The sequence below is a fragment of the Prorops nasuta genome, unplaced genomic scaffold, assembly GCF_024137725.1.
Source record: "Prorops nasuta isolate Cenicafe-Biocafe unplaced genomic scaffold, Cenicafe_Pnas_1.2 PNAS00008, whole genome shotgun sequence".
Taxonomy (NCBI): Eukaryota; Metazoa; Arthropoda; class Insecta; order Hymenoptera; family Bethylidae; genus Prorops; species Prorops nasuta.
This window is the reverse complement of record NW_027116805.1, coordinates 634,390-881,804: the sequence shown is the minus strand read 5'-3', so window position 1 is coordinate 881,804 and position 247,415 is coordinate 634,390. Positions and strand designations below refer to the sequence as shown.

General features: G+C 32.7%; 22 protein-coding genes and 1 non-coding gene across 45 annotated transcripts; 10 read left to right on the top strand and 13 right to left on the bottom strand.

Annotated features, from left to right (window-relative positions):
* Positions 1 to 9,535: 9,535 nt before the first annotated feature.
* Positions 9,536 to 12,130, bottom strand: HtrA2 (HTRA2-related serine protease). Of its 4 annotated transcripts, none has more exons than XM_066730242.1 (7): positions 11,356 to 12,130; positions 11,167 to 11,290; positions 11,001 to 11,087; positions 10,745 to 10,939; positions 10,515 to 10,668; positions 10,275 to 10,434; positions 9,536 to 9,896 (listed from the first exon to the last, which is right to left on the bottom strand). In XM_066730242.1, the coding sequence occupies exons 1-7, from the start codon at positions 11,745 to 11,747 to the stop codon at positions 9,731 to 9,733; spliced, it is 1,278 nt and encodes a 425-aa protein (XP_066586339.1). In that variant the 5' UTR covers positions 11,748 to 12,130; the 3' UTR covers positions 9,536 to 9,730. The 4 variants fall into 4 exon arrangements, with proteins under 4 accessions (XP_066586339.1, XP_066586342.1, XP_066586341.1 ...); XM_066730245.1 differs by having other exon boundaries at positions 11,167 to 11,273; positions 11,356 to 11,495; XM_066730244.1 differs by having other exon boundaries at positions 11,167 to 11,285; positions 11,356 to 11,493.
* Positions 12,131 to 12,392: 262 nt separating this feature from the next.
* On the bottom strand, positions 12,393 to 13,298 carry LOC136775549 (oxytocin-neurophysin 1-like). Its single transcript, XM_066730425.1, has 3 exons — positions 13,152 to 13,298; positions 12,733 to 12,937; positions 12,393 to 12,648 (listed from the first exon to the last, which is right to left on the bottom strand). The coding sequence occupies exons 1-3, from the start codon at positions 13,275 to 13,277 to the stop codon at positions 12,527 to 12,529; spliced, it is 453 nt and encodes a 150-aa protein (XP_066586522.1). The 5' UTR covers positions 13,278 to 13,298; the 3' UTR covers positions 12,393 to 12,526.
* A 608-nt stretch (positions 13,299 to 13,906) lies between these two features.
* On the bottom strand, positions 13,907 to 15,901 carry LOC136775555 (rRNA N6-adenosine-methyltransferase ZCCHC4). The gene is made up of 4 exons (XM_066730438.1): positions 15,835 to 15,901; positions 15,219 to 15,763; positions 14,457 to 15,153; positions 13,907 to 14,370 (listed from the first exon to the last, which is right to left on the bottom strand). The coding sequence occupies exons 1-4, from the start codon at positions 15,899 to 15,901 to the stop codon at positions 13,907 to 13,909; spliced, it is 1,773 nt and encodes a 590-aa protein (XP_066586535.1).
* Positions 15,548 to 23,830, bottom strand: sp3 (spermathreecae). Of its 5 annotated transcripts, none has more exons than XM_066730431.1 (15): positions 23,621 to 23,830; positions 23,001 to 23,377; positions 22,652 to 22,915; positions 22,236 to 22,563; positions 21,979 to 22,171; positions 21,579 to 21,906; positions 21,386 to 21,456; positions 20,993 to 21,217; positions 20,521 to 20,742; positions 20,081 to 20,394; positions 19,809 to 20,018; positions 16,302 to 19,728; positions 15,835 to 16,131; positions 15,731 to 15,763; positions 15,548 to 15,654 (listed from the first exon to the last, which is right to left on the bottom strand). In XM_066730431.1, exons 1-12 carry the CDS (start codon positions 23,715 to 23,717, stop codon positions 18,779 to 18,781), a joined length of 3,579 nt encoding a protein of 1,192 aa, XP_066586528.1. In that variant the 5' UTR covers positions 23,718 to 23,830; the 3' UTR covers positions 15,548 to 15,654; positions 15,731 to 15,763; positions 15,835 to 16,131; positions 16,302 to 18,778. The 5 variants fall into 5 exon arrangements, with proteins under 5 accessions (XP_066586528.1, XP_066586529.1, XP_066586530.1 ...); XM_066730432.1 differs by having other exon boundaries at positions 16,355 to 19,728; XM_066730433.1 differs by having other exon boundaries at positions 16,477 to 19,728.
* A 515-nt stretch (positions 23,831 to 24,345) lies between these two features.
* Positions 24,346 to 26,749, bottom strand: Ublcp1 (Ubiquitin-like domain-containing C-terminal domain phosphatase 1). The gene is made up of 2 exons (XM_066730631.1): positions 25,785 to 26,749; positions 24,346 to 25,581 (listed from the first exon to the last, which is right to left on the bottom strand). The coding sequence occupies exons 1-2, from the start codon at positions 26,068 to 26,070 to the stop codon at positions 24,752 to 24,754; spliced, it is 1,116 nt and encodes a 371-aa protein (XP_066586728.1). The 5' UTR covers positions 26,071 to 26,749; the 3' UTR covers positions 24,346 to 24,751.
* A 226-nt stretch (positions 26,750 to 26,975) lies between these two features.
* Mgat4a (alpha-1,3-mannosyl-glycoprotein 4-beta-N-acetylglucosaminyltransferase a) lies at positions 26,976 to 30,440 on the top strand. 2 transcript variants are annotated; one of them, XM_066730630.1, is made up of 10 exons: positions 26,976 to 27,310; positions 27,409 to 27,531; positions 27,717 to 27,779; positions 27,977 to 28,622; positions 28,698 to 28,744; positions 28,814 to 29,124; positions 29,235 to 29,365; positions 29,425 to 29,863; positions 29,933 to 30,048; positions 30,155 to 30,440. In XM_066730630.1, exons 4-10 carry the CDS (start codon positions 28,089 to 28,091, stop codon positions 30,182 to 30,184), a joined length of 1,608 nt encoding a protein of 535 aa, XP_066586727.1. In that variant the 5' UTR covers positions 26,976 to 27,310; positions 27,409 to 27,531; positions 27,717 to 27,779; positions 27,977 to 28,088; the 3' UTR covers positions 30,185 to 30,440. The 2 variants fall into 2 exon arrangements, with proteins under 2 accessions (XP_066586727.1, XP_066586726.1); XM_066730629.1 differs by lacking the exon at positions 27,717 to 27,779 and having other exon boundaries at positions 26,976 to 27,531.
* A 5,081-nt stretch (positions 30,441 to 35,521) lies between these two features.
* Positions 35,522 to 48,159, top strand: LOC136775427 (nose resistant to fluoxetine protein 6-like). The gene is made up of 12 exons (XM_066730179.1): positions 35,522 to 35,975; positions 41,381 to 41,637; positions 42,495 to 42,712; positions 43,740 to 44,016; positions 45,011 to 45,171; positions 45,653 to 45,821; positions 45,943 to 46,139; positions 46,222 to 46,363; positions 46,759 to 46,954; positions 47,167 to 47,309; positions 47,387 to 47,523; positions 47,600 to 48,159. The coding sequence occupies exons 1-12, from the start codon at positions 35,522 to 35,524 to the stop codon at positions 47,631 to 47,633; spliced, it is 2,385 nt and encodes a 794-aa protein (XP_066586276.1). The 3' UTR covers positions 47,634 to 48,159.
* Positions 48,160 to 49,278: 1,119 nt separating this feature from the next.
* Positions 49,279 to 64,384, bottom strand: LOC136775426 (zinc finger CCCH domain-containing protein 13). Its single transcript, XM_066730178.1, has 7 exons — positions 63,977 to 64,384; positions 54,620 to 56,407; positions 54,110 to 54,352; positions 53,812 to 53,878; positions 53,317 to 53,478; positions 53,020 to 53,122; positions 49,279 to 52,387 (listed from the first exon to the last, which is right to left on the bottom strand). Exons 1-7 carry the CDS (start codon positions 64,089 to 64,091, stop codon positions 52,313 to 52,315), a joined length of 2,553 nt encoding a protein of 850 aa, XP_066586275.1. The 5' UTR covers positions 64,092 to 64,384; the 3' UTR covers positions 49,279 to 52,312.
* Positions 64,385 to 68,003: 3,619 nt separating this feature from the next.
* On the top strand, positions 68,004 to 72,534 carry Trc8 (TRC8 ring finger protein). Of its 2 annotated transcripts, none has more exons than XM_066730550.1 (5): positions 68,004 to 68,175; positions 68,931 to 69,020; positions 69,128 to 69,516; positions 70,342 to 70,709; positions 70,801 to 72,534. In XM_066730550.1, the coding sequence occupies exons 3-5, from the start codon at positions 69,225 to 69,227 to the stop codon at positions 72,097 to 72,099; spliced, it is 1,959 nt and encodes a 652-aa protein (XP_066586647.1). In that variant the 5' UTR covers positions 68,004 to 68,175; positions 68,931 to 69,020; positions 69,128 to 69,224; the 3' UTR covers positions 72,100 to 72,534. The 2 variants fall into 2 exon arrangements, with proteins under 2 accessions (XP_066586647.1, XP_066586648.1); XM_066730551.1 differs by having other exon boundaries at positions 68,161 to 68,175; positions 68,928 to 69,020.
* A 1,293-nt stretch (positions 72,535 to 73,827) lies between these two features.
* On the bottom strand, positions 73,828 to 91,177 carry tws (protein phosphatase 2 regulatory subunit tws). Of its 9 annotated transcripts, none has more exons than XR_010822963.1 (11): positions 90,018 to 91,175; positions 89,348 to 89,931; positions 88,395 to 88,460; positions 87,909 to 88,006; positions 87,363 to 87,641; positions 86,822 to 86,999; positions 86,400 to 86,734; positions 85,985 to 86,200; positions 85,719 to 85,886; positions 85,392 to 85,528; positions 73,828 to 77,037 (listed from the first exon to the last, which is right to left on the bottom strand). XR_010822963.1 is itself a non-coding variant. In XM_066730559.1 (10 exons), the coding sequence occupies exons 2-9, from the start codon at positions 89,367 to 89,369 to the stop codon at positions 85,734 to 85,736; spliced, it is 1,347 nt and encodes a 448-aa protein (XP_066586656.1). In that variant the 5' UTR covers positions 89,370 to 89,931; positions 90,018 to 91,177; the 3' UTR covers positions 82,953 to 85,528; positions 85,723 to 85,733. The 9 variants fall into 9 exon arrangements, 7 of the variants coding, with proteins under 7 accessions (XP_066586656.1, XP_066586651.1, XP_066586654.1 ...); XR_010822962.1 differs by lacking the exon at positions 73,828 to 77,037 and adding an exon at positions 82,948 to 84,196; XM_066730559.1 differs by lacking the exon at positions 73,828 to 77,037 and having other exon boundaries at positions 82,953 to 85,528; positions 85,723 to 85,886; positions 90,018 to 91,177.
* A 351-nt stretch (positions 91,178 to 91,528) lies between these two features.
* On the top strand, positions 91,529 to 94,444 carry LOC136775617 (solute carrier family 25 member 44). Of its 2 annotated transcripts, none has more exons than XM_066730562.1 (5): positions 91,529 to 92,091; positions 92,499 to 92,805; positions 92,988 to 93,295; positions 93,412 to 93,598; positions 93,659 to 94,444. In XM_066730562.1, exons 2-5 carry the CDS (start codon positions 92,634 to 92,636, stop codon positions 93,976 to 93,978), a joined length of 987 nt encoding a protein of 328 aa, XP_066586659.1. In that variant the 5' UTR covers positions 91,529 to 92,091; positions 92,499 to 92,633; the 3' UTR covers positions 93,979 to 94,444. The 2 variants fall into 2 exon arrangements, with proteins under 2 accessions (XP_066586659.1, XP_066586660.1); XM_066730563.1 differs by lacking the exon at positions 91,529 to 92,091 and adding an exon at positions 92,187 to 92,331.
* Positions 94,445 to 96,036: 1,592 nt separating this feature from the next.
* Positions 96,037 to 185,585, bottom strand: Dop1R2 (dopamine receptor 2). Of its 3 annotated transcripts, none has more exons than XM_066730553.1 (6): positions 185,410 to 185,585; positions 179,988 to 180,244; positions 164,893 to 165,021; positions 162,842 to 164,805; positions 120,989 to 121,073; positions 96,037 to 102,131 (listed from the first exon to the last, which is right to left on the bottom strand). In XM_066730553.1, the coding sequence occupies exons 4-6, from the start codon at positions 164,047 to 164,049 to the stop codon at positions 102,009 to 102,011; spliced, it is 1,416 nt and encodes a 471-aa protein (XP_066586650.1). In that variant the 5' UTR covers positions 164,050 to 164,805; positions 164,893 to 165,021; positions 179,988 to 180,244; positions 185,410 to 185,585; the 3' UTR covers positions 96,037 to 102,008. The 3 variants fall into 3 exon arrangements, 2 of the variants coding, with proteins under 2 accessions (XP_066586650.1, XP_066586649.1); XR_010822961.1 differs by adding an exon at positions 117,397 to 117,742 and having other exon boundaries at positions 102,017 to 102,131; positions 162,842 to 165,021; XM_066730552.1 differs by having other exon boundaries at positions 162,842 to 165,021.
* On the top strand, positions 121,764 to 123,784 carry LOC136775887 (uncharacterized). Its single transcript, XM_066731064.1, has one exon. The coding sequence runs from the start codon at positions 121,764 to 121,766 to the stop codon at positions 123,645 to 123,647; it is 1,884 nt and encodes a 627-aa protein (XP_066587161.1). The 3' UTR covers positions 123,648 to 123,784.
* A 4,218-nt stretch (positions 185,586 to 189,803) lies between the features above and the next one.
* Positions 189,804 to 190,822, bottom strand: LOC136775554 (uncharacterized). The gene is made up of 4 exons (XM_066730436.1): positions 190,806 to 190,822; positions 190,379 to 190,432; positions 190,226 to 190,285; positions 189,804 to 189,930 (listed from the first exon to the last, which is right to left on the bottom strand). Exons 1-4 carry the CDS (start codon positions 190,820 to 190,822, stop codon positions 189,804 to 189,806), a joined length of 258 nt encoding a protein of 85 aa, XP_066586533.1.
* Positions 190,823 to 192,805: 1,983 nt separating this feature from the next.
* Positions 192,806 to 195,568, bottom strand: La (La autoantigen-like). The gene is made up of 8 exons (XM_066730250.1): positions 195,402 to 195,568; positions 195,132 to 195,318; positions 194,570 to 194,923; positions 194,358 to 194,500; positions 193,938 to 194,019; positions 193,645 to 193,881; positions 193,433 to 193,562; positions 192,806 to 193,225 (listed from the first exon to the last, which is right to left on the bottom strand). The coding sequence occupies exons 2-8, from the start codon at positions 195,306 to 195,308 to the stop codon at positions 193,140 to 193,142; spliced, it is 1,209 nt and encodes a 402-aa protein (XP_066586347.1). The 5' UTR covers positions 195,309 to 195,318; positions 195,402 to 195,568; the 3' UTR covers positions 192,806 to 193,139.
* LOC136776028 (small nucleolar RNA U6-53/MBII-28) lies at positions 193,285 to 193,377 on the bottom strand. Its single transcript, XR_010823018.1, has one exon. It is a non-coding gene; the product is annotated as a small nucleolar RNA U6-53/MBII-28 (small nucleolar RNA).
* Positions 195,569 to 196,231: 663 nt separating the features above from the next.
* Positions 196,232 to 198,452, top strand: LOC136775461 (uncharacterized). The gene is made up of 7 exons (XM_066730252.1): positions 196,232 to 196,489; positions 196,846 to 196,972; positions 197,044 to 197,214; positions 197,307 to 197,496; positions 197,602 to 197,849; positions 197,922 to 197,969; positions 198,070 to 198,452. The coding sequence occupies exons 1-7, from the start codon at positions 196,454 to 196,456 to the stop codon at positions 198,291 to 198,293; spliced, it is 1,044 nt and encodes a 347-aa protein (XP_066586349.1). The 5' UTR covers positions 196,232 to 196,453; the 3' UTR covers positions 198,294 to 198,452.
* A 106-nt stretch (positions 198,453 to 198,558) lies between these two features.
* Positions 198,559 to 199,868, bottom strand: LOC136775460 (uncharacterized). The gene is made up of 2 exons (XM_066730251.1): positions 199,363 to 199,868; positions 198,559 to 199,268 (listed from the first exon to the last, which is right to left on the bottom strand). The coding sequence occupies exons 1-2, from the start codon at positions 199,750 to 199,752 to the stop codon at positions 198,567 to 198,569; spliced, it is 1,092 nt and encodes a 363-aa protein (XP_066586348.1). The 5' UTR covers positions 199,753 to 199,868; the 3' UTR covers positions 198,559 to 198,566.
* A 1,071-nt stretch (positions 199,869 to 200,939) lies between these two features.
* Positions 200,940 to 201,818, top strand: LOC136775383 (mitochondrial import inner membrane translocase subunit Tim29). The gene is made up of 3 exons (XM_066730107.1): positions 200,940 to 201,156; positions 201,249 to 201,350; positions 201,426 to 201,818. The coding sequence occupies exons 1-3, from the start codon at positions 201,045 to 201,047 to the stop codon at positions 201,800 to 201,802; spliced, it is 591 nt and encodes a 196-aa protein (XP_066586204.1). The 5' UTR covers positions 200,940 to 201,044; the 3' UTR covers positions 201,803 to 201,818.
* A 69-nt stretch (positions 201,819 to 201,887) lies between these two features.
* AGBE (1,4-alpha-glucan-branching enzyme) lies at positions 201,888 to 206,050 on the bottom strand. Of its 2 annotated transcripts, XM_066730104.1 has the most exons (11): positions 205,914 to 206,050; positions 205,049 to 205,189; positions 204,759 to 204,928; positions 204,435 to 204,676; positions 204,158 to 204,367; positions 203,725 to 204,032; positions 203,460 to 203,660; positions 203,050 to 203,402; positions 202,787 to 202,971; positions 202,127 to 202,415; positions 201,888 to 202,053 (listed from the first exon to the last, which is right to left on the bottom strand). In XM_066730104.1, exons 2-11 carry the CDS (start codon positions 205,159 to 205,161, stop codon positions 202,046 to 202,048), a joined length of 2,079 nt encoding a protein of 692 aa, XP_066586201.1. In that variant the 5' UTR covers positions 205,162 to 205,189; positions 205,914 to 206,050; the 3' UTR covers positions 201,888 to 202,045. The 2 variants fall into 2 exon arrangements, with proteins under 2 accessions (XP_066586201.1, XP_066586199.1); XM_066730102.1 differs by lacking the exon at positions 205,914 to 206,050 and having other exon boundaries at positions 205,049 to 205,298.
* Positions 206,051 to 206,735: 685 nt separating this feature from the next.
* Positions 206,736 to 209,346, top strand: LOC136775382 (ribokinase-like). Of its 2 annotated transcripts, none has more exons than XM_066730106.1 (7): positions 206,736 to 206,876; positions 207,133 to 207,265; positions 207,357 to 207,483; positions 207,582 to 207,743; positions 208,260 to 208,339; positions 208,413 to 208,601; positions 208,854 to 209,346. In XM_066730106.1, the coding sequence occupies exons 1-7, from the start codon at positions 206,827 to 206,829 to the stop codon at positions 209,028 to 209,030; spliced, it is 918 nt and encodes a 305-aa protein (XP_066586203.1). In that variant the 5' UTR covers positions 206,736 to 206,826; the 3' UTR covers positions 209,031 to 209,346. The 2 variants fall into 2 exon arrangements, with proteins under 2 accessions (XP_066586203.1, XP_066586202.1); XM_066730105.1 differs by having other exon boundaries at positions 208,248 to 208,339; positions 208,854 to 209,344.
* A 676-nt stretch (positions 209,347 to 210,022) lies between these two features.
* On the top strand, positions 210,023 to 213,780 carry LOC136775384 (UPAR/Ly6 domain-containing protein crok-like). Its single transcript, XM_066730108.1, has 3 exons — positions 210,023 to 210,220; positions 210,356 to 210,517; positions 210,594 to 213,780. Exons 1-3 carry the CDS (start codon positions 210,154 to 210,156, stop codon positions 210,812 to 210,814), a joined length of 450 nt encoding a protein of 149 aa, XP_066586205.1. The 5' UTR covers positions 210,023 to 210,153; the 3' UTR covers positions 210,815 to 213,780.
* A 1,884-nt stretch (positions 213,781 to 215,664) lies between these two features.
* On the top strand, positions 215,665 to 217,231 carry LOC136775553 (uncharacterized). The gene has a single exon (XM_066730435.1). The coding sequence runs from the start codon at positions 216,530 to 216,532 to the stop codon at positions 217,229 to 217,231; it is 702 nt and encodes a 233-aa protein (XP_066586532.1). The 5' UTR covers positions 215,665 to 216,529.
* Positions 217,232 to 247,415: the final 30,184 nt, after the last annotated feature.

Sequence of the window (247,415 nt, the reverse complement as noted above, 5' to 3'; positions counted from 1 at the left end):
CCTCGCTAAATTCTTTAATTTTATTGTTCTATTTGTCTGTACCCTTCTTCCAAGATTAACAGTCCTTTAATACATTTAGCCTGATAACATTTTTTGATTTACTGAATTTTGATGAAACGTATTAATCGTCGAAGACACAAAGAAATGTCTCATCAGGAATGGGCTAAACGAGAGGAGAAAAAAGCAATGATATTTACTTTCCCTTCGCACTCGACGTCTTGGGATCATAAAGAAAGAGCAGTGCGAGAGAATAAAGTCGACCTTCCCACGTGGTGGGACAGGATATCCTCTGGGTGTTAGCGTTGCCTCTCGCTACTGCACCCCCTTATACTGCCTACTCCTCCATCCCCCCATTCCCACTTCAATCCTCGCCACTCCACATTGCCCCACGCTACTGATACTCGACATAAAATTCGTAGACGGCAAGTGTCTTCCAGAGAATTCGAAATCCTCCACGACGACTCCTCTGGGAACTGGCGTCCCAACTACCCTCGGGCATTCCAGGAATTTTCATAGAAACGACAGATTCGTAAGATACGCTACACCGGGAAAATGCTGACAATTCTTATAAGCTTTTCCACCACCAACCCCCTTTATTCGATTCCCTACTTCCATTCTTCATTCGTTTTCAAATCGATCGAACACCATCGATTCTCCAACCGAAAAACAATCGATCTCCATCGATACTTATAATTCAATATGTTTGTTTCACTGTACTGATTAACCTACTGTAAAGCGTTGTAATATATCAATGAATTATTATTTTAACCCGTCTAATTAATTTTAAATATTGATCTAGACGATCTATGAGATTGGTATAGTTCCTTTTTATCATTTAACGTATGCTTGGTGTATCAGAAGTAGGTACTTGGATAGCACGTGGGAAGGTCAAGTTTATTCTTGTCCGATTCCTTTTACGATCGAATAGGACGCATCGATTTGATACAGGCACACTCATAGACTCTATATTTAAGATCACACACACAGACACACACACACGCACGAATGCATGCGATATTTCCAAGCCTTATTCTTCAAATTTATGATAATGACTATAAGTTTTACGAACAATTATAATTAAGTTGTTTTGTTATATTTTAAAAAATTGTTTTTTTCTATTATTATTATATTATATATATTTAAGTACATTTTATGTATAGTATTTTTCTTAGTGTGAAAGTAAAGAATAACAGTTATGCAATTAAGGAATAATAACAAATATTTGTTCAAATTAAGAGTTCGTAAACACTTAAAAACACACTCGCGTAAAAAATCCATGAACTTGCAAAGTTTCGATAGATGAGCTCTTTTAATTTACGACCTTTTTTCAAAGGTCAATAACATCCCATGGGAGATTTTCTCAATAGGCTTATCGACCACCTCACGTATGTTTTCATTTCAAACGACATAATTATTTTTGTTAATCATTCTAAATATAATGTCTATTATTTTCCTTCATGAATGAATTGAAATAACTTAACTTATTCGAGTATTGTTGAATAATAAATATAATATAATTGAAAATGAGAATTCTTCATAATGATACAGCAACTAACTGTATAGTACTGAACTAAACGACTGTAATAAAAGATTGAGAGATGAAGATACAAGAATTTAAAGGATTGAGAGTTTAATTTACGATTCTCTGCAAAGTCGACAAACATTTCGAGACGTCTTGCATGTCTTTTGCAGTTAACCGATGAATAAAATTTTCATGGATATAATCTTTAATTTCATTGATTTTCTTGCCTCTGCTAATTTAATGGATTATCCAGTAGCATTGACGCTTACAAATTTCACTACACAACCATCGAAAGTGAAGAAAAGGGTGTAGAAAGGGATAATGATGAAAGTGTAAAGAAATTCACATAAAAGCTGAATTTGAAAGACAACAAGAGAAAAAGTCAAAGAAATGGTGAAGAAAATGGTATAAGGATACGAAAGGAAAGAAAAGGACAGAGGGCTCATTGAGAGAGGAAAAGAAGTTAAAGTACGAGGAGGAGTAAAATAAGAGACGTGCGTGCGCAATAATTTATTCGACGCGGGTTTATGGCCCTTGAGAGAAAGATCCACACGTGGGGCATAAAATTCCTCAGGAGTAACTGCACTACGCTCATTTCGTTAAGAAGATGGTGCCCTTTTGCCGAGAAACTTACTGTAAATCTCTCACAAGCAATTTTTCTCAAACAATATTTACTTTACGAAAAAAACAGTTATTTCACTTCCGATATTACATAATTAAAGAAAGACTTTTTTAATTCTTCCTCGATCAATACCATTATTATCTTAAAATAAAAATGCTCTCATTAAACAAAATCTGTGAAATATATAGTCGGTTTTACTCAAACATTATTACAAAAAGAAAACTTATCATTAATTTTATATCGACACGGTGTCTGCGATGAAAATCAAGGAAAAATAAAAATTGTTCATCTTCAGCGTTCCTTGCTTAATTTCGTGAAATTTCCAACGCCCACTGTACTTTGTTCGAAGCGCGAATTAAATTTCTTTGTTCCATCGGATTTACCGGTCGGTTGTAGCAAACTGATTTATTAAGAAGGGGAGGAGTGGTGAAGGGAGGGGATGGGGGAGAAATGTAAAAAAGAAGAGAGAGAACAGGAGAGAAAGGAGGAAAAGAACTTACCAGAGTCTGCATGGCGAAAGAATAGAATTACTGACCGACCTCCTCGCTGGCTAAGGACTGTCCGGCTTATGCACTTTGTATTCGATCTGCTTTTGACTTATATATATAGCGGGAGAGCACGTGGTTTCTCTCAGTTGTCTCTCCGAGAGAACCGGGTGCGATGCCACGAATCAGGAACCGGCGGAATCGCCGAAGGACAAACAGATCCGTTCACCGAATTCTTTACAGCGGATCCCTTAATCCGGTAACACGCAAGATACTCGTACCGCCAACATCTCCTGTTTCTCCTCTTTCTCCTGTTGCTTCTGTTGCTCCTGATGAACAACCCTACCCCCTCCCTTTCCCCCACCCTCTCTCTTTTCATCCTTGCTCTCTTGATTCTCTCTTCATGTTCCTCCACCCACCCCCCTTCCCCCTCCCAATCTTCCCTTTCTTTAAACATCGCCGACCGTACCGCGAACCTTCTCTTACTTTTCCTCCTCGAAACCACCATAACCCTGCTGACCTTGAAAGGGATTTTTTGATACGACAGAAGATCCTCGCAATTACACACTCTTCTTCCTGTCAACTCTTCTTCTTTTTCCTCTTTATCAAAAACTTTTATCTCAGTGTACACAAATCAGGGATTTTTCTATAATATTATTCAATTATTTAGTTTTTCATATCCCCTTCGTTTTTCTCACTTTTAATCAATTCGTAAACCGATTGTTTGATACTTTTAATTGTTCGTCTATATACTGCAATGTCCAAGCATTGGCCAACCTGCCCTTGAAGGGTCTTTCAAGTACCTTGAAAATATTCTTATCCTCTGCCTCATTAAATGATCGGGCGCGGATATAATAAATAAACCATTTTTAGACAATCACCGTTTCAATCAAGATTATCTTAAATGAGGATTTTTATGCAGGGGTACATCTATTGTTTATTTTCTTGCCCACTGAAAGCTGAATTTATCTTTTTGAGATAACGGAACAAAGAAAAGTTTCTTCGGAGCAAACAGATTTATAAATTAGCCGCTTCGCAGCTTTTCTCGAAAAACGCCAAGGAAAAACTTATAATTTATCGAATGAATCCTTTTTTGAATTGAGAAAAATGCGTATACATCGTTTACCATCGCGTTGCTTTTTCTGGCCAAATTTAATGTGTAATAAGAAGATTACAAAGAGCCTGGAACTAGCGGTACTATGTTGATGGTGAGTCAAAACATCTTAACTGGAATATATATGAAAATTATATTTTTAAAATATAATGCAAAATATAAATAAACACCGCCTTGATAAATACTACATTAGCATTAATATTTAGCTTGGATCAATAAAAAAATTGAAAATACTAGAAATAAAAATAACAAACTACCAAATCCACGCACACCATACTATGATAAGCAATTAGAAGTTTCTCAGTGATTAAGCCATTTTTACAATATTGCAATATTTCAAATATTAAAATATAAGATACACAACAAATGTATTTAACTGTTTAAAACTATATGCATTAAAAAAGATAGTCTCAATCTTCAGTTACAAAGCGTTATATAAAAAAGAGATGACTGTTTTTATTATATTAACCGTGTCTTACCCAAATTACCTTAAATATAATCATCACTCTCAATATAAAAAATTATGATATTCAAGGAATTTGAATATATCTAATGTAAATAATATATTGAATATCTTAAATTCATTCCATGAATGTATCTTCTCATACTTAAGAAATAAAGAGAATTGTTGAGTGTAATACAGGAGTTTATCATTAGCAGTAGAAAAAGTAGCGATGTGGCAGACGATAAAATTTAACTGGTACATGATTTGAATACATCGACGTTCCAAGAGACTCAAGGTTATTCCGTGAGAAGTTATAGCGACTCACCACGCTCGATTATACTGTACAGATTTCCTTATTCAGTTAACAATAAGCGGGCGATACACTTTGCTATCGGGACTTCAAAGTCAATGGCCGACCTTACGTCCCTAATTATGGCACGCGCTCAAAGTCAATCGTCTTTTTTCTCACAGCTTCTCACTCCAAATTGATCCTCGATATTCATGCCAAGCATCAGGCTCTCCATTGTCCAGGTGATTTTATAAGCTAGACCATCTAATAGCTCCTCATTTATTACCCTGAAACTTACATCATTTATGCTATATTTTTTTAAACTTATAATTTCATCGTCAAAACTTTACTCGTTTACTTATACAATAGCTCGCTATTTCGTGTTGGAAGAAATGGCTAAAATGATTAATTACGCTATTTGATTTTTTTGTAATAAAAATGGTAGCTCTCAGACGTTACAAAATAAGACGTTAGCTCGATTTATACTTTCGGCATGGTGGATTTCAGAGAATCGCCATAATTCATTCGTCCTTGCATCATGGAGGAAAGAACATTGAAATAAGAAGAAGAAAAAGAAGAAGAAGGTAAAATGAAATTGTTTGCCTTCCAAGATTTTTTCCGCCTTTTCCCAAACCACTACAGACGGGTACGGATTTTTCTGCGGTTACGTATATCCGTTTCCCTTCTTCTCTATATTTTTCTTGCTAACCCACTCTTACTTTTAGATTATATCGATCCTAAAGAGTGAGATGAATCCCTGCGATGTCCTTGGCATTACTTGTTGCACAAATTTCTGAAATAGTCCCCATCCCTTAGCATATGCTCGTTGTACTCGAAGAAAAAGGGAGAAAATGGCCAATTTCTCGTGGCACTTTGAGAAGACGTAGGAGGGGGAAGGGGAGGAGAGGAGTGAGAATGCTGCCAGCTAAAAAACTGCATTGCTCGTGGTCAAGATTCAGGATGTAGCTCGAGACAGAGAATTTCCGTCTGCCACGAATACCTTGGAAGGTGGAAAAGTGCCAATTGCCATCTTGAAATAGTCCCTAATGAGAGTTCATAGCGCTACCAGGGTAAGTTTCATTTTTATCTGCAGTAAAAGCCACCCGATCCCGGATGCTGCTATATCGAGCTAGTGAAAAATCTTCTCGTTCATTTTATAAGACCATTCCAAGAGCGTTTGTGGCCCTATAATATCCTAAGTTTTTAGTATCGTCCCGCCATTTGTGGCACTGATCACCCGTTTAACTTGTACGACACCAGAAATAAATGTAGGCACCAAATACGTAATACTCTAAACTCAACGAAACAACGAAAATACACCAGGCACTTCAAATAATGATCAGATTAAAATCTTGTAATTTATACGTTTAACTTCTGTCATAACCAAAAAATTGGGTAACATTCTTGTCTGAAATCAGATAAAAGTTATTACATCAAATTATTACCAATTCTTTTAGTTGTGACGAATGATTAATTTAAAAAAAATATGGTGATTTTGAAAGTAAATCTATACCGATGAAGCTATTATTTTTAAACGATATTTAAGAAAAATGGAAAATTTGAAATGTTATAAAAATATAGTAATGTTACAGCAAACGTGTAACACAAATGTGTAAATCCTTGGGCCATTTATTACAAGGCTTCCTGACTTTTCAGTGCTGGCGTACCATTTACGTGGTCGCATTATCTAAGATCCAAATCTGTACTTGAAATTTCTATGACGGCATCGGAGAATGTAGGCGCTCTAAGCATAAAAGATTGAATTTATCGGTGACCTTATTTAGACGTTCGAGAAAAACTTTCAATTTCTACCGACGACCGCAGAAAAAATAAACACTATCATTCATTAATATCAGTCGTTTCTATTTTTCTTTAATATTTTTGTTATTATTTTAGTTAACGAAAATTTGAATATTTATAATTGATGAAATATATAGACTGCATCCAAAGAGCTAGTAGTTAGAGTACGTTAATGCACAGGCAAGTTAGTTTCAGTAGAATATATTCCGTGAAAAATTGAAAGCGCAACGTTATCCCTCAGCGAGCCGACATTCCGCGCTAATGGATTCGGCGGCTGAATCCTGGCTGGCCCAGAATAGCCGTGCAAAATGCAAACTCAATATCGTGAATCTCTTCTATGGGAAAGGGGCACCAGGTGTTCACTTTCCTGACCACAGCTTTGCAAGATCGCCTTTAAAGTCTTTTCGATCGTCCTGTCCCAGAGAAATCCGATCTGAATTTCCTCTTTCAATCCAACCCCGTCCTGAAAATATTAAGTATCTTTCGTTCCAAGATTACCCTACATTTTGTACTCTATACGAAATACCATAATCTCAACTGCACTCCGTTTATAATCAGTTTTAAGCTTCATATTTTAAAAAATAATTTTAAAGACAATTCTTTTATGAATTCAACGCTAAAATTTATCGTTTTTACAATTTTTGAGGAATATGAGCTTAAAGGAGACATTTAGAGTCACGAAGGGATCAATTAAAATTGTTCAAGGACGATAGGAACGAAATAGTATAAAATACATATATTATGACATTCTTATAATTATAGAATTGCCGTAGCAAGATTTATGAATGGTAATGCGATAAGAAATCAAAGTTTCGAACATAATGCATACGATGAAAGGGGAGTAGGGGGACACACTATGAAACCTGATTGCTGTGGTTGTTTTGGGCAGTAGAGGCTGGATTTGACGTAAAGCTAGACTCGTAGGCGAGGATAGTTGAACCGGAAGCGTGAATAATCAGGGAATATAGTCCAGACGTATGCAGGCGAAGCGAAAATCACTAAAATTCAAAGTCTGTGTATATCCGCTTTAGAAAAGAGTGATTTTATTTCATTCTCATATATAGTATTTTTCTTTCGTTAATATCAAAGAATCCAAACAGGAATAAAGGAATTTAAAAAATTCGAAACTTTTCGAACAGCTTCTTTTAAATTTATGATATTTACTTTACCACATTCATTATTTACCTTCCGTTGATATATTTGATCAAGTATAAAAAATACATTATTGTTAGAGAAAATAGGACTAAAATATCTCTTAACATGTAAAAAGATTGATGAAAGGTGAAAATTTCTGGTATATAAACTAGGTGGAATAATGGAGGATTACTGTGTAAGATGAAAGGATTCTATTAAGGTAAGGAATGAAAGGACCGAGCAAAGTTTATCGTAGTGATGGTGGGAGCCTAGGCTGGCTTGTTTAGTTTATTTACGTTGTGGCTACTTCGGAAAAGGAGGAGGTTGAAGTGGACGGAGAGTCCGCGAGTAGGCGAGGATAGCGAAGGTAAGAGCATGGATAATCAGGGAATAGAGTCCTGTCGACGCCAGCCATGGAAGAGGAACGATAAAAGGAAGATAAAAGGAACAAGGTACAAGGCGATAATGTTCCCAGCTCGTGCGAAGAGGGACTTGACGTAGGTCAAGGTACTCCCCCCACTCCTTGTTTTTATTCTGCCTTTCCCTCCTCTTTTGTTCCTTCTACGATCCTTCATTTAAAATCCCCCGCATACTTCTCAAATAATCCATTGTCACATGTACTGATTATCGCCTCTAGATTACTAGTCTTTCTACTCATCCGTTGCTACATCTTCGATCATCTCATTAATGATCATATCAGCGCTCAAATCTTTTGCTATAACAACCTATAAGTTTCTTATTATCAAGGTTTCTTCGTACAAAAAATTACTCATGTACTGCAATATAATTCAAAAACCATTTTATAGGGAAATATGTGAGAAATATTTAAATATATATATCTGATTTTTCAACATCTTCGGTGTAATATATAATTATCCAATACTCTTTAGTTCACATTAAGAATACTCAACTTTCGATCAATGTACCCTGAAATTACACGTGAGCTAAGTAACCGTGAATCGAAATTATATCAGAATACTCCGTTTTAAAAAAAAATCTCACCTTATCAGTGGGACCTAATTGCAATTTATCGGTAGTGCGCGCAAAATCGTGTTCGGTGACCTGGCAAACGCTAGCAAATACCATCAAATCCTCTCTTCCTTTCGAAAATCAAGAAAGCATCAAAGATCTTAAATATTTTCTTATACAAAATTCAACAAAGTTTATTAAGTACACAGACTTATGAATAAAATTATGAAATATAATTTTAAGCAAAAGCTTAATACTTGAGCAATAGTATAAATTTTAAACCGGTGATACTAATGTATAAATATTTATTTATCCTATAGTATAATAAGCTATTCATGAAATGTGTGTTACAAGGATAATTTGTCGGCAGTTTTTTAGAATTACTTGCCATTCGGACAATATCATGTCTTTTGAATAAATAACTTTACTTGATAATAAAGGAGTTGATAATGAAAAATAAAAGACACATATTTGAGTGGATTAAACCATAGAAGATGATAAAGGCACAAGAAAGCAAAGTTGGTTTGAAAAGGTTGAAGTCTTCTTGTTAGAGGAGGATCTTTCCATAAGAGAGGGCGTAGAGACAGTGAAATTCCAACAAGATGCACGCGTCCGCAGACAGTAAAAGCATTTTGGAAAAATCTAAGAAGCCTGAGGACCACACCCACGCGAGGATCCAGCTACATATTTGCGGAGGTCGCTTATGTCGTAAACAACATAAACATAATACAGTCAAGAAGACTCAGAGACCACACCCGGTGCACTTACGTGCTAGTAGAGATCCTCTTTTCCAAGCCTGCCAGCTCGCAACATGCTCGTTTTCCAAGTAGAAACAGCTGGGATAAGTCTAAGATGATAATATGACAGCAGCTGTCCTCTCTTAAGTACTATAAGACCTCTGTGAAAGCTTTTAATATATCAGTTTTACTATCATTCCCTCTTCCGTTTAAAGCAAACCTTCATAAGTATGCTTTGAGAATTCAAAAACATTGGAAAAATAACATAACTTAATGGCTGACCTGCCTGAGGTATTGTATAATTATCCATTAAACCTGTTGACATAACTTTTTCTACTGAATACCACTTTTAGTTAACTAATTCAATCTTTTTTATTTATTTAACAAAATTAAAAGTAATCAAAGAAATCTAAGATTAACTTATAAGATCATGTAACAAAAACTTTTTATGTGAAATAGAGCTGCAAAAAACATTATATTAAAATCAATCTTTTTCTTGTTTATTTGCTTAGGTCATCTTGTTACAATTTCTTTGTAATTGAGCAACCAAGACCATTGCTTTTAACATTGCAATTTGCTCATTGAGCTCAGGCTGTATTATTGTCGAAATTCGTCAATCGATCTCTTCTGGCTTAATGTTGACTATCCTTACAACTCCATTTCTTATAAATGTAATTTGCAAAATTTCAGATGTTTCTAGAACTTTATAAATCTGTTGCACATGATGTACTTCCTCGCCATTTAAATGTGTTATTATATCGCCAGATAATATACCACTTCTGCAAAATAATAATTTAAACTTATAATTGAGATAGCTACTGCTCATTAAATAAAATAACATCTCATATATCCGTAGTTTAAAAATTCTACCGTTATTTTACTATTTGAACAATGGCAAAGTAAGTGTGAATTCATAGATTCATAGTTTTTCTTTTTTTTAACAAATCAATGTAAACTTCATTTATTATTTCTATTAATTCTCCAAAATATATCAATTTGGTTACTGTAAAGTAATTAGTATCTAAATAATCTTTTTTGTTACCTTTAATTATGGTTTTTTAAAATTAAAACTTTTAGAGTTATGATGTTATTGCATTTAATGAATGAAAGATGTAAATATATATATAACAATAATATATACAAGAGTTTTTGCTTACATATGGGCAGGAGAGCCATAAATGACTTTCCAAACCAGTACCCCATTCCTTACGTTCAATGGAATAACATTAGCCCTTTGATGTTCAAAGATTATGTTTGGTGTAAGTGTCAATAAAGTCATTCCCATGTACCGCTTTTTAGGTACTGTATCTCGTTGACCTTATGGGGCATAGCCTGTTTTTAGGATAGTTCTTTGCTTGTTAATAAAATGTAAAAATTATACAAAACATTGATATTACCCTTGTCCTTTTTTCTCCGTTTCTGAGCTTTCTCTAAAAATTCTTTCGCATAATCTATTGGTATTGCAAAAGATATGCCTGGTGTTACTTTCATAGCATTTATCCCAATAACTTCACCATTCAAATTAACTAATGGTCCACCAGAATTACCAAACTAAATATACAATTAAAACAATTAAATTAATGAAAAATAATAGTGCAAATATTCAAATCATGCTGGAAGAACTTACAGTAATGGCAGCATCTGTTTGTATGTATGCCATTTGTGTATGAAGAATTCCAAGTTCTTTACTATGTCTGCTTACACTACTAACAACTCCGCTTGTTATTGAATTACTTAATGCTAAAGGCGATCCTATGGCAACTACAAACTCTCCAGGTCTAAGAGTTGCTGATTTTCCCAATCTAATTACTGGTAAATTTTTCTGTAACAAATAATCAGTAAGAGAAATATATAATAAATTAATTTTCAAGATAAATGCTAACTTTATTAATTCTTAAAGTTGCCAGATCACTCTTCATATCCACATCTTCTACATGAGCTATATAAGTTGATCCATCTTGAAGCTGCACCTAAAATAAAAATACCTTTTATATATTTCAAAAAATGTGTACAGTGCTGACCTATTTTGAATATATAAATAATTCTTACATTTACTGTGGAATATGGTTTATTAACAACCACATGAGCATTTGTCATAATCAATCCATCTTCAGCAACAATAAATCCAGAACCATGACTAACAGTAGCTGCTTCTCCTGTAAAGAAATCTTTCCTATCTTTCAATTAATAAATAAGTATTAAAATATATTCAACTAAGCATGAGAATGCGAAATGTACCTCTTGTTATCTTTAATTTCAATATAAACTACCGATGGAGCAGACACCTCTACCACGTCTGCAATAAAATTATATTTATCCCTGTTGTGGCTTATATCGGTAGGTATAAAAGATTTTGCATGAACTGTTGGAATTAAGTATCTCCTTATTAAAGATTGATCACAGAAATTCATTTTCCACTTGTAAAGTAAGTAACCAGTTCCAGATGCTAAAAATGAGTAAGCTAAAACACGTCGAATTGACTGAGGAAATAACTGGAACTCTTCATATTTTGCATTCTTATTATTCGAACTGAGAAAACGTTGCGAACTTAAAACAGTCGCCAGTTTCTTTGTTAAAAATTGGTTTTTCATCATTAATTTACAAGGCGAATGACAAAAATAATGTGCCATGTTTCGGTCTCACGTAACTTTGTTTACAATAATTTATAGGTTAGCGTATACCACTAGTTTAAATAATTGACATTTTACAGTTGATCGAAAATTTGTAACCGAAGTTACAAACTTAAATGCACATGTCATAATTAAAAAAATTTTGTTAAAAGGAAAATGTTAATTTATATCTTTAAATCAGATCTAGCCAAAAAGATTGTTTTTATAAGAAAATAAAAATAGAATTATTCACATTTTGACACACATTATAAATTTACTGCATTGAAGTTTTTGCAAGTCGATTATTTAAAGATAAAAAAGTTAAAAACATTTGTTCGATAATCGGTATTTTAAAAGTTGGTTCGTTATTGGTGCGACTGTTCAATGGTTGGAAATGAATGGGAATGAACCGTATGAACGGAGTGGGAAGAAGTATTGCATCATAATAACGAGAGACTTGCAATGGGTTAGGAATGCGCAGCGAAGACTTCCTGCGAACTCCTGTTCGCCTAATATTGAAAAGTCCAAAAAAGTTTCAATGACGTCTCAAAGACGTTTAAGTAACGTTCCAGATAGACGTCTTTTAAACGTCTCATAAATGTCCAGATTAAGACGTTTTCAAGCCTTTTAATCTTGTCTGGTTGTATCAGGGGAACAGGAAAAAAAGAAGCCAAAGACCCGCCATATTTTACTCTTTTACGATTAATGCATTTTATTCGTATACTTTTCCCACGTGCGCTTTACGATACATATGTTAACGATTAACATGACCACAATTGCTGGACATATTTTAATTATATTTATTGAGTTGCTTCATTGGATATTTCGTTGTCGGTGGATAAACCAGAGTTTAAATCAGCGTTGATTTTCCCGTCATTCATAGCATCGGAGATTCTGCACGAGGGGTCCGTAAAGCAAGACTCTGAATAATAACATGTATTAAGATTAAAATTAAAATCATTAACAATTTTTTTTTCCATTGTATTATTTCTCAGTGCATATTTACCCTGGGAGCAACAAATTCCATTGGCAGCACATCTCGCTGTATTTCCGCGGCACATTGCATATCCAGCGATGCAGGGTCTGGAATACAAACTTTCTTTTCTACATTTATAAGTCTCCGGAGTCCCAATGAAACAACCAATTATCGGACCACAACAAATGTTAGGTCCAAAACACTGTCCCAAATGATTAGGCCCACAAGTTGGACACTGTAATTTTAGAATCAAAACATTATTTTTTAATACCTGCTTTTATAATATTATCAAATATATGATACTCTAATTTATTTTTAAGAGAATAGTGTAATTTTTTATGATAGTGTATTAATTTACATAATTAACACAAACACTTCAAGTTTGGTTTATGATTTGACTATAAGTTTTGATAGTTATATGAATTATTATATTTAATAAATATCATTACTTCTCTCGCAAAATTCTCAAGCATGATCGCAGTTCCGCCTCTTTTACCACCCCGGGGACAATTTGTGATTAAGCAACCGCAAGTGAAAAAAAAAAGAGACGCGAAAATAATAAGCTCTTTAACCATTTTTGCTATACAGATGTTGAAACGTCGGAGGATGGAGAAAAACTGCAACTATTTGAGAATGCGAGCAGTTATTTATATTGCTCCATGTAAAATATTTAATATTCATGTTGAGTTTGTAGAGAGTTTTTCACGAAAGAGCACTCAACAGATTATGTAAATGAAATCTCCGTGTGTGAGGATATTTGAAGAATAAAAAGGTCTTATTCTATTCACACCTTTATCAAAAAGTACCGCCTATATAATATCAAATATGTTTATACATTCTTTTCTTACATACAAACTTATTTACAATAATGCAACATATAAATAAACTAAGTATTCTTTCTTCATTGTACTTATCATTGTAGCATTTTTAAAAGTCAATTTTTTCATTTACTAGTAAAAATTATCTGTTTGGTATAATCTACAATCTAAAATTTGAAGCGTTACTAAACAGACATAATTTTGCCGAACCAACTAATAGGTGGAAACCAGTCTCAAATTAACTAGCATTTTTTAACTATGAAAAGATCAGGTGCTGTTAAAATTATTATCGAAAAATGATTGACGTTTACACAATATATATATATATATATGTATGAATTTTATTTTATTTACAGTAGTACAAAACATATTATATTAACTAAAAATTATTTTTTGGGCACTTTAAGTCTTATCTTTAGTTTCTTACTTTCAAGCTTTTTAATAAGTTTCTCTTTATTCTGCTTACTATATGCGTTAATAGCTCCCCTTTTCCCTTTTTTTGTATTTTCTTGAATTTTTAATTTGCTGATTTTCACTTTCCTTTCATTTATATTATTTTTTACTGAAATATCTGTTTTCATTGATCCCTTACTTTTTATTGATTTAGGTTTTTTTAATATTTTACTTGCACCATTAATTAAATCTTCACTCTTTCGTTTTTTACTGTTATCTTTTAGCTTCATAGTTTTTGCTTGTGTAATTGAAACAGCTTCTTTGGATTCCCTAACAGGTTTCTGTTTATTCTTAGACTTTTTACTTGCTTCCTCGTTTTTGGTTTCAGATATATCAACTTCTATATTTTCTTCAGCTGTGTTGTCAACTCTAACAGTACAATTTTTTTCTATGTGTCCTGAAAAAATTAACAAATTAAAATAAATATTATTAATATATATATATATATATATATATATAAGAAACTGATTCACTGTTATATACCTTTTTGATTACATTTAAAGCAAAGGCCTGTTATTTTTGGTCCTTGTCCACATTCATGTTGTTCTAATACACATCTATTACAAGTATCACAATGCTTCCATGTAGGCTTTACACATCTTTTACAAATATTGCAATGTTTGTATCTTCTTCCATCTTTTGATGTACACTCTTTACATTTCTTACAATGCCTATTCTCATTAGAAACCCATTTCAAGCATCTCTTGCAATATTTATACCCATCTGATTCTGGAAGCTTAAATAAACGCAGAAGAATATTTGTAAAAATTCTTACTGGGGAACCATACTTTCTACCACTACTTCCTGTTATAAATAATGGATGATTGTCATAATCTACTTTATAATCTGCCATTTTTAATTCTCTTAATCCTCCATTGATTAAAGGGGGATTTGACTTTTGCTGTATTATAGATTCCATAAAGTATGGAAAAATAAATATAATTTTCAATGTATCAGTATCTTCTATATGGTTCCATTTTTTATGCAAATCTTGTATTGCTTTAATAGTTTGGGACATTGCTTCAACACGACCACCAAATGGAGGGTCACAAATTAAAATTAAATCTTTTCCACCATTTTGTGTTACAAAATCTTTAAATACATTTTTAGCTTCATTAAAGAAGAAATGATGATTAAATAGATTGTACCAGCAGTATTGGAGAGGACCAAAGAAATTATGCTGTAACATATCAAATTAATTTAAAAAAAGAAAAAAACTATTTCTTATTTAGAACAGAAACTTACAAATCTTGAATCAAAATCAAGGAGAAGACTAGAAATCTTAGATTCATAATTTTGATTAATGTATTCATGGATTCTTGGTGCTCCAATGCACAATACATTTTTCATTCCTTGTTTAATAATCATGTCTACAATGTCTTTTGTAGATTTTTCTGAAAAAAAGTATTGTGCCTCTTTCTTCACATTTCCTAGTGGTTTGAGTAATTCAGTTGGATGTGTCATTTGATAATCTGTCAAGCTCTCTGTCAAAGTATGATCAGAATGCTTTATTCTCTCCGCCTTTAAAATAAGTCTCTCGCAAGTATGACAATATATTCTGTTCATTGGATTTTCTATCATAACTTCATTAAATTTTATGAATAATTTCTTATGATTATACTTTGATATGAATCGTTTCCTCTCTAAATCCCATGTAAGTTTCTCCTGCTTGGTCAAACTGCTGTCATAATTCAGATAAAATGAGCAAAGACTTCTGTCACGACAAGCAGAGCAAGTATAAAATTTTTCTAAATTACCATTGATATATCTACCAAATAACAAAGTTGGACCTAGAATATTTATAAAAGGTAAATTTTAAGTTTAATTTTCATCAAGGAAAAAAGAAGAAAATAACATTTACCATGTGGACAATGGGGATTATTTTTTAATTCACCCCAAAAACATTGTAAACCTGATGCACTATCCATGCTTCAATAAATAGATATTTATGGTTTATGAATGAAAAAAAAGTACGTATTAGTATACATATACTATTATTTAAATGTTTTAAACACGTGCGCAGTTGTGAAACACGTGGGTCGTGGACTCGTGGATCCCCAAGATGGTTAGATTGATGTCAATTGATGTGTTGTATTATTATATACATATATATACGTAATACATGTCGGTATTTCAACTCAGATCTCAGACTCTATAACTATAGAGTAAACATGACTCAGTAAACTCTTATTTTTTATACATATATATCTACTACTGTAATATTATAATAAATCAATAATAAAAAATTTAAATCTCCTTTATCTAATCATGGAACACGAGGGAAATTATTAAATCAGAAGAGAAAAAGGAAACTGAAGTGAAACTAACATTACTAAACACATTGGATTGGACAAATAGTATACATATACTATATACTGCACCATACTGCACTGAGCACTCAGCTCAGCATTCAGCAACCCGGCAGTCCCGGCACTTGGCATTGGCATTTGGCAAGCCCACTGCAGAGACGCTGATCAGTCAACATTTACGGTACCTTACTTACCGATTTCTGTCAGGCGTCAGCCGACTGCCGACCGAACCCTATTAACCCAGGGGCCCAGCGAGGCCCCAGCGCCCCCAGCAGCCCAGGCAGGCCGCAGGCCCAGGGGCCACAGCTGAGCGGCAGGCCTGGGCGTGGGCACTGGGCAGTGCTGGGCTGGGGCAGGCCAATGAGGCCAAGTCTCCTGTATCAGCCGTCTTAGGCACTTGGTTCTCTAGTTTCAAATTTGTGCAAAAATTATAAGTGCAGATACAGACTCAAAAAAGAACAACTCTCTCGGATCATATCCCATTTATTAGAAAAAATTTATAATTTAATAGGAAGGATTAAAATTTTTAATAAATATACATTAGCAATAATATTTGTTTTATTTCACATTTTAGTGTGTCCTACAAGTGCAACTGTATTCTCATTTTAAGTCTATATTGATGCATTTAATGTATACTTATTTTTGCAACAAATATTTAATTTAAGTATAAGGCATATGAAGACCCTAAAAGATACACATCTTTTCAATCTTTGTTTAACATTTCTTTTTATTCTACCATAAAAATATATTTTTCATACTGTGCGTCAATACTGAATTTGGTGTTACTCTTACATTTTACTGATACAGCTACAATCAGTGTATTTACTTATAATTTCTATATAATCAAGAGACTCAGTACAGAATTTTACACCAGATAAATGTTCGAAATATTAGGCAAATTATTGAAAACCTGGTACCATGTTATTTTTTTCTTGAATAATAAATGTCTTTGATAATAATAAAGAATATAAATTTACTATCTAATCTTAATACAAAAAAGAAAGAGCAATAATCCAACATAATTATACTGAAATATTGTAGTTAGATGTACTATGTATGCTTTATAATAAAGTTTTGTGAACAATTTGTAAACTTATTTTACAATATTCTTTGTCAATTAGATGGAGCTATAACTTCTGCAAATCTATATATCACAGACTATTATTATAATCATAATAAACAAAAAAATTCTGTGTTACACTATTACAGTTATAGCTTAATACCAAATTATAACTAACACATATTCATATTACAATATCATATTAGCAGGGGTACAGTATGAATATAATTTAATTTATTTTTGTATTAACTAGATTTATAACATTATGTAGTTTATTTTGCCAGCTATTATTACTAAAAAATATACTAATTAGATAAATACTGATTTTTATATCTCTTGTATTATTAAAATATAGAAACAAGGACATCTCACAGTTCAAAAATACCTGTTAATAAATTTTACTATAAATAGAGCATCCTAAAATTTCCATAATATTTAAATGAGAAACAAGTTTTTAGTTTCTCATTTAAATATTGGTTACATTTAAAAGTTTATAAATTAATACTGATTAACTTTTTTTAGTAAAATTTTAAGTAAAATTTTTGTTAGTTCTGTAAATCTTGAATTCAATATTTTTTACACAATATATAATTTTCTTGTGTATCTTAAGTAGACTTATTAAGTAATTAATTATATTTACATAATTGACTAAAAAGCTTCTGTTATAATGTTCAATAAAATGAATAAATATTTGTTTCATTCATAATATTCATTCCAGATCTAGGCCATACAGAAAAATTAAAAATAATATATATTCTTTTAATTTAACATGAATCTCTTTAGTAATTGCTTTGTCATGAATTATTATCTATGTAAATATTTCACTCGTACTCACATTATGCAAGCAATTGTATGGCAAACTATGAATTAACATGTTTTTGTTATTCAATTTGTCATTGCAAACACAATAACAACTATATGATTCTCATACAATTTTTATAAATTCTAAATCTGTACGCAAGTTACTGTACATATGCTAAAAGGATTTAGAACTAAAACACTATTTATTTTGAAAAAGAACACAAATGGAGTATTCTCTAATAGTAAATTTTCCATTGAAACATTAAATAAAGTATGTTGTAGATAAAAACTGATCACATTGTACTCAGCAGTTTTAATGCTTTTTTAAAAATACGCAAGATAAGTTTTTCTTAGTTATTTAGGTGCTTCCACTTGACTAATTTTTAATTTCAACAAAATATTACATATATTTTTGAAATTACACCTATTCTATTGCAAATTTTATTTCAGTTTCAATTCCTATGCTTATGATTCCACTGTTAAGTTTTGTCCTCTATACTAAAAGCTACTCTTCTCTACTGATCACACAGCTGTATACATTAAAACCTATTGAATTGTGCTACAGTTTCACGAGACTCAATCTGCTCTAGTATTAAAGTTCCATCAACAACATAACTTGCGTGTATTTTAAGTAACTACAAAGCTATTAATCTAGATTGACAGCAACTCCACCTTTGCTGCAACTTTTGTTGTTGCTCTATATGATTATCGGATAAATTCCTTGTTAAGCCTACCTGCCCAGTTTTCAGTTTTCTAGGATCCAAATTGGCCCCCAAAGTTTGTACTCCCTTAGCAAGTTTGGAGAATGGTGACAAAATATCTTTAGTAGTAGATGTCACTGGGCTTGTAACATTTGAGATATTTTGTTTTATAGACTTTAATGCTGATTCACTCTGAGATGAGGTAATACTTAATGTCAAATCTTGCTCAGAAGTAGATCTTTTCTTATCCTGTAATTTATTATCCGTTTGTAAAGAAGAACTTTTTACAGGATTTAGTACTGTTGTATTATCAACTTCTCCACTAGAATGACTAATATTCTTGTTTAAATTTAGCATTGATAGAGCTGCATTTTCATTTTTATCGTTGTCATTGTCTGCCACACTTTGAATAGTTATCTCAGGCTTTGTTATTATGAAATCTTTTTGCGAAATAGAAGATGGTATCAAATTTAATCCTTCAACTTTTAAGTTATCATTCGTCGTAAAAGCTTCGTCATTACAAGCTTCATTAGGATCGCCCTCAATTTTTGCCAATGCAGAATTGTTCACACCCATGATGATTCCAATGGAAGGAGTATAAGCTTCCATTAATTTTTTATCATGAATAAATTGCTCTGGTTTTTCTAGATGTATTGATGGAATATCATCATCTCCGCTACTACTACTGCTGATACTATCTCTTTTTTTCATTGTATTCGAAGTAATTTCTGTATCTCCAACAGTAAATGTAGGTTTTGGCGATTTTTCAATTTCTCTATTATTTAAATTTCTAACTTCACCTGTAGACTTTTTAGAACCAAAAGTGTGGCTAAATTTATTTAATTTACTAAATTGTTCAGACATATTGCTTAAAGCCTTTGTACCTGTAATTAGATTATTATCTTTGGATATTTTATTATAGCAGGGCAAAAAAAGGAAATTCTATAATTAATCTTTACTCTACCTGCAGTTTTTAAAGCAAGAAGCTGGGTTTCAGAAACATTTCTTGTTAACTCCGGGAATGAGGATATGTCTAACAAACCAGTAGATCCTTTACTATTGACTAATTTACTCTTTCTTTTATCCAAAGATACATTCATTGCAATAGGAATATTTGGAATATTAGCTATTTCAAGTGCTACTGAAATTGCTTCGCATATTGCTTTCAAAGATTCTGAAAAAGAATATAGCAGAAAGTTACTCCAAAAAATATTTCTTTAAGATTAATACTCATACCTATGCCTTCTTCTTCATTTTTAATAACAACAGCCATATTATTAAAGAACCTTAGATTTGTGCTTCGGAACATATGGAAGTAGCCACATTCATTTGCTACTTTATAATTAATTCTAATGCAATGATACTGTTTATTCTTAAAAATAGATACTGTACTTTCTGGTTGGCCAAACTCTATTAATACAATATCAGACAACAAAACTCTTTGATAATTAGTTACTTTATCTATTTGATCATCATAATCAGCTAAGTAATAGCTATCTCGTGTTAGTATCAATATTGTATCCATTTCTGTTTCTGTTGGATCACCAGTCCTATTCAAAACATTATTATCATTAATTACATATGACTTTAAATTAAAATTCTTCACGTAATAGGTAATTTTTTACCCATGACGACAGTTTTAGTGTTTATGTATATATAATTTAAATAAAACATACACAGGATCGGCGTCAATAAGTCCCCAGCTACCAAGTATAATCTCAGAATCAGGTATTAACAATTTTTTACAGTCCTCAATTAATAATTTCACATGAACAGCAGTAGCTGCATTGTCCTCTTCTTCAGTTCGCTCCTGGAATATTTCTTCACTTACAGAATTTCCCAACATCAAGTCAATTGATGCTTGTCTATAAGCATCTTTAAAACGATTCAAATAGTACCTGTAAGCATGAATTTAATCAAGATATTAAATATTACATATTTTTAAAGAATTGATGGCCTGTGAACATTTCATTTATTCAGATTCAAAATACGTAATTGTGTCAGGAAGTGATTTAACAAATTTAATTAATCATTATTTAATTAGACTTAAAAATTGTTTAAACGTTAAATAGCTTTTACATTATAGTATTTATATTAACGAGCTTTTATCAAAGCTACCTATATCTAAGCCTGCTGTAAATTGCGAACCTTGTCATGTCAAATATAGTAGAAGCGTAAAGAAAATCAATGTAAGTAGTAATTTGTAGTTCTATTTTCGGTGGTTTTGCGGGTATAAGTTCAAGACAGCAATTGTCAAGGATGTCTAAATAATGTGACCAATCGTCATTCAATTGGTTAATGTCGATAGTATTTCCTAGTAAGGTATCTATCGCTGCTTGACGTATGTCATCCATAAAGTGTTGTTGAAAATATCTATAGGAAAATGAAAGGATAGTGTGAAGGTTCTATCCAATTCAATATTACCATCTGACAGATATTTCAATAATAAAATAGACGAATTCCATTGTAATTCAATTGTCAAAATGAAGTTTTTACGTGTGCTTTTAGGTATATATATAAAATTTAAGAGTTACTTCTTACCTATTTGCAGAGTTCATGCCATCCTTCATTAAACCTGTAAACTTTCGTTCACCAGTTCTTGTATAGTCCCCCTATAATATTTTTAATTAAATTAAATGAATTAAATTATGGAAACAATAATAGAATGAAATAGCAATGATTGTTTATCCCTTTTGTTAGTATTATGTTACAGCAAAAACCAAAAATTACAGACCTTTAATGCATTTGTCCCAGCATACTGCTTACTAATAATATCACCATTATTAGCCCAAAGCAATTGAAAAGTTTGTCTTATGTTCGTAGGCAAAATACCATCAGGGGGTATTAAGCCTAGTTTTGAGAACTGCATTTCCATGACTGCTTTTCCTATTGCAGTTTGTACAACATTTGTTCTGTCCAAACAATCTATACAGTTAACTCGAAAAACTCCCTTTTGCATGCAAATAGTGCCTTGTTTATCTCGCCAGCAATATCCCATATTTGTTAGAACCGAATGCAGTGCATTCACAAGAATAGAAACATTCTCAAAATGCATACCACGACTATACATTTCAAACAATTTCATAAAACAATCTTGATTAATATTGAGAGCAGTGTTTTTTAATTGAACTTACCAGTATTCATGAAAATCAAACGTTGTATATGTGATATCCTCATGATTATAATTAATTACATGATTACAGTAGGCTTCCCAGATTATTTTTTCTTTCCCAGTTTGCTCTATCAAATTAACTATACAAATTGGACCATAGCTTAACAGCTCTTCAGTAAAATGTTTTTCAAATGCTATCTGTGTTTCTGCTTCATCTGAAATTATAATTAAAATAAACCAAGCTGCATAAGTACAGAAAAATTAATTAAGGAAGCCTACCTTTGTCAATTCTAGGTGGTGGTTTATATTTATAACCAGGTTGTGACCAGTATACAGGTACACTCCCTCGAACTTGTACAAAAGACACTTGATGGTCATGATACCAAACTAACTGTTCAGTCTCAACATAATTTGCACATTTTCCATTTTCATCAACACCACGTCGCTTATATCTTGTTCCTGCTCTAAATCTGCTCCTTCTAGATATTATTGCCAATTTAAAAATTTCATATTGAGGTCGCTCATCAAAACCAACTTCAACCTGACATTCTTCTATTTGAACATATCCCTGAATTATTGGCAATATCCAGCAATCTGCTTTTTCTGTCTGAAAAATTTGAAATAAAAAGTGATCCAATCAATGACATAAAATTTATTAATATCTCTTTCAGTTACAATATATAAAAAGCTCTTACTTTCAAATTAATTATATCTTGCAGCATAAATTTGTTCCAAAAAAATCTATCATCAACTCTCTGCCAGAGGGGTTTACTTAAATATTCATTGACTTGCTCTGATTCTAGAACACATTGTCGTTGTAAACTATTTGTAATATCTTTGGTATTACAGAAAAAAAAAGAATCAGTTTCTGTAAAAATCTTATTTAACTCTTCTAAAATTCTTTTCTCAAATCTCTCCTTATCCTTAGGAGCAGATCTTTTAGTTACTGATGACTTCACCTAAAATAATATCATTCCCTACTCAAAATTCATATTTATGTATGGACTTATATAATTAAAGTATATTATAATTATACTAGCATACCTGTAAAGTTGCTAATGCAGCAGCTTGCTGAGTAGTATTTTTTATAGTATTTGTAGCATTCTTAATAGTTCCCCATGTTTTGACAAATGCTGCTTTCTGGGGAACGTCAAATAATCCTATTGTACTTTTTTTCTTTGGCAAATTTTGATGCTTTTTGCATGGCAACAATCCAATATCAAAATTTTCAGAGCCAATGTGTAAAAATGCAATTGATTTTATCTTATAAACAATATGACCATTGTAAAGTTCACCTACAATAGCTATCTCCTTTATAAGCATTAAGCGTGGCTCCAGCACTCCTATTTGTTCTATTTTGCCAACAATGCCATAAAACATTCCAAGGCATTCCAAATCTCTTGCAGATGCCCATTCCCAGTCTATAAGTAAATTAATATTTAATACATTCAAATATTTACATATAAAAAATCTTAAATAACAAAACCTCTAAAAATTAAAAGTAAACACCTATTTTGAGGAATTCCATTTATTGGAATCGCTTGTGGACAGTAAAAATGTATTTAAGTCAATTACTTACTTTTATCTAAGGTAAAAAATCACTCAAAAATAAATTTATTTCGAAAGAAATTAGATGACTTTTGTTAATTTTGACAGATACTTGCCTGAATTGGCAGAGAATTCCCCAGTAAACTTGTCACACCATAGGCTATGTCTCTCTTTCACAAAAATAAAATGTGTATCAGTACGAAATAGTTCCATTATTGAGATTATTCGAATAATGACAGTTTTTCTTTGGCATCAACGACGTTTTATCTTCGCTCCTCGCGAAAGAGAGGTTTTCACATTTTCACCATCTACCAACGATACGTCGAGTGTCGACATCATAATACAGTTGCACCACTCGCAGTTGCATCCGTATCTAGCGCCACCGCTAGGTGGTCACCGAACGGAGCAGTCTCGACTCTCGATTATAACTTTATAAGAAGACTCCCTTGGCCGGTGGCCCTCGAGCTCGAGATCCTCGAGATACATAAAGTGCCCAGAAGCACCACGCCACCACCCCGTCGGCCGTCACCCTTGTGGCTTCAACTCCGCAATGACTTTGCACTACTACAGTAAAATAATGAAAGCGCGATAATTGAAATAGTTTTATTTACTATTTAAAAATTTCAATATTATGTAAACTAATATGAGTTTACTAATTCCTACGCTTAGTCATGACCAATTTTTCATAGAAAAGTTCGTTTAATCTCTATTAGAAAATCGGTAAAAAATATTAGTTGAAATAAACAAAACTATCATAGGCATAGTAGTTTTATTATTTTTATGTTAATAAAAATACATAATAAAAAACATAAGGTGAGATTTGACAGTTTTGTATATTTAAACGTTTTATTTCGTATAAGCTTAATTTACATTTAACATATAAGTACATATGATAAGAAGCATGTGAAAATATTTATTTTCCCAATAAATTTGGGGCTTATGCAAATGAAGTAAGAATTTTCCTATTATAGTAAGGAAAACTGTTAATTTAATAAATCTAAGTTAATCTTACTATCAAATAATACATTTTAACATTGTTTTTCATGCTTTTCATTACCCTAATTTTTTCCAGAATAACTGATTCGAAAAGATTTTGAATCACATTTTTATTTTTTTTTAAAACATTAAATAATAAATTTAGAACTTTACTACAAATCACAATTGCTCATCTTTTTATAAGGCTCGAAATTTGAAAAGAGTATTTAAGAGTATACAATATTTACTCTTTAATGCTCTTTCCAATCAAATTATTCATTGTCTTCTGTTTCACTTTTTCTGTCATGTTTACTTTTCTTAGATTTATATTCCTCCCATTTTCTATGGTTAAGCATTTGGAAATCATCTACTTTAGCTATTAATTCTAAATACTTTGCCAATTTTAATAGTTCCCTATCTTTATTTCTTGTAGTGTGAGCATGTCTAAAAGCCCTTATCCTCAGTCCTGATTGAGGATTCATAATAAAATTTCTTCTAATATCATCAAACATTATAGTATTCTTTGCAGAAAATTGCTTATACTTTCCCCATATAATTCCTAGTGGTTTAACTCCAACAACTCCATATTTTGGAGTATGAACTGAAATCATAGCAAGAGCATCTAAATGAAAAGCTATTTTGTAATCTGGGTGACTAGAAACACCTAACAGTTTCATTTTTTCATTTATCCATCTCATGCTTGTAGCAGACCAAATTACTATATCATAGTTTTTATAAGCACTACTTAGAAATTCATGAAGGTAGGGACGCATCAACTCAATACCACTTTCAGCTGTTGATCTATGATCAAAAAGTGTATAATCTATATCTAGTACAAGAAGTTTCTTCCCTTCCCTAAGGGGATTTAATTCATTTATGACATATTGGTCAATTCGTTTTTGAATTTTGCGAAGGTAAACTTCAGACTTTTCAATTTTAATTTCTTCTTCTTCAATTTCAAGGTCATTTACTACATCAGGCATATCTTCAGGTGCTTGGCTCACTTGTGCAATATCTTCTTCTCTCGATCCCATTAGCATTATCTTAAAACCTGGTTTTAAATCCAGTCTTTGTATTAAGTCATCATCCTTTGCTGCTTTGCCTAGTGAACAAATGTTTTACAAATTTTTATGAATAAATTCAAATATTGAAAGCAATATATTAACATTAATTTAAATTAAAACTATTGTACATATGATAACATCAATGTCCAAAATGTAAAACTGACTAAATAAAATTATTAACACTTAAGATATACTAAAGCTCATTTCTAGTAACTATTATATAGATATTTCAAAACATAACCTTTGCATTTTAAGTTTAATAATTTTTGACGTTCAGGGCGAACCCCAGTAAGTTTGTATATGTACTCTTTTAAAAGCACAACAGTGTCTTCTCCTTCCATATCGCGAATCACAAATTCTTTTCCGCTCCATTTCACTATAATCTCTATTTCTTTATCTGTTGTCTCTTCCATCCGATTATTAACCTCTACCTCCATTCGATATTTTCTATTATCACTTTTCTTGTTGATAATGCAAATGATGCAATTGGTATTTGTAGGTATAATGTATATCGTATATGTATACATACACTCGTAATGTGTTAAATTATTGTATCCCTGGCTACCTGTGTTGGTATTTTACTATATATAGACTACTCCACTCACACTCAGCCAGCTCTTGCCCTTTGCTCTCTACACTACACTACTCAACACACAACACGGCTTCCACCCGTCGACCGTCACTCGTATAGTATGGGATGGATGGTGATTTGGAGGTCCAGATTACTCCAGATCGTTTGATCGATGTGTATTGTATGTATGTAGTATGTGTAGACTGTATGTACTGCACTCTCCCTGCATTTCGCATATTTGTAAACATTAATTGTTGTAATTATTATAGGGAAATTTTTACTCCTATTATATTCTTTAATTGACGTTTCATTACATTTAAATGCATGTTGCAAATTTGCAATATAGTGTCAGTTCAGAGCAATTCTGAGGTTTATATGATGGGTGATATTACGGTGATACCTCAATTTAAACCTCAATTTCTCTCTAAAAACACATACTTTATAGTATTGAAGGTAACGATTGTTGTGGAAACTGCAGCATTGATAAGAAAAGGACGCTACATTATTGTTTTGAGAGCATTTATTGTTATAAAAGTATAGTTTGTAATTTGAATAGGAAGCTAATAATAAAAAACATATTTAAGGATTTAAATATTTTCTGTAAATTTTTAAATTTAAATAAATGAAAATAATTTATAATTATATATACATATTGCATAATTATATCTGTGAAACTATACATATGTATAATCGACAAACTATATATATAGTATATGAAAATTATTATAAATAATGACTTAAATACATATTTTATTTAGTTTTAAATTTTATAAAAAGTATCTAAATGTACATATATTAATTGCGGCTTTATTTTATGAGCAAATTCATGTGTTAAATCAATGAACACACCAGATCTATAATAGGCTATATGTAGGTATAGGAATAGGTGCCATCTTTGCGCAAATCTTGAAAATCATTGGATAAGTATTTGTTGCTTTTATTTTTTCCATTTATAGGAATTGAGATTACGATGTCACGCGGGTGGTGTCTCCTCCTGTTCTCTGCAGTTCTATTGCACTGGTCTTGTTGCACGTAATGCTTCGTCATGAAATTCTTTTTATTTCATACATGACGTTTAAAAAGCTATATGTCACTACACATTTAAATTTTCAAATATTTACAAAGTTTTATTGTGTGTTATGTATATTATGTTATTCTTCATAAAGTTAATTTAATAAACGTTCTATGGATTATCGGTAAAACATTTGTATATTATATAATATAAACTTAATTATTATATATAATATAATATCGTTTTCATTCGAATCACATGGGTTATAAAATGGAATGGTAGGGGTAGAAAAAAAAACAAGTGTCAACAAATAACATAGCTTTCAATAATAATGGAGCTTATTCTCAGATAAAAAAAATATTTGACTTGGTACCTCTGATTAGTTATTTCACAACAATTTATAAGGTAACTACTAAAATAATCAATATATTATGTCTTTTGTCTCCTATATTGCATGCAAGTACAAAAAATAAATTCAATCATTTTACATAACCCAAAGTTTTAAAAATTCTCTAACATTAATTAATAAAATTAATATTAAATAAAAACTATCTCAATTTTTAAAATATTAATGCTAATTCAATTACCAGGTTGCTATTAAAATGAATGACAAATGTGATACTTACTATGTATTAAATGCAATTGTTAGAGTCGTAAGTCATTAAATTAATCTCTTTGCTGGTGTTTAAGTTTATAAAATTGCATGTTTTAAAGTTGGTTTATATGTGGATTGAATGTAATATAAGTTATGAGGTTGCATGATGACTTAAATTAATGATTTTATATGATTAGGCTGTAGAAGGATACTTCTTGATATAATAAATATATTTAATTATTGATTATTTTTCAGCTCTTGTATGGTGATAACAAATAAAACAAGAAATGATATGAATAAACTATCACGATTAAAATCTTATATTAACCATCATGTAGAAACTAGTATTATAAAGAATCTGTAAAAGATGGTACCTCATTTAGTAACACTTACACCAAATAAAAGAAGATGCTTAATTATACTTTTAGTGATTGTTGTGCCATTTGCTGGCTTAAGTTTATTCTCATCAACGGATCAGCATGATGAATTAGCATTACAGAATAGCATTGCGGAATTACAAGCAAAGCTGGAGCATTTACATGCTAAATACATAAATAGTCAAGAAGAAATTAACTTATTATCTCATCAACTATTTCAATTGATAGAAAACAATCATATTCTACCTGATCTTCAGTTTTTGCTCAATAATAATACGTCAAATATAACAAATATTAAATTACCATCTATTTACAATTTTCTTCCTCATTTCTTAAATGATCCAAACAGTTTACGTCCAGCTTATATACAGAGCAAAGGGAGATCTGGTGTAAGCATGGTGTTAGGTGTACCAACTGTTAAAAGAGAAGTTCAGAGTTACTTAATGGCAACACTTAAAAATTTATTGGATCGTATGAGCCCAGAAGAAACTGCGGACACATTAATAATAGTATTAGTTGCAGAAGTAAGTAATGCCAAAAGTAACAGTTCACTATAGTTTGAAACAATAAGTTTAAAGTTATGTGTTTCTTTTTGGCAGACTGATTTTGATTATGTGTCCTATGTTGCAAAACAAATAGAAGTTCAGTAAGTATTTATATTTGAATAATAGAAAAAAGTATTAATATATACACTTAATAATAAAAATGACAACAGGTTTCCAGTTGAGTTTGAAGCTGGTATAATCGATGTGATATCTCCCTCTCCCTCTTACTATCCAGACTTAACTAAACTTCGTGATACGCTTGGGGATGATCACCAAAGAGTCATTTGGAGATCAAAACAAAATTTAGATTTTGCTTTTCTTATGTCCTATGCTCAGACAAAAGGCACTTTTTACATACAATTAGAAGATGATATTTTAGCTAAAAAGAACTTTATAACTACAATGAAATCATTTGCTCTGCAGAAAATTGGTACAAAAGAAAATTGGTTTGTTCTTGACTTTTGTCAGTTAGGGTTTATTGGTACGTATTAATTTTCTTAATGTTTATTTTTAATCAATGCTCAACAGTCCTAATACTAAAAATAAATTTACCTATAACATTTAATATTAATATCACCCTCTTCCAAACAGGAAAGTTATTTAAGTGTGTGGAATTACCATGGTTAATTCAATTTTTCTTAATGTTCCACAACGACAAGCCTGTGGATTGGTTATTAGATCACCTAATATCAACCAAAGTTTGCAGCTTAGATAAAGATAGTGTGAGTTTGAAACTAATATTATATATAAAAAGAATTTAATTTAATTATTTCAATCACAGAAACATTGCAAAATGGCAAAAGCAGAGCTATGGGTGCATTATAAACCATCGCTCTTTCAACACATAGGAACACATTCTTCATTAAAGGGAAAAGTACAAAAGCTAAAGGATAAACAATTTGGAAAAATAACTTTATATTATGCCCATGAGAATCCTGAAGCATTTATTGAATCTCAAATCAAGCCTTATAAACAATACACTTTATCTAAGGCTTACAAAGGGGAATCCTTTTTTTGGGGCCTCTTGCCGCAACCTGGGGATCACTTAAAGTTTAAATTTACCCATCCTATTTTCATAAAAAAGTACTTATTTAGAAGTGGAAATCCGGAGCATCCTTCTGATAAATTTTATAACACTACAATCGAAGTTCTACCTGAGTCATCCGGATTGGTTGATCGAAATGATAATGACATAACAGAAGATGGATATATTGTTATTGGTAAATATTGCAAATGGAGGAATAATTTATTCACGTTACTTTTTAAATTTATACAAAAATTTGTTGTAGGAAAATTCGATGCTCTTGGCATTGCTAAAGGAACTGTTGATAAAAAGTTTGGAAAAATAAACGTACTCCGCTTAACTGTTCATAGTGAGAGTGAAAACTGGGCAATACTGTCTGAGGTTTTTTACGTTTTTATTACTAATAATATATTCTTTTATTATGTGTATGTGCGTGACAGCTGTAATAAAATTACAGGTATCATTTTAATGATTTTTTATTTTTTAGATACATATTGTCGAAGACCAGCCGAGTTGACCAATTAATAGTCCATCTCCATTTACTAAAGCTATCTGTGGTGAATGTTATTGATTTATCAAAATATTTTGATATTATACACTTATTTTTTAATGTAGTTCAATGTGAAGCAAAGACTACTATAATGAAGATTCTTATAAGAAGTTTCCTGTTACCTAACTCTTTGGCTAAACGTACTGAACAAATATTCTATTATACAAAGTTGATGTAAATATGTTTCTTTATGCTTTAAAGATTAAAGAGTTTTGAAAGAATAGATGCTAATAATTTCTTTCTACAATATAAGAAAATATTTAAATATAATCAAATGAATATTTTGAATTTGCATTAATCAATATTACGTTTAATTAATTTATCTTAGGATGTTTTTAATTTCAAAATCTTCTAATTTAAATTGCTCATTTGGGATGATTTTATCTGATGTTCAATGTCTTCGAGAAGTTGATGTTTTCGCGTAAAATACTTATATAAGGAGGAGAGCATATAAAATTTTATAAATAATAAAAATGATGACAAATGGTTTGTTTCTAATTATAATTAAAAAAAAATCAAATATGTATAGAGCACAATACATATAAGTGAAATAAAATACATATGCCACTTTCATTGGATCTGCATGAAAAAACGATACAAAAAATTATGTTTTTGAACGTTGATCTTAAGAAAGATTCTTATGATGAAAAATAATGAAAACACACTCCAATTATAATAGTACATGACACATGATATACACTTACAAACTTAAAAAATAAGTCGTAATTATTTAGCGAAGCATCATCCCTGTTCTTTTTTTATTCTTTAATTGATGTAAATCCCGTGTTACTATAAATATAAAACTATTTATAAAATGTTGTAAAAAAAATGAAGAAGAGAAAAATTAAAACATTTCATTTTTTGATTAATAAGTAATGAAGAAATTACATCACTACATGAAACTAAGATTTGTAGTTAATTATTTCTTTTTTGATTGCAAGTTCCGGAAAATAATAACATCGAGATGAATAAAATTAAATTCACAAAATGAAAAGTTTTAACAAATAATTAAAATTATTTCAGGGTGAAACTGAAATTATACGCGGGATAGGTATGACTTTTTATGGTTTAGATACCATTACTGAACAGGAATATCAAGATTTTCTTTCTTCGTTGAAGAGTGATTGCCTCGATTAGAAAAATGACGTAGGAAATTGAGAAAACTTGATTGACGGTACAAAAACGAATATTAAAGATCTATTATTAATGTTGGTGATAAATGCTTTGACGTATACAATGTATTTGTTGTGTTTTGCCCGGAATAGCTTTAACAGCTACTAAGGATAGTTTTAATTAGCAAATAACATAAAGTTGGCGAGACGTTAAAAAACTGCTGTATATATTTGCAACATCTAAATAAATAAAAAGAGCTAGGATTGGATGACGAATAGAGTAGTATTTAGGAGTAAAAACCGAAGAATATTTCTAACTTATAATTTTGCTCTATTCTTATATCTAAAAATATAGCTAGCTCTAATAAGTAACAAATAAATTATCAACTTGGAGCAATTGTATAAGATATATATATATCATGCGCATTATGACAATAAGAACTGAACGTGCTGTAAAAGAAGCAAAACGTGAATGAGCTGCACGTGTTACCTTAGTTCATAATCATAATTAATATCCAATTATTGATAATTGGCAATTAGTATTTTTTTAACTAATTAATCATATTTATTTGTTTTGATTTATAACAGATTTTATTTTCAATACTATATACTATTCATAATTTTCATGTTTTATGAGGAGGGCTGCAATACAAACGATAAATCAAAATAATTTTGAAGATAAGTGAAATGATTTTATAATAATTAATGAGTCAAAAACAAAGATAATATAAATAAAGATCTGATTTTGAGGGTTTATAAGTAAATGTGAAGTAAAACAATTAACTAGTAGAAAAACCTAATTAATATATAATTTGTATTAATGAGAAATAATAATGAATTCTTAAGAAAAGAAATAAATTTTTCTGTTGTATTTAGTGAAAATTAAGCAATGTGTTGGTATTGAATTAAGAATGAAGTTTTAAATTCATTTGTTTATAAAGTATACAGTTGGTAGTCTGAATGGAAAACTAATCATGATTTACACGTGCAGCATTGTTTTGAAATCAAACGAATAAATAAAAATTTATGGATGAAATATTGATTGAAGGTTGCTAAAGGACATTCGTATCATTGAAATATCGGCACGAAAAACGTGCATAATCGCGTTTTAAGAGAATACCGTGATAGGATACAGTTGATTGACGTTAATTAAATTCATTTACGAGCTTTAAATATTTGATTGGGACCAATAAGGATCAATACATTTAGTGTAGGTATAATTAACATTTGGTTTTCATCGTATGATATAAAGCTATATTTTATAATATTGAAAGACGATTCAGTAGTAATGTACAAATGATAAAAACCGTTAAAATTTCTAATTTAACGTGAAGTCTAAATCACTGTAGTTAGGCCTAAGTTATCCTTATTAAATGGTTCTATCAAGGCGGATTAGATATCAACGGGGATTACTGAAAATTTTTCGAAATGTTTATTTTTTTGTAAGAAAAAATAAATGCTGAGTTTTTTTCTCAATAACTATTTTTTCAAAAGTGCATAATAATTGATATTTTATATAAGCTCTGCTTCTACTATCATCACATGCTACGTACAGTGCACGACTCTACTCAACATCCTTCCTCTTAAATAATATCTTCATTATTTGGTTGCCAACAGTATTTTCCTTGTCATGAATAAGTTTGAGAAAATAAAATTTTATAATATAATTTTGTCCATATAATATTGTAATTTTTTCGAAATTGATTACAGAATGCTGAGTTTATTTTTTTATGTTGATATTAATGTTAAATTTATTGTTATACTACAACTAGAGGGTGTAACAGATCACTCGTGCTGATCGAATATCTAAGACACTAAATATGTATTTAAGAATAAAATTTATTATGACCGAAATCTATACAGTTCAAAAAACCTCATGTTTAATCTTGGGTGGAATGTCAAATGGGGGGATATGAAGGTCACTCTGAGCTTATTAAATTTATTTATAAATATTTTATTGTAATTTCTTGTAAATGCTTAATTTCGAGATCTAAAACACTATAATACGAATTTATCTCTTGTAGCTTAAAAATTTATGAGATACATATTTATATAAATTTTTTCATATACGTATGTGTGTGTTTGATGAATTAATATGCGCGATCGATCTGCATACACACGTGACTTTAATTACATAGAAAAGCAATTTCAACTTCGAATATCTCATATAAATGTTTACATACTATACCCTGCTCACTATAATCATATAGTCTCAAAGCATATAGGTGACCATATAAAGGTTGAGGTCGTTTAAGTCACCAATATTTTTTGTTTCAATTTTTTGAATGGAAATTTTTCTCTGCCTCGAATTCTACTCCTTTCGCTTCTTCCCCTGCCTTGCACTTTCCGTTTGGCTATCGCTCACATTTAGCTGCAACTTTCTTTTTCCTCCTGCTGCACTATGAAACTCGAAAGAGCCGAAGTTCTACAATGGGTTTACCCGATGATCGTATCACAATAGTGATTCATGAATTCGAAGGATTCTGCATAGAACGATTGATAATAGAAGAACATAAAACAAAAATATTCATAGAATTTATATATATCTTATTATTATTCAGTTTATAATTAATTCTTTCATTAGTAATTATACAATTAGTTTCGATTTGTTATACTGATATAATTAATATCTCATCATTGCAATATGATGTCTTGCTAATTTAATTCACTTGATCTTTGAGATGATTTATAATAAATTTTCATCCATTATTCTAATAACAAAGGAAAATGAGTAAAATTTATCCAGGGAAAGTTTTAAACTGTAATTTTTTGTAAAGAACCTGAAAAATTCTTAAAGGAAGAGAATTTTAGATTGGTATATATAACGATTAGAATGTGCTCCTATTATAGGAGAGAATTTTTAGAGGACCAGGACCGATTTTTGGGTAAAAGAATAGAACGAGAAGATTAATATAATTGTGGTAGGTAGGAAACATCACGCTGCGGAGAGGAGCACACAACTGGAAAAGGAAAAGGAAGATTGTTCATATATTTCTTATTAAATTTTGGTACGTTATTTTAATAGCAAATGGAAAAGAGAAAGATTTATGGAGGAAATGATTAAAATTGTATCTTGCTGTAAAGAGTCTGGGAGATTCTTGACAGTAGAAAATTTTCCATTGGAAACGGCTGGAAGATGTTCTTTTTACAGTAAGAAATCATTAGGGAGTCAGGCGAGCTGGTTTTTGGGCAAAGGAATAAAACATAAAAGTAGAAGGGATAGGTGGAGGAGATCATGCTAAATCGAACATTCGAGATCGAGAGGAAGAAACCAACGATGCGTGCGTAGAGCGATGCATTGAAAACAGGTGATAAATTGAAAAAAAATATGCATTTAGCAGCCAATTAAATAATTCTAGAAAAAAGGTAAACAGAACATACTCGAATGTCGTAAAGAATAAAAAAAACCAGTTGCAAGAGTAAAAAAAATGGAAAAGTATTGAAATATGCAATAATGAATGAGAGATGAGTTGACCTTCAAGGAAAACATTCTAGATGAAAGAGAAGGTTGATTAGAAAAATGGTAAATAATAATTAAATTATAAGAAAATGACGATAAAGAAGAATGACGACGAAAGGGAAAAGACCATTTAATTTGAAACAAAAAATTAGGGGGTACATTTGCATGGTGATTAATTTAAAATTTAACGACAATTGACGCAGGAGCCTAAGGTGAGAAATGGTAATTAAACAATGTCAAGGAGAAAAAAGGATGAGATTGATTCGAAGAAAGTATAAGAGGAATGTTATATGAAAAAATTACTGAGAGAAGAAAAAGCGGAGGAAAATGTAGTTTACGCAGCGGATAAAATATTAAGAATAAAAAATTGTAAAAGAGTGGAATGAAAAATCATTTATTATTAACCAAGAGGATGGCCCTATGTGTAAATATATATAATAAACGAACCAAAATAATAATTATTATAACAATAAGTAATTGCTCTCTCCCTCAAGACCTAAAATAAATCATGTTAGGAGAAAGAGAGAGAATGTGCATATTATTTTAAGGAGATCGAGAGAGAAAGAAATATAAGTTGAAGATGGACAGTAGTAAAAAGGATTTTGCGTCACACGGTGGTTGTGGTGGTTTGCGAATTCCATGTGATCAACTGAAATGAAACGATCGGTTGGTGGGGTGAAGAAGTGACCGCGGCGCTATCCTCGTGCATGATAATAAATAGCTGGCGTCCACATGAGGATTCTTCAGTTTTCATTACCACGTGCCACCATGCGTTCCATAATCGCATTCCTACTTGGCCCAATTTTGTTGATCCTAGTGCTTCTCAGCCCACCGGAAGTTCACTGTGAGACCTTCGCTTTTCAGCAACCCAACATCTCTTCGCCAGAAAAACGATGGCTGCTGAAATTCCGTGAAACTTCTGGTTGCAACGTTAGCGAAAATTTACCCGACTGTGCAAATTCGGTTCAACTGACCGTACCAACCTCGACCTTGCCAATGTTGCCAATTTCCGGTTCTTCTGCTCCGAAGAACCTCATAAGCAAGACTTCCGAACCTTGGTACTCTGATTTCCCGATACTTCCGGTTCTCTTCGCGGAATCCACGTCCCTTCCGGATGGCCTCTGTAAAACCCAATCACGAAGATTCCTACGTGATTTGAAAAATGGCACTCTTTGGGCTATCCAAAGTAAGTCTGCTTTCTTACAATCATTTCATGTTGATGCTTACATTATACATCTTTTTTTTATAAAAATAGAAATTTCTTAGTTTTTATTATAAATTAGTTTGCAATCGCAATTTTACTAGTTTCAATGTCCCGCCAATCTAACGAGAAATCCGAATGCCATTTGGTATTATAATAATTTGCTTTATGACGTAAAGTGAAAGTAAAGGTCATTTGAGCGTCAATAATAATTAAATTCTAATCGAACTTGTAAATTGAATAATGTTATTTGGATCACGCTGTAAATTAACATAATGTATAATGATATACAGAGGGTATCACCGCGCGATGCTATTACATAATTTGCATCATTCACTTTTTTACTTTAAATTCTATTTTTTCTTCGATTTTGTAATACTATAATCGATGAAAGGACACCTTATTTAATTGGTGTATAATTTTTTATCCAAATAACTCGTACAATCTATCTTTAAACAATGAGAAATGTTTTCTTCTTTAGCATCTAAGAATTCTGGGACAATTAAAATTTAAATTTTAGATCTGCTTACGATATTTACTGTGACTTTAGTTTCTAGAATGTCGTATGAGAAATGTAATTAGTATACCAATTAAGTTTTTCTTAGTTTCGATGACGTTGACATGAATATTTCCATAACTGTTGTGTATTTGGATGTTGAGATGCGTCGATGCAACGATAAACCAATCGTGCTCAGAGAGTTTGTTTTTTTTTTGCTCTTACGTCGATGACACCAGTTGAACCTGACGTTATTAAATTATTCATTAAATACTTCACGTTAAACCGTAGGGAAGAAACATATTTTACGTAGACTTATCGATTAGTGTGACTAATAGAGTATTCGTGTCTTATATCTATTCGTGGTAAAAGGAGGATTACAGAGGGGATAAAGAGCATCTCTCGCTGATCCTTTACCATGTACTCTTTTCATTTGGTTCATTGTAACGGTCACTTTTGGAAAAATTAATCCTTGCTAATTCACTCGGACTATATTATCATATTTTGAGAATTTATATGTCTTTAATTTTTTTCCACGATAAATTCTATCGCGGTCATTAAACTTTATCCTCTGATAGATCCAGAGAGATCCTTACATCTTTGTAACGAATAAGATTGCTTAAACAAGTCAATTTTGATAAGACACAATACGTTTATGAAAAAAATATTTGCATTTAAATTGATAAATAATAAGAATAATAAATGATTATAGTATTTCATACAAATTATTAAAACAACCTTGACAGTTCTACTTTTTATTATTTAATAGAGGCGAAAAATATTCAATTTGACACGACAAAAAATAAAAATCGCAGAAATGACAAATATCCAGGTTACGGAAGCAGGAATAAGGCATTGGGTAAAGATATATGTGACAAAATGTAAATTTATGCAAAGTATGGATTGGAAGGATGTTGCACCATGAGCCATTTTTATGGTTGACCTTGACCACTAAAAAAAAAAAACTACCTTCAAAATAAGTAGAAGAAAAATTAGATTGATTATTTTGTTCACTCAAATTTATTATCGAAAGTTACTTGAAATAGGAGGACGTGAAAATTTCGGTAAAATTTAAAATACTGAGGTTATTTCCTGCAAACGTGGAACAATTATGCAATTTTGACGCGCTTTAAGCGTGAGTCTCGTGAGTGTCAGAGATCATTCGATTTCCATGGCTTGTACAGGCTCAACCTGACAATTCAAGGAATTAAAAAAAATGTCAAAGGCCTTCATTACCTATTCTATTAGGCTAAGGACATTAGAACATTTGTATTATACAAACCTGTTCATTATATTACTATCATTTATATGTATATTTTTTTTCTCATCAATTTTGACAGCCTTCGTTATTGTGTGATTATTATTTCATATCTTCTTCCTAACCACTTTCTCTACACATCATTTGATTGTACTTAATTACTATACAATTTTATAAATACTACATTAGCCATTAATATTTCATAATTAACAGCTCTTTCAATAACAAATAGTATCTAAGTTCAGATTGTTGCACTTTCTATTAATAATAAATAATACAATATAGTTGATAAGCATGTGTCGTATTTTGTAGATCTTTCGGTCGAGAGGTTTCTGATTATGAAACATTATCTGCGAACAAACCAGAAACTGATTACAATATCACCATCTAGGGGTTTCTCTGTTCTCGTTTACATAATTTTGATAAAAACTACTATCATTTTAAGAGAGAAAAAATGTATAGCCTTTCAAATGAATCGGAAAAACTTCAGAATTTTGTTTAAATCATCGTTTAGCCTTAGATACTTTTCTAACCTTCTTATATCGTTTTCGTTTAGTTCGTATATTCTTTTTGTAAAACTATGTACACAAGCTAAATCAAACGCCAAGACCGAGAGCATAAATTATAATGTATTATCTAATGAACCCAAGATGATGATTTATCATGTAGAATAAGTAATTTAGCTGATATTAACTATTGTTTCAGTTTTTATGTTTCTATATAGTCACGTTGAATTAAGTATTTCATGTTGCTAAACAAAATAATAATTTCATATTGTTCTTAGATTTTGCTGAAATGTTACTAACACTTTGTTGCTTTTTATCTAATTGGATCCATCATGTTTGATCATTGTTATCATTTTTTGAGAGAAATGACAGTGAATCATTTTTACAAATTACTTGAATTTGATCTGTAATCAATTTAAATGATCGATTTTTATTATAGTATTTCATTAAATTATAACATATTATAAACAGTTCGAACTCCTGCAATAATTTTTATTCGCACGAGCGCGTGTTCTCATGTATTCTAAACTAATATATATTCTAAATTTACATTATTCTCTAAGAATAGATTTTCTAAAGAACAAAACAAATAATATTCGGTCAATGAACCTGAGAATTTAATATCTGTGAAAGGAGCTAAAATAAAACATTTAGTGACTCGGTGTCATTCTAGTTTTTTGAAGGCCGCGTTTCTTTTTTGTATAAGTTTATATTACAGTTGTGTTGATATCTTAGTCTTGTTTGTTTGGGATCTATCAGTGTAAAGAGTTTTCTTTGTGCAATAAATTCATGTCCAGTATCGAATTCTGATAAAATGAGTTAAAATCTTACGTCAACTAAAGAATTAGAATAATTATTTAACATAAGGTTTACAAACTCGTTATTCCGAAAAATGTATGATTTTACACATCACAACATAAATAAATCATAATATCATATTATTTATAAATATTTATTTGACCTTATCAACGCACATTTATTTTATCCTAAATATAAATTTTGAATACATATTACAAGAAAATTTATACTTTTAATAAATATATAATTTATAGGATCATAAATATCATTACTTTTATAATATGTTCAATCTAAATTTTTTATATTAAGATAAATAAACTAAATAATTTGAAAATATTTTGAATGTATAATTTTACGATCAAATTACAGTTTAAATATTGACCTTTAATTATACGAGATTCTAATTTGATTATTGTTTATTTCTCTTATGATTGATAAAATGATTATACGGAGGGATAATTTTTGTGCTCGAGGTGCTGATCGTTTAGTTCTCAATGGAGGCAACACATGAAGAGATATTCTAACGGACATTTGCACTATTCATTACATTGATTGCTTCAGCTAAATTAACTCTAAAACTGCATACGCTTTTACGACATAAAGTGTTGGCTTGACTGCTGCGTTTGTGACTTCGCATTAATTTCATTAATTCGTTTTGAGATGCATCTATGGAAAAATTGCTGCTTAATTTAATTATTTCCCCTCTTTCACACCAATCACATAAAAAAATTCTCCCCCAAGGACACTTGATTGCTTTCTTTTTTTTCACTGCAAATTCCAGCCTCTTTCCCAATAAAATTCCCTGATAATTTATTTTAATAAATAAATATTAATAATTCACACGTCCAATCAGTGAAAATAAATCTATCTTATATGCCCTAAGAAAATAATGTAGAGAATTTTTGTCTTTATAAATGCAAGTTAAAAACACTCGAAATGTTTTTCATAATGGGTAATTTGAATAGCGAGTTTACATTAGTATCAGTAAGATTTAATTCGTTTTACTTATATTTACAAGAAGTTTCAGTAAATTGTAGACAAATCAAAGTGTCAACGTTGTAATAATGGATTAGATTTTTTTCAAAAAAATGATCGTTTTTACATCAATTTTATTATTATGGAACTTGGACAGTGAAAGCTTAATAACTTTTAAGAAATGAATTATTGATCATTTAAACATTCGCGGTATTTGATTTAAACTTACTAGTTTTAATTAATTAGCTAGTGATCTCAGTGGAATAATTGTAAAAAATGGTGATTTAAAATATTATCAATACTTGTTATAGTAGTCATTACATTTGAGTTTATTAACTGGCTATCTAATAACAATTAGTCACATATGTGCAATGTTATGCATGCATAAAAAATTTATTATCCTTATAAAATTAAAATATTCATGAAATAATTGAAGGCAGAATATATTTTATCCGTATAGTTCCAATAATATCGTAATTTACAATTTACAGCTTTCGACTATAAAACTTTCAAGATTATGGTTTTTTTATCGTTTTTCTATAGCAGTCTATTAATTATATTTACATCCATTACATCAATTTTAAGTTTTTATGTTCACCATTCGCAGTGATTTATAACAATATTTTTTTAATCTTATTATTTATTAGTCAATAATCCATCGGTATTTTATGACAATGTTTTCTGATGTTTCAAAAAAAAAAAAAAAAAAAAAAAAAATCACCTGACTTTTAAAAAATGTCAACGGAAGCATTTCTCAGGAGATCGTAGTAGAATTTCAAGTATAAATTTCAACAACGCTAATGGCTTCTTTGCATTCTGAACTACACGACGACACAATCCAGTAGGATTCCCTGAGCCAGAAATCTTGGAAATCATAATATTTCATTATATCGCGGGAATTTCTGCTCACCATGGAAACCTTTGAATATTCAATATGACATAAAACGAAGAAAAAAAAAACTAAATGTGTCACTCAACATATCATGGAAAATTCTGCCACGTCTTATATTCCATTTCATTCTATTATTTGCATTTGATGTTTCTATTTATCAAGGTTGAACCAATATGGAGAATTTATATTTGATTTTTGTTACATTTTTTTTCTATTTATTTTCATCGGTACTTGTCTAAATAACGCTTTTCACAAAAATAATGAACGTCACATACGGATATTTAAAAGTTTATTTATATTTTAGAACAGATAAATTTAGCTTTTTTTATAATATTGCTAAATTTTGTCAAATTTGTTCAAGTTATATTAATCCATAAAATATTGTTTGCATACCACAATGTGCATCTGAATGAAAAGTTTTATCGTAGGTCAACAATAATTGAGCACCGATTGTTTTGATTTTAGTGTTCGATGCGTCAGTCAAATATCCTGAAGGAATTTTGAGCGGAAACACAAGGCATTACGGTAGTTTTGATCAGTGCTACCATTTGAGCGTGAACGTTCCACCGAGTGAGGATTTCGAGGGTGAAAGTTCTGAAAATATTCGGGGTAGATATAATCTCGTGGGATATCAATTCCAGCAACTCAATGTGCCACCGATCAATCAGGGACCTAACACTTATGAATTCGACCCGAATGACTCTGCGTGGGAAGCGATAAGGGTAAGGTTTTAATATCTTTCAGCCTCGAAAAATAATGGTCATTCGACATGTGTAATGCCACTAGCATATGGAACTATTTTATTATGTTAGTTCTATATTACTAATTCTTGTGTAGAATATTTTTTAAACGAAGCCTTAAAGGATTTGGAGTAAAATCCTAATAATCTTAGTCTTAAGGGAAGTAATAAGAGTAGAGGATTTTAGCACATCAATTTCGAAATATAATACCCATTCTCTGTGTGTGTGTAATACCACTAACCCCTGGAACCACTTTATTATAACAGTTTCATTACTAATCTCAAAAATAGCTTTTATAAACGAACTCTGACAACCTTAATTTTATGGGAAGTGATGTGAGGATAATATTTTAATATATCAATTTCAAAAATTTAATTATCAAATTCATTATGTTTCCTGCCACAACTGGCTTTTATCAGCTCCATTTAACTTCCGTTAAATCTACAAGCCATTATAGCCAGTTACTCAATTCTTTTCTATGTCATCGACACTTGTGGCAACTTCTTATCAGCTGTATATATTCACCAATTTAAGTATGCCTAGGACATTTTTGTCAGATAAGAGAACTATCTACCATCAATTACGTTTGCCAAATCTGCACGATGCCATGTTGAAATTTAGTTTAACCTAAATATGATAATTAGTGTTTCATAGAATATAACAACTGCAAGTTAATTAGAATTGGCTTTACTCGCTTTAAATGATTAGTGATACTTTTTCTCCCAATGACAGCTGGACTAATCAGTTTTGTTTTACCAATATATGTGTATAAATTACATTTTTCAAGCCTTGTATAGCTTTGGTGTTAGCTACGTTAAATCAAATGCATGTATTTGCAGGAAAAAGGAGATTTTCGCAAAGTTCCGAGGTACTACATTGAATTAGCTTTGTGCGTTCCATCAAGTTGCAGTGTTGAAGAGATAAAATTAGGCCTAAAAAAACCAATCGAAGATTTCGCTGCTCGGAAGAATCTGATCGTCAAAGTCAGTTTGGATGAGAAGCACAGTCAGACCAAAGATGACGAGCCCCTTTTTACGCTTGGTGCCAAAATATATTGGTATGTTATTAGCTTTCCATCTGCATTCACATTGCAACTTCATTATTATAATACTTTTTTAATAATTTCATTCATCACTATTTCCCTTTTTACTAACCAACTTTGCTAGATCCTTTTGCAACGATAATATTTACAATCAAAGGAACCAAAAGACATAACAATGGATCAAGCAAACTGCATAGGTGAAATGAGGCGAATTATTCATATTATACGGGGTGTTTACCTTAATTCATATCAGAGTAAAAATTCATTTGTCTTTGTAATTATATAAAAGATATTAATTATTTGCATAGAATCCTTTTCGAAATTTCTTTTCAATTTTTTTACAAACCAGAATATTATGTAACAAATTGTTACCTTCTATAGTTATAGAAATAAATGAATATATACGTTGACACTCTGGGACGAGAGGTAAAATGAGCACTCTGTATATATTCGGTGCTTGTTTCCAGTGACAGAGAGTCAAGAAGCAAGAGATGATGAATTAGAAAAAACAAAGAAGTTGTAGCTATTGCTGTAAATTTATGAATACACTTGACTTCCGTTGGAAAAAAACAAGACCGACTGAAAAGTTTTTACGGTGTCCTCAATGTCTCAAGAAAATCAACTTCAAAGTTTTTTACTTCTCGAACAAAAAAAAAACACTAAATCATCCTTCCTATGCGATTATCTCGTTCCTGCCAGAACCTTTCAAAATACGCGTTATGAGAAGAAAAATAATTGATTTTTTTTTCTCTCTTCTCACTCACAAGAACCAGTTTATCCATTGCACAGATCATAAAGTAGCACAATTTTTTCTCCTAAATAATTTACCATAAATCAAATTTCATCCTCTTTGTCCTCTATAAGACATCATTTGTTCTTACGACTGTAAATATTACTCCTTTTTTATAACATATGAATCACAACATTTTAGAAATTAATTTTTTGTACTAAAAGCATTTTCTGATTTTTCGATTCTTTTTGTTTATTATATTTCCAGGGGAATTACTGCGAAGTAAAAGAAAAAGTTGAATTATTTTTACAGCGGGATTGCACTGACGCTATTCGTTCTTGTGGTGGTTAGTTCTTGTTACGATAGCGCACAAGATGGCCAAAATCAAGAGGAGTCGCTCACCAAAGATCTTTTGCTCTGCTTCTCAGCAAAGAGGAACGTCAAAAGTATTTTTGAGGTTCGCTACAACCATCCTGGATTGGACGCTATTCACATGATCAGATTCTTCGCAATGTGCCTTGTCCTGGTCGGTCATAGAACCATGCAGTATTACAACAATCCAACCTCCAATGTATACTACTTCGAAAAGGTTAGATTCACCCTCCCCCTTAATTTAAAATAGACGCATTCTAATAGTGTAAATTCTAATATACTATATATTAGATAAAAGTATTATTGTTTCATGATAATAATAACAACAATAAACTAAATATTAATCGGAAAACAGTGAATGTTTGTCATAAACATTTAAGTAACGCATTTATTAAACTTTATCCACTGTTAGATTATCGTATAAATAGTAAAAGTGGATAAAATATGACGCGAAAAAAGTCGAAAAAGAATGTACATATCGAACACGTTCAATATTCCGGCATATTGATGGTTTGAAGCACGTGGGGAGTGATTCGATAAAAGAATACCAATCAATAAGGAAATACGCATGAGATATTATACCAAGCAAATAAACAATTTGATATCTTAAATTCTTATTAGTTCAACTGGTCAAATCAGAAAGTTTTAATGCGCTTTAAAAGTTTAGCGTCGATTCTTTAACTTGTAAAGATTAAGAATAATCAATAGCTGACAACCGTATAAGTTTCAATCAACCGTTTTACTGTGGTCGATCTTCTGAGTTCTATATCACTTGCTCATTCGTTTTGACTGTTTCATCGTATTTTCCATAAGCAATTTATGCTATCAGTCGGGTATTGTTACAATATTGCTTATTTTGTTCAATTACTATAAATGTTGAAAAGGTCAACATGAAAGATTAAAGGTTTTTAAACAATTGAATAAAGATATCTTACAGATTTTTTTTCAATGAATTTGCTGGCAAAGATCCTAAACAATCGTGACATATCGTATTTTTTTATTCCGCTTCTTCCTTTTCCTCCGATAACGTCACAAGTGTATGCAAATTAATTCAACTGCGCGAGAATACTGGATTAAATACAATTCGATCGTTATGAAATTTTAACTAAAGAATAAATTGAAATTAATTGGTAATTGTTTACGTCTAAAAATGACAAGGATTATATATAGTATAAAGATTTGCTATATTTGGTAAATTTTGTTTTATTCAGTTCCTTTTATTCCCCTCGTCAATGATGCTTTTCAACGGTCCGATAATTGTCGACGCCTTCTTGGGTATTGGGGGTCTCCTGCTGGCTTATGGACTCCTGTTGGAATTGGAGAAACGAAAGAAAATGAATTTCATTCCTCTCATTCTCGTCAGATTCACCAGGTACGGCTAATGAAAGACTATTTGTATTGCTGTTTAATAAAACTCGACTTTTGAAAAAAAAAAAAAAAAATAAAAAAATAATTGATAAGGCAATCAAACTTTATCTAATCCATATCGAGCATATCATCAATGTTAAAAAAAACCTTTGCCTCTTTGAATTGTTAAACGAATGATTTTTTTAAACCCGTCACTCACCGATTATTGTGTAATTAAACACTTTATTGAGCATCAAAACTTTTTTACTTAAGGTTTTTTATTCTTTGGATTGTTATACGCAGTTCTCGTTCTTATAAAAGTTGTAGAATAAACGTGGATTCAGTTGAAGATTCTGTTGTATTAATTTCGATATTTGATCAAAATTGAACATTTTCTCCAATCAAAGCATCTTTTCATTTTAAAATGTAATATTTAAGATATTGCTTTTGGCATTTGCTATACCAAAATCTGTATATTATTGCATATGATTACTTTTCTTTTTTAGACTCACGCCACTTTATATGATAATAATATTTTTCCACTCATTGATATTGCCACATCTTGGGACTGGTCCTTTGTGGAAGTATCGAGTTGGAATTGAGCATGATAATTGTGGCAAAAACTGGTGGGCCAGTATGCTTTACGTTAACAATTACGTCCGAAACGAAGAATTGGTGAGTATCGATTAATGAATTTAATAATTTTTTATTTAATTATTTTATCAATCAATCAACTATAAATCCATAATTGTTTAAATTAACAGTTTCACCAAACAACTATATAATTTTTTTACAGTGCATGTTCCAATCTTGGTACTTATCAGTTGATTTCCAAATGTATATAGTTTCTCTTTTTGTTATTTATGCATTTTGGAAAATGCCCAGGAGGATGGGTTACCTTTTATTAAGTCTACTCACATTAGCCAGCTGTTTATTGCCTGCTGTAATTACGTATATAAAACATATCAAGCCAGTTTTTACAGGAGTCCTATCGTAAGTATAATATTTATACAGTATTTTCGCAGTGTAATGTCAAATGAAATTATTAAGAATTTCATCTATCTTTTGTTTATAGAATACTAGATGATGTAAGGAATGATGATTACTTCACACACTACTACATTAAGACCCATATGCGTTCATCTGGATATTTTATTGGATTAATATCTGGCGCAGTGCTCTACGATTGTACGAAATCGACGTGGCGTCTGCCAAAAGTAAGTAATTCAAGGAAATCATTGATGGAATGTAGAAAATATTGTAGTTCTTTTTTGAATACTTATTAAGCTACGTGCAGAACAAGGTTCTAATGCAGTCTTAAGTACACGTGATTATTAAAGCTTGAAAAGCGTTGGACTTGGTGTATATATATGATCCGACAGAGTATTATTCAACGATTTCTAACTTTGGAGTTGGCGTTGAATCGCGTTTGCTCCCTGTTAAACATGATATTAAGTTTTGGTGTGTATAATGGAGGCAAAGCTTCTCAAATGTTGTATAGTAGTAAATGCCAGCTTCAAATGCTATTGGATTATAGAAATAAAGTAGTAAAAGAATAGTGAAATTAAACGAAGGTATAACTTTTACTAACGAAAATTTTGATTATTTTCAGCTCTGGTCACGAATATTATTTATGATATTCGTAGTCATCACGAGTATTGTCTCTCAAGCATTAGCATTTCCGTATTTTCAACCCAGCTCCAATGTCAGTATATTGCAAACTGCTTTGTACGCTGGATTCCATCGGCTATTTTTCTCCTTCAGCTTCTGCGCCGTTGTCATTTTATTCACAATTGGAGATGGCTTAGGTATTTCTAAAAATGAAACATTTATTTGAGATATTCTAGAACGAAATAAAAATTACATTTTTACAAAAAAGATTTTCTTGGTGCAACATTTAAGTTAACATTACTTACTAATTTTTTGTTCATTTTTTTAAAATATTAATTATACTGATACATTATCTGTATAAAAGTCAAAATCATTAATATTTTTATAAATTTTTACTACTTTTTTTCAGAGTTTCATTACAACTTTTGCACTCCAACTTGGGTTCAACCCTTGGCTAGACTAACATATTCCACTTTTCTCGTACACAATATAAATCAAATTTATGACATTGGTGTCATGAGAGCATCCAGAACATTTTCAGTTCATACCATGGTACGGATTAAGTGATAATTAATAAAATTGGGAGAATATGATTAATAATAATTAAGCGAAATTTTTTTTGTTTTTAGTTCTGGGATTTTATACCAGATGTATTCTATTCATTTTTCTTGGCATTTTTGTGTGCTATTGGAATTGAAGGACCATTTAGGAAAATCGAGCAAAGATTGTTGAGAAAAAAGGCTGTAAAATCCGAGGAGCAAGAAAGGTAATGATAAGTTTAATATAATGATAATTTAATTTTCAGCTACTTTGTATATAAACAATTATTTCATTTTTTTCAGGAGTCCTGTAATAAAAACTAAAAAGATTGACTAGTCCAATGTAAACTGATAATTTTCAACACAATTGTTGATTTCTTTTTACGAATTAAGTTGCCAGTATAAATGTATTTAGTATTATTTATATAATAATTGAAAACATTATTTAATACCTAACATTATAGAATCAATCATGACGTAGGACCATTAAATTCATGAACGTTTATTCAGCTTCTATTTATTCATTCTCATTGTTAAAACTATGTCAATGTTAAGTCAAGCTTGTTTATCATTTTTGCCATCCAAAGCATACTTTCGTTTTGTGTGTGATAAATTGTTATTCGACTTGAGAGGCCGCGGTATCCTTTTACTTTCACAGCTATTAATTCAAAAACATTGAAATAGAAAATTGATACATAATGACATAAATCATCTTGAATTAAAATCATTGCCATGATTCCCATAAGACATTGCGATACCTCGTATGCTATTTTATGTGTATTTTGTAATATATTATGTATATAAAATTATATTTGTAAGAATTAAAGGCTTTGTAATAAAATCTTACCTTATTTTTCATTCAACCCACACACAATAAGTATTTTGCTGTGATCACTGAGAATGTATATAAACTCATTAATCGCAAATCAAATGGAATGTATCGAGGAGTTTATAAAACGCACTTCTTACAAAATAAATGATTTATTTAATAAAATAATAATACATTCTTTTATAATTTGCAATTTACTCTAGCTTTTTTGATTATTGGAAGAGCAAATAATAATGTATAATGATTACGCAATAACATTATATTTTTCATTATATTATCTGAAAATCCTGTAACGTAAGATAATTTTGTAGTAATGTGTATATATATGTATAATATTTATGTATGTACTCTATATAAGTATACTAACGAAAAATGATTTTTTTTCGTCGTGTCTACACTACGTAGACACCAATACATATATATGACTATTTTACAAATTAATTATATTTAGTCTATCCGACAATTGTACATAGATTGTCCTTTCATAGAGTACTTCAGTGTACGCATACACGCAGATTATAATTCACATTAACAAATTAAATTATTAAATATTAATTCACGCGTATTAATGTAATAAATATATTATAGATATACAAAGGATTCATAATTATAAAAATCGAATTGTACCGATAACTAACTTACGAATGAAAATAGTGTTCTCCTTGAATATAGTATATTATAATATTATTTTCGTAAAATTTTCTGCCCACATTGTAGACAAGTCTTTAAAACTGTAGTAAACCCATGTTGCCCGAACTATTAAAACTATATGTGTTTCCTCGTGATTTACAACATTATCATTTGTACTATGTGCATTACTAATTCCACTTAAAAATGTATAAGAAGAGTTATAATTAATGGATGGAAGGTTATATTTGTTTAACAATAAATTTTTAAATGTAGTTGTACTTTCATTATTAATTGTTGTGTAAAGGATAACGCAACACTCTCTTTGATTTTCACGGAATTTTGTAAAGAAAAACATTTTTAAGGTATTTCAATAATATTGATGAATTTCAATATTTATCTACTCTTCTATTATCAAACTTATATCGAAAAATAATCAATTGTTCGTATAATTTCGTTCCAATAAATAGAAAATAATAATGAAATAAAACTTATGATTCAAAAAAATATTTTCATGTGGAACTGAAATCAATTTGAGATATATATTACGAATGATGCACATAATACATATGTAAATTATTAATAACTATAACGAATAATAGGTATAACAAGATTAACAATTAAAAATTTTGCGCACATTTACCTGCAGTTTTGGTCCTTTAAGGCACCGCGCTTGCCGCATACCATACAATCGACAGTAAAATAGAATTATTCTTGTTCTTATGCTCAACCAATCTCATAAAACTCTAAATAAATCTATAACTAAAACGTAATTAGCCTGATAAATAATAATATATGTACTACAAAGGATTGCATTTGTGGAAGTGAGATATAGTTTGATTATAGATCGTTACGGTATACGTGTAATTAATAAAGTATCTTTATTTACCATGATTAATCAATGAATTATAAGCTACCTCAACTTTTTTTAAACATTTTCTACGTTATTTTTGTGCTTATTAATTTTTATTTTTCAATCATCTAAATTTAATCAATTATTGTTTAAAATAAATATTAAAAAATTAGAATAATTTGGGGTAAAAGTTTAATGATAGTGATTGAGATTGGTTTATAATTGATTGTTTATTCTAGGAAATATATGCGAATCTATGTGTTTAATAATTGTAAATATAATAGAGGATTTATAGATAAATTGGAAGATATATAGTAGGATAAGAGAGATATAGATTGTTACAGGAGGTAGAATAGTTCAGATAATATGCTTAACTTATTACTGAATTAATTGAATGTTGTTAGCGAAGAACTCAGCAAAATGTCTGCGATCCACACTAATGCATGCGTTCTCCACTTAAATACCCTATTTAATCTTAACAATACCAAGACATTACTATATCTCGTTATTTCCTAACCGAAAAAATACTTTGCCCTTTTTTCTCTCACCCTTTACTTTTATACAAGATAGCTTTAATTCAAAATATTATATTACTTCGTTACGAATAATTATAGAACCTTAATTAAAAATGGAGAAAAATTTAAATAACGCAAAATAAGTTGAAGTAATTGAAATTATTGAAAAAATCCATTAAATCAGAAATTGTTTGCTACACAATTGAATTTACCAAAAACTCAACAAGTCACTGATAAAACATATGGATAAAAAGAATTTATTATTTATAGAACAATCTACAGTTGCATTAATTACAAATAAATTTAAATTCAAAGAATAATAATCTAATGTGTAAGATCTTCTAATCATTGAAAAATTAAGTTTGGATGGTGGGGTCAAAGTATCGTTCCAGTTCTTGGCACTGCTAAGGCTAACGATACAGGACACTATGCCTATTTTAATACATTAAATTCCACGGTCGTTTGTGTATTCGATTCTTCATGTACATCGATCTCTCATTGTCCTAGCATCGTTTATGCGAATCAATTGTCAATTGAAATGTGCCAAAGATTTGCTTTCCATTGCTGCACTAATTGATTGCACTAATGAAGAAGTACAGCAATAACGAAGCCAATCTTAGTTTTGCTCGTTGATAAAACGGGAAAGCAGCAAGATAGCCTCACCCCCACCCCCTCCCCTTACACCTGCTGATCTTTCCAAAGCGCCCACTCTCATAATAAAACTTGCAACACTCAACGTATCTTATATTCTGCTATGAAAATAGAAATTATAGTACAAATAGCATACGCTTAAAAATATGACTGATTTCTTCACTCATCCGGATGACTCCACCCTACCCCTCCCTTGGACAAATTTCAATTGGCCACGAAAGAATTTTCCACTCTAATTCATATCTATTTTTCTTTTCCTCTCCTTCTTATTCAGTCGAATGAAAAATGTAACGGAAATACGATTCACGAACATCGGTTACCTTTCCAGGCCATTTTGTCAGAAAAAGTCCATCCAGGGACACACCTGGATGTGACATGAATGATTAAAGGGGATAGTACGTTTGCTCGCGAGAGAAATGAAAACTTTTCATTTATACTTGTAAAATATTACATCTATTTTTAATCGATAATAAGTTGAGCTTCCTGTTCAATAGCTGACCTAATTTGATAAAGGATAGAATCTTTTAACCGTTTTATTGGAATTGAAACAAGTAATTATTTTTATATTTCGGCTGGAAATATATCAGTAGTTTGTTTCATTATAAATAAAACTTTCCGCGTCCATTAGAAAGCTGTCCAACTAGGAGTCATTCATCTTTTCAGGTAGTTTCTCTAAGGATATCTATTTTTTTATACGCTTCCACTAAGAAGGAAATAGGCAAAGCGGGTATATCTAGGAAAGCACAATTTTCTCTATACAACGCTAACCAAATAAATACGAATTTGGAAAATAAAATCATGCCATTTTCGACTTTAAGGAGATCCAAGAGTTGTGTTTTCCCCCTGACCATTTGTCAGACACCTGAGAAAAATAGTTTTTTACTTTTGAATTACAAAAAATATGTCATGTTATTTAAACATCGATCGATCATTTGCTGCATCATCCTAACGAGAAAATCAATTAAATATACTAATTTAAAAAAAATGTAACTGAATTTTCTTTCAAGTATTTTCAATTGATTAACATCCATCAAAAACCAGCTTTACTAATGCTTCTAAAAGTGAATTTACAACGAATAAGTAATTAATTAATTTATAACAGAATAAGTAGAAAATTTTACCGAATCTCCTCTGACGTATTTGCTGCAATTAGATTCCCAAATAATTGCTAATGAACCCACGTTACTTTTCCTATGAAAGTACAAACTACAGTACATCCGGTATAGGATTAAAAAACCTGTGTTCTCAAAAAAACACGATTATCTCTTATGAATTTGAATAAGATGGCAACTCGTGTTCCCCCTTTCTATCGGAGGAATAATTTTCGTGTTCCAACTCAAATTATTCTTCCTTTCCAAAATATGAAAGTTGTGTACATATAATATACAGATAAACACTCTTTTTCCGATATGGTAGGTTGAAATTGAACTAAGCACCGATGAAAGGACTGGGTTTTGGTACTGTTTCGTTTCTTTTCATTTTCTCTCTCTCTCTTTCTCTCCCTTTCGTTCTCTGAATGAAATTAATTTGTGGTCCTCTTCTTAGCTTGTTTGTGCTGGAGTGGCAGGTGTTGGATCGTCGTGGAACAAAGGATTCTTTACTTCCATTTCCCCAGTCTTAAATGAGGAAAACCAAGGTATCAATATGCGTTTAAGAAAATCTTGTGAACTATTTAAAAATAAAGTTCCTCGAAGGATTAAAGATTTCGAAAACATATTGGATAATACAGAATTGTGGTTAATATGCTCGAATAATTATCAGGTCATAAAAGATATTTTTCGAGGTTAAAACGAAAGAAGGTTAACATATGCTTTACCAGCAATTTAAATATACCTATTTCAACCGAAAACAATCATTTTGATTGGTACTGGTATAAGTATCAATAATATAAAATATCTTTTTTTTAATAAATATGGAATAATATAACCTTCACAAAACTAATTATTTAATTTTAGCTACAAAAGTCATGATAACCTTTTCGAACAAATTTTTTACACGAAGTAAAAATTTTTAACTGAAATTATAAAACCAGTAATTTTAAATGATCTTGTAAATCTAATGCTAACTAGACCGACGCGAATAATTAGAGTTAATTACAGCGTATTTAACTCATATTAATTAGACGTTGAGGTACAAAAACGAGTTTCTTTCAGTCAAAGATTTGCTATAGTAGTACCATTAAAAACTTTTTTACTACTTAAATGATACTAGTCAGGGCTTGAATGAAAATATAAGCGTCGTTACTTACGGGAGCCAGCCCTGGGCACTCGTAAACCGTGTAATCTCCTTCGTTTTCTTCGTCGTCACTCTCTGCCTCGGAGACAGAGCCAGGATCTCTGGTTGCGGATGATCTGATTAAACAAAGACATACATTTTAATTTGATGCTTGATTATTTTGGTTTAAATCAAATGATCAATGGGAATTATTAATGTACTTTTATGCATTGTGTAATTAATCAAACAAATCATAAGAAAATAATACATTATTGAAAAAGAATAGTCAAAGGACAATGGAAACACTCAACAGAAATAAATGGTCGCTTACTTTTCCATTGCTATAATTTGTTGTTTTTGGTGTTGGAAATGATACATTTGTGCTGACTGTGCGAGTCTCTGATCACCGGAAGGTGAAATATCCTTATTGGGTCCGGTTACACCGTAAGCCGGATATTCAATGTCAGCAGCAGCTTTCGCCCCTCGCTGTAATCTACGACAAGAAGAGATACGACCATACTAACGACGTATAAAAAAAATTAATCTGACTTTATATATGCACTTTGAGACTTTATGATCATGCCACGGTCATGAAACAGATTTTCCTCGGATTATATATCCTAATTATAGCTTTATATTTTATAAGGCTGTACAAACATTGCAAATAATATTCGCTTATTCACACATTTGAAATAGTACGTCAAATAATACGGTAGTTTAGCTGAATGTATTTGTTTGGAAATTTCTTCATGATAGTTAAAAATTTATTTATTTAAAAAATTATGTGATAATAGTTTATAAGAATGATCCACATATATAACATTACCTCCAGCATGTTAAGCTGATCAATACTAGTGCAAACATAGCAGCTGCGCTACAACCAGCGACGATAGCTGAAAATAAAAATTATTCATTCAAATCATTTGTAGAACAATGTAAACTTTTTACACAAATGATGTTATTGAATTTTCTTCATAGTCAATTGCATAACTAAATAAGAATTTAAGAAAATCATTGTATAGCTTAATTTTTCTGACTATTAAAATTGTTAAATTGGTGTGGGATATTTAAAATGACAGATTATTAATAATGAATTTTCTTTTTTGATGATTTATCAACATTACCAATGAAATAAATATCGCTGTCCATGTTCTGATCAACAGGTACGACTACTGGATGATATTCAGCCCGTCTTTCAGGCTCTGGCATCACATCTTTGTTCCCACTCTGAAATTTATGGATACTGGTACTGGCTACCTGCATTGCAGTTTGATCTACTGCCTGATCCGAATTGTCTGTTTCCCCTTCTTCTTCGTTATCCTTGTTTGTCTCTTGTTTTCTTAGATGCTCCAGATCCTCAATTAAATCTAAAATGAACAAAGAAAAAAGCTTAAATATTAAACCAGCACTATATCAATAGCGTTAATTTAATTAACTAAAATCGTTTAGAAATTAATTTAGCAATAAGATCTTTTGAAAAGTTAAAGTGATTTTAATTAATTAAAACAAATATTTCAATAATATAGCATTCTAGTAACAAAACCAATAACAATAACTCGCAAAGAATAACTCTAGCAAAATAAAATTACATAACAGCAAAAATGTAGGAATTTGTCCAAGATAGATAAACTTACGATAAGCAGGAGTGGAGTCATCGTAATATCTAGGATCATTGGGTCTGACAGCAAACTCATCGTTATCTACTTTCGTGTTGTCGAAGTGGTAAGTGAATTCTGGTTTATTGTAGGATGAAGGGTACGAAAATTCGTGATGAGGCTTCGAGTAATTCTTCGTATACGTGTTAAAAATTATCTTAACAAAATCATTAAGGCGTTCCCTCATTGGATCATTCACCATTCTCGTTCTTTGCTCTTTGACATGATCCTTATGCTTCTCACCAATTTCCTCACTAGTCAAGGTTCCCTGTACTTCTTCCCCCACTTTATTCTTTAACCTTCCATTACTACCCTCATTCTGTTGACTCAATCCTTCCTTGGTCTTTTCATTCCCTAATCTCATATTCGATTCTACCTCTTCATTATCTTTAACTCCTTCTTCCATATACTCTTTCAAACCTTGCTTCTGTTCTTTGAAAAAATTTCCCTTAATTCCTTCGTTCACTCCTATATTAGCTACAGGTTTGACCAATCCTTCCTCTTCCTCGTTCATTCTAGCTTTGATTCGCTCATTTTCCATCAGATTGTTCAATTTCCTGTTATGCTTGCTCACTGTATCCTCCATAACTTCTTTGTTCTTATGTCCATTCAATTGTCCATTCACTCGTTCGGTATTCCCCAATCGTTCGTGGAGTCGCGAGTTTTCCTTTTCCAACATTTCCTTAATTCGTTCGTTCAATCTCTCCTGCGCCTGATGATTCAATCTGACCTCCAAATGTGGGTTGGGTCCTTCCTCCATTATCCTCACGTTAAGTCCCTTCATTCGTTCGTTCAAAGCTTCCATTTCTCGTTGTCTTTCTTGCTCCTTGAAGGCTTCAATCTCACGTTGCCTCTCTCGTTCTCTCAAGGCTTCCAGTTCACGCTGTCTCTCTTCTTCGTTCAAAGCCTTCACTCGCTGCTGCCTCTCAAGTTCGTTCGTCATTCGATCATTTAAAGCTTCAATTTGTCGTTGTCTCTCTCGTTCGTTCTGCTCCTGCATCTGCTGCTGTCTCTCTCGTTGCTTCAGGTTCTCCACTTGTCTCATCCTCTCCTGTTCGTCCTTGATATGATGGAGTCTTTCCTTTATTTGCTGCTTAACCTGCTCGTCGATCTCCCTCACCTTTTGCTCCAGCTGTTCCTTCATCTCCTCGTTCAGACGTTCGCTCATTCTCTCGTCCAATCTCTCCTCCATCTCCTCCTTCAGCCTCTCCTTCATCCTTTCGTCTAGCTGGTCCTTCACCTGCTTCGTTAATCTCTCTTTTAGCCTCTCATTCAACTCGACGTCCTCAGCTGGTTCCCGAAAAACTAATTTCAGGTTTGGATCCTCCTGATACGAGTTAGTCTCTGGCATGTCAACATTTTTCATAAAAATTCCATCGTCCCTCGTTTCTCCATTAGCGTACACCCTTCTCGAAGATTGGTCAAGGTCGTTGCGAATGGAGCTGAGATAGGGAGTCTCGTAGACCTTTATTTGGGGTCCAATATCACCCAGGAGCTCTCCATAATCTGGTTGAGCCACCTGATGGGAGAAACCCCATGGTTTCGGCTTCTCGCTCCACCGGAGACCCGCCATTTCCGGTTTTCCCGGAAGTACCTCGCCACCCTGAGGACCACGCAGTTCCAATAACTGATGTTTTTTCTGCATCGGCTGCGAGGCCAACATTGGAACTCGCTGATCGTAAAAGCTAGAGTAACCATGGTGATTCTGTGCCTCAAGATATCTCGCCAGCTTCAAGGCTGCATCTACTGAAGATTCAGCTACTCCATCTGTAATTTTGTATTATTATTATTGGCAAATATTTTTTTAATTTATTTACTATAAGCTGATTATTTGAATATAACCTATACTCTTTGACTAAGAAAATGGAAAAGTGGTTAGACTTGTTAGGTTTTTATGAGTTTTAAAGTGGAAATGTCTAAACTCTAATAAGTTTCTCGTTTGTAAAAGGGGCAGTAGAAAACTTGAAGAGTATAGTTCGGCCGAGTTTTGAAGAGGCAAATAAAACATTTATTGCCAATGGAGTTTATGGTTTAAAAAAAGCATGAAAAGAGTAAGGCGATAAAGCGTTTTATTTGCAGAAAGTTTCTGGATTGACAGGATTTAGTTGGGTTTGAGCTTTTGGAAATGGGGCACTCACAAATAGAGGGCGTAATTAATACGCCCTCGAGAAGTCGTTGCTCACGTAGTAATAAGAACTTCAAGGTCGTCAGGACAACGAACGGTTTAGTCCTTACAAAATACTATTCGCAAAAAGGAAGAAAGAAATCTTTCTGTTACATCCAAATTTAACCGTTTGATTTATTTCATACAAAAAATCCTAGAGAAATCATAATTCATTTACTAAGAATATGAAAAAACTAATGAATTGAGGTAAACAGAAGGATGTAAATGTTTGAAGGTCACCGGCACACTTAATTTACTGGTTTTATTCCTAAAAGTACGCTTTTATTAAAGCTTAAAAGAGAAATATGCTATCCTTTATTTTATTTTTTTGAGGAATCTTAAAAGTTTAAAAAAGAAAATAGTTTCTCTCTCGTAAAATCTTCTTTCGCCCTTTTCTTAATATTATACTTTGCGCATTTCTTTATTCAATTTAGTTGAAGCTGAATAAAACGTTTCGTAAACTCCTGAAGAGAAATTAAATTTAAAACATGTGCATTAAATTAATGGGATTTATAATGCAAAATTAGAAGGCGGTTTAAAGAGGCAGCATCTAAAATGAAATTGAATTTAATACAAGTAATTAATAATGTTAAATATTTTGAGAATGTTCTAAAAGCTTTGTAAATAAGCTTAATTGATTTAGTCTGTCTCGTAGGTAAAAACGACATCTATGTTTTATTGTATAAAACACACACACACAATATTATATTTTTTAATATAATTTACTGTTCAGGAGGATTTGAGATTCATTTCGACACAGTCCGAAACATCTTTTTCACTAGCACTGCAGCACGAAAGGATTAAAAAGGTATTCTTTGTTCCTGGATGATAAATATTCATTTCCTCTTCTAATTATTCAACTAAAAATGCTATTAGCAAATGAAACGCTAAATAATTCATACTACAATATTTGTTATTATGAAGAATATGTAGACTATATATATATATATATATAAATGGTAAAAAAAAGACAAAATATCTTGAGTAGAAAAAGACAGTATTGACACGTGTTGTGATAATGTACTCGTTTTATTTTATATTACAAGAGAGTTTAATTTTCAATTATTACAATGGACTTGTAAATTTATATTAATTTAACTGAAAATGTTTAATTAGGATTGTGCTAACATTATTTTTAAATATCTATTAATAATCTATGTGGAAATGCACACACGATTTAAAAGGGAATCTTTTATGGAAAAATGAAAATGAAAATGGAGACGGGAAAGGATTATTTTATTGAATGCCCAGGGTGCATTTGGGAAAGAATTTGAGTGCTACATTATTTGGATATGAATGGTATGCAAACATTCAAGAGGCAAAGCAAATTCGCTCGAGTTCTCAGTATCATTAATTTCGTTTCCCTCCCACGTTCCTATTATTCATTCAGCTTAAAGAGGCTTCCTATTGGGACTTGCCACGTAATGAAGTAAAATCCATGGAAGTTTGATCTACGTCTATATCGTTGTGCAAAAATATGTTTTAATTAACGTTTTCACATTTATGAAACAAATTTCTTTGCAAAGTTACCATTTGATTCTTTTCTAATTGTATATTATTTAATAAAATTTAGAAATCTGAAATTTCAAACTTAACAAAAATTAACAATTAAGACTTTTCCTCCATGGAAATGAATAGTAGCATGAGACCAATTTTAATATCATAAAGCACGTAAAACCTACAAGTTGTAACTGTTATGAACAAATTTAAATAATAATGACCATACAATTTTCAGAGTACTAATTTCAAAAATTATTTTTTTTACCACGTACATATGTAACTATTGCCAGCATATATTTTTTTAAATAAGATCACTTAGTTTTTTATTATCCTAACCTCAGTGAATAAATAATAAATGAGAACCTACATCGTTATTATTGCGTATTGTTAATGTATCTGACATTGTATTGACGAAAATTTTTATTTGAAAAATAATTTTTGCTTAAAAGTATTTCACTCAAACCTTTTATCCGTCTTCTTGATTGACAAGGGTAAAAATTATGTCACTTATAATTGAGCGTGAAAATGCACTTATGTAGAAACAAAAGGAAGGCTTGTGAACGGGTGCAACTGTGTACCATTATTTCTTTGGCGTGTTTTGCTCTTAAGCCCGCATGCTGGGGACGTGACGTAATGGCAAAAAGGGGGGAAAAACATGTTACGCACTACCTGGACAGGAAAAGCACGCTTTACTTTAATATTGGAAAAAACTCATCGCAGAAACTTTAGTTTAAATGTCACTTCGCATAGGATTCCATTCAATATTGAAATATTTATTGCAAAATCCGATACAAAAAGGTTTCTCTGCATTTACCCGTTTTCCAATAAATGCAATTTGATCAAAACTTTTCTAGTATGCTTTTCAGATAGGTCACTTGCACACAAATTATTATGTTTTAATATATAATAACATTTATCAAAAATTGTTTAGTCATTATTCTAAAAATTTTACTTTCCTGTATGGATAACATGAATAAACCTAAAAATAGTTTCTGATATTTATTAACCTTATATGGAGATTACATTTTCTGTCAACAGAAAGCTTGAAAAAGCATGTATGTAGATCTCTCTTTTAGATTATAGTTTCTGATAATCATTATCAATACTCGTTAACAGTAAGCATAAAGTTGAGCATATAAAAAATCGATATTTTTAATAAATTACCTAGTGTATATATGTCTTGAAAATTACAAAAGTTACGTAGGTCTATAAAGTGTTAATATAAAAAAAATGTCACTTTGATGAATTGTTCATCGTGATATATTTCTAGTCTAGGTGGATAACAGTGTATAGTATATAGTATATAGTATATAAGAGCAGAAAGAGAGGAGAGATGAGATGGGTTTGCAAAGTAAAAAGGGTTTATCACTTATTTTATGGAAGAGCTATTTTAAGAGGTACAAGAAGCTCGTAGATTGTCCGATGAGTCCACCGATCACTCGCCACTGGCTTTTGGCCAAACACGCAAAGAGCTAAATGGCCATAATGGAACAGCATTATGTAGCCTGGTCGAATCCATTGTTCGTGGTTAAAAATCCCCCACCTCAACCAAATCTTTTGTTATTGCTGCTCTTTGGACAAATGCTAATCTATTTTCATACGATGTTATTAACTATAACTACCAAAATTCCATGTGACTTTATTTTATCCAGTGTAAAATAAATTGCAGCAAATTTATATTTGCAAAACTTTCAATTAATCCGATCAATTAAAATGAATAATTGCCAAAGGATTATATCTAATAATTAACTATTAATGTCTCATTAAAGTATTTTAAAAAATCAGCTTGATAATTGACAGTGATATTTCACGAATTTCATCCTCAAAATTCTATATTTATATAAAATATCATTTGCTTTTTGTCTGCTCCACTTTCTGCGTCGAAAAATGATAAAAAAATTGGGCTAAGCATTGTTTTTAGTAATTCTTTAGAGAGCAATAATTATCTTCCTGTTACAATTGATTTGTTCTTCATTAGTTTTTTGATTGTTAGCAAGGTTTCAACATAAATTGAATTTAAAAAGTAGAATAGTTTATCCTTTGTGTGCAAAGATTGATTGGGCTCTGGCCAGGTTGCTCTAAACGTAGTAAGGACTTTTATCGAGCTTTTAACGCTCCGGCTAGCGTCATTCTTATCAGCTAAATTACTAAGGTTAATCAGAATTTTGATGTTACTGATTATCTGAATACTGTTTTAGTTTTCAAGTATAAATATGCTTAAATAAACGAAAAAAAAATTTTTTTCATATATATAATATTTTGTTGCCTTGCTTATGTCAACGAATATAATTTGAAGTTTTTTATCTATTATAAAACAGATAAATAATTTGACAACATTGTCATTGATACAACAGGAAAAGAATCCAAAACAACGTATGCCTAATTTTTCCATATTTCTTTTTCTTGATTACTAAAGAGGCCGCGCGACTACAACAAAAATCTTTATTATAACTATAGAAAGGTAATACTTATTAATTTTTTAATCAGATTTATTCTTACAATTATTACAGCGATTTCTGTCTTTGAGTCAGCCGATCGAGCTTATCTTTGTACGATAAGCCCAGGCTTTCCTTAAAGTACGGATAGAACTCCTCCAAACCCATTTATCAGCTGTTCTCCTTGCCTTATAGGTACGATTCCTTTAACTTGAGTGTCTACTAGCGAGTAATAAAATTTATCTCGTGCAGTTTCAATCCTGTATAAATCTTGCCAATCTATTTATCTATCCAACTATCTAAAGCTGAACAATTCAATTTAATTAAAACGATTATATCTCAAAGTAAAGTCAATAAAGAATAAAATGTACGAAAAATTGTTGTTAAGTTTTTTCGTGTTAATAAACATTAAAAAGATATTTATTAATAAAGAAAACAAGAAAGTTATCGATAGTAAAACTTACAACAACAAAAAATTGAAATGAAAGTTATAATTGAATTGCAGAAAGAAAAAACAAATGTGAAGATTTATATTGTATTTACACTCACATGCATTTTTATGAAAGATAAAACAGTCTATATATAAACTTATTTATTTGTTGTGGTACAGTAATAAAGGAAAACGTAATAAGTAATATACGTGTTTTCTGTGGAAGATTTTTGTAAAATAGAGTATCAGTTTGAATGTAGAGGAACGATGGCACAAAAATATGTTAATGTAATATATCTTGAAGTGTTGTTACCCTAGTGTTCCCATGAATTCAGGTTGGTTATCGCTTGATACATTGTAATAAGACTCGTCATAGATAAATTTAAAGCGGAAAGACGTCGTGGTATAGCATGACTTTAAAAGGTCAGCTGGTAAAGCTTTGAGCTTTTCTTGTAATTGCTTTGAATTCAACCTCTTAGCTCGTGCTTGACACTTAACTCTTTTCTTAATAATCGTTCAAAATAAAAGTATATTCGATAAAAAAGATTATTCAACGTCATTGCTATTTCAGGATTTAAACTATAATTTTAGCGTAAGTCTTTCTGACCAAAATTGATCCATTTTAGATTTAACCTTATTTAGTTTACTCAACTTGCTTTAGATCAAATTTATCTCAGAATCAGAAATAGTGTGTATTTTAAATTTGCGCGAATAATGCAGATCAGAACGAAAATTAATGAATCTTGAACAATGTTATAAGATTTAATGAGCTTTTAATCATATCAAATTAAAATGATAAGAAACAAAATTAAAGAGCTTTGTCGAGATTTAATCAAACATGGTTAATAGTATTAAATTCCTCCTTCTCAATTGATTATTTAGAAGTGTGAACAGTTATCTGTTTTCTATAATTAAGACAGAGGTCACTTTCAGATTAGCCATAGGCTAATTAGATTTGCCTTAAGACTGTAAAGTAGATATAATGGAATTATTAATACCAATTAGAGCTATATATTTTCTTCTTTTAGAGTAAAAAAACTTTATTAATCAACTTTTTATTACAATAACCGAATAATTTAAAATATGCTTTTACTATATGTTAGAACTTTAATAAATCAAATAAAAATATTAAAGTCGTAAAATTATTAGTGTAATTTTAAAACTCTATGTAGAATGGTGTCACTATGTTTGAACTTCAGTATTCAATAATTTTTTTATACAGTTTGTACTAATAATTGTAAAACTTTAAATTTATGTTACATTAATTACTCATAATGATTCTTCTGATCAATTAAAGTTCGATTTGAAATGACGGAAAAATTTGTGTTTTACAAGTAGTTAAAGTTTATTATCATTATACGCGAAAGCCGTTTAGGAAAGAGAAAAGGGAATCTGTTATTTTTCAGCATGTTTCAGGCGGATAATATATTAGTCTAAAGATTCAGTAATATCAAAGCGTAACAGAGAGTAACGAGGCAGAGTTTACATAAGAACGATTAAAGGAAGATTAAAGTGATATAACTGAAAATTATATATATATATATATATATATATATATATATATATTTATAAAGTTAGTCAGACTGGAGAAATAATGCGTGACTGTGTGGGTGTATGATTAGATCGATCGGATCAGAGAGAAGCAAACGACCACCAGCACGTAACAATTCCATCTTTAGGCCCGAAGGTCACGATTACCTCTTGTTTCAACGAGAAAGCAAATCCAGATTGTTTTTGGCATGCTGAACAGGTTCGCGGAAAGTTATTAACCCTCCCTCCTGCTCCCAGGGGTTATTTTCCACTTACAACGCCCCGCGATCTCTGATGATTTATTATTTGCCCGACCAAAAATATCTCATCTTTGTATTCTCCTAGGAAAAAAGATATTTCAACAAGAAAAAACTATCGCTATTTTGCTTTTGTTGTCCACCTTGATTAAAATATTCCTCACTTTGACGTCATTAGGACTAATTTTGTACTGGGGTATTATATAAAAACTATTAATTCCAAGTATTAATTGATAGATGACTAAGGGAGACGGGGTCGAGGGCTGATGAGATAAAATTCGTCTTTGCAAAGGTTGTCAAACTTTGGACAAAGACCTCGCAGGATGAACGTTATACGAAAAGCCAGTCAACTTATCCAAAGGATCAATATATTCCCTGCACTATACGCTTATCGCAGTTGTTCGCGACGCGGATAAATTAATTGAATAAAGGGTAAACCTCTTAAAACCTAAAAATCAGTGGAAACTCCTACAATGATGCGTGGATGGTTCTTAAAAAATAATACAAGATTCTTTATATCATAGAACTGCCAGGAAAGAATGAAAAACAGAGATCCAATCAGCTTTATAAATAAGTTATATACTCCCGTCACAAACGTCGTTTACACGCCGTCAAACCCACAATTTTCACTTTCCTTAACCAAATGCACTGCAGAGATTCGAGCAACGTTGCGCCACATTCAAGACAAGCGAATCAAACTAGATTCAATTGGCAGAAAATTTAACCGACCGAATTTGAAAGGAAAATCGAGAATGTGCTGCTTGCTCATCAAGGGAAATCAGAGGAGAAAATTATTAAAGCGACGAGAGATCTTTGGAAAACGGTTAATCAGGGTAAAAGGGGTGTCTAAATGTTACGGACTGTCACTGTAAAAGCTTGAAAAAATAATAGAAAATCAGGCAGTTTTGGATAAGGAAATGAAAGTGTAAAGAGGCAAAGAGGATTAAAATAAAGAGTAAGGCTGAGTTAAAAGAAAAAAAGAATAATAGGAGTTTTGGGGTTTGCAGTTGATGGACGTACCTGGGTAATATTCCAGCTCGCCAGTGGAGATGTTGAGGAATAGCAGAAGGCAAAAAGTGAGGAGCCACGTGGAAGCAGAAGCACTCGACATGGTTTTGATACTCGAACGAGGCATCGCCCGTCGTCCGACACACACACACACACACACACACAGGCTGCACCTCCGAGTATTTTTCTGCCAGATTTTCTCCTTCGATTCTTTATCGAGTCTTTTACTATTTTAGGACAGAGAAAAAGGCCCTGGAGGGCCACGCACAGCAACGCACTCACACACAGTCACTGACGCGGAAATTCTCCTTCACTCCTGCTGTCTTTCTCGTCGACGTCGCGGTCCTTGTCGCCGTCGTCGTCGTCGCCGTCGTCGTCGTTCCATATGTAAGCAAGTCGTTCATTCAGGAAACAGAGTTTGCGCGGTCAAGTTCCTCCGCAATCAATACCTGCGCCTGCACATTCAACCAGCCACCCACGAACCACCTTCCTCGGGACGCCGCCGATTCACTACGGTTCAAACGCGCCTCCTTATATTTTTCGTCTAGCCGCTCTTTTACCCTTATCACTCTGCCATTATCCTACCCCCTCTCCTCATATCACTATTTCATATATAAAAAAAAAAAGAACTCACCGATATTCTACACGTTCAGCAAAACTTAATAAAAACCAACAATCTCGTAAAGAGCTTTCTCTATTTACCCTTTTCTCAGTTTTACCATCAGGCGATCTTTCTCAAATTATACTTACGTCACTGAGTTTGATATATTTCAGGATTCAATAATCTTTATTTTTCTCACAATTCTGAAATTCAGGAAATTTTTAAATAGCGAATAATATTCTTCACACACAGTTTCAAATCGTCTTTTGTTTGTAGTTTCTTAAGTGATTTTTAGCTTTGTCATAGTCATTTTAAGCAACCTTTGTTGGCAGTTTAATGAGATTATTCTGTATTATTTTCCAGATTAGCCTCCAATAGGCAACAGTACGTACCATTTATCGAAAAAATGTGTTTCGAGGTAAAAAGGGATGGGGCTAGGATCTTTCCAAGCTTCACACTTTTTTCTACCAATAAAAATGACTTAACAATACACAGCCCTTGTCTTTTTTATTATTCTCTCTATAGGGGTTTTTGTCACTCAAAACCTTTCTACTCTTTAATAGCCGTTCAATAATTCAGTGAATGCCAGCCCGCATCGTGATGAAAACACTTGTTGGAAATTAACGTCAGGAATACCGTCGGTATACAACTGTATACACACACTATTACCTACCAGTCACGTAACTCTTCAGAAATATTTTATATCCTGGATAAAATTAACCCCTTTTCAATCTTTTTCCAATTTTTAACCAAAATGCTTCACATCAGTGTTTTATATCATATAGCCTTCTTTAAAGTCATTATTTAAAAAATTTAACCAAAATATTTGCGTAATTCTCTGCATTTAATGGATACATGAGACACTTATAAATGATTTTTTTTTTCAAGAAAATTTCCGTATAAGAAAGCTTAAGATTATTTTCTTACAAAACACAGCACAATTTTGGACGTTACAAGTATCACATGGAGAAATAATTTTAATTGAACACTTCACTAGCAACTTTATTTTTGTATATAATATACAAAGAATCCAGTCGAAGTGAATGTTATAAACGTAATTTACATTCAAATAAAGAAAACTTGAAAAATTAATTATTTAACAAATATCACAGAGCTAAATATAACGAACTGTGTAATAGGAGATTTCAACAGAAAATGACTTACACTGACTCACTCAATCATCCACACCACGATGGAAACACTTGTTAGAAATTATTATTTCTGTTACAGCTTATACAAACGCATGTTGGATTTGCTTTTTCGCCACCGAGTGGCTATAATATACACTTTTTGATCACTAGCAATATGGTAGTTGTCTAAAATGTTGTTCAACAGAATAACAAAATGTTAGCCATACATTGATATTGGCTTCAAAAAAGTTTCTGAATACATGCTCCTACCCTTTTGTTAATTAATCCTACTATATATATATATATATATATATATATAAAGCTTGATGGACAGAAAAAATGCAAGTTATTTAAAAAGAACGCGTAAATTCAAGAAAGACTTGTATGCGTCTACCGTTAAAACTCTCTATATATTTCCCTCCCAGGAGTTTTATCGTTTGATTAAAAGCATGTATAATCAGCTACAGTAATTAACTCTTCTGATAATAATTAATTATAAGTATAACACAGCGATAACATATACTTTAGTTGAATTACTCTCGTGTTTAATAACTTTAATAAATCAATTTGGATTGGGGTAAATTGCACACATATTATATTTTCATTTATTAAAATATTTATTACACTTATTTTAATTCTTCTAGTTTAATTGGTTATCATTATTAAATATATATTATTTAGTCATGTAGGTAAAATAAGTATTCGTAAAAATTTTACGGCGGAAGAAGTAAATTAAAATGGGAGAATTTACACTCGCCCGTATTTATATCGAGTAGTTGTCAAGGAATAATGACATGACACTTGCCTGTATAAATAATGTAAATAAACTATCAATAGCCACACTGAGACTGGAACAACGTCCTACGTCGATTCACATTTTATTATTTCTCTAAACAAGAGTTGTCTGCATATATTACTGTACTACGATGAATAACAAACAAAATATATAAGTGAATGCTATCAGCATTCGCCGACTGCAACTTGTTTAGTCCAGAGATTTTTCCTCTTTCAGAATTCTCATATTTCGTGTTTGAATAAAATCTTCATTATTCACTTTCCATTTCTTACGTCTTTTGCTTTAATTCATAATTGTTTGCTGATCTTTTTTGCTAAATTATTTAAAAAATTGAAAAGTCACTAAATATTAAAAATAATAATTAATTAGAGCTAATTCAAACTAGCGAATTTGTGATCCGTGCATTTAAAAATAATATAAAATTACGAGTCTAAATTTACACCTAAATTACTCCAGGCTTTTAGTTATAGTATAATTTTCTCTTAAGAGGCTTCCTAATTAGTAAAATTAAGCGTGTTCAGTGCCAAAATACTACAGATTTTGAAGACATATACTGTTTCCTTAATTCTTTAGAGATTTGTTTAAACTTTTATGTATTATATGCTAAAAGCATTTCAGTTTTTTATAAAACAGAAAATAACAGTTTCAAGTAATTAATCATAACACAGATTACTAAATAAAGTTTCCAAGTGACACACACATACAAACACAAGTATATAAAAGAAATTAAACAAGTTTCGACGCAAAATTATAAGCTGTTAATTGTAATATCATTTTTGCAATTATAAAATTATTAATTATCTTCTTTACTTTATATCGGTAACTTATCGACAAACATTGAAAAGGTTTCATTTTGAATAACACTAGTGTGATACGCATAGAGCGTTTAAACCCTATAAGAAATTTTTTGGATATACTTTCTAAAGCATTTATTAAAATTATATATATTTGCGATAATTATAACAACGTTGTTACTGCTTTAAATTTGAAGTCTAGCTCCACTCCTTGGCATCATCAATAACAGTAATCACTAATCATGCATCAGTCATAACATAACCATCTTGTGGCAGTTCGACGACTTGTCTTAGTTGTCGTCTCTGCAAGGCAAACAAAACCAAACCAACGATAGTCGATACCACAAGGCGTACATACATACATACACACAACACACAAAGTGCACGTTGCAAAGTTGCAAACAAAAATAGAACATATTTGAGGAGTGAAGAGAGCGCCGTCGAACGGTGAAACAAAAGGAGATCTGGGAGATTTGAGAAAGACTTCAGTGTTATGCGCGCGCATATCAATAGGGGAATGCATGGTAACATAGGACACAGGAAATAGGAATCTCTGCGAATCCTGTCTCACCTGGGAGATTTGGAAATCACCTGACCCAGTGGTTGGCTGACAGAAGTCGGTAAGTAAGGTATCGTAAATGTTAACTGATCAGCACTCTGCCTACCCTACCCTGCGAAGTACTACTTACTAGAACTGCTAGGAGCCTCTTCTCTTCTAACCAACCGGACGAGTTTTTTTTCTTTGATCTGTGGTCATTCTATCGTTGAACAGAGAATACATGTATACAATACATACATGTATTATTTTACGTCGAAAAATTTACGTACGAACCTCTTAAAATTAACTTATCTGGTGTATTTTTTTGTCTAAACACGAAAATTCTATTTACGTAAGTTAAAGTATAATTTATAAACGTATCGAATTCGCATAACAATTCTGAATTTAAGATTAAGTTTTCAATGTTTTGAAAGATGATTTACAGTCTTAGTTTAGTGATAAATTTTAATGTTTAAGGCCTAATGCCTAATTTTAATTTTTAACTAATGCTTGAGAATCAATACGGGTCATAATAGTAAGTACTTTGCTAACTGAAACTGATAGTATTTTCTTTATTTTGGCTTAATATTGCTGAAATCCGAAAAAATATAGTCATATATATTTTACTGTTACACTTTTAGAAAAGTTTGATGTAATTGCTATTAGTTTTTAACTTTGAAGTTTATAAACCTTTCTTCTGTCAAAATTGCATAGTTTTATCCATATTTTGTATTAAGTTTTCTACAATTTTTATGCCTTTTCATTTATTTAGTAGGTTTTAATGTGACAGAAAAACTGTTTAAATTTAGCTATCTTATCTTAGCTAAAATAGATATACTATACCTACCAAATATAATCATATATTGAGATTAGGGACCAGTGATTGATCTATTATAAATTCTCTTTGTACTTATTCTGTTTGGTCTAGATTGGTTATTCTAACTTTTTATAAATTTATCTGCTTACTAAAGACTATAAATTATTGCAACATCAATTAATTTAATTAAGATCTTTATTTAACATAAATTTATACTGACATTTTATGCATCAATTATATATACATCATCAGTCCTAACATATCCTGATACACATTTTTATTTTCAGCAGTATATCAACATGATGAATGTATTTTATATATTCTAAATATTTTACAAATCTTGAGTATGTCTCTTCAAGAAAGCAAACAAATAATTGCAAGTATGTCCTTCATTTAATATAAATTTCAATTATTCATAAGTCAAATTAACTAACTGCATGAAAAATACTCTTTTCCTTTATTTTATATTTTCTTTATATATTTTCAGATTTTACAATTGAATTGTATTAATTATTTATAATAATTTATTTGAAAATACATTGAATTAATTGATATTTGAAATTGAAGAGAATTAACATTGTAAAATGGAAAATTCTATGAGAGGAAGAGTACTCTGTTTCGCCAATGTTGTAATGAGGGTTCCACCCTTATTTATTATCGATGAACTACTTCGAATAGGTCTTGGGTTACCTGGAGAAAGTGTTGTTATGAATAGTACGGATAATGGCTTTAAAGTCACGAGTGTACCAGATTCTATTGTTGGCACTTTTGCAACAATTGCTACAGATTCATTTTTAATAGACCATTTTAGTTTAGATCAACATATTTATCACATGTACTTGATGATTATTTTCAAATTTATTGCCTGCTGTATAGGTAAATATTTTATGCTTTCTTTTAAAATTTTTAGATAGGATAAGTTTTATAAATTACTAAAGCTGTAAATATTAAAATAGCTAAATGAGTTAAAATTTGGTATAAAAATATGATCATGTAGCTAATTTCCAAACAATTTAAGTATCATATATATATATATATATTTAAAACCACAACTGGGAAAATATCTTTTTTTCTTAACCGTTTGACTGCTGAGGAGCTCTATCGCGCTCTTCTTGTGTTACTCCAAAAATGCGAAGAGCGCGATAGCGCTCCTATTTTTTTTTTTTATGCCAAGACTGCGGAAAGGATAATGATGCTCTCCAAAACACTAGAATTTGTGCGTGCAGTGAAGCACGTTGCGTTTGCGGAGCATACGATTTAAAAATACGTCAGCAGCCAAACGGTTAATAAAGATTTTTTTAGTTACATCTTATAATTTGGTAGACAATGATTCTAAACTATTATAGAATCTGCAATAGTCAATAATTCTTAGTATTGCTTCATTCTGTTAGTTTCATGCTGCTTTTTAACAATGGAAAGTAAAAACATTGAATAGTGCTTAGTGTTTCTTTATTTTTTGAGGAAAGAGGTTAATATAGAAGGGTCACTGATTCTATAATGAAGGAGGTATTGCAACTAGTCAAATTAACGTTTACTGTAACTTTTTGAAGCACTCTGAAATGATTTCTATTCTTTTAAAAAGCCTAATGATATTTGAATCAGTTTACTCATGAAATTATAAAGAAATAACCTTTAGTAACAGCAAAATTGTTAATTTTAAGTAAAAATAGAGAGAATATTAACTTTTTGTTTCTTTTTTAGGATGTGCGGCAGCTTTGTGCACATTTATGCTATGGACTAAACATTTAATAATCGTTTACCTTTATCTAATATCGGTAGGGGTAATATTTATATCATATTGGTCAAACGTTAGCACAATGAAAGCTATTATAGCATATGTGAGCAGTAATGAGGCTCCAACAAGCATACTTGATGACATATTATACTTAAATCTGACAAAAGTACTACATCAAGGGCCTGGCTTACTTTTAATACAAAATTATATACTTCAATGCTTACTAGCTAGTATCTTTTGTTATATTCACCTTGCTCCAAGATATTCAATTATTCAAAAATTACTTGTTCTAAGTTTTATGACACCTTCTGTAATAGGCATTCATCCTTTTCCAGTAAGTTCAACTCTATATAAGATAGTTCCTTTAGAATTTCATTTTATAAGAATGTTTCTTTTATTTACTGTTATTTCCTTATGCTTTTCAGACATCAATTCTTCATCATGCACCAGTTTTTGCTACCTTACTTCCTTTAGCTGTGTGCAAATTCGTAATTTGCTACAATGGTGTTACGATGATGAAGACTATTTATAATTTATACCAATATGCTCATAATTTCATCAGTAACTTCGGACTTTCTGCTTTGGCTGAATCAGAATGGATTCGATTAGATGTGCCGTGTGTGTTACGAACATTTTGGATAATACGTGTCGGAGAACAAGTCATACAGATTCTCGGAAATCATTATGGAGAAGAAACATTTACATATTATGTTATGTTAAGAACTTTATTGGTTAACAGTTGTGAAACTTTGACTGCGCTACTGGGAATGACCAGTATCATTTCATTTATTTGCCACTATATTGGCTGTTTCTTCCAATGGGTACTACTAACGGAAGCAGGCGATGAGAAAAGTATTGGCACTGTGTCGGCTATTCTATTTTATATACTGGCACTTCAGACGGGTATCACAAGCCTTGACAGAGAAAAACGATTAGTTAGACTTTGCCGAAATTTTTGCCTCCTTTTTGCGGCTATTCTACATTTTGTACATAACATAGTAAATCCACTTTTGATGTCGCTCAGTGCCTCTCATCATCCAGCCCTACACAGGCATATACGTGCTCTTGCTGTATGCGCCTTCTTGATTATTTTTCCAGTCTCTTTACTGGCCTTTTTATGGTCCCATTTCACTGTTAGTACATGGTTGTTAGCGGTGTCAGTCTTCAGCATTGAAGTTATCGTTAAGGTACTAGTGTCTTTAGCGATTTATTCTTTATTCTTGATAGATGCTCGTCGAAGTACTTTTTGGGAGCAATTAGATGACTGCGTATACATCATAAGATCTTTTGGTAATACGGTTGAATTTTCTTTCGGTATCATTCTATTCTTTAATGGTTGCTGGATTCTTATTTTTGAGTCTGGAGGTGCTATTCGCGCTATAATGATGTGTATCCATGCGTATTTTAACATTTGGTGTGAAGCTAAAGCCGGTTGGAGTGTTTTTATGAAGCGAAGAACAGCTGTTAATAAAATTAATTCTTTGCCTGAGGCGAAAGTCGAACAATTACGAATGTTAGACGACGTTTGCGCAATTTGCTATCAAGAAATGAGAAGCGCAAAGGTTACACGCTGCAATCATTATTTCCACGCTGTGTGTTTACGAAAATGGCTTTATTTACAAGATCGATGTCCTCTCTGCCATCTTATATTGTACAACGTTGAAAACCATCAAAGTCAACAAATTGAGGATAATGCTGCAGCCATACAAGAACAGCGTAGATGAGCCGAAGTTGATGACCGATCAGTCTTCCAAATAATTGCGGTAAAGTCTAGCAGCTCATAAATCGCCAAATGATCAATGATGAGCGAATAAAGAGTAAAACAAATTTCTGTAAGTTAAGAGAAACGATACATACCTTCATTGTGATATTATATGAGAAAATATATGTATGTACGTATGTATATATGCATATATCGCTTAAATTATAAGACACTGATCTCCATATTCTCGCTCCAATATTTTTCTTTTTATTAAATTTTCTATTTTGATACAAGTATTTTTAATATTCAGTGTTTGACAGAAAGGAAGAGCTTTCGATTAAGAAATGACCTTAATGAAACTGTTCGCCCAATGCAAAAACAGTAAAAACTTTTGTTTATAGCTGTGCAAGATGTAATAAGGTTAGTAGTAAACATTTTAATGATATATATGTAAAAGCATCTTTTGATTTGAGACTTCGCCTTCGAATATTAGAATTATAAAACGTTCGTTAAGGCGGCTTTAGCGTTTATATATATATATATATATATGAAGGTGTAGATCTCTCGATCAAATTTTACAAACATGTTCTTTGAACTTTAAGCTTTCAAAATCTTTAAAAAAACTTTAAGATCATCAACCCAATATTCGAAAAAATAAGCTTAGAAAATTAATTTTGAATGAGTAGCTCTGTTTGCGAAATTATGAAATTATATAGTATTCAAATATAAAATTATAATTCGTTATAAAAGATGGTTTTAACTTTTTTTGCTTAGATAAAGTTAGCATAAAAAAGTTAGCTACATTGTCGAATAATTAAGAAAGATATCGAAAGTAGAATAATTATAACAACAAAATATTCAGTGTCCTTAGCAATTACTTCTGCGTATGTCCGTTACAGCTATTAATTATGTATAACCAACAATTCTTTCAATTTAGGAAATAATAGCTTTCAGTGCACTTAAATTCATTTTAATAAGTTTTTTGAAATAAATTACAAGCGATCCTTATATGGTTCTCACTTGTTATAACATTAACGCTCAAGCCACTTTAATTAGAATGAGTTCACCAGAATTACTAGTGTAAATAACGTAAATTCAGCTGTCAATTGTAATCAAATCAGTAACTCGAAGGCAATGACTCAGCTTAAAATGTAGCAAAGAGTTTCTTGACTCTTAAGCGCTTTTAAATACATATAGTTAATATATTTCCTGTTATTGGCTTTATTACACTGTATTATTATACTTTAGGCTAATTTCGCAATACATCTATTTACTTTGTACTTGAATGTACAGATCAAATTTTGATTTTATGTAAAGTATGAAAAATGTTTATTTAACAAATCTGCAACTTATCAGAGATAATTCAGCTTTATAGACAAATCCAATTAATGTTAAAATTTTGTTATATGTACAGGGTGTCTCAGAATCAGGATATACTTAAGTGTATTGACGTGTTTTAGGAAAAAGTTTTGAAATGAAAACTATAAAACACTTAAAAACGTATTCTCTTACGATAGTGGCTATTCAGCATTGAAAAGTTATTTTTAAAAAGACGCTTCTATTTTTGTAATTAACCTCGAGAGAGCTTTCGAAAATATTATATTACGTTTAAATCAAGCATTTATAATCTGTGTTTTAAAATATGTACAACCACTTCACGTATTCACTTAATATTTTTTGTTAAATTGAAATATCTCATAAATACTTGGTTTAACCCGTTAATGAGCGCGCGGGTTGTCGTCGAGAATACCCCAAGAATAGAAATCTATCAGTAATTCAGCAAAAAATTTGTGCAGTCACTTACAAGTATTAGCATTTAATTAAGAGAAATAACTTAAAGAAATGCAACTGCTATTACATACTAAAAGTAGCATTGCATAGATGATATTTATTGAAAAATAAATCTGAATTCATAAGTATTTTACGTCAAGTAACGAAAAATAAATAGGATGCTCATGGCATCCCACGTGCCTACCTACGTAAAAATAAAGCACGCGCTTATTGACGGGTTAAGGGATTTGTTAAGATGAGCCCTGAGGTACCGAAAAATTAACTAAAAGCATCTTTTTCATGTCCGCAGCGGTGGCAAAATGCTGTCACAGATATATATGAAAGTTGTAAAGATCAAAGTTATTACGGAATCATTTTTTCGAAGATGAATAAAACAAAAATTATTTTACAATGTAATAAATTTTGTTTTGCTTACAGTGGATTTTTTGTTTTATTCCGTTTGAGTAATTCAACGATCACTACCATACTACCTTTGAATAACTTTCCAAAGTCAAGTGGCTACTATCGTAATATTGCATATATTATATATAGGATGTGTCAAGACTCTGACCTCTTCTAAAACTTTCGAAAAGTGAACGTTTAAAAGAAAATTATTAAATAATTTGTAATATTTTTAGAAATGTATCAAATGGTGTCGTAAGTTTAACTTTGATCGATAAGTGGAGTTTCTTAAACGCAAAGTCATTGTTTTTTTTATACATTCTTATAGTTTATCTCTAAAGTTTACCAAAACACCTTTGAATTTATCATTGCAGTCAGTCATTCACAAAATATAACAATTTAAGATTGTATACAGGTATGAGTTCGGCCGAAACAGTGCACGTAAAAGCTACGCATACACACGAATAGGAGCTTATTTATTTATAATTACAAATCGAAATATCCAGTAAACAAATGAACGAAACAACAGATTAATTTTATGTTTTGGAAAGCTCTTGAGATAAGTAAATGAATATGAAAATAAAAAGGAGGGGAGAAGGGTTATGTAAAGGCGGTATTACACGGCACGCGGAGTGACAGTGACGCGACAGACGCGACTGTCAGTAGAAACGTGTACAAAGACTACCACGTGGTATTTATCGCAAGCCAAGTGTGTCACTCCGTACGCCGTACATTTGCACGATTTGCACCTTAAGAAAATTAAGGTGACTTTGAAATAACCAGAATTGAATCGTAATAAGGAAAAACTCTAGCGGGATCATTCATATCAACAATATAAGGCAAAAAGGGTGTCAACGATACAACGTTATTTGAAGGTCGGTTTAAACTTGTTATACAATTTGATAGTGATTTCGCGAACTTTTTTTTAGTGACAGTCATATTGTTGAAAGAAACAATTATATCATAAAATCAATTATTAAACAAAAAAATTGAATATCTGACTATTTTATTAGAAAGAACAGCCTGCAATAATCGTGACATCACTAAAATGGTAATAATGAGTTTAAAATAGGTCATTAAATAACCGTATCGTTGGCACGCGTTTTAACTTTGTAATGCCTGTAGGTGAGACCCAGTTAAATCCATGAAAAATACGTTTTTCTTTAATATTTTTATCTTTCATACATTACAAAATAATTATCTATACAATTTTGAAATGAACACCCTGTATATTTGTCGAACATTTCAATTTTTTAATTGAAATATTTTTTTCCACAATCCCGCGTTGATTATGTATAGGTATATGTGTTCAGACCTTTGGAACATTGTGTGCACAGTGACAGTTGACACAGTATTTTTCCAAAGTTACAAAATATGAAAATAGACAAGCGAGCTTCTAGAATTTTTATTTATTTAGATTTAAACTAAATGTACATAAATTTTACATCTATTTTGATACGAACAAAGATTGAGCTAAGTTCGTTAAGTGAAATATTAAAGAAATAGAATAATTAATAAGACTGTTTACTGACTTCTGATTCGTATGAAACAAGTTTGTATTAATCATTTAGCTTCTAGGAAACTCTACATTGGTTTTGTTATAAGAATAGCGATTGCGGATTGTATAGAAGGCAGAAGCACAATTGTATAATGATAGTAGATTAAATTAGTATTTTCATTTTTTTTCTTAGTTTTTAGGGTTTTTGCTTATAAGAAAATGTTAGAATGTTTTGACATGATTGACAAATTGTATTGTAATTTAACTTTCAGATAAAAATGAACATAGGAGTTCAAGTAAAAAACCAAAGCTTACTGTAATCACATCAATGACTATACTATTGAGTAAATAAACAATATTTTCCGAGTTCAATTTTTACTTATTATCTTTTATCAAAATTTATTCTGTACGTATCTGCTATTGCATATGTATAATACTTTTGGATAAAAGTCAGAAACCTATAAAATATATTATATTTTCCACACAAAATCCGCATTCGCTTTTTTAATAAAAATCGCATAATTTGGGTTTTTTGAGCCATGAGTAAGAAAAAAGTTATTTCCGAAAAATTTGGAAGTAGCAACAAATCAGTCTTATTAGCTCTCATCCTTTACAAAGTTCGTTTAATGTTAATAATATAAAAACTACTGTATTTAAAAGGAATTAATGATTTAGCCCACTTTAATTTGGAGATGTTAATTTAAAATTTGTTAAGATTATCAATTGTATAATTTCTATGAACTTAGGTTTCCAAAACCTTACTGGTACGGTCATTATTCTTTCATTTTTGTTTGCTTAATTTAAATAATCCCCAACACAGTTTAATTTATAATGAGAAATGACCGAAGCGCCAGCTAGAAATGTAATTATACAATGTACGAACGAAATAATCGGACGAATCAGAGAAAAAAGTTAGAAGAGATTACCCTAGCTCGGGCATAAGTGCTGCAGAACTAACTATTACAAAATTTTAGCTTTTCTTTCAATAATCTGTAACTCGTCCGTGTTTTCCATTTTTCTCTAACAAAATTTACCCAAATAAACGTTATTTTTTTTTAACCATTCGAAGTCGAAACTTCTATACTTTTAAAAAACAAAAGCACAATACTTTTGTGGTTTTGATTTGTAAATATGTGTTTGTGTGGATAGTGGACAAAGAAGAGGGGAAGAGGGATTAGAACTACGTACTATATAAAATATAACCCATACCTTTATGACATAATCATATTTGTTGTCTTAATTTCTGCTATTCATTGGTTGACGGTGCTTTAACGGAGAATTCTGTGTGACCTGCACAACATAATATAAATTCAAACAAATTTATGTTTCATTATCATTTGTAGGTGACTAAAAAAATTAAATTTTATTAAATATTAGGGCTTGTAGTTGGTAGAATAATAACATATAATTTCTAGAATTTAAAAAATATTGAATAGTTCATTAAATGTTTGTGGGTGCTTTTAGCAAAATTACAGAATATTGCAGTAACATTGCTAAGCTATTACAAAATAGCAGACGTTTTTTTAATAATAACATTTCATACAACACTACGAGTTTTATCCAGCCAATTTATGATTTTAAAGAAAATGTAAGAAGAAACAAGCAATTGATAGTCAAATGAATAGCTTTCTACATGATTCTGCGGTGACGTATGGTTTAGAGGAAAATTATAATCGTTCAACCAATTTAACACTTTGTCCGGAAATTGTAAATAAATGAGTGTTTGTCATTATGCAATGAATATTTAACAGCAATTAATCACTTTTCTTAAACATTCTAGTTTTGTTCATCAATGGTCAACTTTATAGAGGTCTGAAGTTGAAAGTGCAGGTAACGAAAAGTGCTCTTCATGTAACAGTCCCACAACGAAAGTGTTTTCAGATAAATATTGATGAAAATTTATACTAAAAGTCATTACAATAATTTAAAGGTTTTTATTATTTTTAATCAGTTTCTATCGTTTACGAGCCTATATAATTGTGATAAAAAATCAGGAATTTAATTTATTTTAAAAGCAAAGAGGATGCCGACAATAACGAGCGGCTCCATTGATATCTTATTTATCATAAAATAATATTATTAGAACACCCATTTCAATTTGCTGAACGGCCTTCGAATCCCTAGAAAATGATCTTTCGGATAAAATACCGACATTTTTAAATGTGTTGCTTTTGAAAAATAAGATTTTAGATGTAATTGCTCTGTAATGTCGATATATACCTTTCCGTGCATAAGTGAAATTGGATTTTCCGTTATTTAAAATAGAAGGATCTATCGATAGTTTTTAAAATAACTCGTACTAGTATTAAAATAATATCATATATACAATTTCTTTTATTTTAAACAACAGAAAAGCCGTGTTTGTAAGAATGTGTGTTAAAATCCTGTTTTTTCGTCATCAATGTGTCTTGGCTCATAGCTGGTAGAAAACATACAACGCCGTTAAGACTTTTAAATTATTTTAACAAAACTATACCGGTATAATTTTGTTTCAAAATCTACCAGAAATAAATTTGACAAGATTATTACTTGAATCCATGCTAGAAATTCATCTGCGATAAAAGTAAAGCTAGTGTTTGAAAGCAATATGTTCTTATTCTCATTTGCTAGATAATACGTGCTGTTAAAATATCGAGCAAGATATCCTACCATGATTTAGTTTGTTTAATCAAAGTCATCATTCAAAGGTATAGGAACAATGGAATATTAAAATACACTTTATTTCGAATTAATATAGCAAGAAAGTTATATTTCTAGTTTAAGTTATATTTTTGCTTTTAAACGCATCAAAAATAATATATAATTAAGTTGATTAAATTTATTTTTATTATTATTCAGGCCACTTTGAACAGTTTATGCTTTATTTGTTCTTTTAGATATCAGTCGATAGTAACATTTTAAACCTTGGATTTGCAATAATTTTAAATTACAAATATAAGAGAGTTGTCGGCAGTAATTATATTAATGAATATGCTGATTAGTTTAACTATTTTATATTTATTTTTTAAACTTATTAAAATTGTTCTCGTGAAGTTAATTTAAATTATATAAAGAGGCAATAACCATAATATTCAGGTGCCGACAATAAAATGTTTACATTCCCACTTTATTATGTAAAATGTAAGATTCACTATATGTACAGAATCATAATGATTTACACTATTTAAAAGTTAATATTGTAGCATTTATATTCATTATATAAAATTCTGATAGAAAAAGATTAAAATTCTACAATGCCCCTCTATTGTATAACTAATTTGTAATCTTGTGTATAAATTACATTTATGATAATAATAATAAAAATATTTCAGTTCTAGCTTGCAGAATTATAATAAACCCTTTGTCCATCATTTTCAAAACACTTTCTTATGTCCTTATCTGGTTCTTAACAATATTTCTACCACGATTTTGTCTACATCTATTTGTACGAATTGGTTGGAAAATAATATTATTGAATTAGTTTAACAATTATTGCACGAAACATAAAAAATTAATAGTGGAGAAATAATATTTAAACTGATAGAATTATTGCAAGTTAAAGTTAGAAGCGTCGTTTGCACTTCTTGGTAAAAGGAGATGTTAAAAAATGAAAATTTTTATGTTATTAGAAGAAATGTTAGAGCAGATTATAACAGATCTTTTTTTTTGTATTCAGAAGTTAATATAAGTAATAAGTATAGAATATACATATTTTTCTATTATTTTAAAGGGAAAAATTAAAATGCAATTAAACTTAAGGTTTTTGTTTTCGGTTAGTTGCAAACACATGTCATTTTACACAAAAATTAAATTTTTTTATAAGTCACGTGAACATTTATGGGATTGTAAGAAAAACATCATTTGTTGTAATCTGTAGAAAATACTTTTTAGTAATACCATTTCCAAAATTAAACATTTTAGTGTGACTTCAACTTCTGTCTTCTTCTTTAATTTAAATGTATATAAAACAATCTATGACACTTTTGATGAATGATTAATAAATTCTTAACCGAAGTCCAAAAACTAATGAAATTTAAGTAATCAGAATGTTCCTACATATTCTTCCATTATCTCGGAGTATTCATTCCATATTGACTAATTTTGCATGAATGAAACTCTCATAAAAAATATGAACTAATATAATTATAATTTATCGTGTCAAGAAAATAACTTATAAAAGGAGTAGCAAATGTACTTTTATTTCTAATTTATTTGAAATTACCTACTTTCTAACATAAATTTTATTCATCAGTTTTTTAGGAATCGCATAAACTAAGAAAAATGGCTTCAGACAAATTTTGAGGAAGCGGGTAAACCGGTCTTAGTGACCTTTATCCATCTAATCATATCAACAAATACATTACGTGTTTAGGCCTATTTTATGGCACAAAACTGTTTAATTAAACATAATTGGTAATCAATAAGACAAAAAAGAACAATATAAGTTTAATATCTTAAACTTATCAATAAAAATTGAGAAATTATAATTATTCGGATACTGCACATTTTTCACGTTTAATATACATACGCTGGAAGGGAATAACATATAATTTTGTAAAAGCTATGAAAGCAAGAAAATGCAGTATGTTTTTAGTATTTTTTTTTCTCACGATACACTCCACAGATTCCGATTTCTGCATAGAGCGATGGAGTTAATATAGTTATTACGTCTATTACAGTATTTATGCGCTCATATATTATATATATGTTTATATATATATAAAACTCAGAATGCATCCGTAAGTCGTAACTTTTTTTTGATAATTTAATTGTAATAGGAGATAAAACTTTTATGACAATAAAAAAAATAAGAAGATTATTTTATGTCCTAACATAAAATATTTACATAAAAACAAAAAACTTATTGTTCATTTTTCAAATTTCAATTCAAACTTCACTCAAAATCAATTTTATCAATTGACTTTTTAAACGATTATTTTCGTCTACGTTTATACATTCTAAAGAAATGACAATATTTTTATGAAAATCTTAAATCGATATATGCAACTTATATAGGAAAGGTTATTAATTATACAATCTATTAGAAATTGCATAATTTCTGTTATACATGCTTAATAAAAATAGTATTTTGACCTCTATTAGCAGTACAATATTTATTATCACAATGAGGCAGGTCCTGCGTATTAATAATTTATAGTTTAACGTGAATGACTTATGTTGAACTTCAATTCTTTCATTGTTCTAATTATTATATGATTGTATCCGTACCTTATTTTCTGGTTTGTTGAATTAATTGCTTTTCCTTTAATGTCAAATAAGTATTCTGTTTAACGGAGAACTGGGTATAACGCTATGAAAACAAACATTAATTATAATACATTTTCGCAATAGAAATCTTAGTCATGATAGATTACATTGGTATTGTGTAATATTTCTATACAAACAAATTTAATTTCGTCTGAAGTGGTCTTAAGAAATATAAACATTCAACTGATTCTTTAAACAAAACATAATTAGTTTTAATTATCTTTGTTTTCAGCGCGCTACAATACTACGTGGACCGTTAATTATATTATATCAACAGATACAGTTTTTTAATGCAACCTTGTCCTTCACATACCCCCCCTCCCTCTCTAAATATATATGTATATTGCTATTATATTTTAACCCTTAAATAATATCATGAGTAAAATATCAATTTAATTAAGTATCATTTTTGAGACACTTACGAAATATAAAAAAATCAGTATCTTAAATAATTTGGCTTACTACATTAGTATTTATCTTTGTTTAAAAATAATGTAGTCGAGGTGATATTTCACCCTGTTACCATTTAAGGTTTAACAAACGGAACTCAGAGTATCTTTGCTACATCCTTTAATTGATAAGTAAATGCTTTTCCTACGTTAAAAATTATTTATTTTTTGTGTTGTTTGTATAATAGAATGAAAGCATAATATTATTACTTCAATGTTATTATTTTAAATCTGTATATTTGATCATTTTTTGCACAATTACTTGTTTCATTGACTGAATGTAATTTCTTTAATTACTATCAGTTTACTTAATATATCAATAGTTTCAGATCATTCTTACAACATTAAATCCTTTTAGCTGATATCAAAACAAAATGCTTGTTTTGTAGAGCACTACTGCCATTATTTATATTAATAATACTATTCAATTATGCAAAACACTAGCTCTTACTGACTTCTGATGTTGCTGATAACTTACTAAAATTATGTCTAATAAATTACATTGTTACAACTTACCAATTGTAAGCTTTATCTATAAATGACCAAATTGTTACAAAGATATATATAAAAATTCTATGCTGTAGCTAACTTAATAATTTTGATGGAAAATACCTTAAATATTAGAAATTTCAATATATGAATAAAAAGTGTAGTGATGAATCATATATATATATAACCAATGTCTTTTAAATGACTTAACTGATCTAAATATAATTACTGCTTTAAGGCTTTAAATAATACTTTTATTACAGCCATTAACATCAGCAAAAAAATGCAACAAATCTCTAATCGAATGACTCTGATATTATTGAATGAAATGTAACTTCGATTCAATTACATGTATAAATGTACATTTCACTCATACCTTTAAATAAATTATATGATAATTTACTCTGTGGCGATGTTACGCAACAAATAATTTCCTTCTTTTCGAATAAAATATAACACAATATAGAATTTGTACATACTGTAAGTTTACCATGATCTATCAAGATATTAGTGTAGTACACCTAGAAATATTTCTCTCATTTTTCTTTCTCATTTTAAAAGTCCCTTTCGCTGCTGGGCAGTATATACTAAAAAGAAACCTATCATTTGGCAAAAAAATGTTAAAGAAATGTTTCATACAAAAGATCTATGATTTTATGTAATAGCCTTATTAGATATCTAATGTACTAATTAGTTGTGCTTTAAATTGGAAATATATATATACAAATTCCCGCTTTATAATACGAATAAATAATATTGGAATATTCAATATTTGAAACACAATATAAGAAAAATAATTCACTTTTATGTTACATTGAAATTCCATTTCATTACCTAGAATTATTCACTCTCCTTTTTGAATTACATTTTTATAATATAATATTTTTATTTTTCGTTCATTTTTTTTTAAGAGTAATTTTAATTGTTAGCCTAAACTCTACTAATTCATTGTTCTGACTATTTAAAACAATACTAAATGTACTTAGAAATCTTTTTATTTTTTTAAGTAAGATAATTAATTAATTGAGAAATATTAATATGCCATTAACTTATGTAGATTAATTCAAAAATTAATATCATGAATTTTTAAAGTATATTTCAACGATTATAACCACTTTTAAACAAATTAAATCGAACGAAAAATAAATATTTGGCACTAGAAAAACTAAATTAAAAAAAAATTAAACAATACCAATAATGTTATAACATCTGACGCAAAAATAAGAATGAAATATCTTGTTAAATTTATATTGTTTCAATTATTGTTTGATATTGTAGCGGGAATTGTTCGATAAGAAAGCAAGACTTTTTCTTCTTCAAATTTAAAATATGTCGACTGGCACAATAGATATCTCGCGAGACTATTACCTTCAAAAAACTCGTTTATATTTTTTCTATTAGTTTTACTATGCATTGTGTCATAAATATTATGTAAACATCACATTGATTTTTTATAAATAAAATCATGCTTGTTTATATACTTATAGTTGATCTTAATAATTTCCCAAAATATAGTATTATCGTACTATTTAATAAAAAGCACTTACTAAAGATTTAGATTGCGTAGTGATAGCTCACTCACATTTATTTAGCAGTAAAAACCCTTACATGATTTAAAGCCATATATTTTAAAATGCTTCAGGTAAATGAATATTACTAAGTAATAAAAAATATGTATATTCTTTGACAAAAAAAAAAAAATCAAGGTGATTTTAGTCTGACATTTACGACACCACTTCAGGTTAATGCCAGTAATTAGGTCTTTTGGTCTTAACACTTTTCTAGAAAGCAGTTTTTGAAAAAATGCTCTATTTTTAGTTATGTATCGGTTCTGCCTTTATAAGCACCCTGAATGTTACTTTAAAATCTATTTACTAACGCGCATTTAATTATGTATGATATAATCGTTTTTTTTTTAAGAAATGCGGCGAGCATGCTAAGGCTGGTAAGGGAAATTTTAATTATTTTATTTAATTAGCCACCTTTATCAATTATGCTTATAATCAAAGAAAAAAAAACAGATTTTATAGAGAAAATTTATTAGCTAAATTTACATGGCTGACACATATTTGGAAAATCTTTCATTTCACTTTAAACAGCGTTAATCTAAAATTAATTTACGCAGTTGTCAGTCTGCGCGTTTTAAACAAGTAGCAAAAATAATAAAAATACAGAGAAATAGTAATTTACGCAGCCCTAACACACTTTCCTTTTTTTAAAAATATTCCATAGCTCATTCAAATACGCACCAATAAATTGTTTTCCTGTAAAAAATTGATTTAATTGTTACTTACAAGTTTGAGTGTTAACGAGCCTATTTACGATTACTTAATTGTTTACCAAAGTTACATTATATATTTTATATTACACGGGATGCATTTTATTGTTTGTATAAATTCGGCAAGTCCAGCTTACTAACATCAAGTGCGTTTTTCAGTAGGTATATTAAGGACCAACAAGTTTCATCGTATTTCCTGCACTTTCTCTTAAAGCTGTATACCAAGTGCTATACCAAGTATAAATTATTAATGAAACATGTAGAAAGTGCAGGTAACTCGAACAAACCAAAATTATTCCAATTTCCGTTTTAAATTTCAACTTGCAGTGTTTTTGTTGCAGAATGAAAAGTTATTTTCTTTTATGAGCCGTGTCTGTGTTACTCGTTTATTTGTATAATATTCACTCATTATTTTTTTAATTCAGAATTTTTTATATAAACCGTTTATAAAATATTTACCGTACGCCAAGTGTCACTTTCAATATCAAAATAAATACAAATTTATAACAGATATCGAAATAATGAAATATTAATTATTTCGATGATGTTAAACTGTTTTAGGATAAGTATAATAATGTTTATTTCTATGCATTGCATTATTAAAGAATACATGATTCTAGCCAATTTGTTTCTTATCGCATGGTAAATGAGTGATTCAGTAATAAAGTATTCAATATAAAGCTTCGAATGTTATTATTGGCACGTATAAATCATACGAGTTTTATTATTGTGACTTCGCTAAATTTATAATCAACATATTCTTGTATTTCGAATATTTTTGCGGTAACATTGCAATGAAAAATGAGCCGTAACGTTTGACAATAAATGATTAATGTTAGACAGCATTAGGCAGTACGCGCAAACCGTAACACAGGTAAATTGATCATTCTTAACATTTGTATTATATCCATAAAATTGAATGTAAATCACCGCCCGCGTGAAGTAGTTAACGTTGATTTGTTGGACGGTATGCGGTGATTTATCGAGACACAGCAACACGCATCAATTGATTTGAGTTAGCGGACTTAATAGCCTGGAGGTGTTTGAAACCCCTCGCTTGCATATATTTTATACACATATGCGCACGGCAAGGTAAGAGTGCAGATGTGTGTATATATAAATATATATAGAATAATATGTAATGGTGTATGAATGTGAGCTGTGTGGACGGCGCTACGTACACCTTTTTTCGGTCAGCCAACTACTGATTTACTCGTAATGGTGACGTTCGTCAGTGTAATTCAGGCACCCTCTGGCTCTACTAGAAATTCTTGGCTTTACCATGCCTTGTTCACGTCAGTATATAGCGCTGTATAATCTGTAATAATAGACAAACAAAATTAATAACTGATTAATTCAAAATAATGTTTGGATCGTATTTCGAAAAACGCTGTCAATATCCGGTAGTTTATATTTTGTGTCAAATATCAGATAGAAATTCAATACTTGTAAAGCTGATTGTGAATTTTGAAACACGACTTTCATCAATTAAAAAAAAACCATCCTACTTGCATACAGATGTGCTAGAGTTTGTCTTGAAATAGAAAGAGGTTGTTTGTGGCTGCCACAGCCACTACATTTTCAGATGGGTGCCAGGCCGTGTGTAAAATTTTTTTATTAAAATCCAGGCAGTCGACGCTAATCTCGTCCTTTTTACGCTTCCCTCCTGTGCATACCTATGTGTAAAATTACATTACATTATAGTTAAAAAAAAAAGTAACATTTAATAGAGCCAATTAAACCCTTAACGTTACATAATTTAATGCATGCTAACCTTACGGGGTTTCAACAGTGTTTTTGGCTTTGCAATATCACGTGCTGCTTCCAAAGTAAGATCACGTTTATTCGTACGATCAAATACTCTAAAAAAATTATTGTAAGAGCCAGTCATAATTGCTGAGTCATTACCACTCCAGCAACATTCGAATTTGTCAAAAATGCAATCATTTTCATAGAGGGAACATAGCTTTGACCTCAGATATTCATGTACCTGTAATTAAAGTTTTGTATAAATTTAATTTATTGATCATTAATACTCATCCTACCAACAATATTTTACACCTATTTGTTTCAACTTGATATCAGTCCTCTGACTGCTGAATAGTGTTGTTATTGTTAATATAAGCTTAATTTCTATAACACAATACTTTTAACAGTCATTTGATTTATTTGATAACTTAGAGACTTACAGGATAACATTCAATAGGCTTTGTTTCCATCTGCAAGTCCCACACTTTTACACTAAGATAGTCTCTGCTGATCATGTATCTTCCAGAATTACTGAGTTTTACATCACTTATACTAGATATTATCTCAGAGAAAAAGCTTCTATTAGTTGGATCTTCTGGCTCTTCGAATAGTTTACTATGTCGGTCACACAAGGCAGCTGACCTCATATCACATAATCTGATGGTTCCTTTACTACTGCTATATACCAAAACATTACATTCTGTAGGATGAAACTCAGCAGCAGTTATTACTTCTGTTAGTTCTTCCATATTAGTTGGCTTAATATCTACAATATCTATTTACCAAAAATAGGAAAGTTATCTTTGTATTAACTTAACGAAACTACTTCAATCATTATGTATTTTATAAAATAAAAGGATACTAAAACTTTGATCTGTTATCTCTAGATGCCAAAGATTAATTCTAAGATCATCAGCACTGAGGTATGTTTCCTGATCACTGTTAACACTTATACTGTTTATATGATAGGTGTGCGCATTAGCAAATATTCTCCTTGGTGATGCTTCTACCATTAGTTCCATTGGTTTTATGGTTGGCACCTGTAACATACATACTTTTAATTCCTCATATATAGATAAAGAGTCAAAAAAATTTTTTACACTTTAACAGCTTTCAGTTATTGTTTAATTTACACATTGGATAATGAAATAACTATAATATTTTAGAGGAAAATACGATATATGCATACACTAGAGAAGATGAAAATCATCTAAGTAATATTTTGGCAAAGTTAAAAAGTAAGCATAACTGATACAATATTAGTCCTAGTAAATAAACATTTGAAATGTCTTTCTTACATCCACAAATTTTTGGATGTCAATTTAAAACAGAAATACAAATAATTATGATTATTTTAGGATTTCTTTAGTACAATACAAAATAAATTAATTACAAAAACTTACCCTCAAGGCAGTGATACAGCCAGGATCACGAATCGCACCATTTTCTTCTTTCGTATTATATCCTTCTACCCTTTTATCTCTCTCACTAACTTTCCACAATTTAATTGTTTTATCATTTGTGGAGAGTAGAAAATGGGCAGGGTTTTTTCTTTTTAGCCATCTTATTTTATTAATTTTTTCTTCTATTTCTAAAGATTTTAAGTAATCAAACTCAGGCTCATGGCTCTGGAAGGTGCTATACACATTGTATTCTCCTCTCCGAGGTATACTATTTTTACTCTATAAAAATATTATTTTTTTTTAAAGTTTGATTTATAAAATTCTACGATAAAACTTATCATTTTATTTAAGTGTATGTTATCTACATTTATCTAAATAAAAACTTCTAAAGATAGCAGATTATGTGTGTCAAAATGCTTTGGCAGCATTCCCATAATATGAATGGGAAATTCACAATTGCTGTAGTCAAATCAAAAAATATCTACCATTGTATTTATTCAACCTTAGAGCAATATTTGCATAACAAAAAATATGAAGCCTACTTACAATAGGATCTCTCTGAAAAATCACAACCCTCCCTCCTTTGTCTCCAGTAGCTAAAAGGTCTCCATCGTGATTAAATTCAACGCATGAAATTATGTCGGCTGAAATAATATAATAAATGTAACAATTATGGCTGAAGTTAATTAGCTTAATAATTCAAATATAAGTCAAGAATCCAAATTTCAATGAAACAAATATGATTGGATCATGTTTGATGTAAAATATTATAAACAGTATATATGTATGTCATACAAAATAAACGCATTAAATAAAAAGTTCCTACACAGTAATAATAAAGTTATTTACTATTAAAACTATATTGAAAGAGTATACTGCAATTCAAAATTCTCATAAAAATATGTAAACAAAATATTTACTCTTGTTAATTGCTCTTTGTATATCAAGCTATGGCATTTAAATATAGGTTATTTTCTCTTGAAAGAAAGATGGAACTATTATAAATGTTTAACAAATGCAAATTAAACTTGCCTTCAGTGACATCATCTTCAAGAGTTCCTTTTACCTGTGAAAAACACCATTGAATGTCCCCATTACCTGTAACATAATAGCATAAACAGTTAATGCTAGTAATGTTTAACCATTAAGTCAAAAACAGCCATAATTAAAGACTAGACTCAAACTAAATTTAATAGTAACAGATTTGTGTATAGATTTTCCTCTAAAGCTCTTATCAAAGAAAATAGCTATATAAATATTCGAATGTATATATCAGCATAGCTACGAACTACATAAAGAACCATTTGTAGATAAGAGCTATTTACTGAATTTGAATCATAAAATGTACAGTAATGATGAAAAATATTTTTGGATATTATAATATCATAGGTAATATGAAAACAAAGAAAGGCTTTAATCAGTTAATACAAAAAAACATAGTAATACATATGTAAGATATTATAAATTAAATAGAACCTGTTTGGAAATTACGACAAGAAATATAGATACTTTATTATTAAATACATATAAATGACTAAGTTTTGTTACTTATACTTCTGCACTTTTATCTGTCTATTCTTATTCATAAGATAAGTCAGTAATGCAAACAGACTTTAGGATAAAGAAAGGGGGCAACAAAATAAAAGAAACAACATTAAGTAATTAAGAAAATATAAATGGTGGTCTACAAGAAGAAAAGGCAAAACATAACTGAAAGGGTTTTAATGACATCACCCAAATAGGAAATGGATGAGATAAAGATGAAAATGATGTAAAAATCGAAGGTAGATATATAAAAAAGACCGTTAGTTAAGGACAGGTGGTGAGAGAAGAAAGATTAAAAGTTAACCAAGTAATCAAGCAGAATACGATAAAGTTGTTGAGAAAAAAAGAATTGTAAAATAAAAGAAGTATGAAAGGCATAGAAAGGATTAAACATACAAAAGGGAAATTATAAAAACGGAAATAAAAGAGGTAGAGCCTACTTGAAGTTTCGGCGCAATCCATCGTGTTTCTAGGCCGCCGCCACCGCCGCCACCGCTGCCACTACCGTCGCCGGCGACGGGCGCATCTGTCCCCGCGCACGGGGACCACGGGGAGATTCCGAAGTGAGAAGGCTATATGTATGTACACCACTGGTGTGGAAAAGGAGAGAATATATTTTGAGGATACAGAATTACCAGGACGGAGACCTGATCTACCAAAAGACAAATAGGGACGAGGAATAAAATATAATGGTTAGAAAAAAGTATGAGAGTAAGCAGCTGTATGTATAAAAAGGTAAAAGGCGAGAGAGAAGCACTTGCTGCACGATTCACGAACACTGCAGCAAATTTAGCCGTGAATCTGTGCGATAACTGGGTCAAGGTTCGATTTGCTGCGCTGCTACGCTTCGTCTTACTTCGTTTCATTTAACAGTGCATACAGATACGGCAGGAAAGGGTAAGGGGGAGAGTCGTAGTTGTAGCATCTGCAGCATTGTAGCATAGTGCAGTGTAGTAATAGTAACAACAGTAGTAATAAAACACGACTAATACAAGTTCTAGCGCTGTTGATGCGACGCGTCTGTCTGAATATCGAAAGCACGGCAACCATAGAAATAAAGGAAAACTGACTTTACTATAAACACTACATCTCTTCACTCTTCTTACTTACCGGCCATCTCACACGTTCACACAATTTATACACCTCGAAACACGAGGCTTTGCCGTTACTGAATCAAACCACTGATCGCCAAAGGATGTAATAACTGTAGTAACTTAGATCAATATGATGCCGAACAAATTGTAAAACAATAACAGACGGAAAAGCGAACAGATAGGCAAACAGACAGATAAACGGATAATCTTCACAGTTCACATACTATAAAGCTCCACTCTTAACGTATATAAAGTGGCTAGAGCAGTGAACTATAAGATTTTAAGCATTGAGAGCCAAGACTACCAAAGAGTACCGTGAAGGAACACCACGCAATTAAAAACGGTCTAATAGAAAGTGACCGCACGCGCCATATTATGCCGACAACCGATTACAAATTTCTTGTATCACGATAAAAATACAAGAAACATTCGACGTTACAACAACGTGGTTATTTCAGCTTTACAGTCGCGCAAAAGTTTAATGGCGGTGAGCGGCGTTTTTTATAACCGCGTAATACGAGTCTAGGGAAACGTCCGTCACGCCGTGGATAGGGTTTGCTTCTTGCTAGTTCCACTTCCACGGACACCGCCATCTTGGTTATTTATCCAAGTTCATCCAGAGTCTCTTATGCTTCTTCCAAATTGAGCAACAATAATTTCTAAATATCCTAAATACACTCACCCATCATATTTGTATATTTTGTGCATATGTTGTGTTATAATCTTCTCTTAAACTATCAGATAACTCTTATTTCAAAACAAAGTTATTTGTAATTAAAATTTCAATAACCTACATTAAAACGCGCTCCGTTTCATAGGGAATGGCGTATAGGTGAACTAACTGAAAGTATTATGATGTGTGTAACAACATCATTTTGTGGTTTGTTCTTTTTCGCGAACTTGTGCACACGAAAAGTTTAAAATTGTATCAAATCTTATTCAAATATGAATAAACGCTTAAGGATAAGTCCTACTAAGCTTTGTGTATTTTTTATGCTTGCAAAACGCACAATTTCATCTGATTTTGGAATGCATCTAGTCAAAGTGTTTTCAGAGATGGCCGAGAGGGGCGAAGATTCAGGGGTTTGAGCTTGCACCGGCTTCAAATCAGAAAAGCATATCAATACATTCGAATTATTTGAAACTGCATATCAGCACCGTCTGCAGATATAAAATGGAACTATCTAAGCCCTATTTTTTGCACACCTTGTGAGCCGTGATTCTTTCTGTTTACTTATGAAAACTAATCATTTACTTGCTTTAAGCGACCGTTACCAATAAAATTTCACACATCTCATAAAGTGTCGTAAATCCTAGGATCGTTTTTTTAACTTACGTTTAAAAACACCACCCGGATGATATTTCCGAACGTATTGGGTTGGGTGTTTCCAGCCGACACTCAGCGGTCTCAGCTGCTAAGTAAAATACACCTATGATTGGTTGATCGGTTAAAATTCGCCTATCATAAGTATATTTTATTTAGCAACTGAAACCGTTGAGTGTCTGCTGGAACTAACCATTGCATGCAAATGTTTAATCGATCACGCAGGACTGGAGCCCCCTGGGCCCTGGGCTCTGGGCCGGACTGGGCCTAGCCTAGCTGCCCTGGCTCTAGTGCTCTACTTTAATCATTTATTTTTATACAAACAGAAGATAATTTTGGATCGGACCGGACTATGGATAACGGACTGTGGATTATCACATGATAATTACGGACACGGACAACCGGAACAGGACCACACGGGACAGATCACAGAGACAGAGACAGACACAAAAGAAAAAAGATTATCAGTCGGAGCGGCTAAAGTCACAATAAGGCTCGTAATTTGCTAATATTCCAACTGATTATATTCCATAGTATCTACCATTTGTACATATTTTATAGTATTGTGTAGAAAAAATTTATTTGTGTGGCGCTGATAAATAAAAACTCAATTTACTAGACTAACATTAGAACCAGAAATTGACACTTTCTTTCAGAAAATGTTTTAAGTGTGAAATAAATTTTTATTCACTGAATTATAAGTATTATAAGAGACACGTATCAGCGTGATCACTGAAAAAATTGTATTTATTCTTGTTACATCATCGTAAGTATAATTTATATGATACTCTTTATCTTCCTACTATTGGATGTAATTTGTATTTAAAGTGTGCTGTTTTTTCAATGGCAACATTTTTAAAGGTCCAAAGACTATTTATCTTAAAATGATACTAGATGTTCAGAGTTGCACGTGTAATTACATATTTTAAGACTTCAGATTAATTTAAAACTGATTACATATTGTTTTTCTTTATTAAATTATTCCATTATATATGTGCTAAAATGTGTAAGTTTATATATATTTATTACTAAGAACTAAATTGATGAAAGTTTAATATAATTATTTGTAAAACCCTACAACTTACCTTTCTTATTTTAACTATTTCATAAACAAAAAATTCTTAAAAGCATTCTGTTATATATTAAACAAATATTATTTTTTTTAAATTTAAGGTTACTGTGGGTAGTAATGCCCAAAGTCAACTAGTGAAATGTGCTGGATCAATGTGGATAATAGCTTTTGTCAACCATTTGCTAAGCAAAATATTTTAACATTAAAGAAAATTTCAAATTATCCTCATAAATACAATGTCAGCTGTAGACACACCAACTATTCGAACAATAGAATGGGATATGATGGACAAGACAAAGTTTTTTCCTTTAAGTATGCTGTCAACTTTTTCAGTAAGATGCTGTTTATACCCACTCACTGTAATCAAAACACGTCTTCAAATTCAAAGAAAAAATCATATGTATACAGGTAAAACATATCATAAGCATATATTATAAGCTAAATATATAATCGATAGATTACTATAGATTTTTTCTTAAAGGTACAGTTAGAGTTTTATCCTTTCCATTGTTTTTTTCTATTACATTATAGTTTCTATTTAATGATTGTAAATTTCAAAATATTGTGATTATAAATAAAGATATTTTTAGGAATGATCGATGCATATCGAAAAATTTACAAAGTCGAAGGCTTCTCTGGTCTTTATCGTGGATTTTGGATAAGCTCAATCCAAATTGTATCAGGAGTATTTTATGTCTCAACATACGAAGGAGTACGTCATTTACTAGGACAAGATCCTTTCACAAGCCAGTTAGACTCTCGTATAAAAGCATTGATAGGAGGGGGCTGTGCTAGTGTAGTAGGACAAACAATAATAGTTCCTTTTGATGTTCTCAGTCAGCATCTAATGGTGCTTGGAATCAATAATACAAAGCATGGCAAATTTTATATGGATACTGTAAGTGAGGAAAGCCATAAAGGCATATTGAATCACGGAACTGTTTTAGTAATATAAGTGTTTTTACTGCCTTTTATTGTTGTATAGCTCAAATAGTTATTTCTTGTACTGTACAGATGGGAATGAATCCTTTAGGCTTAACTTTAGAGCCTGGGATGTCAAGAGCCCACATTTCTGGTCAAATTGTTAGGAAAATTCATCAGAGAGATGGATTCAGAGGTTTTTATCGAGGATATATTGCATCATTATGTGCATATGTTCCAAATAGTGCGTTATGGTGGGGATTGTATACAGTTTATCAAGGTAAAATGCAGTTTGTGTTAACAGATTACTTAAAGTTTGATTTAAAATTTATATTTATAGATGAACTTGTAAAAATTCTTCCCACGTGGATATCTCATTTATTTATTCAAGCAGTGGCTGGTACACTGGGTGGATTTACAACTACTATTATAACTAATCCATTGGATGTTGTACGGGCAAGATTACAAGTCCAAAGATTGGATAGTATGTGCAATGCGTTTAAAGTACTTTGGTTAGAAGAAGGATTACAGATGTTCACAAAAGGACTTTCAGCACGACTTGTACAATCAGCTTGTTTCAGTTTCTCTATTATTTTAGGATATGAAACTATAAAAAGAATAAGCATTAATGAAGAATACAGAAGCTACATTAGATGGTGAATAAGTATGTACAAACGCTATTTAAAAATGACAATAGCATGTTTATACTAGCATAATTATTGGAGCGAAGTGCGTTCCATATAAAATAAAATACTTGTGGAAATACTAATTGTAAATGTATTTTCTTCAAAATTTCATTTATAATATAAAAAAACATATGTACCAAAGATCAATAATAAGATGAAGTTTTTATAAATATTGTATGAGATTCGAAGTAAAAATACTATTATATTGTAAAATTTTCGAGGAATCTTAAACTGTTATCAAGAGGCGGTATCGTCTCTACAGGAGGTAAATAGAAAAGACCATAATTCATTGACATTTACATCCTCCACACAATCCCGAAAAAATTATTAATATACATAAGATGAATTATTAATGCTTGATTGCTGATTTAAGGACATTATGTTAAGAATATCTTTATTAGAAAAACACTTTTTTTACGGAATATTTATGTACATACATAAAAATGTTCTAATGTTTAACTTAATATGTATGTTTTTGCGTTAAAATTATTTACGTGAATTCAAAAAATCACGTCAATTAATCGCTTAGTATTGCGATATTAAAATATTATCTTAAACATATGAAGAAATACTCCAAAGTATCTTTTCTTATTTTTAAAAAACTGGTCTTGTCTTCTAAATGTAACAGACAATTAACTACTATTATTCTGGAGATGTTTATTACTTCAATTACTGTAGACTGGTTAATGTTTTAAAGCAAATTGTTTAACGCATATTTATGAGTACACTATTAGCTGATTTGAAAGTCTAATAATTTAAAACCTTCAAAGTATAACAGATTGTCATCATATATTTTATAATTTCGGAAGCAGCTTCCTTAATGATGGCACAGTGTCTCAACGGCAACCTGCATTGTATACTACTAAAATATTAAATTACATTAGCTTTAGTAATTATTTTGAATCATAAACAATTTATTCCCAATTGGAATAGTAAATAGCAGCTTTATATCAAGGTTTTTGAAAATGTCTTACAGCATAGTTTTTTATTTCTTGCATACAAGGAATTAAAAGAATTTTTTGTAAGTTTCTGCTATAATTACATTTACTGGATTATTTTGCAAAAAATAACGAATATTTTGTATTTTAAAATAGAAAAAACATGTGAATTATTATTATTATTAACTTTCGTAAAACTGCTTATTGTGCGTTAAATTTATTATAAAGAAACGTTTATTTACATAGGTTTTGTAATCTTATAATATTCTTGTACAAGTATTTGGACACATACATGTTTATACCATTGAGGCACTAGTTGCTATATAATTGCTCCCAATTTGTGATCAGTTTGGCGAAAAATTATTTTTTATATTTATCGTATTGCAATTTATTATAAATATATATATGTATATATATTAAAATTAACACATAAAGGAAAACTAAAAATACAATTTGAAAGTTCCAATTGAGCGCACGTTATTTAAACCAAATCGGTAAGTGAGAAGCGTAATTTGGAGAGTTTAATCATGTAGAAATATATAATAATTATTGTGTGAAATAGTTGCATTTGAATAAGATTTTTATCATTTCGACCAATACATTGACGAAATATCTGTGATTAGAATGTAGCTCTTGTCCTGAACATGAGTTTCTACTGTGGATGAAACAAAGTGATAAAAAATTAGTCTCTTTGTGATTCACAATGATATTATTTTATTATCCATTTAATTATTTTGTAATTTCATCATTATTTTAATTTTTACATAAAGCTTCAATGTTTTATCTTCCACTGGAAAATCAAACATTTTATGTTTTCTTCTGATTGTTCAGTTTATTATTAAATGCGGCGCGAAAATCTTTCTTAACTGATCAAAAACTAGTGCCTTTGATGGCAAATAATTAAATTTTAAATACTGATAATCATTGTGCAGAATAAATAAAAATTTCAGTTTTATTTATGTGTGTGTTATATGGAATCTTGTTATAATTTATATATAAAACAATCCTTATAATTTTTGTGAACAAACACCTATACTAGCTAATAGATAGTTTCTTCGTTTGAATAATTGACAAGGCAAAGAATATGCTATAATGATTTCTTAATTCATTTATTTATAAAGGACAGCATATTGAGAGACACATTTTGTTAGATGTACCTTAAGTGTTTTTAATACGGGTCTTTTACGTGAGTTACAGTAGTTTGACGTTCAGTCACAATCTATCGCTTACAATTATAATATTTAGAAAGTGGTGCATTCATGCCTAATGTTTTATTTATTATTTAATATATACATTATAGGGGGGCTTTTATTTTTCTTTAGATATCAGAGTTTCTATAATGATTGTACGTATGATCTTTACTGTACAGAAGTAACGTATTTATGATGCTAGATTTTATTTTTGTTAACAACATGCTTATTTTATTTTTAAACATAGATCTCCCATTACATGCTGAATTATGTTATATTTTAGATCAACTTGTTTAAAATTTAAATGATAGATATTTATCAATCGTAAACATATATGATTGATAAATAAGTTTCATCGCCAATAGTTATATATACCAAACGAGTATACGCTTTCGTTATTTGGTTCGTATTATTAATCTTGGTTTATTTAATCAACTTATTCGCGACATTTATTATAAAGTGATTCTTTTTTCTGTTTGAAAAACTTAAATAATTTATCAAATTCGCATTGTCATCTTCGCCGTAGATTTTTTCTCATAGGCTAGAAATTGTATATAATTTATTGTAAAATATTTTTTACTAAATATATATGTAAAATTAAAATCATAATAATGATATAAAACAACATGTTAGTTCAATAGTTGCTTTTATTTACAATAGTAACAGGATGTAAAGTTGAAAGTTTTGCTTCGCGATTAAACATTTTTTCCACTACAACGGATCACTTCGTTTTGTTTTTATGGAGGTTAAGTAAAATGCCCCTTTTTTAGCGTATTTTATGCGACAGTCTTCTGTAATTTGTTTGTGCAATTAATCTTTCAGCGTAAGTTCTATTTGGTATTATAAACCTCATCAGCTATATGAAAGATTGTAAAAATTTTGAATCCCCACTTTGACTCTCTTTACCTTTACCTAGGAGGTGAGGATCATGATGGGGGTTCCGAATTCTTACAATCTTTCATCACTGCACTCCACTAATAAAGTATAAATGTAAATATTCAGATATTCTAAATAGTGTGAAGTAGGTGGGAACGTCGAATATTTTTATTAATTTATAATATTTACAAATTTCTGTATATACGTCGCATTTATTTTAAAGCCATACTTTTCTCTATAAGCATAAAGAAATTATGGTAAAATAATGGTCGAATTTCAAGACATTTTTAGACATTATAAAAAAAAATTCTGATCAAACGGAAAATTAAGTACTTTGTATATGAATGAATTACAAAAATGAATCTAATTACTGTTACTAGCTCTGAAGTTGAATCAAACAAAAAGGTTTGTAATGCAGCAATTACAGCATAAGATCAAACAGAAAATTAATATTTTATAATTTTGGAGGTAATATGAATAAATATCTGGAGTGATTAATACTGTCGTGCTAAAAAAGTAGTAGTATTTCCACAAATTTGTAGTCTTATACATTGTATTTTAGCTTGCGGATAGTTGTTAAAATCTGGACTTACAACATTTTAAATAGCTCGCTACTAAATCAAGAGAAGTGCAGGCAAGAATTTTGTAAATTATCGTGTAATAGTATAAAGAGGCAATACAGGATTAATAAAAAAGAAAATTACGGAAAATGGAGGTACTGCTTTCTTAATTTAAGACGACAGAATAGCTCATTTGATGTCCTAATAATAAATAGTGACGTTACTTAGGATGAACTTATTTACATGCAGGAGAAATCTTAAAAGCTGATTAATATTATCAATATTAGTGTGAAATTAATTTAAATTGAAAAAAAAAATCGACGCTATTTTTATATCTTATTATATGATTTCGTCTTTGGTTGGAAATATGGCGAAACTGAAAATTTATCAACATTTTACACATTATTACCTCCAATAAACTTTTGTCACATAAATTACGATTTTTATCAGAGTAAACTTTTTCAAATTTGAAGTATTGAAAGTTTAAAATATATAAATAAAGCATATATACATATACATATCAATGTTGGTAACAATTTAAACTGCGAATTCGAACGTTGGAAGTAGAATAATTTTGAATAAAAATTATATTTTTCAATAATATTTTCGTCTCTGTATTTTATCGTGTAAACATTATAGTAGTGATTATTTATTATATTATTTTTGTTGAGTACAATTTCTATTCAGTTTAGCCTAATGGGACTAATTATTTTTACTAATATATTGCTATAATTAATTCTATTGTACACATGTAGCACGTACGGTACTCTCCGTTATGTTTTTATTTCTTATTTGTTCCGCTCGCATGAAATATTTCAAAGGTGCAAAAGGGTAAATATTGTCAAAAAGCAGTTAAACTTTTTATTTAATACAGCTTCAACGAACATCTATCGGAGCGTCTATCGAAATGCATAACAAAAGAGAAAAAAAATGTTATTTGATAAAATTTAGAGGTTGGCAATAGCAATAAATGCGAATAAAATTTAATTTCATTTGAGCTCAACTTTTTACCTTTCATATTTACACAAATTATTCCCATAGAGCACCTAGTGGCTTAAAGACATATTTTAGGTGTCTTTTAGTCAATTGGATGACTATATAAAAGATGTCTACAAGACAATTCTTAGTCAAGTGTGCTGTATGGGTTGTTTGACTTTTGAAATTCATTGAAACTTTGCGGTATTCGCTAGATCAAAATCGTCATTCTAGATCTTCTACTTCACCGTTTAATATTTAAATATTGCTTTTTCCATAATTTATTACACACTTGTTAAACTGCGCACTTACAGACTTATTGATCAATTTGTTTATTTATTGCACCTCTTTAATTAAAGCTTTAGTAATAGAGAAGCTTAAATACAAAATTAAGCTCACTATCTGCTAAATTATAATCAATTAATAATTATTCCAGTTTAGATAAACGGTGAATAATGCAAATAATTTCATCCCTGCAATCATGTTTACTCTTATAGTATTAATTTATTATCTTCTTAACAATTGAATAATACTTTTCTTTTCGGCATGGCCATATATATTGAATCCACAAAGAATAAACGTTGTGCGCTCTCCTTTTATGTAAAAGCTTTGAACCAGCCTTTAAATCACTCGAAACACGATTTAATATTATTTATATTAAGCCGATATATTATAACGTTTTTGTCCCTCTGTTACTTATTCTTACTAAATACTATACAATCATTTGTCTAACAAAAATTCAGTCATTTCGCGTGGATTTATTTACATTAAAACTCTTAAACGACAATTTTATAGTAGTATATGATAGATATATTATTATGAACAAAAGTATTAATCGCAAGTCCGTAAACGCAATGATTAAATGTCGAGATGCACAAGGCAATGTGACCTTATCAATAATAGTCATAAAAAACTTTCCTAAATTCTCTATATCTCCATGCTATCGCTTCTAACATGTTGCATAAATAGTATCTCTTTTTATTAAAGAAGTATTAATTTCCTATTAACATATTAACACATTTATACACGCAGCTTACATTGTTTTCTTATGGTCCACATCACTTCTCATATTCACACATATCGTATAGATTAAATTTTTCTTTCTAATAACGCTGTATTTATCGTAGAAGACCCGTCTGATGGCTTTGGCAGATAGCATGGTAAACTGCGTCCAAGTAAGAAAAAAAATTCTATATTCTTAAAGCGTGTTCAACTTGATATTCGTAACGCTCACAATTGCACATAAATGCTATAATACTTATTACTTAGACTATACATAAGTGAGTGCTATGAACATTAAGTGGAACGAGCTCGCAGTATATGTATATATTATTTACAAATATATATACATTCAAAATACACATAAACAATATCCGTTCAATCCATGCAAGTATGTGCGTGCATGTTTATGTATTTGTAACAAGGGACCTTAATATATCTATAACTTAACTATGTTAAAGATCTTATTTGTTTTTCATGGTAGTAAGAAATATCAAGAAAGCTTTACTTTGCTTTTTTAATTTCCTTTTGTCCAGCTGATATTAGGCATTTCTAAAATATGATAATTTTTGTATAACTAAACTGCATTTAGACTTATTCATATAGTATTAACATAAGTCGGAGTTTGTTTAACACAAATTGCAGTCTTATCTACAAAATAAATACTAATGTTTTCAGATAAGAGAGAGATTTATTCTTATGAACTTATTCATTCTAAACATTTCTTTCTACCATCTAAAAACAGTCAAGAATAGACTATACATATAAATGGTCGAGTGAACTGGGTATTCTGTACATGCAAATGCGCTTATGTACAATAATTTTTAATTTCATAGAAAACGACAAACGCATTAGATGAAACACTGTTTCAGAAAACAAAGCGATAGTAGTAACTAAAGCAATTAGAAAGAACTAAAGAATTCTGCAATTGCTAAGCTTTTTTTTCAAAACCCAAGATTATTCTATATCTTAAATGAGTATAGATTGTGCATAATGCTTTTAAATACCCTCAACTTATTAATTATTATAATTTCTAAAGAAATGTTTTATTAAATAAAACAATTAACACTCGATGAGAGAGACTTTTTAAGGGTTATCCTCATAGTCACCATTTCTATGTATCTAAATGCTTTAATCAATTTGGAAAGTATTTTAGATCTAATACATTCTTTTTATCTCTTTCGTTTTCTATGGTATAATAATAATAATAGGGTCGAGTTTTGGATCTCTATATTTCGCAGTCAATAAACATTCAACAAGTCACGAAAGTGATCGAACAATCAGCAAAAGCATTCGGATCTATCAACAAGTAATTATATGTAATTAATTAAAGTATTTAACAAAATAGATTCTATCCATGATAGGAGAGAAGATTTAAGAAGTAATCAGGACAATTCAACGTGAAAACGTACAATCTTTACGACCACGATTTTAATACGACGTAGAGGCTGCAAATTCAACCATATTGGTGTTTTTCAATTCGTGGTAAACCTAGTGAAATAATAATAATAAAAAATAAAAGTCACCATTTTCATCGAAGAGATATAATTGAACGAAAAAAGGGAACGTAGTGAAATTCTGGTTTCTTTTTTTTCTCTTTAGCACGCCAATTGCAAATACTGCAGTAGTTTCTCGTTTAGTTTCCACAAAATTCCCTCAATTTCCCTGAGAAAACACATACAGAATTTTGTACTTATAGGTACATCAAAATATTCTGAATTTGCTGTCTATACAACGTATAAAAATTGTATAAAAATTGTAGGCAAGCAAACATACATCGAAATCCGACTGTTTAAAAAAAATGTCCTATTAGCAAAATAAATGCGTAATTCTATAAGGTTTTAAAAATATTTTTATATATATTTATTATTGTTTATTGCTATCAATTTTCAGTATCATTAAAAGAGCCACCCTAGTATTTAACTACTGGAATTCGAATCGATTCATGATTTCTTTTGTGTATAAATATAGTTTAAATTATCTCGACTAAACAATATTAAATTTTCATTCATCGGAAAATATATATTTTTTACCCGGGAGCGTTTTCTAACCATAATAATACACATATGTTTTTGCACGTTGTACAAGCTAGATTATATTATCGAATAACGTTTTCATTTTGCTGCCCCATATTTGATAAAATATTTAAACTCCTCGCTACACATATTATGACTTTTTAATAGTTGCGAATGTTATAGTGTTCGGATGCTTTCGTGACTCGATGTATTTATTATGTGTGACAAATATACACGCAGTATTTTAAAGTTTAATTTGTTGTCGTAAAGCAGCAAGTATTAACCGTTTCTAGTAGGGACCGAAGAGCAGGTAGTATTTGTTACTTTTGTCGATTTTGCTGCCGATCACAAAGAGTTTTCGCCTTTGAACTTTGTTGGATAACTACAATCACGTATCGCGAAAACGAATAGCCCTGTCTCGTCGTGGGCCTGCTCGGGTCCCCGTATGACGTCACATTCCTCCACTTGGGGGTCCAGCTCCAGTCGCGCTGCAGACACCTCCGTCGCTGCTTTGACTGACACTGCTGTAGCTCACGTTACTCGCTTGTCCACCCGTTCCCATGCTCGATACATACTGCAAAAGCAACCACATTCTGTTAAATCAATTCAAATATAATCCGCAATCCTAAAATATTCTTCGATCATTTTTAATATATATTGCAAATCAGAAACAACGTTAATTTGTCTAAAACTTTGAGCTTAATGGAGTCAGAATCCTTCAGAGAAATTAAATAAATTCTTGTCATGTTTAGTATTCACTACAGGATCTTGATAATACACTTTCACTCTTTACAGTTGTCGTTTCTCAGTGGAACTCCCATTTTTTGAGTTACGCAAAACTCAATTAAAATACAGTAAAGGAAATGGGAGCTATTACGTGGAAACGGCATTTTCTTCTGATTTATCTCTTGGCATTAAAAACGTAGCTCTCTCTAGATATCTATCTGTACAAGCCAGACACACTCACCATTTTCGATTTTTTCAAATAATCGTTAAAAGTTTTATAAATATCGTTTTTTACTATACAAATATTTTGAATTTTTAAATAACTTTCGACGATGAAAATGACATCTCGTTAATTGAAATCTAAGGAAAAATGTAATTTTCTTACAAGATTAATTATCAAGGTCAATTAGAGAAAGAGATTGACAGGTATCAAAATGGTAATTGATGTAAATAACGAACAAGAAATATCTTGTTTCATATTATTTTTCGATATTTCAATTTTAATTATTCAATTGGAGAGAAGGTTTTTTTTATTTTAAATTTAAAACTTGGCTAACTAATATATATGCAATATTAGATATCTTTAATAATATTATGTTTTTATGTAGTATTTATTTAGAAAGTCAAATCTCTTATTTTTTAACACATTAAATACAATTCTTAGCCCATAAAACTTTGAGCAATTATATTCCAAACACGTCTATTAAAACTCTTCGAACGTAGAAAACTTAAAATAAAAAAAAAGAATGTTTGGAAAAAAGTTTAGTAGCAAAGAGTTGGGAAATTAGAATTTGAGTAAGAAATAATTAGCGTCGTGTTTACTATATCCAACTCTGCCAAGATTATCATCACGCTACAAAGTCGGAAATTGAAAGGGTTGACTATAGGTAGTTTTGCCAAAAATTCAAAAATAAAAATCCCTGAAGAGAGAGAGAAAGAGAGAGAGAGAGAGATACTTAGTTTGAAAAGTAATGCTTTATCGTGATAGTTGAAAATTTATGCTTTTCTTTTCTATGTTTTTGCGTATACAGTGTTCTTTCGTTTGAAATAGTTAAAGCCTCCGTGCCAGTAGTCCGCTATTTGAAATTCAACTGTCCAAAGCATCTCCGGGGTTATTTATGTTCCGCAGTGGTTAGCGCTCTTTTACAAACGGCGTTCGATAAATTTTTCAACGCCGACCAGTTAATACAGCCCCGATGTACGTCGGAACAGCATGCGCCCTTGAAATGCCGCCACACTGGAAGCAATCGGGATTTGGCTCGACTTTTCGGAACTTTCCTCCTTCGTTCTAGGTCGAGGTTGGCTATGGAACATTGAACGAGTTTCTTTCGCCTCATATCGCCCCAAGAATTCCACCTTTTTGTCTTTCACATTATTTAGAAAACTTCATCTACATATCTGTCCCTTGCAAAATGAGCTCTATTGCCTCTCGTCGTCCTATTTATTTTAAGTTCCAGCCGGTCTTTGAAACTGCTCAGCCACCTTTCGTAAAAGCTTTCCTCCACTCGAACGCTACCAAAATATACTACATTCTTTTTTTATTTAAACGTATTACGCAAATTTTAATATTTTTATAAAAGAAAAAGATAATATGAAATAGGTAGTCTTTATTAGCAATGTGCAGGAGTTCTGTAAGTGATTTCTTGTAGGAGTTATAAAATGAAAAGTTTGATCATTGCGCTTACGGTTATACGTCTCAGCTACGTTTGGACGAGCGTATTCAGGGTTAATATATATAAGCGTTCAATTTTTAACGCTATATATACGTTTCCTGAATTTCCTTGATATAGCTTTTAAATATTTGTCTTAAAACTTTGATCGCGCTATCTTCCACTTGGTACATTGAGTGCTTTAGAAATGTCATTTATTTTCATAACTTTTTATTAAATTAAATTATTCTTTTTTTCTTTCCACATTCCTCCTTTTCAGTTAGAAATCTTAAAGACTGCAGCTGCTGCCAGCTGTGTGCTTTAAGGGTAGTATTCTATTTAAGCAGAAAAATAAAACATTAGCTATAAGTATAGTACATATCCTGTAAGACTCGGCATATGCGTGATATAAAAGCACTCGTTTTCAAGGTGAAATGTTTTTTTCAACATATGCAAAACTCATTTTAAACGAGTTCTATTTATATCGTGGAATGTTTATTCTTAAAATAGCTGATGATCATAGTAAAACATTGTCCAAAGTTGTATATAATAATTATTACGAATTAAAAAAATAGCTTGTCGCGATGTGATTATTTTTGCCACACACTTTAACTAATAAATTCCACATTTCCGGTTGATACCGGAAGATATTCTGCGATACCGCATAAATTTCTGCTTTAATAATATAGATTATATTAATGAGTAAATTTTTAATGCATTTGGGTTTCACTTAACGAAACCAGGCCACTGAGAAAAACCATCTAAGCACGACAATGGGTTCGGGTAAAATATAGTGTGCTCAATTGGAAAGATTTCAGTAACCATTAAGAGACTCAAATTTGTAACTAAACGCTATAGTGATAAATACTTAACGCCAAGAGATAAATCAGAAGAGAGTGGGAGCACGTGGCTCATAAATGAAAAGTTTCGATCGATCGTTAGTGGATGCAGGGAGGAGGAAACTGGAAACTCGATGACCGAGAGTGCGGTTGTTACGCATAAATTAATGCAGTAACTGCAACGACGCGGCGACGGCAGCTTTTCGTGCTTGTCTCATTGGTTTCACGGTATGCGCCACTTGTACATGCATACAGCTTGCAGTTATTCAGATAACGCGATAATTGGCCATTTCAAAGCTCCGTTTAAAAAAAAATCGCAAAATTCTTCTCTTTTTCTATTTTATGTATCGATAAATGTGCCAAGGTCGGGAGTATTCGCACATATTTCACATTTTTTCACTTTATAAATTACTCAAAGAGAATTTGATACCACAGTTTGTATACTCCAATATAATACGCTTCGTTTTTGTTATCTTTAGCTCTTGTGTTAACCCGTTGATGTAAATGCCGTCTAGTCGTCCAATCCTTCGGTCTCTAAACTCAAACGTTTGTAATTTTTTTTTAACTTAAAAACAAATCATAATTGTTTTCTATAAAATTGAAGAGAAAAAAGGAATGCTTTTGTCGTCCATCGTCGAATTCAAAATGAGTACCAACGTATTAAACTACTTAGCTGGCTATTTGTTCTCAATAGGTTTTTGCTGAAAGCACAATATAATATTTACTATTTTTTAATTACTTTTCAATCGATTTAAATATTCTGCTTCTAGTTATAAACAATGCAAAGACCCATCAGTATAAAAAATTCAATATTGTAATTACACCCTCTACTTGATGTAAAAAAAAATCGATAAAATTGAATAAAAATGTATTTTTTTAATCACGTGCTTTTGTATTTCGCTTTTAAATTACCGAGCCGGTTTTTGGTGAATTAATTAGTTAAATAATTAGTAGTGTGGTAAACAGAGTGTAAATCGAGAAAGTTGAGAGAGAAAAGTTACAAATATACGACGACGTCCGTATGAGAACAGTAAATAGTAGACTTAATTCTCTGGCACCTCGCATACTTTTTTCATTGTCTTTCTACATATCAATATAATTTAATTAATATATAGTTTCTAACTTTGTGTCTCTTTTTATTCCTCCTTCTTTACATCTTACTTGCAAAAAATATATAGCTTATATGTTACGCGCGCCTGTTTGTTAATTCAGCAAATAATAAGCGTATAATGCATAACCTTAAATATATATAGTATAAATTATATTCTGAACATATTGTACGGATCTTCTGAAATAATCCGGATATGTTCAATAGTTAATAATTGTGCTTAAAATGAAATTTGAAAGACGTAAAAGAGATTTTTGAACATCGCAGAAATCACGCAAATAAAGGATCCTACACAGTGTTATTATTGTGGCACGTGACAATGACGTGACGGATCACAACTTACTTTTACTACTTGGCAGCTAGCGCGCGAGACTTCAGTCTTCTGGCATCTTATCGTTCGTTCGGAAACTCTCGTATGTCGTGTTTCTTTATGGCGCTATTTTCAGTACAATCGTGAAGATTTTCTACTATTACCCTTATCAGCATCAAGTTTGCAGAAATATTTCTGTAACGTTGGTAAAATATTACAAAGTGACAGATATGTATATCACCTTCAACAATTTTGCTGATGCATCACTGCAACTACGAGACTGTTAAGTCAGAGAGTCGGACTACAGCCATAATTCAAATCCGCGATAAAAGTTGGAAAGGAGAAAATGAGAGAGGGTACGAAAACATTCGATTTTTGCGTTATTGAAAACGCGAAGTGGCAGAGTCATATCACTGCATGACATCACGTGACGATCACGTGGTCGCGTCACGGTAGGGTGCTACGTACGTTAAGTGTAGAGTGGTATAGAGTAACTAAACAGGATGGTCGGTAGTCGGTACATACAGAACAGAGGTTATACAGTTCGGCGTGGCAAGGCACGCCACGAGCACGACGGGACACGGCACGACACAAAAGAGGTGAGAGAGCGGTGTGGATTGGCTTGGCTTGGTGGTTTATTACGCTCTTAGGATCGATCGAGGTTTTCCGGGCTGTAGCCCGCACAGTAAAACTGCCAGTCTTCGTTGTTTCCCTTTAAAGGTCGTCACGGATCAACGATTAACTTTATACTTTACGTTCATGCTCCTTGATTATAATACTTTTTGCGACGAATCAGGCCCCGAAAAAGGCGAAGAAGACCGTTTCGAGAGAGGTGTGCGAGGCTGATTTCGAAACAGAGAAAACGATGTTCGTTTTCTGGGGTAAAAAGCGTGGAACCGACGACTATGCTGCCCTCGTACCCAAATAATTCAATATAACCGACGAAGCGGCCAACCGAGTAAAAACTGCCGTCGCAAATGCAATATCGGCCAGGCAATTTTAATTTGCCGATAGACAATGTCTGCAACCTCCCTAGCTCCACCTACTCTCTCCTGTAGCCCTAAAAACTGCACGAACCCATAAACCCTTCGAAATGACATCACTCCCCCCCCCCCCCATCCTCCCTTCACTTTCACGTCCTATAAAAATTTATTCTCTACCGTACAATAGACTATTTTCCTAACAAGTGCACTTTTTTTCAGCATTTTTCAAGGCCGATGAGAAAAATAAACATCTGCAGTGTGTTGATCTTTTGATGGCCATCTAAAAGGTTATTTCTATACAGCTAAAAGCTACGTCCACACCGATGCAACCTATAGAAAGTTTTGTGTTTTCGTTTGATGTTTACACAACAGAGAAGCGTAAAATAAATAAACCTGTATATTCAATATACACTATATATATATATAGCTTTATGCGACTAAAATTTTCATGCGCGTTTCTTAGTTACAATATAATTTATAAATGTGGTAGAGCATTTGTATTTGATACGACAAACATCCGATTCCCTCGACTGTTTGCCAAACCAATATATTCCTGTATTTCGTTCCCTCGTCACTAATGTGTCGACATTTAACCCTTTCAGTGGTAATGACGCATATTATGCGCAACTTGAATAACTTTACTGATTACGAATTTAAACTTAAAATGTTAGAGCTTGAAATGTCGGTGGATTCAATACGATGAACCAAAACTCCCCCGATTATACTTGTACACTACTTTAATGCGTGTTAAATGTGATATTTTTCACTTGTAGCGCTTTTGACACAGAATTTTGACTCAGTTGGGTACGCGTCTCTATTGAAGGAGCTAGAAGTTGTACCATTTGGAAAAAGTTTTAGTTGCGCTACAAAGCACAGAAACTTGCAACAACGGTACAAGTAACCAAAGAAACTCTGTTCATTTTTAACATATACAATTTGTGGATGTCGCAAGCGTCTTGCACGTGTACTTTGCATAACGTTTTTGCAGCTTTTTGCTGACTGTTGCAAACGCGCTCGCAGCAATACGTTATGACGATATTCCGTTACAACCTGTGGTTACAGTACAAAAAGGCGCGCAGCTAACTTCAGAACCTTATTACTTCAAATCCATCATAATAAAATGCTAGCAAACGATTGCTGACAAGAGTAGGAAATGCTGCTTTTTATCAAATGTCTTTATACATGTTTTTCTTTTTTAATAAAAAACATTATGAACAGCATACATGAAAGAAAAGTCATTACCCAGTCAATCGAATGTGTAATACATTTTAGAATATATATACTTTTTCGTCGGCTCCATCTAGTAATCGTTTCACTTGTGAAATTTACATGCAAAGCTACTTCAACGATGGAAATCTCTTGCCAGTTCCAAATATCAAGCTTATAACAGATTTTTGATAAAATATCAGTGTATCATGTATTGTGTGGAATGACGAACGGTGATAATATAACATTTGTGTCCGATATACATGTATATACAGTGTAGTACAACGTGTCAACAGTTTCCTATTGAAAAATAGCCATGGTACAAGGGGGTGAGTATAATTGCATGGAAAAGCGTTAATATTTTTTTAGAAGTGTCATTGCAACTCTAAATTATGCGTTTAATTTGAATTTTCGGCTGACCTGACTCATATAATTTCATTCAACACGAGAAACATATTTTACGTCAGACGGTTAGCATGGTAGATGGTTATAATACCAAAATGGATTGTGTTCCAAGCTACATCAATCTTTTCAAGTCGAACACAAACACGTAAAATTTATTGAGGAAAATCTCGATGACGGTATTGACGGTTGACCAATGAGAGAGTCAAAATGCGGGAATCTCGTTATCCTAAGCTTATTATACTGGGAAACGACAAATCAGTTGCCAAAGATTTATGAGTCAATTTTGAGTAATCAGAGCCTCTCGATTACGAAAATGCTTATAGTAGTCTCCTAAACTGACTCTATAGTTTCCGACCAACTTCTATAACAAGTCGAATTTCTTGTTCGAAACACAAAAACGTTGATCTCTTATTATGCGATACGTATATATGATATAAAAAAAACATAGAACAAAAGAGTATTGCTTAATATTCTCAAACTACGTCTGAAAAGGCTAAGCGGATTAGTAATAAATCAGTAATTTGTTGCTAAAGCATAAAATGAAAATATGGACGATAGAGGGAATAACAGAACCAATCCTAATAAACGGCCTAAGTTGTTGAATTCTGCTGCAAAAATGTATAAAAATCAGCTTGAGTATCCTTATAATAATAAAGTATAACCATACAGTGTCTTGGTTTTTGCAATTCTCCTGTATTATAACTTCAAGGATTAGCCATACTTCTGTTTTATTTGATTTTTTGTGTTGCCCTATTTGATCCCTTGAGACGATGTCGAACTCTCGACGAAACTTTCCTCCTTTATACTATCAGGTGGTGAATTCCCGAAGGCCATGACGAGTTTTCGATCTCTATCGGGCCTGCTTACTCTTCTTCGCATTGCTAGTTTTACGAGTGGACAAATGAACATGCCCCGTTTTCTATACCACCTTTGGTCCCTTTGTGGCCCAAGAAACCCAAAGTATCGAGTCGACACTTCACTCGTCTTTCTCTTCTGCACCCTACTTCCACCAGAAAAAAACCTCTACTTTCTTCATTCGATTCTCCCTCTTCATTTAGTCCCAATTACAGCACAACAGATCGATTAACTTTGTGGCAAATTCGTACGTCGAAAACTTTCAGTTATCTCCTCTCAGTAATACTTTCTCAGCAAAATTGATAAAACTCAAGACACGAAACAATTGATACAATTTCCCAAATTATGTATAAGCTTTTATCAAAATATTTTTTCAAGCAAATTGACAAACACAAATGATTCGAGAATCTTAAACTACTGTCATTCTATACGATTTATTACAGGTATTAATTAAGTTTGCACGAATAAGCATCTAACGGACTGTACGCAAACCCGTGTCATTCCTAAATCTCTGAATCTATGTTTTGCTGCTCGAGTTAAAACGAGTACAGTACCTTGTTGAATTTCATGAACGAGCTTCTGAGAGCTTTGATGAATAGCTGGCTGCTGTGCTACAGTCCACGTAGCGATTCAGAGAACACTCTGGTATAATAGTTATGCGCAACTTAAAAGAGGGATATATGCAAAACGTTTTTAGTTGGGAATTTTTTTTCAGATATGCATGCATAATGTGTAAATTTGCATATACATATATTTATAAAAATAATGGTGACTCTAGAAAAGGGTGGGTCGGTGGTTCTTGTAATAATAATTGGTGGTTTATTATGCTCGATGAGAGTAGAATTTCTGTGGGTAGGCAGTTGCTGATAGCTCGTTTGTTGAATGATGTCCGTTGCAAGTGTCACATCGGGCGGGACTACATGGGCTATATCCCGAAATCCATGTATAGTAACACACAAGCTGGACGAGTACAATGCCTAAGTAAATTTCGTGAACGAGACGCTGATGGCTTTGATACATGGCTGCTGACGCAGCTCGCGCGACTCGATTGAAAACGACCACCCTGTTCGATATATACATATGTACGATATAGATATATGTCAACTCTCCTATACTACACGAATCGCAACCATTAAAATCTGAGTGCGGGCTTTGCATTACGACGCTCTCTTGTACATAGCTCTCTCGTCACTTAGCCAGCAAACCAGCTAGCCAAACTATATGCTTGGTCAAACGGAATCCACCATTTACCACGTTATCTTTCCCCAAACATCCCTCAAACAAACGTGATAATCCAGTTTCATCGTTTTGCGCTTTTACTACTTCCTACCTATTCTCAGACCTGGATTAAATTAGACGGGAATAAAACTTTTAATACGTCTGTCTTTTTACACCTAGCAGAATTTATTTCGGACAAATTTTATTGTGATGTTTTTAATTATAAACGTATAAATATGTGAACAAAGCTTTCTCTCTCTCCACTGTTTTTTCATAATATTTTCCAGGGGCTTTATCCTTTTTATTCATCCACTATATTATTTCGAGTGATTGTAAACTATATAGTGCTGTGTAGTTATCCGAATGCTAATTCTCAATTTAAAGAAATGCAGTTGCAGTTTCAAGGACCAGTTATAAAGAACGAGTGGATGAGGGTCGATTTCAAGTTTCTAGGGATTTCCAAATGGCATTGCAATATATTTTGCTCTACCGTTCGCAAATTGCCACTTCACACAGCTCTTCAAGGGTAACGATTATTTTGTCTCTAGAAATTCTCGTTTAATCTATTCTAATGCAACGTCTCTCTTTTCTTTGTTACAGGTATACTGTCGTAAATGGAAGAATGCAGCATTTGCAGCAAACACTCAGTAGTGAAAATCGAAATTTAAATTATTACTAACATTTATTAAATTGCTGGAAACACGTATACTGCATATTCAAAATTTGATAAATGATATTAGTAGTAGCTTAAAATTCGTTTTTGTCGATTTCGCGTTTGTTGCTGATACAGCATTTTTCCACTGGACGATATATATATATATATAGTGTATTATACAATGAAGAGCAGCAAATGCTTCCCAGACAGGTATCCCCTCCCTTTTCTAACCAACTCATTTCAATGGAAATGCTGCTCTTGCTTCGTTACAAGTTTTCGAATTAATTTTATCGCTTACGACGAATAAAGAAAATAAGAATAATTGAATTAAATAATAACCAAAAAGATCTTGTTATATAAAAGGGCTAGAAAAATCATAGAAGCATTTTTTTGACAATATTTTGCTGTTTCCTATTGAGATTTTCAAGTTAATTTAATCATTTATAACGAATGGTATGAAAATAATAAAAAATATGATAACATGGAAGGGGAGATATAGGAGAATAGTGGGGGTATTTGTTTGAGAAGCACTCGCGCTGCTCCCTCTTGAACACACTCGAAGAGCAGAGCCTAGTATTACAGCAAGTACTAATTACTATAACCCATTACTGATTCCCTCGTTGAATCGTGCACACACACACCCTGATAGTTTCAAACAAACCCCTTAAGAAATAGGTTTTAATGCACTTGTGTTTACTATTTCACGGTCATTCTAAGTTTACAACAATTTATGAAACAGCCTTTTCCTCCATATTTCGTTTACATATATATATATATATATATAATAACAAGATTTCTATAAGGTTAAGCAAAATCCCCTTAACAATTTTACCATACGCAATGAATTCCAAGTTGAATAAGAAAAAAGTTCTTTTTAATCTGAATTTGGTTTATAAGCATAAACACATGTAGTGTACTACGTACGATTTATGGATGGATCATTGAAAACATTCAATTTTGCTAAAAAGCGTGTGAAACATGAGAGACACGTTAAATGTCGAGGAAAATAAAAAAGTTAGTAAAGTAAAAGCTCGCGAATGGGTGAGAGAGAATGTAAGTCAAGGGAGTAGCAGTACCGACATGTGAATTATTGCGCGTTCGCGCGCGATTCGCAAATTCTTCGGCGTCGCAGCTGTCGGATTGGTTTTCCGATCGTGGAAAACCCGTCGTGTCTCCCGTTAGACGACTTTCATTAGTCGCGTTTCTTTGACGCTCGTGAAATATGGGTTACGCTACCAGTTCCAAGTCCCTTTCCTCCCTAATAAAACTCGACGGACGCAATCAATATATCTTTCTCGATCCAATTCACCTATCCTGCAAACCTAAAGGATTTTTTACCAATCGATCATATGTATAGGCATGTATCATACTGTTCACTCTGTCCCTCTCTTTCGTCCCTAGCGTACAACCATTAAACATAAATCGACGAAAAACCTGGGAATTTTTCTAACGTGCTACACGTCTTAGCTTCGCCTCCAGATATCTAATAGTATCATAAATTATCTCAAATTACTACTTGTATTAGTATTTTTACGTCGAATTCAATAAGCATGCACAGCTAATGTCTTGTAAATTATTTTCAGACGCGATGTTATAGTCCATTTGTAAGTTTACTATTGGTGTAAAAAAATCTACAAAAACTGACTAAAAATAAAAGAATCCGGAATCGCGTTAAAATATTTAGCTCACTATTAAAACGGGCGTAAAAATTTTAATACAAATCTGATATGTATATATTACAGGGAGAGAAAATTATTTATTTGAGAGAGAGAGAGAGAGAGAGGAATTAATCGTTACCTATTGGAATAATCGCCTTTAAATAATGTTTACCTGATATTAGTGACATTTAATTAAATGGATTAAAATTTATTTGATTCAATCAGTTATTTATTAAAATCAAGCAAGTATATTTAATTACGATTATTGAAATAGAAATTTATTTGAATCAAACAAGTCTTTTTATATTAGAAATAATCGATTTCACGTTGCTAGAAGGGACGAAAGATTGATATGGTTTTGTGTAGCATTGTATACAAAGATGTCAAGTGTGTTATTTTAACACGTTTCCTGACAGAGGAAACGCGTTGGAATAATTAGCTTGTTATTGCAATCGATTGAAAAATATTAATACAAGTTTGACATGTTATTAATATACACACGTACAAGATATTTGAAATAATCGATTACAGTAGAATAGGGAGGAAATAATTCCTACGCCTTTTTTAATATTGTTTAAAAATAAGCCTGTTGGTATATATATAAAAAATGTCTGTAATGTAAGATGGATATATGCATATATATATATACGTGCACATACTAGATGGTGTGGTTATGATACGAGGCTACGTGCTGAAACTGGTGCAATGTGAGCCCAGCTAGCTACATACCTACCATTTCCGACATTTATATCTCATCCGGCGACAAACGGGACCGTAATTCAACTAATACTCTTGTTTTTCGGAACTTTTGCCATGACATTTGCTACCCCCCAAAATGGCTCCAAGCAGCATAGAGATGCAGCGATCGTTAATAGTTTTACCAGGCCAGCTTTTCTTTCCCCTACAAGCTTCAGTTCAACCCTCCATTCAACTTTTCTTACTCTCCCTTAAACCTTAAGCGTATATAAACACGAAGGTTTGTGTTGAAAAATCACAATGTATACTCGTTCTACGACCAAATTAGTCTTCTTCCTCTTCTTCACTTTTCTCATCTTTTGTTTCCTATTTAAAGTTTTAACGACGATAAAATACTTTAAATAAATAAAGGAGTTCAGAAATAAAACAGAGGCTCTTTCTGAAAGTTGAATAAAATATGTATGCATTCAGCGCATTTAGAACCACACTGACATTGGCATGATTGTTTGCTGTTCGTATTTTGATAAGAGACAATTTTATGAAACTCGCGGAGAACTGAGATTTCTGGAAAATATATAGTGCAGTGCTGACATTTCTGTTGGACTTTTGGTGTGTTTATGCAAAGTCCTTATGCAGTGTTTATGGATTCTATGGAAGTAACGGAGCAGCCAGGCGAGCATGATATACAGGAGCTTCAGCCTTTAGGGATGCTTTCTTCAAAATACTACGTATATATGATTTAAACTACGCAAGTCTTTTTTATGATCGTTACTTGGGGCCTGGTGTGCAGTCGTACGAAGCCATAAACTTTTTAAAACAGTCGTTTTACGTTTTACCATCACTATGTACAAAAGCAGAAGCGTGGGTGGAAGCTTTTTTCATCAATTTTTCAGTCACACCACTAATACCATATGCAAGATAGTTCTGATATTTGCTTTGTAATATCGATCGACTATTCGTTTACGAGTTTGTTAAAAGTAAAACTCTACACGTTGTGAAAGTAAATCTTATTTTTGGAATAAATCACATGTCGGCCAGCTGACAAAGCATTTATAGTATATAGCACAGTGTTAAATAAGGTAGAAAAAGCTAATTCCAGTGATATTTAAATTGTAATGTGAATGAGTATTTCAAGAATTCAAGTAGATTGTCTGGAAACAATTATTATTACCGTGCGATTAATTTTAGCTTTTTATTCACGAGTTTTTCCCATTTTATGCAAGACCTTACGAGAAAGGAAGGATTATCGTTTCGTTCTTTTAGAGATTATTTTGTCATAGTTGCACCTTGCTGAATGGATTATGTGAACGAAAGAGTTGGTGAGAAAGAATTTTACTGGCGTTTTTCGCTATCCCCTTACATTCATGATTCATTAAAGAGATCATTTCACAGCATTACTCTTTTCTTTCGAAGCATTCCTTTTTCTACTGTGTGCGAGGCTTGTATCGAAAAAATGGATCTAAAGTTTCATTGCGTTTTACCTGGGTGTATTAAAAACGAATTTTTACTGTTTAGTGGATTTTTATATAGGTAGCTGTACACACAGTGGCACTATTGCGAAATTTTTTATCAAAAGAAGTGTAAGTCTAGAAAACTCTTTCGTCTCTTTCAGCTCAATTACATTTAACTCATGCGAGGAGTTTAATGGTAATAAAGAGGCTACATAAGTGCCAATTCATAACAAAGTGAGATTCAACTATATAAAAGAGTTACGTGTTGTAAACTACACATGATTAAACCATTAATTTTTTTTTATAAATGTATAAAAAATAGAAATAGGGTGAAAATTGCTATTAAAAGAGAATAACTCTTGTAAGATTTATTTTTATATGCTGATATATGTCGACTTTATATTTTTTGCACTGGGTTCTTTTATTATTTTTATTCTTTAACCGTGTTCGAAAATTGTGTGTGTGTGTATGTGTTCAGAAGCTATTATTAGTCATTACCAAATTTAAAATAAATCAAGAATTAAATTGTTTTAAAACTAGGTGCTCTATATTCTGGGCATTGACCAAGATTAAGTTTTTCTTCTAGTACAGCATAATTATAGTCATTGCAACATCTGAAAATTAGAATTGTTTGAAATATGGTGCTCTACAAATCAAAATAAAATTTTTTCTTGTAGTACAGCATATATAAAAATAGCTTTTACAGCTTGTGATATTTTTCCAATTGACGAAACTGATTACGTAAATTTTACCATTATTTTCGAAAGCGATGATACTCAAGTGACACAGGTGATACAAAAATAGAGCTTCAGGTTTTATATATAAATATATATATATATATGCAGTTGGAGGATTTACAGTTTTCAAGAAGTCGATACTAGAAATGAAAGCCGTATGCGTATTGGCGATTTGTGGTTCGCTATTTCAGCATCGCTGTTTATTGCGGAGGCGTTATTCCCGTGTCGGTCGTAAGTTCAAGCTCGAAGCTTTCTTATTAGAAAAAAAAAAACCAAGGAATGAAAGTGAAAAAGAAGGAAGAAAAAAGAGTCGCCACAGGCATGTCGAGCATCCGGCACTCGTTTCTTTTGCTTTTCTTTCCTTTCCTTTCCTCCCCTTCTATTTTATTTCATTTCTTCTTCCACTAATTTCACAGGACCATATTAAGTTTACTCCTTTTCCTCCACGAGTTTACATTTCTCTTATCTTCAAGTGTGATGGTGAACGTATATTTTCAATTCCATATTTCTTATAACAAATCGATATTCCTACCTGTGATATTTTTATATTACTATACCAGAAATCAACATAAGGATTCTATGGTGGTTATTGGACCGTATGGAAGAATTCCAACCTATACTCTTCGTCTGATCACCAACATTTATTCAATATTTCTCGCGGTAGCTCGCTCTATTTATCCTACTGCTTATATATTGTTATAAATTGTAAATCCTTTCGAGTATCCATACGAATCAATGAACTTGTCCTTACGTCCCTGCGAGCAGCAATTTCTTGCCACAAATAGTTGTCAGTAAGCGTCAAAAGACGCTTGGCGTCTGACGTTAAAATCCTGTCATGTTGTATTTGGTCAACTGAAATCTTTTTCATAAGAATTCATAGATTCTGAAAACACCATTGTTATATAAAAAGAAGTGACCTAGCGTTAAGAAAAATGTTACATGCCTATTACCAAGAAAATGTATTTTTCCTCAGCAATAACTTGTTGAATTATGCATAGATTATGTAGAATATAATAAAAACACAAGAGTGAGGGGAAAATTGATTTATGCGAAGTTAGCTTAAAGTGTCGAAGATATATTTCTGTTATTGAAGATTGTAGCTCAGCGTGAATAAAACGAAAGGTGAGTCGAATGTTAAAAGATATTTTGGTAGTTACAGGAAAGAAAGGGAGTAAGGTGGTTCCATTGCTAAAAGATATTCTGTACACGTAGAACATTCGTGCCGTGTTCGATAATAGCAGAGGGGGTGCAAGACGTGCAAGTGCGTGTGTGCATATAGGTGAACCATTTCTCTTGGCATCTACAGGAGCTTGAAAGTTAGCTCTACTCGTTATTCAACATACCGAGGTGGTTTAGTCAAAACGGGATGACGATAGACCCTTTGTCGTTCGTGAGTAATTTGCAGTGTAGAGAGCAACTACGGACGACGCGCGGACCTTTTTGGATGATTACGGGGATGCATGGGGACCCTGGGTCAACAATAGAAATTCGCTGCCTTCACGCTGATGGTACGATGCTAAGGAACTGACAAGGAGCGAGAGATTTGCAGAATCCGTCGATAAACAACCAGCTCATGGTGATATAGGTGATATCCCATCGTTAAATGTAGGTTTGCTCGCTCGAGTTTTCTCGACTTCTTCGCAAGTAGTGAATCGAGTATGACGAGTAGTATCTGGCCGATGAAAACCTCTGAAAAAATATGCCATTTACGATAACGTCCACTACCCCTTTTTAACAATCAGACCAATTTTCACCTGTATTCATTATCTTTTACTATTTAGATTAAAAATGCAGAAATATCACTGGCTCAACTTTCTTTTCTTTGCATGATTCATGAATACAAAATTTAATATTTTTCATCTTGCAGATCAAGCGTAACTTTTGTGATAAATTAGGGGTAAAATGGACGAAAACTGATTGTTCTCGTAAGAGTGAATAGAATTTGTTCGATTTTATTTCATCTGTGTAAATCGAAAAAATTGAAAGATTGTTATAAAATTGTTATCGTAGAATTTAATTAAAAAGTTGTTAAAGATTAAATATTTTGTAATTCAGGATTTTCTGTTAGTCAATAGACTGTTCAATAGATACTTGGTCTATGATCATTAATTTGCTGAACCAATAGAAATAAGTTTTGAATTAAAGAATGTTTGATCCTTAATAACTTATTAATTAAGGGCTGTGAAGCTAAAAACTTTAGAAGAATCTTCTACTTAAAATTTGTCCCTTTCTACATTTGTCGAGGTGCCAGAAATTTATCTTAAGATCGATATAAAGTCGTAGAAAAAAGTATTAATTGTAAACAAGTATACAAATGAAGTGTGTATGAAAGTCGTGAATATTAGAACGTTAAATATTTTCATTTATTTAGCTGTATTAGCTCATATGTTCGTAACGAATTTTACTTTTCTCTTCAAAATTTCTATGCTATTATATTTTTTTCTTCCTAAAGCTAAAACACGATTTAATCACTAATTATGAATTAAACTCTATGGTAAAGAATACATGAATTCCTTCCGAAGAATCTCAATAGAATTTTGAACTATCGAACGGAAAGAATCTCTTGTATGATTAATGCTCTAATATCTATAAGAAATTAACGAATCTACGTATCAGATATAGTTAAAGTTTTGGGTCAACGTGGGTGAAGCTGCTTAAGGACGTTTCCTGAGTTATACTGCTGCTACGCGAGGCTTGGTGCGAGAAACTATTTGGTTCCTGGGGGTGCGTGAGTTTATTGCATTCCTGGAAGGGTGAGTAGGAAGCTCGTTGGAGTAGTGGCGCTGGCATTGGTTGACTTGAATCCTTGAATGTGATAATTGTCACTTTGCTCCACGTGTGATCTGCTATTTGTAACGGAACTCAACTGTGGCTTGTATAGTATATGAAAGGAGAGAGATAGTCGAAATTAATGAATCTTACCTAGTCATAACAAACAGTAAGACATTGCGACTGGTAATTATCACAGATATTGCGAAATCTCTCTACAGTTAGAGTATACTCTTAGCTGCTCATAGGACGAATAATTCAAACTTTGTCGCTTTCTAATTAGATAACAAAACCTGTTTCATAGTTGTTCCTTGCTTGAATGACATTAATGTAAGAGAGTTTAATTACAGTGACGTTTTCAAACAAAAAATAATATACACAGATAATCTATAATAGTTTTCTCCCCTTATTGAATTATAATAGTTCAGAAATTGTTAGTATTATCATCCTTCTTTTCTTCAAGCATGATGTAATATTATTTAGAACGTGACTTTGAGAGAAAGTTATCTGGGAAAATGTTGAGTGGTTTCAACGAGGACAATGAAAACATACCTAACAAATAGTTTTTCATTAATAAATTCCAGTTGCAGCGGCTCATACGACGAATAATTGAAAACTTTGTCCTTTTCTACATAACGAAGTCTGTTTTATAGTTATTCCTTGCACGAGCGACATCAGTGTAAGAGTTTTTAATTAAAGTAATGTATTAGAAAAAAATGCACAGAAAATTTGTAAAAGCTCTGTTTTTTTTTATCGAATTATTAGAGTTAAGAGATTTTTAGTGTTATCATCTTCGTTTTCTCCAAGCATAATGTAATAGTACCTAGAGCGTGACTTTCAGGGAAAATTATCTCTCAAAATGTTGAGTGGTTTCAACAAGGACAATGAAAATATGGCCAACAAAGTTTTTCATTAATAAATTTCAGTTGCGTTTGGTTGCTTTCCTTATTGCAGTAAAATTTTACTGCTCAAGTTTTTCTCCATGCTCATATTTGGTTATAAATTCAGATGCTTTACATATTTTAGATTCGAGGCTTTCGTGGCCATTGCTCGGTGTACATTTTTAGCTTCCGAATGATCAACGCTTTCAAACTTATCGATTTGTTCGATTTGGACTGAAAATAGCACTGTACATGTTGCTATAAGCCAACAAAGTGTTTCAAAAGGATTTTCTATTTTCTTTTCTATTTATTTATAACAATAAGAAGGATAACTTGAACAGTGAGAGACTGATTTTAAATGGTGATTTCTATTCAGTCCCTATGTATATAATTAGATTAAAAAACAATGTACGTAAGGAAACAATTTGTTAAACAGAAGAATACAGATGTTTCAAGTGATATTATTTATTATTGTAAAAAAAAGAATAATAGAAAATGTATAAGAAATAAAAGAAAAGATTTAGAAAATTGAATTTCTATCGGAAGTTATGTTAGTTTTGGAAGAAATAGATAAGAAGAAGATGGAATAGGTTGGTAGAATGACATTCACTGACGTTTTCTTTTATTTGAAGAATAACTCGATAACGCTGCTCGCTCATTCGAGAGAATCTCCAAATCTTTCGTGTTACCGTAGGTACAATAAATTTCGTTTCCTGCCAAGCACTAGCTATATCTGACAGAATTTCGATTAAGAATCCAAATGGTTTTCTGATCCAGTCAAGTTTTATGAAGCGTAGTAGTACTGACTTTTTAATCATATAATAAGTACTCCAATTCAAACATGGAAAGCTATCAGGAGTTTCTTGCGAACCAAGTACAAATATACGTACGTAATTTGTCGTTAACGAGATAGGACTGCTGAACGGTAGACTCTTCATCAAATGATAATAATTTCCTCGGATACTTTTTATAAGTATAACGATATCTCAACATGATTTTTAACATACGATATTTTATAAGCAATCTTAATTATTTTTAATTAAGATCAAGAAGAGAAGCTCTTTTATAACAGTATTCATTCCTTAGTATTACGAACTTGTAAATATCTGTGGGGTTTCTTTCAATGATAATTTTTTAGTTGAAAATTAACTATTGATCAATTTTTAAGCTCAGAAAGAAATGTAATTATTTGTAGAGTAAGCTATTGTAGTTAATTTTAACAAGAAATAATGTTAGAACCTAACAAATACAGCTTTTCTTAAAAGTGCTTATTGAATTCACTCACCTGACTAGGTTTACATCTAAACGCTGGCTGGTATCGACGTCTCATTCGTCTTGGACAACAGACGCAAAGTATCCTCACGAACGCCCTGCAACAGTAAGAATAAATTGCATAGCGTTTAAACTTTTGAAGGAAATGTATGGTACGTGAGGCAAATGTTTGAATAAGGAGTATTAAATTAACATGGTTAATTATGCCAAAGCTAATTAATCTTGAACTACGTGCATAAGTAAGTTCATCAAAGCGCGCTGACTCAAACGTCAAGATCGCATGACTTGTACGCGTTCTAAAATATCGCAGTCACCCTCAGACATTTGCATACAAAGGTCATTATATGTACATATATTGTACAATATAACACGCGACGAAATTCATTGCCATTTTAACAAATGCAAAATTTCCTTCTCTCCAACTCTCCTAATCAAGAAATTTTTTACCCAAACGGAATAACGTTTTCAAAATAATTAAATAACTTCCATCGTAAAACTCGTATCTCTAGCCTTGCTCATCAAACAAAGTCTATAATAAAGTACTTGCCTAACTGTGTCATTGTTATTAAAAAAAGAAGTATCCATTGTATTAACATTGAGTAATACACGATTCTCTCGTGTGTTGGACATTTTATCAGATGTGCTTGATACATTCATGTTTTATGCTATTAAACAAACAAATTGCAATATCAGATTTGAAGAATAACCGTAAGTTTCCAGAGCGTCATGGTCGTTTAAATTGTCCAGTACATGCACGAACTTTCAGCCAGGTTATTTAACGTGTAAAAATGTATGGAATACTTGTAAACGTTTTGGTAATATCACTAGTGATGCCAGTACAATGTATTATGGTACCAGACTTGGTGAACGAAGAATTAATGCCTATGCATTTGGAATTGGGAAATCGTTCTGAAATTTTGACAGAGTTGACGAGACATAGAGAAGAGTGCTCTCAGTTTTTAATATCGATGGCGTGCATCAATAGCTTCTTACAGACGAACCTATGCTATTCAGATAGGTCCTCCGTGTTAATATCAAACACAGGGTGGAACGTGAACGGAATCACCGATTCGTTTATGATCGAGCTACGAGCAGATATAGGTCTCTACGTGATGGACGAAGGCTTTATTGAACACAAAAGATACAATAGATCTGCCAGCGCAATAGTTCTCACTGAAAATGCAAATAGCCTGACGAATATGACGAGTCACATGGAATCCCTTTGTGGTAGAGACTGCCAATACTTGATTATAATTACTGAAATCCTGGAAGATACCGAGAGCTTCCTCCAGGAAGCTAACAGCGTGGTGGAAATAATGTGGACCCTGTGGATAGTAAAAGTGATCGTGTTTGGTAGTTCTTGGGAAAACGTTATGTTAGCAGGTAGTGTCAGCTTTAAAAGTGGCGAAATGTGTGCCCCCTCCGAGCCAAAACTTTTGGACGTCTGTGACAAGAAGCAAGGTTGGAAGAAGATCAATTATTCAAAATCATTGCCAATGAACAAATGTGTGGTTAACGTGGCGTTCTACGAGAACCTTCCATACACTGGTAGCTCGAACGACAGTGATGAGATAATTGGATTCGAGGGTAGTTTAGTGGAGACCGTTGTGAAGAGTCTCGATGCTGATATATCGAGGGACAAGGTTGAATGGGGTAATGTGACAGATATTTACGAAGACTTAAAAGTGAAGCTGCATTCGGATGATTATTACGATTTGATATTCGGCGGTATATCCTGGTCTCCCCAGGGGGATCTCGATTTCACCGTATCCTACGATATGGTACGATACGCGTGGATGATTCCGACCAGACCCAACGTGTCCTTGAAAGGATTGATAGCTCCCTTTACCCTCCATACATGGCTGGCCGTTCTCCTAGTTTTAACATTTGGCAGTCTGGTCAAAATATTCTGTATTCGTGAGACGACGTTCTTGGACCTTTCAGCGATTCTTTTTCAAGTGCCCGTTTCACGTTTGCCCACCAGAGATTCTACCAGGATCAATTTTATATCTTGGGTAATATTTTCTTTCTTCCTCGCGCAATTTTATCTAGCTGCCTTGGCTAAACAGTTGTTGAGCGCCTCGAATGTTCAAATAGAAACGATGAAGGAGCTCGTCAGCTCCGGCTACGTTTGGGGTGGAACATCGCGTCATAGGGAAATCTTCAGCGACGTCGACGATACTGACGAAGATCTTGAGGACAATGAGATCATTCGAACGATTTACAAGAGATTTACCGTTTTCGAGTACGATGACTATGTGAATAGACTGGCTGATCTTTTGTCTGGAAGAAACACCACTCTAGCACTGGTTGTAATGTTGAACGCTACCACCAAAGTTTCGCCATTCGATGAAGAAATCGTTCACGTAATGTCCGAAATTATGGGCTCCTATCCTTTGTCCATTTCCACCTGGGTCGGAAATCCATTTTTAATGGATATCAACAAAAATATTCAGTATCTTATTCAGACCGGATTCGTTCAATTTTGGGCTCAGAGAACAGTGCTTAATGGAACCAACATTGACGACCCCAGAAACGCCGACGTTACGGCTGATGATCTTGGCTTGGAGCAGCTTATACCTGGATTTCTATTGCTAGCTATTGGATACGGTCTTGGCTTCATTATGATTCTAATTGAAATTGCTGCATATCCCACGAAATATTTATTCTAGCAAGATACTACATTTTTATGAAGACTATACTTTACTAGTTTTTACCGAGACCTGCAAAAATCAATAAATACAGGGCATAATGAAGCGATCGCTCTTTCTCGTAGGAGGTTTTTACCAAGAGTTGCCTAATTGCTTATAAATCCCCCAAAATATTTATATGAGCAAGGTTAGACTTTTTTAAAGAGCTGCTTTAATTTTTTTTTTGTGAAAGTTACAAAAATCAATATACAGGACGTAACAAAGTAATCGTACTTTCTTGAGAAAGGCTTTTACCGAGAGTCTTCTGATCAGAACCCCTCAAGTCGCATCAAAATCGATGCAGCGCTTATCGAGTTACAAACTTTTGAAAATTGATGTTTTTTTACACTTTTTTGAAGAGCCGAGGGTGAGACTGAACTCAGCTGAGTGCCTGTTTATTAATTTTAATGGTATTTGATCATTCGTTGCTGTATATTATACTTTTAATTGAAATGTATTCATATTTAATTATCGTTTGATTGTAAATAAAGTGAGCGAATTTGAGGAGTTGCTGCTAATTATTAGTCGGTTCATCCTCATGTACAATAGATTATAGGGTGTGCTTATAAATAAGGGAGAACGTTGATAGGATTCAGTAGATAGCTAATGGTCGATCTATAGTAAACTGAAATTGCATGCGGAACAAATACAGTGGGTTCGTCCTGGATTAAAAGGATTGACTTTACGGTATATGGCTCTGTATCGGCCAATGGCTTAGTCAGCTAATACACAAATCTCTTGGTAACCTTGTTTTGGCTTAATCTCAGTGTTATAGACAAAACGAATTGAGATGAAAAAGACGAGCCTCCTTGCCACTCATCATGGATAGGTGATAGCCTCTATAGAAACGATTACATGACTACACCATTAACATCAGCTGCTTATCACACCCAATTCCAAATACTATTACTTCTATTTTAACAAGTACGAGTAAAATTCTCTCCCTTATACACTGCTACCATATTTTGCATTGCAATAAATTATTCCACAAATTATTTTGGTGCAAATTCTTGCAAATTGTAAACTTTATAATATTAATCTAGCATAAAATGCTTATTTCAATCTATGTTTCTAGAAGTAAATTTTAATTTTCCTAGAGAGTTTTGATAGTTAAAATTTGTTGCCTTAATGTAAAATATTATTTAAAAAGGCAACATAAATAAGTAGTATAGGCACTCATAAATCGAGCACTCTGTACTAATGCCGCTCATTAAAAACCGCAACATCGTAACCTAAGAACAAGCATTTAGTATTTTGCATTAATTCGAGTCTTATAATCTGTTCTTTTAAATTTTTTTTACTTATTTTAATGTTTCACCAACACTGTCGCAAATCTGAATGAGTTTTTAAAAGAGGTGCTCGTAGACCTTTACAGGTAGGCTTTGAAATCAATCAAATCTCTTCTGAAGCAGTTACTCTTAATTATAATTACGTTTACGTGAAAGGAGAAAGCTTTTCAATTTTGACGTTATTTTATATTATAATGAGAAATATTTAATTTAATTATATTATTAAGGTTTGTCTTATATAAGAATAGGATTAATAATATTATTAATATTCATAATACATTGTGTACTTTATACATTCATACAGCATATGCACATAAAAGATTTGCTGATTTACTTTTGCTTGGTGTAGAAACGGAAGAAATAGTTTAGTAGTGGATAGGAGTGGTGAAAATACTCCCTCCAGATGGGAATGCGGATACTTAATTTGGCCCCTCGTCCTTTCCTGCAGAAAATAAGCCTCGTAAAGTCAGTCCTTGGCTTATCTGGGACGAAAGCCGGCCATTCAAGGCCGATCGAAGCAAAGTAACAGTGCAGCAAGGGGTATCACTATACCGTAAGCGTAAATGAAATGTCTGTCTTTATCCTTGGTCTTGGAAGGAACTAATATTCGCGTATAAGCGCAGCTATCCTTGCTTCTATTACGTCTCTTAATGAATTGTATTCCTCCGTAAACTAAGGCACATCTGGAAAACCTATAAAAGTGGAAATCTGCTAAAAATTTTTATGTTTATCCATAATCAACAAAATTTAATGGTGCTAATATTTTATTAGATCAACTGATAATTACAAAAAATAATGATAATATTGGATCTGATTAAATTTATGCCTGAAACAACCCATGAAATTACATCAATTCATCTCTACCATGAAATGATACTTCTACTTTTGGTTTAATTTAATCAATGAATTTGTTTTTACGACTTTTAATATACAGTGCTCTCTGGATTAGATTATAAAGGCTTTATGTGTACTCCATTTACGGATAGTTATAATCTACATATGGAGCACTTGATCTTTCACAAAGTAGTGTCTAGAGACAGATAGAGTAGCATACATATATACGACTTTGCTTATAGTTCAGAAGCCTTGATCGTATTGTACAAATGAAAATTTCACGTGGAGACCACGTACAGCCAGAAACACGAAGCCCAATCGTAGTTGGGATGGCTGAGAAAGTCTGGTCCTATTCGCTTCGAGCTACTTTGGCTCAACATGAGTTTTCGCTCAGTACTACCTCGGCTCAGAACGGGATCACGAAAAAATGAAGTTTCAGCAGAATGACATGTCGTATCTCCTTTAACACATGAAATAAAATTTTATATCAAATCGTGTCACAATTTTTTCTCAACCATAAAACTTTTTATTATATTTGCTATCTTATTGCTACTTTGAAAGACCATCTTTGTTTTATATTAATGATACTAAAACTGTTAAAAAAAAATTTTTAGCTGCTTATGAGGTACGGTTTCCAAAAAGTAAGTTCCTGTAATGAGATATTATAAGTTAAAATAATGTATGTTAAACGTTATTTTAATAATTTCTCTCTTTCAAATATTAGTTAGTCTTATTTATTTCCACGATACGATTTGATAATGATTTCTTATTTTAAGTACACATATATATAGCTTTTATTTTGTCAGAAAAGCTTGAAAATTGGGACAGCCATTACGGTAGGACTTTAGTATAGGACGTTGACATATAAAGGTTAAATTTATTTTAAATAGAGCGATATTAAAGTAAACCGCTTCGTAAGCCACTCACATTACTAATAAAACGTAAAAATGTTTTCATGCACGTGTGAACATAGCGAACATAGCAAACATAGCTTAGCTTACTGTGCGGTCACAGTATTAGATAGTCATCCGAGCTGAGGCAGAACGTAACCACTATGGTTTATACGTTATTTAAACAATGTGGGTAATATATATTTTTTAATAATTTTATAACTTTGTTAAAATGCTTAAATTAATAAACTTTCTTTATTAATTTGTAAGTAGAGAGACATAAGAAATATTTTTAATTTAATAAATAAAGCTAATCGTGGAATTATATCTGTAGGGAATATTTTGTCACTTCTCTTATAGTTTATTTTGCAAAAGTCAGTGTTATAGAATTTTTCGTATAAAATTTCGAAGCATTCAAAGCATATTATAAAAACGCATGCAAAATTCTTTGAGCATTTATTATATCTTAGAAATGATGCTAAAGTTTCCTGAAATACTCAGGATGAATCTTTATTAAAAAATTCTCAGATATTTGCATACAATATCATATCATCTCAATTATATAAATCGGACTTAATGTGAAATTCATTTGTTTAAAAATTTTAAAATAAAAAAAATAAAATAGTTAATAGCCATAAATTTCAGAATTATATTCAAAAATATTTTTTCCATGCTTTTAGCTTTAAAAGAAATCGAACGATATAGCAACGATTATTATATATGCTGTTCTATTGCTGCAGCGAGCGGACAAAATGGCCGCAGATCAGAATTAACACCACATTTACTAAAGGGTCATTTTTAAACTTTTATATTTTCGATATTCAGTCGAAAGAAGATATACTGGACAATTACCAAGATAAAATTTGCAAAAATAAACTTTGGAACGTTATTATTAATTTCTTCAAAAGGATAATAATAATTACTTTCCTTTTATAAAGGATATAATCCCTACAGATAAATCTAGTGTTAAAAATAGAATCTTTTAATGGGTAGTCTATGATAATGATGGAATTTAACATGTACATATATATACTCTATCGCTATATATATATACATATATAGTATATGTATAGCGTATACACATTGACCTATTCAGGAGCAAAGATTTACCCTCACTGGTTCTGGTAAGGCCAGCTTACAAAGTGATAGACTTAGACTCTTAGAGGATTGGTGATCTTTAGTGAAGACTTAGAGAGCTGATGCGAGGGTAGGGTACTTTAGCGGAGAGACATGCACAGTACAAACTCCAGTAGAAGATGAAGGTATGTCTTGGGTATTTTAAATTCCGATTAAGCAAATGGATTAGAATAAATGGAAAGTTAGGTTTCATCCAATAATGATTTATAAAAAAACAGCAAACTCTTCACAATAAAAATACTTCAATAAGCCTTAACATTTAATTCTTATATTATTAATAAAACTAAAGATTTATATATAAGTAATATTAATTTCTCATTTGTCTAATTGCGACTATCCATTAACGATACTATTCGATTAAAACTTATTTATATAATTAAATTGGATTAAATTCTAAGGATCAATAGACGTTATAATGTACAATGAAAACGGAAACGTTGATCGAAAAGGAAATCAATATTGTTATCACTTAAAGCAATTGCTAAGTGTGAGTCGTTTTAAAGCAGTTTCTCTTTTCCTTGGTGGTTATTAGGGGAACTTTTAGTGAGGTGGATAAGGAATATAGTATGCTGGAAAACGTTCGACGGATAAATGCAGCCAGTGCACTATGCACTTGAGCCCGGTTGGCTTACATTCTGGGAAGCCGTGATATATACACACAGACCGCAGTCAATTGAAATGCAGATCGTCTCGCGCAAGGAGGGGCTTTTCATATCACTTCTCGCACCGGATATACACCGACCATTATGAGAGAGAACGCTATCTCGCTCAATCGTAATCGGATTTTGCCTCGAGAGTTCCCACCGTCAGATCAATTTTTTTCTCTTCGTCTTTTTTTACTTTTTTTATTACTTACTTATGTTAAATCTCTCCAGATGCTTTTCGCACAACTCAATTGCAGTGAAATCTCTGGTAATACAATTTTCATAATATTTCACTTAACAACGAGCTGAAACCTCCAATTAAATCACTCTATGTATATGCATATACGATTATACCGTAATGACGGTTTGGAAAATTCTACTGGGGGCTAATAACACAATGCAAGAATATAAAATTTCACTGCTAAATTGCGAGCTGTGATTCATTTATGCACAGTTTATAGCATAAAGCAAACTTTTTTTTAAAAAAAAAAGCTAATCGATAACAAATTTTTGGTATACATTCTTAAAGAAAGAAAAAACTGATTCAAATGGAATTATTTTTAATTACATTCTCACTAAAAATTATGAAAATAATATATAGTAATACCACTGAATAATTTAAGAATGGATTCTTGTTGCATATTGTAATCAATGTTAAGAGAATAGATGAAATTCTGCTGAAAAACACCTGTCTCGTTTGAGCGATGAAATTATGCTTTTCACGGGTCTCAAGCGCTTGCTTAACCAAACTATCAGCTCTTTCTTTCCTTTCCACCTCGCATAATATATTTGCTTTCTCACTGTTATTATTGATTACAACCCAGCCCATTCTGGACAAAAGAATACAATTTTCCTTAGGAAGATCGTTAATTTAAACAAATATTTCACAACGTCCGAAGCTGATTACACTCTCTTATTCTTATTGCAACTACTAAAACTTTTTATTTTTTAATTAAAATATTTCGTTAGAAGCCCAACAAAAAATTCCCACTTGAAAATTTTAATACATATTAATTCATTTTATGACTTAATCTACGATTAAGCTCTGTTTTGTCTTTAAATTTTATTAGTTTGTTTATTTGTGAGATATTGGCATATTTGTGCAAATCAGATAATGGAAAAATGATTGATGCTGCTCTTTTCAATTTTTCAATAATCGCTTCGTTTTACATTAATACTAGTGCAGGCCGAGAATTCACGTATTTCAAATGAGTCATGTATGCGTGTGCCAATAAATCACGTTCGATTTGCCGGATGAGGGCCAAGTTTAGCTTCTCGTTTTAGCTATCGCTTCACCCCTGCCGACTGGATGGCCCTGAAATATTTTTCATCCAGCACTGCCTGAATCCATTGCGCCAGTATACTATTGTGGTACCATTATACTCCTACGAAATATATTTACCAGCAAAAGTTTTAACGTTGTTGAAAAGTTGGAAATTTTCGATTGTATTTATCTTGAAAATCAATAAGTTATTGCGCGCATGCATTATTTATACAGACAGCACCAGCATCAGCAGTGTATAACAGATAAGCCAGGATTCAACTGCTCACCCGTTTTGCTACTGACTGCTACTTGCTTATCTTTGTTCCATCCCCTTAAATTCATCCTCCTCGTCTTTTTGGCCAAGTCCAATTACTTCAGGATTCTCACAAAAAACTCCTTCTAACTTTTCGTTCCACTATACAGTCTTTACCTTGGTCCATTATAATTGCGCAAATCTTTGACAATTATCAAAAGACTCTATCTTTTTTATTAAGAGTATTAATAAATTATTCCAACTTCTGATCTCTCTCTCTCTCTCTCTCTCTCTCTCTTGCTCTTGCTCTTGCTCTTGCTCTATCTTTCAGTCACGTCATGTTGGATACTGAAAAAAATCCATAAGATTTTAGAAAAACAAAGAAAAAAAAGTATAGACGTCGCCGTAATGTCGCGTCGGTCAATGCTAAACGACCCCAAATTTTTTCTTATGCATTAATCCATAGAACACAAATCCTTCTTTTACCCTTTAAGCAATTCAATTTCTGAGCTCTCTCATGTGAAAGAATCCAAGCAACCTATATACTATGTTGATCACTGTTTTTAATTCTGAATAATTAATATAGTATAGGTAAATTGATTTAACGATATCGTTTTTATTATTCGTTGATGATATACAGATAAACAGAAATAGCTTATATTATAGCAGTGCTAACTTTTACCATGCAGAATAGAAATTACGAATATGGGAAGTTGGGACTCGATCAAATGTCTTGGCATTTAAATTTTTAAAAAATCTAATAATAGAGTTAATCCATTTGGCTTCCCTAAATATGGTTCGAAGGGGTAATGATATATTACCTTCGGAATTTTGCCAAAATCACGTGTAATTGTTAACTGGCGATAAATCAAGGAGAATTGGTTAAACAAGCCTGAGAAGAAAAGTTGTCAATTGATTTGGAATTTGGGCTACTAGTTGGACCATGGAAGGTTACCCTCGATTGATGACTGTAATTAGGAATAACAGGCTAATTATCATTAAAGTCATCGTTACGCTTATCATTATCGTGATTCAAGCATGTTAAACTTGAATTAGGCCTAATGCGCAAAGCTACGCAGCTATTCGATTTGTGCGAACAAATCTGCACGAGCTATTTCTATTCATATTGTCATGTTAGATCACAAATCGTGTGATGTATAAGGTATGTATCGTGACTGAATCTCAATCAATAATACATTCTTCCAATAAGGAATGGAAGGGGTGATGATAGTACTGATTCAGTGGTTAGATTACGAGAAGAATCCAGGGGGTACAGCTAAATTCGTCATAATGACGTCGCAATGATGAAAAATTCAATCTATCTGACCTCATTATGGCCAATATTGCCAGCAGGGATACTGTTTGTTTAAAAAAATGAGAAATAAGGGAAGGGAAAGCTTCTTTGTTCTTCCTTCGTGACCCAAAACGAAATCTAATTAATAAAATAATGATAGAAAGAAACGAATCATTAAGGTGGAACATAAGTCGTGCTCCTTTTGCAAAACAAACAGGATTGCTCGAGTCTTTTCTCTCGGCAAGTGAATTTAATCTGTCGAGAAGGAATGACTGGGACACTTCTTCGCGTCTAAATGGTCCAATCTGGGATTCATATAAATATCTTACGTATAAGTATATATATAGGTAGAGTCCGGTGTAAAGGTAACTAAGAAAGTGGAGAGGGGAGGAAGAGGGATCACGAGAAACGACATTAGCGACATCTTTAATCGAGATTCGGGACTAGACTTAGTTAGCAAATTGGAATTGCCAACCACGCGTATCTCAGTCTTTATCTCTCGCAAACTTTCACCCTAATCGAATCACAATGCTATAAGAAACTTTGTACTTTCTCGTTGCTACACCCAGGAATAAAAAATCTACTGAATTGTTCTCTCAAAACTTTACTTTTACACTAACGTCTAGCATTGGTACATGCAATAAGCAATTTTCATACTTATACTTAAAATTATGGCTAACTTTTTTTTTTATCAATATTTGTATATCCTTTTGCACGTATGCTGTGGATATCCTGGATTAAATATTTGGCATATTTGTACGAAAGGGACTAAACTTCACTTATATTTGTAAGCTCGTTGAATAGGATTGGGAAAGGGGTAAAGGAAAATTAAAGTGCATTTGTTCATGCAAGTAGCATGATTGGTCTGGAAACATTCATGTTTGAGAAAAGCTGATAGATATGCTAATACATTATGATTCTCACCATATATTAAATATGTTATTAATTCGTAAAAAGTTTGTTAGGTCTAACCAAGAATTTAAAAGGTATAAAAAGAGAAATATATTTAGGAGAAATATACAATCACACAAGTTCGGAAAGAAAAATAGAAAATATAGGTATAATAAAACAGCATTCGATAGTAGTATAAAATGAAATTATTTATCTTGTATGATTTTTTAACCATCATGAATATTTGATAATTAATTGTTCAATTATATAAATAAGAATTTTGTTTATTTCACATTTTAAACGCGTTTATCTAGTATAGTAGATATCTAGGGAAACAACTACCATAATTATTCTTCTACGAGACAACTGGTATTAGCAAACTCTCTAAAAGCAAATTTATCATGATACACGCATATTTCATATTTAGGAGATATTTAGTTGGTCAATTTCTGTATAACAATCTCTTATTTACTTGGGTTTTTAAATAAATATGCGCTTAATCGTATTAATTTTCTTTTAATACAAGTTTAATCAGTCTTTTGAACGTATCACTTAGTTTGGGAAAAGCAATTAAATGTCTTGCGAGCTTGACATTTCTAGCAATAGATCCTATTTAATTCATCCAGTGGGGAGCGCACCCTGAAAACCGTTCAATCTCTCTTGCAAAATCGACGACATTAAGGATGTGCTAGAATTTCCAAGAGTAGTTGATAAATCTTGAAGATTTCCTGAAATTAGTGAATAAGAATCAAGCAAACGTAAAATATTTTACCGTTTCTCTCTCATTGCGTTAAATCCCAGCTGAAATTAAATTTCAATAGCTGAAACCGGACGCATAGGACGTAGGATTTTATGAGTTTAATAGCGAGCTTTAAATTTTTCTTAATCTTTCGTTATGAAGGTATTTATATGTGTTTACGAGCAAGCATGTTTTAATTTGATTTTCTCAAGTAGACTTCAACTTTTGATGGATATAGCTTTAATGTAAATGTTATGAATGTAGATGTATGCGTCCGAGGGATGAAGTATAGAAAGTTATGTAAGAGAATGTATTTTGATATTGGAGTAAACCACGTTACTTTACCTGTACTTATACCATCGTTTTAACAATGACACGGCTCAAAGTCGTGGAATCTTGGTATTAGGTGAACTGTGTGTGAAAAGTAATGTCGTTTTCTTTTTACATAATATTGCTATCGCAGAAACGCCACTGCAATATTCGTTCAAGGGTCCATCTGATATTTTTTTACGTTATATGTAACTACATAATAACAAATTTATAAGTATAATAATATAATTTTATGCATCTCAAATTTTATAATGTCTTTATTACTAAAGAATAATAAATTATATATTTATATTTATAGAAACCAAAACAATACTAATAATTAAAAAGGAATTGACATATTTTATGTGCCAAATGCTTCCACGTGATGAAAAAATTATCCAGGAACTAATATTATGAAAGACAAATTTGATTATATATTATTATTAAAATTTTGATTTGGATTAATATATGCGAGGAAGGAGGAAAGTGTTCGAAAGAAGAATCATTGCACATTCTTTCTTCGATAACTCTTTCGGAACATTGAGAAGTTTCCTTATCGGTCGACGAGTATCTGAATTTACGAGTGTACAGTTTTCTTCACATCCTGCGGGCAAAAAGTAAATTCATACCAGTGGATGAGGTCTACATTTCATTCAGCTATAAGGCAGTACTACCAGCCTTGAAACTCCATTAAACTAAAGGAACTGGTTTGCGTGCATGCTTCACGATAATTCTATTATCATTGTCTCTGAAAATGGTTATCTATTATCCACAAAATTCATCGTGCAGAAAGGAAACGTTCCTCTTCTTGCCCTCCTTCTTAGAAAATTAAAACTTTTTTCTTAAAAACTGAACATTTATTACAGCACGAAAGAAGTCTCCGACGGATAAGACTAAGTTACGACAAAGAATTTCGACTACTATAATACATTATCTTTTTAAAGTTAACTAAAAGATTATTTCCTTTCTGGTGATTCTACAGAATTATTAATTAACTAAGAGCATGTATCTCGCAGACTATTTATATATATACAAGCACTATTGCGCTGCATTTGATTCAATTATTAAAAAAAAAACGATTTATTGCTATATACATGGTTGTCTTTTCCAAAGTGTCTATAAAAGGTCTACTAAATATTTAAGTACCAATGAGGTATTTTTATTTCAAGTTTCATTTGCAACTACAAATGGGTCTCTATTGGTCCTGGTATTATACAAACAGTATTGACCAAACACAGCAAGATGAAAAATGAGATTTCTTTCCAAAGAAAGCAAGTTTACGTACTATATATCCTACTGTATACAGCTGTTAGCGAATGTTTTTAGCTAGAACTGTGATGGTGCATTTTCCGGCGCATCAACTAAATAGGAAATTAGGAAGGGGTAAACGGGTATTTGGACAAAGAGGATGTTTGAAAATAATGAATGATCCACACCCTACAGCTTTTGTATGCAAAACCGATTTTGAGTATGATTTCCGGTGGTCAGGCATGTGGAAATCGGGAGATTCCCTCTGATTGGCGCGATACTCGTAAATGAGTTAGCATTGGCTTGGAGTTTACGTTCTAATGACAACGAAACGTGCATGGAATGCATTTCTACCGGCAGTCTGGTCGTTGTGTGCGACATTCCAAACCGGAAATCGATGTCGGCTCTCTATGGATTTACAATGAATCCTGCCGCGTGATCGCGAAATTGTTAGAATGCCCAATAATTTTCGACCATACCATGCCGGCGAAAAAATTGTGACGTCATTTCGTCTCCCAACCTTTCCGCCAATCTCATCAAACATGGGAAACCGTATTTAACCAAAAAATGTCATGAGAAAAAAAGTAGCCTAATAGTTCGCGTAAAGAAGATAGCCACAAATTAATTCAAACTCTGCTTTTATTCTTTTGGGATTAATATAATATAATGGTTTAAATAAGTGTATTTAGAATTTCGATTAAAATAATTTTGTACAATTTTTTAATAATGTTCACCATAAGCCATTAATTTATTCATGATAAAACATGATAAAATATCACTTAAATTTGATTGTTCGATATTAAAAATAATTGATTTTATTTCATGTGTACGGCAATAATGGGGTTTTCTCATTTAAGAAACAACTATTCATATTTTTTTAATCAGCTGGGTTAGTTGGAGCTCCACATTATCATGATTAACTAGTAGCTTTAGCACAAATGAAAGTCATCGATCCATTTGATGAACTATGCCAAAATTTCTGAAACTTTGGAACTATGATAACAGAGAAATGTTAGTTAAATTAATTATAAATATCAGTTCGGATAAAATGTCTACGAACAGGTAGACGTCATTTAAGTTTGTTTTCACGGAGGGTGCAACAATTAATCAAGAAACTCGTTATAGTATAAAGCGGAGGAAACCATGTGGAATTTTTATTTCAAGCTTTTCACACTTGAAAAGGAATAAATCTTGAAAACGTGGCTCTCTCACCAGGATTCCTAATGACGTCACAAGAGTGATGTCTCTATAAAGCTGATGTAATTGTGCTCGTCACTACTTGGTATATTTACGTTTATTATACATTATAGAAAAAATCAGTTTGTCCATTACATTTGCGTATGTAAAATTCAGCGCGTTCAATTAAAGTATAGGAATAAACGAGTAATAGGAGCCAATTATTTATCGAAGTTGTTTGTTGGAAGATTGCATTCATCCCAGCAATAATAGGAAATTTGAATATAAACATTAAAATTTTGTGAAAATTTAACACATATACTATTTTGGGTTTACTTTTGCATTTTCTACTTTATATTTATTAGTAAAAATATTTTAAATTAAACTTATCGCCGCCTAAAATTTTATGTTGTTCACTGAAACACTTTGGATAATGACGTAAGCGATACTTGGCAAAAGATCTCATGACTGGACTACTGCTGTCTGACGCGAAATGTTGCAAAAACGCTGAATCGGGTTATTTATTTTCAGCTCTCATACTTAATTGACTTAATTTCATATCGGTATTTTTATAGTTTATTTTAATCGAAGCTGTTCCTGGTCACGACGCGCTACTTTTATTTCGTTTCAGTTATCCTGCATACCAAATATAGAACAGAGCATTCGCAAATTAAAATATTTAATAAAGTGAAAATTTTATGAATTAAGAGGAAGCTTAAATTTCGTTATTTCAGTTGGTTGAAATTTAAGAATCTATCTAAGTTTTATCATTAAACATTAAGATTTGTTGGGATAAATTCTCTCGGAGTTTATATCAACGTAACTTAGCTCTAAATGGCCACTGGTAAACTCAAACAGCCAAGAGACGTGTTTTCATCCTACGACGATTATATCACACAAGTTTAAAGAGAAAGAATATTTTTTTCAAATAGCACAAAATTCTTAAAATGGGTATTTCCTTCGCTCTTATGAACGTATTACCTGTTAAAAAAATACAGGTGAGTGGAGAAAAAAAGATACAGAAATCACAACAAAATTATAAAATATAGTAGTAGGGGTAAAAGGGGTTGAAAAGTTTTATATAGAAATCAGAAATAATTGAGACTTCAAAGTGGAATACAGTACTTAATGCTGAGGTAAGAATGAATAGATTTTTTGAAGAAACATTGTTGAGAGGAATTCTTTGTAGCTAGAAAGAGGCAAGAAGGTGGAGGCGGGGGTGGATACAGCATGAATCGGAGGGTTTAAGTTGAGTAGGGCAGGATTCAATGGAAAGAATATCTTGCAGTTTATTTCAACATAACTTAGCTTCGAAAGGACATTGGTCAACTTACTAAAAAACTCTATGTCGTATGTATCGGATTCAAGAAAAAGAACATCTTTTCAAGCAGTACATGCATGAGTGAACATAATTGTCATGCATTATAGCAGTCCAGTACTAATTAAAGAGTTACATTGAAATGGGGAATAAATACATGAAAATTGCAAAAGAGAAGGAGGATAGAGGGTGGAAGGGTTTATATAATTTGGAAATAATTGAGATTTCAAAGCGGAATACTGTACCGAATGCTAAGGGGAGGATGAGTTAGGTTTGGGAAGAAACAGTATGAAAGGGATTCTCTGTGGCTAGGAGGGGGCAAGAGGAGGGGATACAGGGTGAATCGGAAGGGTTTAAGGTGAGTAGGGTGGGGCTAAACGGGAGAATTTCGAGGGAGCTGAGAGGGTTGCACAACGGGTGGCGTAGGTCGACGTTGAATTATTGCTCGGCCTACCGCTCGTGTGGAGAACATTCAACAGAGTTCGGCGGGACTAAAGGGGACAGGGAGTACCACTTCTCTTACTCCACTGGTGTACTATATAATATACATATATATATAGCTACTCGATTCGGTTTCCGTCGAAAACCCCGCTACCCCCACTCTAAAAGCTCGACTAGCCCAAATTCCACAGACGTTTTGGCGCCCGACGATCCGTCGGCAACGTCGTGCAAGAGACCTTGGGTGACTATCGACTTCTTCTCCAAAAACCCCTCTTTTTTCCTTTTTCCTTCATAGCACAGCTTTTTCCAAACTTTATTGTCACGACGATTCTCTGTTTCTCCAACAATAAATATTTCACCTTTATTACCATACAATTTCAATCTTCGATATCCTTTCGTATACACCTGAAGTGTTATAATTCACGAAGTAATTTAAATTTATAATTCTCTTTTTTACATATTGACATACAAGCTTTTTCTAAAGATATTGGTGCCTTGGCAGATTTTTTTTCTATACTTTTCATCGAGATTTATAGTGCTTCCTTAATAAATATAAGGAATTTCTTTTACGATAAAAAAAAATAAATTTGCCATTAATACGTTAAAGATATACTATATTATTTGATTCTATTTCAGCTTTTAAGCCTATATAAAGACTTAATTGAATACACAGTGATTATACATTGTATGTATTAATTTTGTAAATTAGAAAAAAATATAGAATTTTGTAAAATATAATGTTTATGTACATCTCTTTACTTAATATTTCATGTTTAGAGATGATTACGATCATTTACATTAAAAAATTGAGTAACGCGTCAAATAAATTAATTTTTATCAGCTAGAGTCATTGCCGAGTTGAAAATAGGAATGTCGTATGTATAAATGAACAGATAAAAGGTAGAGACAAAACCTAGAAGCACTATTCGTGAATGGGTAGGGGTGTTATCAAGCATCAGTAAATTAATGCAAGCCCTAATGTGAGTCGATTTTACAGAGATCACACCAAGATATTTTTGCTTTGGAAATGCTATTGTTGAGGTTCTGTCGTAATAAAAGATACACATAGGTAAGTTCTTTTTTCGATAAAAAGCTTGTACTGTATATTAAATGCCGTGCAATACAGAGACTTAAGGCTGATCCTCGAGAACACAGTTTGATGGATGATCCGTTTCTATTGGTAGAGGATTTCAAATAAAACATAGCTTTTCTTCCAGTTAGTGAATGGGTCATTTCGCCTACTTCTCAAAAACATGCAAAATTAAAATTTTATTGTCTTATTTGACAACAAAATTTCATATCTATCCATTTTCATCATATACATCCTGATTAAGAAAATTTAGATGTTTTTTAAGAAACAATTTTTTTTATTACATATAACTTGAACATATTTTAAGAGCTTTTAAAACTGCTATTTTAATGTATTACAACACATATGCTACCTAAACACTTTCTCCATAAAACTAAAATCATACATAGTAGGTTTATGTTCGGAACATTATGGTGTGTGTGAACGCTACGCATGCCAAGTATATTTCCTCACACATATTTCAAACTACAATATTTCGTAAATGCTTCTGCCTTAATGCAGTGTTTCAAAAAGTTCTTGAAACTGCAAATATAAATAGGATAAAAATATTTTATTCCATTAAATCAAATCAGGTTAGCCTTGACCTTTGATAGATGCAATGTAAGGTCGAACGAATCAAGCCAATTATAATAGATATTTTAACCTATACAACTGTTACGTGTTAAATTTTTTATCGTATCACTATCCTTTGACTTTTGGAACGTTATATTAAGATAATTTGAAAAATGCAGCCTCTTCACGGTTATGTAGAAAAACTGGGCTTACCTATTTACTGCGCTATGAGACTCGAACCGGGGAGTAGTTTCGACTCGAAGTTACTGCTTAATCGTAAAAGTTATACCAGTATTCAAGTACCCTGTCTGTCATAGCTCACTCTCAAAGTTCTTTTTGAGAGTACTCTTAAAAATCGAAGTTATTCCCTCTCTTTCCTATCATCTTAGCCCTTTGGAAGGGCACTGGGCGGATATATCAACCCATAAGGACATACGAAATACAGATTTGAACTCATTGCTTTGAAAAAATATTGAATTCTCTTAAATCCAACAAGGAACTGTTGCAAGACCGAGAAAACGTATATAGCTTATTGATCGCTATGGCGTACTTGCTTTTGGTGGAAACTGAACTGTGTATACATATACGAACTGAAAACAATTGCTACTTTAGTATCATTACATTACTTATAACATATCGATTAAAAATTTCTATCTGCTTCTAATCATTTTCTAACAATTCATGGAATATTAGACGTAGTTACACGGTTTCATGAACTTATCTTAAGGAAGCCATATAACATAAGAAAGAAGAGGTTTCGTATTAGTCCTGGATAAAGTCGCTTATCCTCTCTATTACTGCTCTCTCTTTTCCAATTAAACCCATATCTACTCTTAGATTTTTAGATAATAGTTGGTAGATATTTAGTAAACAACTATATCAATACAATCTGTACGATATAATTCGTACCACGCGTAAATCCAAATCGTCATTTGTAAATACATGTATATTAATATTTAATACATAATCCTATTTTCCTGTACATGCATTTTATATGACGACGATACATATATACGATTCTGATTTAAAATTGGTCGAGTTTTTGATAAGTTATTCGCAATTGAAAAATGACAATTTCTAATTATACCTTGTGTGCAAATTACTTTTTAAAAAGGAATTATGCACTTTATCAGACTTTAGACTATCGTAATGGGATTGAAATCTGGATGAATGAAAGCAACTCTAAAGATACAGACCAAGAAATGAATATCAAACATATTCAAAAAGGGATTTAATGTTACGTATAGACAAAAATAAGGAGGAAAAAGCAAATTTGGAGAAAATTTACTTCTTGCTACAGACGTCTTATTGGTACATCAACTATTATGAATATATATACACATGCCTACAGATATTACTATCACATGGATATAATAAATTACATTTTTTTAGGCTTCTCGATATGTGTGCTAGATAGCTTATAATATACAATTCAATGCCAGAGAAAACAAAATCTTCCATACTACACTATAAAAGGGTTTTTTTGAGAAGAATTCATAAATGTGCAAACACGTTGAGCAAGATCGTTGATTATCGATAGTATATCAGATATGATTGAGCTTATGATAAAAATAAGCAAATATGAAGAAATTGGAATAGTTAAGAGTGGATTGCCATGTTGAAATTCAAATGTAGAGTTTCTACTCGAAATGGTGTTGACCTGAATTGGCTCAGCCGGCCAGCTAATAGAATTTTATTGGATTCTTTCGGATAGTTGAAGCTTTTCGTCACTCATTCCCTCTACAATTCTTTTGCGTATTAAAAATGGTTTTGTACTTTTCTGTATCTCGTTTCCTTTTCATCTTCCTGCGCATCGTTTAGTTCAATGAATCGTTACAGACCACTGCTAATTTTAATACATTTTTATGTTTTGTTTCTGTCCAGTGAATGTAACTTTTAAATCAAGTTTTATATTGCAAAACATTTTTGTTCTTCAAAATTCTTTAAAAATGAATATTAGGTATGTACATGTGTTCTTTGCCATAAGCAAAGTATTTTGTGGCTTTTTGCTTTTACATTATAAAAATATTTGCGAATTTAAATTGATTTTCTTGTGATCTATTTGAGTCATGTGTCTGCGCAGCCGAGAAATAAAGGAACGAAAAATGACTCCTTGTCACGGAGGATAAATTGATGGAATCGATATAGTGGTAGTGGTCTGACGATGTTTTCATCACCAGAACTACATAGAAAATTCATGACTATCATACTGAGAAGCCTCTAGTAAAGTGTGCCTTTATTTTTCATCAGCACAATTTTTATCCGAACAAATTCAATAAGTATTTTATAAGTCAATTTCTCTTATAGCAGTTCAATTTTGTTTACCTCCTTCTGCATACGATAAGAACTGTATTACAGAGTAAGTGAGAGAATTACGAAATATATATAAGGTACGAGTAATTTGTACACATAATTTCATAAAAAGAATTTATGATTTATAGTAATTCATTTATGCAACACAAAGTTTCAATGATAAAAAATAAAATATTTATAAATTGTGTGTAAACGGTTATTTTTTTGAAATATATAAAACTCAATTATTAATTACGAAATATTTTTAAAACAAAATCCCATTATTTTATCTATGGATATGAGAGAATAAGTATAGTTTATGTGTTCGATCTGTTCTTTACAATATGCATATGTAAAACTATTTCTGGCTAATATTTCCATCAAAAATAGTATATAATGCGATCAGAATGACATTCGAGAAATGCAAAGTACTTTGCTGTAATCTAATTTCCCATGCATCTTCAAGTAGAAAGAAGGAGTTTGAATTGGATGGTAGACGATCGACGTTAAACTAGAAAATTTGACACTAATGAGAGAATTCTACAATCAAACCAACTAAAGGAAAAATTGTGCTGCGACAGAAAAGCAAATCGTTGAAAGGATTAGCCGTTATTGGTCACGCTGTTTGAATTCTCATAAATCAATCAAGGATTATCGATAAATGAATCGTGATTGGTGCTTGATGCTTTCACGGATTGGTCAAATTTTTCAACGCTTTTTTTATATCTGTCTTAAATAAGTATACACGTAACGCTATTATCGTGCAAACGTATCTTGCAACGGGTGATTTACAAAGGGAGTAATAAACATGTTTACGCGCTCTGCATTATTTATCTAATTAATTATCTCATCGCAAAGCTTGAGCATTACCTGCAAGCAACTACACTCATCTATGTTCGTTTATTTCACTACTTCACTTTGTATCTTGTATTACTTGATTTTAAAATGATTGCAATTCTTATTTTTTAATGATCCTGTCAAAATATCATACATAAAGTTATTCCTATATTATAGATTGATACAAATAACAACAAACTGTTTACGCATTTAGCCTTATTTACACATAATTAATTATATGTCATGCAAAGCTCGGTCATCACCCACAAGCATAACTGTGCTATGTTCATTCACTCCAACATCATCAAGAAAGTCAATTGTTGCTTTATAATTTATTGTTCGATATATGTACTACATGGTAGCCAGATAAAAGACTTATATTTATTGTAAATATTATTAAGATATAAATATAATTTATATATTTATAAATCATGTTTATACTTGGAGAAACTACAAGTAGAATAAGAAATTCTTTAGGAAAAGATTTACATAAACGTTTTACATATATAACTCATAATCAAAAGCTATTAAAGAATTAAAAATTATCCCTAATCTACAAGAATATACAATAAAATATAGGACTTTCTATTTAAAAGACTGAAATTGATATTTATAACTTTTATAAAACATATATTGTATATATATCCACTGAATGAGGTATATTTTCAATTGTACATTATTTCCATTGAATTCTTAAATTTTATTTGTCATAAATACAACAAAATAGTTATCGGCGTTAACTATAGTCTTATTTAACGGAGAATAAAAAACTATACGAGATTGTTTCTTTTTATAAAGAAAAAGAATCTTGGAAAATGCTATAATATGGTAAAAAGGGTAACATCCTGTTATTTTAGTAGGGTTTTTCTCGAAAGTTTCTATTGGCGGAAGAATTAATCCTGGATAAAATCCTGATATTGCGGCAGTAAAAGACGTCAAGTTTTTTATTTGGAAAGAAATGCAGCGTGTGATCATGTAGGATCTTTTGAGAGTGGTTGGTGTGGAAGAGGGAGCAACCTGCAGCGACAGTCGGACTTTTAGACACGAAATAAAAGCGGTTATCTTGAAAATTACGCTCAGCCCTGTGCACCTTTCGCGGTTACAGGGCTACCAGTCTAAAGATCTTTATCCAGGACAGCGAAATGTCCTCGAAGCGTACTATATATATCTTCTCTCTTCTTGCTTTCCTTCCTTTTCTAACGTGGAACACGAATTATCCAGCTCCTGGCTAATCCATAAAAATGGCCGGATTTCCTGTAATCCACCAGTCGCGCGGCTAGCCTTAGGGACAAAACGTTTCCTAATGACGAATATCTAAGCAGGATCTTTCGCATCTCTGCTTTAAACATGAAAGTCTTTTCTCTGCACCTGTAATTCCTCCCCTCCCCCCTCCTCTTCTCGTTCCTTCTCTCTGTCCTTCTCCCCCTCCCCCTCCTGGCTCTGATGGGCGTCTTCCTATTACATGAAATAAAAGATTGACAAGATATTTCTTGAAGTGTTTTTGTCGGTAGAAAAAGAATTGGTTTTCTAATAAGAAAGAAGAAAAACAACAGGGTGTACCATGCGTACTAAATTGAAGGATGCACCGTCACAGGTTGCACAATACACTCGTAGACGGTGAGCAGTAGTATTGGATGTCATCGTCGCCAAGTTTTACAACAAACAAGTTTGACACGAGGACGAAGAGTTGAGACACGGAAGGGTTGTTTTCGAGAAAATTCATCTTGCGTCTCCCTAGTCGGATTGGAACAAGGGTGCACTTATCTACTGACACGGAATACGTACTCCAGCAAACTTTTAATTGGATCATGCTCCGAAGAGCTTTATAATTTTCGAAAGCCGAACAGGCTTCAAGCATCCCTAAACACTTGATCTGTGATAAACATCATTAATCGACCGGCTACCTCAATAAAATTTAACTCTAACATCAGGAGTTCTACCATTCATCCATTTAATGAGATTTCTTAAGTTGGTATAGATACTTTGCTTCTATGAAAACTCTCATCAACGCTTCATTCTTCTCAAATCATACACAAGGTGTACTGTTAAATCATGCAAAATCGAAAGTTATATATAAAATGTACGACCTTAAGATTAAAATTCCTATAGCACTCTTTTTTCTTGCTTTTAAACCTTATTAATTACTAGCAACGAAATCTTATAAAATTTGCCATGTAAAATATATAAATTTTCAGTAATAGTGGTAGCATGGCGTTTGCTATGGTCAATCATTTAACTGATAATAGAGAAGCTTGGAAAAGAAACTTTTTAATTTTTAGTAATGTTTTATGTGAAAAGTAGAACGAAATTTATATATAGACATTTTTTTGTTAAAATAATTTACTCTATATGATTTTTTTAGTTTATGATATGACCTAATTGGACACCTTGTATATTTCATAGACTATGTTATTAAAATACTAAATAAAGAGTTAAAATATTTAGAGTAATTAACGCTCTAATTATTATAGTTTTTATAAAAATAAATGTAATCTCTTGACGTTAAATAATTGGTTTAGTTGTGAACGTTCTTTATTTTTTTGTTGCATACACATTTACATTTGAAACCTTATTCATTTTATTCATCAGTATATAGTTATGTAGGATCAGATAGAGTAAAGTCTATGACAATATAAAATATAAGTCCTGAATCCTTTAGCTAATCAATATCGGTAAAATGCGTATTTATAGCCTCACTATTCTCCTCATACAATCTACTCAGAAATCATCAGGAAACCTGGAAGAACCGTACTGAAACATTTATAACAAAGTTATACAGTACAATGAATGAAGAACAAGATAATAATCTTGTTAATGGAATTATACGATTCATAAGAATGCTTGAATTCTTCTTTCATTTAAATTCATTTGGAGATCAGTATTTATTTTCTACTGTATAGCATTATTTAATGATTTAATAATGTCTCTCAGTAGCGTTAGCAGAAACAAAAATAGTATATTTAAATACATGTATATAATATTATAATAGTATTATATATGACTATTAAAACCATAAGGAATATATTTTGTAGAAATAATTATAATTAATCTATATTTATGAATATCTAAAATAAATAACTTTGTTTTATATAAATTTAAATAAATTTTCATATAATTATTACAATTTTTTATTGTATAACATGTCTTATTTACCTTATGCAGAGAAATTCGTATTTTCAAAACGTAGAGATGCTGATAAAAAAAATATTTAACATATATATGCAAAATCGTTTTATTGTATATTTCTATTTTATATATACAGTCTATTCGCAAGAATGAGCATATTCGGGAAATAGCATATTCTGCTGCGAAACTGTGTATTAAGTTACTTGTCAATTTTCGATTAAAGGCTCCGTTTTTGAATGGAAAAGGTTTTGAGCTTGCCAATCATGTGGCAGTTTTATCGTGCCTGAATTTACGTCATCACGATGCTACACTTGACAGGTGCCAAATAGAAAGAGAAGGTGTTGAAAAGCTGACAGCTACAGTGATGGCAAAAGCGTAACTATCGTAAAGAAATAATATTTTTCTATTATATGATCGCAGAAACTGGAAATAAATAAACGAGTGAAACTTCAATCAAATGATTATATATACAATATGCAATTTTACCCTCATATCAAGAGGCAGGGTAGTATTTTGACAGCAATCACATACACATATAACCGTCTAGATACAGCCATCACTTATGCAAACAGTTTGATCATCAAAAAATATTCTAAGGTATTCTGATAAATGTCTTACGTATATTAAAATTATATTAAAATTATATTATAATTGTCTTGCAAAAATGTGTCCATTATTCTATGCACGTAAATGCAGATTTAACCACAAATTTTATATGCAAGCTAGGGGAATTGATACAAATGGTATAAACTTAGTCACACATATGCAATACGTACACAATAATTAGCTGATAGTTGAACTTGGATAAGTGGTCACGGTGTAATAGGGAAACCTTTATAGCTGGAATATACAGCTCAATTTATGTTATAGTATATTGTCGAATTAGTAGGAGACCCCTATAAGTGGGAGTTCAGAGAGAGCCCCAAGAGATCTTACTTATCCAGGTTTAACTGTATAATAGAGGTTATTAGTAAGTGTGCACTTATTGTGCGTTACTAAGTGTCCTTCAGAATGTTTTTTTAGAAAAACAAAATATTAATCTCATCCAATTAAATTTATGTTTGATCAAATCAATAATGACTTGATCAAAACATGTCTCAGTATCTCTATTGCTAAAAGCTTGCTTAATTTTGTCTTCATGTTTTCCAATCAATAAATTTTTCCCATCACGACTCTTATCAGTATTTTTGCACAGGTTGTTGGTTATTCTCGATCGTTATGTATACGCCAGTAAGTCACTCCTATTGTCGTAATCCCACGAGAAAATACTTAGCCTGAATAGTTAATACAAAAAAACTATGTCATCCAACAAATCACTGCTTATATCTACTATTACAATCGTTTGCTCTTTTCTGTTTATATTCTTCGACTATCTTTCATTCCCCATAAAAATAAAAGAGTATCGATCAGACCTGCTTGTAAGCGATAATAAATTAGAAAGCTGGAAAACGATGTAATTTATTGCATCGTTAATTCTCGAGTTTTTAACTACTCTCGCTATGGTGAAATAGCACCTTCACGACCATTCCTTTTTTCTCATCAGAACAATTTACCTCACTTACCGGCCTATATGTTCTATTTCATTCAAATTAGCATATATTTAATATCCATTTCTTTTAGTATCTCATTTTTGAAAATGGCGATAATTAATAGGATTTTAATACTTGTTAACAAAGTTGTTATACATAGGAGTTAATAAAGTAGGTAGTAAATAAGTTGGTCAAGTTCTCCATATTTAGCACAGTTTCCGCAATATTACTAGGAGAGGCCGATGCGACATTTCATGAAGTTTCGATGGAGAGCAGTGAAACGCCATGTGACGCTTTTAAGCTACAAGATGGCTCCACCGGCAGAAAACGTTATACTTGCAGTGTATATACCTTTCATCGACCATGTGCACAAATGACTCTAATTACTAATTAAGTCACGTCGTGTTCGAAGCAGTGATAAAAGCATTGTTGCTATTATTATTATCATATATTCTGTACATTATTGAAATAGACCAATTCAATAAATTATAGCCCGCTCTGTCACAAATGATGCTCTCTCTGAATCATTTCACAAACTTTCGTTATTTTTCTTTTTTGTTTCCTGATGTACAGATACAATCATGCAAAATCAGACGAAGGATCTCTGCAGTCTGCACATGCTTGTGTGTATGCATCTGTAATTTTTTACTTTAATATGTGCAGCTTGCAAAGGCACTCTTCAACTTCCTCTTTTGCCTGGTTTTTCGAAAGCAAACTTACTTCAAAGAGGTTTTATAACCGTATTAAAGAAACTTAGAAGTCAGTCAATGGATCTTAGAAATTGGCCAGCGGGGTTATCTGCTTTCTGATAAGACTCTTATTGATAAGTTCACTAATTACAAAGTATTAAGAGTGAACATTTCATTTGATTCGATAAAATAGTATAGGAGAAAGTTGCTTCATCCACATTGGTCTCCTAAATCGTATTACATCAGTTTCTTCCTTAATACTTACTTTCTGAGCCATCTTACAATCTATTGTATTATAATATACTAAGTCAAAAAATACTTGGATCTATAAAAAATAAAAAGATATACTTTAGCATTAGAAAAGTTGTAAAACAATAAGCTGGAAAAATCAGTCCATATAATATAAATTAATGTAGTTATTGCATAAATTTTCATACTGAAAATGAATTGTAAATGTGTAATAATTTATTGATACAACGAAAAATTCGTGTTATCAGTGAAACTGATCGTGAATTAATAGCTTTTCAATAATCCCTGTTAATTAATACATTCAGCTGGCCCCAGCCCCTGCACAGTGTTATAGTATATCCTCAATTTGGCAAGAGGCGATGCTACGTAATGTTGATTTTCATTTGTAAGATAATATACTTTGAAGAATAAAATAGATAAAATCGCACGATAAACAATTATACATAACTTATCCGATTCTTAATTAATAGATAAATTTCCTCTTAAACGAAAAATAATCCTCGCAAGCACCATTTCTAAAACTAGCAACGACTTTCCATTACTACCACACGTATTTTAAATTACTTAGAAAACTTTTTGTAAGCTTATCGACTGCATCCTTCTTTACTCGCGCAATCTCCTTTTTTAATCAACGTGCTCTAATTGTATTAGCAAATTGAATTGAGAAAGTCCAAATTGCGATTACGGAAATGATTATTGATCCATTGTTTATTTACATCTATCTAATGATATCCAATTAACCAATTAAACTGATAATGCAGATCCCTTCTATATACACTATACACCTCGCTTCTTCATCCCTTCCCTTTCTGACGTCATTAAAGCACCCCGTAAATGTTATGAAAAGGGTTATTGGATCAATTTTGATAATGATAATTAAATGTAACTGTGATATCAGTGAAATTGACTATAAAATACTGTGTAACACAATCACTGTTTATCACAGTCCAATTCAGTTTAAAAGCCTAAAAATTATTGTTAATGAGGAACGTTAAACTTGGCATTGGTTCATAATTGCGAGAACTCTGTGGTTACTTTCAGGTTCGATCAATCTGTGGTTATTAATATCGCTATAGTAGCATGTGTGAACGATGCTGGTGATAGCGATGATATACATATATAACGATGGGGGTGATTGTGGTAGGGCTATTACCTATATCCCAGTTTTCTGCTTCAAAGACAGACAGAGAGCATACTCCCGGTCGATCTACCGTTCGTCGCGGAGCCCCGGGTCTATCGATTTTGCATTTGCTTCGAGTAAACATCCGTGAAGCGTGATAGTTACACGTGGGATTGCCGCTCGTACCTCGTCATGTTTTAACCCCCTCATGGGGTAACCTGGTTGGATGGTTCGGTTGCCTGCTTTCTTTTTCGTTTGCTCGCCTACCTTGCTCGATTTGCGCGCTATGCCCAACACGCGATTCGTGATTTAGCTTGCAACCGTGTCCAGATGCCACGTCAGATCAGCATAAGCTAATTAATACTTGCCCCCCTCCCCCTAACCGAGAGACATGGACATTACAATTTACTTCTTATTTCAAATATGCCATTTTCTACTAGGTTTACTATGAATGAAGAAACAGCGTTGTTTTGCTCTCTTCTACCCTGTTAATGGAAGTTTAATAGCGCGTGCTAATTAAATCTGCTCCGTAACTGTATTACTTTAACGGAGCTCGCCAGTTGAAAAGTGAAAGAAACCAAAGCTTACACGTATAGGCTAATTAATTATTGCTAGCTTTGCAAGCAAATAGAATGTATGGGATCTATTCAGCTTAAGTTCTCTTTTAAATACTATCTTCTATTACAGACTCTCATTCAATTTTGTCATTTTGACACTTGTTACAGTTTTAAGGATAATGATAATGATGTATAAAGGCTTTATTATCTACGCTGCTTACTTTTATGACTCTAGTTAATTTTAGAGTCATAGGGGGATTGTAAATTTCCAAGCTTTTTCCAATGCTCTACTTAAAGTGAGTCGTTTCAACAAGTGTTTTTATCGTACGTTAAAAGTTAAGTTGTTCATTTTCTGTATAAGCTTTTTATCTCTCATTTTTTTTTTATGCATAATACAAAATACAGTTTGCAAAGTGAGAAAGATTGTAAAGATCAGCTGTAAAACACGATACGTTAAACTAAACTGTTTTAAAAAATGAACTGCTTCAATTTGTAGTTCGAAATCAAATAGATTATTATAAAAGCGATTATTTAAAGCTTTTGACTTTATCGTGGCAAAGCTCAGTCCTATGTTTGTCCGTGTCAATCAGGATACAACCACTGATCCTTTGAACGTTCATTACTACAATTAATCCTACAAAGGTTTTTGATATCAAAGACTCAAACCAATTGTTGCTTCATTTTTACACAATTTTAATGTTACATTTAATTCATTATGATACAAAGAATAAAACGTTTGCAATTTTATTCTTTCCTAACATTAAAGTATAGTTATTAATGACAATGGGATTTGTTCATACTTGAAATTATAATTTTGTGGCCATTGATACAAAATTGTATCATTCAGCTTAGCTTTGATATTTGTTATTTGGTTATTATTATTATTAGAATTTATAATTGTAGCTATCTGAACAATACGATTTCTACATATAGATAATACATCGGTTCAAGAATGTCTATTCCATAGCATTGATAAAGATTTCAATAAATCACATCATTTTCGTAGAGCGCGAACATTGCAGTTTTACCATTTTACAAGAAGCTTTACAAAATCAAGTTCGACCAGTGGAAACTCCGCATACGTAGCGTTATAATGAACTGGAGGTATGGTATACATATAGTCTGCGTATTTATCTTCGGTTAGTTAAGTAAGGTCATTAGTGCTGAAATCATATTTTATAGAACTTCCTCAGAGAAGTCATAATTATCTCGTTGTAAGTTTTTTTGTTTGATAAAACTTAAGATAAATGTTTTATAGCTTCCTATTGATTTCAACAATTTTACAATAAATACAGCAATCTTGAATTACAAATTGAATGTCTATATTGAAAATATTTGCAACATTAATACAATCTGAATCAGATAAATGTGAATTCTAATAAATATAGTATACAAAAAATTAATATACTGAGAAAGCCATTGGTTAGGTGTGAAAGTGTAAATAACGTCTGGCAGTGGTAATTTTTGATGATAAGGAGGAGAAAGATGGAGATACTTGAATTAAGTTATTGATGATGATGAGAAAACTTCTTTAGCTCATTATTAATCAATTACGAAAAAAAAGTTTTTAATCTACTTAAATAAAAAAAATATTGTTCATAAAACAGCAAGATTCTACCTATTTTTCTATCTATCCGTAAAAAAAGTAGAATAAGTTAAATAAAATCCTGTTAAACGTAATCGAAGTAAAGGCCGAGGAAAGTACCAGCTTTTGTCAGCAATGGTGAAGTATTTAAGGCAGTAATTTTTCTTGACTACTTTAGAGAAACACCGGCGCAATTTGTAGTAAAAGAAGATATTCCTCTCTACCTTCGAAATTCACGAGTTCATTTGGTGCGAATGAATAAAAGTAATTTCTTAAAAAGGCGCTCTCTCTCTCCAGTGTGCTCTGACTTCAATCCTCTGTTTTTTACAACGAAATAACTGAAATCCGTGTACTATTTGTATACTCAACTCTTGCCAGTCCAAAAATGTCTGATTCTTTAAATAATTCAAAGAGAAAAGTTTCTGTAATATTTTTACATTCAGCTAGTAATTCAGAAAGTTATTAAAAATCAAAAGTCATACTATTTAGATGTTTGATTGTTCGTTGCTAAAAAATAGTTTATAGTATCGGCATTTAAGATTAAATTATTAGCTAGAAACATCTATAGTATTTTATTTTGCAATTGGTTTTATTCGTTCTGACATTTGAACTCAATCGCATTTCTCATCCGTGCATCTATTTATATTGAAAAAACGTAGCAGCTGTAAGCAAACTTATCGGTTTATTTGCATTCCCTTTGGCAGCATTCTCTCGTGATAGGCCCATCCGAGACACTTTATATTTCGTTGCATAGCTACACAGCTTCATTGTGAGGCACATATGAATTGAAATGTCTGTTTTCTGCGCGCGATCCAATGAAAAGATGAAAAATAAACAATGACAGCAATTCTACGATCGAACGACCCATGGCATCTCTTTTATTCTGAGCTTTTTTAAGTACTTTCCTATATCTTTCCTCATTCCCCTACGACAAACAAATAATTTCACATTCTACAAGTGTTTCATTATCAACGGCATATTGAAAGAAAACAGTACTATAGAGTCAATATTTCATACAAATGTGCGACGCGTAACCTTTATACGATTTTCCTTAACAAACAAGCTTATTTTTATTAATATTTTCAAATCAATACGGATTTTCCGTTGTAAGTTAAATCATCACCATGAAATTCATAGGGAAAACATTCTTTTTCTTCTAACAAAATTTGCCTTCTTGATAGAATAAATAATTTATTAACAATTGAAAATTAATCATTCTGATGCGCACTTTACGTTAATAAAGTATAGAATCTGCACTTTTCTTGTTAATTTCATTTATAAAAATGTATTGCGTGAAAATTCTGTCTGTAGTTTGCATATACTATGTTGAGCTGTGCAGTAAATCTTTTAATACAAATATTGAATAGTTAAGTCAAATAAAAGTTTCCCAGTAGGAAAAGCGGGAAATTTGGCATAAAGTTTACGAAACACTTGGAATTCAAGTGGATCGTTAGGGAAGGAAAGTTTGCAAGCTAACCTTATGTCAAAAGAAAATTTTCCTAGATTTGTATCAAATCAAATATCGCATTTTTGCATTTAAATAATAATAGTTATGTTTTATAAAAATGTCAATATTATATGACAAAACTTTCTTAACTTTAAAGTCAGAAAAGAAATGAAATTGATAGTCCAAACTCGCACGAGCGATTAATTGAACTATTATATGGACCAGTAACACAGACAAATTGATGTCAGATGGTGCAAACGTATTTTAGAGCATGGTCGGTCAAGGCGGTTAGCATGATTAATCTAATGTAAGTATCGATTAGATCATCTATTCCTATAGCTAATTATTAGAATGTTAAAGCAATTCTCGTATAACAATCTCTAAGCTGGTAGGGATTTACCGTCCTAGTGCTATATCGTTCGCCTCGTCCCCGTGCCAAATAAATAGGTCTTTCCCCTCCCCATTCCTTTCTACTCTCTCTCTCTCTCTCTCTCTCTCTCTCTCACACCTTTAATATCCTTCTAAAATAAAGGTTCTCTTAAATGGAATCCTTATCTCAGATTATTATCTTAAATGCTTAAAAATTCTAAATTGTATTTTTGTTAAAAAAATAGTTATGATATATATATATATATATATATATCCTTTCATTTATATTTTAATTTATAGAGATAAGGGATAAAATGCTGAAGAGCTTTCACTATTGAACAATTAATTAAGCTTTCTTTTCTTAAAAATTAATCGTTCGATCTTAATGAGATGTCGAATACAATGCAAAATCTGAAAATTTTTATATGCTTTTTTACAACCATACTTAAAGAAAAGATAAGAAGAATAAACTATCTGAGTAAATTCGTAGTTGATAAAGAAGAGGAATATAAACTTTCGCTCCTCTATCAAACCTGTCGTTTTATATCCTCATTTTTCGTAGATTGCTCTTTAACAATTCACTCCAATTGTTTTTTAAAATTCCTGTTTTCTCGCGCTATAAGAGTTAAATATGAATTCTGTGTATCTAGTCATATTTTTTTTACTAGTTCAATAAATAAAAGCAAGAAAAAAGAAAGAACAAACGATCACTTGTTATCTAAGCTTTTTTCTTCGTATTCTTTGATGGTGTTTATAAGCAAGCTTTACGACTTCTATATATTCGTTTATTTTTGAAAGATATAATACATCTTGCAGTACTGCTTTGTTCTAGCATTTGTTCTACAAAAGTAGGAAGCGTGTATAAATTTATAGCTCCGTGCTGTAAAAAGGTGGTACGTAACAAAGAACGATGAATATTTCACCTTAACAGTGCGGCTTCGGGCCCATACAGATGCTTTAGCCGTGAATTTTTTTATTCCACCTGACCATTGTAAGGGTTTGACGACACCGGTGTTCACAACGTAAGCAATGCCTAGAATTTATGACGGTGATCGACTAAAATTTCTCAATAACTTTCCGCGCTTTTGCGCTACCAGTTATAGTTTCGACAGCGTTAAGGCCAGTAAACATTTGATAAATGAACGGGAACACCTGTGTGCGAAAAATAAAAGCACATAAACGCACCTCAAAATATGCTCCCATTTCTCCCGCGTGACTAATAATTCCAAATCCTGACATCGGTTCAGTAATTAAATTAAAAAGATAATTCATTTTGTTATTTATCTATAGCCAAATAAAAATCACTTCTAAACTTATATGCCCGCTGTACTACATGTGTGTATAGTATACTGTTTGTTTACAGTTTTGCTAATTAGTAATAATTTCATGTGTTTCAATAACGCTCTTGTAAATATTGCTAGTTGTAAAGTACAAATCTAGAGGTATAAAGTACGTAGTAGAAATTTTGTTGAAATAAAAAGTTGCTCGTTAGTTTCCTTTATAAAACGTAGTCAAAGGGAAGCAATGCTTTCACAGCATAGAGAGGAACAATATTTCATTTATAAAGGAGCATTTACACTTAGCTTTATAGAATTTCCTTATTTGCCACATCAGCAGGATAATCCCATAAAAGTAACAATAAGCCTCGTTTTAGAAGAAAATAAATATGTGACATCTCACGGAGCAAATAAAGGACTAGATATTATTATTAGCATTAAATAATCTGTATTAAAGGGATTCGTTTTTTTATAATATAAAAAGAATTACCAGTACAAAATTTTAATGAGTGTGTTTCTCGAGATGAAAAATAAAGAGATTCCTATGTTTATTAAACGATTTGTTGAGTAGTATTTAGGAGAGCCACTTCACTACGCACATCTGCAATTTAACATCAATGTTGCTAACGTCGCACTTTACAACAGTTGTATTTGTTTTATTTTAGTTTCCCACTACACAAACACAAAGTTATAACTCTAAACAGAATTTTGAAGATTCGCGAGAAACAAAAAAATTACATATTCTTTTTCATCGCAATAACTCATATACTTTACAACTGCGAATAGAAACTACATGTGCCCATTTACTCAAACCCTTTTTGCATAAGTCGTTCCAGCTCACTTAAATGGGTTCTTTGGAAGAACATATTTTCGACGTGGAATTGCGCATTTCACGCATGTCTTATTCTATATACACCAATCACGAAATTACTTTGCAAATGTGAAACCTATACATGCTAACATGTTATATTAAAATAAAATTAGTAAATTGTTTTCTAAAGTTTAAAAAATTAATGTTGCACTTTCACCTGATATAGGTAAACCTAAATAGTGCAAGGCTATCGGTGTAACTTGAACATATACATACTACAAGTAGATTTGAATAACAAATAAATAACATAAAAATTGTAAACATGAATAATTTAACAACAAAAACAATTTTTATGCAAATACTAAACTCTATCTTTTTTAGTACATTACATTAGGGTAACTCTCGGTCGAAAATCTTCTATGAGATGTAATGAATATTCTTAATTTTTAAAAACGAAGATTCCTTTTGTTTTATTTAACATTAATTATGCAAAAGATAAAGTGTAACGTAGACTTGCATCGATTGAATTGATTAGAAATTACAGTCTCCTGCTAAGCTAAGTCAATGTTTTACTTTCTCTTCTCAACTTCTCAAGCAATAACTCGTTTAACACCGTATGTCAAAGTTAAGCACAGGCGAAGCCAATTGGGTTGCGGTTTCTAGTCAATTCATGTAATAAGCTCTCTCATTACAGGTTCAGCTTTAACTAGAAACATTGCCACAATCAACTCATTTTCATATTTTGTAAACGTTAATACAATTTAGAGAAGCAAATGTTATTGTATATGTGTAGAAAGCAGCGTGAGAGCATTATTTAGTTATGTACACGACGATCTGCGGTCAGTCTGTTTGATTTTGATGCTTTTCCTGATGGCTCTACCATTAAATAATACTGTCATTAGCCAACATTAGTTTACAATAATTTTATAAAAGATGATTATTACCTGATAAAATAGATGATTCAAAATTTGTCTGAGTTTTACGATTTTTTGTCAGCATTACAAAGAAGTATGTTTAAACAATTTAATCATTACGTTCAAAAAGAATCAAGCATCTTATATAAATGAAGAATCAAAGAATTTTAATATTAGCGTTTCCTGGTATGTCGCTATGTGATAGTATAGTAGGTTTGTATTATAATAAGGCGATACTATTTTATGCAAACCAAATATGTACTTTACTTTTCTGTGCAAACGCTCCAAGCCGATATAGAGTTGTTAGCATTTTGAGTGGTCGAATGCGTGTTAGAAAATGTCGACAAAGCCCTTTAAGGCTGGAGTAGAACATTGGAACGATGAAAGCACGAGCTTTTTGCAAGTGAAATTGGCGCCAGTAGTTGATAGTGATCGCCTGTATTATATTGATCAGCATGTGAGGCTCTTTTTTCGAGTTTATAACAAAATCTATAAGCTTCTGAGGAATCGGTAATCCTAACTCAAATTTAGCATCATAATTAAAAATGACATAGATTATTTGAAAATGCTTTCCCTAAAAATTCTCATTTGCCCTACTTTTATGCTATAGGAATATCAAAGACTGGCATTAATTTTTCTATATATACCAAAAATTATTAGTCTGACGTAAGTTGATATTATTGTCAAATATAGCTACAGTTTATCGCATGGTTAGAAAAATGAATAAACTTATTTTTATGACTATTTCCTAAACATGTTTTATTAATGAAATTTGGAGATGTGTGAATAAATAACAGTTTGCAAGCATAAACACTACTGGAAAGACACACGTAACCTTTGTAGAGACTCCTACGGAGTAATTTTACTATTCACGGCACGCCCTAGACGGATTTTCATATTTATAAGGGACGCGAGTTGATTCGATATGGTCTTGATGCTTGCAGATTCGATTATCGACATCCGACTTATCGAGCTCCTTCACGAGCTTTTTTCCTCTTTCTTTACGAAGTATGAAAAAGAAACATAAAGTCGTTTCTATCGTTATTTTTCTGATTGAAAATAAACTTTACATATTATGATTTTTATATTTCAAACGAAAGAGAACTGCAACAAATTTCATTAAATCCCAACAAAAAATCCTGCTAATATATCCTTAAGAAGGGACGGGATATTTTGTGTACTTTGAGTAAAGCGTGGATGAAAATTTGATCGTGTCATATTAAATTAAATATGGAAACTGACGTTTAGTTTGCTTTCTACAAATGGTGCCACCCGCTGTGTGATGACGGATTGTAAGCTTTATATCGCGGGAGCCCGTAAAGTATACAGCTAATACTGTACACATTAACTCCCGCACCAATTACTGTTCGTGCTAAGAGCTAACCAGAGAAACAAGCAACCAGCTGGTTGAAATATTAACCTAACTCATTTAATAATATTAACTGCTTAAACTATGATACGAAATCTCAAGAAATTGTTTTTTTTCAAGCATAACAATTTGCTTTAGGATCTTCTTTTCCTGATATTTATACTGTTTTAATCAGATGTTTCAAATACGAAATAAAATTAAAGAGTAATAAAAGATATAAACATTTACTAGAATATAATGGCATTTAATGCAAATTTATATTTCGTTTTAGTTATCTATTTTTTTATCCTTATTTTGCCATTTTTAATTGGTTAGCAATGTAAATACTTTTTGTCTCTTCGACGACCACCGACATACAATCTACGATTTTGTTATTTTAACTGCAAATAAATAGATAACGAAAAACTTGTAATTGTTTATTTTTAAAATAAAGTAAAACGGAGAAAATCTCCAAATGACATTTTGTCTTAGATTTTCTCTCTGTCCATTGCAAACACAAGAACTTTTGCTATTTATACTGGGGACGCCAATAAATTGTTAAACGCGCAATTGTAATTTAACTCTTGCTAGCTAGAGAGAAAACGTGTGAGAATTGTACAAATGTAAATAGTAGGTACTTGGCTCTGCTGTAATACATTACATTCACCATCATATTTATTATAATATTACAGTATTTCCATGCCTATTGAATCAAGCAGGAAGTATCACGCAAGGTTTGTACTAGCCATGAGTCCATAATTTATTACCATCGGCCTAATTTAGATTTATAACGATTCAGGCGAGGAGTGATTTTTACGATCGATTTGTCGTCCACACGTCTGGAAACTTGGTAGGATCCGAATGATTAGGAAAAAAGTATTTGTGACATGGATAAATCTTTTATATAACGAACAATACAGAATTTTGTTTTGAATTGTTTAGAAAGCGCTGGTAGTACAGTCCTTTGTTAAAAGGAGATTAAAAATAACAGACATTGGAAATAAGAACATAATAAAGAAAATTATATTGAAACTGCTTTTAGCATTCATTATATAAGAATCGTTAAATTTTATTCCAAATGTGTGAAAATGGAAGAAAGGCAAAGCCTGGTGATGGAAGCGCTTGTCTAGGAAGTTTTCGTTGTTATATCAAATATATGTACCTAGTAGGGATCACCAGAAGTTTGATGTGTTTATAAAATATAATAATTGCAGAAAATATTTTACGAATTTTCTGATAAGAGATATTTATTAATGAATCAATATTGTTATTATGCGAACTATTATAGTATTTAGTAATTAGGTCTATAATACTATCCTAATTGTACAGTTGGGAGGATAGCGTTTCTGCGGTTAACAGTTGATCTTTTCGAAGATAATTTTAACACTGAAGGTGGTTTGAGTCGCCGTCGGGAATGGACAATTCTTCCGGTACGAAAAGGAAAATCGTGTTTGACTTTGCTTTCCGGCCACAAGATGTTTTCTCACGAGAATATCGCAGTAAGAGAAAGGAGTTGAGATTGAGACAAATACACCTTTTACACGGGCCATCGGGCTAATGTGTTTACTCCACTGTAGTCTATGCGTCTATTTCCCCTCTTCTTCGTACGGTCAATGTTCCTCTCCCCATACGCTTTTTTCTGCTTCTTCTTGACAAAACCCTCTGTTTTCTTCTTATTTATTATTGGGCGTGACGGTTACTATTGTTTTATTATAGTGACACAAATAGGGAACGAGTATCCATACACCTTCAATTACTCTCTCTCTCTCTCTTTTTTATACTTAAAAAATTTATCTTCCTCAAATTGTTAGTACAAAATATTTGAAAATTTCAATTCTTTTTTCTTCTAATTAATGTTTGTTTGGATAATTAAAATTATTTTAATTAAGTGTTATAATAATAATAATTGATATCATTTATAAAAAATGCGTATGTTTCAAAAGAACAAATTTATTGATTTTATAAAGAAAAAACTCGTAACAATCTTACGACTTTATCGAATCCACTTAAGTGAAGTGAATATTTCAGATTTGTAGTTCTCTATTAAAAATCCGTCAATTTAATCTACGTTTAAAATGCAATTCTTTTGGTACTAAAACTAGGCTATAAAAGTACTTCCTGTTAGTTTTCACTTTACTATATAGTTTACGTTATACAATTTGGAGTTTAAAATATTTTAAGGCTTGAAACTCTCTTACGAGGCAGGAAATCTCCATCAGTCTCAGGAGGAACAGAATTATTAGGAAAGTTGTGAAGGAAAGAAAGGTGGAAAACTTTTAAAGTCTTAAAATTTTTACCAGCATATAACTTGAAATAGGACGTTTGCATTGTTCTTTGGATTCGTTGATCATTTTCACACGTATGTTTGTATTACCTGATAAAACCGAAAACCCGATATCAGATTTTAATATAGTGGTTCTAATACTTTTCCGTTTAATGCAGGAACTTGAAAGCTACGATTGAATTCCAGCAACAGAAAGGGTTAAAATTAAATCAAGAAAACGAATATCGTGATAAAGTAAACATCACTAGTATACTATATTGAAATTTAATTCTAGCGAAAGATATAAAATATGCTGATAACACTAATAGGGTCTTTGTAAGAAAATATTTGCTATTTTTTAAAAGAATCATTCGTTAAATTCATCGTAGTTAATTTCTGTGACAATTTTAAATTATTTGACAAATCTCTATTTTTATAAATACCCAGAACAAAGTCTAGTAAATACGTAGTATTTCATAGTTGGGTCTAATTAGGGCACACACACATATACATGTATATGTTATGTACTGATTAGTTACTGTATTAAAGATTTATATCACGTACAGTTATGTGAAAAAGCTCATTCCCGTTTAAACTAATTTTAAATTTATTTAAGAAATTTAACAGAAAATTAATTAATTAAAGAAACTTTTCGGCAATCAAAGACATAATTGATACTGAACAGTATCTGATGGGTTAATGAAATATTAGTAATTAATATGTTTGAAGTTAACATTTTTTATGATTAATAAATATATACGTACATTAAGGATAAATTATAAATAAGAAATATTTATAAAAAAATTACCAAAATGATATAAAGTTCACTAATTTTTAATAATAACACTAAATAAATATTACTTATAATTGCAATTTTATAATATTTGAAATATTTTAATTTACCAGATAGGTTTCGTTATTATATCTTATTTAATTCTAAGAGAACCTAGCATCTAGATAAAGTTCCTTAGGAGAATTCTACAACTGTTCTTATAATATTTCGTATGGTAAGTAAACAATTTAAATCGCTATCCTATTATTTATTTCAGCCACTCACGTATTTTATCTTCCACAAAATTTAGGGTAATATCCTTATAAGGCATGTTAAAGTTAGAAATAAAAAGTTTTAATAAACGTAGTTTCAATTTATTGCACATTCTGCACTTTGGCTAAGCGTTCGATGTTGTTAAAATGTAATTTTCTGTGAAATCCAACATTTTTTATTATAAGTCCTGTTCTTAATATCTGTTCACGCGTATAGAGGAAAATAAAACCAGGCCAAGGACAATTTTTGAATTTGGCAATGAGACAATTCCACACAAATTTAGAGTACGAGGACATGGGCTTACAATTTCAATTCTCAGAATGTTGACCATTTAAAAAAATTCTTATATATAGTAAAATGTCATCGAATGATTTTAATCAACTGAGAAATAATTTAGAATTTAACCAAACTAAAGCTATTTAGTGGCTTCTAAGGAAATGAGTGCATGGAGCTGTAGGATAAATTGACGTCTTATATATTTAAATTATTAATCTTTTTTAAGACAACCTATACGTCATAAGACTTTTACATTTCCCACTGGTTTCTTTCACCATATAAACACGATTACCTCATTAATTGAAAAGTTTATTTCTCGTAGGATTGAATAAGTTATTATCCTCTTGACAAACTTTACACCGAGAAGATAATTAAGGTGGTTAGTTGTTATAATAAAGCAATTAAACTCTGTGCTTATTAGTTAAGTTTAAGTCAATTGCCAGTGATCTCGCAAAATAAGATGTCAATTATAAAGGAAAATGTTGAAAAATCATTACTACATTAATCTTTGATTATCGTTCATAATAGACATTTTTCTTGATTATTTAACTCTTTCACTATGTCAATGAAATTATTTCATAGTTAATTGACTTAGTTATTCAAAAGTGTTTTATAGTGAGTAAAATTCCATGAAAACTGGACAAAATTTCTATATAAAACAACAATATTGTAGCAACCCGTTAAATGATTTTGCAATCACTTAAATTAAGGACCATTTAATTCATAAGCCCAGAAAGCTTTGCATTAGGAGATGCTCAGAGACGATAGTAAAAGTGGGTTAATCGATGTGTTTCTCTTTCAATGCGATATGTGTATGTGTGTACTGTCAAATTTAAAACTTATTTATTAAATAAAATTTAAATTGCGCATAGTTTAATCTAGATTATTTATGTGATTAATATAAGGAAATTCCTTGGAAACTTTGAAGATTTAGTCTTAATACAGTTTGGTATAATCCACGAAAAATTGTTCAAAAATGTAATGTGAAGTTTCATAAACACATTTCAACGTTACTCCGGAGAAACATGTCATTTTAAAAAAAGGACATGAATTTTTTAACAAATTGCATATATATATGTATATATATTGCGTTATGTATCATGGTTCGTACACATCCTTCCTCTTTTTCCATCGAAACCCCTCTTTTCAGAAAGTCGAGAAACTGACAACTGTGCAATATCTACAGAAGCATTTCTTCATCAAAAGGAAACTTACTTGATGGTTATAAAATTCAATTGATGAATGAACTTTACTATCATTTAATATAATATCCCGATAGCGAAATTGGTCATATTGAATTGGAGAGTACCAAATTCTTGGTCATTTTAGATAGATAGAGAAAGAGGGAGGGATGGGGGGAGGGGGATTAGAAGATCAGAAAGTAAGAGGCAGCAGGTTTCAGTGGAGTTCGAATGGCATTACGTAAATACTGCTAACTCAGATGGTTAGAAACTTTGAAATTCGTGAAAATGCTGACTCGATCTCTAGTTGTAATTCAATTGAGTTTACAAAAATTCTATTACATGTATTTCCTTACGATTAACGTGATTATTGAAGTTATTTAGAACAATATTAACTGGTCTTCAGAAAGGATTTTCATCGATAATATGAAAGCTTTCCAAAGTTATTTCCTTTATCAACTAAGAAAGCTGAAAGTTTCTTAGTTTTTCTCCCGGAATTACCATTTTAACGAACAATCGAGAAATCAATGTCTTCGATACAATTCCATTATGCTGCATGACTCACTCTGATGTTTGTTATACATAAATAATACTTCGTTTGCATCATCTTATAAACAACTAAACGCAGTTAAAAATCCATTTAAATATTCGAATACATGAAACAAATATAGAAAAGTAAATTTAAAAGAAAAACTCACATTCGAATGATAAAATGTTACCGATATAAACTTTAATCATTCAAACATTTGTCAAAACAATATAAATGTATTAATCTCGAAACATTACTTAAATAGCGTTAAAACAATCGAATTTCGTTATAATTAAGTATATTATTCGAGAACGATGTATCAGTAAAATTGAATTTAGGAGGAGATGCTAGAGAGAAACTTACCTTCTAAAATCCCTGCTCCAGCAAGCATAGATAACAGGATTCATACCGCTGTTGATCCAGCCAAGCCACGTGACGGCAGCGGAGACAATTTCCTCCTGCCAGATGCACTTGGTGCAGATTCCAGACCAGAGATTCACTACGAAGAAAGGTAACCAACAAATGATAAAGACTCCCATAACGATTCCCAGTGTCTTGGCAGCCTTCTTTTCCTTGGCAAACTTGGCTAGTTTCCTCGAAAGAGAAAAGTTTTTGCCTAAATGTTGCTTATTGTTGATCCTCGTCGATGGTACCCTGGTGAGTCCATTATTGTGAAGAGCTGTGAGAGGTTCCTCCAGGTCCTGCAGGTCCTCGGGGGTGCTCGAGGCCGTTCTGAATAGATGTCTCGCATCTGTTACGTTCGTACCACCACCCCGATGTATCCTTAGCGTAAGCTCGAGTTCTCCGGACGGCATCATGATCTGTTTGGTGCCTAATTTCAGGCTCCTGGTCTGTATAACCGCAGCTCTGTAGATACGATAATACGTGCAGACCATGACGAACAACGGTAAGTAGAAACTAATCGTCGATGAGAATATTAAGTAGCCAAGATTTTCCGTGAAAGGGCACTTGTCCTTTGGCACTTCTGTCCTAGCTGCCCTCCACCACGCTATAGCTGGGAAGGATATGGCGCTTGAGCAGATCCAAACAATAGCAATGAGTATCGCGGCACGTTTCCTGCTCATCCTGGTGGGATAGGTGAAAGGATCGGTGATGGCCCAGTATCGGTCCAGGCTGATCACACACAGATTTAGAATGGAGGCCGTTGAGAAGAGAACGTCCAGCGATCGCCACACGTCGCACCAGTCTGTCGTGAACAACCACCTGTTCTCCAGTACCTCGTAAATCGCACTGAAAGGCATCACCACCAGACCCACCAAGCAGTCTGCGAACGCTAATGACGTCACGAAATAATTGGTAGCAGTGTGAAGATAACGCTCCCTAACGACGGCCAGGATCACCAGGGTGTTCCCGAACACCGTTGCAACCGAGAATAAGAAGAGGACCACTGCCAGACCTGCACGATCAGTCGCCAGGTTCCACAAATCCTCGTAACTGGTGTTCTTCTCCCCGACGTAGCTAGCGTTGTAATAGGTCCGATTCAGATCGATTTTGCTCTCTGCGTTTGCCTCGTCATCCCAACTGAACAGGTATACCTCGCTTTCGTTCATCTTTTCTCTTTCCAGCCCATAAAACTATCCCACGATCCACCTTCCTCCTCTCATTCCTCCTGCTTCGCCTCCTCTGTCGCACACACACACACACACACCCAATGCAATATTCGATCTACTACATCAAGTCATTGGACCACCAACCCTCTCGTTCACACCAATCTTCTCCTTTTCTCTCGTCTGCCTTCGCATTTTTATCCTCGAACACTCTACTCCTCTTCGCTTCTTGCTTTTCCACAGCCTTCTTCTCTTCTTCCTTCTTAGATTCCCGTCGTGTTTAATTTTTCTTTTCCTTCTTTGCTTCTATTTTATTACTTCTTCTTCTATTTTTCTTTCTTCCCCGTACGTTTTTGTAATTCAACAGTAACGATATTCAATTTTGTATATATTATATTCATATCATATTTTTTCTTTTCAGTTTGAGCCCTAGCACAATTTTGTGTATCGAAAGTGCATTCAATTTTAATTGCTCCTTTTTTTCTTCCTCTCTTCTTCTCTTCTTCAGTAAACGTAGTTCGAAAGCTGTCCTGGAAATTATACTTTCTTTGTAGAGTTCGTCAATTTAGGATTATAAAGAGAAATTTAGGTTTTATTTATGCACTCTTTAAACTCCTAACCTACTTTTAGTTTTCGCGTTCATCCTGGTATAGTGGAGAATTTAGTTACGATCCGCTGATTTAGAGTTTTTTTCACCATAGTGGAATTTCATTGAATTTGTGGAAGACAATTTGTCACTCTTCTAATACTGGGAAGAAGCTTTTCTCCAAATACATCGAGGAATAGTGATAATTTTTTGTTACTCTGATGTAGTTCATAAATTAGAAGAAAATTACGAAACCTTACCAGATTTTCTTCTGGAAGCATTTTTTCTTAAATATTTGATTTCAATTACTGCTACGAGCAATACACTGTGTTTCTGATTGGTGACACTGGTCCTTCGTGAAAAGTTGCATTCCTGGTTACTTGTAATAGCTGAAACAATTTAAACAGTTTTCAAATCAGTCATCTATTTCAAAATAATTTTCATAATCAGATTAAAACGTTATTTTGCTTATTCAATTTAGGGTCGTGGCATATAAAGCGAAGTGCTGACTCGGCGGGTACCATATATACAAACGCACACTTAAACGATTTTGAAACAATTGGCCATATAAGCCGTTTGTATAAGCCGAGTCGCCATATCACTGTAGATCTTGCACATCTTGACAAAAATGTGACATAAAAGATTTATAGGGAAAAATAGCTTTTACTGAGGATTTTAATTGAAATTAATTAAAAGTACTATGTGAATCATAAATTTTTAATGTGTTTGCTTCCGTAATTTCTCGTAATTGAGACCATGCCCTTATCTAGATCTTATCCAAATAAAAAGGCATAAAGTTCTAAGCCTTATCTTCGTTTTAAAACAAAACTAAAGCTTTACCAATTCTTATTGTTTACTAAAGTTACGACAAATCGAATATTTTTTGCTTTATTAAGACTTGATATATAAATTAAATTTTTCGTAAATTTCAGAATAACCGTGTCAGTAAATAAAATATCTGCTTCGAAGCTGCGCTTTTAAATTTCAGGTATGCTCAATCCATTTAAAGTGGAATTACGTTTAAGCTATTTCAATTAAAAAGAATCATTAAATCCCATCTAACTTTTATAACAAACCTTATATTTCTTTAAATTGCAACATTTTATATATAGCTAAAGAAGGCAGTATCGAAAATAAGTTAACCTTACGACTTCTACTTTGTTCGTTCATTCCACTAGCCATTATACTCATACACCACCAACTGCCTCGTTTATCTCTACTGAGATGTTTAACGATCCTCGTGATTGTTCGTTCATAAAAATAAGTCTAGTGGTCCCCAAGCAATCAACTACTACCAATACAAATCCAATACTTGCCAAAGCAAACGGCGTTCATTATAAATCTAATCCATAATTTGCACCATGCAATTTCAAATTGTGATCTGTATATACAGAGCTATTATTACGCCTCTCTATATAGGAATAATAATATAGAAATGATTATACTATTCTACTTTATTATCTTCCACTACTTCGTCCCAAAAAATATTCATATCGTGAAGAATTAATAGGTTTATAAAAACGGATTATCTTCTCTAAAGTACATGTTATAACACTAACTCAAAGATTATTCCTCTTTGTCTCGTCTCTTATCACATTTAAATATATGTTGAGAATAATATCAAAACCCCTGACGACTTGATTCTAAGACATTAAACGATAAGTGTGGTCGTAACACTTCTAAGCTTTACTATATCTGTTAAGTTTCTGATTTTATGCTGTCGTAGAACATAACTTTTTCTAGCTAAATTAAATACTGTAATCTTTGTGTCCAATACTTTCATATATTTCTATACTTTTATCAATGTATTACCTAAAAAGATATAAAAATTATTACTAAAGTAGATAAGATGAATTCAATTTTCCCACAGCTGACTGCCTTTTAGTAATTTAGTTATAAGTATTAATATATTTTAAAATTATAAAAAAATTCAGAGATTATAATCGTTTCACTGATAATTTCTAATCATAATCAATAAAATTACTTATAAAATCTTATGATCTACCGTAAGATACATATACTATTTTTTTAAAGTATATATAGTTACTGTACTACAATATTCATACTTTTATTTATAAATTGATGCTATTTTGTTCTAAATTCCTTGGTTTTTCCATTTAAATAATAAGAGCCGGTCTGCTATTTGAAATGAATAAATCTGCCATTCTGCTGTCTAAACATATACGAAGAGTGTATTAAAATTACAGTTTTTTTTTGCTTGTAAAACTGAAGGTTGATCAATTTGAAATATAAAGATGTAATATTACCTTCTTCTAATGATTTTTGAAATTTAAATGAATTCTTAAGAATTGGCAATTCGCATAGTAACTACTTTAACACCAAAACTCAGTTAATTCTCAGTCGTAACGTCATTAACCGAGTTTGCGTTATTGATTGAGTTAAGTATTGCTTAAATGGAAGCAGAAAGCAACCATTGCCAACATTTTTAATAATACAGTACACTATAAAGCCATTAATTACTCCCTTTTGAATTCAAGTGATTGTAATATGAATCTGTCTATAACTCAATTAGTGACGTCACAAAATCGGAATTTCTAGGAGTTTCAGTGTTCAAGAAAAGAAGCTACTGTTTGTTAAAATAAAGTAAAAGCATTAAATTTATGGCAAATCATATAATTAACTTATACACGAAGAATCATATTTTGCATGGATATCGCGGCTGACCAAGCCTATGCTTTTACTACTTATATGCAAACATAGTGCACCTTGATCACATCATAAAAGTTGGTGGAGCTGCAAATACGATCAATAAAAAAGCCATAATACCATGTTAAAGTTCTGCTTAGTCTGTTATTTTTGTAGACAATTTAGCAAGTACTTTTAACATGTAAACACACTATGTATACTTATCGAAGAAAGATAATCCATATTAATTTTTTTTTTTTAAAAGGAGGTATAATTCTTGACATATTGAGCTATAATTATTACTTCAACTGACTTATACTACCATATGTAGTGATTATTATGATTTTTTTTATTTTTGAAGGAGTATATTACGTCCCACCTTCTCCACCTTTGTTGTATAAACACGTCTTTATTGAACACTATACAAGGTATAACAATGTCCACAAACCTCCTTTTAAAATATAGTATATTCCTAAGCTTATTCATACCATTACGATTTGTTCTTCAAAATCTCAAGATATAATGTATAAAGAATTTCAATTTCATGATATTTCATCCAAATTATTTTGCTCTCTCTCTCTCTCTCTCTCTCTTACCCATTTCCCCTTTCTAGCTATAACTAGAATTTAGTTTAAACCAAGCAAAAGCAATCACTATAGATTTTGACAAATCTCACGTTTTTTCTCATTAGGATCACGTCTAGTGAGCGTCACCTTCTTAAAAGTCCCATTTGATTTAGCTCTTTCGGACCTGCATCATTCATCTTGCCAGAGGACAAGCAATTTAGACCTTCAGCGACCAAACTGATCACTTAAACCCAATATAAGTGTCGAAAGCTTTAACTCGGCCACAAAGCATGATGTATCGTCAGAGAACTAATTTCTTTTTTAAACATTCGTGTTCAGCACTTGTTGGTTCGCATAAAATACCACTTCAATTAACCGTCTTCCACAAAATATAAATTTGGATAAAAAACTATATGAAGTTATAAGAGGAACATGAATAGAAGTATAATTATTGTAACGTTGATTAACACATTAATGCCCAACGCAGTTTCGGCCACGTGCAACATCGTGGGCCATGTATGCCTCATAGTTTCTACGTTTAATAATACGCATGGTCCTATACAGCTGTGAAAACAAAAACATACATTATAGTCAATGTGCTAAACGTATTGTAATGACTTATTGATTTGGTAATTGCGTCATTAGCTTTCGGAACATGTGAATAGAACTTGTTTAGTATATTTAAACGATGTGAAAAGTTTTAATGGACTGAAATTTCAAAATCACACATGTAAGTTTCATTCCATCATTGATGACAGTGGTTCTACCGGGAAGACACAAATGTAATTGTTTTCTTTGCAGGACGCAGGTTTTAAGGGATATAAGGGGACAGCGTGAGTTGAGCGAAAGGCAGAACAATCAGGGAGTATTGAACTGGCCGATCAATCGATGGAATAAGTGAGCATTGGAGGATAACTCAGTTGGATTATTCCACCACGTTTCGTTTAACTCCAACTATCTGATAAGTAAGCTTTGTCTTTGTTCCAGAACGTGCTCCGTTCCGACGCCGCATCCGTTAATTGCTTTAGCTATTAAACGAAAACAACGTCTGTAGTTGGCATCGCAAGGAACAAATAAAATCATCTCAGGTGTGACCCACTACTACACATCGATCGCTTTCACGTAAATCTTATTTATATCTCATTTAATACGCTTTATCAATTGTATTTGTAATTAGAAAACAAAATACTGTGCGTAAATATTAACAGAATTTAATAAACAGAGTCAACGAATCTGCTAAAAATATCATGCATACCTGTAGCCCATGCCTTTCCATTTATTAAAAATCTATAAAATCAATAAATACTCTTAAATATAGTACACGTTTACAAAATTTATTAAAATATTATTAACTTTTGAGAAAGTTTTATCTCTTGTATAAAGTGAACTATTTCTATTTTCTAAGTGGTTCGACCTAGATAAAAGTCGATTTTAGAAAGTCTCTTATCATAAAGTGTCGTCGAATTTTTCTGCAGCTAAGTACAGTTTCCTTTCCATGCCTTCGTATATTTACATAAATATCTATACGCCAAATATTTTTTATGCATATTTGCATGATTCAGAGCATGGAACAGAGGTTTAATTGAAATTAGGCTATACATAAACATATTGATATTTTCAAGACAGTATACTCAACTATTCATTACAAGGATCGTTATTACCCCTTTTGGATCTGGCTGCCATGTACAAACATATATGTAAAGAGTTTTGTTGTGATGAGTATCGTTGTTAAAGAATAAAGATTTGTTAGATTTTAGGTAATGCAGTTTGTTATATTCTATACTGAAAAATAATAAAAATTTTATAACAGCATTATTTAACGTGGAACAATTCAGAGCAAATCGGGTTAAAAATGGGTTAATTCTTTCACTGTGTGCCCATTTACGAGACAAGTGAACGTTGCCCAGCTTTAGTTTTTATTTTCACGTATGTATATAATAATAAGCGTAGTGATACTTTTTTGCAAAAATCACGACAATTTCGTAGTAATTACTATAAAGCTGTTTTTTGCAATCTAATGTAGATTTATAACGATAATTATAGCATATAAAGTAGCCCCCACGACTGTTGTTATATTTTTTCTTTTTAATTATTTTACAATGTGCGTAGCAGCTAGCTACTACATGATATATTGGTTTATCAAAACCGATATGTATAAGGAAGTCGCATTATATCATAAATTTCAGAACATCTTCATTTACGCATTATGGACAGTTAATTAGCGTAGAATAAATTCCATAATAAACGTAAAATGTAAGTATACATATTTAGGCAGTGAAGGCTTCTATGAGAATAAAATAGATAATATACACAACTTGATTCGCTGCTACGGAAATTCTTATACCCGAAAGATCCGTCAGTTCCAGTAAATATTGATTATTCAAAAATAAAATTGGAATAAGATTTAAGAGTTTTACCAAGATTTGTGCAGACATAAAAATAATTTATATTTATAAATATTGATAAGGATATTATAGAATTAAGTGACATATGTAACCTTGAAAAGGGTAGATTTAATCTTTCAGCACTCCGTGGCATCCAATTTTAGAATAGATATGTCATATCGTTGAATCCTATCTTAATTTATTACTTCAATATTAAAATATATTCATTTTTTTCCTTTCTATATGAAAATTTAACAAGCTACAGTAAAAGCACCATGGAAAAACGAAACGAAAAATTTAATCTGTGAATTCCTGGCAGAGAACTTTGAATTCTGTTCAATATTGAAAACTTGTGAAAAAGGATCCTGTCAGATAACGCGAAAGTTCGATGAAGCAGCAAAGAACAATGAAACCTTACGCGCGAAAGTTAAAAGACTTCCGGAGATTGTTTGATGGTTTAATCGAAAGTGATATGTGATGTAAAATAATATATTTATAATAACAAAATAATGAGCATACTTTAACTCCCAAGAAAGCACAACAAAAATACAGCTTGAAATACAATTTGACAAAATATCAAACGCTAATTTATTTTCTGATTAATGTTTTGGTAATGTCTAATAATATAATAAATCGAGCTTTCCAAAGCAGATTAACTTTTGCTTATTATAGGATCGAGTTTCGTATAAGCCGAGGAGCGCTAGTGTCTTAAATTCGATTAGACAATGAAATTTCGGAACAATCGCCGTAGGCGTTGTTGAAAAATGAGGCGACAAAATCTCATAAATTCAATGTTAAATTTCCGACAGTCTCCCAGCAGAGTTTCAAGCGGTAGGTAAGCATAATAATTCAAGGTTGTCATAAATATCCTTGATCATTTATAAAGATAGATATTAATCCCATGGATCGTAGAGTTGCATTCAGAATTATTGCATCTTTTCCACCTTATTTCCTCAATGCTTCCAACAATTTTTCTAATCTTATTTTTCTCCAACGTTTTTAACGCTTGAAACGATCCCGAACGGCTTGTAAATTGACCAGCTTCGCGTCGTCGCACTTATGCTATGGATAGGTAAGCATAATTCAAGGTTAACATAAATAACCTTGAACGTTTATAAAGATAGGTGTTAACCTCATGGATCCTAGTATAAAGATGCATTCTGAATTATTGATTCTTTTGCATCGAATTACCTCAACACATCCAAAAAAATGTCTAATCTTTATGATTCGCATGAGTTTAAACATTTTGGAAAAACCAGAGTATATAACATCTTGAGGATAAAACGATAAACAGAATGTTATAACTTTAATCATTTATTAAAACTATTAAAATATTATTGACGTTTAACTGCAAAATTGAAAGAAATGCTTTATTCGATTTAAAGTATCTTATTATGATTTATTCTTGAATCTTCGGGGTAAGACCAATTCTATATACAGTCTACTGCCCTTATTTTCGCAATTCTAGGACTTACACAAGGATAAACTGAAAGCATCCTTGCTATTTCGAACAGAGAGAGTTTCTCACCGGAAATGCGCTGCTACTTCCAAACAATTCCTTATTTTCAAGTCGAATAAGTGCAAAATATCTATTACGATCGCAATCCCCGAAGTTAATCTCTAAGCTCTGCTCTTGATAGAAAATTTTACACTGATAATACAATACCATTATTTACTATGATAAAGAATATTGAAACAAACTTTTTCTCGAAAATTAATTATTTTTAGATACAAAACTGTCGCTTAAAAATATATATTATATTCGAGTGATACTTTTGCATAGATTATTTTTTTCATAAATATGATTCGTACTAAAATGAATCAGCTTTGAGAAATGAAACCTGTCAAAGCTGATTAAATTTGGCTTCAAACAAAAGTCGAATTTAAAAGAAATATAATTTGAAATGTTCCCAAATAGAATAGTACTCTCGTAACAAGACAGTTGGATATTCAGCTTAATAATGATTTATCCTAACCAGTGGATTCCAGCAATTTCAATAATAGTGTTAAATCTTAAAAGTAAATTCCCATAGGGAATTTAGATTGGTAAATTCTTTACGAACATTGAAAGTTCACAATAAAAGAAGGATCCACTTTATAACTAGATCTTGAACGAATCCCTCTGAATGTCCGTATAAGAAGGAGAAATATGAATGGTGCGAGAAACTAAAAGACTGGCTCGGTTCCAGGGTAACTTGTGAACGCATATCTTTGCCACCAACAAATTCGTATTCATCCTTGCCGCAGTAATTGTTACAAATTATCCGCGTTACCGAATGCTTGCGATTGTCCCCGAAAGGACTATCCACTTCACGCTCCGCTAAATTTTCACATCATCTTTTATGATCTATATATATATATATATATATATATATCTAATTAGTAGAGCTAAAAGAAAATCCAAAAACTTCTCGATAGGAAAAACCCTTATTTTCTTCTAGGTATAAACATTTCAGTCGCGTTATAAAATTGTTCTGAAAATTAATAAAATTTGATATACAATCAATTTTTTGAAATTTGAATTATAAAAATTAAGTAACAAATAATCTAAAAAGGCTATTCAATGCACCACAGCGATTTTCATGAGATTGAATACACAAGTAGTTTTTAACGACCTACTTTTTCGTTTTTACATAATAACTTTTACTTTAAATTTGTCAGAACGATAATCGTCAATAGTTTTCCAATTTTGTTTCGTATTGTTTAAAAAAGAAATATTTTGCTACAATAACCATTACACGTATTAAGCTATGCCATTAAAAGTGAAAAATGGAAACGCGAACGATCTTTTTTTACATTTTTGTCGATAAAAACGAGACCATGCTTATTGGTTAGGTCGAAAATTCTTGTGTATCGAATTCGCTAAAATCGATGCGTTAAATTTCGCGTGGAGAAGCTTTTACAATTTATTTGGGCATATAGACGTAGTAATTGTGTAAGCAAGTATGTGTTATGATTACAAAATATTTACTGTACAATTAGCAATTAAAATTATCTTATTTGTAATGATTTCTGATCGTTAGATGAAAAGTAAATTACGATGGTTAATTTTAACACACAAGTTCACTTAAATTTATTTGTTAATTGAACCATGCACATTATACCATCAAAAGTGATTTTACATTCCGTATTAGGGACGATTCTTTATGGAAAATTGAATACTCATGGAGATAGACTTGAAATGACGGTGCAGTAAGCAATGATAATATAAATTTATCAAACATCCAAAAACATTTACAACTTGGCTTAAAGTAGAGTTGGCAGAGACAAATGTTTTACTACTGCGTACTGTTCACTTCCATTATAATGTACAGTATATCTTATTAATCAGTACGTCATGCATTAGATTGTCAAACAAATTTTTGTATCTTAAAGAAAATGTATTAATAATGTAGTATATATTTTACGTTTTTTTCTTTTATTTATGATAATTATTTTTGGTTAAAAACTACAAATATTAGATAAAGGAAAATATTTGGTAAAATCTGATGGGAAATATTTTACAAACACTGAAAAGTTCATTGTAAAGCTATTCAAATTTTGTAAAAAAATGATTTCTAGCTTAAATTTTTACTCTTAGAACTATTATCTAACAGAAAACGTTATTCACAATAATAATAATTATATATCTACAATCTCTATACTATGGTCCTTTTTTAAAGAAGGCTTATAACTCGAGAGATATCTAAGAGGAAATCGTAGAATTGATTTTAGAAAATCGAAGTTAAACGTCTTTCAAAAGTTTGTTACAGGAACTATACCTATATTGAGTTACATAGAAAACTGGAGAAACTTTAATGTCCGTACTCTGATTTAAATATAGAAATCAATATTGATAGAGGTAGATTGAAGAATTCCAGTGTTAACATATATTATGCAAAATCTAAGAACAAAAGTTATCTACTACATTACAACTATTTTTTGTGTCTATGAACATATTTAGATTTAGAATAAAACTGCATAATTCAGTCGTAAAACAGTGAACAAAGACTCTGCAATGAGACGACACGCAAATCTAATTTCAACCAATCATAAAAGCTACTAGTACTATAATAGCACTTCCTCCACTTACTTCAGTGTTAACATTTCTATAAGCTGGAGAAGCTGTACCAGATGAAAAGCAATATTTAAGCAATTTTAATTAAAATGTAATTGCTGTGTAATACCAATTTAAATGAGCAGACGCCGAGTAATTTAATATAATGTATCAGCACAGTTATTTTTGTTTAAACAAATATCTTCGAGTAGTTTTTCTTAAACTGAATGTTAGTTTTGAAAAATAATAAAATATGTTTTAAAATAACTGAAGGGTGACAGGGTCAAATGAACTAATTGATCGAATCTGAATGTGACTTACACTTAGTTTAACGAGTGCAAAATGATATTAAAGGTCTGTCTGTAGATTCATTAAAGCATTTGTATTCTTTCTAGATTTATATTTTCTTATTAAAAAAGAATGATACCTAGAGGCCTATCCATTATTCAAGTTTAAAATGTAATTACACGTAAATCTTATATTTAATTAATTCAAGGTGAGACCTGAATGTACCGAATTGTTTTTACTTGAAGCACTTTTTCAAAACGTATTATACAGCAGATATTTAATTTGTAATTGATTGTTTAAAATGAAACACCATGTATATATATATATATATATTATTCATTAGATTAATTGTAGAGCTAAATGAATAATTGGAATATTGTGTTGCTCTTTTGTTCAAAATTAAGTGTAAGTAAATGGTAACCAAAAACTCACTGTAAAACCGTATTTTCAAGTAAGGTCACCTCTTGGAAACTTTACTCATTTTATTTATGGCATTCTTGATGGTGAGCAGCGTCAAAGTCTATTTATATGGTGGGACTATCGATGACTGCTTATTATCATCATCGTCAACACGCCATTCTCCCAGCTTGTTTTACCCAAATGCTGATATGCTCGCTATACTTACAGGTTCATATAACAATATGTAGACACGAACTATGATGTATATAGTTTTACTTGGTTTTTACTAGCTTATTCACATTACTTTGCATCATTTGAAAGATTTGTTACGTAGAAATAATATTTCGCAGTTACTGTAACTATTACTTCTTATTAAAATATAGAAAATAAAAGAATGGTATTTCAATATTTTAGTAATCGATTGATACATTGATTTTGCTTTATAGGCATAATAATAACAATAATAATTTTATAATATCATAAACTTTATGTTATCTACTGCCTAAAGCCATGGATATTTGGAACAATTTAGTAGAGGAATATTCTATATTACATCTTTAAGGGATTTGAGGGGTAAGAGGGAGGGGGTAGGATTAAATTTACGAGTAGCCAGTGTAAATACATAATACTCTCATATCCAAGGATCTAGTTAAGCAAATTTGCCGACCAATTTTCCGAGGACTACCCCGAGTTCTGTATGAGCTCTATATGACTACCACTGTCGATACAGTAACACTTCCAATCCACGTACGATTAATAATTTAATAAGGAAGAATCATCCGGAAAAAGGATAAAGGTCTTATCCGAATGTATACCTTTATCTACTACTCACATATAAACCTTTTCCATATTAATACCTGATTCATTTTCCTAGAAGCGATTTTTCAATTATTGAAACACGATGCCTGTCATGCTCTTAATAATTACATAATCACAATATCATCCATGTTAAAACAGGAATACCTTGAACGAAAATTGTGGTTTACATATCCTTGAATATGTATAATCCGATCTGTTAAATTTAGTGCAATCGTAGCAATGGACTCTGAGAAGAATACAAAACAATTCTATAATATTTTATAAACCATGAAACAAATGAAAGCTGTGTTTCCGATTTCCTAAGGGGATTAGTAAGGTCGTATGAAAAATGTGAGTGAGTGTCAAATCAAGCTAGTGCAGGATTAAAAAGATAAATGGTATACAGAAAATAAAGAATAAACAAAATTAACTGACTGTAGAGATCTGATGAGAGAATAAAAGGAGTTAAATTTGGTAAGTACAACAGTTTTTTAGAGTTCACTGTAGAAGATGTGTGCGGATAGCACATAACGTTTTTTATTTATCACGAGTGCGCAAAACTCGAGGATGAGACACATGTATACCAAGTTGTTTCAAATTGGAAGTAGAGAGAGGACTGATCAAACCTGTGCCCCGCCTACTTGACAAGAATGAAGTAGTCAGGATAGTTAGTGAAGAAGAGCAGTGCAAGTCAGACAGAGACGAGCACCTTGCAACATTAGCACTACCACTAATGCGCACAAGCACACACACACGCAAACATTAGTATACGTGTAGTTCCATTGACCACCATCAGCAACTTATTCCCCACTGACCACTTACGCTCTCCCCACATTTGCAACCTGCTATTCCATCCCTTATAAAAAAACCTTATCTTAGATCCGAAGAAAATGCAGCATTGAACACTCGAAAAATCTTAAAGAGATAGAAAAACACAATTCTTTGAAAAAATTATTTTTATATAAAGGAGAGAGTTAGCTAATGCAGTATCTTATTCGTCATTTTTATAATAAATAATATAAATACAAGTAAATGCTTACTACATTTATTGAAATAAAAACCATCGATAATTGTTCGAATTAAAAGGCAGTTTTAATAATTTGCTTATTTTTTAAAGATATTAATCATTTCACTAATAAGAGGGCCAGTATTGTAAGAAAATTTAATTAGCAGGACGTTATTCGCAGAATTCATTCTACCTTATTAGTACTAAAGAAACAAGTTGATCGAACAATGATATATATATATATATATATATATATATATATAGTATAAACTTGTAAATTATAGTTTTACTTTATAAACAGTATCCTGGTCATCAGTTGAAATACTCATTTTTCTTGTTATTTCTACAGTATACTTTTCATAAAGTAATTGAAAAAATATCAACATTTGCCGATCGCCTTTAATTTATCAAATGCATGTAGCAGCAACACATCTAAGCTTAAGGCGGGGAAACACAGTCGTTAAGTTGTCATTCGTCGAAATGCATCATCACGTAATAGCTATTAGTTTACCAGTACTGTCCCCTCCCAGGTTGAGCAAACGTCACTTGCGTTGCTTCGCTGCGTTGTTATGCTTTTTTCCCCACACCTATAACTTGACGCAAGCTGCATATTTCCTGTAAATCATGTTTTAAACCCTCTCAACTTAACCTCTTATGTAATGTAATTGCTTTTTCTTAGTTGCATCGTTCCATTTTTAGGGTACAATGATGAGCTTAAAATAAGAGCCATTTTTGCTAATCATCTTTTAATCGCGGTTATAGTGGTAGGCCGTGCTAAACTAACATGACGAGGCGCTTATTACATGTACAGGGCGTAACTGCGACTTTCAACCAAACTTTAAAGAGTCGTTTGGGACGTAAGTTTAAACAACTTTCATTAATTAACGTAGAGCCAAACACGTCAAATTAATCCGCTATTACCCAACTCTTTTTTGCAATATACATTTTGCTCTATTTCGCTGATTCTTCCGTGAAGCATACTCGCCCTCTATGAAGTAATTTCGAATCATGAATGTGTATAGTATTGCACGTTTTTCAAGCGAGCCTATTGTAAATAGCAGGTAAAAACGTGATATTTTAGAAAGAAGTATGAAAGTATGTGTATCGCGATATAAATCTTGCACACAATTGCTATGGTGGTGCGTCTGCCAGTGGCAGGACTGTTACAGCTAAATCGCCGTTAAATGGCAAGCTATGGTATCGAAATATACTACCTGCAGAATTTTCAGTCTTCGATACTTTAATATCTCTCTTCATAGTATAACGTATCGCGACAAAAATAGTCGTGAATACTCATATTATTATAAATAGTAATTCAATTGTCAGTCATGAGAATGCAGCTGATCTATATAATGTTATTGATGAAATTAATATTTTTGTGTCTGCTTTTTGAAAATTTGTAAAAATAATAATTAACAATTTGTGCACAACTATCTTAAAATACTATAAATTTTGATCAATCTCGATAAGAATTCTACAGAATATATGAGGGTCATTTTAAGCGAAAACCATCTGTATATACGTATGCAAAAGCATGAGCGAAGGGACAAACATTTTTTTCGTAATGTTATCGCTCACTTCAGAGTGGCCATTCAATTCAGGCCTACATCAAACAAGCATTGGCAAGAAATTCAATTTCAAAAGAAATTTTGCTGTTCCATAAACTTTACCGCTGGTAGTTTCGCACAAGCGTCGTTACTTTGCCAGACTCTTTTTCACACAAGAAATAGATTCGGGTGGAATAACAAAAGCTGCCAAGGCAGTTGCGATAACCACTATAACAAGTGCCTAGCCCCTCGACTCACGGCGACCTTCGTCCTTTGAAAAAATATCGGTTTATCAAATATAAATAAACATAGCACCACTTTACGCTTCTACTCTACAGTACACAGCTTCAGCTTTGATACAAGTTTACATTGCTTTATAATGAATGAGAGATGGGCACAAGATTGAGCATATAAATCATTATTTTTTAGTTTAAAGAATAAAGATCGGTTGCCGAGTGTGGTGACGGGGCTAAATGAGATAACTGTGCAAAGTGAATTAGAGAGTAGAAAAGGAAAGAGAAGAGAAAGGTCTGATATTTTTGAGAAAAGTTAGTTTTGGGTCAGGGGATTAAAGTCACATAACTGAGCATCAATGTCGACGCAATATAAATCTAAGTTTGCGCGACAGGCGGCCAAGAACAGACCGATTTACGTCAGTTAAGAGGATCATGGGGAACGAGAAGGAGAAGAAGAGCAGGCAGGCTAACCAGTGGACGACAAGGGGACACCATTTATATATACGAGACTTGAAAGGTCGATTACGCAATGTACAATTGAAAGATTGCGCATGGTTGGATTGGAAATTCTCGCGAAACGGAAGTGTGACTCCGCCGTGTCACTGTCCCGGTCGGTACGAAACATCTCACCATTTCCTTCCAATCTTCTTTCTCTCTCTCTCTCTCTCTCTCTCTCTCTTTCCAATTCTTTCTCTTCGCGTTATTTTCTTCCCCCTTTCTCATCAACATTTTCCAACCCTCCACTAATCCATTAAGAGTGAAAAAAGTCGACAGTCGATTTATTCAATAAAAGACCGATCGATGCATTCCCATAGCCACAATTTATATCATCATTCGAAATCCGTTTTACAATATCCATCCGCACGCATTTATTCGCGCTATAAAATGCAATCTGATTTATTGCCTTCAACGTCTCTACCTCTCGTTACTATTTCTTACGATAATTTTTGCCTAATTAGATCCTATTAAATTTTACATAAAACCATTATTGCGTTTCCTTTATTTAATGGGATTTTTTTCAATAATGAAAGTAATACGTAGGGTAATATTGGATCAGTTTTCTTCTTTTTTTTTTAGTAATACGTTGTGTTGAGCACGACTTCAGTGCAGAGAAGAAGGGGGTCTAGTTAATTAAAGAAGTGAGCGACGCATACATACAAATCATTTACGTGTTCCCTTTCTTATTAGTAGGTCGCTCATTGCTTAAAAACTACAGTGTCAACCGTCCAACCGAAAAGCGCCATTTTTTAGTTTGGTTTTTTGTTAAATAACTTTGAAATAAAAGTTCATAGTGCAAACTTTTGCACGACTTTTCCTTCTTTAAAAATTTTGCTCATGAATATAAAGCTTGAAGTATAAAAGATTGATTTATCTTGTAAGTTAATTTTTGATACTTTTTAAAAGAAATCTCAACTAAATATATTGTATTACAAATTAATAGTACTTTACCTCTCATTTGTCATTGATGTAAAATCCAAACGTTTCACCAATCAACGGGATATTTCTTGAAATATCTTGCTTCAACAATGCGTAGATCGTCTTTATATGCACAAACAGTAACGCACAGTTTCAAAAATAATTTATTGGTCAATAAACACTAACTCTTTCATCACTAACACAAATATATCCAATATAAGATATATCCAACTGACTCTGTGGATTTTCACAGACACATTTAACTCTGGTAGTTTAGATTGTCGTTAATCCTGGCGAAACGTAACAAAGAAAAATAAGAAATTTTATATGTTTTTACACGAGCAAAATGTTCCTATTAAAATTTCCTAAGAAGTTACATTTGAAGATTCCTCTTTCTAAATCGTGCCTTTAATAATTTGACCTAACAAAGTAAACTCTACATTCTAATGGGACAAATTTCTCATTGTTATTCCTCGAGCCAATCAAGTGTTGCTAAAATGGTTACAGGAAAGCTTATTCTCTCCTTGTAGCCAAGATCCTTCGATCATCCAGTTCCGGTCCCTGCGTTTACTTTCCTTGAATAATCAGGCGAACATCCGTTAAAGCTCGCACTCTTTTACGGAGTAATGCGAGCTTCGAGTATTTTTCTTCGGTATTAAGCAAGTTATTCTGTCGAGGGAAAACTCGCGTGGATCGCGAAAGCTCGCGAAAAAGAAAAATTCAAGCTCAAGCTCAGTCTTCGCATTATTATTCGTAGCCGCTATTGTATTTTAGATCCACCGATTATCATTCTTTCTTCCTGCTTAATAAGCCAATTAATTCACGGAACACGAAAAGACATTTAACTTTTAGCCACCTGCTATTATGTACTTTTTGTAATTTAATTCGTAAAGAGTTTCCAGAGGAAAGTTATGAAAACGGAAGAAATTTTTTCAATCAGGCGATATATATAGCTGATTGCACTTTTCTCAAAAGCAAACTATTGCGCAAAAGAGAGAATCACTACTGATTTAAGATTGATTGTAGAACGATTCAAGACAATATAGAATACTGTCGAGCTAAGGAAATTGAAATCAGAAGTATGAAGAGCAAGGAAAGGTCATTGCCAGTTTCACTGCTTTCTGATTACTTTCCGGCTCTTGCTTATACAAGTGCAAAAAAGATTCAAGCTAATCCAGACTATAATTAACTATTGGCAAAAAATACTAGGAAAACTTTTTGCTCATAGCATGAAAATCAGCTTCGTCAAGTTTTTTTACAAAGTTCGCGAAGGGATTTTGATTTTGATTATTGGTTGGCTGTATGGGACATGAAAGACGAGAGAGAGAGAGAGAGAGAGAGGGAAAGTAGCAGAGAGGCTATTGATCAGTGGATACTCGTAGATACAACCTTTATCTTTCAAAGAAACGATCGTGTAATTTATATTTGGTGATTCGTGTGGGTATGTGTATATAGATGACCAAGCAATCATCGAAGAAGAATGACCGTCCACCTTCGTTTTTATCATTGCAATGACCAATGCGACAATAGCATAAAACATTGCAATGACAGCTTCGATCAGCCACCCCATCGACCTCTCCATCAAATTCGCAATCAAATTAATAATTACGTTCTCTGGATTTTTTTCCATATGAAACCCATGGAGTTACATCCTGCAAATTGTACGAATATCAGTGGAAAGTTTGACTCGTTTCGATGAGATTGAAAAACGAAGCAAGATTGGAAAAATTGGGACTAGCGTGGAGCAATAGGGAGTGGAAGAATTTTAATTTGACAGGAGATGAAGGATAAAAACGGTCTCAGCGTTATATCTACATTGCACAAAGTTAGAGTTCGTCGTTAAACACTGGTATATCTGTGACGATAACGACAGATACGGCAGAGACCTTTACCTGACGGATTTTTCAGCGACCCGAAAATCCTTTTCTCACCTGACTGACTCGTTCGATTATTACCAGGTTGGATTAGGGTCATGGTAAAAAGCGCAAAGCTGCGCTTCACGACCGATCAGCCTACCCCTTTCACAATAAAGAAAACCACCACGAACCCTCGTCCGTTTTGCTGCCTATATATACGAAAGAATATTATGAATCGAGTACGTCATTTGCCAACCCTTATCTTTCCCACGAGTCATGTTTCCCTTGGCGATTCACTGATCCAACTAAGTAAAGTGCTAGGAATCAGCAAAGCTTGATAAACATCACTATAATTTCTTGACTTTATATCTGACCAAGCAAGCCAAAATCGATCATATATTTGCGACATAAATTAGCACATTTCTCAAAACACAATATCGTATTAGCTATTGTCTTCTCGTTTATTCCATTAATCAGGATTGTTCGAGATCTTGATTGTATAGTTAATGATAAAATATTATGGGTACTTAACATGAGTATTTGCTTTTGGAAACTGAACAATGATATTTTTAAAGTTTCATTTTTTCAAGAAACTTGATCGGTTTATTAATATTTTTTCGGGTAATGTACGTTTTACATAAAATGTTTCCATTCACATATAATTGGGTAATGGATAAGAAAGTTTTTTATGGTATATGTACTCTTTTAAGCACGAAAATTTGGTCAATACTCTTCTTCAGTTTAGAGACGTAGTATTTGATTGGTAACTGGCGAAAGATAATCATTTTCAAAGTTTCTAATTTGTTGTCAGAAATTTTAAGTTATTTCAAACGCTTTTTTTCAATTAAAAAATTGTATGGAATCGAATTGTAAAAAGAAACATTATTAGAATGATTAATTTACGACATGTAGTGATTTTGTGAACAAATTTTTTCTTGCATGTGTGAAGGCAGGAAGGTTTAAAAAATAATAATTCTTCTACTCATTAAAAATTTTATGAGACGATTGTAATCAAGCGTTTGTAAATTAGTGTTCTTGCTTTTATATAAAAAATGATATTCTTAAAAAACACTATAACATATAAGTTAGTAAATAAAGTATCCTATTTCATTTTTATTTATAGCTGATTCCACTGATTATCTTTACATGCTTAATTGAAATAATGAGGACTGCGAATATTTATGATTCTCGGTACGTACAAGCTACTACTTTCTTTGTATTATTAAAACGAAAATCCGGACAAAGAAATTATGACAGGAATAACAGTTTTGTGTACAATATTGTAACGGTGGAATAGCTAAATTGCGTAAATTTCCGACAAAATTATATCTTCGCGAAACGAGGGATCCAAAAACCTTGTTTGAGCGAGACACCGTGCTTGCTCGATAAATTTTTCAGCGATGCTGGAATGCAGGTCCAGAATAACAATTTTAAAAATTTCAGTTGATAAATTCAGCAGATATGCATATAGACGAATTATTTTAAATTTTTTTTCACCGAGAAAACGTAATTTCCTCAACTTTTCTTCGAATCATATTTTTAGCCTTACTTAATTTGATATAGCTCAATCACTTTCTGCGCCATTAGCTTGTTTCTACAAAAACAGAAATTTAATCAGAAATCAGCCAAATAAAAGAAAGCTATAAGCTAACAAAGAACACTTCACTTTCGAGGTTGCAGCTTAAGAGAAAGACATTGATATAAAACTACGTTATTTGTGAGACCAAAATGGTTCAAGATATTTTCGTACAGACAACAAATATAAGCAGTTTCTAATATCCCTTGTCAACTTTCTATTTAGAGTTTGTCATTAAGTGATGCATAAAAATATACACATTTTTCAATTGCTTTCGTGATTTCAACAAAGATTATCAAAAAATGCTACTTCTTAATAAAAGTAGCGAAAAAGGAATGAACAACAACTAACTTTAAAGGCAATTTATTTTAAACAGGGAGAACATCGGTAATAGTTTAGCACTGCACCTAGCTTGAAAATGTAGCAAAACTTTCGTAGCTCTCTATTTCGTCATAAACAAAATTTAGAACGAAAAACTATTAAAGGAGAATTAAGTAAATCTTTTCAAACCACTATAACCAAATTTTGTTAACAAACTAATATAGATATTTCTATAAATCTTATTTATAGAAATATTAAATAAAAATGATTAATTCATAGTTGTGTTAGCTGATAAATAACTTTTCAAGAAATAAATCAGAAGGTATATATGATTTTGCGAAAGAAACTAAAAAACCCGTCGAAAAATTTATTGAGTAATAAATACATTAACCTGTTATTGTTATCAGGAAAAAAGGAATAATACCGTTTGTTAATTAGGGAACAGATGCAAAAGTGGATAGATCGATTTTTTTAAAATTTCATACGAATTATCGAGACAGATTTTTGTGTGTTTCAACTATTGTGATTGATATTTCAAAATTCTGATTACGTCTGAATTGACTACCTCTCGGACAGCAAACTGTTCGCTTTGATTAGGTGCTCTTGGTAGAATACCCATGATATGTTTGAAACCGATTTGTAGGACTAGTATAGTTCTCATGCGTAACATGTCGTGGCCAAAGCTATTACATCGACGATTAGCACGTACTATATTGACTAAGGAGGATCAGTTAGCGAATCGCTAAAAGGTTAACTGGCGCAAAGTGATGTGGTTGCCACTTCCGGTTAGCGAACCTTAAGGTCATGGTCGGACGTCTTATTTCGTTAGAGTAAAATTTTTTACATTAAAAAGCTAGGCTGTTTTTATTATCACTTTTTTGATAGATTTACACATTTTTAATGATTTGTAATTGACGAATAAATGTTCTAACTCATTTATCACTGATTTCCCGATTAAAAAGCCTAGTAGCCTTCGACCTTGAGTTCTGGAAATTCAACACTTCGCTAGGAGCAACAAAAAGTTTTGCATCCCCTTTACGTAAGCAGTAACATCTTCGTCTTCCGGCTTATCTTGTTTAACCACCAGTGCTACAATACACAAGCACATGCAGGGAATATTTGTCTTTCCAGGTACACTTGATATTTCTGCATTAATTACAGTCTAACACCTTAGTGGGCTCATAAAATCATGTCATGAATTTAATGCCTCAAATTGTAACAATAAAAAATATTATTTCAATTATAATCAATTTCGTACTTCTGAGTAACGTATATAGAATATTTTTAAACTTTTATAATTATTAATAAAAATTAAAAGTTAGAAAATTACTCTCACGTATAATTCTAAATATATCAAAAATATAACTTAGGAAAATATGTTAATTGTATTAGCTCAAATACTTAAATTTTCCAATGCTAAATCTTTTCAGCAGGATAAATTATCGATGTATACTATTGGAATATGCAATTGGACAATTGCAACATGATTCTTGTGGATCGTTAACCGGGAACAATATGTGTATTTCAGCATCCGATTTGCGTTGAATGATACAAGATAAGTCTTGTGCATTAATCAGCAGTTTAAAAATATATTTCATGCATTTCCTTGTAATATGTAGCACTTTTGCTATACGATTAATTTATTTATTTAAAAAATAATATTATATGTTTTCTCCTGCATATTATTGCAAAAAAATAATACTTTAATATTATCGTACCAAATCTATAATCACTCTGAAATGTTACGAATATTATCAATTAATCGAGCACTAGATTTTATCGACCTTAATCTCAGTGATGATTTTAAACGGTACGCATCAAGAGTTTATGGTGGTATTTTACACGCGCGAGTAAGGTTCCTCGAGGATGCCGGGTGAGTTTCGCGGTTTGTGAACGGCAACTACTACTGTCGTCAGTGGCCGCGTGGCTTGAAAGCTCTGATTGTCACGCATGCGCCTCTTTAAGGGATTTCGCGCATAACCACACGCACTTCACCCCTGCTCTCCCACCCTCTCTTCTATTACTTCCTTCTCCTTCTTCTACAATCTACCCCCCTATATTCTCCGTGACCTTTTTTGCCCTTTTCTCCTTTTTTTCTTTCCACTAAATCCCCCATTTTACCTACTAAACTTATTATGTATCTCAGATTCAATTCAATGTCACCAAATTTCACGACTCGTGTATCAACCTTTCCTACAAACCCCTTTCACAAACGGTGAACAAGCCCGTAAACTATATAAACTCATGTTATCCGCAATTTTAGATATTTTAAAGCAATTTTACAATGATGTTAATAGAAAATTTTTTCGAATTGGACGAAAGGGAATAAAACATCAATTCTTTATTTCCTTGAGTCAAACTTTGTTTATAATGAGATTATCATTGAGAAGATACTAATACCCAAATAAGGATATAACTACGACTAACAGAGAAAAATATGTTAACGAAATACTAGTTATTCATAAAATGTTTGTTACAATACTTTAAAAACAATTCTAAATCGAGTTTCACTTGTACAAATGAAAGTTATTTAAATTATTTTAATTGCTCTTTATTCTACGGTGAAAATTGATGGCGCTTTGGGTAAATTAATTAATGAATAGGTCTTTTATTTATATTGTTGATAATACAAATATTTCAGAACATATTTATTGGTGTGTTGTTTTATATAGACACAATTACTAAAATTAAATAGAATCATAATTAAAGAGTTTATATAAAAGATACGATTTATTTCAGCAGCAACAAGCATTGGACTAACTTTTGATTTATTTTATTGTCCTTATCAATTTTAACTTCATGAGAATATTAATATTTACGCTCTGTATTAGTAAAATATTTATATTCAGTTATAAAGTAGACATACAATAATGTATACAATAAGAATAAAAACTACCTAAGGAAACCTAATAAAATTCTAATCTTAAATTTACTCACAAATAGTAGAATACTTTTAGATTTGGTCTACTGTTTCATTTTATTTTATTGCTAATATATAGCAGGATTTGTATAGAATAGCTCTAATGAATCTAATTGGATTATAATATAATCAGAGCCTTATTTCTAAAGTAAATTAGTTTTTGAATTTTGGCGCCTGACCAAAACAAGTTTGCACTACTTACGTACCTCTTCTATGCAACAGCAAGAATATTAATTGTTGCATGACGATTTGCATAGTCCTTACTCGAGTCTTTATAAAAGCGTAGGTCATTAAATGGTTATCCAAACTAAGATTTCTATTCATATCATCTTATTATAGCATAAGCAATTAGTTTTGCATTTTAATGGCGTACTGATATATTTTGGATGTAAAATTATATAAATGGTAAATTGTGGAGAGAAAATTACTTAATTTGACTAGTTGTTTTACTAACTGGGGTTGGCATTGTGATTGTTTCTATATTCATTATGTTATTTTATTACATGAAATAATTATTATTGACTGCGTTTTAGCAAAAAAGTAGTTTTTGGGTCATCGTACTTTCATCTAAAATAAATAATATTTGGTAGGATAGAAAGTTCAATAAATTTTCTCCTTTTTCACATCTATCAGCGTTTTATTAAAATAAGAATACTATGTACAAGGTGTCTATTTTGAATTTAAAGTCCCTCAATACTGTTACAAGGAACAGTTATCAATAGTTCTTAATTGTTTGAATTAAATGGTATTTTATATAGCTTCTGAAATCAACTATAAAAATATTCGAAGATTAATTGATTTCGTACCAGAAATCTAATGTAATCTTCAGAGGGCCTTCAAATGATTATATAAGGTGAGATTTTTGCCACTGTCTTTTATTTTCTTTGAAAATAAGAAACTTTTACCTTGAATTATATTTTGCTGCGAACACTGCCTATAAATTTGTAAGAAGGAGTACGTTATAAATGGACACCCCGCGAGTGTACTATTCTTATTATATTATTGACATTTATCAAAGTCTGTTTAATCAATAATTTTGCAGATTTTTATTCATTTTTTGTTTATAAAGTGTCCTTTTGTTATTTTAAACGGATTTAAAATTAACGTTCAGATTCTCTAATTTCTAGAACTGCTGATTTACTGGAGGATGCACTAGCACTTCCACCGCATTCTCCTCCGTAGCATTTGGGCGATTCAATTGTGGACGTCACACATGGAATCCTGTTATTCCTCAATTTGTGCAAGGCACTTCCTGATTAAAATTGTAATAATATGTAAACATGAAATATATGGAGAGTCAAATAAATTGTTGTACATTTGTGGTGCATATAGTTTCAAGCAATATTATTTATATAGATTTTTTTCTTAAATTATAAAATAAGTAGAATATTGAATAAAATTACCTGGCATACCGTATCCAGTTGGCAGGGGGTCATAACCCATCGCGAGTCGATAATCCAAACTACCATTTAACTCTACAGACTTTTTGCGTGTTGTATCGACTGCTTGTCCTTGCGTGCAACAGTCTGGAATCGTATTACAGCATCCGTTCCCACAACAAGTTGATCTCCAGCTACAGCAGCCACCAGCAGCGCTCCCTGTATTTCCCGTTCTACGATTCCTATCGATTGAAACCACCAATCTTTATTTTAAAAACTTCCTCAAATATCTTCCGTTCAATACTCGACATTTTTATTTCTTATTAACGCTGAGTGTTCTAAAAATGTTTAGCTCATCCTTTCTTAAATTATAATGTTAATATATTACTAACTTTGACTAATCAATCCATCACTAGCTTTAAAATAAATACTAAAAAATTATTTATTTCTATAATCGATTGATATTTAAAAATTAATAACACGATGCTCATATAATTTTAGAGTCGGGTGTTTAAATTATATATACTCACTGATTTAAATCCCCACCGTCTGATTTTTGAAAATAATCCAATTTTCCAACATTCTTTGGATCTTTGGACATCCTGAGCAAAATAACATTTCAGTTTACGTTCTTACGAATAAGTTTGAATGCATATATTTTACCTGCAATGTTCACACATTTTGCCTAAATTGAATTTTTATTTTCTTATCTAAATGGAATTTTAACTTGAATTTTTGATTAGTGAGATGTGAAAGATGTTGAATTACTAATAGTTACATTGTCTTCTTTTGTTTAATGGCCTTGATTTATCGAATAACTTCTAAACGTTTAACACTATCATATATATTATACATACACACATATAATACACGCTTGATTATTTCCATGTAAACCGCTTAGTACTGATTGATACGAACACATTGTATTAAACGTTAAAATTACGTTAATATTTAAAAACACGTAAAGTGATAAATATATTTCATAGTTTAACGGACCTTTACTTTTAGCATACATCAAATCAAATGCTAATCTCATTCACCATTCGCATAACCAATGTTTATGCTCTTTTTCTCGTGCCTTAATCATTTCATTTTTCTTTGGTCCTGTCTCTTCTATTCTTTTATCAAGCTCCATTAAGTAGAAAAAATGACAAGAAATTAAAAACATTAAATAGATGTTTTGTACCGAGGAAAGTAGGAAGCATATTATCTTCTAAAAAAAATTCTAAATGAAATCATTTATTCGACTAAGAGAATTTATTTCAATTGAACAAGTTTTTTTAACAATAACATTCTTTCATACTGTATGTTTCAAATTAGAATTATGTCTTGTTAACAGTACAACTTCCCCTTTGTTTTTCTTTTCCGTTTCCGTTTTCACCGCAGCATCCAGACTTGCAGCAGCCACCGGTCAGCTCTTTCGCTCTATAGAAAGAATCACCATTGAGTATTGCAACTTTAATATTGCGAGTCTCGTCAAAAGTTTACTACTCAATAAGAATCACTGAAATTCTTTCTCATTCTTTCATCCCCCCCACCTTTTATCCCATTCTATCTCTATTTACATCTTTTTATTAAACAAGAATACAATAAACTGAATAAAGCACAATAAAAGTTGCATCAATAAATAATGAATGTCAAGATAGAGGAAGAATAACGAAATTTTAAAGAATTTAAAATTTTCTAATATTCATGGAAAACACGTGATATGGCGATGCATCTTAAGCTAGAACAATTTTTTTACGTTGACACCTGACATGGCCGCCTGCCTTGTATGATTTTAGACAGTCCTAAGAATTATTTTCCCGTGGGACAGCAAGAATTCTTGTCCTTCGAACCTGGTGGACTGCAACAGCCTCCAGTCACGTCTTTTACACCGGAACAGCAACTGGATCCGCAACAACCTCCTTCCGCTTTTTTCTCTCTATGCATTTGATTGATTTTTCTAATTAATTTCTCTGCCTTTTTCACAGATACACTGCCCCCCCCCTCCCCACCCTCCCCTTCTCCCCGCTCTTCTCGTCATCTTTTAATCCCTAATATCTTTCCTCCACTTTCACTATTAATCACAAAAATATATACCGCTCTATACTTAGGTGGCGGCCAGGTACAGGTCTATTTTCTGCAAAAATTGTGCAACACGTGCCGAAAATGTTATTTTTTATAGAAAAACTTTCCGACTTAATTCTGAATATTCAACGAGCTTATATAAAACGTACTTTTTGCTGCAACATCCACCATGGTCCTTACTTCCTGCTTCGTCAATTTTCTTATCGCCACTGGAAACATTCGTTTAAACGTTTATTAATTAATATTATGTTGCCTGCGTTATATTTTCATCGTAGATTTTACACAGGAAATTTCATACTTACTGCTCGCATTTACACGTAACCTGTCCAGAATAGCCCTTTTGGGTTGTTACTTTTCTAAAGAGAAATAATTTAATTATATCAATCAACGGAAAATGTATGATTTACACTTAGTTTTGGAGATTATGCGCAATAAAGAATTCTTTAGTATTAAATTAGAAATAATTTGAAAATCACAAAGTGATTTGTTATAACACTACGTGTTTAAGACAGTTTGTGTATTTGTAGGTATTAATTTATTTTAGGATTGAGTTTGACTACAAAGGCAAAATTTTAATGTTTTCCACAATTAAAACTTATGAGAATGGCGAGGCTTGAATAGTAAAGTTTTTCGCAAAATAATTAACATTTAACTGTCAAGTCAGTTTTAGGCTATGTAATCGAATCATCGAAAATTATAAGAATATATGTTTGAATAATTATTTCTTACGAGCAGTGATCGCACATTATTATAATTTTCTGCAACAATTACGGCCACCTTTCGATGAAAAATAATATCCCAATTGAAATAAATACTGGATAGATTTAGATAGAATTCAAAAGATAAGAATAAATTTTGCTAAGAGCTTTGAACAGCTGTTCTCTTCGAAAAACAAAATATCTTATTATTTGCGTTGCTAGATCTTAGATCGTCTATTTTTGTAAATGAAATTTTTCTCTCGAAATAGCTATATAGTTCCAAACATCGATTTATGTCGATAAAAGATGGAAAGACTTTCACGGGCAAGTGCATCCACTACTACGAGAGTATAATGTAAATAAATATCAGCATATAAAGAAATGTAAAGATATTGAAGATTGAAAGAAAAATCATTTTCTTTTATCCATTATTATGTGGAAGAACGGCTTTCAATGCTTCTTTCAGCAAGCTAGGACTTTTCGAAGATCTTAGTGTACAGAGTGTATCCTATAAATCCGATATAGCTATTTTTATCCACTTCACTGAGGTACTATACGGAATCGGGTTAGAGGGGCAAGCTGAATTTTCCTGCACGTAGATTGAGATAGCTAGTTTCGCCTTCTCCTTGATTTTCAAGCGTTCGCCTACGAACTAAAAGAGATTGTATGAAATGTATGGTATCGATCATGAGTAAAAAAAATTCACAGTAATAATACCCTACTACCGAGCTGTAAAATAAAACTCGAAATATCATGATCACGTACAGTTGTAAAATCCAAATCTTAATGTTAAAGAAAACACCTAGCTTAATGTGTATTTGATCAAATGTAATTATTTGGAACGATAAAAATATAATAATATAGCTATCATTAAAACGATTATTGCTCATTAACTTGTTCTCCGTGTATATAATGCAAAACCCAATCAGAAAAAGCGATAAAAATCTAATAATTTTGAAATTGTACGAAAACCGGGGTATTCTCAAACAACAATTATAAAATATTTGCTAATAAACCTGCAGGAATAAATCAAACACGATATCACCCTCGTATAAAGGCAAGCAAGCTTGATTGAACGAGTCGGTAAGTTGATAAATATTTTATGAGTGTGAGTTCCATGGAGAGAGGGTATCGTCATTCATGCACAAATGCGTATGGATACATGCAAAAGTTAGATAGATCGAGAAGGGTGATCAAATTTTCATTCGTTCACGTTATTTGGGTTGAATAAATCCATCAAACATATTCCCGCTTCGAGATTTTTTGTTCAAAGGAAATTAATCTTCGACTATTGACACAGTTTAAACAAAAAATATTTAAAAACTACTAAATAAAAAATTGAATCTGCATCTCCTCTCTGTATCCGGACTGCTCTAATCGTTTTATTTTCTTTATAATGTTACAATTAGGCTGGCAAAAATTTCATGGGTTGTATAGGTCGTATTTTAAAAAGAAAACTATTATAGGCATGAAACCGGAAACCTTATAAATAATATTTTAAATAAAATTACTTGATTAAATTGTGAAAGATTCAAATCTTTTTGTATCAAACCACTGTATGAAAATGAATTTAAGCTCACAATATATCAATTAAAAAATTAATATTTACGATAATGCCATATGTGAAAAACTCGCAATATTCTAAATTAGTCGAGCTCACCATCGAGTCTTTTTATTTTTGTTTGTAATTTATTTTTGCAGAATCAACTCAGCCACATTAGCTAAGAGGTTTAGGTTTACAACAATTAAGCGTTAACGCTGTTTTCTCACACATCCAAACTCAAAATCTGTTCATCTACTTATTTTCCATTTTATCGAATCATTGTACAACTAACAAAAACTTAGGCTATACTACTTTTTATTATAATTGTTTTATATACATATATAGATGACATAGGGGGAGAAGAGGCAGCAAAAATATTTTATTTTTTGAAAATATAACAACTATGTTTTTGTAATTATTAAATAAATATATTTCAATATTTAAGTTTTTATAAATCAAAATTCAAACATATTTATTTTTCACTTATAGTCATGTGTATAAGTGTACAAATACAATATTTTTTTTAGAAACAAAAATTAATTTTTATATAATTTCTAATCATACTTATTAGATTAAAAATATAAAAATTTTATACTGTTAATCATACCTGTAACGACTATACAATATTTTTTATCGTTTTCTTTGCATATGAACTAATAAAAAAGAAATAAGATTGAAAAAATTGTACAAAACATGACCATGCTCATTACACTAAAACTTTTGTTATATCTAATTTTTAGATTAGTGAACATGATCATACATTTTTAGTATTGTATCTTATGGTATAGTATTATCTTAGTCATTTATTTAATTTACAAGATATTACTCAACAGATATCTTTTTTGCAGGACGATCATTGTTTGAAACACTACCGTGCCTTTTTCTACTATTCTTCTGGAGGTGTCGTCCTATATAAAAGAAAGAAATATATTAACTATACTTTTTTCTACACTTCAAAATTCCAATAAAATGTCATAAACATTCAGTTTTTAGAGAATAATTTCAACTCAGCGAAATTCTTAAAATTTCTCAGTATTAGCATGGCAGGTCATCATACAATGGAATAATTAATAATTTTGTTTTAAAATAAAAAATACAATATTATTAGGTTTTACCTTTCTTGCGCCCAGTCTTCCTGTTCATTTTTCTGAGATCCTTTATCATCTTTACTGTTTGAGTTAAATATTTTTCTTCCTCATCCCCTTCTAAAACTCGGCATGAAACCAACTCATCGTTTAATTTTAGCTATAACAAACCATTGTAAATTAATTATATTAACTTCTAAATTTTTATTCATACATAGAAAAACCTGCTTTCATTTACATACCTTGCCCTCTGTTAACTTATCAATTACAATCTTTCCTGTATCCTCCCCTTGTAATCGAACATAGCCAGAAGTATCACCTTTTCTAAAATCAACAAATGCAGCAGTGACATTGAATGGTGCAAGATGTTCTTTGATAATTTCTCTTGTAACAGTTGGATCCATTCCCTCTAAATAAAGTATAGTTCCTTTTGGTAAATTTATCTCTTGCTCTTTCTCACTCTCATTAGTTTCTTTATCCTATAAAAAAAGAAAGGTTAGATAAATATAAATTACACGCAACAAATGAAACTTACTTCTTCTGCCTTTGAAGCTTTATCCTTTTTCTTTTGTTTCCTATCTACTTTCTCAGCTTCTTTTTCCTTTGAATGTTCTTCTCTAAAACAACATAAAAACTCTTTAACAGATAACACAGACTTACAAAGGTATTTTTCTTAATATGAGCAGGGTAATTTGATTCGCTGAATTCTAATCCACTTACCATATTGTACTACTATCTCTGTCATCTAAGGTATTAATTTTCTAAAGTATCCAAAAATGATGAATTGGTTACTTTTACTAGAATTTATTAAAATCCTGACCTGATAGCCAATTTTGATAAAGGGATTTGGATAAAGCGAACCAAATTACAATGGATCCAGGATCCCTATATTTGTAGTACTGCAATTATTAAATCACTATAAGATAAACATAAATAAACAAACAATTGTACTTACGACCACTTTCGTATTAATTCTACATTTCCATATTTAATAGCCTCTCTTTCCATAAACTTCTTGGCATTTTCTAATGTATTAAATTGAACAAATATTGAACCCTTGAACTCATATTGTTTGTTCTTGTTAAGAAACTTTCTCATCTGTAAGAAAAATCTAATAAGAGCCCAATGATTATAGTTATAAATAAAGAAACTAGTCTAAGTACTCACAATAATGTTCTCAAATGGTTCATATTGTGAAAAAAACGATTTTAGATGCTCAATGGTGATCCCCTTTTGAGGAAAGCCTTTTAAGTAAACAGTTCTAGCTTCTTGCTCTTTTCTATAATTCTCATCAAATGTAGGTAATGGATGATCTAATGAACGTCTTATTTTCTTCCTGTCTTCTGATATTTCTATCAAATCACTGGTTTCAAGTGCTTTCAATATAACATCAACATCAGTACTTAAAGATGATAGCAATTTAAATTTTAACATAATAGACATAGGAATCCATCCATCATCTAATTTCCTCTGTTCTGCAAGGAACTTGTCTCTTTGCAAATTTACATTACCAAAATAGAACTGTAGAAAAAAAACAATAATTAATTTAAACCAATATAAATTTGAATAAAATATTAAACATATTAAATAAACATGTTTTAAAAATATAAGAATCAACTGTTTAAACATTTTAAATATAAAAAATTTAGATAGAACAGTAAAATTAATCTTATCGAAAGTGTATCAACTCTCAAGAAACTTTCTTAAAACTAAACATGCAAGGTCATACCTCTACTTGAGATTTTATTTCATCCGAAAGCTCTTGGGTAGATTTTGTCTGTACTTTTGATTCATCTAAAGTATTTTCAGTTTCAGAAGGTTTTTCTTCTACCATCTCCTTTGCATCATCATTGATAGTTTCATCAGTTTTTTGCTTTCCTTCATCATTTTCCGTAGATGTAGCCATTTTGGAACTTCTGCTTAGTAAATTGAAATTAATAGATAACAGTATGCAGCTTTTTATTTACAAATTTAATATTTAAAACCTCATTTTTCTTACTATTCAACTATAAGAAATGATGCACGTGCTCCGTTATGCTCCTATAATACGACACGCAACGCAACGCAAAATGCAGCGTAAGGAAGGAGCGAAGGAGATCGGGATTGAATTAGATAGAGAGAAGTGCGCCGGTGGCTGATGCGCATCCGCCATCGGCGCCATTCAGCTGGCGTCGTTGCGCGTGGTAGTATTACCGGAAATGACGTTTTATTCAATAAAAATAATTAACATACTACGTAGTACTTACTGTTAAATGATTATTATCAAAATGACAAACTATATATCCAGTAATAAATTTGTTTCACATAAAATATATTGTATATTTATATTAAACGAATAATGTATATATTTGAAATTCTAAAGCACTGGCTGCTTACAAACTCCTAGGCCATAAACGGAACTTGTAAGCTCCCTTTGAAGCCTATAAATAAAAATCGTTTTCAAAATTTACTGCTAAAACTGCCGGCACTGAAATTTCTACATTTTATGTCACACATCTTATAGAAATAAAAGTACTGAGGGCGCGTTCACGGAGACGCTATCAACGCTACTGCGCACAATCATTTTTCTATGCGCAGTAGCGTTGGTAGTACATAGTAATGGCAGTGCTAAGGCCGGTATTCATAGTCGTTACTTATATTTAAGACCGACTTAAGGATAGGTTATCTTTTTCTATTACTGTTAGGTGAAAAAGGACAGTCGATACTTTAAGGCTGCTTTCACATGCGGTGTAAGGTGCGTAAACGTAACTTACGCTAAAACGTATTAACCAATCAAATCATTTTAGCGATAATACGCAAGCATGTCTAGTTATTTTCTTTCTTTTACACAATAAAATGGATGGAGTCGATGGAGATACGCCGAAATCCAAGTTTCGCGTAACTGATATATATGACATGACATGTATCAAGTAGTATCAAAATTCATGGATATTTGTGCTTAGCAACAAAGTCAGTACAAAGAAGGAAAAAAAAGTAGTATTAACTATGTAATTATAGACCCGAGACTCCATTAGTGTGTGTTTGACCACAATTTTTGTGAACCGAGTCCACATGGACATGCCCGATAAAGAAATGGATAAAATTCGAGTAAGCTAATAAATTCTTCTAACAAATTCTTTATAGAGTTTACAAAAGTAATCTATTCAGTGCTTAAAAATATTCGATCGCTTATTTTTGCGGAAAGTATAATTGGATTGAAAATATCTATAGTGGAATGCAGTAGACAATATCACGGATATATAGGTTATACTACAGCTAATCCTAATTGGATTGTCTTTTACGCGAGAAAGGCATCGATAATTGCTTGCCAGTATGATAAAATAATTTTAAATTTATGGTATTACTTGTAGTTTTCTGACACTTGCATGTTTGGATTATATTTAATATTTTTCTGCAGCATATTTTTAAAAATTAACTTATGCATTTCTTTTTTTTTAACATAGCATAAATGTGGATATTGTGGATGGTTGTTTAAATTAACAGCAGATTTCACTGATCATAAATGCTTTAAAAATTATAAAGAAGAAGTAGATCGCATCAAGATAGATGAAAACCACGTTGTAACAATAAGTATGATTGTTGCATATAACTACACATATTTTGCTTTACTAAATGAGTTAAATGATATAATCATTTTACAGTTGAACACAATCCAATGGCTATTGATGACAATAAAGAACACTTAAACGAGTTGTTAATTGAAGCAGTAAGAAGTAAGCGTGGGCTTTACGATTTCCGTCATATTCCTGCTTCAGAAAGAACTTTATTACGTAAGAATGCATTATGGATGGAAGTGTCAAATATGCTACGAGGTATTTCACACATGCAAAAAGCAATTTATTTTATTGTACATATGCTTTTAAATATCAATGAGTAGGTTAATCTTTCAATTAAATATTTTAAGGATCCCTGAGTCCAAGTGAAGCTAAACTGAAATGGAAATATTTACGTGACAATTACATAAAAGCCCGTAAAAAAGTTAATTCATATATACCTAGTGGATCAGCAGCTTGTGCTAATAATATGAGCTGTAAACCAAAATTCCAGTATTACGAGCTTATGAGATTTCTGGATGATACATTACAAACACAACCGTAAGCTCTTTTTAATATTTACATAATTTATTATTACTTGATTAATCAGACATAAAAGGTTTTTCACAACTTTGCAACATTCATTGACGTTTCTTCTTATTTCAGGACAGTGAGTTCGTTAACAGATATCAATGAAAATGAAGTGGTAGCTGCACCAGAAATACAAAACAAATGTGATAACATCGCCAGCTTTTCAACGACACCTCAGAATTCAACTGCAGCTGTTAGCAAGTCTTCATTTGCACTTGATTGTAGCAATGGCCTTGTACAAACACAGAAATCATTGAAAACATTACCATTGACGTCAAATACAAACAGGGTACCTACAAGACTAAGAGACACGGGATCAAAAGGTCTGTTCATTTGCATTATCATTTTTGAGTTTTATAATTACCATGCAAATAACATCTTTCATTTCTTTACAGAATTAGTACAAAACTCCTTCGACATTTCAGAACAGCCTGTTACGAAAAGTGAATATCTTTTTCTAAATTCTTTACATATATGTAATTGTCATTTAGAAATACTTTGATTATCAAAATATAATTTTTTGTTTTTGCAATCATGTTTTAGAGAAAAAAAATGATGTTGCCTTGCAAGAAGCCTTGATTGAAGCCATAAAAAGTGGAAATGAGCCAGTAGAACCCATTGATCCGCTTGATGGATTTCTTGTTCGCTTAGGAGAAGGAATGAGAAGACTGCCCTATCGAAACAGAGCTAGGTTAGAAATACAGTATCTAACACTGCTGAGTGAAATGGAAGATCGTTGCTTTCAGCAAGATGTGGAAGATAAGTGATGTTTGCATATAGTGACACATTCATACTATAAAAGTAAAAACAAGTTTGTGATATTAGTTATGAGATTATGTTAATAATAATTGTTACTTAGAAAGTATAATATTATATAATATATATTTTGGATAGTTAACCATTCAATAAATATACATAAAACTGAGCTTCTTTCATTAATAAATTAATTAATATAATCAAGAATTACTTGTCAAAATAAACTTAACACTTTCTAATATTTTAGTCTTATAAGTTACATATACATATGGATTAAAGGTTTATTACAAGTCATTATTAAGAACTTTTTGCCACTGCCAAGGTATAGCTCCGCTATTTTCAAAGTATGAAGCAAAATTGTCACGGATCCTAGAGGCCAGCTGAGTGTGAGCATTAGTTTGACCAACATTCTGAATATCTTGTAATGCACTATTAACTGAGGTTTCGCCGTCTGTGCCAGTTCGAGTGTATCGCCTTTGGAAGTTCTGCAACTTGTTTTCACTTTGAATTATAAAATTGTGTAAGCACACAGTTGCTTGCACAATTTTCCCTGCAGTAGAAATAGAAGCGGTTATTGGTCTTCGATAGATTCGCCATCGAGCCGCCAGAATTCCAAATGCACTTTCAATCACTCTTCTTGCTCGACTCAAACGATAATTAAAAATTTTCTTTTGCAGATTTAATGAAGAACTTCGAGGGTACGGTCGCATCATATATTGTTTTAAGGCAAATGCCTCATCTGCCACCAATACATATGGTAAAGGGGGTCCGTTAGATTCTATTTCACTCGATTGTGGCAAATGCATATTATTTTCTTCAAAGCGTTGACCAAACTTTGAGTTTCCAAAGACACCTCCATCACTCTGTCTGCCTTCAGCTCCAATTTCGACGAATGTGAAGCAGTAATTAGCATCTGAAACTGCTAACAAATTAATGCTGTGAGTCCCTTTATAATTATAATAAGCCGATCCACTATGTGGCGGTGCCTGGAACCAAAAGAGAAATATTTATCATGAGTAAATTTTTTAGTACTTTTTACTGTAAATACATAACAAATAAATTCTGAAAAATAAAACTGACTTGAATGACGACGTGTTTGCCATCTATTGCACCTATACAGTGTGGGAAATTCCATTTTGTGTTAAATTCGTCTGCAATTCTCAACCACTCCTGCTGGTTTATTGATGGCATTACAGATTTGTGGAGACAATTCCATAATACCTCGCACGTTTCAGAAATGATTTTCGAAACTGTGTTTATACCAATCCTGAATGCATACGATATAGAAGCCATACTATCACCAGAGGCTAGATACCGTAAACACACCAGAAGCCGTGTACGACCGGGTATTGGATCTCGAAAAACGATTTGTTTTTCAAGGAAAATTCCAACTATGTTAAACAACTGATAAAACAGTTGTTTAGACATTCTACAATAATTGTAGAACATTTCCTCATCTTCGAGCTCCATTTCTTTAACTAGATTGTCACTTGCTCCTTGCAAATATCTTCTAGCATCTGTGAAGATTGGACGAACCCATATTCTTCGGCGTCCTTGTTCTTCTTGATCCTTCAAAAGCCTCCAAAGTGTAATCAATTTCAATATGTTTGGTTTTCTTATCATTTTTCCACGTTGAAGCCTTTGCTTTGCGTTTTTCCACCTTTTCAATCGTATAGCAATAATAGCTAATACGATGCTGGAATCTATACTGGAAGGCATTTTATAAACTTTTAGAAAATAACGTACATCCAATATAGGGTTTTTCTCTAACAGAGGAACATAGGAGGCTTCGTGTTATTTGATTATAGTAAATTTTACAAGAGTCAAATTACTGTTTTCCATTTAATTTAAATATTAAACGTAGTAACCAAGATTCATTGAGTAAAATGATGTATACTATTGTAATCTAATAAAAATAAAAAAAAAAAATTTTCTTTACAGTAGAGGAAATTAAGTACGAAAAAAAGTGTAAATAGGAAAAATAATTTATTTTGCCTTCAAGATTCTTGAAGAAAATAAATATTTAAATCAGCAAACATTGATCTTTTTCGACATCAACTCTCAATAATGCGATTGTAAGTCAAATTTTAATGTCTGTAATCAATTAATGCAATGGTTGCAAAGCTTTTGACAAAAAATAAGACTTTCATTTAATTTGTACTTTCATTCTAATTCATATATTCGCGGAATTCATACGCAATGCAGAAGTATCCCATTCACATGTTGCGTATTTAAAAATACAATGAAACAGTAAAAACCAATCAAAAAAGACGTTTCTATTTCTGCACTATTTAACAAGAGAAAGCCAGATCTGTTATTGGTCAGGACGTTATGTTCTACGCGATATTTAACGTAAATGCGCTCCATGTGAATTGGGTAATTTTTAAATGGCGTAAGGCTAGCATAAATTTTGTCATATTACTAGAATATTACTAGAATATGGAAGTTACCAGAGGTTACGCGGGTGCTGGCGTAGTACGCCGTACATATCTTACGCCGCATGTGAAGGCAGCCTAAGTCAGACTTAAATATAAGTAACGACTATGAATACCGGCCTAAAAGCGTGCTCCGTGAACGTGCCTTGAAGTAGTGACAGTCAGTGGCAGTATACTGCCAGTGAATTTCGGAACACGGCTACGATTCCCGCGTTGTAAGTGTGTAAGTTGTAACACTTGTTAACTTGTAACAGTGAACTGTGAAGTTAGATGAAATGTAATTTAATCAATTTCCTGTATTTATAAAAATTTGTTTAACTTTGGTCAATGGCCACGAGACGAATTTTGCAAATCAATCGGAGGATTGGCGAAGTTTTGGAAAATGTGAAAAGTTATGAATTACCTGAAAGATTTAAAGGAACTTTTTTGGAAAGATGGGGTAGGTCAAAAAATTCTTGAAGGTTATGTTTGACTATTTTGTTATTCGAAATATTACGATGTAAATAAAAATATTCCATTTATACTCCACAGTACAATATTGGAAAAACTTATACATAGACTATAAAGAAGTTGCGATTGATGTCGCCAAAGAAAGTAGAGAGAAACCTTTAAAAGCTGCTACCTATATCACACGTATAACTTTCTTCATTTGACATAATCAGTTTACTAAATCTACATGTCCATTAATTTTGTTAATTGTATCCATAGTTTTAGGATCTAGTTATTATATTTGTAAGCATAATCCAGACGAGGATTCATTTAGAGAACAGCTACTACAGAGTTCAATGAAAGTGATGCAAGTTGGTGAAGCCATACGCAACCCTGAAACTTCAAAACATGTGAAATTTCTAGAAAGCTGTTACAACGAGGGAGTTATCCGTCATATAAGTTTAGGGTTATTTTCTTTCATATGGATTGATAATTATGACAAAGATCTTACATTATACAAAGCAGTATGTAAATATTTAAAACCTGAGTATTTGACTTTTCATAAAAGAATAGTAGATATAGGATTTTTGGATAAATGGTGGTTATTAGAAAAAAAAATGATAGATTATGACATTAATGAAACAGAATTTATTTAAATAAAATTTTGATAATTTAAAGAAATTAGCAATTAAAATATGTTTGAAACATTCTATAAATCAAGTGTTTATTATTAACAACAGGTATTCTCAACAGTTTTATTTTAAAAATAGAAACTAATACAGAAAAATATATTTTCTAAAACTTGATTTGTATTAAAGCATATTATATAAAAAATGCAGTTACATTTACATGATGTGCTATATGATCAGCTTTTTACTATTAATCTTCATACATGCTTCTTAAAAATCTAAAAGAAAAATCAAGATTTATTAAAGATATGACATTTAATTGAAATAAATTTTATATAAGATAAAAGTTACCTTTTGCATAAATAATTGCCGTTCGGCAAGGTATATAAATTAACATTTTATTTGGCCGGTTGGCATACTCTTCGGGAACAGTAAAATGCTTAATAGTGGCATCTACACGATTTTCGCCTCCGAAAGTTTTGTCGTCGCTGCATAAAATAGCTTTATACGTCCCAGGATTTGGCACGCCGATCGGATAATCAGGAAATGATTTAACCGGATGGAAATTGAAAGCAAATACGACTCCAGCTCGATCAAAAACTACAACTTTATCATCCTCGTGTTTGCAGCTGACATAGGCCTAGGAGCAAATAATGTTTTTTCTTAATCAATTAGCTGTGCTCCATAAGACAGTTTATACGATTAATGAAATTTGAAAAATACCTACCTATTACTTAATTATAAATGAAAAAAAAATCATGACTTTTGACATAATATTAGCAAAATAATAACAACGCTTACTCTTTCCAAGTGAAATTAGATTAAGTTAAGAAGAAAACTATTTTATGATTATTTGCTGACAAATACTAATCTACATTCTTGCGACATGAGAAATTTTTTCACGAGGAGCAAAAATAGACTAACTGATTAGACTTTGTATTATGTGACTTGGGTGATTAAACGTGCTCGAATCTAAAGCATAACGCGCCAAAAATAATTGATAAGTCTTACAGGATCAGCATGAAGCCATCCATATTTTTCTTCAAGAGTATTCACAGCTCTGTCCCAATTATTCATAAATTTATATTTTAACAGCTCATCATCAACCAAATTCCATTGTCTTCTAGCATAGTGGTAACTGTCCTGGTTACCCTCTCTTGGAAAGTCTAGCCATTCAGGGTGGCCAAATTCGTTACCTATGAAATAAACTAAAAGTTAATATACTTTCTTCTAATATCACATAAATATTTATCTTGAACGTTAAATGTGTTCACCCATGAAATTGAGATAAGCCTCTCCTCCAAGAGCATGAGTTATTAGCGTGATCAAGTTGTGGAGAGCGATACCGCGTTGAATAATGGGACTAGGCTCGCCAAGCACGCTCATATGCGTGTACATTTCTTTATCCATCAACCAAAAAGCAATTGTTTTATCTCCTACCAGAGCTTGATCATGAGACTCTGCATAAGCAACAGTTTTTTCCATCCATCTTCTATTAGCCAGAGTCCAAACTATGTCCCCTACCTTCCAGTCTTCATCCTTCACCTCTTTCAATAATTTAATCCATTTATCTGGTATTGCCATGGCTAAACGGTAATCGAAACCAGCTCCACCTTCATTAACTGGTCTAAAAATTAAAGTTCACTAAATAATGTGAAAATAAAATATAATAGATTGAAAATACCTGCAGATAGCTGGCATTCCACTAACATCTTCTGCCACAGTAACTAATTCTGGATAAAGTTCATGTAGCATATGATTTGCTAACATTAAATAGACTATACCTTCTACATCTACATTAAGCCCATAATATTCATCATAGTGTCCACTAAATCCTTGACCAAACCCTCTCGAATGATACAACATTGATGTTACTCCATCAAATCTAATAATTTCATAAAAAATATTATTGTTTCAAGTGAATTAAAAATTCACAAAATAATTTTTACCTGTAACCATCAAATCCATACTCTTCAATGTACCACCTTAGATTAGAAAGCAAAAATCTTAATACTTCATATTCTCCATAATTAAATAATCTGCTATCCCAAAGTGGATGTACACCACGACTTCCACCATGGAAAAATCCAGCATCTGTACCATCAAACATGTTCAATCCATCTAAAGTATTTTTAGATGCATGGGAATGCACTATATCCAATAAAACAAAGAGCCCGTGTTCATGGGCTATATCTATTAATTCCTTCAATTCCTCTGGATTTCCAAAACGTGAGGAAGCTGCATAAAAGGATGTCACCTGAATAATTTTAATTTGTATAATAATATTCATAAATTATATCATATATTATATTCATATATTCATTAAAGAAAATAATGCAAAATAGTATGTTCAAAAGATAGTTTTAAACATTACATTTTTACCTGATATCCAAAACTGGCATAATAAGCATGCTCCATAACTGCCATTAATTGAATTGTGTTATAGCCTTGCCGAACAATTCTTGGTATAATATCCTTAGCAAATTCAAGATATGTACCTACTTTTAATTCTTGAGTAGCAATACCTATATGGCACTCATAAATGCGTAAACTCTCAGGTCTTTTAGGTTTAGAGTGCTTAAATTTGTATACCTAAAAATGTAACAAATGACAATAACAGACACACAAATCAAGATGAAGTAATTAATTGTAATCTTACATTTTCTGGATGCCAAATTCTATGTTTGAAAGTCACGCCTTCAGATTTATTAGCTGGCTGAGTAACATACGTTGCCCATGGGCTTAATCTGTCCAGTAGCTCATTGTTAGAATTTTTGACAATCACTTTAACTTCAGATAAATGTTTTATCAAACAACTACCATCTGGGTTTGGTGGTAAATGTAACTCCCACTTTCCATACTCAAGTTTTTTAAATGGTGTTTTAGTTCTGTCCCATCCATCTATGCCAGAAAATTATCATATTATTGAAAACTAAAATACTTAAATATATAATAAAAGAACAGGGATTAAAAAAATAATTACTGAAATCTCCAGTTAAAAATAGTTCGTGTGCTGCAGGAGCCCATTCTTTTGCAGTCACACTATTATCATCATTAATATGAATACCATACTTTTTATAGCCTTTGGAGAAATTATCTAAACTTCCATCAATCGCTTCAATCTTCTCCAAATGATCCTTAAATAATCCATACCTAATCAAGTATAAGCGAATTAATAACAATATCCTTACTAGTATGAATTAATAACTGCTTTAAAAATATCAACAAGAGAAATCTAGTGGTTATCAACATTTAAGTTTAATTCTAGATTACCTTTTTCGTATTTCACTCTCATAAGGTTTTAAATAAGGATCCCTATCCAAAAGGGTTTGAATTTCTGGAACGTCAATCTGCATAGGGTCCATGCTGGACCACTTTCCACCCATTTTTTTTTTTTAACGCTTCGTTCGACGACTAGAAAAAATAAAACAGAAACGCACTTTATGCCGATTGGAAAACGAATGACATATCAAGGTGATGGAAGATGGGATCTGTTGAAGAAGCTGAGACGGTTTCGTAATATCACGCGAGACAAGTTAATATATACATTAAACTCTCATTTGAAAAACAGTAATTGGAATGTCTAATATTTAATAGGTTTAAGTTGAGTGTTGACTATGTAAGTGACTTATCATTTATTGGCAATAAGAATTGTCATATTTCAATTATCTAAATTTTAGCATTTAATTTGTGGATAGGTTGAATCTCTTCTTTCCCGACAGAAGTGTAGACAAAGTAGTTGGGGGGAGTGGAGGGGAGATCGTTAAATCCAAGATTCAAGATTAATCAAGATTATGAAAATTATCATTTTCCTACCAACCACTGAATACAGAGAGAACCTCATAGATTCTGTAGATCAGTAGAATTCCTTCTTTTTCGATAGCACGTTTTCCTTTAACATAATCAACATTTTAAACGTCCAATTTTATTAGTCAATCAAATCTATAATAATTTTTATATCAAAATTTAAAGTGTGATAAAAAAACAATCATATTTAGAAAAGATGTACGTCATGTATTATATCCTTTTTCTCAAATGAATTTAAATTAATATAATAGTCCGGTATTTTTAAAGGAAATTAATTATAATTAATGTAATAGTTTTTCAATTTAAACAAAAAGACCAAAAATATTATTACCGGTAGTTACAGAATTACTGTGGGTAACTAATAACTATTCCATTCTCCTCATTCATAAAAAATCTTGAGTCGTCACTGAATACTGGTCTTCAATCTTCACCGATCTTCACTATAGACTTCAGCATTCTCAATTTAACTGTCAATTTTTCAGCCGAGGAAAAACCTTCAAAGGTTTAACCTATGGGCAATGTCCATTCATTCTTAATTTACCGGCTGAAAATCATGAAATAACAATTTAAAAAAAAATCTGCTTCGATCAACGTTCAATCGAATGATATTGTTTGTTTAATATGTGTTGATTGTTGTTTGCACGTGCCTACTGTTTAATAAAATTGAAGCCAGTGTTAGCTTGTAGGTGCAGAGGACTGTAGAGCTCTATTGTTTATTAGAAGTTGGTTAAGAGACATTAGATTGCATTAGATCAGAGTTGCCAGTTGCCCGAAATGGGTAATTTCAGGCAAATCAAGTCTAGTAGGGATATAGGTATTGTAGGTTAGGAATTAGCCATTCTTGTTCGTATTAATAATAATAGACTTATTTGCAGGGAAACTGTTAAGCATTTTTAACTGATAGTTAGCTGATAATAACAATTTCAATTTTATAAGTTTAGTTTTATAAAAAGTTATAACTTAAATAACTAATGTAATATATTCCTATGGTATTAGAAGAAAGTAGGGTTATATGGTATCTTTGATTGCATAAGTTAATTTATCAAATAAACAAAGTCGCCTGCTTTGTGATAAGGAATTATGGATATTTTACATATATATAATAGTGTGTGTATATGTATGTGTATCTGGTATCATCTTAATTTCTTACAGTTACCTTTGGTAAATACAGTAGTTGATTTGTCCATATGGAACTGTTAAAGTTATAATCATTTGTTCCGATTCATGTAATTTGGTAGTAAAAAATGGCAGAAAATATTGTTGTTGTTGGGTCTTGTATGATTGATTTTACATGGCAAGTATTAATGATACTTTTCTATTGTTCAATAAATAAGATGTTATGGTAAATGAACAAAAATTTTATTAATGATAATAATTTTATAAACTAATAACAATGTTGTTTCTTTCAGTATTTCAAAATTCATTTATATAAATTTGTTACAAATTATTTGGTTTCTATTTTTAAATAACACTATAAGTTAGAAGAGTAATTTGACAGTAATTTTTTTATACTTAAAGGTTCATGTTTTATATGTAATATCTGCTTTTAGCTATTCTCCTAGATTGCCAAAACCTGGTGAAACAGTGATTGGTTCAAAGTTTGAACAAAATTATGGTGGTAAAGGAGCAAATCAATGTGTTATGGCAGCCAGACTTGGTGCCTCCACTACACTTGTAGCATCAGTATGATTTATTATTAATTTACATTAATCCTCAAGAAAATTAGCTTAATACCGTTATTTTATGAATGTGAAAATCAATTTATTGTGATTAGTTAGGTGCTGATTCATTTGGCTTTGAATATTTGAAGATACTTAAAGAAGAAAAAATAAATGTTTCTTACATTCAGTTACAAAACAATAAGCATAGTGGAGTGGCTCATATAACAGTAGCAGAAAATGGTAAGTATTATTCCATATATAGACTAAATAAAACATTATGTTATTGAAATTATAAAAAAAAAATTAAAAAATATTATCAGTTTAATAAAATTTTGTAGGAGAAAATAGTATTTGTATAGTGTTAGGTGCAAATGAATTATTAAGTCCTAAAGTTGTGGATTCTTCCATTGATGTTATTAAAAATGCTAGCATTCTTTTGTTACAATTTGAAATTCCATTAGAAACCACACTACATGCATTAAGAGTGCATAAAGGTCATGGTACGTTCAATGTTTCAGTTTAATATTTTTTTATAAATTGATTCATTTATATCACAAATAATAGCTTCCTGTATACCAACATATCAATGATATGTATGTGAGAATATGTAATACTGTAAAAGGATTAGAGTAATTGTTATTTTTACCATGCTGGATTTTTTTTATTCTACTTTGAAAATCTTTATTATGTACAAAATGAGCCTATTGGATGCTCTGATTTTCAGAAGATATACTCATCTGCTTTGGCAAGTAGTTAAATTTTAAATAGTAAAATACACAAATTTTAAAGATCTTCAGGAATATTAATCTTACATTCAAATCTGTTGATTATAAGAGATATTAAAATCGTAAGTCTTATAGGAAATTTAATTATGAACTCTACACAGAAGACAGCTTCTAAATTTGGTGAAATTTTTTTGTAAATATATATATATGCAATTACACTCACTTTATAGTCGTTGTATTGGTATGCAGGACTCCTATATAATTGCTATAATTAAATAGGGATATCAATAGTGAATGGAGCACCTAGCATCAAAAATGTTAATACAGAAATTTTAAGCCTTTGTGATATTTTTTGTGTCAATGAAACAGAGGTAAGCTTGATTGTTAGAACCTTCTGAAATTATACTAATTTAACATCTAGATTATATTAAAATTTATTTATAGGCTGAAATTATGACTGATATTGAATCTTTATCATCAGAAAATATTCAAGAAGCAATCAATAAACTCTTGTTATTAGGCTGTAACACAGTTATAATTACACTAGGAGCTTTAGGTGCTGTATATGCTTCGCAAAGTCAAAAAACCATTACAAGAATTACTACTTCTTCTGTAGAGCCTGTAGACACTACTGTATGTAATATTGTTTCTTGCAAAACTATATATATATTGCAGTCCAAACAATTTTTTGAAACTCATATTTTATCTTTTAATTAAACAAATATTGTGACAAATATTGCTTAGAAAATTGAATACACATAAAATTAATTTATGCAAGCCTTTTTTATAAGCAGCATAGTAACATTTTTATTTAAAATTTTAAACTGTTAGATAACTTCATCATTCAGTTAATTAATTTTTAAAAATATGTATATTTACATACAGGGAGCTGGTGATGCATTTTTGGGGGCATTTGCATATTTTAAAGCCAGTCATCCAATGCTTTCAATGGATGAATGTATCAGGAGAGCTTGTTATGTTGCTACAGAGTCTGTCTTAAAATATGGCACCCATGGTAGTTATCCGAAAAAATCTTTATTGCCGGTAGAATTATTTCAATAATAATAAGAATACTAATTGTTCATTGATTATAAATATTACTTTACAAAATACCTTATCTTCTTCAAACAAATATAATTAATATTAAAAGTATCATCATTGGTATAAAAAATGCTCCATAGCAGATATCAGGTTTGTGTAAATCTACAGAGTGACAGTTAAATGGGAACATAGACTAATAAAAATCATTGCAATAAATTGTTATGCCCTGTTGTTTTAAAATATCTGTAATTTTGTTAGTAGTTTAAAGAGTATATCGATACTAGGAGAGTATGTAATTACTACATATATCATATGTATAGAGTTTGAAACTGAAAGAAATAAAAATGTTATTTTAAATGAGTTAGCTTTGATTTATAGTAATACGAATAAAAACATTATCTTATATCACTATTAATTTATAGGAAAACTTCTTAATATATATACAATAATCTGTGCTCTTACATATTGATTATAATCATATTACGTTAAAATATTGAGATGACTGAACTACATAAAAATGCTTGATAAATTAGTTGTTTTTTATTCATCAGTAGATAAGTATTTCCCTATAATCAAAGCTCATCAAAAGGATTAATCTGTAACAAAACTAAAATAAACACGAAGTATACATTTTCAAATATTTACAATAACTTCCACGTTTTGTTGTTAATTAATACTTCTCATCTGATACATATTTTTGTCTTATTATTTATGAAAAGCATTCCTTTTTCGAAATTATTATTCTTGTTTATGTTACAAAAACAGTAGATGATTGAGCCGCTTGATAGATATATCGGGAAATTCCCTATATAATTCCTTACCTCTCCTGATTTCTAATTTCTACACAGTATACACTGTTCAAAATTGAATTATGCATGTACATTCCTAAATGCATCGAGGGACGCCGACCACCATACGCCTTTATTATTACATGCCGGTCAGTGTACCTCGGAACTAATTGGAACGCAGCTTTCTGTACATATGTACATATGTATACCGGCTGAGTGATAGTGATGGGCGTGGGGCGTGATGCGTGGGCAGTGGGCACTGGGATTCAATTTAAACAATTTATTTTTTAAATTTGACTTAAGTCATTAAGCGTTAGTGTTATAGGCTGTTAATTTTAAAAAAACTCAATAGTGAAATGGTTATGAAAACTGGATATTATGCTATTATAGCGATTTTTATTTTAATGTGCTTCATTGAACAAAGTAATTTTTATTCTAATATATTAAATAAATATATATATATATATATATATATTTATATATTTATTTATTAGTAAAAATAATCTTTTATGTGAAGATCCATTGTGGATTGATGTTTCTACTATGAATTGTTTTTAGGTTATACCATAAAATGCTGGGTGTGTAGATCAGACTCTGACCCAAAATGTGCTGATCCTTTTGATAATTCTACTGTGCCAATTACAGATTGCAAACAAGAACCTACTTTACCACATTTACCCAATGTCAGACCTACTATGTGTAGAAAAATAAGACAGAAAGGTATGCAATTATTTTTTTTTCTAGGTTTCAATGGATAATATAATTGAAAAGGGATTAAGATACATTTATGTTGTAGTTCATAATAAATGGAGATACTTTAGAAGTTGTGCTTATATGGGTGAGCCTGGTATTGAAGGGGATGAAAGATTCTGCCTTATGAGAACAGGAACTTATAATATTTTCATGGAGTATTGCACGTGTAATAGTAAGGATGGATGCAATGCAGCTCCTTATAGGCATAGAAATTTGATACTTCTTTCTATAGTATCAATATTTTCATTTATAAATACTCTATAAAATAGTTGACTACACTGAAAATAAAAAGTGGTAGTAACAGCTTCCTACTCATAGCTAAATCTACCTTCTAGAAGATTAGTTATTTCTACTCATGAGTTTGGTAGTCTTTACCGGACACTTGAGTAGATTATACCATTCTCATCAAATGAGACCAATTAAATGCTTAGAATTTTAGTTACCACTCGAGCCTAATAGTAAAAACAGTTCGAGTCTGAAAGTAAAAGCAACTTGAGCGCCTCTACTAGGCTCATCAAGTATTTATTGCTCGACACTCGAATAGAAGTTACCACTTTTTATTTTCAGTGTAGCTTGTACATAGAGAGTCCTCCAGCTCCAAATTACAAAATCAAGTATGCAACTCCGTCCAAAGCAATTTGTATTTGTACAATAGTACTTAGTAATAATGTTGTAGTCTATAAGAATCAATAATTTGGAAACTCTATTTGCTCTAACATATGAAGGTATTGTATTTTTATACTGGAATATTGTGTTTTATACTAGTACCTGCTGAAAATAGTAAGAACCTTACAAAGAGAATGGAATAAGTATTTTAACAATAATAATGAACTATTTTTTACACAGTGGATAGATCTGTTATTTCAAATATATGTGATGTGCTACTACTTCTCATCTAACAGATTTGTATTATATAAGTGAGAGTAAAGTAATTTTTCTGTTGGATCAAAATCCTAATTTATTGGTTTAAAAGTGATTTATCTCAGCAATGATGCTTTTTTGGATATAAAGGTACATGACTTTTGGACTTAGTTTATACTCAAGAATATGTGATTAAATTTAAAAGTATCATTGTTGTTACATCCTATCTACAAAGTGAAGTGTAATTGCATATCATGTAAAATCTGTCCACTTAATTTTATGGATCTAGTATAATCAATAGCTTTAAGCTCTATAAATATCATCAAATGACAATTTCAAAGAAATACAAAATCACTTTGGAGATAATCTTATAAGTATCTTTTGTTTTATTGCATAAACTGCTGTTTCCTTCAGGATAATATCAAAATAACATAAAATGTTAAGATAACTTTTTATATTTTTTACAAAATGTCATATGCATCAATGTTCAGATTGTATAATAAGAAAACGACACAATTATGCAATTTTATTGCATTTATTCAAAACAAATTGGTGCTTTAATAAAAGTGTTATTTTATCTCAAATTGTAAATTAATGTGATGGACAAATAAAAATTATCTAAGATTTGTTTCCGTTTACGAACTAAAATTTCAAAGTTGCGGAAATTATATATATATATATATTTATCGTTGATAGTTCCCGTGTCAACAACCTTTTGAAGTCGCATTAATAGTGTTATTTTAAATGGTAATGTTTTAAGATATAAGGATCCGTTTGAAGAATTTTTAAAACAAAGGGTTTCTTGTTCACATTACAATAAATTATATATAATTCATTCAGATAATTCCAATTGATATTAGTTTTAAGATTGCGGTTCTGGCGCATTTTCTTACTACACATACGATATTTGAAGATGTTTGGAATAGACTAAAAATTCAAAAACTATGCATTTAGAAAAATCAAAAATGATCTGCCGTAAATTTAAAGCTCTATTAGGTCTTATATTTAGTTATTTAGGTGAAGTTATGATGGGCATGTGTAAAGGTCACTTTGTATTTTTTAAAATTAGACCCCAATTTTTTATTATATTCCCTTGTACCTTGTCTCAAGAGCTTTGTAAAATATTATTGAATTTATAATTTCTTCAGTCGATCACTATAGATACCTTGATTTTAACTTGTACACGGATGTTGGTTGGCTGAAGTAGTGTCCATGACTACTATGCACACACACGCATAATTGGTCACCTACTTATAATCTCTAATCGAAATATCTAATGAAGGACTAGGTAAAATGGTAAATTCATTAGTATTTTCGAAATCTTTTGAGATATATGCCATAAGAAAATACAATAAGAACATATCGGGGATAGAAGGTCTTTTAAAAAACTGAAGGTGATCTTTATATATATATATACACTCTTCAACATTCAACCCAAGGTCATATCGAATATTCTATCTAATAGAATTTCAATTTTCCAAAACGCTTGTCTGCCAGACTTACCAATTCTAATCTTCTTGGAATATATCCTGTATATTTTTTTATTTAGTTACGATTGTGAGACATACTACTGGGTATAATATTTTTTATTCCAAAAACAAAGCAAAAAAATTTTATGAAATGTTGTTACTTTTTTTTAAATATAAAGCCTAAGTACTTGAAAAAGAATATTAATTCATCATTGGTTTTGTTACCTGAAAAAAAAAGAATTAAGAAACAGCTGAGAATCGGATTTTGACGTTTGGATCTTTATGAATTATTTTAGATACTGTATGTATAAAGGTCCGTTCACACATAACCAATCCGTCACCGTACCGTATCCGTACCGTGATCGGATAAAAAAATTATTCAATACATTTCTTAAGGCCGATACCGTCCGTCCTGTCACTGATCGGATACGGACGGATACGGATAAGTTTGCATGCTTCCTTAAGAAATGTATTGAATAATTTTTTTATCCGATCACGGTACGGATACGGTACGGTGACGGACCTGCTATGTGTGAACGGACCTTAAATCAGGAAAAAAATGAAAGGGTACTTTTCAAATGATTTGTAAATCTCTTAATTGTTTTAAATTAATATAGCAATAAAGAAATTATATTGCTTTAATATTACGCCAAAAAGACAAAAGCAAATTATTTCTCTGACTTCTGTTTATTTGGTATTTTTCTTGTGATTTGTCCGAATTTTCAAATCCGTTTACAACGAAGAAACATTCAGGCAGTAGATGTTAAATTGTGAAAAAACATTACCCAAATTATACATTATGTGCTTCATGCGTAACTCTAAATGAATACTATATATATATATATATATCTATTCCGATTTGAGGAGACAACGGAAATGAGAAAAGATAATTGAAATCAATAGATGAAAATGCAAACGAATATGAAATGATTGGACGATCTATTTGATTTGGGAACTGCCTAAAACTCAGGAATAATTTGAATCTATCCTGTCGAAACTTATTAAAGTAGATTAGTCTAGAATATTCGGACGTTGCGTGATAAATTTAACAATATATTCGCGAGCGTTAAAATCGAATTATGAAAAAAAAAAAACAGGATTAATGTTACAACACATATTAAATATATTCACAATTATTTTATTTTAATTGTGTTAGAGGTACAAAGATAAAACTGGAAGTGGCCGGTTTACTTGGTGAATTTTGCCGATTCAGATATCGGCCGGCAGCGGTATCAAGAGAGATAAAGAAGGCTTTACTCACCGTCCTTCTCGGCCAACTCACTTGGCTTGGATCGGTGTACGAGGAGCGAGAATGAAGCTTGGTCGAAGCTAAGCATCTCTTATCGTAACGCGTTCGTAATATAAGTGGCCTAAGAAGGATAGGAATTAAGATTCAAAAATACTTTCACGTTACTGGTTAAAGTCCGAGCTTATAAAAATCAAAAAAAAAAAAAAAAAAGAAAAAAATGAGAGAAAGATACTGGGAACCCCCAACATCTGGCGACCCCACTTTGGATGGTTCACGCCAACGACCTCCGCAGCGACATACATATACATTCACCACATGCTTAAGTATGACGTACAAACTACAAATTTCTATGATAATATACAAGCGCGATATAAGAATGATTTACACTCTATCATATATTAGGAAATTGACTGTTGATTTTTTGAAAAGATGCTGTTCGAAAAATTGGTGTGTATACCTCTTATGTAACAGACACTTACGAATATATTTGTAGTGTTACACCCTCTTTGTTGTTAAATATAAAATAATCGTTTAAATATATATCAGGTATAGCTCTATTGTTAGCGTCTCAAAAACTTTCAAATAACATGGATAATTTTCAGTCAGAAGTTACTGTATTATTTTTAAGCAAAATTTTTAATTAAACATTTATTATAGATTAAAAATTTCCTAATTTGAAGCTTTCTATTAGTCACCGGATTATTTTAGCGATGTCTGGCCAATAGGAGGAGCTCACCAGATAGACCTACCAATAGGAAGTCTTATTGAATTAATCAACACTTTTTCATTTATATTTTCTTAATTAACAGTTAGTTACAAGAAACAGTGCGCAAACTCTTCTTAGAATCACCAAAAATGTTAAAAAATTTCGACTTGTGACAATGATTGAGTGACCACGCGTTATGTATATGTTACCTGTATATACGGGAAACTATTAAAAACAACAAGTGAAACGTTGACAGCACTGTGCCAAGATCTATTCTAACCATATTAATTAAAACCTCCTAAACCGCCTCACTTATTTCGTAAATAGGACAAATTTTTACCCATATAAAACAAGACCAGGAAACACATTCTAGCTTAAAAAAATATATAAAAAGCATTTAAAATCACCATCGTTCGCGTAAAAGTCCCAAAGTACTAAATGTATATAGTTGGAGCATTTCGTTTAAACACAGCGTTAATTGTACCTCGGGTAGTTTCATACTTTAAAAAAGAAAAGCGAAAAGTCGCAATATCCATGCAGCATTTAAGCAAATTTTCATATAAAAATGAAAAAACGCGAGGAATATTGTAGGCGAAAGCGTTGAACGGAGTGGCACCGTACGGATAACCGTCGCAGGGACTAATGATCGGTGTGAGGTCATCGAGATTACTCGCGTTATAGGAATGAAGCATTGCTGGGTGGTCCTGTAAAGCTTTCACGGCACGTAGGAAGGAGAGTCATCCTTCGGTGTTCGTTGGGACATTGGAAGGAGCGAGCGATTTGAAGGAAGGGGGGTCAAGCCATGCAGCAACGGAAAGCAGAAAAGCAATAAGACTGAGAAATATGAATATATCTTTTGAAAGTCGCCTTATCCCAGGCGCGAGGCACGGGATGTACGTATGTCGGTGGTTGTTGAGAAGGAAAAAGCTTGGTGCGCGCAAGAAGCGCGGTGAGAGTGAAAAAACGTGTACGCGCGCGCGGGCGCTGGCGCGCGTCACTTTCGAGCGTTCCGCGAAAATTTCCTTTTCCGCCATGTCGATGTCGGCCGCTGACGTCGACGGTGGCCCCACGGGGAGCGCGGAGAGCGTCGATCCTACGGAGACGTACGGTGGATGCAATGTTGGCTCTCTCGCACGCGCGTGTTTGGGGGGTGGGGCCCCGCCAGCGTGTTACCCCCGACCCGCGTCTCACCATCCCCCCTCCTCTCGACGATCGCGCCTCGACCTATCAAGTTTTGAGCAGCGTCCGCAGCGTCTGCAAGAGGAAATGCGCGACACACGCGATCGTGTGACGTCAAAGAGGAGGACCAAGGCTCTCCAAGAAGGAGCCAAGAAACCCCGGGCCGTGGGCCCAGGCGGCCGGCTCTTCGGGCGCGCGTGCGCGCGCGCGCGCTGGGGTATTAGTCACGGCACGCGCGACATCCACCCGCTCTCAAGTGGGGCAACGCACACCTACGTGCCACGCGGATGGAAGGATAAAAAATCCTTCGGGGGTCCGCGAATACTCAGTTTTCAGCAAACCATTACACCGTGATCACTGCTCCTATCGTGTGCCATCGCACGTACCGTGAGGAGGACCCCGTCACACACCACACTCTTCCGCTTCTTTCGACTTGTCCTTACGCGGGAGCACCGAGCTTCGAGCTTCTTCAATTTTTATCTCTATCGAGAGACGAATCTATACTCGTGGAGAGTATGTGGGGTTTTAAGAGCATCGTTTACGTCTGCGTACTGTTGGCTACGATATTCGCAATGTCGAAGAGTACGGAGGCCAGGAGCTTGCGTCGGCATGGTCATCGTCAGTCCAGTCGCAACCTCGAAGCTTCGGCTGACTTGGAGGACCAAGCGTCCGTGGAGAAGCTGGTGGCTCGTCATCGTGATCGTGATCTGGAGTTGAGGGAAGAGAGACGGAGCCTGCACGGACACCAGGTGAAATCGATGCAGGAAGGTGGTCCAAGGAGGAAGAGACACAACAAGCACAGCAGCAACGTGTCGCAGAAGATGATGACCGCGCAGGATGCGAAGGCTGCGCAGGAGTTCATGAGGGCCCAGCAAGCTCAAGAGGCAGCCAAGTTGACCTTGGATCCTGGTATCTATGGCAAAATCGTGGAGGATTATCAACTGGAAGTTAAGGAAGCTCAAAATAGCTCGATTTGTAACTACACTGTGGTGCCGATTCCAAATGTGAGGGGTAGAAACCCGAGGGACCTGGAGCACGTCATTTGCAATCATGCTGGGAGCAGGTGTCAAAGCTTGGGCCAATATTGCTGCATTCAGACATATCGGGAAATCGAAGTGACCTACGGGGACAAATCATCCGAGGTTTTAAGGATCTACGCTGGCTGCGTTTGCGCCTTGCAGCTTATAGAGATGGATACGTTATCCTTGGATGACTGAAACTTGGCCAAGTTGCCTTGGTTTCTTCTTTTCGCATTGAATCTCGAGGGAAAGATCTGACGGTAACGTTGAAAGAGAAATTTATATTATAGAGAGTTCCTATGTACCATTATCGTACGTACAGTCTTCGTAAAGAGTCTATTAGTCTTAGGCGTTGCTCCTTGATTTAAGGGACCAACGCCCAAAATAATACTCCAAATTGTTCAAGTTTGTGAATGTTGCACCTACAAATTTTGATACTGTAAAAAAACTTTGTAACAGTTGGCTGGTCTAACTGGTTAATCATTGCAATGATTGTGTGAAAGCTGCTGAAGATGGATTAGATATGATGTAAAATTCTATTGGCTAAATGTTCAATGACGTCCGTATACGGAGAACTTATCTCTCTGTTAAATGTTTGACGTTATTTTCTGTTGTTGCGACTCTGCGCTGTATTACGAAATGTACTTGTATAGCTTGTCTGTGCTATTTATAGAAACAGGTATTTTTATAAACAGACAATGTGTGATAGGTCGTGTTCAAGCTAAGTAAGCTCTTTAACTGATTCCCAAATTAATATGCCAGCTCATTATACTCACCACAAATTGTGTATTCTTTGACACGACTTTAATGAATTGATCATAATCACTGTAGTAATAATCATCGAAAATGACAGTACCATACACTCTGTAAATATCGTTTATTTATTACATTATTTATTTATCGTCTCATTCTTTCATTTTCATAATTATTTATTTATTTATATTTATATTTATTAGAGTTCTTTTACCAAGAAAATTGCAAACGATTGTTGTTCTTTTATGGAAAAAAACATAAAAATTGTAATGTAAAAAATCCATTAAAAAGAATAGATGTGAAATAGTTCAGTATTTTATAACGATTTGTCAATATTATACTCCAATAGTGTATTTTGTACGTTAAGCTTCTCTAGTACTATTTTACATCCATACATATAAGGAGATTTTGTAAAACTTACGTTGATCCTCAACAAGTATCAAAAACAGTATTACAATAAAATACATATTTAATTAAAATTACACCATTTGATTTTTATCCTGTCAAGCAGTTATCATCCACTAAAAATATCCTTTGTGAATCACGCGTCCCTACTTTCACCTAATAATTTTCAGAAAATTACACACAAGAGTAACAACCGATAATAAACTCTTGCAAAACTTGCTAAATTACTGAAAATACCGAATAAGCTTGATAATAAGACAGAAAATTTTTTTTGGTTGCTTAGTATTTAATAAAACTGGAATATATATGAAAGAAAAATAATTTTTTTCTTAGATTCCCACTTATAAAAAGTATTATATCCCTAAATGTATGTAGATATACGAAACAGTTTATTTCTAAAACATGTCGGTGCAGTAAAGAAGTTTTCTACTTAAAAATCTACATTAAATTTATTATGCGGCAAATCTAATAAAGCAAAAATCAGGATACAGCAACTGAAAACATTTTTAACAGCAAATACTTCGTTTATATTCTGACTTTGCTAAGAAAAGCCCCACCTTTGCATTTGTTGATTTTCGGCCACGAAGATCTTTTTGTTTCTCATGCAACACAAAAAAGAAGTTGATTTTCTTTAGATTTAGTTGAAGAAAATCTAAGAAAAGTTCTTCAAAAAAATATATATAGTTTAATATCTTTTCAGTAGGGAAACAAAACTCGATCTTTACTAAATTTCTTCGTTAAACGAAACAATTGGGTCACCGAAATGAACATAGCGAATAAATAAATTGCAGAAGAAGGGAAAATTTAAATTAACAGCGGGGAAAACCGAGCTCATGTCAGGGGGTAAAATTGATATCGAGGGTGCATGTACGTCATTGGATTATAGCTCGAAAAAAAACAAAAACAATTAAAGGTTTAAAGCAGGCGAGAACTGGTTTGCTGAATCGTGGTTTGAATGAAGTCGGGGGGATCGTTGAGAGTTGGTTGGGATTCCCGGGAAATCTTTCCCTATTGGAAGGCCAGACGGTTTGGTGCTTGGAGGAAGATACGCTTTCTCGAGGATTCTTCGGCGTTAGCTGCTGTCGCGCACGTAGCACCCGCCAAGTCTGACGCAGATTCTACGGTGTCGTTGGACGCGGTGATTCACCATAAATTCCTTGTACGCGCGAGTTCCGCCGCAAGGGACTTTCCGAACTTACGAAAGGACACAGGAGCGAGCGAGGCCCCATCTATTAACGCTCTAATGAGCCAACATCTTTTTAACGAACGCGAGCATCCAACTTGCATAACGTGAAGCTTGTTCCTCACCAGACAAGCCTACAACAGCAATAAGATCAATTTTCCCTATCGTTCTCTCTGTTGTATTCGATTCGTGTCACGTTTCTGTGCGTTGTAAAAATACAAGGAAAAGACAAAAGTTCCCTCATGCTGTTTTTTGTGCGTATGCTGCTTAAAAGTTCACTTACACCAAACAAATGTACAGGAACAATTAGAGCAGCTTTCGTGATGGTTGTTTGTGTTGTACTCGTGTCACGTGTCTGTGCGTCACTAAAATGCAAGAGAAAAACAAAAGTTCCCTTATGTTGTTATTTGTGTGTATGCCTGCTTAAAATTTGATTCGCATCAAACAAACGTGTAGGAGCCATTGGAGCAACTTTTGGTTGTTTGTGTTGTTTTCGTGTCAGGTGTTTTTGTGCATGGTAAAAATGCAAGAGACAAACAAAAGTCCCTTTATAGTGCTATTAATGTGTATTTAGTTTAAATGTTCATCCACACCAAAAAAGATACAAAAACGCAGAACAATTTTAGCGATTGCCGTTTGCATATTATACAATAGACATATATCTTGCTGTGCTTAAAAGTACTGTAAAACATTAAAGTTTGATGTTTTTAGTGTGGACGTAGCTTTAGGATAGCCTTACTCTTTTCACCTCATTCTATATATTTTCATTTTTGCTCGAGGCTCCTTTAAACTTAAACCACGTAGGGATGCCCCGAAATCTCACTGGACATCCTGTATGACGCATCGGTAGAGAAGTTGAAGAACTCGTGAAATGATACACTCCATCATTTCTTCGATCAATTGGGCCAGGCAACAACGGTATTGCGTGCTTCATTCATTCATTCATTACTTCCTAGAATGAACAGTGATGAGAGAATATTTTCCTTTAGTTTCACCTTTCTACCGTAAGATATTCTAATTGATTCTCAAAAATTCGTGAATATTCAATCAGAGATCGCTAGAATTGCTTCGATAAAAAAATGACTTGTATTTTGATATTGATCGTGAGTGTACTACGAGCTGCTATCTAAGAGAAATTTATCTCGTGCGATTTGAACTTTCTTTTGCACAAGTGACTAATAAAATGACAATGTAGAAAGAAATTATTTCATTGGATGCTGGATGTAGCAAAAATTGAAGGATGATCGCACGTCATTATTCACTTTTCTTCATACTGTTTGTTATAAATATAAAACTGTAGCTCTCTATGGGGATCAGTTACAGGTATTGCGATGCACTTTTCAGAAAACATAAAGAAACCAGTTTATCTATCAAGAATGATTTGCATTGAACAGCGGTATGAAGCAACTAAAGACTCTTAATTTATCGTACGAATCTCTCTCTCTCGCCTGACACTATCGTCGCGAAGGGAAATTATTATCTCGTAAGAGTTCTCTGACGTACGTCCAGCTACGCGCGTTGGGGGAATCACACAAGGGACTGGGAACCTGTGATACCCCGTGGTGGAAGCCCCACTGTTCGTGTCTCCGTAAATGTCAATTCAAGGCTTTCGAAAACAAGCGAAACGTAACAACTTACACAAATCCCACGAATCTTCTTCACATAATTAGCCAGCTGCTCTCGACAAACCTGAACGAATATATTTCAGAAAAATTGCGTTTAGAAACGAGCACGTTATAGGTTATGATAGAATCGTTAAAAATCATTTTAACAATGGTAATGCTTAATAAATATATTAACAATTGCATGGATACCCTGAAAAATGAAAATTCTCTGATAAATTTGAAAAGAAGCGATCGTATCTTTAGATAGGGCAATAAAATCTCACGCTTGGTCTAGTAGATAGCTTTATATTGTTCGAAATAATTTGTTACAATATCTGGTCATTTAGAGTGATTGAATTTGAATGTGTCAGCTTTACAATGGAGTTTAACTACTTACTTAAACACACGTCCAATGGATTGTTTTTAATGGTAAATAGAATTAGATGGTATTGTGCCACAGATTGATCGATGTATAGGTGAGAATACAGATTTGTTGAGATAAAAGAAAGAGGATGTAAACAACGAGATATACCGACGGTGTCCTACTCCCACATCGTGAACAGCGCGTCTATGAATACGCGTGGCGAGTCATATAAAATGTAAAATTACGCATCTGACGTCATAGGCGTGAAATTAAAGAAAAAAGTATAAAACTCCGATTAGAATGCGGTTTGCGATTGACGTCAAATTTGAAAAGATTCTGCTCACCTTATACTGAAGTCGGAATAACATTTCTACGCGTAGGATGTACCGCGAGATACCGCCGCGACGCCCGTTACAAGATGTACGCGTGCGTGTGTGTGTGTGTGTGTGCGCGTTAGTACGTGTACACGTGTATCAAAGGCTATATACCTTGCCATATGCCTCGACAATCAGGGTTTTGGCTTAAATTATTGAGGTTATTAGCTTAATTCTCATTATTCAAGACATGTCCTATTAGACTTTCAGATGCTAGATCTGAGATCACAGTTTCAGGAATACAGAGCTTGGGGTTTAGTTTTAAAAGTATAACCCCTTGTAAGCCCCCCTCCTTCGCACACCCTACAAGGTCTTTATTTTTTAACTTTTATCTCTAAATCTCATATATAAGGAAATCTAAAATTCAGATTAAATATCTTTTAGACTTTCACATACGAAATCTAGGTTCACCGTTGCAAGATACAGGGCTCGTGGTCTATTCTTGAAATTACGACCCTGAATCTCGCGTTTAAGATTCTATAGTCTTGTCAAAAGTCTTGTAGTCCCCCTTCCTTAAAATACTTGATTTTTTTTAAAATAAGCTTCAAGCCTAAATCTCATATAAGAAAACCAAAGGCTCTGCTTAAATGTCTCATATACTTTCACATACGAGATCTAGGGTGACTGTTGCAAGAATATAGGGCTTGTGGTTCATTCTTGGAATTACAACCCAAAATTTCCTATGCGAAAATCCATAATTTAGAGATTTGCGATCGTAATTTCAAAAATGTAGCGCTTATAATCTACTTTTGAAATTTTTATTCTAAATCTCGTGTGCAATAATCTATAGTTTCTCGTTAAGCGTATTCCAAGCTCTTTATGGGTAGAATCTCAACGTAAACGAAGCTTTTTAAGAATGTTAAGCTAAAGATCATGAACGGGCTTGGTATAACACTGCTTATCAGATGCAGCTTATTACGCCCCCAGACCACACTTGGCAAATCTATAAATTGCCAACGTCAAACTCCACCGTGCTGCAATCCCTTTTTCCTCGTCCTTTAAATTCCACCTAACGTAACCATAGTACATTCATATGTGTGGATTGGAAAGGTATTAACGAACCTGCACGATTACTTAAGTTCTTCCCCTGAAGTAGTCATCTTCCCATCGACACCTTTTTTCACTTCTTCGCTACACGTAATTGACAAAATACTCTGCCATTTATTAAATTTTTCTCATCTTAAGTATATACGCACTACTACATCCAGCAGTCGTTATTAGCCCTGCGATTGTACATATCACGTCAGATATCCTTCGCAACATCTGCATCCCTCCCCCTTCCCATCCTCCCCCGTCCCTATAACGCGTCAAGCAGCGTCGAGAAATATATCGCAGAATTTTTAATTAGCAAAAATTCTACTTCTACAAAAGATATACGCTATTTATCCTCCTTCTTTCCTTTGATGCCATTTCCAGAGACTACACAGAAGAATTTATTATACTTTTTTAATATCCTCGGTATTAAATAAGGGATCGCGGAATAATTTTCACCTTCCTTTATTACACAATGTAGTTTATTATACGGAAGAAACAGAAAAACTTTAAATAATCCGCGGAGAATTGCACTTTACCCCTCTCTTTTGCTTATTAATGATATTTGTCGATTCAGCAAAAGGCCATCCAGTCGATGCATTTGCAGTATGTAATTATTTTCACCTTTATCCATACATGTAAATATATAATATTATAACATAGCTTTATTTGACATTTCCTTTCCTATGGTTAAAAGGAAAATAATTATTTAAGAATAAAGCGATCCAGTCATGTGCCTACACAGCGTCCTTATATTTTTTGCTCTGCATGTATTTAAAATGTATATGATATCAACAATCTTGCTAATAATAACACGGCGAAATCGCGTTGTCCCACTGCAAAGATTCCTGCAAAAATAATCAACATTATTGTTCTTTCACATTTTAATGACGCAGTGTAGATTAATGTTCTTCCTCCGTTAATGGGTTTTTGTTAGGGAATATAATTGATTCAGCTGCATACGTCACGGATCTTGTAACGTCATTCATGATGCCACAACCACATTCCGCTTCCGCTTCTACACGAGCCAATCGCTCATTACCGGAGCATTTATGTAACGTACTTCCTGCTTTAATCGGAAAACGGTTCGCGAACTTTTCCTCCCAGTCTTCTTTCCTTCCACTCTCCCTCCCTCTCCCTCTCTCTTTCTCTCTCTTCCTTCCTTCCTTTCTTCCTTCCTTTCTATATATATATATATATATATATCTACTCTTGAATCTTCTAAAATCCTTACTTAGCAGAAAACATAATGAATTCGGAAATAACAATGTTGTAGCTTGATTATTTTAGTATTCTTGCTTGGATCGAAATATTAGCTGTACGAGCAGGTGTCCGAAAAATCTAAAAGTTTAAAAATACGGTTAGATTACATGTTGTTTATTCTTAATATAATTACACGTGTTGCTGAATTTTCCAATGGAACAATAATAATCAAGCATCGAATGCAGTTTAACAAGAAACCTACGTTTAGAAATATTAGCAAAAATAGATTCTATAGTTACGCTTTATCAAGCATCGTCGTGAGATCTTTCAGATTTTTACACGCGATGCTATTATCCGTAATAATTTTTGATTAGATATGTAAAGTATGACGATGAGTTTCATGAATTTAAAGCAGTTCATTCCCGCTTACGTTTCCTGCCAAAAGTTCTTGCGATTATATATTATCAAATACGATCTTGATCTGCGTTTTATACAAAACATGTAATAATAAGCTGTGTATTACAACTTTTAATAAATTTCAATAACTATTAAATAAAGCAAGTACAAATAATGCATGACCTTTGCTGAATTTTCAAGGATGAACTATTTTACAGATAATATGTACACAACGTGGGTTATCCTTGTTTTACTTTCATCAAAGTTTGACAATTGGACGAACTTGAATTGGGGAAATTACGCGTGGCAGTTTACACTATAGTAAAACAGTTCACATAGTTTTACGCGCTGTCACCGAGCTAGACGTTTAATTACGGAAAGATCGAACAGATTCCAAACTCTCAACAATTCTAGAAAGTACCTGTATATTGTTTAGTACATGTATAGTGGTTCGGTCATTATCATTATCATTAAGTTGTAGTTTTCCAGATTTACACAATGACAATGAACGATCGGTTTTTAGATATAGAAAGTCACACAGAGAAGCTTCCCAATGCTATAAGTAGAGATAACAATTAAATATTGATCAGATAAAGAAATATCAGCTTTCACACAGTTTCCTTTGCTTTAACAAGAAAATAAAATTAAGACAATTAATCAAAAGATGAATTTATTGGAAGAGGAGGGGCATAATGGATTAAATTCTTAAGATCGTAGATGGCGTTCCTTGCAAGATATACCGAGGAGCTGCCTCTTTAAGTCGATCGAGAAATAAAGTTCTTGTCGCGTTAGCAGTAAATGTACGATTTTGCGAAAAATACAAGGCAGAGTCGGGCAAGTGTAGTGAAATAACAGAGAGAGTCAAGGAAGGACACGAAACAATTTGTACAAGTTCTAATTTGTGGAAATTGTTCGAAAAGTTTCTGTGCAAAAACGTATAATGTAATTAATATACAAAAATGAATAAATAATAGCAAGAAAAAGTAAAAGAGGTTAAGAGGGTGTATTAAATAAAATTAACAAAAAAATCAAGATTCTTATTGGATTTTTCAGAACGGATCGTCTGTTAAGCTGATCGGAGGGTAAATTTCTTGGTACTAAAGCAGTAAATGTAGGATTTTACGAAAAATACAAGAGAGAGAGAGAGAGAGAGAGAGAGAGTCGAGGAGTTATAGTGAAATAGCATAGAAAGACAAAGAAAGACAGCTGGGAGAATTTGTATGAGTTCTGATTATATCAATGAATCTTGGATATCGGTCGAAAAGTTCCTGCGCCAAAACGTAGCGCAATTAACAAAAGAAATAAAGAAAATGAAATAAAGCACACAGGAGAAGAAGGAGAAAAAGAGGTTAGAAGCTGGTGTTAAATCAAAATTTGAGGAAAATCAAGATCGTTAGTGGATTTTTCTAAAGCAGCGTCTCTTTAAGTCGATTGGGGAATAAAGTTCTTGTAGCGTAAGCAGGAAATGTAGGATTCTGCGAAAAATAGAAGAGACGAAGGAGAAAGAGTAGTGAAATAGAAAAGAAGAGAGTCGCGAAGCAATTAAGCAAGCTGCGCGAAATCTGATTACCGATTGTTGGCGATATCGGCCGAAAAGAGCGTCGACGGGCTTCTGGCGCGATCGAACCCGGTAATCCTGAGACCTTTTTTCTGACAGCAGGATAGCTTCGAGGGGGTCGTGACCCAGGCGAAGCTCAGTAGGACGTAATCGGCTGAAGGGGATTTCGTATTTATCGTGCTCGCCCATCCGCCCCCACGGTCGGCTCGCACACACGTGCGCTTCCTTGCCCCCGCACATGTACACACACACACACACACACACATAAAAAAGCACGGAAGCTTGAAAAGCCGGATGCATCGCTTTTTTTAAGCAAGCGTGTTGGTGCGTCGGTACTTGCACCGAGCTTACACGGTCCGAGTACGTATGTGTGCGTGAGTGTTATACCGGACTGGCTCGAGAAAACCGGCAGAGGGTTGGGGGAGGGGGTTTGCTACGTATTTCGAAGACTATCAATCATTGGTAACCTGTAAAGGATCTAATTATCCTGGAGCTGACTGGGCTCCGTTCGCTGCACACCCGTTCCGTATCCCCGTGCCTTGTCCACCCACTGCCCTCCCCCTCCCTCTCCACCCTCCCGCCATCCTCCCATCCACCACTACCACCCGCCGAGTGAGTACTGGTGGTGGCGCCTCCACCACCCCCTAATCTCCCCACTTCTTTTTCGCTCTCTCGCATCCGCCCTTTTTTTCACGGAGGGACGAGAAGAGAGAGAGAGAGAGAGGGAGAGAGAGTGATAGAGGGAGAGGGGGGGGGGGAGTTGGAAGAGGTATAGGGGAGAAGGAAAGCAATCGTGTGTGCGAAAATGCATACGTATGAGTACACGAGGAACCTTTACCGACACAAGCACGTGTAAATATATATATACACAGATACACATATATTCTTACTTCCCCCCCCTCCCCCCCCTCTTCCCTCACCATACTTTTTTCTACATGCAATGGTTCCTACACACGCAATCCTCTCTACGTACATATATATATATATATATATAGCTTGGCTTTTTTCGGCCCGTTCGCTCCAGCCTATTCGTGTGCACGTGTGCGCGCGCGTGTGTGTTCCATCCAGCCGAAATGCTCGCGTGTGCACGAGTGAGAGCGAAGCTCGCTATAGCCGAGAGCGCTCGTCGTCCGAAAGCACGAATCTACGTTGGGGCGTCCACACGCACGCACGGCTACAGGTGTATAATAGTGAGTGCGGGGTAGTTGGTTAGGTGGCCCGGTCGATATATCAGGGCTCCGCTGCAGCTGTCTGTCAGCCTCGCGAACTCGGCGCTAGACGACGGGCTCGGGGGTCTGGAGAAAAAACGCCTCGGCTCTTTTTCCCACCCCGAATCCACCCTGCTACCCTCTCACCCTCTACAAACCCCATCCACCCACGTTGCAAGCCCGCCCAGCTCCCTATTCTCCTCCTGATCCTCGCTCTACTCCTGTACCACCCCCACCTCTCCTCTTCCTCTACGTGTGCGTGTACGTGTGCGCGACTCTCTCTCTCTCTCTCTCTATCTTTCTCTTCCACCCCCTCCCTCCCCCTCGCCCCCTTTGGCTCCCCCAACAACCCACCTCCCTCATTCACTCATCCTCCCCATCCATCTTTCTCTTCCTACGGTACCCCAAGCCAACCCCTGTGCGACTCAACCCCCCAACCCCTCCACCTTCCACCCCCTGCACCCTGCAGCTTCTGGGTAATTTTTCATCGTTGCAGCGGACGACAGAAGCGCCGCGCCGCGACGACGGAGGCGGCCCTTGCACACGTACACACGCGCACACAAACAGCACACCTAGAACGAAGCGCACGAACCCTATTGGGGGATGGGAAGGGGTTGCTGGCACGCGTGCTTCTTCACTTTCACCAACGAGAATGGAAAATGTTTGCTCGCTCTCGCCACGCTATACGCAATGCCACGCCAGGTCCCCGCTCACCCTCCCCCTCCCAACACAGACGAGCCTCCACCAAGAGACGCACGGACAGTTAACGTGATGTCCTCGGGACTCGCTCCGACGGATTTACACGTTTCTTTTTTTCCCCACCCCTATCCGCGCTCCTATTTGATCAATATTCATATATCGACTGCTACAGCTATTCGACATCTACGCGCGCCAATCTCCAGTAAAAATGCCCTTGGATAATTTCGTATCTTTCCAATTAATGACAATGAGTAGATTACGGAAAATATTATAGTAGATACCTGTTGGAGACTAGATTCATAGAATTCAAAGAAATTTTCAATAATTTATGGTTAATTTCAAGGTTCATGAATGCAGACTGCTATTAACCTTTAAAAATTGAGCATTTAGACGTTTAATGAGTTTGTCTTTACTTTTGTGTCTTTTTAACTAATGCAAATTAATTGATTTCCAAAATAATTAATAGTAGATAGCCATTAGAGTGACTGGATTGGAGGAACTGAATGGATTTGTTAACGAATTATAGTTAATATCGAGCAAACATATTACATTTCCATTCAACTAAAATTCATTTACTATATATACACTGGTACTGATCTTTTATATCTAGCAAATCTACCATCAGAAAATATTGAATGCTTTTAGCTCATCAAATCTTGCGAACCTCTAAGAATAGAGTGATACTAAAAACTATAAAATCAAAGTTGTCTATATTATTGTAAAAGACCCATAATTAACTAACGAGTTACTTCTAAGAAGAACATTGCGCAATTAAGACATTTTAATTGAATGACAAAAAGTGTTTATCGAAGAATCTCATAGTTATGCTTGAAAGAGAAAATCAATGAAAGTTAAATTTCTTTATTACGCCATGCATTTTTCTTTTATCTGAAATTAATCGCTGGTTGCATTATTTTGCATATTAATATTAAAATATAATTATCGCAATTTTTCTCTCAACGATACGAATATTAGCATTTACTATATACTATTATAGTATAGTATCATCAAATAAACGTTCGTTCATGAATAATACCAATAGAAATGTTTCGTTGTTCCTTTGACTCGTTGATGAAATCTGTTATAATTAGTTTTACCGTTTTGTTTAGTGAAATTAGAGTGGGGGCGTTGATAAACAAAAGAGACAGAGCCGCTCGCTGCTCGCGATGGAAGAGAAAGAATGGTTAAACGAGGCATAAAACTATCGAGTCTTTTGTCAAAGTTATTAAGCTTTCATTCCTCACCGAGTGAGATAGAGAAAGTACGTTGAATAAAGATAGCATCGAAGACAGTTCCCAAGAATCGTTTTGAGTGAATCTACCGGAGTCTCGACATTCTTTTTATTAACTCTTTTACTATCCATTTGCAGACATATGCAAATGTTGCTAGAACTTTAATTTCTATCTATGTATAGACGTATAATAATTATCAAACTTACTAAATTATGATTGAATTATAAATGTAAATACTTGGAATGGCGATGTAAATAATAGAAATTTTGAAATAACTTATTTTACGTAATATAGAAAATTAATTAACGGAGAAGGAATTCCTTGATAAACATTTATACATATACGTTTGTAATTAAGAAGGGTTTATTGCACAGGTGTTGGCAATCGAATTATCGTAAGCAGGGTTATATTAATGCAAAATTTAAAAAATAAACTGACGTTTCCCTATAAATGAAACTCGAAGAGGTAGAGTGGATGGCCGAAGCATAGTGACCAAAGGTCCAACAGGGTAGTGCGTGCATTGTCATCGTAAACACATCGGGAAAAGCGAAAACACCGGGAGAGTTAAGGGCGTTTACCGCCATCAATGAGGCTCCGCATTGTGCACACATGCGAATCTGGACGATCCTGGCGAGGAATCCGTGTAACGTGCCTGTGCCCTACACTCTTCTATCGCAGGATGAAAAAAACTATCCGGAACGCGCACGTAGCTGTAACTTCGAGCACGTGTGTGCGTGAATTTCTCCCCCACACACACACACACACATACACGAAAATGCCTGCAACCACACAAGCCTATGTTCTCCATCTAACCAATGAACGAGCTTTCGTATATATGGCTGCGTGTATTTGGCGTGAATTTGCACGTGCACGCGAGTTTTTACTCACGCACACCTTCTTCCGAAAGGATGAAGCGGCTGAGGGGAGGAGGAGTGAAGGGGGGGGGGGTGGTGGCGAAGGTACAAATACAGAAGCGCATCGTGAAATAGTGGAGGATCCGGAGATGCGAGTACATATATATATATATATACACAGAGACGAACGGCCCACGTAGAGGAAGCCACCCTTTTCATCCCTTGCTTTCCTTTCCCGTACATGTGCTCTCTCTCTCTCTCTCTCTCTCTCATTCTGTTACACCGCCTACCCTCTTCCCTCCTTCTTCTCTATCTCTCTCTCTCTCTCTGACTCGACTACCATCACCCTAAGTCCTCTTTCCATCAGCTCCCCATCCTCCCTGCACAGTTGCGACTCTCTCTAGGGGAAAAAGTAGGAAAAGAGTGGGGAGGATCGATTTTTACTGGGGCAACCGCCCTCCTCCCATGCACCCTCCTGCATCAACCATCCCTACCCTCACATCCTGTACTTTCCTGAGCTAGCCATGCCATGCCCTGTCCCGGTCGTAATGCACCGTCTCCGCCCCGGCTAACACTCCCTCTGGCCCATCTCCCCTCCCTTTGCCTCCCCCTCGCCACCCCAACCATCACCCTTACCGGCCGCTCACCCCCCCCCCTCCACCCTCCCCCTCGCTTCTCCACCCACTTCCACCATGCCACGTTTTTTTCACGCTGCGAAAATATTCAAGAGAGTTTCGGATGATGGTGCATGACGATACCTTTCACCTTGGACGATTTTCTACTTTTTCTACTGACTCAATATTGATGACGCCGCCGCACCATGTCTTTTGCTATGCCACCTTTCACGCCAGATTACTCCAGATCTTTGTTGTCAGCCGCTTAATGCTCACGCGAGACCCTTTATAATTGACGCGATAATTGCACCTGGCACCTCTCTCAACTTCCTACACCGGTACCTATTGCCTACATGAATACATTTACCTATACTTGTACACCTCTGTACATCTATAGATATGTTTACCTATATATCTCCCATCCAACCCCTTCTTGTTTTACTCAACGAGAGTCCTGGTTAGATATATCGACCAAGATCCTAGGATTATCGCTTTATAACGTTATCCAAATCCCCATAGTGCCTCTTACAAACATGACACTCGTGTATAAATTCATTTTTCTCTATTTAACGATTGTATTAATTATTATAGGAATGCAATTTAGTTTGTTTATTATATTAATTTAACCTACGAAGCACGTAGATTACAAGAATAATCTTTTTTTCGTTCATTTTATCTCTCTCTCTCTCTCTCTCTCTGAATATATTTTTTTACAGAATTAATTCTAATGATTTTAGGCAAAGAAGATTTTATTGAATTTCCCCTCCTGAGACTCCTTAACTCAGTGATTTCGCAAAATCGATAGAAGCCAATAATTGGAAATAGTGCCAGGACGAAGATTATTAAAATTCAGGAAAAAATTAAAAACAAAATTATGTCCAAGTTCCGAACCAAATACGAGAGTCCGATAATTGGCTCGCTGCGAGGAACCGATAAACGGCTCAGGCTGCTTACGGACTGTTAAAAAAAAGGGATAGGAAAAAAAGTAGTAACGATTATTTGAAATAGAAATGCCGAGGCCTTCTGTTTCTTACTATAGTGTAATGGTAGTAGGAAATCCTGATCGAGCGTTGAGAACAGTCTCCATACCATTATTGTTAATATTTTCCCATAAGAAATAGAAACTCTGCACTACAGTACATATTATACACCACGTTTAATCACGTCCCACGTTAGCTTCTGTCACTTCTGTGCATTCTAACGGACAAAAAAATCCTGCTATATACAATTACCACTTGAAAATTACACCTATACAATAGCAAATCTCGTTAAATCCCATACGTCCTCACCATTTTTTTAAATGCAATAGAAAAACAGTTTAACTCCCACTTACGATCGAAGTACATTCACCATCGACAGTCCATTTAGGAAAAAAATGAAAATTCTTGTTAAAATAAAGTGTTGCAGAGAGGAAGAGAAAAGTATGTAAATCGGAAGATACCAGAAATGAAATATAACAAATGAACGTCGGTATAAAATCAAAAAGCGTGAAATGAAAAAGCTGATAATGATATCTGGATGGGATTAAGAATGAAGGGGTGGAAGAATATAGGGGAGAAAGAAATAAGTTGGTATCTTTTGTTTGGGGTGAGAGTGCAGCGAGTGGAGAGTTTGGTTTTATCTATCGAATAGGGCGCGTAAGAAAAAGTTAGAAGGCGGCACACGCGTCTGTGAGGTATCCACCCCAACGTCGGAGGTTACGGATCGGTGTCAAGTAGGCACCCTATGCCATGTGCTGCGGCCCATTCAGTCGTTCGTTCATTCAGAAATATCCTGTTGCCTCCTCTCTCTCTCTCGCTCACTCCTCGCCATTCAACAAGTAGATCATCGAGCCTATGCAGCACCCTCTACCGTCGGACCTACGCAACTTCCAAGGGTTACGGAGCTGACTGAGGGGTTGTTATGCAATAAATTGGAGTTCCCTCGAGTCTCCTACACAGACTCTCTGTCTGTCTCTCTCCCTCTCTTTGTCCATCTCCCTCGCTCTCTGGAAAGCGTCTTGTGGTTTCCCGAGACCCTCACCCACGCTCCGTCTAGCCATCCACCCCTCCTCTATCCACCTAACTTTTCACCAAACATCGCTCAACCATTCTTGTCTCTCGCCCTCACCCCAGCCCTTTGCTCATTCACGATCACTCAATTGTTACCAAAATAGGTGATCCACGAAGAAAAAACAGGAATTCGATCGTCATCGAGTTAGCCACTCATTTGCAACCCTCTTAATGAATCCAACAATTCGTCTATAAGTATAGTTATCGGATAGCTTCTCGTGTGCTAGATAGATAAATAGTTTAATCATTTATGTCGCGCGTGCATCGTTGGATGATTGGCTGGAGAAAAAAGGGTTAGGAGATGAATCGAGCTGGAAAGAATAAGAAGCGTGATATCGAGCCAATGGGAGCTAGAATGCGGGTCTAGTCTTGGGATTAAGATGGGTGCATCGTTTTACAATTTTCTATCAACGGAACAGCGTCAAACTCGTCGTTGCTTTGTCAATATCCTCTTTGAGAATTCTAATTTCTGTTGGTTCCTATTACTGGAGCTGTTTGATTGTTGACTTAGAAGCTCTTCGGTGGATTGGACACTGAAGGTTGGTTGTCCATTGGAGGGAGGGTGATGGCGATAAAGATTGAAGCAGTTAGATAGATACATAGATAGAATGGAGTAGGGGGGGGGTGGGTTGTGTATATACAGAGCGAAGAGAGAAAAAAGTATAGAACGTTTTTACCAGGTCGTATAGCTGGCATCTCGAATTTTCCGAAAAGACAAAAAGGAAAAAGAAATTATCCGACGGTAAATCCTTGTATCTAGCGTAATGCTAGAGAGGTGCAGCATGGATAAAGCCACCTGGCCGTCCTTTGCTAGCTATGGTGCGCAAGTAGGAAGGGCATCGAAGGTATTTTTAGATTTCAGCATTAATTGAGTAGCTCATAGGAGAAAAAATGGAGCCAGTGAGCCGAGACTGGCAACCATCCGGACAAGGTACGAACGAACGGGCGATTTTGCGCTAATCACTAATCAGAGCGGCTGGACAAGAGAGAGAGAGAGAGAGAGAGAGAGAGAGAGAGAGTATATGTGTGAGAGCGAGCAAGTGACAGAGGGAAAGAGAGAAAATACAGAGATAGAGAGAAGAGAAAAAAAGCAGAGATAGAACGAGAGGAAGAGAGAAATAGAAAGAAAGATGGTAGAGCCAGCTTATGTAAGAGAGAGAGAGAGAGAGAGTAGATGATAGACAGCCAATAGTGTCCGCCCACCCCCTTTTAGCACTGATGTCATCTATGGCCAACAACAAGAACACGGTCGGCATGATTATAATAAGTGATCGCTTGGATACTCGATGTGTGCCAAACTGGAAAGCTTTCTGCCAGGTGGAATAATGGGCTGCTGCACAGCCGACCGACGTTATTGTCACTCATCACGGTCTAATCACTGTTACTGTCTACTCGACAAAGCCCTTTTGTCTAGGGCTCGTGAGACGCCGCCCTCTGATTACCTTATACTATCTCTTCACCGCTAACCTTATATCTTCTCTTTTTATAATCCCTATCGCGCGTTAATAATCCCACTCGCGGTACGAGCTCTTCAACCGTAACCAATGTGCTCTCTTTATAGATATATAACACACACACACAAACCCTCCCTCGCTCGACAAATTCGTCAATTCGTTAATATGGAATTAAGTGGAAAATTCTTTATTGGCTAAACAGTCTTATCGTCTCGTCGCTATAATGTTGTTTCCAGGATAATCGACGCTGGAATATCAAGAGACTCGGACGAAACATATATATAGACTTGAAATTTAAATACGACTTCATTCTTGTTGTACTTATTTTCGTATCAATTCTATCGTTGTGATATTTTTGATTGGGCGAAAGAATTCAATTAATCCATTAGGTGCTACGCTCGCGAGTGAAAGAAAGAGGGATGGTTTATCTTTGAAAGTGTTTGATGCTGATAAAGAGCCCCTCTATGATTTATCGTCCTCCAGGAGCTGCGCTGCAGATGCTGCTACGCCATGCAACGTGTCAATAGTTGTTGTACGAGTGTTTAGGGACTCCATACATTCCGTTTACTGCACTTTCAAGCACTTCTCCAGGCCAAATTCGCCAGAAAAAATGACAAGCTTGCGCGATGAAGGTAAAAGGCTGCGTTGCTCGATATGAAACGTAAAGTTTCTAACGTATAAAAATGAATTTGTATCGCGTTAAAAATTGGTTTCTCTTGTAGAACGGCTGTAGAGATTGGATGTGTTTGGCGAGTCGGTTGATGCAGGTCCGTCGGATAAAATAGGTTTTCCTCCCTACGGAAATACGAAATATCGCAAGCCGTTTTGGTCGTCAACGACTGTGAGGGAGTGAAAAAAAAAAGAAGTGGAGAAAAGCGTGCAGAAGAGAAAGAGAGATACGACTGTTGGCTGTTGCTCGTAAGATTAACGAGAAGCTGATCGTGGCCGAACAAGATAACAAATACTTCATGCGAGATTTCGCAAAAAGCGACTATTGTGCAGGGATGAAATAGAAAAATCTCCTTCTTTTGTGACGGAAAAATCCAAAGGACTTTTCTTCGTCCAGTTACGCTGCCACTGGGAGAACAATCCTCCACTTTTTTTCTCTTAAAACCATGTAGTTTTTTTTCCTCCCATTTATTATTAACCCTCCATGAAACAGAACGAGCAGACGTAAAATGTAAAATATTTGGAGAGCGTTTGATTTCGAATAATCTTTCCTATCATTTTATGGCTCTTCAGTGATGGAAACATGGAATTTTGCCAGTCGATGCTTATTTCATACAAACATTTTCGCGAGGAATTATGCCTCAGGAGATGTTTCAATTCAGCAATCTCAGGTTTTAATTTAATTTAAAAAAATCTTTGTTGTGTAATAAAATAATTATTCGTTTTTCTCAATGAAATTATTGATGCATTACTTGTGTTTTTGTTATTACATAACTATTAATTTCAAATATATCGTATAAACAATTGGACGTTTCTTTTTAACTTTCTTCTGATAATAGAATTACGTTTTTTTTAGAACAGTAATGATAATAAATCGACGAATGATAATAATTTTGAGGATTCTAGTCGAGAGTCTAAACTGGGCAAATTTTCTTAACGAAAATATTGTTAATATAGGAATACGCATGAACAGCTGTGATTAAAGTTTGCGGTCTTCATTAAAGGTAATTAGAACTTGACCCATTCCGAGTGTGGTAGTCCGTGTTCAAAAGTTTGGACGACTTGTACGCGACGAGAGCCGCTTAGTCGTGTGAATGGACCGCGTTCAACAAGCACAAACACCTATATACATACGCTTGTGGTACAGTATAGTATCATACGCGAAATATTTGTGGTAAACGAGACTGATATCGAGCCTGGTGCGAACCTCAGGTACAGAATTTCTCCACGATCCGCCACGCACGACTTTTAATTAAAAATCCAATTATTGTTTAACGTCAGAATAATATTAATAGTGCAATCAACTATCAGCTTAATTTTCAAGATAAACATCAGACAATTCTACCTTCTGTTTCCTCAATAATATTTACTTTTACTATCCTTTAACTGTTTTTTCTCATATGAATCACTTAATTTAAAAAATTATTAATTTTGCAAGATTTAATTACGATTGTATGAGGAGCATTAATATATTATACAAATTAAATACTGGAAAACGTCGAAAGTTGTTCGAAATGGGCAAGTGTGCAAAAATGTGCTGAAATAAAAGTAACGAATGAAATCTGTATAACGAGGCACATAATACAGTTATTAAAATTGATTTTGAAAACGTGAAACGATCGATTTTACTTTGGAAAAGTTGGAGCGGCGCTACTTGCAGCAATTGGATAATATTTCAGGAGAAAGTTTGAGCAGTCTGGGCTAAGGGCAGGATACTGGAAGGGTAGAATGGGACGGAAGTGGGGTTACTGAGGTTAGTAGGAAGGGAAGGGGCAAACAATTGTGGTACTTTGGAAAATGCATGGTGAACTGTGGGACACGAAGAAATGCAAAAGACGAGGTTGCAGTGGTAAAGGAAAGGCATAAAGCAGGAAGGAGAAGTAGGGGGAGTTTAGGAGAGTGAGAAAGGAAAGTGTAAGGGTGGGGGAAGGTGCTGGGGGTTGAAAGCTCTCGCGATCATTTCTTCATCCCGCATCTACCCCAATTCTCCATCTTCCTTCCTGCCATTCACCCCTCGAGACATCTCTGGCGTCCTCCCACTCCCTTCGAAGCAGCAAACTACCCCGCAATTCCCCCTCCCCCTCTTACTCTCCCTCTCCCCTCTTCCACTGATTCATTCAGCACAGTTGCCTCTCTCCGCACGAGGCTCCTTTGCGGAGGTGAAAGCAAAACAACTCGAGTGGCCCTGAACTCCATAATGGCAGCGGTCCATTTTTTTCTCCTATCGCGTACACTTTTCCGCGCATTGTTCGTTGTGCCACTGAGAGGGCGGAAGGAAAAAGGGAGAAAAAGAGACGTATAACGGGCTTAAGGGGGGAAGCAGAAAAGGGGATTCTCATCGTCCTTTCTCTGCACCGCGTTGATCCTGCTGACCAACTTCTCCGAGTTCGTCTTGCCCTCCCACTGAACCCTCTGACCTCCTTAACCCTTCTCGGATCTATCTATTCATCCGATTCTCTCACACTTCTATTCCTGCACTCTCTATAGTATATATATATAATACTCTTTCTCTATCTCGATGTGCCTCTACTTTTGCTTCTCAACTACCCCCCCCCCCCCCCCTCTAACTCTTTCTCCATTTAACCTTCGCAGTAACTAAACCACTTTCCATCGTACCTTGTTTCAAATAGTTTTTGGACGACTTTCGTCCTTTTGTATGAGAAATCGTGACGCGGAAATTGCCATGAAACAAGAATGTTCCTTCCTACCCCCTTTTACCACCCCGATAGAGTCAATCGATACGCAATTCCAAGCAACTTTTCCGACTCGTCACCAGCGAATTACCAAAATGAATTGTTGCTGCTATTCACTCGATACTCGACCAATACGACTCCTCTTCTTTTAGATTTCTTATTTTTAACAATTACACTCAACTTTTTTCAGGGATACAGTTTTATATTACATAAATTTAATATAAAAATCGCAATTGTGTATTCTACTCTTATGTTTCATAATCACATGCTTTTGTAAGACTTGCCAAATTACCATTTCAGCTAAAACAGAGCAAATTTTAGCTGCAAAAATTATACTGCATTTGCAGATTACTGTATAAAATTGATTAAAATGGTAGTGTGCGGCACTTTGAACTCTAGAATTCAGGAATTATCGCTGGACGAGAGTCAACTGCAGTGATAAAATTTTACAATAGAAATTTGCTTTGCATGCATTGTTTTTTATTTAAAATTTGAATTACAGCAGAGAATTGTGAATTTATTCACGTAGGGCTCTTTAAAAAGTTTGGTTACGAGCAGACTTGCTGCTTTGTTTTTTAAGTATTCAAAGTATCTTTCCGATACATTTTCATGGAGATTTTGGGGAGGCTGAGGGATAGGAGGAGGAGGGAGGGGAAGGAGGAGAAGGGTCGTTAATGTGGCATGTTGTTACGTGTAGAAAAATCGTGATTATGGATAAGTTTGAAATTCGATTCTTGGTCGGGTGAGCGGCTAAATGCAAATATGGGGAGGTGAATAGGGTTGGTGTGCTGGCGTGATCCATTATCGAAGTTGATTTTTCCAGCGGCCGCTTCTTTTCCTGCGCGTACCTCATGACGAGCAACCGCCACCTTCCTTCGACAATTTGCATCTGTGACATTTTGCATGGCAAAGGGGGAGGTTAACTTTGCACAGTTAGTCACCGTCCACGTTGAGCTTTCGAGGTTGATGACATCTTTCCTCTCTTCCTTTTCGCGCAACCACCCCTCCCCTCCCTCCCTTCCCCCACACCTCACTACCACTACTACATCACTATTACTTCTTCTTCTTCTTCTTCTTCTTCTTGCTCTTCTTGCTCTTCTTCCAGCAACCGAGTGTCAAGCAAATCGTAGTTTCTTATTATAGTCTGGTTTAATTTTCTTTCCACCATTACTACTACTTGGTAAGTTGAAACTGCAGTTTCGATCGCAGAAGGGTAAATTCAACGGGTAGCAGTTATATTTGAAACGGTCCGGCACGCCGGGAAGAATTTTTTTACACCGGTGTAAGGATCGTTTCACGCAGAGAATGCCAAGAATGCTCGTACTCGAATGGCTTGAAACAGCAGAAAGTGGTCCGAACCTGACCTACTCCAAACCTTATATTGTTCCGCATGAAGAAACTTTAACTTCCACCCTCCCCAGGCCTTTGATTCCCCAATACTTCCCCTTCGACAAAAAATCCACCAGGCGAAAACTCTCTGCGTGAAAAATGCAGTAAGCATGGATCAATGTCGAAAGTGAAATCACTGATGTAACAAGCCAATAGTCACGGCTCCGTGTTTCCAATATTTTTCTTATTCAATGAGCTTGAGAAGTTATTTGGAAAAGTCCAACTCTGGGAATTTTACTCAGGAATAATTGAATAAAAAAAATCAAGAAAATCAATGTTTTCACAAGTATTTAAATATTTGGCATTAAGTGAAGTGAAATGAATCATCATTGGGAAATACCTGCTTGGTGACTGCAAGTGAAATGTTCGGTTCTTTCGCGTTGAGTTGACGTCATTCATGACTTCCCATGTAAGGCAGTAGATAAATTCACAGTTTTATTCTAAAACTTTTTGCCAATTAGAGAATTGGAAATTTACCGAGCCTATATACTAATTATATTATTCCAACGATGCTTTTATACGCTTTTATGTATGTTTGTTATTTCGAATAAAATAATGTATCGATAAATAAATTCTCTTGATGCTTTGGGGTCCATAAAGAGACACGACAGTTTCTCGATAACAAGTGGATAGATGAATAGTCATCGAGACAAACCTGCAGTATACCATTGCAGAGGATCGTTGCACCGTTAAACATTTCTCGTACACTTGGGAAAATTGATTTGTCCGCCTATTTACCAATATAGTAAAGCACAGGAAAATTTATGTACTACACGAAGTAAAGTTAGCTGAAGTATCAACAAATTAAATTTACTATGCATTATCGTAACTCTAACGTCTTTTTATTACACTAAAAGAAGAATGAAATAAAATTAATACACCTGTCTATTTAATACTTGAGTTTTCTCATTTCTACTGTACATGTGTATAAAGGAAAAATCAGTAAAAACCATAAATATTATTTCTAATTTCAAGTGACTTTGGAAAAACAGGCATGATGGAATTATCAAGAAAATTCGTATATTATCTTAGAATTTAGTAAAGAGTGGCAAAGAAAAAGTATTTTCTCGAGAAAAATTTCTCGGTCGTACGGTGCATCTTAGAGTAAGCGAATGAGAATGAGCGAATTGGGAAGAGTATAGAGTAGGCGAGAAAAGGTAAAGAGTTTGGTGAGACGTTGACGGATGAAGGAAGAAGATGTTTGGGAGGGGGCAAAGGGGTGTATAGGTCTGAGAAAGCGAGTCTTTTCGTCTCTCCAACTCGGAGACCTTGGTCACTCCGAGCCGCTTTCAACGTGATTCGCAGAAGACTCGGAAGACTCGTCCGAGGTCCCATCCATCTGCATTCGTGCATTGGCCGAATACCACCTGCGTAGACGTGCCTGCGGCAATCTTCAACTTAGTTAGCCTCTTCTCATTCTCATCCTCGTTTTTCTTCTTCTTCTTCTTCTTCTTCTTCTGTTTCTTCCCCTATCCCCCCACCCACCAATCTCTCGCACTACTTCCAACGTGAGAAATATTCCCGAGCAGGGGTGCTTTAAATTAACTTCTTGTGGGAACAGTCGCTGCTTTTAGATCTACGATTATTTCTCATGCGAACTCCCAAAACTGATTTACGATACCCTATTAATCACAATTTTTGTTAAAACATACAAAGCTCTCGTCATAATTGTTTCTCCGTCTCATTATTTTTTTATACCAATCCAATAAGTATATTTTTTTATGTCTAATCCAAATTAATACGTTCCTGTTTTTATTTACGATAATAGGTTCGTCAATATTGCAAATGAAGTAGTGTAAACATTTTTACTCGAAATTTACCAATTGCATAATTTAGCAGAATTTTTCGAATTACTCGATTGGTTAATTTTGAGTGAATACTACAGTGAGAATTTTCACGCTTTGATTGTTCCAGCGTTGTAAAATTTCGGTTAGTTTGAATATTGTCGAAGATTGGATTTTCAAAGTTGGAAGGCGAGTAGATGCAAATGCATTTTCGTCGTGAAACAACGTGGAATATTCGTGAACGCGGAGCTCTCTTGGTGACGAAAATATCTTATACCAGTTGGATGGAGAGGCACTTCGACGGCTCGCTGAATAAAATCATGGTGGACATCCGGTGCATAGAAAAGAGTGAGAGAGAGAGAGAGAGTGAGAAAAGGGGGAGGAGAGGTTGAAGAGACATTCACTCTGGCCGCCGAGACATTAGAAATTGATGACGTCGCTCTACCCAATGGTATTATTATTTTTCCTGATTACCCATCAATCACTTCATATTAAATATAGAACATCGCTCATGTGTATACTTTGAACGATAAAGCTCGGAGAAATAAATGGATATAAATGATTAATTGGACAATTCATGGGGAGCTTCTGAAAGTTAAAAGAAAACATTACAATCCAATGGCGAATATTAAAAAAAGCTCCATTCACTCTCTTATAACCTTATATCCCATGCACCACGATGAAACACTTTGATCGAATTTCGATTTAAATCCAAATTAGTTTTGTATAATGAAAGAAAAAAAGGAGAGGGCGTGTATATCAACTAATCTGATTACATTGGCAGTGGGATTGGCGGAAAGAGTATATATATATATATATATATATAGCAGGTACAGTTAGCCCGAGGCGTGCAAGAGGAAAACGCGAGGGATGGCGTTTACCGAAATGTCATAACGAACAAATTGCATTATGCGAGATAGCGCGCGTGTAAAGCTGCCATTGTCGTAAGACATGATATCATTGTACGTATAACGCTGGAGAGAATGTTGTTCACGAAACATCATCTCCAGTGAGATTTGATCCACCCCATGAATTTCCTTGGATGGTGCAAGGATTGACTGCGAGAGCTTGCAATCCGATTGATTTTCTCTTCATCCAACCATGAAACAAAAGCTGGACAGAAATTTTCATAACGAGTCACTGGTCGTTATAACCAATTTTACTAGAAATATCATTGTTTCATCAACTTTTTTTCATATAACGCTACATGGATCTTCGCTGTAAATTTTGGACAGATTAGTTAGCATTGCATTACTTTATTTATTATAGCAATTGTTGTAAATGAAACACGATCCTGAAGTAATTTGATATATGAATTTGGTTAACAGTGGATTGATTAGAAAAAATGTGCAATTCGATTGATTGCTTATTTTTGAATGACGGTAATTAAAAGCTTAGCAGAAATATTCATAATAAATCACTAGTTATAATTATATCAAAATACACCAAATATATTATTGTTTAATTAACTTTTTCCTATAATATGTTGTAGCTCCTCATTGCAAATTTTAGCCAAATAAGTTTATATCGCATCACGTTATTTAATAGTAATTATTGTAAACGAGACACAACCTCAAGTGAATTTGATCCGATGTACGAATTACTCGGACAGTGCGAATTGACTGGAAAAGTTTGCAACTCGGTTAGTCGTCTCTTGTCAACAGATCAAAATTCGCCAGAAACGAAAAGAATTAAGCAATATTTTTTATACGCAATGTTCTATTCTCCCCAGGATACTTTGCGTTTCCCCCCTCCCCTTCATTACCGTGGTTGCACACATACACGTGATAATGTTGGTGGAAATTTTAGCCAGATTAGTTTATATTACATTACGCCATTAGGGTGTAGGAGAGGTACGTGACGTTTGCGCGTGGCCCCTTCTCGCTAAACGGTTTTTACGCTGCGCTAATATGTGCATAAAACATAGCTGACGTAATGTAGAAACTCATAACGCAGCAACACCGACGAGCGCAAAAGAGCAAAAAAAGGGGGGAAAAACACGCACACACGACCGAACCATTCATAAATCATAGCGAATTTTGGCGCAAACGATTATTTATGGATCTCCTCTCTCCTCTCTGCTCCCTTCTCTAGCTCAACCCCCCCCCCCCCCTCCATCCAAATTTCCCTCCCTCAGCGCAAGATCCATCCGGGGTTTCCACTTTTCTACGCGTCTTTAACCCTTTCGTCTCGCGGGGTACCCCGGAACCACAGCCCCCTTCGTAATCGGCAATTCGCGATCGCCTCACCCTAACTCCCCCCCCCCTTTACCCTCTCTTTGCACGATACTAAAATTCGAATTGCGTGAAATTTGGACAGAGCGATCGCGAATGTAATCAAACACCAATTTGACCCATTAAATCGATCATATTCCCATCGTTATCGTCGCGAAGCGTATTGCAATCCAGATATCAGTTGAAATTTATGCGATTAATTGCTCATTCGGGTTATAGCTTTGCATGGCTCAGCAACCCTATCGGTCCAATCTAATTTCTCCAAACTGATATCGAGTTAGTACATATAATACGCTATGCAAGACTATAGCGCATATATTATGTACGTTGAAACTTCCGTCGACTTAACGACAAGACTTTTCCAGTGACGTCGCAGTTCCTCCGACAGAATTTTCAAGAACGTCGATAGACCAAATATACTTGTAATACACCGGTGATATGATAGCGTATTTATAGGAAAATCTCAGGACCAAACGGACTCTTTCTCCGTTTGGTCAATCTTTCAGCAGGGTCCGCGGCCCGGGGCCCGTCGGGGCCGAGGTGAGTTACGCAGGAGCATCGGCAGTGGTACTGTCACATGGGCGTATAGAAAGAGATGGAGGAGGAGGGTAGAGAGAAAAGAGTCTGCACGCGTGTATGTTTGTGTGTGCGTGTGTGTGTTCGAAAGAGAGGAAAGGAGAAACCGTGTTTCCTTGCCGTTGTATCAGCGACGGAGGAGGGGTTGTTGGAGGCATGGTGGGGTTAGGTTAGGTAGAAAAGGAGATAGCACGGTGGTTGGTGCGTCGTCGTTGCACGACGGCTGCTGGCGAGCGGCGGCCGGCGACGCTTGCTCGCCAGTAGCAATGTAGCGATATAGTGGCATTGGTTGGTAGTGCTGGTATCGCTGGTCCTGCTGGTACTGGGTGCCGTTGGTGCTGCTGGTCTTTCAAGTTTCAGCCGTTGGAGGAGTGGATGCGATACGCGCGCTCTCTTCTCTTCGGAGCGCGCGTGGTAAACAAAAACTCAACGGCAACGTTGTCGGATCTTCCCGCTCACGGCTTCAGACCTTTCTTCCCATTGGCCAGTTCCAGATTTTTCTCCCTCTCTCTCATTCTTTCTCGACATGCTACTCCTCCTCCTCCTCCTTGAAAACCCTCTCTTTCCTCCCACCCCCCACTTGGCTCTCTCCCTCTCTCTCTCTCTCTCTCTCTCTCTAACCCTCCCTCCGCAAGCCCCATTCTTTCTATACCTACTGCGTCCCTGTTGCACCTGCTGCCACTCTCCACGCAGCTTCCCTTGTAAGCCGGAGGAAGAGCGCGATGAGGAAGAGGGAGAGGGGAATGGAGAAGGAGGTTTGGCGAGAGGGGCTGAGAAGGGGTGGGGACTGTAGGAAAGGAAGCGGAGAGAGAGAGAGAGGAGAGAGAGAAGCGATGCAAAAGCTGAGGGCCAGAGGAATTCCCTCTCCCCTACTTTTCTGCCGGGTTTGCAGCGCATCGTCTCCGTAGTGCACACACGCGCAACTCCGACACACGTGGACCTCTCGCTCACGCATGCACGAGCACCGCGCGGTGCACACACGCGTACGATCGTCCGAATCGCCTCTCGCCTTGTCTACCCTTCTCCACCCCTGTATGCATGTATTCATGCGCCCTCGTGTGTGTCTCGAAAAACACCAACCGCTTTGCTCTATCGGTTCTATCCTTCCTTCCTTATCTCTCTCGCTCTCCCTTTCATTTTCTCTCTTTGCGCCACCCCCTCCCCCACAAACCTACCGTACACTTTTGTAGTATGTTTAAATTGGGTTGCGTTCTACACTCGCGCTTCAAGCGTTAACCGAATCCTTAATTACTATTCTGATTGCATTTTACAGGCAGCCCGATATCTCTCGAACGCAAGCTACGTATATATACATACGTACATACATACAAATATATATATATATAATATCTGCTCCGTTTCCTCCTCATACCATAGCTGGGATTCGGACGAAGAACCACGAAAATTTCCTGCTCGGCTCGGTTCGATTCCACTCCGCTCCCTATATCGTGTTCCGAGGGAGAGACCTCCCCCCCCCCCCTCCCTCTTCCTCCCCCTACTTATTCCTCTGGTTATTAATATCTTAATAGTGGGACCAAGTTTTGAGATCCTCGTACGATCTTCCAGCCGGGAAATCACGCGTTTTAGCGTTCTCTTAACTCCCCCTAGAGCCCTCGCGCATCTCTCAATCCACCCCCTCCCCCTCCTAACGCAGACCCTAGAAACACCATCTAATAACGCTTATGCATTTAGCAGATAGATGTAATTCATTAAACGCGCGAAGCTTCCTCTCATAATTCCTACAAAGGTACACAGGACAGGCGTATAATAATTGTCCGGATTTTTAGATTAAATGAAAAAGCTTCGTGAAACAGAAAAATGCAAAGTGCAGAAAAGTTAGAGTTTTCTCTTTGCAGATATTCGCGTTCCTCGTATTGTACGATTTTCTCGCTAAATCGATTAAGAGCTCTAAAAAATCAGTGATTTTTTAGCTTTCCTTTAATCTCTTCTTCAACAATTCTCTTATAACATTGAAAAATACTTCTTATTTTCTAGATACTTTTATACATAGCAGAGTTAAGAAGCAAAATTGATAGAAGTGAGAAAACAGTGAAAGAATAGGATTATTACATTGCGCAGATGTAAATTTTAATTTAACTTTACTTGATTATACTATAAGACACGACGTTGTGTAATAATGAATGGAACCCGTTTTCAGGCATGCGAGAGGTGGTTAACAATCAGATTGCATAAAAATTCCACTAATCGAATTTTGTAAAATAATTTCGGTTAGAGCGGGGTAAAGCACGAGGTGGAAAGTGCGTGCAGTTGTGTCCGTGCGTGTGCCTGTCTGTGCACACGACGGGACTTAGGACGTTAAATCCGATGCATTACGCGTGATGGACAACCAGACCAGACGAGGCTATGCGATGCGATTCCCCGATCGAGGGGCTGCCGGCTCTTTCGTTCAAACAAGAGAAATTCATATTTGCCGAGGCAACGTAATATCAACGTACCATGTCCATTACTCGGATTAATCAAAACATTTAGTTATTTTTACATCGACCACTGGATGAAAAAAACTGTATTTCCAGCGAAATTTTTCTATTTTTCCAATGCCCCCCCCCCCCTCCCCCTTCCTTTTCCCTCACTTCGGTTCAACGTACCCCACCCTTCTCCATCCTTTGCTGCTGACTAAATAACCTGTCGCAGTCAGGGCTCTTCTATAATTTACAGCAATTTGTTATTAACTTTCCAGGTGCGGTTGATAGGAAGAAACTGTCCCCAAAACTAAATTGAAAGATAAACTTTTTCGAGAATCACTTTTAACGACAATTTTGTGAATTCCTCGATAATTCGACTATAACTCTTTTTCGGCTCTTATTTAATCACTGTTAATAAAATTTTCAGTAGTATTTACAAAGTAATATAACAGTGGAGTTAAACAATGGATCATGCAGGAATTTTTTTATAACAGTTTTTTGCATCTTTTTTATAAGTAATAATTTAATACGAGGTGAAATAGTTTTACATCGAATCTGTATCTATTCGGGTTGCGTCAATGAACTTATTGCAATCAACCACGGTAGATCTCATATTGGTGCGCGATAAGGTATAACTATAAACGTATCATTAGACAAAACTAGCTGGTTAATAATCTGTCTGCTATCATTTGGGCCATCCACGTAAATACTTCCGTTGAATAAACTAATTCACGTTATATAAAATATCACGCTTTTCTTGATTACTATAACATTGTTACACTTCTTTTTACAACAATCTTACTGTTTATTTATTTAAATTTATAATATTTAATCAATTAATTAAAGCATACACCTCTCCCTCCTAAGAAAAACATATTTTACATATAAAAAATTGATAGAAAGTACAGTCGTAGCAAAAAATAATGCTACATCAAAACCACTCGAAAGAAAAAATCTAAATTATAAAGAATAGTTTAAAAAAAAGGTCACCCCATGAAAACAAATAAAAAATGAACCTTACTTTCTAAGCAAAAAAGGGACTGGAATCAATAAGGCAACAACTTCAGTTTATTTATGAAGCAACTAATTGTAAAGTCATGGAAAAAAAATTTCATTCACAATTTTTTAAGAAACTTGTCTTATAATATTTTCTAATTATTTGGGATACGTGTTGCTATATGATATAAAGATGAAAACCTGTGAAGACTATTTTTAAATTTTTTCCAACCTTCCAGTGCATTATGTGTATTACGAAAAAGTAGCCTACTTTCTTTTATTCCTCTTTTTACCAAGGGTAGTTATAGCATGGAGAGCTTTTCGAATTACTATTTCATTACTGTATAACACGCTGCAAGGTAGCAATTTCAATGTATTTCTCCGAGATTTTCAGTATCAGTCATTATTGGAAATGATACACATACTATTATAAGAGAATTATCTCTCACGAGTGGGTATTTGCTTTTACGATGTAAGGCGTAACGTCTGAGTGGCATGTTGCAGCTTGAGGAAGTGGATTAGAATTTCTGCGTGGAAATTCCTGCAAAAAGGTAAGAAAAAAGAAGCTTTGATTAGTAGAGTCATGACGGATTCACCGTTTCTTGAGGAAAAAGAGCGGAAGCTTGCTGACGTC

Coding starts and splice junctions, on each gene's coding strand:
- HtrA2 (XM_066730242.1), bottom strand. CDS start 11,747: ATGGCACATTATTTTTGTCATTCGCCTTGTAAATTAATGATGAAAAAC. Junction 10,669..10,744: donor AAACAGATGCTGCCATTACT/GTAAGTTCTTCC, acceptor TTGTATATTTAG/TTTGGTAATTCTGGTGGACC. Junction 9,897..10,274: donor TATGGCTCTCCTGCCCATAT/GTAAGCAAAAAC, acceptor ATTATTTTGCAG/AAGTGGTATATTATCTGGCG.
- LOC136775549 (XM_066730425.1), bottom strand. CDS start 13,277: ATGGTTAAAGAGCTTATTATTTTCGCGTCTCTTTTTTTTTTCACTTGC. Junction 12,938..13,151: donor TTGAGAATTTTGCGAGAGAA/GTAATGATATTT, acceptor CTAAAATTACAG/TGTCCAACTTGTGGGCCTAA. Junction 12,649..12,732: donor TGGAATTTGTTGCTCCCAGG/GTAAATATGCAC, acceptor GTTATTATTCAG/AGTCTTGCTTTACGGACCCC.
- LOC136775555 (XM_066730438.1), bottom strand. CDS start 15,901: ATGGATAGTGCATCAGGTTTACAATGTTTTTGGGGTGAATTAAAAAAT. Junction 15,154..15,218: donor TTGATTTTGATTCAAGATTT/GTAAGTTTCTGT, acceptor GATATGTTACAG/CATAATTTCTTTGGTCCTCT. Junction 14,371..14,456: donor CTTTAAATGTAATCAAAAAG/GTATATAACAGT, acceptor TAATTTTTTCAG/GACACATAGAAAAAAATTGT.
- sp3 (XM_066730430.1), bottom strand. CDS start 23,717: ATGGAACTATTTCGTACTGATACACATTTTATTTTTGTGAAAGAGAGA. Junction 22,564..22,651: donor AAGATATAATTAATTTGAAA/GTAAGAGCTTTT, acceptor CAAATTTTTCAG/ACAGAAAAAGCAGATTGCTG. Junction 21,907..21,978: donor TTTGATTTTCATGAATACTG/GTAAGTTCAATT, acceptor TGAAATGTATAG/TCGTGGTATGCATTTTGAGA.
- Ublcp1 (XM_066730631.1), bottom strand. CDS start 26,070: ATGTATACATATACGATATACATTATACCTACAAATACCAATTGCATC. Junction 25,582..25,784: donor ATTAAACTTAAAATGCAAAG/GTTATGTTTTGA, acceptor TTTGTTCACTAG/GCAAAGCAGCAAAGGATGAT.
- Mgat4a (XM_066730630.1), top strand. CDS start 28,089: ATGGTACCTCATTTAGTAACACTTACACCAAATAAAAGAAGATGCTTA. Junction 28,623..28,697: donor TAATAGTATTAGTTGCAGAA/GTAAGTAATGCC, acceptor TCTTTTTGGCAG/ACTGATTTTGATTATGTGTC. Junction 28,745..28,813: donor GCAAAACAAATAGAAGTTCA/GTAAGTATTTAT, acceptor AAATGACAACAG/GTTTCCAGTTGAGTTTGAAG.
- LOC136775427 (XM_066730179.1), top strand. CDS start 35,522: ATGAGGATTCTTCAGTTTTCATTACCACGTGCCACCATGCGTTCCATA. Junction 46,140..46,221: donor GTTTTTACAGGAGTCCTATC/GTAAGTATAATA, acceptor TTTTGTTTATAG/AATACTAGATGATGTAAGGA. Junction 46,364..46,758: donor CGACGTGGCGTCTGCCAAAA/GTAAGTAATTCA, acceptor GATTATTTTCAG/CTCTGGTCACGAATATTATT.
- LOC136775426 (XM_066730178.1), bottom strand. CDS start 64,091: ATGCCTCGTTCGAGTATCAAAACCATGTCGAGTGCTTCTGCTTCCACG. Junction 54,353..54,619: donor TGACTCCACTCCTGCTTATC/GTAAGTTTATCT, acceptor TGTTCATTTTAG/ATTTAATTGAGGATCTGGAG. Junction 53,479..53,811: donor ATCAGCTTAACATGCTGGAG/GTAATGTTATAT, acceptor TTCTTGTCGTAG/ATTACAGCGAGGGGCGAAAG.
- Trc8 (XM_066730550.1), top strand. CDS start 69,225: ATGGAAAATTCTATGAGAGGAAGAGTACTCTGTTTCGCCAATGTTGTA. Junction 69,517..70,341: donor ATTTATTGCCTGCTGTATAG/GTAAATATTTTA, acceptor TTTCTTTTTTAG/GATGTGCGGCAGCTTTGTGC. Junction 70,710..70,800: donor TAGGCATTCATCCTTTTCCA/GTAAGTTCAACT, acceptor TATGCTTTTCAG/ACATCAATTCTTCATCATGC.
- tws (XM_066730559.1), bottom strand. CDS start 89,369: ATGGATTGCGCCGAAACTTCAA. Junction 88,461..89,347: donor GGATTGCGCCGAAACTTCAA/GTAGGCTCTACC, acceptor ATTATGTTACAG/GTAATGGGGACATTCAATGG. Junction 88,007..88,394: donor TGAAGATGATGTCACTGAAG/GCAAGTTTAATT, acceptor ATATTATTTCAG/CCGACATAATTTCATGCGTT.
- LOC136775617 (XM_066730562.1), top strand. CDS start 92,634: ATGTCAGCTGTAGACACACCAACTATTCGAACAATAGAATGGGATATG. Junction 93,296..93,411: donor GCAAATTTTATATGGATACT/GTAAGTGAGGAA, acceptor TGTACTGTACAG/ATGGGAATGAATCCTTTAGG. Junction 93,599..93,658: donor ATTGTATACAGTTTATCAAG/GTAAAATGCAGT, acceptor TTATATTTATAG/ATGAACTTGTAAAAATTCTT.
- LOC136775887 (XM_066731064.1), top strand. CDS start 121,764: ATGTATGGAATACTTGTAAACGTTTTGGTAATATCACTAGTGATGCCA.
- Dop1R2 (XM_066730552.1), bottom strand. CDS start 164,049: ATGAACGAAAGCGAGGTATACCTGTTCAGTTGGGATGACGAGGCAAAC. Junction 121,074..162,841: donor TGGAGCAGGGATTTTAGAAG/GTAAGTTTCTCT, acceptor TTACTGTTGCAG/GGCGTTCGTGAGGATACTTT. Junction 102,132..120,988: donor TTAGATGTAAACCTAGTCAG/GTGAGTGAATTC, acceptor TTGCTTTTGCAG/TATGTATCGAGCATGGGAAC.
- LOC136775554 (XM_066730436.1), bottom strand. Junction 190,286..190,378: donor GTTACGTGTAAATGCGAGCA/GTAAGTATGAAA, acceptor GAATGTTTCCAG/TGGCGATAAGAAAATTGACG. Junction 189,931..190,225: donor GGTGGATGTTGCAGCAAAAA/GTACGTTTTATA, acceptor TCAAATGCATAG/AGAGAAAAAAGCGGAAGGAG.
- La (XM_066730250.1), bottom strand. CDS start 195,308: ATGGCTACATCTACGGAAAATGATGAAGGAAAGCAAAAAACTGATGAA. Junction 194,020..194,357: donor GAATTAATACGAAAGTGGTC/GTAAGTACAATT, acceptor ATGTTGTTTTAG/AGAAGAACATTCAAAGGAAA. Junction 193,563..193,644: donor ATAAGTTAACAGAGGGCAAG/GTATGTAAATGA, acceptor GGTTTGTTATAG/CTAAAATTAAACGATGAGTT.
- LOC136775461 (XM_066730252.1), top strand. CDS start 196,454: ATGGACATGCCCGATAAAGAAATGGATAAAATTCGA. Junction 196,490..196,845: donor AAGAAATGGATAAAATTCGA/GTAAGCTAATAA, acceptor TTTTTAACATAG/CATAAATGTGGATATTGTGG. Junction 197,850..197,921: donor AAGAGACACGGGATCAAAAG/GTCTGTTCATTT, acceptor ATTTCTTTACAG/AATTAGTACAAAACTCCTTC.
- LOC136775460 (XM_066730251.1), bottom strand. CDS start 199,752: ATGGAGCTCGAAGATGAGGAAATGTTCTACAATTATTGTAGAATGTCT. Junction 199,269..199,362: donor GCAAACACGTCGTCATTCAA/GTCAGTTTTATT, acceptor TTTTGGTTCCAG/GCACCGCCACATAGTGGATC.
- LOC136775383 (XM_066730107.1), top strand. CDS start 201,045: ATGGCCACGAGACGAATTTTGCAAATCAATCGGAGGATTGGCGAAGTT. Junction 201,157..201,248: donor AACTTTTTTGGAAAGATGGG/GTAGGTCAAAAA, acceptor TATACTCCACAG/TACAATATTGGAAAAACTTA. Junction 201,351..201,425: donor AGCTGCTACCTATATCACAC/GTATAACTTTCT, acceptor TTGTATCCATAG/TTTTAGGATCTAGTTATTAT.
- AGBE (XM_066730104.1), bottom strand. CDS start 205,161: ATGGGTGGAAAGTGGTCCAGCATGGACCCTATGCAGATTGACGTTCCA. Junction 204,677..204,758: donor ATTTTTAACTGGAGATTTCA/GTAATTATTTTT, acceptor TTTCTGGCATAG/ATGGATGGGACAGAACTAAA. Junction 202,416..202,786: donor GATGGCTTCATGCTGATCCT/GTAAGACTTATC, acceptor ATTTGCTCCTAG/GCCTATGTCAGCTGCAAACA.
- LOC136775382 (XM_066730105.1), top strand. CDS start 206,827: ATGGCAGAAAATATTGTTGTTGTTGGGTCTTGTATGATTGATTTTACA. Junction 206,877..207,132: donor TGTATGATTGATTTTACATG/GCAAGTATTAAT, acceptor ATCTGCTTTTAG/CTATTCTCCTAGATTGCCAA. Junction 207,484..207,581: donor TATAACAGTAGCAGAAAATG/GTAAGTATTATT, acceptor AAAATTTTGTAG/GAGAAAATAGTATTTGTATA.
- LOC136775384 (XM_066730108.1), top strand. CDS start 210,154: ATGGTTATGAAAACTGGATATTATGCTATTATAGCGATTTTTATTTTA. Junction 210,221..210,355: donor AATGTGCTTCATTGAACAAA/GTAATTTTTATT, acceptor AATTGTTTTTAG/GTTATACCATAAAATGCTGG. Junction 210,518..210,593: donor TAGAAAAATAAGACAGAAAG/GTATGCAATTAT, acceptor TTTATGTTGTAG/TTCATAATAAATGGAGATAC.
- LOC136775553 (XM_066730435.1), top strand. CDS start 216,530: ATGTGGGGTTTTAAGAGCATCGTTTACGTCTGCGTACTGTTGGCTACG.